The sequence below is a fragment of the Canis lupus genome, chromosome 27 (assembly GCF_011100685.1).
Source record: "Canis lupus familiaris isolate Mischka breed German Shepherd chromosome 27, alternate assembly UU_Cfam_GSD_1.0, whole genome shotgun sequence".
Taxonomy (NCBI): Eukaryota; Metazoa; Chordata; class Mammalia; order Carnivora; family Canidae; genus Canis; species Canis lupus.
This window is the reverse complement of record NC_049248.1, coordinates 7,583,043-7,802,138: the sequence shown is the minus strand read 5'-3', so window position 1 is coordinate 7,802,138 and position 219,096 is coordinate 7,583,043. Positions and strand designations below refer to the sequence as shown.

The window sequence follows — 219,096 nt, the reverse complement described above, 5'->3', positions numbered from 1 at the left end:
AATTCATATTAAAATTTACTCCAGTAATAACATCATATTTAAAATGATGAATGCCAGCAGCCCAGAACATGTTTTTTTAATCTTGTATTTTTTAAACATATAATAAAATTGCTGTGTATGTGTGTGTGTACAGTTCTGTGTTAACACACGCAGATTGGTGTAAGCACCGCCATCAGGATCAAAACAGTTCCATCACCCTGAACACCCTCCTGCTGCTCCTTTGTAGTCACACCCTTCCTCTAATCCTAACCCTTGACAACCACTGATTTGTTCTCCATTGCTGTAACTCTGCCGTTTCAAGAATGTCATATAATGAAATCATATATGAAAGTAGCTCTTTCACTCAGTATAATGCCTTTGAGATTCACTCATGTTGTTTGTTGCATTTTTTTTAAAAATTTTATTTATTTATTCATAGAGACAGAGAGAGAGAGAGAGACAGAGACACAGGCAGAGGGAGAAGCAGGCATCATACAGAGAGCCCGACGCGGGACTAGATCCCAGGTCTCCAGGATCACGCCCTGGGCTGCAGGCGGCGCTAAACCGCTGCGCCACCGGGGCTGCCCTGTTTGTTGCATGTTATTCATAATTTACTCCTTTTTATTGCAGAGTAGTATTCTGTGTGGGGTTGTTTTTGTTTTTAAAGATTTTATTTATTTATTCATGAGACACACAGAGAGAGGCAGAGACACAGGCAGAGGGAGAAGCAGGATCCCTGCGGGGAGCCTGATGTGGGACTCAATCCTGGACCCCGGGATCACGCCCTGAGCCCAAGGTAGACGCTCAACTGCTGAGCCACCCAGGCGTCCCTCTGTGTGTTTATAGTCTGTTTATCCATTCACCCGTCTGAGGATATTCTAGTTTCCAGTTTGGGGCAATTATGAACAGAGTTGCTATAAACATTTGTGTACAGGCTTTTGTGTGAATGTGTTTTAACTTCTTTAGGAATGAAATGGAGTGGGATTGCTAGGTCATATGGTAAGTGTATATTTAGATTTACAAGAAAATGCCAAACTTTTCCAGGGCAGTTACACCATTTTTCATTCTCACCAGCAATGTAAGAGAGTCCTGGCTGCTTTTTGCATCCTTGCCAGCAGTTAGTATTGTCAGTTTTTATTTTATTTTACCCATTCTATTAAGTGCGTAGGTGTTCTTCTATTTATTCTAATAGATACCTTGTCATGGTTTTAATTTGTATTTCCCTAGTGACTAATGATGTTGAACATCTCTTCATGTGCTTATTTGCCATCATTATAGCTTCTTTGATGAAGTGTCTGTAAGTCTTCCTGCCATTTTTCAAAACTGGGCTGTTTATTTCCTTACAGTTGAGTTTGGAGCATTCTTTTTTTTTTTTAAGATTTTATTTATTTATTCATGAGAGAGACAGAGAGAGAGAGAGAGAGAGAGAGAGGCAGACACACAAGCAGAGGGAGAAGCAAGCTCCATGCAGGGAGCCCGATGTGGGACTCGATCCCGGGACTCCAGGATCACGCCCTGGGACAAAGGCAGGTGCCAAACTGCTGAGCCACCCAGGGATCCCCAAGAGTGTTCTTTACATATTCTGGTTAGAAGTCCTTTGCTAATAGGATTTGCAAACAATTCTCTCCCATTCTGTAGCTTGTCTTTTCCTCCTCTTGACATCTTTTTCTTTTTTTTTTACCTCAAAAATTTTTTTTCAGATTTTATCTACTTATTCATAAGAGATACAGAGAGAGAGGCAGAGACAGGCAGAGGGAGAAGCAGACTCCTTGTGGGGAGCCCAATACAGGACTCGATCCCAGGACCTGAGCCAAAGGCAGACACTCAACCACTGAGCTACCCAGGTGTCCCGACATCTTCTTTTTCAAAGCAAAAGTTGCAATTAAGATGAAGTCCAACTTACCATCATTTTCTTTTGTATCATATTTTGGGTGTCATTGGGATGCCTGGGTGGCTCAGCGGTTGAACATCTGCTTTGGCTCAGGGTGTGATCCCGGGGTCCAAGAATCGAGTCCCGCATCAGGCTCCCTGTGAGGAGCCTGCTTCTCCCTCTGCCTATGTCTCCATCTCTCTCTGTGTGTCTCTCATGAATAAATAAATAAAATCTTTAAAAAATATGTTTTGGGTATCATATCTAAGAACATTTTGCCTAACTCTGGGTAACTAAAAGATTTTCTCCTATGTTATTTCTTAAAAGCTTTATAGTTCTGCACTTGATATTTACTTCTTTCTTTTTCTTGGGTGAGTTTTAGTAGCTTATGGCTTTCAAGGTGTTGGTCCATTTTATCTAAATTGTTGAATTTATATGTGTAGGATTATTTGTCATATTCCCTTACTAACCTTTTAATGTCTGTGGGGGCAGTTTAGTGATATCCTGATATAGGTATTTTTATTTTATTCCTGATATAGGTATTTCTTGTTGTCTTTTTAAAAATTTTTTAAAAATATTTTATTTTTAAGTACTCTCTACATCCAATGGGAGTCTCAAACTCACAATTCTGAGATCAAGAGTTGCATGCTATTAAAAAGAAAAAAAAGTCATATGCTCTACCACCTGAGCCAGCCAGGCGTCTTTTTTTTTTAATTAAAAATTTTTTGGGGTCAGTATGGCTAGAGGTTTATCAGTTTTATTGATCATTTCAAACAATTGACTTTGGGTTTCATTAATTTTTTTCTATTTTCAATTTCATTAATTTCTTTTTTAAAAAATATTCTTTTATTTTTAAGTGATTTCTACACCTAGCATGGGCCTCAATCTCACAACTTCAAGATCAAGAGTTGTATATTCTACCGACTGAGCCAGCTAGGCACCTCTAAATTTCACTAATTCCTGGAAAGCCTGGGTAGCTCAGCAATTGGGTGTCTGCTTTTGGTTCAGGGCATGACCTCAGGATCCGGGATCAAGTCCCATATCCAGCTCCCTGCATGAAGCCTGCTCCTCCCTCTGCCTGTGTCTCTGCCTCTCTGTCTCTCTCATGAATAAATAAAGTCTTTTTAAAAGATGAATTTCACAGGGATCCCTGGGTGGCGCAGAGGTTTGGCGCCTGCCTTTGGCCCAGGGCGCGATCCTGGAGACCTGGGATCGAGTCCCACGTCGGGCTCCTGGTGCATGGAGCCTGCTTCTCCCTCTGCCTGCGTCTCTGCCTATCTCTCTCTTCTCTGTGCATTCTCATGAATAAATAAAAATCTTAAAAAATAAATAAATAAATTTCACTAATTCCTGCTCTTATGTTTTCCTTCTGTTTGCTTTGTGTTTATTTTTGCTGTTCGTGTATCTTCTCAAGGTAGAAGTAGAGATTGTTGACATTGAGACCTTTCTTCTTTCCTAATAAAAACATTTGATGTGATCATTTTCTTTAATCACTACTTTAGCTGCATGCCACGTATTTTGATATTTTGTATTTTCCTTCTTTTTTAAAAAGAGTTTAGGGATCCCTGGGTGGCGCAGCGGTTTGGCGCCTGCCTTTGGCCCAGGGCGCGATCCTGGAGACCTGGGATCGAATCCCACGTCGGGCTCCCGGTGCATGGAGCCTGCTTCTCCTTCTGCCTGTGTCTCTGCCTCTCTCTCTCTCTCTCTCTGTGTGACTATCATAAATAAAAAATAAATAAATAAATAAATAAATAAATAAATAAATAAATAAATAAATAAAAAGAGTTTATGTATTTGTTTGAGAGGAAGGCAGAGAGAGCATGAGCAGAGGAGAGAGGCAGAGGGAGAGGAACAAGCAGACTCCCCACTGAGTGCAGAGCTTGACATGAGGCTCAATCCTAGGATCCTGAGATCATGACCTGAGCCAAAAGCAGATGCTTAACCAACTGAGCCACCCAGGTGCCCCTCTTGGAACTTTCTTTTTGATCATTGGATTATTTACAAGTAGGTTGTTTAGTTTCTGTGTGTTTGGAGATTTCCCTGTTATCTTTCTGTTATTGATTTCTAGTTTTAATTTCATTATGGTCAGAAAGCATACTTTGTATGACTTCAATCCTTTTAGACTTGTTGAGGTTTGTTTTAGGACTCAGGACATGATCTGTCTTGGTAAATGTGCCATATGCATTTGAAAAGAAATTGTCATTCTGCTGTGTTGGGTAAGTGTTCTATAAATTTCAGTTAGATCCTTTCATTTTTTTTAAAGATTTTATTTATTTATTAATGAGACACACACAGAGAGAGAGAGAGAGGCAGAGACACAGGCAGAGGGAGAAGCAGGCTCCATGCAGGGAGACCGATGCGGGACTCGATCTCTGGACTCCAGGATCACACCCTGGGCCAAAGGCAGGCGCTAAACCACTGAGCCACCCACGGATCTCCCAGTTAGATCCTTTCAGTTGATGACATTATTCAGTTCTACATATTTCTATACATTTGCTAATTTTGTTTACTTGTTCTGATGGTTACTGGGAAAAGAGTTTTGGCATTTTCAACTACAATTTTGGATATGTCCATTTTTTTCCTTTAATATGTCAGTTTTTGCATCATGCATTTTGAAGCTCTGCAGTTAGATGCAGAGACATTTAGAATTAAATCTTCTTGGAAAAACCAAACTTTTTATCATAATGTAATGTTCTTCTTTATCCCTGGTAATTTTCTTTGTTCTGAAGTTAACTTGCCTGATACGATTATAGCTACTTCAGCTTTCTTTGTTTTTAAAGATTTTATTTATTTATTAACGAGAGATACAGAGAGGCAGAGACACAGCCAGAGGGAGAAGCAGGCTCCCCACAGGAGCCTGTTGTGGGACTCGATCCCTGAACTCCAGAATCACACCCTGAGCCAAAAGCAGAGCCCAACTGCTGAGCCATCCAGGCGTCACTTAAAATCCATTTTGATAATCTGTCATTTAGTTGGTGTATAAAGGCTACTTACATTAAAAAAAATTTTTTTTTAATTTTATTTATTTGTGATAGTCATACAGAGAGAGAGAGAGAGAGAGAGAGGCAGAGACATAGGCAGAGGGAGAAGCAGGCTCCATGCACCGGGAGCCCGAGTGGGATTCGATCCCGGGTCTCCAGGATTGTGCCCTGGGCCAAAGGCAGGCGCCAAACCGCTGCGCCACCCAGGGATCCCAAGGCTACTTACATTTAATATAAGTATTAATATGTTTGAATTTACTTCTCATCATTTTATTATTGTTTGGTCCTGTTTATAATTCAGCTATTTCCACTTTTCAGCTTTTGTTGTTGATTTGGATATTATTATTTTTTTAAGATTTTATTTATTTATTCATGAGAGAGAGAGAGGCAGAGATATAGGCAGAGAGAGAAGCAGGTTCTATGCAGGGAGCCCAATGTAGGACTCGATCCCGGGACTCCAGGATCACACGCTGGACCAAAGGCAAGCACTCAACTGGTGAGCCACCCAGGCATCCCTATTTTTAAAGATTTTTGAGAGAGAGAAGATGCTTGCACAAGTAAGGGGGAGTGGCAGAGGGAGAGAGAGAAGCAGACAGCCCACTAAGAAGGGAGCCTCACATAGGGCTTGATCTCAGGACCCTGAGATCATGACCTAAGCTGAAGGTAGACACTTAACCAACTGAGCCACCCAGGCACCCCTATTTGGATATTATTTAGTATTCTACTTTATTTTTTTTTCACTAAATTTTTCTTTTCTCTTCTTCTTTTTTTTTTTTTTTTTTTTTTTTTTTTTAAAGTGGTTGCTCTGTGGCAGGAAAGGCAAGCTTTTTCTGTGAAGGACCAGATAATATGTTAGTCTTTGCAGGTCACACAATGTCTGTTGCAACACTCAAGTCTGGTGCTGTAAACTGGTGCAGCCACTGTGGAAAAACAGTATGGAAATTCCTCAAAAAGTTAAAAATAGAACTACCCTATGACCCAGTAATTGTAATACTGGATATTTACCCCAAAAATACAAAAACACTAATTCAACGGGATACACACATCCCTATATTTATAGCAGCATTATTTACAATAGCTAAATTATGGAAGCAGGCCATGTCCATCGATAAATGAATGGAAAAGAAGATGTGGTATATATACACAAAGGAATATTATTCGGTCATAAAGAATGAAATCTTGCCATTTGTAATGACAAGGATGGAGTGAGGGAATATTATCCTAAGCAAAATAAGTCAGTCAGAGAAAGATAATACTCATATGTGGAATTAAGAAACAAAACAAATGAGCAAAGAGAGAGACAGGCCAAGAAACAGACTCTTAACTGCGAATAACAAACTGATGGTTATCAGAGAGGAGGTGAGTGAGGGATGGGTGAAATAGGTGATGGGGATTAAGAAGTGCACTTATAATAAGCCCTGAGTAATGTACAGAATTGTTGAATCACTATATTTTACACTTGAATCTAATATACCACTATAGGTCATCTATAATGAAATTAAAAAACAAAGACCAGAAAAACAACAAAGAATCCATAAGCAAACCTCTGGGCCTGTGGTTCTATCATGGGAAAGCAGCCACAGATAATATGTAAATGAGTAAGTGATAACTATGTTCTCATAGCATTTTATTTACAAAAACAGGTAATGGGCTGGATCTGGCCTGTGGTGTGTGTCTTACTAATTCCTGCTCTAGGGATTTGAAAATACAGGGATCCCTGGGTGGCGCAGTGGTTTAGCACCTGCCTTTGGCCCAGGGCGTGATCCTGGAGACCCGGGATCGAATCCCACGTTGGGCTCCCAGTGCATGGAGCCTGCTTCTCCCTCTGCCTATGTCTCTGCCTCTCTCTCTCTCTCTGTGACTATCATAAATAAATAAAAATTTAAAAAAAAGATTAAAAAAAGAAAATACACACTTATCATAGTTCAGTCAGAATCTGTACATAAAAAAAAACCCATCTGTACATCACCACTTCTAAATGTAGACTTTACTACCACGTTAGATTGCTTTATTCTTTTTTTTTTTTTTTTTAAGATTTTATTTATTTATTCATGAGAGACACACAGAGAGAGAGGCAGAGACACAGGCAGAGGGAGAAGCAGGCTCCATGAGGAGAGCCTGATGTAGGACTCAATCCTGGATCCTGGGATCAGGACCTCAGCCAAAGGCAGCTGCCCAACTGCTGAGCCACCTAGGTATCCCTATTGCCTCTTCTTTATATTATAATTGTCATATGTATTACATCTACAAATGCTGAAAACCTATCATAGTTTTATAATTTTTACTTTCAACTGTTGCAGACATTTTAAAGACTTAAGAGAACAATCTAGGGATGCCTGGGTGGCTCAGTGGTTTAGTGCCTGCATTCGGCCCAGGGTGTGATCCTGGAGACCCTGGATCGAGTCCCACATCGGGTTCCCTGCATGGAGCCTGCTTCTCCCTCTGCCTGCATCTCTGCCTCTTTCTTTCTCTCTGTCTCTCTCTCCTGAATTAATAAATAAGATCCTAAAAAAAAAAAAAAAAAAAAAAAAGAGAGAGAGAGAGAGAGAGAACAATCTATATTTACCATTCATGTTGCTCTTCCTTCCTGATGTCCCAAGTTTCCTCAGTCACTATTTTTCTTTTGTCTGAAGAACTTCCTTTAGCGTTTTAAAAAAATATTTATTTTAGAGAGAGAGTGAGCAAGCAAGCATGGGGAGGGGTAGAGGGAGAAGAGACTCCTGAAGCAGACTCCCTGCTGAGCATGGACCCCCCTCCTCCCCACCCCGACTCAGGGCTCCATCTCTTGACCTTGATATCATGACCTGAACCAAAATCAAGAGTCAGCTGCTTAACCAGCTGAGCTGCCCAGGCACTCCCTTTAGCATTTTTTCTACAGCAGCTCTGCTATGGCAAATCCTTATACTTTCTTTCACCTAAGAATCTCTCTCTCTCTCTCTCTTTTTTTTTTAAGATTTTATTTATTCACGAGAGACACAGAGAGAAAGAAAGAGGCAGAGGCAGAGCGGCTGAGCCACCCAGGCATCCCCAAGACTGTCTTTATTTTACATTAACTTCTGAGTGACGCTTTCATTGGATATAGAATTTTGAATTGACAGTTTTCTTTCAGCACCTTAAGTGATTCCAGTTCCCTCTGGTTTCCATAGTTTTGATGAGAAATCTGCAGTAATCTGAGTTATTGTTCCCTTAAATGAAATTGGTTGTTTTTCTCTAGATGTTCTTTGGATATTTTTGTTTTTAATTTTCAGCAATTTATTGTGTCTGGTCATAGATTTGAGTATATTGTTTGCTCTTCACCAAGCTTCTTGAATCTGTATTTGGCTTTTGCCAAATTTGGGACCATTTTAGCCATAAGAACTGCCAATAATTTTCCTATTTCATACTTTTTCTCTGCACCTTCTGGGACTCTGTTGACACAAATGTCAGATCTTTTGGTCTTGTCCCACAGGTCTCTGAGATTCTGTTTTATCTTTTTTGTTTGTTATAACTTACATATTAACTATCTTCAAAGTCACTCCTTTGTCATCTCCATTCTGCTATCCAGTGAACATTTTGTTTTGGCTACTCCTACTTTGCAGTTCTAAAATTTCCATTAGGCTTTTCCTTAGGTCTTCTATTTCTTTGATAAAACTTTCTATCTTACCATTTGTTTCAAAAGCCTCCTCTCTTTCTTCTTCCAGTATAGTTATACTAACTGCTTTGAAGTCTTTGCTTTAAATTCCAACATCTCTGTCTTGGGGTTGGTTGTCTTTTCCCTGGAGAGTTCTTTGTATGCTGAGTAATTTTAGATTGAATTCTGGATACTTTGAATATTGTTTAAGACTCTGGATCTTACTAAAATCCTAATGGGAATGTTTTTCATTTTAGCACACGATTGACCAGTTTGGTTCAGGCAATAATTTATCTTCTTTGCCTTGTGGTTCCAATGTGAGTTTAACTTTCAGTTTGTGATGCCATTTAAATCAATCCTGAATGTGTGCTGCCCAATGATTAATCAGACCTGGATAGTGGTCCACATTGTAGCTCAATTCATAAAGCTTTGGTAGGATGCTTAAGGTCAGATGCATGCTTGTGCAGCTTTGCAGTGAGCCCAGGAGTTCACACACAACTCTACAGGACTCTCAGTTTCCCTCCTCTCTGTGATCGTCCTGACACTTTGATTCTCTGGGTCTTCCTTTCCCAATCCTCTGGCAAAAGAGGGGGGGGGGGGCTTTAGTTTCTCTACTCTGCTGAGTATTTCCCATTATGTGTCTGAGCTAAACATCAACAGAACAAAGAAAAAAAGCAAAGAGATTGGCCTCACACTTTTGGGACCACAGGTCCTGTAGTAAGGGAATCCTCCTCCTCCAGTTTTCAGTGCCTGCCCAGCCACTACTGCTGTCATTTTGCTGCTGTACCTACACCACCATGGTACCGCCTGGGGCTAGAAGTGGAAGAGAAGGAAAAAAGAAAAACAACAGGTGATTCCTCTATTCTCTGACCCTGAGGAGTCCCTTTCCTGCTCCTCAGACTTGCAATAGATGGCTCCAAGAGGAGTTCATTCAGGTTGAATGATGTACAGGTTTGGGGTCACCTTTGAGTCCACTCTGGGCAATAACGGAGGTGAGGGAAATGGCAAACACCACTGGTTTCACGGAACTTCAAATTCTGGTTTCTTCCTCCCTGTTACCATTTACTTCTCTGAGATCTCATACAATTGCCCCATGCATTCTGTCCAGGAGCATTGGGAGTGATGGGAGTGGGATGCGCCTGTTCCATCTATAATCTGTGTGGTCCTGAACAAGTTACATAACGTCTCTGTGCCTTTTCTGTCATCTTTAGAAGAGGATAATAGTGGTATCAACCTCAAAAGGCTATTGTGTGGATTAAATGAATTTATATATGTAAAGCACTTACAATAACGCTTGACTATAGTAAGCACTTAATGAATATTAAACTATTGTAAAAAAGATGGGACAACAGAGATAGGTAAAAAAGACAAAAATCACCCAAAACCCCTATTGCCAACACATAAAACATATACATTATGGTTTAATATTATTTCAGATTTTTCAGTCAAGATATATTTACAAATTCATTGAATAGACAAATGAATATCTAAGTATAGAATTATATTCCCTGCCCCACTCCCCAAATTATGCATTTATTAGGGTAGAGGCAGTAGGTTACAGGATAAAACCTTTCATCACACTCTTCCTCCCACCCAAAATGCTCATCCTCTGGGCAGCCCCAGTGGCCCAGCGGTTTAGCACCACCTTCAGCTTGGGGTGTGATCCTGGAGACCCGGGATCGAGTCCCGCGTCAGGCTCCCTGCCGGTGCCTGCTTCTCCCTCTGCCTGTGTCTCTGCCTCTCTCTCTCTCTCTGTGTGTCATGAATAAATAAATAAAAAAATCTTAAAAAAAAATGCTCATCCTCCATCAGGCTAACTGCCACTTTAGCTTCTAGTTTCAGTTGAAAGGTCACATCCTTGAAGAAGGCTTTTCTGACCCCAGGTAAGATATAGATCCCAATGTTAAATGCTTTCATGTCACCCTATACATCTTAGTACTTATCACACTTTTAAATACTTAGCCATATACTTAAGAACCTCAAAGCATGAGACAAGTCCTCTCTCTTGTCCTGTACTCAAAGTTTCACCTTTGTACATCCTTCTGTTCCAGATGGTGACCCTAGGCCTCCTTACCTGTCTCCAAGGCCCTGCATTGCCTTTTAGCTGATCCAAGTTGGCACTAATCTGGGCAAGTCTGCTTATATAAATGGGACTTCTCAGCTCACAGCTGAGTCAATGAGGACAGTGAAGGCATATTTCTAGTCCACATCCTGGAGATTCTAATTCAGTAGGAACTGGGGTGGGAGTGGGGTCCAGGAATATGCATTTTCAAAAAATCCCCTAGTGTTTCTGTGGGCTACCAGCATCAGATGCTGGTATGATATGCTGGTGGCCCACAGAAACACTGCCTGTGGTAAGAAATTTCTAATATGACTTCCACAGTGACCCCTGCCTTCTGATAGTCAATAGGCTGGAACGGGGGACTTGTAAAACTAATGGGATACCTCTTCTGTGACTAGATTAACAAGACCAATTCTGCTTTCCTGATGTAGTCTCTCTGGCTTTTGCTCTGATGGAGAACTACCTGGGTTGCCTCTGACCAACAGCCAGCCCAGAAATGAGGTATGGCTCCAGCTAACACTTTGATTGCAACTTTGTGAGAGACTCTGAGACAGAAAAGTGTGCCCCACATTCCCAAGCCACAGAAACAGACAATAAATGTGTTGTTTTAAGCCACTAAATTTTAGGGTAATTTGTTACATTATATCAGATAGGTAATACATTGCCTAGACTGCCCAAAGCTCCCTTCTATCACCCATGTTGGAAGACACATCTACACGGAGAATTTCCAATCTCTCCTCAACAGGATTTCATGAATAGTGACTGTAGACGTTGTCTTTGCTCTTCTTATGCATAAAGATGTACACAGTCTGGTTGCTGTTTTTAGCTTCAGACACTATGGCTTAGTATTTTAAGTGTCACTAGTTTCATGTGCATGAACTCTGAATTCTCATAAAGGCAAATCCTCTTTCTCCTCCTACCATAGTGGTCCAGCCGTAAGACTACCTAAGACTGCTGTACATTAGGGATCAGTGTGTGCCAGTGATGGTAAGATTGATTAGAAATATTCTGGTGCCCCGAGCTTGGTCAAACATGAAGTCTCTAAATCCTGAACCAAGTTTCATGGTCAAAAACTGAGTCCCAAAATAATCTGCTCCCCCTTCTTCATGCCTTGGTAGCCAAGAGCCCCGTCTTTCTAAGTCAAAGACAAATTGCATTTGCATGTCTTCAGGAACATGTGAATGGTCCCCTTCCATCTCTGGGTGTTAAGCCAGGCAGTCCCGACTCAGCCCACAGTTGGACACAGAGCCATCCACTGAAGGCTGGAACTAGAGAGCTCAGAGAATTATGGCGTGCCACTGGCTGGAACTAGCTTACAAGAAAACAAGATACTAAGTTCAAGTGAAAAGTTGGGGTGGCGGGAGAGGGGGGGCAAGGGGACAGGCTCAAAGTGCCAGGAATTAGCAACTTCTACACAATGGAGGGTGTGGAGGGAAGGGCTTTATTGAAGAGGTAGAGACTGAGAACCAAGACAAAAGAGGCTCAACAAACTTGTCAAGAGCAAAGCTAAACTGAGAACTCAGGAGTGTCAATTCCTCAAGTAGGGCTCACTAGACTGGCCCTGGGAAGTCTCCATTGCCCTCTCAAAACCAGAGGCTCACCCAGCCCACTTTTAACCAAAATCCAGGATCTCACCCCACTTTCTAGTTCTGTGACTGAGACCTTTGGCACTGGTAGAGCGGTCTGTACTAAATCTCTACCTAGAGAAAAACACAATCTCTGGAAAGCCGCTCAGTCAACACTGGGACCCTTGGGGGCACCCCTTGGGAGGCAATGGCTTCACGTACAAGTTGGGTAGTGGGGGGGCGGTCTACCATCCCTTACACTAGAGCTTCTCAATTCTAAAAAGTGCGCAGCAGTCCACTAGACTGAGACCAACTCTCCCAGCATGGGAAGCTCTGCCTTGGATAGTGGATAGGAGCCTGCTGCTTCTTACAGCAGCTCTCAAGAGTTGTGTGGTCCTGATGTAAAAACTGAAGGTTATTATAAACTCCTCCCCCTTATAATTCTGTAAGAAGGAAAACAACAAGCTGAACTCCAACTCCTTGAGAGCAGAACCAGCGACAGTCATTTTCCATGTCAGTGCTTTTTGCACATTGGTGCTCAGAAAGCATGTGCTGCTTCTGAATGAGTGCTGGGACACTGAGCAATTTGTCTACAGTCATATGACTCAAGATCTAGGTCTCCTGGCTCCTAGGCCAGGACTCAGCACATAGTATCTGGTTCTCCTCTTTATCCAGCACTTTGCTTTAGAATGGACAATGAGCCTTCTTCCCATCCACACATAACAAAGACAGAAGATACCCATTTCAGGGCATGTTTGTAGATAGACTTCTCATAGATTTATTTCTGTTTCATGTTATATATAGATATATGTATATATAATTTTTTTTTTTTTTTTTTTTTTTATACAATCTATATCCCCTTCCCTTCCCCAAACTCACAAAAGGAAGTATAAATCCTTCCAGGATTGCCATCAGGCTTTCCAAGATAGCCAGGGCTAAGAAAGAACCATCTCTCAACATCTCAAGAGACAGCTGCTGTTCTTAGGCTCTGGGGTCATTGAAGCAGCAGCATTCCCAGGACCCAAGGGGAGAAGAGAGGAGAGGAAACAACTGTAGTGTGATGGGATTCTAGGATGAAAGTGTCCAGTGACTCCTAGAATGGGAGACTGGCTCCCAGAATTCTCTGGGTGGGAATAAAGGTGGAAGCCCTATGGCTCTTCAGATGCTGCCCAAAAAAGGCTGGGGGTAAGGAGTACAAATTGGGGATAAGGCATGCAGGGATGGGGGTTAGAAAGAGAAGAAACACACGTGGGTTATGCTCCAGAAGCAGCAGCCCCACCTACTCCATGACGTATAACGAACAGGGACAGATGCTGGCCACCCTCCCCCCGCTTAAAGAAACAGGGAGAGAGCATAGCAGGGAGGGGGAGGGAGACAATGGGAAACACAAGAAAGTCACATAAAGCAAAAGTACCAACAAAAACATGACTTGTACTTGCCTCCTCCCTAGAGGAGGGTCAGGAGAGAAGGGGGAGGTTAAGGGTCATGAACCTAAGATTATCAGCTGGCCAGGGGCACAGGAAGGCTCTCTGAGGTCTCCTAAAGGACAGGCAGGCAGCTGGGACCCCACATCCCCAAGGAAGAAACGACAGTCCCTTCAGTTCGACTTGGACCAAATCTTGGCGCTCCCTCGGAGCCTGGCAAAGGGAAGAGAGAGAGAGAGGCTGCAGGGAATCCCTTGACCCCTGTGGGCTCCCACCATGTCTACCCCCATGCAAATAATTAAAGAGGGTGAGGACAGCCAGGTCACTGAAATAAAAGCAGGGTACCCCGGAAGCAAGCAGTTCCTGCCATAGTGGCTCACCCCTTGCCCTTTGAGGCTTTCTTGCTGGGCTGGCGCTGGTTGGTGCCAGGGGCAGGTTCCCTCAGCTCAGTCAGGTGCTGCTCAGGGTCCTGAGATGTAGCCGCGGCAGCTGCGGCTGTTGTAACTTTAATGGTTTTTTTCAGATTGGCGACCTACCGGAATGAAAGAAATGGGGGAGGATGACGGAAGACCCAGAATCAGCCAGTCCCTGCCTACCTTGTCTTTTTGCTATAGCCACAGTCCCACATCCCCCACCACACACCCCCATCCCGCACAGAACAGCTGGCCTGGACTGCACGAACTTGGGCCCATCCGGATCCCTGGTCTGCTCACCTCACTCTCGATCTGCTGCTTCAGGCCAAGCTGCTGTTCTTTGTGCTGGTTGGCACGGCTCACCTGCTCCTCAATGCCTGACAGCACCACCTCACAGCCCACACACCTGCAAGAATCAAGAAAGGAGAAGCATCAGCAAAGGGAGGCTGTGATCACATACTCACAAAAAACAGACTTGGAATATCCTGCATCCAAACCCTTGTCCTGATTCAGGAACCCTAGCCAGGGCACCTGGAGATCACGGGCAACAAGGGTCCCAGAAGCCACAAAGACACTTGGTGGACAAGAGAGGTAGGGGAAGTGCCTGGAATAATGTGCAATGTTGTGAGGAGGAACTAAATATAACAACAGGGGGATCCCTGGGTGGTGCAGCGGTTTAGCGCCTGCCTTTGGCCCAGGGCGCGATCCTGGAGACCCAGGACTGCATCCCACATCGGGCTCCCGGTGCATGGAGCCTGCTTCTCCCTCTCCCTCTGCCTATGTCTCTGCCTCTCTCTCTCTCTCTCTCTCTGTGACTATCATAAATTTAAAAAATAAAAAAATAAATTAATTAAATATAACAACAGGTGGATGCTGAAGGGAAAAACAAAAAAGCATGTTAGACAAGAATATAAAGAGAGAAACAGAAGTGGAAGAGACCCATGGCCTACAGTGTTGCTTACAGACCAGTGGGATGAATCCAACTGAAGACAGTGAGGCTCCAACATCCCAGTGAGGATCTTCTCCAGAGTACTGCTCCCTCTCCCATCCCCCAGTTACTAGGCCAAGGACACTGCATCCAGCCTCTTGCTCTCCAGGCCCTCCTCTGCTCCCTTCTGCCCTCGGAAGCTTTTGGAGGAATGAGCTCACTTCCCTGCTTCCTCTGGGATTCCACCTATGCAGCCCAGCCCAGTCCTCCCCCCAACCCCCCAAGAGTGAGAAGAGAAGAGCCAGGGCCAGGACCCAGTTCTCACCATTCCTGCAAGGTCCGAGTGATGGCACTGAGGTCCTGGCGCTGGATGTCCCGCCCGATGCTGTAGTCAACCTCCAGCCGCTGGTTGCGCTGGTCCAGAGAGCCGCGGAGCACATCGGCGTACACCGCCTCAATGACGAGGTCTTCCAGCTGCCGCACATTACGCAGGGCAAGGGCCTCCAGCAACACTGCGTATGGGATACACTGGGGCCCAAGGAGGTCAGGCTGGGATTTGTGAGGTTCTGCAGCATAGAAGGGCTCCCAAGATTCTTCCCTCCTTATCCCCCCTGCCTATCCTCCACTCCTACTCCTAAATGATTTCCTCTAAGAGGCTGGTTCTTTTGTTTGTTTTAAAGATTTTATTGATTTATTCACGAGAGACAGAGAGAGGTAGAGACATAGGCAGAGGATAAAGCAGGCTCCCTGCAGGGAGCCTGGTGTGGGACTTGATCCCAGGAGCCCAGGATCACGACCTGAGCCAAAGGCAGACACTCAATCACTGGGCCACCCAGGTGCCCCTAAGAGGCTGGTTCTAAGGCAAAATAAGGGAAAGTATTGCCACCTGAAAACATTCCAAGAAGGAAAACTGCAAATAAAATAGAAGATTTGGGGATCCCTGGGTGGCGCAGCGCTTTGGCGCCTGCCTTTGGCCCAGGGCGCAATCCTGGAGACCCGGGATCGAGTCCCACGTCGGGCTCCCGGTGCATGGAGCCTGCTTATCCCTCTGCCTGCGTCTCTGCCTCTCTCTCTCTCTCTCCTCTCTGTGCATTCTCATGAATAAATAAATAAAATCTTAAAAATAAATAAATAAATAAAATACAAGATTTACGTTCCCCTACCACCCTTTACCTCCCACACCATCAAGGAAAAAAGTGACATCTGCCTGGATGTCAATCCTCCAGCCACAGCTCAAGACAGCACACAGACCTTGGAGCATACAAGCCTAGCATTAACGGGAAGAGGTGGGGGAGGGCTCTGGTGTTACTGTTTATCATTTATCTCCCACTTCCTTCCAAAGCGGCATTTCACGATAGGGAGCCTGATTTAGGTAAAGTCATGAGAATGACAAGAGAATCAAGTAACAGTTGAGAGAACGTAGGTGGGCGGGGGGGAGAGGAATATTTAATAAAAAACTGAACCTAACTGAAACTACTAACTGAAATACTTCTGACTCTAGCATATAGAAGCCTAGTACTTCGCCAGAAAAGAGAGCCTTGTTGCCAAATCTGAAAGCCGAGGGCATTCGTATGGGACTTTATTTAGGATTTTTTTTTTTTTTTTTTTTTTTATGATAGTCACACACAGAGAGAGAGAGAGAGAGAGAGAGAGGCAGAGACACAGGCAGAGGGAGAAGCAGGCTCCATGCACCGGGAGCCCGATGTGGGATTCGATCCCGGGTCTCCAGGATCGCGCCCTGGGCCAAAGGCAGGCGCCAAACCGCTGCGCCACCCAGGGATCCCTAGGATTTTTATTCAATTGTTTGACAAGGAGAGAGAAAGAGAGAGAGAGAGAGACAAAGCGCACACGCAGGAGAGCATGAGTGGGCATGAGCTGGGGAGGGGCGGAGAGGGAGAAGCAAGCTCCCTGCTGAGCAGCGATGAGGGGATCCCAGGATCCTGGGACCATGACCTGAACCAAAGGCAGACACTTAACCGACTGAGCCACCCAGGCACCCCTGTGTGGGACTTCCTATTGTGAGGAGGCAGGTGATTGCTAAACAAGTAAATGGTATCCTGGTTGCTATTTTGACCCAAAATGCAAAAAAATGCTGAATGAAACCAAACAAAACCGAAAACTAAGAATATTCAGGGATGCCTGGGTGGCTCAGTTGGTTAAGTGTGGGCCAAGGCTGTCTAAGTGCAAACTCCCTTTGGACCATCCCTTGTGAAGGGACATTCCTCTTTACCTCATGACTGGGGCGGGTGTGTGTGTGTGTGTGTGTGTGTGGGGGGGGGGGGTGATGGACTGTCACTCACCTTGACTTTAGCAGCCAAGGTGACAACTGATAGGTGGCGAAGCTTATTCTTCTGAGCCTCTGTGAGTGGGGGAAGATTCCGGGCTTCAGCTGGGATAAAAGGACAAAGCAGAGGAAATCTTGATTACACTTTCGTGGGAAGCCCTAGCTTCCTACCCTCTACTTAAAAAAATTTTTTTAGTCTTCCATGTCAATTCAGGTCTTGACCCTGACCCTGTGTACCCCAGGAGGGTTTCCCAGGAATTTCTTTGAAGTCCTTCCAGAAACTGCCCTTCTCCCACCACTACTCCAGAGCTCTAACCCTCTGGTTACCTAAGTAATCAGCATATGTCCCATAGGCGAACACAGTGAGTAGCCGGAATGTGGAAGCGAAATCACTCTCAGCTAGCTGCAAAAATACAAAGGAAGAGGTGACAGGACAGGCGTCTCTCCAGTTCCCTAGCCTCATTCTGTTTTCAATTCCACTTTCTGGCCCCATCTCTCCCTTCTCCCATCAGCTCTCCCAGCCCCCAACCCCCCCCGGACTTCTCTGCCTCTCTGATGGCTCTCCCTATACGAAGGCCTCATTGCCACCTCCAGGCCCTTGTCTACACTACTCCCCCCAATCCACCATGCCCTCTTTCTCCGTACGTCTTCATTCTTACCCCAAATTCAGAACTGAGCACATTCAGAGTGTTTGGTAGTGAGCGCACATGCATGTACACACACACACACGCACTCAGACATTGTAAACTGCATTTTGGTCCTTAGAGCATGTTTAATATTTCTGAATCTGAGTAGGCAGTCTGCCGTACCTCCCAATTCACCAAACACTCCTGCGTTACCCTCATGCATCTCTGAGAGCTGCATGGCCTCTACGTCAGACCTGCAGCACCCAGGAGGCTTTCATCATCCAGGCCAGCCCACTCAGATCTCCTCTCCAATCACTGATCACTCATTCTGGCACTTAATCGATCAAACCCTTAGGCTGTTACCGAAGAATATCTTTCTTTCCAATATGATAACAGCTCCAGGCCCTGGTATCCCACCCAGTTAGGTCTGCAGAGCTATTCAGGTCTGCAGAGCTATTTGGCTCTCAGAAAATACTTGCTAAATGAGTAATTTACATGGCCATATCCATTCATCTTATCTCTGCAACTGGAATATAAGTTTTAGGAGGATAATAAGCACTGTGTCTTACACTTTTCTGGTATTCCCAGATGACCCGCAGAGATAAACAAGCACTCAACAAATGCTTGTTTTTTTCACCTTAACGGACCCTCTTTAGTTCCACTGTAGAAGAAAGCGTAGGGAAAGAAGGCAGCCAGAGTTTTCTCCATATACCAGTGACTCCTGAAGGCTAAATCCATTGACTCCATCAATTACTGGCTCTCAAAAAGCTAACACAGTTTGCCTGCATATCAATGCCATAGCACCTCAGGACTTGAGCTGATGTCACACATCTTGGTGATCCAGCACCCCCTAGACTTTAAACTCTTAACTCTATGTGAACAGTTCTCTCTGCTGTGTCCCTAGCATCTTGCCACATGTCTCGGGGAGAAAGCCACCTTCTAACACTTCTAGGCACTTATCTAACTTAAGTGAATGAACAAAGGGTACAAAGTGAGGAGAGGAGGGGCTGCCAATTTCATGTTCATTCCTCCCAATTGTACCAGATTCTACACTTCCCATAATCTGACCTGATTCCTATAATTGACACTGAGGGGCAGTATCAGTTTCAATTTTAAACGGAGGTCTTAAAGTAAAAGTGACCTGATCAAGGCAACATGATCTTACTAAGAGGTACTACATTGGAGGAGACAGGATGGAATTAGGTCTCCTTTTCTGAATCACTCTTTGGCTTAAAAATGAAAAACAGTGGGTTTTACAGATGATTCATCAGCAAAGGAAAGTGAGAGGTTTACTTGCCTACTTATTTTGCCAGCTGCTAATTAATCATCACCATATTCCTGTTCAACCGAATGGTTATGCGGTTGCAAATGAGCCCTGCCCACCCATTCTCAAATTCAGACTTAGTCCCAAGCTTCCATGTGTGCCTTCTAGGCCAGGAACCCACCTCTCTAACATTAGGCATATCCAGCAGTTCCCCAAACACGTAGACACCAGGAGCCTCCAGCACCTGGTGGATGAGTGTGGCCAGCGCTGCCCCCTTGGCCGACTTGGCCAAGAGCAGAAATTGCTCCTGGTTCTGCCCTGTCACCTTCACCTCGGCACTCATGGCTGCACTGAGCTGGGAGGGCCTGGGCTCAGGATATCTGGAGCTGCAAGGAGAGAGAATGTGAAGCTGGAAGTCCCTGAACCCTGGGAGGGCGGGAAGCACAGGGGCCAGGGGCTGGACTGCAGAGGCACTGAGTCACATCTACAAATGAAGAACGAGAGATGGGGCTGTCTAAAACTCGGTTCTAGAAATCCGAAAACCGGCCACTTTGACGGACGCCTGGCTGAGACAGAGTTGCCAGGCCCCCTCCCCCATCCCTGGGCCTGATCCCAAGGCCCACCACGTGCACCCCACTGAACCCCAAGGCATAGGATGCGGTGGGGGAAGGGGTGTCACATGGCGTCCACCCTAACAACAACGCTCCCTCAAATTTCCACGGTGCCGCACAAGTACCCCCAACCACGTGACCTCACCCTCACGATCCTTCCACGTGGCTCCGCCCCCTCCCTTAAAGAGGCCGCCCAGGGACCGCGGGCTCACGCCGACTGCCCCGTCGTACCCTGGGTCAGACTCTGCGGGCCGCTACCTGGAAGCTTCGTCTTCCAGCACACCGGGCGGGGCAGCCACTCCGTCACCTCCGGCAGCTGTTCCAAGCCTTTCCTGCCACCTCCCCGCAGAGTCGCTCTGGCCACTACACTCTATGGCGGGCTTCCGGCTCGTACTTCCGCTCTGGCGAGGCCAGGCCCCTCCCCCGCCTTCCGACGGCTGAAGCTCCGGCGAGCGCCAGTCATTCTACTCTCTGATTGGCTGTTGAGGAAGAAGGACGGCGTCTTTTTTTTTTCCTGCTTTGTTTCAATAAAACTTTATTGTCCGACGAGCGCTAGATGGTAAATGCGAAGGGAGCCCCTTGTCTGCAGCAGGTACCGGGTGGTTAAGTGTCTGTTCAAAGCTGCTTGAAACCTGGAGATCGGGCTGCACAGGGCGCTGGAGGCGGCAGGAAAGCTGTAATGAGAAAGAGCGGCCTGGAGAAGGAAAAAAGGGAGGGAGGGAAATGAGAGACAGGAAGAAGACAAGAATAGTAGAAGTTTCGCAGCAGGGATCCCCTGGCTATTTTATTTTTTTTTTTATTTTTATTTTTTTTAAAAATTTTTTATTTATTTATGATAGTCACACAGAGAGAAAGAGGGAGGCAGAGACACAGGCAGAGGGAGAAGCAAGCTCCATGCACCGGGAGCCCGACGTGGGATTCGATCCTGGGTCTCCAGGATCGCGCCCTGGGCCAAAGGCAGGCGCTAAACCGCTGCGCCACCCAGGGATCCCCCTCCCTGGCTATTTTAACCACTCCTTTTTTTTTGAGGAGCAAGAGGAAAGTAGTGGGAAAAGTACAGGAAGTAATAATAGGTAACACTGACATTGTAGTAACATTGCTTACTATTGGTGAGGCATCTTTTAAAATTGCATCCCGTTGAATCCTCGTAACTATACTGCATCCCCAGTGTGACTCCGGGAGTACTTGTAGAGTGAGGCTTTCGTGCGCATCGAGTCTTTTCATTCCTGCGAGACGAAAAACCCCTAGGTGTAAGGAAGGTATCTGTTATTACTTTAACTTTATAGATAAGGAAATTGATGCTCATAAAAATTTAGAGATTTCGGGATGCCTGGGTGGCTCAGTGGTTGAGCGTCTGCCTTTGGCTCAGGGCGTGATCCTAGAGTCCCGGAATTGAGTCCCACATCCGGCTCCCTGCATGGAGCCTGCTTCTCCCTCTGCCTGTGTCTCTGCCTCTATCTCTGTGTCTCTATGAATAAATAAAATCTTAAAAAAAAAGTTAGAGATTTCAAATTGAACACCTATAAAAAAAAATAAAGTTAGAGATTTGCCTGGAACTCATGTCTCTTCAAGCTGGAAACTATCTTTCCACGTTACCATGATACTTTAGGAAAAATAATAAATAACTAACAGTTCTGTAGTATTTTACATCATACGGGCTTGCAGAAGGTCAAATAAGAATAAAGTTAATGACGTTTTGGAGGACTTTGTGTTAGATGCTGAATGAAGAGGTTTAGTTAATTCATTTGATGCTTATAACAATCTATTATTTTTATTTTCTAGATGGAAAAACTGAGGCCCAGGGAAGTTAAGTAATTTATAAACAATGGAAAGGAAAGAAAGTGAGAAAAAAAGAGAACATAAATGAAGAGAGTATCACAGGACTGGTAGACTGCTGAAGAGGAAGGGACCTTAAACTCAAAGTTTATGGTCCACATGGCTGAGTTTATGGTAGCAAATGAGAAGCAGAAACAGACAAAGGAGATGGAGAGAGGAGAAGGAGGAAAAAAGGAGAGGAAGAGGTAGAGGAAAAAGTAAAGAAGAAAAGAATGGGAGGGGCACCTGGGTGGCTCAATTGGTTAGGCATCTGCCTTCCACTCAGGTCATGATCTCAGCGTCCTGGCATCAAGCTCTGCATCAGGCTCTTTCCTCAGCATTGGGTCAGCTTCTCCCTCTGCCTCTCCCTCTATGATCTCTGGCTCTCACTCTCTTTCAAATAAATAAAATCTTTTTTAAAAAAGAAAAGAATGGGAGAGATGATACATAAAAGTGAGGAGAAGGAATCAAAAGCATTATAAAACATCCAAAATTTGAAAGAACCAAAGAATTAATGAGTCCAAACTTCTCAATTTAATTTTTTTTAATTTTAAAGTTTTATGTATTTATTTGACAGAGAGAGCACAAGTAGGCAGAGTGGCAGAGTGGCAGGCAGAGGGAGAAGCAGGCTCCCCCCTGAGCAGAGAGCTCAGTGTTGGGCTCCATCCTAAGAGCCTGGGATCATGACCAGAGCCGAAGACAGGTGCTTAACTGCCTGAGCCACCAGGTGCCCCAATCTTCTCAATTTAAAGAGGGAAGGGAAAAAAATGCAAGGAAAGAACAAGAGCCCACCTATGTTCTATTATGTACCATGTTTCTATCTGTTCGACTTTTCTTTAAGAATTTTTTTTAGAGTAATTTTTTTTAGGTTTATAATAACATTGACAGTGAGGTACAAAGATTTCTCATACTAACTCCTGCTCCCACACGTATATAACCTCCCCATTAACAACATCACTCACCAGGATGGTACATTTTTGTACCAAAGATGAACCAATATTGACTACATCATAATCACTGGAAATCCATAATTTATCTAGGATTTCAGTCTTGGTAGTGTACATTCAATGGGTTTGGATAATGTATAGTGACATATATCCATCATTACAATATCATACAGAGTATTTTCACTGCCCCCAAAATTCTCTGTGCCCTACCTGTTCATCTCACCCCACCCACAACCCCTGGCAACTACTGATCTTTCTTCATTGTCTCCACAGTTTTACCTTTTCAAGAATGTCATAGAGTGGAAATCACACCATATGTGGCCTTCTCATGTTGGCTTTTTGCACTTCAAGATTCTTCCATGTTTTTTATTTTCTTTTTTTTTCTTCCATGTTTTTTTTTTATTTTTTTATTTTTAATTTTTATTTATTTACGATAGTCACAGAGAGAGAGAGAGAGAGAGAGAGAGAGAGAGAGGCAGAGACACAGGCAGAGGGAGAAGCAGGCTCCATGCACCAGGAGCCCGACGTGGGATTCGATCCTGGGTCTTCAGGATCACGCCCTGGGCCAAAGGCAGGCGCCAAACCGCTGCGCCACCCAGGGATCCCTTCTTCCATGTTTTTTTAAAATTTTATTTATTTATTCATAGAGAGAGAGAGAGGCAGAGACACAGGCAGAGGGAGAAGCAGGCTCCATGCAGGGAGCCCGATGTGGGACTTGATCCTGGGTCTCCAGGATCACACCTCAGGCTGCAGGCCGCGCTAAACCGCTGCGCCACGGGGGCTGCCCTCTTCCATGTTTTTTCATGGCTTAATAGCTCATTTCATTTTAGCAGCACTAGTCTTCCATTGCCTGGATGTACCACAGTTTATTTATCTATTCACTGACTAAAGGACATCTTGGTTACTCCCAAGTTTTGGCAATTATGAATAAAGCTGCTGTAAACATTCATGTGCAGGTTTTTTTTAAATTTTTTTATTTATTTATGATAGTCACAGAGAGAGAGAGGCAGAGACACAGGAAGAGGGAGAAGCAGGCTCCATGCACCGGGAGCCCGACGTGGGATTCGATCCCGGGTCTCCAGGATCGCACCCGGGGCCAAAGGCAGGCGCTAAACCACTGCGCCACCCAGGGATCCCTGCAGGGTTTTGTGTAGACAAAATTTTCTGCTCCTTTGGGTAAACATCAAGGAGCATGATCACTGGACCATATGGCAAGGGTATGTTTCGTTTGGTAAGAAACCACCAAACTGTTTTCAAAAGTGTCTGTACTCATCAGCAATGTATGAAAGTTTCTTTGTTTTTGCTTTTTTCATTGTTAGAGAGAGAAAGAGGGAGAGAGCATGAGCAGGGAGGGGAGAGGAAGGGGGAAAAGGAGAGAGAGAATCCCAAGCAAGCTTCGTGCTCAGTGTGGAGACTGGACTCCACTCGATTCCATGACTCTGAGATCATGACCTGAGCGGAAATCAAGAGTTGGATGCTTAACCAACTGAGCTACCCAGGCACCCCTTATAGTTTCCATTGCTTCACATCCTGGCTAGCTTTTGGTATTGTCAGTGTTCCAGATTTTGACCATTCTACTAGGTGTGTAGTGGTATCTCACTGTTGTTTTAATTTGCATTTCCCTGATGACATGATGTGGAACATCTTTTCATGTGCTTACTTGCCATCTGTGGGTCTTTGGTAGAGTATATGTTAAGATTAATTGGGTTGTTTGTTTTCTTATTTGTTGAGTTTTAAGACTTCTTTGTTTATTTTGGATAATAATCCTTTATCAGATGTGTATTTTGCAAATATTATCTACCAGTCTATGACTTGTGTTCTAATTCTCTTCTTCTAATTGGTCTATTGCAGAGCAGAAGTTTTTTGTATTAAATCCAGCTTATCAATTATTTCTTCAATAGATTGTGTCTTTGATGTTGTATCTAAAAAGGCATCACCATACTCAAGGTCATCTAGGTTGTTTCCTATGCTATCTTCCAGGAGTTTTTTACAGTTTTGCATTTTAGGTTTAGGTCTCTGATGCATTTTGACTTAATTTTTGTGAAGAATATAAACTCTGTGCCTGAATTCTTTCTTTCTTTCTTCATGTGAATATACAGTTGTTCCAGCATCATTTTTTGAAGAGATTGTCTTTGGGGGGGATCAAACCATTTTATTGAAGGGCTTCAGAGAGGGATCCCTGGGTGGCGCTGCCGTTTAGCGCCTGCCTTTGGCCCAGGGCATGATCCTGGAGACCTGGGATTGAATCCCACATCGGGCTCCCAGGGCATGGAGCCTGCTTCTCCCTCTGCCTGTGTCTCTGCCTCTCTCTCTCTGTGACTATCATAAATAAATAAAAATTAAAAAAAAAATAATGAAGGGCTTCAGAGAAAGGTCAAAGAAGTTGGAGCACAGTGAGATTCGACATCCTCAGCTTCCCAGTTATTGAAAATGAAGAACTCATCTTTGATCCATTGTTTTGCTTTTACTCTTTTGTCATAAGTTACTTGACTATATATATAGGGGTCTATTTCTGGGCTCTCTATTCTGGTCCACTGATCTTTTCGTCTGTTCTTTCACCAATACTCCACTACCCTGATTACTATAACTTTATAGTAAGTCTTGAAATCAGATAGTGTCAGTCTTCCAACTTTGTTTTCCCCTTTCAGTACTGTATGAGCTATTCTAGGCCTTTTGCCTCTCCGTATAAAATTTAGAATCACGGGATCCCTGGGTGGCGCAGTGGTTTAGCGCCTGCCTTTGGCCCAGGGCGTGATCCTGGAGACCCGGGATCGAATCCCACGTCAGGCTCCCGGTGCATGGAGCCTGCTTCTCCCTCTGCCTATGTCTCTGCCTCTCTCTCTCTCTCTCTGTGTGACTATCATAAATAAATAAAAATTTAAAAAAAAATATTCTATAAAAAAAAAAAGAATCACTTTGTTAATATCCATAAAATAACTTGCTAAGTGTGAGATTGGGATTGCATTGAATCTATAGATCAAATTGGGAAGAACTGATATCTTGATAATATTGGGTCTTCATAGCTATAAACATGAATTATCTCAACATTTATTTAATTCTTTAATTTTATTCATCAGAGCTTTTTAAAAAAAGATTTTATTTACTCATGAGAGAACAGAGAGAGAGGCAGAGACACAGGCAGGGGGAGAAGCAGGCTCCCTGTGGGGAGCCTGATGTGGGACTTGATCTCAGGATCCTGGGATCATACATGAGCCATCCAGGTGTCCAGTTCATCAGAGTTTTATATTTTTTTCATATAGCTCTTATGTATATTTTGTAAGATTTATACCAAAATATTTCACTCTGGGGGGTGCTAATCCAGTAATTCACTCTTGGTGTATAGAAAAGCAATTGATTTTTTTGAGTTTTTGAGTTTTTTTGTTTTAAGATTTTATTTTTAAGCAATCTCTACACCCATCTCGGGGCTCGAACTTACAACCCCAAGATCAAGAACTGCTTACCACACCAGCCAGGTCCCCCAAACCTTACTATACTTGCTTATTAGTTCCAGGAGGGTTTTTTTTTTTAATCAATTCTTTCAGATTCCCCACATAAATGATTATGTCATCTACAAAGACAGTTTGATGTCTTTGTTCCCAATCTGTAAATGTTTTATTTTCTTCTTAAGTTTTTATTTTATTTTAGGGCAGCCCGGATGGCTCAGCGGTTCAGCGCCGCCTTTGGCCCAGGGCCTCATCCTGGAGGCCCGGGATCGAGTCCCACGTCAGGCTCCCTACATGGAGCCTGCTTCTCCCTCTGCCTGTGTCTCTGCCTCTCTCTCTCTCTCTCTCTTTCTCTCTCTGTGTGTGTGTGTCTCTCGTGAATAAACAAATAAAATCTTAAAAAAATAAAATTTTATTTTAAATTCAATTAACATATAGTGTATTATTAGTTTCAGAAATAGAGTTCAGTGATTCACAAGTTGTGTATAATACCCAGGGTATATCATGTACCCTCCTTAATACCTATTACCCAATTATCCCATCCTCTTACCTCCCTCTCCTCCAGCAACCTTCAGCTTGTTTACTATGACTGAGTATCTTATGGTTTGTCTCCCTCACTGATTTCATCTTGTTTTATTTTTCCCTCCCTTCCTCTATGCTCCTCTGTTTTGTTTCTTAAATTCCACATATGAGTGAAGTCATAGGATGATTGTCTTTCTCTAGTTGACTTATTTTGCTTAGCCTAATACTCTCTAGTTCCATCCACATCATTGCAATGGCAAGATTTAATTTTTTATGCTGAGTAATATTCCATTGTATACATATGCCACATCTTTATCTATTCACCTGTTGATGGACATCTCAACTCTTTCCACAGTTTAGCTAGTGTGGACATTGCTGCTATAAACAATGGGGTTCAGGTGCCCCTTTGGATCACTATGTTTGTATCTTCGGGGTAAATACCTAGTAGTGCAATTGCTGGGTCCTAGGGTAGTCCTTTATTTTTTTAACCTTAATACATTATCAAGGATTTCCAATACAGTGTTGAAGAAGAATGGTGAGAAGGGACATCCTTGCCTTGTACCTGATCTTAGTGAGAATGCTAGTTTCTTACCATTAAGTATGATGTTAGCTGTAGGGTGTTGTTGTTGTTGATATTCAATCCTTACAACAACCCTTTGAGGTGTTTATTAATATCTTAGTTAACCTGTGAGGACACGGAGAATCACAGAAGTTAAATAGTTTATTGATGGCCAATATAAGTGATGGAGCTGAGATCCAGATGCAAGTTTGTCTGATTTTAACACTGTGTTAAGAAAGAAAAGAAGGGCAGCCCGGGTGGCTCAGTGGTTTAGCACCTGCCTTTGGTTCAGGGCCTGATCCTGGAGACCCGGAAACAAAGCATGGAGCCTGCTTCTCCCTCTTCCTGTGTCTCTGCCTCTCTCTCTCTCACTCTCTCTCTCTGTGTCTCTCATGAATAAATAAATAAAATATTAAAAAAGAAAGAAAGAAAAGAAAAGGGGAACCTGGGCAGCTCAGTCAGTTAAGCATCTGCCTTTAGCTAAGGTCATGATCCCATGATCCCTGTTGGGCTTCCTGCTCAGCGGGGAATCTATTTCTCCCTCTCCCTCTGCTCCTCTCCCTGCTTGTGCTCTCTCTCATGCTCTCTCTCAAATAAATAAAACCTAAAAGAAAGAAAGAAAGAAAGAAAGAAAGAAAGAAAGAAAGAAAGAAAGAAAGAAAGAGGGGATCCCTGGGTGGCGCAGCGGTTTAGCGCCTGCCTTTGGCCCAGGGCGTGATCCTGGAGACCCGGGATCGAATCCCACGTCGGGCTCCCGGTGCATGGAGCCTGCTTCTCCCTCTGCCTATGTCTCTGCCTCTCTCTCTTTCTCTCTCAATCTGTGACTATGATAAATTAAAAAAAAAATTAAAAAAAATAAAAAAAAGAAAGAAAGAAAGAAGAAAGAAAGAAAGAAAGAAAGAAAGAAAGAAAGAAAGAAAGAAAGAAAGAAAGAAAAGAAAAAAGGGTGCTTGGCTGGCATGAGACTCTTGATCTCAGGGTTTGAGTCCAACATTGGATATAGAGGTTATTTTAAAAAATAAAATCTTAGAGAGAGAGAGAGAGAGAGAGAGAGAAGGAAGAGCAGAAAGGAAAGAGAGAAGAGAAGAGGGAGAAATGATAATTTGAGATCTAGTCCTGATTCATCCTTAAACCAGCTTAAAGCAGATTGTGCCATCCTCTACTGTATCTTCAAAGTGAGAGAACAGACAACAGAATTTTTTTTAAAAGATTTTATTATTTTTAAAGTGATCTCTACATCCACGTGGGACTTGAACCCACAATCCCAAAATCAAAAGTCACACACTCCACAGACTAAGCCAGCCAAGTGCCCTTAGACAGCAGTATTTTTTTTTTTTTTTTTTGAGAGAGAGAGAGAGAGAAGAAGAGTGTGTGAGTGATTGGGAGGGGGGAGGGACAGAGAGAGAGAGAATCTCAAGCAGGCTCCATGCTCAGTGTAGAGCCCGCAGGGGGCTCCATCCCACAATCCCAAGATCATGACCTGAGCTAAAATCAAGAGTTGGTTGCCCAACCAACTGAGACACTCAGGCACCCCTAGACAACAGACTTTCTTTCTTTCTTTTTTTTTTTTTTAATTTGTATTTATTTATTCATCAGAGACACAGAGAGAGAGACAGACAGACATAGGCAGAGGGAGGAGCAGGCTCCATGCAGGAAGCCCGATGCAGGACCTGATCCCAGGACTTCGAGACCATGCCCTGAGCCAAAGGCAGACACTCAACCCCTAAGCCACTCAGGCATCCCAACAACAGACTTTCTAAAGCCAATTTTGATTTTTATGTTTATGAAACAGAGAAGGAGGAATAAGGAGAGAAAATGAGAGAACAATAAATAAGTAGAAAAGGAAAATTTGGAGAAATAAAGGAAAAGGGATGGACGATGGACTAAAAAAAGTGAGATTAGAAAGAGCAAAGCATAGGACGCCTGGGTGACTCAGCAGTTGGGTGTCTTCCTTTGGCTCAGGGCATGATCCTGGGGTCCTGGGATGGAGTCCTGCATCAGACTCCCCGCGAGAGGCCTCCTTCTCCTTCTGCCTGTGTCTCTGCCTCTCTCTCTCTGTATCTCTCATGAATAAATAAATAAATAATCTTAAAAAAAAAAAAAAGAAAGAAAGAAACAGCAAAGCACTCAAATGGTTCTGTCTGTTGAGCAGACTTTTGGTTTCTGCTCAGATCATGATCTAAGGGTCATGAGATGGAGCTCCCAGTTAGTTTCCGTGCTTAGTGGAGAGTCTGCTTGAAGATTCTCTCCCTCTGCCCCTCCCCTCACTCTGTCTAAAAATAAATGAATAAATCTTTTAAAAAAAGGAAATGTGAAAAAGAAAAGAAAGGAATAGAGATGAGGAAAGAAGAGGGAAAGTGCAGAAAAATAAGCTCTCCAACAGGAGGATGGGAGCTCATTCAAAACTTAAGTAAAGCCTAGGATATGACATTCATTCATTCACTTGCTACAAAGTGACAATTATATACAAAGCCATGTGCCAGATGGTCTGTTTTTGTTTTTGTTTTAAGATTTTATTTATTTATTCATGAGAGAGAGAGAGAGGCAGAGACACAGGCAGAGGGAGAAGCAGGTTCCATGTATGGAGCCTGATACGGGACTCGATCCTGGGACTCCAGGATCATGTCCTGAGCCAAAAGCAGACGCTCAACCACTGAGCCACCCAAGTGTCCCTAGGTGCTCTGTTCTAAATGCTAAGGATAGAAAACAAAATGCATGGAAATAAAGCTAGAGAGACTGACATCAAGGAGTCAGACACATAATAAAACATTTACCGTTGATTCAAAAGGTATAATATATTGAGCACCTCTTATTGCCAGGCATCATTCTAACTACTAGGCACATAGATAAAATACCTGCCTTCTTGGTATTTGCATTCTTGTGGTGAGACTCAGGAAATACATACATACACACACACATTAATGGTCAGGAGGTAATAAATATTATGGAGAAAAACAAAGCAAGGAGAAGAGGAGTGAGACTGCAGGAGACATTTGCTATTTTATATATTGTAGTAAGTAAAGACCTCTCTGATAAGAGAACAATGGAGCAGAAATGTTAAAAAAAGAAAAAGGAGTAGGGGCCCCTGGATGGCTCAGTTGGTTAAGCATCTGCCTTCAGCTCAGGTCCTGGGATTGAGCCCCAGGTCCTGGCTACCTGCTCAGCCTCTCTGCTCAGCAAGGAGTCTGCCTCTCCCTCTCCTTTAGCCCTTCCCCACCGCTTGTGTGCGCGCGCTCTCTCTCTCTCTCTCTCTCTCTCTCTCTCAAATAAATAAGTAAAATCTTTAAAAAGAAAAAAGAAAAAGGAGCAAGTCATATGGATTTCTGTGGGGGCAGTGTTCCAGGCAGAGAAAACTACAAATGCAAAGGCTCTGAGACGAGAGCATACTTGATGTGTTTGAGGAACATCAAGGGGGATGGTGTGGCTAGAGCAGATTGAGCAAGGGGACAGATGTAGGGATGAGGTCAGAGAGAGAGAACAAGGTGGCCAAATCCTATCAGGCCTCATGAACCATTGTAAGACTTTGGTACTTACTGTGAGTGAGATGGGCAGCCAATGGAAGATTTGAGTAGACAAGTAATAGGATCTGACCCATATTTTTAAAATAGTAGGACTGCGGGGCACCTAGCTGACTCAGTCAGTAAAGCATGTGACTCTTGATCCCAGGGTTGTGAGCTCAAGTCCTATATTGGGTGTAGAGATTAGTTAAAAAAAATTTTTTTTTTTTTTTTTGTTAAAAAATTTTTAATATGATGGCTGCATGGACTAAAGCAATGAGTCCAATTAGGAGGTCAAGGTAATTACCCAAGTGAGAGATGGTGGTGGCTTAGATGAGGGTGGTAGCAGTGGAGGTGAGAAGTAATTGGATTTGGAATTTAATTTAAAACTAGAATAAACAGGGGATTCCTGGGTGGCTCAGTGGGTTAGCGCCTGCCTTTGGCCCAGGGTGTGATCCTGGAGACCCGGGATCGAGTCCCACATCAGGTTCCCTGCATGGAGCCTGCTTCTCCCTCTGCCTGTGTCTCTGCCTCTCTCTCTCTCTCTCTCTGTGTGTCTCATGAATAAATAAATAAAGTCTTTAAAAAAAAAAGTCTTTTAAAAATATTCTTTTAAGTCTTTTAAAAATAAAAATTTCTTTTAAAAATAAAAAAAGTCTTTTAAAAAATAAAATAAAATAAAACTAGAATAAACAGAATTTGCAAATGAATTAGATGTGAGATATGAAAGAAAAAGGAGCTGAGAACATTATACAAGTAAATTGCATCAAATTGCCAAAGTGCAGATCATTTTAATTTTTTTTTTAAGATTTATTTATTTATTCATTCAGAGAGAGCAAAGAGAGAGGCAGAGACACAGGCAGAGGGAGGCTCCCTGCAGGAAGCCCGATGTGGGACTCGATCCCGAGTCTCCAGGATCACACCCCGGGCTGCAGGCGGCGCTAAACCGCTGCGCCACCGGGGCTGCCCTCATTTTAATTTTATATAAACTTTTGCAGAAAATAGGAAAAGAAAGGACTATCCTCAACTCATCATATAGGGCCAGCATTGCTTTCATAACCAAACCAGAAAAGGGCAATAATAGGAAGGAAAATTATAGGACAATCTCACTTTTTAACAGAGATGCAAAAATCTTCGGTAAAACACTAGGAAATTGAATCCAGCAATGTGCAAAAAAATAATACACCAAGACTAACTTGAATTTATGAAAGAAATTTAAGGTAGCTTAATGTTAGAAAATACATTCATTTTATCCATCATATTGGTAGATTAAAGGTATAAATCACATGATCTTCTCAATAAATTCAGAAAAAGTATGTGATGAAATCAGTATCCATTTGTGGTTTAAAAATATTTTAGAGGGCAGCCCGGGTGGCACAGCGGTTTAGCGCCGCCTGCAGCCCAGGGTGTGATCCTGGAGACCCGGGATCGAGTCCCACATCGGGCTTCCTGTATGGAGCCTGCTTCTCCCTCTACCTGTGTCTCTGCCCCCGTCTCTCTCTCTCTGTGTCTCTCATGAATAAATAAATAAAATCTTAAAAAAATAAAAATATTTTAGAAAACTAGAAGGGAACTTGTTAATCTGATAAAGGAATGCTTGGTATCACTAATCCTATTCAGTCTTGTAATGGGGATCCACAGCAGTAAGACAAGAAAAAAAGGGTAAAAGAGTTAGATAAAAAAATAAACAAAGCTGTTATCATTCACAGAAAATATAAAAATGTGATAGCATATGTAGAAAATTCAAGAGAATCCACAAATAAATTATTAGCATAAAAGCTTAACAAGTTTGCTTGACCAAAAATATACAAAATCAAGTATATGTATATATATATATATATATATATATATATATATATCCATCCATATATGAACAACGGTTAAATGATAAATATTTTTTTAAATTACCACTTGTAATAGTATGAAAAATACCAAACACCAAAGTATAAGTATAACAAAATATGTGTAAGATTTGTATGCAGGAAATTATAATTTATTGTGGGACACTGAAGAAGACTAATATAAATGAAGAGATATTACCATGTTCGTGGATTAGAAATTTCAGTATCATGAGGGTGTCCATTCTCCATAAAGTGATTTACAAATTCAGTGCAACACTAATCAAAATCCCAATAGGCTTTTTGTGAATATATGGAACTGACAAACTGATTGTAAAATTTACATGAACAAACAAATGTCCAAGAACAGCCTCTTGAAGATGAACAGAGTGGAAAGATTTGCCTTACCAAATACCAGGACATAATTACAAAACCATAATAATTAAGACAGTGTAGTATTGACACAAGATGCATAAATTGACCACTGGGACACGATAGAAGCGAAAACAGATTCACACATGTATAGACATTTGATTCATGATAGAGTTTGCACTTTTGAGCAGGAGAAAAAGGACACTTTTCAATGTTGCTGTGACAATTGGGTATCTATATAAAAAAATAAAACCAGGGACGCATGGGTGGCTCACTAGTTGAACATCTGCCTTCAACTCCGGGGCGTGATCGTGGAGTCCTGGGATTGAATCCCACATCTGGCTCCCTGCGGGAAGCCTGCTTCCCCCTCTGCCTATGTCTCTGCCTCTCTCGCTGTGTCTCTCATGAATAAATAAATAAAATCAAAATCTTAAAAAACAAACAAACAAACTTTACTTTAAGCCATACACAAAAATAATTCTCCACTGTACTATAAGCTAAATGTAAAAGGCATATTAAAAACCTTGTGGAAGGGACACCTGGGTGGTGGCTCAGCAGTTAAATGCCTGCCTTCAGCTCAGGGTGTGATCCTGGAGTCCCAGGATCGAGTCCCACATACGGCTTCCTCCATGGAGACTGCTTCTCCCTCTGCCTAAGTCTCTGCCTCTCTCTCTCTCTCTCTGTCTTTCATGAATAAATAAATAAAATCTTAAAAAAAAAAACTTGTGGAAGATAATATAGAATATATTTGTGATTTTAGGGTAAGGAAATATTTCTTAAGACTCAAATATATGAACTAAAAAGAAAAAGATGAAGAAAAAATCAAAAATAAAAAGATTGATCAATTTGACTGCATTAAAATCAAGAACATCTGTTCCTCAAGACAGGCCACAGAATAGAAGGAGGTGTTTATAACATATATAACCAACAAAGGTTGTGTCCACCTGCAAATTAGTAGGAAAAAAAAGAACCTCGTAACAATAAACATTATAAGCATTAAAAGATTTAAACTAGCACAAGAGGAAATTCGTAAGATCAACAAACATATGAAAAGGTGCTCAACTTCATTAGTAATCAAACCAATGCAAATTAATACCATAATGAGATATCACTGTATGCACCGGAATAGCTAAAATTAAAGTCTGAAAATAGGAGTGCCTGAGTGGCTCAGTTGATTAAGTGTCTGCCTTCCGTTTAGGTTATGATCCTGGGATTCTGGGATTGAGCCTTGCATTGGCTCCCTGCTTTTCCGGGAGCCTGCTTCTCCCTTTCCCTTTGCCTGCCCCTCTCCCTGCTCATTCTCTCTCTCTCTCTCTGACAAATAAATAAATAAAATCTTTAAAAAAATAAAAAATAAAGTCTGAAAATAGCAAGTGTTGACAAGAATACGGAGTAAAAGTAACTCTCATATACAGTTAGAGTACAAGTGGTTATACCACTTTGGAAAAGGGGTTAGTATTATCTAATAATGCGGAAGATGCCCTATGATGCATTAATCCCACTTCTACACACATAGCAAATACATACAGCATTGTTATGCATATATCTTCAAGAGCAGACCAAAGAAATTATATTGTTAAGGAATGCACAAACACATGTGAAAACTATTTTTTTACATGTGAAAACTATTAAGAAAAGCAAAGAAGTGATTATCATAAAAATCAGAACAGGGATCCTTGGGTGGCGCAGCGGTTTAGCGCCTGCCTTTGTCCCAGGGCGCGATCCTGGAGACCCGGGATCGAATCCCACGTCGGGCTCCTGGTGCATGGAGCCTGCTTCTCCCTCTGCCTCTGTCTCTGCCTCTGTCTCTCTCTGTGTGACTATCATAAATAAATAAAAATTAAAAAAAAATCAGAACATTGCTTATGTACAGTGAGGAGGGAATGATGTATGAGCGAGCAGGGATACACGAGTCCTTTTCAAATACTGTTAAGGGGAGGGCAGCCCGGGTGGCTCAGCGGTTTAGCGCCTCCTTGGGTCCAGGGCCTGATCCTGGAGACCCCGGATCGAGTCCCATGTCGGGCTCCCTGCACGGAGCCTGCTTCTCTCTCTGCCTGTGTCTGTGCCTTTTCTCTCTCTCTCTCTCTCCCCCCCACCCCCGTCTCTCATGAATAAATAAATAAAATCTTTAAAAAAAAATAAAAGCATAATACATTAAAAAAAAAATACTGTTAAGGGTCTTTTAGTTAGCCTGGTTGGTAGTCACATGAGTATTCTCTCTGTAAGTATTCCCTTTATAAGTATTCAATACATTTTACATTTATGTTTTGTTGCATTTGTCTTTATGTGTATTGTATTTCACTATAAAAATGAGCTTTTTTATTTTATTTTATTTTTTTAAGATTTTATTCATGAGAGACACAGAAAGAGAGATTGAGAGAGAGAGAGAGAGGCAGAGACACAGGTAGAGAGAGAAGGAGGCTCCATGCAGGGAGCCTGACGTGGGACTGGATTCCGGAACTACAGGATCAGGCCCTGAGCTGAAGGCAGCGCTAAACCGCTGAGCCACCTGGGCTGCCCAAAAATGAGCTTAAAAAAAAAAAAAAGAAAAAAAAAGATTTTATCGATTATCTGATAGGAAGAGAAAGAGAGAGAGAGCGCGCAAGCAGGGAGCAGCAAGCAGAGCGAGAGGGAGAAGAAGCAGGCTCCTCGCTGCACAAGGAACCTGATGCAGGGCTCAATCCCAGGACCCTGGGACCACAACCTGAGGACCTGAGCTGAAGGCAGATGTTCAACTGACTGAGCCACTGAGGTACCACAAAAATAAGCTTAAAAGATTATTTAATTCAACATCCATACTTGACAATCTCTTAGCAAACTAGGAATAAAAGGGACTTTTCTTAACTTGATAAAAGTCATTAGAAAAAAAAAAAACAAACAACCAACACAGAAAATACTATTTTATTTTATTTTTTTTAATTTTTATTTATTTATGATAGTCAGAGAGAGAGAGAGGCAGAGGGAGAAGCAGGCTCCATGCACCAGGAGCCTGACGTGGGATTCGATCCCGGGTCTCCAGGATCGCCCCCTGGGCCAAAGGCAGGCGCCAAACCGCTGCGCCACCCAGGGATCCCTATTTTATATATTTTTAAAAGATTTTATTTATTTACTCATGAGCGACAGAGAGAGAGAGAGAGAGAGAGAGAGAGAGAGAGAAGCAGGCCCCATGCAGGGAGCCCGGCATGGGACTTGATCCCAGGTCTCCAGGATCATGCCCTGGGCTGCAGGAGGCGCCAAACCGCTGCGCCACCGAGGCTGTCCCAGCAAATAATATTCTTTTTTTTTTTTTTTTTTTAAAGGTTTTATTTATTTATGCAAGAGAGAGAGAGAGAGAGAGAGGCAGAGACAGAGGGAGAAGCAGGCTCCATGCAGGGAGCCTGACATGGGACTCGATCCTAGGTCTCCAGGATCAGGCCCTGGGCTGAAGGCGGTGCTAAACCGCTGAGCCACCAGGGCTGCCCAGCAAATACTATTCTTACCAGGAAAACATTGGGAGTATTTCTTTTAAAACTGGGAACAAAAGAAAGATGCCAGCTATCACTGCTTGTATTCAACATTGTACTAAAGGTCCTGGCCACCACAAGAAAAGGAAATTATAGGCATAGTATTTATTGGAAAGGAAAAAAATGGGGCAGCCCAGGTGGCTCAGCGGTTTAGCACCACCTTCAGCCCAGGGCCTGATCCTGCAGTCCTGGGTTTGAGTCCCACATCAGGCTCCCTGCACAGAGCCTGCTTCTCCCTCTGCTTGTGTCTCTGCACCCCTCCCCTCTCACTATGTGGCTCATGAATAAATAAATAAAATCTTTAAGAAAAGGAAAGGAAAAAAACGAACTGCCATCATTTGCAGATGATATGATTGTCTTTTTTAGAAAATTCAAGAGGTCTATAGAAAAACTATGCAGAAGAGAGGGCTTATCAAAGTGGTTGGCTCTAAAACCGATATTGAAAATCGATTGTATTTCTATGTACCAGCAAAAACCAATTTGAAATGTCACCTTAAGTATACCATTTGGGGGGGGCAAAAAGGATACCATTTACCATAAACAGAAAAGCAATAAAGTGCCTAGGAATAGATAACAGAAGATATACGTAATCTGCAGGAAGAAAATAGTACTACATCATCAAAATGCATTAAAGACCTAAATAAATGAAGAGATATCCAAGTCCATGGTAGGAGATGTCAATATTATTTCTTTTGTTTTTCTTTACATTTTTTAAATCTATTTTTTTTTTTTTTTTTTTTTTTATGATAGTCACACACAGAGAGAGAGAGAGAGGCAGAGACATAGGCAGAGGGAGAAGCAGGCTCCATGCACCGGGAGCCCGACATGGGATTCCATCCTGGGTCTCCAGGATCGCGCCCTGAGCCAAAGGCAGGTACTAAACCGCTGCGCCACCCAGAGATCCCTACATTTTTTAATCTAAATTCAATTTGCCAACATACAGTATAACACCCAGTGTGGAAATTTCAATATCAAAAGGATGTCAATTTGACTCCAATTGGACTTTGGATTCAATGCAATTCCAAAATTCAAAATCCTATGAAACTTGACAAGTTGATTCTCAAATACAGCAATGGCCAAGAAGTGGCAAAATATTCCCGAAAAAGTATATTGACAAAGTGGTGTTTGCTCTGGAGATATCTAGTTTTATTTTAAAGGTATAGGACAGGGGTGTCTGGGTGTCAGTTAAGCATCTGCCTTTGGCTCAGGTCACAATCCCAAGGTCCTGGGATGGAGCCCCATGTTGGGCTTCCTGCTCAGGGGGAGCCTGCTTCTTCTTCTCCTTCCTCTCCTTCCGCCTGCTTCCTCTCCTGCCTGCTTCTCTCCTTCTGCCTGCTCCTACACCTGCTTTTGCGCGCTCTCTCTCTCTCTGTCAAATAAATAAAAATTTTTAAAAAGCTATAGGACAATGTGTTATTGGTGCAGTTTTTAAAAAGTCGTCTAGTGGAAAAGAAAGTGTCTAGAATCAGATCCATGTATAGAACTTCAACACATAATTGAGTCAGCCAAGCAGATCAAGCAGAGAGGAGGGAATATTTAATAAATGAGGTTGCGATAATTAATTTTCCATATTAAACAATGTAAAATAGACTATCAAAAAACATTACACACAAAAAGTCAATTCTAGGTAGCCTTCGGACTTAAATATAATGAGCAAAAGTTTGAAATCTTTTGAAAAATATGTAAGAAAATGTTTTTCTGACCAGGAGGGTAGAGAGTGATGTTTTTATACAAGATACAAAAACCATGATCATAAATGAAGTGTTCATAACTATGCCTATGTTAAAATAAAGAACTTCTGATAATCAATCATGAAAAAAGTAAAGGACAGGTCACAAATATGTCACAAAAGAGAAAATATTTGCAACATATAAAGCTGACAAAGATTAGTATCCAGAATATATAAAGAACTCCTACTGCGCAGCCTGGGTGGCTCAGCGGTTTAGCACTGCCTTCAGCCCAGGGTGTGATCCTGGAGACCCGGGATCAAGTCCCACGTCGGGCTCCCTGCATGGAGCCTGCTTCTCCCTCTGCTTGTGTCTCTGCCTATCTCTGTGTCTCTCATGAATAAATAAACAAAATCTTTAAAAAAAGAAAAAAGAACTCCCACAAATCAATAAGAAAAATACAAACAACCCAAATGATTGGGCGTTTCCCAGAAGAGGAAATTCAAAAGGCTAATAAGCATATGAAAAGATGCTCAATTGCCTTAGTAATTATACAAATGCCAAATAAAACCACAATGAGGGACGTCTGGGTGGCTCTGCAGTTGAGCGTCTGCCTTTGGCTAGGGGCATGACCCAGGAGTTCTAGGATGGAGTCCTACATCGTGTTCCATGTGGGGAGCCTGCTTCTCCCTCTGCCGGTGTCTCTGCCTTCTCTCTGTGTCTCTCATGAATGAATAAATAAAATCTTTACTAAATAAATAAATAAAACCACAAAGAGATACTATTATACACCTACTACATTGGCAAAAATTAAGAAATCTAAAAATACAAGTGTTAGAATGTAAATCAATGGGAACTCAAAAATTAATGGTAGGAGTGTAAATTGAAAAACAATTTGGCATTCTCTCTCAAAGATTATTATTCTTATGCCTTACATCTTAGCAGTCTCACTGCTAGATATACATTCCAGAGAAACTCTTGCACATATGCAAGAAACAAATACAGTAATGCTCATAGCAACAATGTTTATATAAAAGGAAAAAAGTGGGGCACCTGGGTAGCTCAGTCAGCTGAGTGTCTGCCTTCAGCTCCAGTCATGATCTCTGGGTCCTGCGATGGAGTCCTACATTGGGCTCCCTGTTCATTGAGGAGCCTGATTCTCCCTCTCCCTCTGCTGTTCCCCCTTCTTGTGCTCTCTGGCTCTCTCTTTCTCTCCCTCTGTTAAATAAATAAATAAAATCTTTATTAAAAAAGAGAAAAAAGAAAAGAAGAGAAAGAAAGAAAGAAAGAAAAAAAGAAAGAAAGAAAGAAAGAAAAAGAAAGAAAGAAAGAATTCATAAATCTATCAACAGGAGAATAGACAATGATTTATTTGACATATTCACACAATGGCTCATTATATTCCAGCGAAAGTGTATGAACTCCAGCTACCTGCAACAATATGGATAAATCTTGGAAACACCATATTGAATGAAAAACAAACATGTACCAGAAGACAACATATAATACCATTTTTTTTTTAAATTTATTTATGATAGTCACACAGAGAGAGAGAGAGAGGCAGAGACACAGGCAGAGGGAGAAGCAGGCTCCATGCACCGGGAGCCCGACGTGGGTCTCGATCCCGGGTCTCCAGGATCACGCCCTGGGCCAAAGGCAGGCGCCAAACCGCTGCGCCACCCAGGGATCCCCTATAATACCATTTTTAATCAAACCTAAAAATAAGCAAGACTAAAAGCATATTTAAGCTTATATGCATTTGTAAGAAAAGAATATTTAAAAAACAATGGAATAACAAAAAATCCGGAGAGGTAGTGATTACAAGGGGATGGGAGGATAGGGGAATCCCATAGATACAAGTTAGTGGCAACTTTCTAGTCCTTGGGGTGGGCGGTGGGTTTACAGATATTCATTTTATTTTCCTACTTTATAATTATCATACATATAATATCTTGTGTGTCAAATTTTATATATATGTAAAGTTATATTTATATGTAATACAGGGGCACCTGAGTGGCTCAGTCAGTTAAGCATCTGCCTTCAGCTCAGGTCATAATCACAGGTCATAATCAAGCCCCTCATGGGGCTCCCTGCTCAGCAAGGAGTCTGTTTCTTCCTCTCCCTCTGCCTGCTGCTTGCTCTGCCTACTTGTGCTCTCTCTTACTCTCTCTCTTTCTGGGTCAAATAAATAAATAAAATCTTAAAAAAAAAATATATATATATAATATAAATATTTTAAAATTTTTATTTGAGGGATCTCTGGGTGGCGCAGCGGTTTAGCGCCTGCCTTTGGCCCAGGGCGCGATCCTGGAGACCCGGAATCGAGTCCCACATCGGGCTCCCGGCATGGAGCCTGCTTCTCCCTCTGCCTGTGTCTCTGCCTCTCTCTCTCTCACTGTGTGCCTATCATAAATAAATAAAAAATAAAAAATAAAATAAAATAAAATTTTTATTTGAGAGAAAGAGAGAGAGAGAGAGAGAGAGCATGATCCAGGGGAGGAGCAGAGGGAGAGGAAGAAATAGATTCCCAGCTAAGCAGGGAGCCCCATGATGGACTTGATCCCGGGACCCTGGAATCATGACCTGAGATGAACACAGATACTTATCCAACTGAGCTACCCAGGCACCACATAAGTATGTATTATATTTGTATATCTATATACTTAAAGATTAAAAAGTTACATAAAATACTAGCCAGCTGGGGATCCCTGGGTGGCCCAGCAGTTTAGAGCTTGCCTTTGGCTCAGGGATATGATCCTAGAGACCGGGGATTGAGTCCCACATTGGGCTCCTGCATGGAGCCTGCTTCTCCCTCTGCCTATGTCTTTACCTCTCTCTCTCCCTCTGTCTCTCATGAATAAATAAATAAAATCTTAAAAAAAATACTAGTCAGCTATATAGACATTTAAAAAGAGAAAGGATGACCCCAAGGTTTTTGTCCTGATCAACTGGAAGAATAAAGGTGCCATTTAAAAGAGAGGAAGTGCTAAAGGAGTGGCAGATTTGCAGTTGAAAAGTCTGGAAAGAGGGAAGAGTCTGGATTGGAGATAAAAATTTAGGAGTCATCAGAAAAAAATGATATCCATCTACCTATTTAAAAATGATATTTAAAAGCTCAGATATAGAATATCCCCTGGAGTATGATCATAGATAGAAAAGAGAGCCAAGGTGTAGCTGTCCAAGAGATGAGCTAGGAAAGGAGGCCGAGAAGGAGGAATCAGTGTGGTCCAACAAAAACCAGGACAGTGTAGTATCTTAAAAATCAGGTAAGGGATTTGAAAAAAAAAAAAAAAAATCAGGTAAGGGGACTACTAGGTGACTCAGTTGGTTAAGCGTCCTGAGTCTCCATTTTGGCTCAGGTCATGATCTCAGGGTGTTGGGATAGAGCTCTGCATTGGACTCGGGGCTCAGCGAGGAGTCTGCTTATCACTCTCCCTCTGCTCCTCCCCTGGTTCATGTTCTCTCTCTCTCAAACAAGTAGGTAAATCTTAAAAAAAAAAAAAAAAAAAAAAAAAGCCAGGTAAGAAAGTTTCTGGAAGGGGACATAATCAACGGTAACAAAGGCTGCTGATCACCAAGTAAAATGAAGCTGACAACTGAACTTTGGATTTGGAAACATAAAAGTCACAGGTAGCCTTGACAAGAGGAATTTCAGCAGAGTGGCTGGGGCAAAAGCCTGAATGAAGTTGGCTGGGAGGTTAGGAGGACATTTATATGTCAGAATATGATGAGGCTGCATGAAAAAGGATGAAGACCCCTATTCACTGATACTGTAAAATAGCAAAGGTACATTGTTAAGTCAAAAAGGAAAGATGTAGAACAGTATACACAGTATGCCAACTTTTATTGAAAATACACGGGGGAAAAGAATTTATATTACTATTTGCTTGTGCATGCATAAACTGGAAGAAGGCATAGAAATTAGTCACACTAAGGGTAGAGATGGGAATGGGAAAGATGATGGACAGGGGAAAGAATGGGAACTTTCACTATATACTTTTTTATATTAGAAACTTTTCTTGCACATGTGAATGTACTATCAATTCAAAGCAATGAATTGCAGGGGCACCAGGGTGACTCAGTCAGTTAAGCATCTGACTCTTGATTTTGGCTCAGGGCATGATCTCAGGGTCTTGAGATCAAGCTCCACATCAGGCTCTGCACTGGGCATGGAACTTGCTTAAGATTCTCTCTCTCCCTCTCCCTCTGCCCCTCCCACCCCTAAAAAAAAAAACCCATTAATGAATTGCAAAAATAAAATAGTTTAATTTAATTTAATAAAAGGGAAAGAGAAGGAATAGGATGAGAAGTGGAAGAGATGGTGAGTAGAAATCATTTTCTGAGATGCTTTGCTGTAAAGGGAAGGAGAGAAGGGCAGATAACTGGAGTGGAAGGTGGAGCTAAGGAAGGCTTGTTTTTAGGCTGTAAGGAATTACAGTGTGCTCACATGCTGCTGGGATAATCAAGTAGAGAGGAGAGTGATGCTGCAGAAGAGGGAGGACAGCCACCAGAGTGATGACTTTGGCGTGGCTGAGAAGACCAGGGATCCTCCACAGAAGGAGAGGTGGAGGGCAGCCCTGGTGGCCCAGCAGTTTAGTGCCGCCTTCAGCCCCGGGGTGTGATCCTGGAGTCCCAGGATCCAGTCCCACCTCAGGCTCCCTGCATGGAGCCTGCTTCTCCCTCTGCCTGTGGCCTCTCTCTCTCTCTCTCTCTGTGTCTGTCAAGAATAAATAAATAAAATCTTAAGAAAAAAAAAAAAGAAGGAGAGGTGGACTGGGATGTGGTGGTAGTGGGGAATTGAGAGAGCTCTCTTCTGTCTGCTGCTGTTCCCTCAGAGAAGCAGCAAGTGAAATCATCAACTGAGAGTGAGAAGGGTTTGGAAGGATGTTGGAATTTGAGGACAGGAAACAGACAGAAATTTACTCTGACAAATGCTGGGAAACCCCAATGAGCACAAAGATAATGATAAAGATACCAGTGGAGCCAGACACAGGGAGAGAATTTCTAGATGGTGGAGTGTGGGAAGGTTCTCAAATCATCTGAAGATACATTTATCACTCTGCATTTCACTGTCTCGTTTACTAAATTCTAAGTTCCACGAGGACAGTAAAGACTTTGGTCTTGCTCTCTGCTGTATCCCCAGCCAGCAGTACAGTGCCTGGGATGTAGGAGGCATTCCAAAAAGAGTTGTCAAAGGAATTAATGAATCAGGAATACTAGAAATAATTGATAATGATCCAAAGTCCTCCGCGTAAAAGGCACTCACATAGGTAGTGAATATTTACTTGGAAAATTTGACCCACATCCATCACATAATGAGTCCTCTTACAGCATATCCTTAGGATATGGGGCCTACTAGGGCCCAGGATATGGCATGATTTGCACACTCTGCCTCACATAGCCTCCTTTGGATTCAACATATACTGTCTTTCCCCGGCCACTGGGAAACACCAGGAGGGTGGCTCACTCACTACTATTCTGACATGTGAATGAAGGGCTGTCAGGGACAGACAAGCAGAAGGGCAACCACTGCAGATGCTGGTCAGAACAGCAGGCTTCCTTCCGGGAGGCAGGAGTGCCAGGCTAATCACAGTAATAATGCAAAGGATGAAGGGCAAGTGTTTGGAGGGATGTGGGTGTGAGCAGAGACTCAACCTAAAGCATTCAGCACAGGGCAGAGATTAGGGAACGCAGGCAGATAGAGAGGAAAGGCAGGTGGAGAGCAGAGAAGAGAATGTGCAGGGGATCCAGATGAAGTTTACCAAGCAATAAATATTGAACATATACTATGTGCCAGGCTCTGAGGATACAAGGTGAACAAGACAAATATACTCTTTGTTCTCTAGGTTATGATGGCAGGGATGGGGGAGCAGGGGATGGAGCAAGGGAGGCAATAAACAGTAAACAAATATAAGATCATTTCAGAGAGTGATGAGTTGGAAAGACAATGAAACATTGAAGAAACAGAGTGGGTGACCGAATGACAAGAGAGAGCCCACCAGGTGAAGAGGAGAGTGAGGGGTAGGCAAAGAATTTCAGGAAGAGGTAGTCAAAAGTACCAGGGTGCTAAGGGAATCATTTCAGATATTCTAGAACATCAAGAGATCTGACCTGGCAGGAGCATTGTTTGAACATGGGGGAGGAGTACAAGTTGAAGGGCCTTTCCTAACAATGAGTTCAGATTTATTCCAAGCACAATGAAAAGCCACTCAAATATTTTACACAGGGAAGAGCATGATATGATTTAGATTATAAAAATATTACTAGAAAAAAAATATTACTAGATATTGTGAAGACTAGTTTGCAAAGAGCAAGAGCAGAAGCAAGCGACCACCTGAGAATCTATTGCGCTATTTCAGATGACAGATGATGGCTTGAACCAGGATGGAAGTAACAAAAGTGGAGAGAAGTGGATGGATTCAAGATACATTTTGCATGCAGAGCTCACAGACCTTGCTGGCAAAGTTGATACAGGGCAAGAACCAGTGAGAATAGGGAAAGGAGGAAAGAGATGTTTCCTAGGTTTTCAGCCTGAACAAGTAGTTGTCATATCCCAGGATGGGACACAAGGAGAGAAATAGATTGGCGGGGGAAGAATTCAAGCCATTTATTTTAGCCACATTAACTTCACATGGCTATTAGACATCCAAGTGGAGATGTCAAGCAGGCTGTTGGATAAATGAGTCTGGAGCTTTGGATATAAATTTAGGACTCGCTGACATTTACATAGTATTTAAGCCCTGGGACTGGATGACATCACTGGAGAGAGAATGTGGAAAGAGAGGAGAGCCAAGGACTGAGCCCTAGCAAGCACTAACATTTAGAGGTCGAGCAGAAGACTGAGAGGGAAAGCCAGTGAGATTGGAGGGAAACTAGGAGAGTGTGGTGTCCTGGAAGTGCAATCAAAATAAAACATGGTAGAGAGGGTTGGGGTAGGATAGAGAGTGGGGTTTGGGGAACTACTTTTGATAGAGGTTAGGGAAGGCCTCTCAGAGGAGCTGACATTGGATCTCAGGGAAATTTTAATGAAAAAAAAAAGTGAGTCATTGTGCAAAGGAGGGAGGCATTCCAGGCAGAGGAAACAGTGAGTGCCAAGGCCCAGTGGCAGATTAAGGTCCTCTAGTTCTAGGAACATAGATCAGGTCCAACGAAGCAGGGGCATGAAGAGTGTTAGGAGTGAATATCAGAAAGTAATCTCGTGGACAGGTCACAAAGGGCCTTGTAAGACAATAAGGAATTTGGATATTCCGAGGGCTAGAAAAGCTGAGTAATGCAACTTAATCTCCTTATTTTAAAGATCATTTGAGTTGCTTCTGGGAGAATGCACTGTATCAGGGCCATGGAATGAATGGAACGGGGATATCAAGCCTTTGGGATAATACAAGGATGGTTCGAGGTATTCACCCCCAGCCGCAGCCCCAGCCCCACCTAGATCCCCGGCGCTCCGCAATGTCCACCAGGGGCGAAACGGAGTTGGGGATGCAGAGCCTTAGGTGACTCAGAATCTCGGTAACTGACTGGAGTGACCTTGGGTATCCATGGAGTTGGGGCAAAGGGGTGGAGAAGCTGCTATTAGAACGCGGGGAATGAGACTGTCGGTCACCCTCTGCTCCCCTCTCCACCCGTCCACCTGCGACCCAGCCGAGTGCAACTCCTGCGGCGCGGCAGTAGGAGGGTTAAACCGTGCGTGGCCCACCGCGGGAGCGGGAGAGGCGGAGACCTTGCGCTCTGAGCTGCCGCGCCGAGCCCAGCCGAGCCGAGCGCAGCCCGAGCCGAGCCGAGCCGAGCCGAGCCGAGCATCTCCCGCCGCCGCCGCCGCCGCCGCCGCCGCCGCCGCCGCCGCCGCCGCCCCGCGCCCCGGGCGCCCCCCCCAACCTCTCCAGCGCCCCGGCTGCCGGCCAAGCCCCCCGACCATGCCCCGTGCCCCACAAGCCCCCGCGACCCCCCAGCCCCGTGCAGCCCCGAGCGCCCGCAGCTGTGGTGCCGCCGCGCCAGGCATGCAGGTGAGCGAGAGCCGGACCCCCCCGCCCCCGCCCGCGGGAGCCCGGCCCTGCCCTTCCCGACTCCGCGCCCTCGGCCCCCCGCCCGGGCTCGAGCCGCCTGCCCCTCGGCGCGCCTTCCCCGCGGTGCTCTCCAGCCCTCCGCGGGTCCCGACTCCATCCTGCCCTCCTGGCGCAGCGGTCCGCGTCCCCGCGGCTGCCTCCATCCCGCCTTCGGCTCAGCCCTCGGCTCCGGCATCCTTCTGTGTCGGGTTCCCTTTCTGCTCTCGACGCTGCCTCCCTCGCAGTCCCTTCGCTGACCTCCTGGTCCTCGTTTCTCCCCCCGCCCCCTCCCCACCGCCGCTCTCCAGCCTGTCGGGGGAGCCGGGCCTGTGGGAGGGGTGGGCCCGGGGCCGCGCTGGGGATGGGGCCTGGTTCCCCCACCCCGAGGCCCCCGCCCCACCCCCAGCTCGTCTCCTGCGCACAACAGGTCGGTGAGAAGCGAGGAGAGGGTGGGGGTGGCGCGCCAGGCTGGGGACTGCGGGCTTCCTGGAGGGGGTGGCTAAAGGGGGTGCGGGGCCCCGGGACTGGAGTTGACGTTGGGTGGTGGTTGGGGGGGGGGTGATGCACAACGCTGAGAGGCAAGTGAGTCCTGGAGTCAGCTGGCCACCGATGTCCCCGTGAGCCCTTCTCCGCTTCACTGGTTCGCTCTAACCTCCTCCTTCCCTCCCTCCCTCCTTCCCTCCCTCCAGCTTCCTAAGCTTCCCGGCCCTCGCCCCCTTAGCCCACCAGGCTCCCACCCCTATCTCGTTCCAGAGCTCCATATCCCTTTACATCTGAAGAAGCACTTTCCAACTCCTCCATCTTTGCTGCTCAGCTGTCATCCCCAGTCCCTTCCTCTTCTCATTTTATCCTCAGCATGATGTTCTCTCCTCTTCCATTCCCTTGTTCCCGGTCTCTGGTCTTCACTCCTTTTCTGTCTTCCCCCTCCACTCTCTCCACTTGCCATTCTGTCTAGACCTTTCCTTTCTTGTCCTCCTGCCCTTCCCCCATCTTCCCCTGATCCTGTGACCCCTTGGCCCTCGACCCCTTGGCCTTCGAGGCTTCCCTCTCTCACCTGTACTCTTATTCTCCCTGCAGCATCCTCCAGGCTTCCAGGCTTCTGTACCCACCCCCTTCCCAGTCCACTCTTTCAGGCAGACTCCTCTCCCTCACCCCATGCTCTGTACTCACTTCTTCACCTTCCTTCTCTCTTCACTCCTAACCAGCCCTTCCTCTCTCAGCCTCTAACCCCTCGCCCCTCTCCCCACTGCCCTCTTAGCCTTGCCCTTCCCCAGATTTTCCCATCATATTCTCCTGATCTTCTCTGGGAGCACTTAATGTGCAGATTTAGACCAGAATCTTGAGGATCCAGGGTGTCCTATCCTCCTCCACTCTGAGGAGTCTGGCCCCCCTGGGTCTAACCCCCTCAGCTCTGAGAACATTTCCTTTCTCTTTCAAAAACCGACCACCCAGATTTTCCCAGGACTCTACCCAGGAGAGCTACATTTGAGGGGGTGACCTCTCCCCAGCTCCACTTCCCTTCAGAGAGCACCTATGCATTGGATGATTTAACATTGAGCAAAAATTATACTCTGTAGTTTCTCTCCCACCCACCTCTGTCTCTCTCTGTCTCTTGCTTTCCATCCCTCCATCCCCTACACCCCTACTGCTGAAGAGGTAGATTCCCTAGGGCTCATCATAAGAGAAATGCTGGGGACTCCAAGCAGGCTGGACAGACTGGGGTCCTCCCCTTGTGTGCATGCCACGCACACATTCACAGACACTCTGATTGACTTCCTCTTCCCTCCCCCACCCTCAGGCTCCCTCCCTAGCGGTAGGTGCTCAAGGAATCACAAGGTTCTTGGCTCTAAATTAAGCTCCAACAAGAGCTTGGAGCTGTGGGCAGAGGAAGTGAGAAGGAAGGAAGCCAGAGAAATAAGAGTACACTCCGAGGTGGGGAAGTTGCAGGGATCTCTGGGCAGTTGTAGATAGGGGCTGGGGGCTAGATAAGAAACACTTTGGGAGCCCCCCACCCACCCAAGGATGAAAAGTGGCAGCTGGCAGCCTGGGAGACAGATCCGGGTAGGACTGGTGGCTGAATGAAATGGGAAAGCACTCAGGGCAGAGTTGGGATGTGACGACCCCCTCTCTCCCCCAGTAAAGGCTGAAAATCTGGGTCACAGCTGAGGAAGAGCTTGGACATGCAGTCCAAAATGTGGTAAGTCTGGCTCAGCAGATGGAACCTGGAGGCCACTGCTCCTGGGGTCTGGGGCCCCTTCCCTCCTATGTCTGCCCTGGGCCTTCCCTCCTGAGGACCAGACCCAAGGGAAGGAAATGAGGAAATGAGGCCAGTCTTTCCAAGGCCCACCTGCTTTTCCAGAGAACGCTGGAGGGAGGCAGCGGGATCTCTGGTATGAGCCTGTGCTCCCCACATATTAGCCTGAGACAGGCTTGTGTCTCACCACCTTTCTCTCCCTTCTTGCAGGCCTGCACTGCTGCTGTCCTACCTCCTCCCTCTTTGGCCACTGCTCTTGCTGCCCCTCCCACCACCTGCTCAAGGTTCCTCCTCCTCCCCTCGAACCCCACCAGCCCCAGCCCGGCCCCCCTGTGCCCGGGGAGGCCCCTCTGCCCCACGCCATGTGTGCGTGTGGGAGCGGGCACCCCCACCGAGCCGATCCCCTCGGGTCCCAAGATCGCGTCGGCAAGTCCTGCCGGGCACTGCACCCCCTGCCACCCCATCTGGCTTTGAGGAGGGGCCACCCTCCTCTCAGTATCCCTGGGCTATTGTATGGGGCCCTACAGTGTCTCGAGAGGATGGGGGGGACCCCAACTCTGCCAATCCTGGATTTCTGCCCCTGGACTATGGTTTTGCAGCCCCCCATGGGCTGGCAACCCCACACCCCAACTCAGATTCCATGCGGGGTGATGGAGATGGGCTCATCCTTGGAGAAGCACCTGCCACCCTGAGGCCTTTCCTTTTCGGGAGCCATGGGGAAGGTGAGTGGGAGCAGGAGAGGCTGATGGAGGGTACGAGGTGTAGGGAGGCTGGCTGAAGGGCCACGACAGAGATCTTGTCTGCTAGTTCCTCCCACAAATGTGTCAGGCACTGTGCTGGCACAGGGGGGCGGAGATGAAATGCCCTCTGAGCCCTGGAGGAACTCAGGTCCACTGGAGAAGACAGATGTGTAAACGCTCAGGGAAGAGTCAATATAATAAATGCTCTAATAGAGGCACACACAGCATGTTTTTAGCAAAAGAGGCAAGGGAGAGATTACTGGTGCCTGGGGATCAGGACACCTTCCAAGAACTGACATTGGAGCTGGACCTTGAAAATGGAGTGGGAGTATTCCATGCAGAAGAACACTGTGAATGAAAGGGATCTTCAGGGTGACATCTCAGCTCAAGGAATGCCAAGATAGGACCACTAGTTTGGGGGTGGGGCTAGTACAGGGATGGACATTCCTACCCCTAGTTTCTATGCAGATAGAGGGGTTCTCTCTGACCTTGGAGCCTCCTCCTCACCGCATGTATACAGAAGATTTGGGAACATAGAGGAGAACTAAAAACTTCAGTGAAAGCTGATGCTAAGAATAAAGGGGGGAGGGTGGGGTTCAAGAAAGCAGAAAGAGTTGGGCAATGTAGATTTGAATAGCAACTCTGCAAGTTTATTGAACTTGAAGCTTAATTCCCCCCCCACCCCCCAGCTCCAAGTTTATTGAACTTGAAGCTTAATCCCCCCCACCCCCCAGCTCCTACCACCTCAGGCCTCCTAAAATTTTCTCCCCACCCCAATCAGGTGTGGATCCCCAGCTCTATGTCACAATTACCATCTCCATCATTATTGTTCTTGTGGCCACTGGCATCATCTTCAAGTTCTGGTAAGCTGCGGGGAGGAGGGTGCTGGCGGATGGGGATCTAATGTTTGGTAGTGTTTGGTTGGAAGAAGGGCAGGAGCAAGGGCCACATATTTGCTGGAGGTGGGAGAGAAAGTGGTGGATTTAGGCAAGGAAGACCTTGGGAAAAGGTGGTAAGGATTTGATGTGGGAGACAGAAATTGGGGCAAATTCCTTTTCCCAAGGAAACACATGGATAATGGGAGAGGCAGGGGAATTATGTGCACTGGGGGGCTTGCAAAGGGATGCCTACGCGGGCATCCCTTGTCCCCATTTCCTCCAAGACAGAGAAAACGGACCCATTCTGCAGAGCCCCTTTTTGGAGCTGCCTGGAGAGGAGGGAGAAAGTCTGGAGCTTTCTTTGCATGCATTTAATAAGGGGTCACTCAGTCCTTCACACTTTACTGAGAATCATTAGACTCAGGTGTCCAGGTCATTAGCTGATTTTGAACTAGAACTAAACCAAACCTTCCAGGCACCTGCTAAGGAGAGAAATGGCTCTCCTGGGAATGCATGGGGGACGGGGCAATTCTGGGAGACTGTGTTGGTGGGGAGGAGGTACTGATTCTGTGGATCTGGACCAGGTCTGGAGGATTGTTTACACCCCTGGCCGCCTGGAGGTAGAGAAAGTAGCTTTATGAACACTCAGTCTCCAGATATTTCTTATAAGGAACTGTTAAGAGGCCAGTTTCTCTGCTGTAGGATATTGGGGGAGGATGGGGGAGGATATTGTCTGAGGGAGGATGGGGGTGGCCAGCACTGCAGGCCCAGGATGGGGGTTTCTTAAATGTGTGAGAGAACCTCTTTCCTTCCCGTGTACCAGCTGGGACCGAAGTCAGAAGCGGCGCAGGCCCTCTGGGCAGCAAGGTGCCCTGAGGCAGGAAGAGAGCCAGCAGCCGCTGACAGACCTGTCCCCAGCTGGGGTCACTGTGCTGGGGGCCTTCGGGGACTCGCCTACCCCCACCCCTGACCATGAGGAGCCCCGAGGGGGACCCCGGCCTGGGATGCCCCAGCCCAAGGGGGCTCCAGCCTTCCAATTGAACCGGTGAGGGCAGGGGCCAAGGGCTGGGAGGGCTGGGAGGTAAGGCAACTTTGGTCCATGGCCTTGGTTGGGAGAGCTCCCTCCTGGGTGGGCGGGGAGAAGGTAGACCTACATCCCCTCACAACTCCTGGCCCTCCCTAGGACTGGACTAGATCCTCTCTAGGGGACCCTTCCTTCTCCCACTCTCTGTGGATCTCTGTCCTGTTCTCACGTTGTCGTTTAACTCAACTCTGCCCTCTTCTCCTTGAGTCCCTTTCTTTGCCTTGGACTTCCCTTCGATTCTGGCCTACCCAGTGGTTCCTGACTGTGCCCTTTCCCTCTTCCTCTCAGGATCCCCCTGGTGAATCTGTGATGCCCCCTCAATGTTGGGGTGCCGCCAAGCAGGAGGCCGAGGGGCCAGCATAGCCCCCATCCCACTGAGGGTGGGACAGCTGTGGGAGCTGGGGCCACGGGTACTCCTGGCTCCTGCCCTTGCACACCACCCTGGAACCCTCACTGGCCCCATAGGTGATCCTAGCTGCTCACCCTCCTCTAGGTGGGGGCCTCACATATTTGTGGCTTCTGGTCCCCCATCCCTACCCTTGCACACTCACATGAAAGCCTTGCACACTCACCTCCACCCTCCCAGGCCATCGCACACACTTGTGCTCTTGTACAGCCAGTCTTCTGCACCCTCTCTCCACCCACACCACCCTTCCAATCCCTCACATTTCTCCCTTCGTTTCACACTTTTCACTCTCTCTTCCTCTCACACTCCATGCTCAGCTCAGTTGCTCAGTGGTCAGTGGGTGACTTTCCTGTTACCTCTCACAAGCATTTCCTGGCCCATGTTGTGGTGTTGTGTGTTGTGCTCACACTCTCCCTCATGAACACCCACTGATCTCGTTTCTGTGGCCTCTGCATGCTGCCCCAGAGGTGGGTGGGAGGTGAGCTGGGCGCTTCTCTGCCCGCATCTGTCACGGTCCCATCCCATTCCATATCATGTGTTTTGTTGTCTCCCCCATCCCACTCCAAGGGCGTGCTCATTACCCTGAGGGCTCCCCCATGGGAATGGGGGTAGTGAGGCCCCAAGCTTCTCCCCCCCAACTGCTAAATTCTGTTGTCTGGAAGATGGGTTTTGGGGAGTCACCTGCTGCACTACACAAGAAAGGGGCTCCCATTTGCCCTTCCTTTCCTCCTAAGTCCCTTTTGTCTTATCTGTCTGGCTGTCTGTGTGTGGGTCACTGGAATTCAGAGTCCCTGAGCCAGTCCTCTACTTCCCAGCCTCCCTGGGGGCCTCCCTAACTCCACCTAGGCTGCCAGGGACTGGGGCCTACTGGTTCAAGGCCATCGGGAGCTCTGCCTCCCAATCTATCCCTCCTTTTCCTGGGCTCCCTCACACTCCTCCTCTCCTCCCTCCTTGGTTCTTCCACTCTCCTTCTTTTTGCCTGTCTCCCTTCTCCTCATATTTGTCCCTACTTCTCACCATTTTTCCGCCTTCCTCCCTTCTTCCTCTCTTACCTGGCTCCTATGCTGTGATATATATTTTTGTATTATCTTTCTTCTTGTGGTGATAATCTTGAATTCTTGTGGGATGTAAGTTTCAAAATTTTCAAATAAAGCCTTTGCAAGATACTGGAGTTAGTTCTGCTTATGAACTCTGAAGAGAGGAGAGGGAGCAGGCAACAGGCAGCCAAGAAGGGAGGAAAAGAAGGATGGGGGTTTGAAAGGAACCCCTTAAGACTCTGTGTGACATGGGCTGCTCCAACCTGGAATTAGGGTTCCTGGGTTTTTGTTTTGTTTTGTTTTTAAGGGGGGAGAGGGGCAAAGGGAAATGGAGAAAGAGAATTTTAAGCAGGCTTCCAGCCCAGTAGGGAGCCTGATATGGGGCTTGATCTCATGACTCTGAGATTCTGACCTGAGCTGAAGTCAAGAGTCATATGCCTAAACTACTGAGCCATCCAGGCGCCCCGTGGGCTTTGACTTGGAACAGAATGGAAGAAGAAACTGAAGGGAGCAGCCAGAGCAAGAGAAACTAGAAGAGTGGCTTGCTTGTTACTTGCCAGTAAAGGTCAAGAGAGACCATAAGAAAGGAGACAGAGAACCTGGGTGGCTCAGCGGTTGAGCGTCTGCCTTTGGCTCAAGGCGTGATCCCGGAGTCCCACATCAGGCTCCCTGCATGGAGCCTGCTTCTCCCTCTGCCTGTGTCTCTGCCTCTCTCTCTCTGTGTCTCTCATGAATAAATGAATAAAATCTTAAAAAAAAAAAAAAGGAGACAGAGAAAAGGAACAGGCAATGAAGCCAGCAAGAAAAGGAGTGAGCTGATAAGACAGACGGAGGGTAAAGGGTGAAAGGAAGAGAAAAAATGGAGTAAAGGGGAAGAGGTGAGAGGGGCCACAAGGAGGCTGCTCTTCTTGGTGTATTTTCAGCCTCGCTCCTGAACTTGTCCGCATCTACAGCTGCCCTCCAAAAGCTGTGCAGCTTTAGAACCCCTGTGGTTAACTCTCACTAGCTTTCTCCCCCTCCGCTCTGCCCTAAGAGAAAGGAACTGCTAGGGTACAAGGGCAGGATCAAGGGGTATGTTTGGGGGAGGGAACAGGCTGCCCAGCTGGGATCAGTCACCTCTGAGCCCCCCATTCTAGGTTTGGCTCTAGTGAAAGCCCTGCTTAAGCCCACATATCAGCCTCTCAGCTGTTGCTAAGTTCCATTGCCATGGTAACCACCCAGGTCCCATTTCTCCCCCCACCCCCATCTGTGCCCCACTTGCTCCCTGGAAATGGGGAGCTCCTGGGAGGAGAGGATACTGTTATGAGCCAAGGGCAGCCTGGGTTATCCCAGACTCTGAATGCCTCCAAGCATTTTGCAGCTGGAATTAGGAGTGTATAGGTGTTGGTAGGTGTATGTTTTAGGTGTTGGGGAACTTTCCTGTCTACTCAAGGAAGTGTGTGTGAATCCATATAGCATACAATGGCGAGGGGAGGAGGGAGCATATTTCTCAAGACCAGAGCAGCACATTTGGGGTATCAGACTCCCTGAGAAAAACAGTGCTACAGAAGAAAAAGCCAGAGCAGGAGCAAGGAGTGATGAGCCAACCAAAAGCAGAGGTGTAAAGCCAACAAACTGCTGAGGAGGGCTCAGAGTCAACTCAGAGAGGCCTAAAGAGAGCCCAGTGGCAGCTGGCAGAGGGAGAGGGCTGGATGGAATGGGAGGGTGCAGGAAAAGGTGCTGAGGACATGGGTCGGGGGCAGTGAGGGATGAATCTGAGGTGGATGGGAGAAGAAGCCTCACTAACCTTTCCCTTCTTTCCCCCCAGGAATCTAGTCCTTGTCAGGTGGGGGGTGGGGAGGAGCTCAAGTGCCTGGAGAGCACACCACCGCTCTATCACCCTCTGCAACTGTAGTTCTTCAGAGGGACAGTGTGACCCCGAGGCTCATCCATATGCAAAAGGCATGCATGAAGGCCCCTAATGAAGAGGGAATTAATTATTGCCTGATTAGCCTGCTGTTTCTCTAAATTTAAATAAATTAAAATACACCAGCAAGACACTGGGAAATCCTCACCTGTTCCTTCTCCCGAAATGCCCTCCTTCCCCGTGGAAAGTCAGATGGCAGGGAAAGACAGAGGAGAAAGGAGACGTCCTAGTCTCCTGAGCTGTCCTAAAGGAACTATCCCAAACTAGATCACATTGTCAGAATAATCAGGATGAGTTGGGAGGCCCTGGGGAACAGATCCTAACTTTTATCTTTCATGAAGTTGAAACAGACTATGGGGCCTTTGGAGGTCCTTGAAGGTAGCAAGTGGTAGAGCAGAGAGTCACTGCTTAGTGACAGACCAAGAACACAAACAATGGCCATATGACCTTTTTGGTTCTTGGAAGCCACACATCACAAGCACCACTGGGACCAGTATCTCTCATCACTATGCTTTCTTTGCCTCCTGAGCTGTGCATCAAATGACTCAGCCCATTTTTCTGGAATGCTTACCATTATGGCTCAGACCAAACCAGGAAATGGGGAAGCCCCCAGGAGGAGGGATCTCCCAGGCAGAGCTCAGGGTGTGGAAGTGATTCAAGATGGAAACAGTGTGCCAGCTGGAAAACCCCAGGCTAAAATTAACAGCCCTCCTCCCCCTACGCCCCACATTTATCTCTAAAGCTCTTCTCTAAGGAGTTCAAAGCACTTTAAAATCTGGCTTCTTATATAGCAAGGGCAGAAGCAGGGCTGACAGTTGGAGACTTGGAGGCTCAGCGAGTACCTGTTAATGAAAATAGGAAAAGAACAAGAGGAGAACCAGGACTTAAGAGTGATTACTATGATTTTGCTCTCACTTCTCTATCTCAGCCTCCAAAATTGACGTTTCTGGAATTAGCAATTCTAACCCATGCAGCAACTAGGTCTGGTCACATCTGAGCCCTTAAGATCTTATCCTGCCAACTGTTGCTCCTCAGTTAACACAGACTGAGTACAGAGCCCCAAAGTGTGATCGAGACAGTAGACACTTTCTAAAAAAAAAAAGATACAAACTATAATGACAAACCAAAGATACCTATCTTCTATTTAAACATTTAACTTAACTATTTTTAGGCATCCTTGGTACTTCCTTGCTGTGATTTTGGAAAAAAAAAAAAAAAAGGACCATTTAAATCTTCAGAGTCTAATTTTCATTATCCATAAAGTAGATAATTAAAAATAAATTTATTTTTATTTGACTTATTTTCTTTTCCTTTTTTTTTTTTTTTTTGACTTATTTTCTTTTCTAAGCAAAGGGCTATTACTGTTAGTAGGGGGGACTTCAATTCTGCTTCAGCCAAAATAGAGCTCAGCTCAGGGGATCCTGGCCAGATCACGGTGAAGACAGCATTCATTTACTCAAAAGCATGTATTTATGCACCATCTACTATGCACTCAGCAAAGCAGTGGGAAGGATGCCATGTACGAGACTGTTTCTTCCCTGAGGAACTGACAAGTTTGCTGAAGAGTCAAATATATGAAATAGTTAAAAGAGCAACAAAAGGTACAGACTAAATGCTGTGGAAATTCAGAGAAAGAAATCGTTATGCGTTCGAGCAATCCCGTAAGGCTTCCTGAAAAGAGTTCATATCGTGTTCATTTATGGAACAAACGTTTCCTGACCACTTACTAAATGCCAGGCTCTGAGGATACAGGGGTGAACAACTCAAAGCGCTTGCCCTCATGGAGCCGATATTCCAGCAGGAAGAGGTGAACAGCAAACGATCTATCGGGGGTGATGAGTGCTGTATTTAAAGGTAGAGCAAGGTGAGGAGATAGAGATTGGGGGGTGGAGGGCAACAAGAACACAGAGACCGAAGGCCAAGAGCACTGGTGTGCTCAGGGAGGTCATCAGTTACTCTGGGGGGCCTAAGCCCCTACTGAGGGACCACGGAAAACAACTGACACATCCTCATCCCTTCCTGCAATTCAAAGCACTGAGACATTCTTGAGAACAAAACGAAAAACAGTGGCAACTTCCTACCTCAGTCTATTTTACACTGAGAGAAGGGAAACGGACCCACCGTCATTTAAGAACCCCTACCTCCCTACCTCCCTACCTCCCTATCGCCTCCCGTACCTGATGCATAATTCATAAACCTGTCGGCTTCCACCCTCCCACTTCCCCAGAAGTCCCTTCCGGAAGCCCGGGACAGCACTTCTGAAGGTTCAGCTTCTGCCCTTAGCGGAACCCGCCTCCGCTTCCGTTGTGACGTCACATCCACACAGGGCTCTCTCGCGTCCCCGCAGAAGCCACTTCCGCCCCTACTTTTCGTAACTTCCGCCCTGAGACTCCCAGAGCGCTGGCAGCGCCGGATGTGCTCTGCCGCTCCCGGAAGTGACTCGACCTTTGCATTCCCTCCCTCCCTTTCCCCATTACCGCCCCCCCTGCATTGCCATTTCCCTCCCTCCCCCCCTTTTCGTTTCCGGCGCTCCCGCCTTCTCTCCGCCGCAGCTCTACTCCGAGTCTGTTGGGGGGAGGGAGGGAGGGAGGGGGCGTGGAGGGATCGGGGTTCTCGGGAGCACGAGCTGCAGCACCACTTCCGGGTGAGTGTTAGAGGAGGGAGGGAGGGGGGCCACCCACTGCCTCGCGCCCCCGCCCTGCGGGTGTCTCGCGCGCATTCCGTGCGTGTGAGTGTGTGGGTCTGTCTCGCGCCGAAAGTGCGTGCCCGCGCGCTCCGCCTCGCGCTCTCCCCCCTCCCCTCGCCCCCTGCTGGTCCTCCCGCCCCACTCGGCTCCCTCCTTTCCCAGCAAACGCCGCCCCTCCCGCGCTCTGGCTCAGGCTCTGGCGCCGCCGCAGCCGTCGCCGCCGGGTGAGTCTCGCGCCGCTGCAGCCGGCGCGCGCCAAGCTCTCTGCTCCTCCCCCCTCCCCTTTTCCTTGGGGGGGGGCGTGGAAGGGGGGGGTCCACGGTGTGACTGTATGTGTGTCCGTCCCGGAACCGGAAGTGGTTGTGAGGAGCGGGCGATGGGGAGGAATGGGGGGGCTTAGGGGGCGGGTGTCTGTCTGGTGGGTGGCAGAGTTTAGCTCCCTGGAGGGGAAGGAGGGACGTCCCAAAGAAGGGTCTTTCAGGAAGGGGTGGGGGGCGACATCAGGGGAAGGCTCCCGGGGGCTGTCTCGGGGGAGCGAAGGTTTTGGGGGGACAGCTGGGGTCTCCAATAGATAGACCCCTGTGCAGGCTGAGGGAGGTACTTCTTGGCGCAAGGCCTTGGGTAGGCAGGGGCGAAGTCCTCGCACAAGTGGGGGGAAGCCAGAGGAAGTGGCCGGGCCTGAACTGGCACTGTGCCTGACACAAGGGCTTGTGCATCCCCCCTGGCCTTCAGCTTTGCCTTCTGAGCCAGTCCTCAGAGGGCAGGGGCCCATCTCTTCCTCCACCTCTTCTCTTCTCTGACCCCTGGTGACCTGTGGCCCTGGGGAAGAAAGAAGAGCCAGTATCTCAGCCCAGGAGTGGAACCCAAACACGGGTGATAGAGTTCACCTTAGTTCCTGGGAATTGGATTTATTTCTCTTGTATCCACATAGTGGGTGGCACTGCACTCCTTACCATACCATTGCACCTTTGGATTGTTGGTTCGGGGTCTGCCTGCCTTCCAGACTGACTGCTGACAGTGGAAAGAATTCCTGAGGTTCTCCGCAGTTCTCTGGTGGCTGCACCCTTACTGGCCCCTGTAACCCAGACGATTTGTTTACAGAAAGTTCAGGAGCCCTGGAAAGGAGAAGGAATAAGACGACAGGAGGAAGAGAGAGAGAGGGTAAGACAATTTTGGGTTAATGGCTTTTCTGGTTTGGGAGGAGAAGGGGTCATAATTAAATGGGCTTCTTGGGGGACAATGTGACAGAGTCCTTCTAGTAATAACAATTGTGATACTGGTGTTTGCTGTGAGAGGAAGATTAATTCTTGAAGATACCCAGGAAGTTTTTGTGTATAAAGTTAGCACTGTATCCCCATCACTTTCCCTTCCCACTAGTATTCAGAAATGATTTATGAAATGCCCAAGTGAAGTCACTAAATAGAGTTGCACTGTGTCCAAAGGAGGAATTTATTCTGCTCTGGGGACAAATGGGCCCCAGTGGCCAGTATAGTCTTTGTGGTCTAGCTTATGGAATTGCTTTCCTGTGTTTGGAACAAGCAGAGTTGAGTTTAGAGTGGGGTTTATATTCTTAGTATCAAGTGGACCTGTTGAGTTAGTTAAATCTGTGACAAAGGGTTATTTCAGTTTGATGTGTCAGGGTGAAGTTTTCAGGAAAGGAATACAAAACAAATTTCATCTGTGGGTGCTTTGAAGGCAAGTGGATAAAATTGTATGGAGTGAACTTCAGAAGTAGGTCTGGAAGAATTCAAAATAATGAAGTTTGATGGTGGTAGAATTTTAGGTAGTCTAGAAATGACAATGTGAGATCCACCAGAGTTTGAGTTCAGAGTCTCTAATCCTAGAGGTGTCTTGTAAGAACTGATTCCAGTCTGGTTTATAAAACTTATTCCCCATCGATTTCTGAGCCAAGTTGATAATTAAATATTAAGTGCACATTTCCTCTTCTGTAACTGCCCCACCCCCTTTCCCCTGCCCACTTTTTTGGGGGGTCTTGTATTTTCCAGATCCATCATTTGTAGTGGAATGGGCAGGACAGGGGAACCACTATGCTCTTCTTCCCACAAGGTACTGGGTACCATGGTCCAGTGGTACCCAGGGTAGAAGTTGCTGGCTCTGATTGCAAACTGTGTGGTGACAGTGATCCTGTGGGTGTGTTTGGGCATGGTGTGACGATCTTTCCCAGTAGGATTGGGATAAACCTGTTCTGAGTTCACAGATGGTAGGAAGGCCACAGATTGTATTGGGATGGTCCTTCGTGAATACCCTTAGAAGTTGAGGAAGATTTTGTTATCTTACTGAGAAAAAAAAAAAAAAGGTTCACTCTGTTTCTTCATTTCAAATCCTTAGCTAATATCGCAGCCTTTCTGCAATTGTGCATTTTGGAGCAGTTTTTCACTGTAGAGTGTCTGAAGTCTGTGGGTCAAGTTCTTTTCTGTAGTTGAGTTTGACTTGATTGTTCTTTGAATCTCTTATTTATTGTTAGTGCTTCCAGTTGATGATTACTAAGCTGGAGGCTATAGATCTGGTACTTTTGGTAGTACCTTTGTAATTATGTGGTCTTTACGTAATTGTCAGTAATTGTCACTAGTAGTCCTCGGCACATGGAAGTATTTCCCTAACTCTCTTCATTTCGGGAGCACTTGAAGCATTTTATTCTTTTTCTTTTTTGAGCTGCCTCCCATCACCATATGCCTTATGAATTTGTTTTAAGGGGTTTATTCTCCTCCATTCTCTCTCTACTCAAATAGAAACTTAGTAGAATAGTAAATTACTCAGAGTCAACCACTGATGTGGGACCCAGAATTAGATTCCAGAAGTCTTGATTTCTAGGTTCATTCTCCAGCTACTACACTTGGTTGGCACAAGTCTTTCATGATTTTCTAAAGACTTGTTGCGTTAAGAGAATATTGCTTTCCTGAGGAAAAGTCAGGCTTTATCTGAAAAAATAACAATTTTTAAAAATGCAGTTAAGTACCAGAAAAGAGATTGTGGTCTTTTGCCATGTCTGTGAAAACCACATGGTGCAGGCACTGAGAACTTTGTTCCTGGATGGCTGGTAGCAGTATGGAAGGATGGACAGATGGACAAAGCTTTGGTGCAGGAGTTCAAGTCCTACTAAATGTTCTGTGGGTGTTACTTAATATTGTCTTTTTTGTTCACCTCCTCAGTGCTTCCAAGATTTCTTTTGAGACTGGGAAATAAATATGTAGTGCTTTGACCCTCTTGAGAGAAAAATACTGTTCAACCTAATTATAGCAAACTTTCCTTTTTATTAACAGAATGGCTGTGGGATGGTAAAGTTGAAATTAGAACCCAGGTTTTCAATCTGCCAGCGATCTTCTTTCTACTTACTATGTTTTTCCATCTTTCCTGCTCTTTGAATCTGTAATAAAAGCCACCTACTTCCTTCCCAATCCAGGGTAAACCAATTCTTTTTATTATCGTTGATCTGTTGGCATAATCATCAAAACCGGTACTCTGTAGAAATGAGGTTTCCCCATAATGTCATTGGGCTCAGGTTTTAAGAATATTGGTTATGTGCCTACTTGGACATTGGGATGGTTTGAGGAGAATCCCTCCATGAAACATAGAAAGTTACAAGGTTAATGGATAGTAAAGAGGTATTAAGAGATCTGGCACCAGAAGCACCCTGTTGCACAACTCCAGGGGGCACTGTTTACCTTGTATGCTGGCAGGAGCCTTCCTTCTTGACTCTCCATTTGATCTCATTTCAGGGATATAGAGATTGAAGTCAGCCTTTGCAGAACAGTAGTTTGGCATATAGGTGTCGTTTTGCAGGCAAATAATTGCTTCTAGTTGAGTGAGCAGAACTCTCCATGTACCCCCTTCTCTTGGGTGGGCATATTTATTGGACGCCCACAAGGTGCATTTATTACTGTGTCTTGAGACCAGCTGTGGTTCTGATCTTCAGCGCAGAGTGGGAGCCTGGGTGGCTCAGTGGTTAAGCATCTGCCCAGGGCACGATCCTGGAGTCCCGGGACTGAGTCCCACATCCGGCTCCCTGCATGGAACCTGCTTCTCTCTCTGCCTAAGTCTCTGCCTCTCTCTGTGTGTGTGTCTCATGAATAAATAAATAAAATCTTAAAAAGAAAAGAACCAAAGCAGAGTGATAAACTGGATATACAGGGAAATGGAGGGGCCTTTTATTCTAAGTGTACCCCCTTGGATGATCTGGCCTTTTTACTTCGATTCTGTTGTTCTAAAATCAATTACCTTGGTGGCCAAGTGAGGTCTCCCAGGTTGTGGGCAGAGAGTATCATCTTTAACTGCACTTTTGCCGTTAACAAAATTTCATTTTTTGGAAACATTTATTGAGAACTATCTCAGAAACATATGGTCCATTCCTGGAAATGTTGTAATTTTAATTGATGCATTAAGCCACAGTATCAGAGAGTGTATACTTAAGTTGTAGGGTTTTGGTCTCTTGTAGAACCCCCGGTCTTAACTTGCTCTTTGGTATCTGCATTCAGATCCATGCTCAGATATTTACTGTTTGACTCTGGGATTTCAGTTTCCTCCTTTGAAACATGAGGATCCCAGTCCCTACTTCATGGAGTTGCTGTGGGGATTAAATGATGGAATAGTGGTGAAATACTTAGAAGGGCTTAGAACAGTGCCCTGAACACAATGAGGACTTAATAGATGTTAATGGTGTTGGTGGTGGGGACATTGTCCTGTCCTCCACATCACTTTGTGTGCCTCCTTTGTAAGAACCCATAGGGGCTATTTCAGAAAGTGTTTCACCTGAGCCACTTGTAGGACGATATGAATGGATCTAATCTTTATTGGCGGGGAGGGGCATCATGCTTAGGAACCCTATCTGAAGACATTCTTGTTTTCAGGCTTTCAGTTCCTCCCTCCTAAATTTTCACATCCCTAACGTGTTTACTTCCTTGACTCTAGGGAGAAATTATAATTAGACCCTCCTTTCTTTATTCTCCAGCCTAATTCTCTACTTCATTCCCACCATAGGCCACCACTGTGTCATTTCTCTTGACTAGAAGGTTAGACAGATAGGGGTTGTAGATTATGGGTTGAGCCCCTAGCATTGTACTTAAAATCTGCATGTAGACAGCCCACTGTCATTCTGTTCATTAAATATGGAATTGCATTCTGGGTGAGGAGCTCTGTGTTAGAGATGATAGGGAGGTCCAGGATGTGATCCCTGCTTCCCAGAAGGCTTGGCAAGTTTGGATCCCCTTTAAAAACTGTGATCTGATCATCTCTTGATTTCTGTTGCCTAAGAAGGACCTGAGGCCCCTTTATAAAGTTAGTGCTGGAAAGAAAAGGTTAGTACCTGTCTTGGAGACTGTTCTGATGTTTTTTATAAGTTGGGGAGCAGGATTTGCCCGTGGCTGATTCTCGAGTCAGTTAATATTGAGTCTTACTTGTGTGACGTTGTAGTCACAGATTTGGTGCATTCCTCTCCTTTCCCTTTGTTACTTTTTAGGAAAGAGTAGGCTGCAATTCAGTTCTCCTTGCCTTTATAGGCTTTATGAAAATTAAGAATGCTGTTTAATAGAGCAAAAAATGAGATGAGATTTCTTGAGAAGAAGGAATAGGGTTACATTTAGAGTGATGGCCCTACTGTTAGTCCTTTGCTACAGATCTTTCCTAATTTCCTTAATCTATTTTGAAACTGGTTTCTCTTCCCAGGGTACCCTCTGGTACTTAATGGCTCTGGTATCTGCCTCCAGCACAACCTCACTGCTCCCTCTCATGCTCCCTCTTTACCTGCCTTCTGCTGTGCTGGATTTCTCTGGATCCAGGATTTGGGGACGTTACTCTTGAATACCTGCAATTAACATACGACCTTGCTAGGAGAAATGAGTGGGAAAATGATGGGATGCCTAGATTCTGTACCCATCTGTGGCTTACAACATGATTCTGAGGGATTACTTTTCTTGCTTATTCCTCCCTCCCAAAGTTGTAAGCTTAGTTATCATCTACAAACAGAGGAGAACTTGGACTCTTCAGATGCATTGTGTTTGAGAATCACAAAGCAAGAGTCTAGTACTGTGTATGTGTTCTGGCCGGCTCTCGTCCCTATTCGGAATCCCTGTAAGTAGAAATCTGGGATGCTGCTGCTACTCCTGGAGCTAGAACACTTTTTTAAATTGGTAATTCCAGATTCTCACTGCTCAGCTCAGCATGTATAGTATCCAGTGTAGCAGCATGGATGTTCTTAAACCTTTTTTTTTTTTTTTTTTTTTTTTTAAGATTTTATTTATTCATAGAGACAGGGAGGCGGAGAAGCAGGCTCCATGCAGGGAGCCCGATGCGGGACTCGATCCCGGGTCTCCAGGATCACACCCCGGGCTGCAGGTGGCGCTAAACTGCTGCACCACCAGGGCTGCCTGGATGTTCTTAAACCTTAATGGGATTGGTGGGGCATGGTCCCCAGGTATCATCTCGTACTCAGAAAAATACCTTGATTGTGATTCCTGCCAATTTCACTCTTCAGTTCTCTTGGGCATTTTGTGTTCTTGGCCTAGGACCTTTTTGCTGCCGAGAACTGTACATTTGTCCATTGGAAATCTTAAAATGTTTTATTTCAAGGAAGATGGATTTGAAGGATAAAGGAAAAGAGCAAGAATAGGTCCCCTGGCTGTTTTTAAGTCAGCTGGTGATTTACTTTGTATGACCTTGGGTATATCCCTTCCCTGTTCTTGACCCTAGTTTCTCTTTTTGTCACCAAAGGAAAGTAACAGTACCAAGTCTGTTTCTTTGGGTTACAGGGGACATTCTGTGGGTAAATGAGATGTGTAGAAGTTCTTTCACTAGCATCTTACATAGTAGGCTCTGTTGGATTTCAGGCTGAGTGGCTCTCCAGGACTAATATGGTAGATCCCGAGATCATCGCTCCTTCAGATTTATTCCTGAATATGATGTGGTCTGTCTTTTTTTCTTCAGGTAGAATGGAAGAATCTCACTTCAATTCTAACCCGTACTTCTGGCCTTCTATCCCCACAGTCTCAGGACAGGTAGGTGGTGTTTGTGTTTGCTCCTCCCTATCATGTGCTTTTTTTCAATTCTGAGTAGTAAGTTCTATTATTGCGGACACTAAAGCAAGATAAATCACTGGCCGTTTCACCAGGGTCCCCCATCACTGAGAATTATAGCATTTCTCTCTTGGCTTCTCTCTGGAAGACAGAGATACTAACCATTCCCTCCTTGACTGCCAAGAAGGACCAACAATGCACAGTGCTTAGGGAGCAGACGGAATCAGACTTTCTTAGGAGGTTGCTTGCCTCCCCTTTCCATTTCTTTTAGATTGAGAACACGATGTTCATCAACAAGATGAAGGATCAGCTGCTGCCAGAGAAGGGCTGTGGGCTGGCTCCACCCCACTACCCCACCCTGCTGACAGTGCCTGCCTCAGTGTCCCTGCCCTCAGGCATCAGTATGGACACAGAGTCCAAGTCAGACCAGCTGACCCCACATAGCCAGGCGTCCGTTACCCAGAATATCACCGTGGTCCCTGTGCCGTCTACAGGACTGATGACTGCTGGTGAGCCACTCTGCTCTTCTCCAATCTGAGGTGTTGATCTTCCATGATCAGTACCCCAGGCTGGAGGGCTCCAAGGACATGGGGAGTGGGATATGTGTTTGATTACTCAATCACATTTTTATTAAGTGCCTACTGTGTGCCTAGCAATGCGCTAGGCATTGTGGGGGATACAAAGAAGTAGAAGATGCGGTCCCTGCCTTTGAGGAGGTGACATTCTTTCCTTCTCTGAATCAAGGAGTCTCCTGTTCTCAGAGGTGGAGAAGAGAAGGGAGTCAATCAAGGGGTAAATCTCACTGTTACTGGGGGTGGGGTGGGGACAGGGGTTAGGAGACCATTATTTTTCTACAGGGTTTGGGGTTTCCTCTATACTTTGGGCTGGGGGAGTGGTGGTGAGGGGTTAATTAGACAATGATCTGGGGGAAATTAAATAGGATCAGGACCGGACAACATGACGCCATCTCCTTTTTCTCCCAATCCTAGGTCCTGGTTTGGTAATCACGTCCCCCTCAGGCTCCCTTGTGACCACAGCTTCATCAGCTCAGACCTTCCCCATTTCGGCTCCCATGATTGTCTCAGCTCTTCCCCCTGGCTCACAAGCCCTGCAGGTGGTCCCTGACCTCTCCAAGAAGGTAGCATCAACCCTAACAGAGGAAGGAGGCGGAGGTGGTGGTGGAGGTGGCAATGTGGCTCCTAAGCCCCCTCGGGGCCGGAAGAAGAAGCGGATGCTGGAATCAGGGCTGCCTGAGATGAATGATCCTTATGTCCTCTCCCCTGAGGATGATGATGACCATCAGAAAGACGGCAAAACCTATAGGTAAGGATCAGAGCCAGGGCAGCAAGGGGTGAGGATCACTGTCTCAGCTTACCTACCCCCTTTGTGTCTTACCCCTAATCAGGCTCTATACTGACAGCTTCCCACCTCAGATCCACTTGCATGTCAAGTGTTCTGTTGTGGGGTAGGAAGGTAGAGCTTATTCCTAGTAGGAATAACACTTCTCTAGTGACTCTTCCCCAGGATACAGACCCATTTTACACCTTCCTTTTTGGGGTTGTCAGCATTGACTAATTTTTGAATGACCTAATGGAGTTTCTTCCTTATGATAAGGCTTTAGACTGGGTTTTAGCTCCAGCTCCTTTGTGCTTTCTACATTTTCGATTGCTGTTTTTTCTAAGACACTGTTCTGATAAGCCCCTAACCTTAACCTGTGTGCCATCTACTGGTCTTGGGCCATATTTGAGCAGTGAGACTGCCTGACCCTGCATGGTTGGTATGATGGGAGGGGTCTATATAAAAAGATGGGAGGAACAGGATATCACCCCTCCACCTTGGACTGTATGCTTATAAATTCCTGTTTGCTCACTTTCTAATTCATGAAAGTCATTTTGTTTCTCCACTTCCTTTAAGTTGTCCATTGCCAAAAAGTGTTATATTTGCATGTGGTGCGATACAGAAAGAATTGCAGAAGCAAACTCCCTGCCCTTTGAAAGTTGGAAGTCTTTTAATCCCCTTGAAAAACTATCAAGGGCCCTAGTGGGATTGGGAAGTCTGGTCCCAGGTTAGAGAGTGGGATAACCACGGTCACAGCTGTGATGCAGACAGGGGCAGAGGTGCATGGCTGGGAGACTGGGTCTGTCCTTAGTGTACCGAGATGGGCAATGTTGTTCCCATTTTAGGAGCGAAGGGAACTGCGGCACAGGAAATGGACAGAGCCTTGGGCTCATGGATTCAGTCCCCGGCTCCACCACCAACTTGCTGTGTGACCCTGGGCAAGTCCTTTCCCCCCTCTCTGGGCCTCAGTTTCCTCATCTGTAAAATGGGGAGAATTCTGTTCATGCCTCCCATTTGGTAGGAGTACCTATCAGCTGAGATTTGAAATGTTGGGAACTGTAAAAGAAATCATCGTCGTTTAGCGTTTACTTCTGTGTCATACACTTCTACTGTGGAGAGTAGCCAAGACCACAGAGTATTTAAATTCCTACTTGTAAGTGAAAACGAGGGGAGTGTTGCTATGCAGAAAGTATCAAGCACCACAGAGTTCCAGCTCCTAATCTGAAAGTTCATTGCAGCTTTATTATTATAGGTATATCCCATTTTATACAATAAAAGTGTTCCTAGGAAAATGTTTACATCATACCATTTTATAAAGGTACCTGACAAGTTTGATTTCATTTAAAAGCACCTTTTATATATCACTTCATAAAACGAAAATCCCCTTGCTTTGTAGAAATTTGGATTTTTTATGTATTTGCTTATAGTGAGGTCATTGTGACATGGAGATACACCTCTAGAAAATTTCTTGTAAGAGTAATGGGCTAGGTCTCTGACCCCTATGGAGCTTTGCACATGGATCAGGGTCCTCTGATTCTGCCAAGGGTTTGTTTTTATTTTGGTTGTATATTTTTTGGACCCACATTAAAGCTATCTCTGGACTTCCCAAACCGTGTCTGTGGGCAGAAACGTGAATATACGATTGGAAGGAAGCCCTGATAGCATTTTCTATACCTTCAGTGTTTTGGGGATTGTTGACTGGCCCCATGACCCCAGGTGACTAAGGAGAACTCTGAAATTAAGGGCACCTCATTATATTCTTGGTGAATGGAATTTCTTCAGAAACTCAAAACCCTGAAGTTCTTAAGGATACTTTTTAATCACATACAAAACAAACAAACAAAAAAAAACACCCTATTTCTCTGCACGTTTGGGTCAACCACGTCCATTCCTGTGGTCCGTGGCATTTGACTGGGTATCGTTGGACTTGGGTTCTATTAGTCTAGACAAGTAACTTATTTCTAGCTCTTTGATCCCATCTTTCAAATGGGAAGATCAGTCATGGCCCCAATTTATCATTTGGAAATGTTTTTTGGAGGGAAAATCAGAGTATCTGAAATTATTTTTTAATATCTTCGGGAAAACAGTTGTTATTGTAAACAGGGCCATTGCATTGCGTGCCCCCAAAGGGGCCGTATTCTTGTGTTGGATGTGAATGGCTCTCTGGCATTTTGCACCTAGTGATATGGGGTGGTAGCTTTTCTGCGTCCTAACTGCTCACTGCCACAGTGCTCCTAAATCAGATTTCTTTCCATCCACCCAACACTTCAAATTAAAGGACCTCTGCTCTTTTATCTGGCTTCATAGGATTTCAGAGTTGGAAATACTTTAATAGTCACCTAAGCTATCCCCTTCTCGCTAGTTGTAGTCTTCTGGACATTCTGACAGATGAGTCTGCTCTCCTTGACTACCTCTAGTGTGAGGAATCTCAAATTAGGTTAGAGTCATAGCTTTGTAGTGAATAAGTGTTTGCCCTTTGGCAAATTACTTAACCTTTCTGAGCCTTGGGGTTCCTTTCTGTAAGCCAGGGATAATACTTGCCAGGTTGTTGTGAGGAGTGGAAACAATGTGTCTAAAGCACCTAACTGGCGTGTGGGTGCTGGCAGTATCCACACAACAAATGGCAACTATTACTATCATTATTATGATCATCACTGTTAAATCTTCTACCTTGTGAGACAGCTCCTGTCCATTGTGAATTTGTTTTTTGCGGATTCTTCTCTAGTTGAAAACTTGGGTAAAGAGAGTTATTTTTTCTTGTGTTGTTAATTTCACGTTAAAGGTACAGTTGTGTGTTCCACACTTACACACAAACTATGAGCTTTTGTTCCAGTTAAAATGAATGTTCCACTTGTGGGAGAAATTTTAGCAACTGAGGGAAATTATTTTGTAACTTTAGTAATGTTCCCCTCCTAGTGACAATGTGTCCAGTTTCTAACCTCAGTGGAACGTATAGTAGCCTGAGCTCATCCATTGGCACTGGTACTGTTAATATTAGTGCAGTTTTCTTATTAGAGAACGTTTGGCTTCCCTTTGACTGTGCTGGGTGTTTGTGTTGTCCCTTCTAGGGGCAGATATTTATTTATCTCTCCATTTTACAGACCAGAAAATTGAGGTCTAGATTGAGGAGCAAGCTTGCCACTGAGCCCTGAGTAGAGCCCAGGTGTCGGAACTTCCATTGGCTGTGTCCTTTGGACTTTACTGACTATAAACAGAACCTCTGACCTCCCATATAATGGTTGGGCATGCCAGACAACAGCCAGGAATTGGTAACTGGGAATCAGATTTCTTTCAGAGTTTTCAAGGTACCCAGAGAAATAGAAATTGACCTCCATGACTAGAATTTTCATGACATTAATATAGAGATCATACCCCTGAATAATGTAGTCTTTTTTTTCTTTGAGAAGCACAGAGTTCTTTTTAGTCCAGAGGATAATCTCCGTTATCCTCTAAAAATTCTCCTGGGACCAAGAAAAAGCCGAAATCATCACCCCCACTGTCCCCAGCCCCGATTCTAGAAAGAAGTTGGGGAGGAACCAGAGCAGAGGGACTTTTTCCCCAGTTGCCTGGCTTCCAGGTGTTGCCCTTCCTACTAGCTCACACGGTGCACTGCAGAGTTGTTCAGGAACGAGAGCATTCCAGCTTCAACACAGATAACTCCTACTTGATAAAGTCTGAATAGTTGTGGCTTATCTCGCTTAGAGGCCTCCTTATTTGATATTCTTGGGCAATGTCAGAACAGGAAGGATTGCCCACTCAGGTGATGGGTGAAAGTGTATCAGCTGCTGTGGATGTCAACCCAGAGCGCTGCCTTTGGCTCCATGTGCTAGGAAAGAGGAAAGGTTCAGCATGGAAGCTCAGTGTTTCACAAGTCTTTTCCTTCTAAATGTTTGAGGGCTATGGCCCACTCCCAACACTTACCTCGGCTCTTTGCGGTAGTGGTTGATAACCAAGGGACTCGAGGGTGGAGGTGGTCAGTGGAACACCGGATCTAGGGTGGAGGCCACACACACATGATTTGGAAAAGGCCCTCCAAATAATTCCTATCCTGTACCCCCATACCTCTAGAAATCGCTGGCAGAAAGGAAGTAAGAGAGAATCTAAGAGGATAATTACGTGAAAGAGAAGTTCTTCTGGGGAATATAGTCAGTTTGTCCTCATTATCATCTCAGGAACTTGAGAACTACCCAAGGGATGTACTTTATACACAGGAAGTCGGGGAAAGGAGCCTTTTCAAAGTCTGAAATCAAGTTCTAGGCAGAAGGAAAGCAGAAGTTAGTTGATATTCCTGGCCTGACAAAATCCGCCTGAGCCTAGAGCCGATAATAAGATTTAGCTGTCTTTTCTGGTTGGAGTTTTGTTTCTGTACACACTGAGGGAGTCAGATCATTCAAATGTGTATTGAATATTTGTATTGTGTAGGTCTATATTAGACACTTAGACTATAAAGAGAAGTAGAACAGATGCTCCTGTTAGGGGCCTTACGGCATTGTTGCAGTAAGAGAGAGATCAGATAGGCTGGCTTCTGTGGAAGTGGAGGGGCGGGTGCAGCAGCTGACTGCCAGTGGGAAGGTTCTAACCGCTGCCCTCACTTGGCCCAGGTGCCGGATGTGCTCCCTGACATTCTACTCAAAGTCGGAGATGCAGATCCACTCCAAGTCACACACCGAGACCAAGCCCCACAAGTGCCCGCACTGCTCCAAGACCTTCGCCAACAGCTCCTATCTGGCCCAGCACATCCGAATCCACTCAGGGGCCAAGCCCTACAGCTGTAACTTCTGTGAGAAATCCTTCCGCCAGCTCTCCCACCTCCAGCAGCACACCCGGTAAGGCTGCTCTTGGTTTTGCCCTGCCACCCAGCTGCGAGCCCCTGCCCCCGAGGCCACGTCACCTGAGCCTACTCTTCTCTCCTCCTGGTTTCTTTTTTCCCTTTTGACTTTGCCCTCGGGGAGCCTCAGTCCACTCTTGTTACTGTCTGTGAGAAATAAACTGTGTGTATTTTAGCAGCTTGCGGGGGCCTGGGAAAGTGTGGTCTCCAATCCCAAGGTCTGGAACGGTTTTTGTGGTTTCTCTCTGTGTCTGTGTTTGGAAATCTTCTGCAGAGCAGGCCCTGCTTATACTCTCTGCTTCAGGTCAGAGCCAAGGTGTGCATTCAACCTCAGGTCCATGGGGAGCAGGCGGTATTGGCCTTTGTTCAAATTACTATTTGGAAGCAGGGTATCTGTGGTGAGTTTGTGTGACCTTAGGACAAAGCCGAGGGTTGACAAGACTGGAATCGTTAAGGTTACCAGGAGCCAGGGGTCGCAGTTCTTCACCATCTCACTGCCATCCTAGCCACCGACAAGAGCAGCAGCAACCTAGATCTGGGTGTCCTCGTCATTAGCCTCTCCAGGCCGGAGTGTGTTTGGGAGGAGGGAGGAGGGGGTGCTCTCATCCGTCAAGCAACATCATTTCACCCAGCAGAGAGCTGAGCCCATGGTGTCGAACCGCTTCCTCCTCCCCCCTTCCCTCCTCTCCTCTCCTCTCCGGCAGGATCCACTCCAAGATGCACACGGAGACCATCAAGCCCCACAAGTGCCCGCACTGCTCCAAGACCTTCGCCAACACCTCCTACCTGGCCCAGCACCTCCGAATCCACTCGGGGGCCAAGCCCTACAACTGTTCCTACTGCCAGAAGGCCTTCCGCCAGCTCTCCCACCTCCAGCAGCACACACGGTAAGGGAGAGTGGCGGGCTACTGCCCCCGCCCCCGCTGGCATGCCCTCCCCACCCCCCGCCCCGGACATACACAACAACCCGCATGCGGGGGGCGGGGGAGAGACCTGGCTGGAGGAGAATACGACTGGCATCTGGGAGAAGAAGAAGCAACAACCACCCTGGAGACACAAGCGGACGCTCAGAGAGAACCTTTCTGGGGCATAAGCAGCACAGGGGAGATACAATGACTGTATGACATTCCCTGATCCATGGGAGGAAGAGACTCAGCTCACCTGGAGCAGAGGCAACTTCTGCCTTCATTACTCTCCCTGAAAATACCAACACACACATCTTGGCAAGAGTTTCTCCTTTACGCCAAACAAAGCAAGGGCATTTGATTGGAGAAGACCATACCTCTGGCCCTTAGGGCGCCAGTTATAAATAGGAGATACAATCAGACTTTAGCTGGGTACCGGCCTGGTGACACCAACAGGATCAAGCAAGGCTCCAAGGATGACAGGAGTAGAGAATAAAACAAAACACATCTGAAACGGTCACAGGGAACTGGCAAACAAAATGAAAAGGCTCACGCTCCATAAGGATGCGCACTGCTTGTCCCACGAATCTGGAGTGACTAGGAGGAAGTGCACTAGACAACTGGAAGAGTTGATGATGTCCTTCAACGGTAGCTCAAGTTGAGCTGGAGTCTAGACTTACTACTGGTCAGAAGCCTTCTCACGTGGTTGCTTCTGGATGTGGTGATTCCCCTCAAAGTGGCCAGACATCTTGCTTTGCGAAGAGGAGAAGTCGGGCTTTCCTCACAAAGAGATGCATCCCGTGAGGTTTCCAAGATTTTGTACTGGAGGTCCAGAAAAGCACCTGGTTGCAAAAATGGTTCTGAAGTGTCCCTGATGAGGAACAGGTGTCTGCAGACCCTCAAGTCCTTGGCTCATCTCAGTGGAGGGCCCTGTCGTGTTTGGGAAAGAGGTCAAACTAGTACTAAACTAGGCATTAGGAGGCTGGACTGGGAAAATCCCCCAAGGAGTTTCCATGAGTATTAATATCACTGCTACTCTCCATAATTAGCATAACTCTGTTCTTTGATACCAGAACTTTCTCTGGGAGCGGTGTTCAAGGCTGAGGGAAGAGGTTTCCGTTGTATGGTGGGGGCCAAGGAAGAAGTGTTCTGTGTTTCTTTTTCCTTACCCATGTGTTTACCTAATGTTTTTGAACATCATTAAGGACAGCTACTATAGGAGTTGACTTGTCTGCCATAGTTTGGACTGCCTGTCTCTTGGCTGCCAAGCCACCAGTCCCTCCTCCCCGAGCAGAGGAGCCCAGCTCGAGCTGAGTGATGGAGGCAGTGAGCAGGGATCAGGCCCCATGGCATGATCCTCTTGAGAAAGATGCTGAGGCTGGGACCTCCTGGAAAGCCAGCTTGTACTCCTGTAGGAGGGCAGGCATGACCTGGAGGAGGTCTGTTAAGGAACTAATCCCTGAGTGGCCTTGCTGACATCCTTTCCCTTTCTTCTGTTCTCATCCCCTGCAGAATCCACACCGGTGACAGACCATACAAATGTGCACATCCAGGCTGTGAGAAAGCCTTCACACAGCTGTCCAATCTGCAGGTAAATGTTTCACCTTCCACACTGGGGCCTCGTATCAAAGATTTGGGTCAAAGTACCATTTGACCAGCACAGTGGTTCCCAAACTTTTTCAGGACCCTTTTACACTCTTAATAATTACTGGGAAACGCAGAGAGTTTTTGTTGATGTGTATAATGTCTGTCTACACAGAGAACGTGAAACTGAAAAACTTGAAAAAAATATTTAGTAATTCAATTAAAAATAACCCATTGCACACTAACGTGTATAACATATTTCCTAATATACTCCTCCCCTAAAAAATTGAAAGAATGGCTGTTTTGTTTCGTTTTGTTTTGTTCTGTTTTGTTTTGTTTTGTTTTTAAGGGACTGTGTGCACAAGCAGGGTTGAGGAGGGGCAGAGAGAAACTCTTAAGCTGGCTCCATGCTCAGTGAGGAGCCCAAAGCAGGGCTCAATTTCACAGGGCTCTGTCTCACAACCCTGAGATCATGACCTGAACTGAAATCAGGGCAGATTGGTCAACTGACTGTGCCACCCAGGCGCCCTGGCATCATTTTACATGTTGCACATTTAACATTTTTAATGTTTAGCCTGCGAGAAGACAGCTAGATGCTCCTACCTGCTGCGCTCAGTCTTTGCGACATTACATGTCATGTAATCTCTGTAGAGATGTGAGAGAGTGAGAACAAAAAGGCAAACATGGTCTTATTACTCTCATTTGGGGAACCATTTTGACTTTGGGGGCCCTGTGGAAAAGTCTTGGTATTCTCTAGTGTGTCCCCAGGCTTTACTTTGGGAACCACTGGGCTAGTGGGGCCAGCATGTCCATCCTTCTCACTTTTCTTTTTTTTTTTTTTTAATATACAGGCTGTGCAGGATGTGTGAGGTTTATTTTATTTTATTTTATTTTATTATTATTATTATTATTATTATTATTATTATTTTTTTTTTTTTTATGATAGAAAGAAAGAGGCAGAGACACAGGCAGAGGGAGAAGCAGGCTCCATGCACCGGGAGCCCGATGTGGGATTCGATCCCTGGTCTCCAGGATCGCGCCTTGGGCCAAAGGCAGGCGCTAAACCGCTGCGCCACCCAGGGATCCCCTCCTTCTCACTTTTCATGATCCTGGAGTGTGCTGCAGGAGATAGCCTGTACCTCCTCCAGTTTTATGGAAAGCCTCCGGATGGAAAGAGAACCTGGGAGGCTGACACCCAGTTCAGGGCTCTGGCATTAAGGTCACAGAGGCAGGAAGGATGAATCCAATGCACTCATCCTGATTTCTCCTCATTTTTCCAGTCCCACAGACGGCAGCACAACAAAGATAAACCCTTCAAGTGCCACAACTGTCACCGGGCGTACACGGACGCAGCCTCCCTAGAGGTGCACCTGTCTACGCATACGGTGAAGCATGCCAAGGTGTACACCTGTACTATCTGTAGTCGGGCATATACATCGGTGAGTGCTCAGTGCTTCCCTTTACTTCCCCATGGGCCTGTAAGACTACAGTCTTTGCCCCGTCATCTCAGATAAAGAGCTGTCGCCTTGAACATGCGAGTGCCCTTGCGCCAACTTCCCAGCATCAATGAAGAAGTTAACTAGATCTGTAGCTGAGGAATTTAGGGGGTGCCTGATCCCTCAAGCCCACAGAGAAAGATTGCTAGGCAAGGATTTTTAATTTTACTTAAACATGAGGTAAAATAGAGTGACTTGCAATTTGGGGAGAAGGATTTCAGTTAGAAGTTTTCCAATAGACTCCAGGAAAAGGCGGTAAAACCACTTATTCAAAGATCTTTGAGGCACTGACCGCTTTCCCCATGCCGGTGAATGCCCACCGTGTCCCTAACAGTCTCCTTCACCTTCCTGCCCGATAGTGAGCACTGATAGAGGCTCCCGGGGAGAACTTGCCCACGGCTCCGCAATGTCCTTGTAGAAAGGAGTATGGTTGTATTTAAAGGTGTATTATAAGTAACCTCTGCTTCTCTTTCATCCTTCACCTCTTTTTCAACATCTCCCTCAGGAAACGTACCTTATGAAACATATGCGCAAACACAACCCTCCCGATCTCCAGCAACAAGTGCAGGCAGCGGCAGCAGCGGCAGCAGTGGCCCAGGCCCAGGCCCAGGCCCAGGCTCAGGCCCAGGCCCAGGCCCAGGCCCAGGCCCAGGCTCAGGCTCAAGCTCAGGCCCAGGCCCAGGCCTCCCAAGCATCACAGCAGCAGCAGCAGCAACAGCCACAGCCACCACACTTCCAGTCCCCTGGGGCAGCCCCCCAGGGTGGGGGTGGCGGGGACAGCAACCCCAACCCTCCACCCCAGTGTTCCTTTGACCTGACACCCTATAAGACGGCGGAGCATCATAAGGACATCTGCCTCACTGTCACCACCAGCACCATCCAGGTGGAGCACCTGGCCAGCTCGTAGAGACCTGTGCTGCCACCCACTGGGAAGAGGGGAAAGAAGTTCTGGTCCCTTCTTTCTCCAACTTCTCTCGGTGGGAAAAGTCTTCTTCCTTGACAGGCCTCGGCTCCATCTCCTTGGGCCTCAAGCACGGCCTTCCTACACAGGATACCATGCTTATTCTCACCTCTTCTTCAAAAGGAACATCAGCCCTCCTGATTGGCAAAGGAATAATGAGCTGCTAGTGTAGTCCAGCAGCCTCCCCTTCCAAGCATAGCTTTTCAAAATTGGGGGTTGGTGCTCAAGGGAGGGATTTGCTATGACCTCATAGAAACTTTTCCAGTGTGGGCACTTACCCTCTCGTTACCCTCATAATCCTCAAAGTTGGGGCTGGTGGAAGAGTAGAGGCTCGACCTCCCTGATCTCTGAGAGAAGGGAGCCCTAGATGCAACCGGCCTCCCATTCTTTTCTTGCCTGCAAAAGAACAGAGGTTTTTCAAATGCCCCGACCCCCGGGAGCTGTCTTCCCCTTGTGGTCTCACTTCACTTCCTACCTACTGCTGGAAGAGGGAGATCGGGGTGGGGGTCAGACCCCCTTTATTTGTAAAGGGGCAAGGGCTGAGATGTGGTCCCCAAGGGGCCGGAGATCCCCAAAATGGTCAAGGGTGGCTTAGAAATGTGGGTTATCGTTTTCCTTGGAGCCTCTCCCCTTCTCTGCCAGCCAAAACCCTATACTCAGTCTCCCAATCCCAAAGCCAGAGGAGCTATGGGAGCTTTGTGTTCTTTATGAAAGCCCAAAACAAGGGGTGTTGCAGAGAAGGGAGAGTTCAGGGCAAACACAAGGACTGGACTTAGCTCCCTAGGTGCCACGGTCAGTTGCCGGACACGGATTTATATATAAATATATATATAAATATATATATATATACCCACTCATCACGGCCATCTTTGTTGTAACCATTTCTGTGTTTATAAATGCATTATCTCAGAATTTTCATATTTGATGTTTTATTTTTTTTTGTCCTTTTTGTTTTTCTCCACCCTGTCTTCTGGCCAACAGCATTTTTATTTCCTTTTGTCCTTATTTTTAAATCATGGCAGATTTCAGAGAAAAGAGAAAATGAAAAAAAAAATCAGGAAACCAGTTGTTATAAAGCAATTTAAAATGAAGAAAAAAAAACTTATGTACAAACCAAGGGGTGTTTTTAGAACCTTGTATAGAAATAAATTCGTGTAAAAGGATCAGAGGCAGTGGAGCTGCTGATGTGAGCGAGCATGGGAAGAAGATACCTGGGGAGATGTTCAAGGATTTACACTAGAATGTGTGTATGTGAAGAATGAATGCTGTTTGATGAGGCTCTATGTGTGTATCCCCAAATGTGGAAGGGAAAGCTTTGGTACTTCCAAGTGAGATCTTGGTTTATGAGGATTTCTTTCTTTCTTTTTAAAGATTTTATATATTCATGAGAGGCAGAGACACAGGCAGAGGGGGAAGCAGGCTCCATGCAGGGAGCCTGATGTGGGACTCCATGATCATGCCCTGGGCTGAATGCAGGCGCTAAACCGCTGAGCCACCCAGGAATTCCCAGTTTATGAGGGTTTCTAAAATCTTGTTTGTGGCCTGCAATGCCTACATATTATGAGAGCAAGATTTCAATCGTGTTAATAAACCACTAAGCTCCCCATTAAAGAAATGGAAGCGTGCTCTCTTGAAAGGGCCTATACTCCTGCCTGAGCATCACCAGGCTCAGTGCTAATTCCAGCTGGCACAGTGTGCATACATTTGTTATCCATATCCATAGGTTTGCAATGATGGAAGCCATAACCAGAACTGAGTAACAATGCAGGACAGTCGTGCTGAGAAGTAGAAGTAGTCAGGAAACCTCAACTTTTCAGCCCTGGCTCTACTGCCAACCAGTGGTCACTGAGAGGCGTCCAAGACTAGATAGCCTCCAAGGTTCATTTTGGGATATTAAAAGCCATTAAGCACTGAAAAGGTTGACAAAGCTCTAACATTGACTCACATGGCTGTCTTCTGTATACTGCTGGGCAACCATGCCCATTACCAAGAAGAATGTGGATAGTCCATGAAATCATGCCTACTTAAGTTTTGGGCTCAGCTGGTCTCTTGGGTATTGAGGCATCCAATACCTCTCAATCTGCAGTGTGAGTCTAATGAATGTATTACCTGAGACGAAATCTGTCAATGTCTTGCTAGCTTCTGAATACTTTTTTCCCCCTGCTCTTCATCAATCACTGAAAATGCCCTGACAGCCCTGTCTTCACCACAGGTAATAGAACCAGAATCTACTAAAGGATTCACTCACAATCATTGCAAGAACTCTATGAGGTAGGTACTACTAGTCTCCATTTTACAGAGCAGGACATAAGCACAGAAGTTTACCATATCCGGGGTCAAGACACTTGGAGTGAAGTCTTCTAGATCCAACTACTGCATCCTACCACTAAACCTGAGATTTCATCTTATCCTTCTTCACACTTTTGGCCCAAATCAGGTGGCTGAAAAATCTTTCATTAAAACGTTGCCTTGTGGCATTGACAACAGTCACGAATATGTGAGTTAGGAAGGACAACAGCCTCCAAAAGCTTTCTTACTAATACCACTATTAGGCTATGGGCTTTGAGCTGCTTCTCCAGTGTGGTGGCAGCCTGTCAGGCTCTGGACTGGTTTCCGTCCCCATATAGAGACCTCACTGTACCCTAGTGGAGCCCATCCTGGTACCCATCCTAGTACCAGGATGGGAGCTGGCCCGGTTGTGACAGCCATGGTGCTAGTTAACATCAGATATAAACTGGAAAACAAAAACAGCGGAAGGGTGGCGGGGGGGGTGGGGGGTGGGGGGTGGTGGTGGTGGTGGAAGTATAAGAAAAGAAGAGGGCAAGGCTGGAAGTACTATGTCACTTTATACGAGAATGTAATCAAAGATAAAAGGCCAGGAACCCTGGCAAGAGTCTTGGAGAATTACAGCTTTATTGTGTAAGGCTTAGTATGTAGATTTTATAAACAATTATTTTTTTTCCATGTTAAAAAAATTATCCCGGTGAGCTGACGCTCAGGCGAGTGAACAGAAATGCGAATGGTTTCAATCTCGCAGCACCAGCTAGGCCTCTCCAACTTCGTTAAGATACTAGCTACCTTGAAGGAAGTCTTGGCTCAGCCAGGACCTGCTGTGGTCATTAGATTAATATCCTGTAAAAAGGAGAAGAGTCCCCATTCGCTAAAAAGCGGTATTTCTGGACCACAATCCTAAAGAGACGGGGGTGGGGGCGGTGGGGGTGGGTGGGATGAGGGTTGGTTTCCCATCATAACCCCACATCTCCGTTTTGGAGGGAAAAAAAAAAAAGTTTGATAGGGAATGCAAAATGGCGACCCGCAGTGACGTCATGCCTGCCTCGGTCGCGTACCGGGGCCTCAGTAAGGGCGGAAGCGGGCTAGAGCCACCTCAGGGCGCCTCGGCACCCGCAGCCCCGGCTACCTACGCAAAAGGGAAAGTTTTAACGTCGGGCGGATGTGTCCCCGCGGATAATTGACTGAGGGCGGAAGCTCTCCTTTTAAGGGCGGAAAGGCTCCAACCCACGGATAATAGCTTCAGCGCCTGTTGCGTTTCAGTCACTTCCGGGGCGGATCGGAAGTTGCTTTGTTTTGCTTCAAGATGGCTGCGGGGATGTATTTGGAACATTATCTGGACAGTAAGAGCAGGCTGGAGGAGGGGGTCAGGGGTCATAGAGTGGTGGGGGGGGGGTCGGGGCTGAGCTGCTGTACGGCCCCGAAGTCCCGGTGGTCAGAAAGTCCCAATTGTGAAGGGGTTCCGTGAAAGAAAATATTGAAGGGTGTGAAGAAAGAGGGGGCGGGGCAGCAGGGTCGAGGCCTGGCTTTTGGGTGTAGACGAGGGAGGGGCTGCGCGGTAGGGCTGAGGGGGGTGTCTCTTGAGGGGCTAATGGGCAGAGCCGGGAAGGTATTTGCCGACCCCATCTCCAGGGTCTCCAGCCTCAGGATATCCATCCCCCCAACCCCCCCCCCCCAATCCTTCAGGATCGGTCGTTTTAGTGTATCACCCACTGCCATTTGGAGCAGTGCCAAAGACTTGCTCGCAGCTTCTCTGCTCTGTTCTTTCTCAGAAACGGTTTTTCAGTGGGGATCGGGGGTGGTTAGTGACTACTGTCAGATGATAAACTGGAACGCTTCTCTTCTTCCAATTCCTACCAAATGGAAATCTGGTGCTACGCTTATGCCATTTGTGTAACCCACCCCTTCACAAAGCCTGTCACCCTTATGCGCTTACATTTGTCTTAGTATTGAGAGTCATTCATTCATTCATTTATTGAGGCCTTGCTCTGGGTCAGACATAATGGCAAGTACTGCGGAGATACCAAAATGATGACACAGACCCTGCCCTCCAGTGCTTATAGTTTAGGAGGAAACAGATTCTGCTAATCAATAATTATAAAACTGACAAGTGAAATAATAGAAGTACATTACAAGGACAGTTGGTAGCACTGGAGAAAGAGGGGCAAATTACTTGGGGACGTAGGTAAAACTTTACCAGAGGATGTGATGTTTGAATAGAGTTTTGAAGATCGAGTGTTTGCCAGTGTGAAGAAAGAAAGGAAACTGCTGGTTGGGGAAAGCATCAGCAAAGGTATTGTGGTGGGTTTGTGGCAGGTCAAGGAATAGTGAAGTCAGTGCTTGCTGTATAGGACTCTTAAGGTGGACGATTGGCAAGTGAGCCTGGAGAAGGAGGTGGGAGCTAGGTTGTGCAAGGTCTTTTAAGCCAAGCTAAGAGGCTTGCACACTGTAGATAGTCAGGAACCAACAGATTTTAAAAACAGGTTTCAATAAAGGAAAATAACTGATGTATGGTAAGTTCAGGTCTCAGAGAGTGACCGAAGTCTTTAGGAGCTAAAGGGACAGATGAAATGGCTGGGTAGTTGAGAGAGAAGGAAGAATACAAAGTGCCTCCTTGATTTCCTGCTTGGGAGGTGAGGTAGATAGGATACCTTCAGCAAGATAGGGAATTCAGGAGTAACAGCAATACACCTAACTCAATTTAAACTTAAGCACAGGCATGGCGATTGTATGAGAGTGAATGAGATCGAGATCATTCAGGGAATACAAGCAAAGTGGGAAATGAGAGGGTTAAAGTATAGGCCCAAGAAAACATTAGCATTTAAGGGACAGGCTAGCAAAACGTCACTGTTGGAATTATCAGAAAGTATAGGGTGAGATTTGGAATCCTAAGAGGAAGAAAGTTACTGAAGGACAGAAGATGGTGCCAACTGCTGCAGATGTATTTTTTAAGATAGGACATATAAAAGATCATTTGTTTTGGAGCTATTTTATTTTTTTTTTATCTTTTTTTTTAAAAATTTTTTTTTTATTTATTTATGATAGAGAGAGAGAGAGAGAGAGAGAGGGAGAGGCAGAGACATAAGCAGAGGGAGAAGCAGGCTCCATGCACCGGGAGCCTGACGTGGGATTCGATCCCGGGTCTCCAGGATCGCGCCCTGGGCCAAAGGCAGGCGCCAAACCGCTGCGCCACCCAGGGATCCCTGGAGCTATTTTAGAAGTTTGAAATGCTGTCATGGGAAGAGATTTTTTCTTTTATGGAGAGACTTAAGTATATATGTCTTTATTCAGGTATTTATTGAAGACCCTCTGTACTCGAGTCATAGTAAAATGAGAGAGAAGCTAGATGTGTCCAGTCCTTTTGGAGGGTCAGGGAGATAGATACCAAATAACCAGCAGTCCTTCTGGAGGGTTAGGGAGATAGATACCAAATAACCGGTTACACAACTAATTCCTTAACCACAGCTGGATAAGTGCCCAAAAGGGTAGAGCTAGAATAACTTGACAGCATAATCCAGGGCACTTGGAGTCTGGAGAAGTCAGAGTTGAGCTGAACTTTGAAGAATGAACAGGAATTCAGTAGGAAAAGAGGTATGGTGGAGGTGGGATGAAGAACACCAAGCAGTGCATTCTGGACAGAGAAGGCAGTGCTTGGAAAGCTGGGGAGCAGGATGAGCCCTGGCAGGTTGAGGGCACTCAGAGAAGGCCAGCATGATTAGAGCAGACGGCACACAGGGGGATTGACCTGAATCAAGGCTGGAGTAAGGTGAGCATGGGGCAGAAAGTACAAAATAGGAACAGGAATTGTGTGATAGAAGTTATTAGTTATAAAAGCAAAGAGGGGGACTTGGTGAGATTTGCATTTTTTTAAGAGAACATTCTGACTACTATATAGAAAAGAGATTAGAAGTATGCGTGTGTGATGAGTGGAAGGTTCCACTCATCAGATACCAGGTAGGTATCTGGATTGCGGGGAAGGAGCTTGGAGGAATACAAGATTGAGGGCAAGGAGCTTGGAGGAGTACAAGAAAAGGAGGGACTGATTGGTAAAGTAAGGTCACTGAAGGGGCAAGTGATGGGAAAGCTGTAAAGAGGTGGCAGAGTTAATTGTGCAGAGATGCAAACACAGCCTCCACTGACAAAGCAATGATGGGTGCTGTTCCAGATAAATCCAACTGTTCCAAGGAAGGGAAACTGAGTCCCACTGGACCTGTACTTTAAAAGCAGCTATCCCAGGATCCCTGGGTGGCTCAGCAGTTTGGCGCCTGCCTTCGGCCCAGGGTGTGATCTTGGAGTCCCCAGATCAAGCCCCACGTCAGGCTCCCTGCATGGAGCCTGCTTCTCCCTCTGCCTGTGTCTCTGCCTCTCTCTCTGTGTGTCTCTCATGAATAAATAAATAAAATCTTTTAAAAATAGGGGATCCCTGGGTGGCGCAGCGGTTTGGCGCCTGCCTTTGGTCCAGGGCGCGATCCTGGAGACCCGGGATCGAATCCCGCGTCGGGCTCCCGGTGCATGGAGGCTGCTTCTCCCTCTGCCTGTGTCTCTGCCTCTCTCTCTCTCTCTCTCTCTCTCTCTCTGTGACTATCATAAATAAATAAAAATTAAAAAAAATATGTTTAAAAAAAAAAAAAGAAAAATAAAATAAAATCAGCTATCAGGCCTATGAAGTGCCATGATTCTCAGTTTTTCTTCTCCCTAGGTATCGAAAACCTTCCCTTCGAACTGCAGAGAAACTTTCAGCTCATGAGGGACCTGGACCAAAGAACAGAGGGTATGTATAGAGTAGGGATTTTGAGTGTATAATGAGATTGTACGATCACTTCTTTTTCTCTTTGATGTTACTGTATCATCTGGTCTGAACTGGGGAACTGTGGCTCCTCTTTTTTTACTCTCTTATATTCTTAAAAGGAGAACGGTGAAGATTTGCACTTCTAGATCAGCTTTTCCATAATAAGTAGAGTATTGTGATGATGCCTCAAGAATTCAAGGATGCTATGTTCTTTGTATCTGCGAGAGGAATTAAAAAAGAAGTCAACTCTAGAATCATTTCTATTCTCTATATTCAATATATCTATAGGAAGACTGGGATGTTTCTACCCCACTGGATTGTTAATGTTACTATAAAAAAAATTCAGTGTGGAAAAAAAAAAATTCAGTGTGGCTGTAGACCACAAGTCATGTTGGTAGAGAAGCTCTTAAGAAAGAAAGAGAGAAAAAAAAAAAAAAAAAAGAAAGAAAGAAAGAGAGAAAGAAAAAACGAAGAAAAAGTAGCAATTAACAACAGGATCTCTACACTGTATTCTTCAACCTTATAGAAGCACTAGATACCATCTGTGGCCTTCCTTGGATGTTGAGCAAATCTGGCTGCGTTGAGGCATTCACTTAGAGCCTAAGACTACACTACAGTGGTCAGATTGGTCTCTTCAGGGGCAAAGATATCATCTTTTGGAGCCGTCCCCCATACCTGCTAAAGGATATCTATATATAAGACCTATGTCTTATCTTCCGTCCTTATGTAGCCATGCTTAAGGATATGACAGGCTGGTGTTATAATACCTAAAGCTGTGATTTCAGCTACTCTGGGTAAGTTTACTCATGAAAAGGTGAACATCATGGAAAATCCTGGGTCTAGACCCCCGAGAACTGCCTGCTGAATGCTGAGAACCAGCTTGCTTCCTTTGTATAACACAGTCCCTACTCTTGAGTTCATGCATAGGAAGACCGGTTGGGAGATTATTGAACTACATGCATTTTCAGCTTCCTCCCAAGGCATCACATGAAACGGGACACAAATATAGTGTGTACACAGAGCCTTCTGGTTGTCTGTCATGGCACCTTGTTATAGTCCTTCTTTGGCCTCTTTTCATCAACATTTTTTATGAGTCCTACCAAATAGGAGGCAGTAGACATCTACAGCCTCAGTGTCTGGGGACGTCGCCAGCCTTCCGCTATTAAAATGTTTGGAGCAACATCTAAGATGAACAAACAGGAAAAGAAAGTGATGGGAAATACAAGCAGGTTGCAGACGATGAGCAAAATAGGGTAGAAGAACTGTTACATAAATGAACTAGGGCCTAGTTTTAAACGATGAGTCACAGATGTACAGACCTGGAAGGCAGCAGCAGCAACAGATGACCCAGCCAGCTTTGCCGCACTCAGAGCTGCCACAGAATGTTTTTGAGACAAGAAATCAGGAAGCCTGTTAGACAAGACTCATGGTTCAAGAAGCAGCAAGCCCTGCGAAGAAGCATCCTCAGACATAACAAAAATAGCCTTCGGATTAGTGCAACGGGCAGAGACCCCCTCCGTGGTTTTCAGGAATTTTAGTTCCAACTCTGATAGCAATGTTTTCAGCACCTGGAGGCACCTCTAAAACAAATACTGTCAATGTGTTGCGTTTCTTGAGTAAGTGGCACAGTACCTGTGAACTCTCGGGGCGTTTTGGTTCGAAGGTTATGATGATGGTCAATGGCAAAGGTCCAAGAAACAAGAGGAAGAAGTGTGTTTCACCTAGCCACTCCGGGGCCTTTGTGACCAGGCCTCTGTCTCTGTTGTAGACCTGAAGGCTGAAATTGACAAGTTGGCCACTGAGTATATGAGTAGCGCCCGCAGCCTGAGCTCCGAGGAAAAATTGGCTCTTCTCAAACAGATCCAGGAAGCCTATGGCAAATGCAAGGAATTTGGTGACGACAAGGTGCAGCTTGCCATGCAGACCTATGAGATGGTATGGCCCTGTTCATGGCTCCCCACCTACCTCCTGTCTAATCCTCGGGGTCCTAGAACCCTCCTTCAGCTGTGTTGGGATCTGTTCTGGGTCTGGGAGAGACACAGAGTATGCCTTAGCCTTATTTTCTTTTTCTGGAACCAGCTGTGTACCTCTTTCTTTTCCTTCCTTTGCCCCTAGGTGGATAAACACATTCGGCGACTGGACACAGACCTGGCCCGTTTTGAGGCTGATTTAAAGGAGAAGCAGATTGAATCAAGTGACTATGACAGCTCGTCCAGCAAAGGCAAAAAGAGTGAGGAGGGGGGCGGGGCTTGAGAGGTGGGCCAGGACTCCAAGGGAGAAGCAGCTACTGCTCTTCAGCCCAGAGGGAGGGGCAGCAGCTTGGAAGGAGGGGGAAGCAGGAAGACTTAACCATATCTTTCTGTCTCCCTGCCTCCTGGCTTTCCCCCTCTTTCCTAGAAGGCCGGACTCAAAAGGAGAAGAAAGCTGCCCGTGCTCGTTCCAAAGGGAAAAACTCAGATGAAGAAGCTCCCAAAGCCACCCAAAAGAAGTTAAAGCTTGTGCGCACGTGAGTGTACAAGGGAGCATTTTGCCAAATTAGTTTTTCCCCTTGCCCTGCACCCTACCACACACACACACACAGACACACACACAGACACTGCACACATTGCCCCTTGCCACCCTCTCCGTCTTCTGTGCCAGCAACTTCTCCTTATCGTTGCAGTCTTTGCTGGATAGAGAAGAGAAGGCACAAATCACTTGCCCCACCAGGATGTCTTTCTACCACCTCTGTAGCTTCCCTTTTTGCAGATGACACGTTCTCTTCCTCTCGGCATGCAGAAGTCCTGAGTATGGGATGCCCTCAGTGACCTTTGGCAGTGTCCACCCCTCTGATGTGTTGGATATGCCTGTGGATCCCAACGAACCCACCTATTGCCTTTGTCACCAGGTCTCCTATGGAGAGATGATTGGCTGTGACAACCCTGATGTGAGAACCAACCGTTTTGCCTCCAGATGGGGTTCTGGGGGCCATGAGGGTGTGGGTACGAGAGGGGAAGAAATGCTTGAATAGCGGGACTCCAGAATAAGAGGAAGGTGGAGTTGGTTGACCTTGGGACCTCTTAAGATTTCTCCAAAGGGACGGAATATAGGAACTCTTCTAAGAATCTGTGGAGGACACTTCTTTTCTTTCCTCTGCTCCATCCGGGCCCCTGACTTCCGCTTCTTCCATCTTCCTCCTTTTCAGTGTTCCATTGAGTGGTTCCACTTTGCCTGTGTGGGGCTGACGACCAAGCCTCGGGGGAAGTGGTGAGTGAGAGAGTTGCGGCAGGCGCCGGGCTGCCCCTGAGCTGCATGGAGGAGGGCACTCCCTCTCACTCATGTTCTCCCTCCCGCCTCTCTATCGCGTCCCCCTCTAGGTTCTGCCCACGCTGCTCCCAGGAACGCAAGAAGAAATAGATAGGGACCTTGGATTCCCACGGTTTCTTCCACATCCCTGGACCCGGGCTAGTGGGGAGAGGAGAGCCTGTGCTGGGGCCTGGGGGCTCGGGGAGGGTGGATGGCACAACTGCTGTCATCTCTTCTCCTCCCCTCCTCTTGCTCCTGGTGCTGAGGCTGCACCCCAACCCTAGGAGGGAGGGGTGCCACAGCCGCTAACTGGCTGTGCTCTCATTCAGCCTGCCCCCCTCAGAGGGAAGCGGTCTTGCCCACTGTCCTTTTGCCTCCATGCTGAGGTTGGTGCTGTATTTCCAAGGGATGGTCCTCTTCACCCCCCCTCGCTCTGTATTAAGGACTAGGGCAGTAGCATGGGGGTGCTCCCCAGCCCTCCTGACTCCCTCCCCCTGTGGGGGGGTGGGCTACGGTGTGATAAACTCTCTTTGTTCTCTTCCCACTTTGTCCCTGGTAGGGGCTCTCCCACAGCATCTGGGCTGTGGCCTTAGTAGAAGGGCACCCCTTCCTCTGTGCCAAGAGGATTCATCCTGGCCTTGTGAATGGGAGAGGGGGCAAGGTGGAATGCACAGAACTCACGTGTAAAGGAATTTGAGTAGGTGAATAAAAGCTATACATGTTGGCCTGCTGTGTTTATTGTACAGACCATATTTTAGTACATGTGCTAAACTTTTTTTTTTTTTTTTTTCATCCTCTGGGTTGGATTAGAGGTGGGAGGGTAACATGCCAGAAGTAGAATGAGACCTGGAACCAGACGTGGTACCTCTGCACCAGAATTCACAACTTCTCAACCTGGGAAGGATGGAGCCGGCTAGGGGATGGGCCTCAGACCAGGGGTTTCCAAAACGTTTAAGATCATGCATCTTTTCCCCATAAAACATCTTTCACTTAATTTCCAATAAACATGTATTTGTGTTTTCTGCATGTACTATCATACTATTAGCTTGATTTCTTATTTTTTTTTAATTTTTTATTTATTTATGATAGTCACACACACAGAGAGAGAGAGGCAGAGACACAGGCAGAGGGAGAAGCAGGCTCCATGCACCGGGAGCCCGACGTGGGATTCGATCCCAGGTCTCCAGGATCGTGCCCTGGGCCAAAGGCAGGCGCCAAACCGCTGCGCCACCCAGGGATCCCTGATTTCTTATTTTAAACACAAAACAAAAATATTTCTCTCCGAATTGGATGGATTGTCTTGCTCACCTCCTGCTTGGGAACCACTTCCTCACCTGAACCCTGCTTGTTTCCCCTTTGGGCTCATTTCTTACTGGAGGCTCCCTCTAGTACCCACCCAGGTAGGCCCTGACTTTGTTCCTCAGCTCCATCCCTGCCTGCCCCAGGACCCGGCCTACATTCCCAAGGCCCCACCACCCCGTGGGTTAGATTGTTTCTCCAGGCCCCGGTTTTGTCATCTGCAATGCAGGGATAAGAGTAACCCCTTTCTGGGAATACCTCTGGGAGTACCTTTCTGATACACAGAACACCGCAGGGCCTAGTCCATGGAAGGTACGGAGTCCGTGCCCTCTGATCCGCGAGAGGCGGGACCCCTACGCCCCGGGTTGGGGGGGGGGGGTGAACCCTGAGCGCGCGTCAGTGCCCGAGGCCCCGCCCCGCCCTTTGTGACGTGGGGGCCGCACCTTCTCCCCCGAGGGCGACCCGCGCCCGCCGCCGGCTCCCTGGCTTGGCCCGTTAGAGGCCGCTTCGGTCCGGGAAACGCGGGCAGATCCACTGGGGCCATGAGGAAGCTAGCTGCTGGCTTCCTTCTCTCACTCCTCGAGGGTGAGCTGCCCCCGCCGACCGGAGCCGGCTCTGTCCCGGGGTTCAGCCTCCGCCTCCCAAAGCCCTTGCTGTGTGGTCCTGAACCACCTTCCTGGGTGGTCGCGTTGGGTTTGCTCCCTAGCTTCTGGGGTCAGACCTCAGCCTGTGTCCCCGGAGTGTGTCACTCCATCAGCCAAGGTCCCGGCATACGCCCCCAGCTGCTGCCTTCCACGGGGCCCGCTTGCCAGTCGGTCAGTCCAGCGCCCAGAGCGGGTTTCGGGGTTTGGTCCATCCATCCATCCGTGTGTCTCCTGGCCCCGCAGTGCTGCTCCTACTTCCGACACCTGCCCCAGCCCAGGATTCAATTTCGGCCTCCACGCCAGGCAGCCCTCTGTCTTCCACCGAGTATGAACGCTTCTTCGCGCTGCTAACCCCAACCTGGAAAGCAGAGACTACCTGCCGTCTCCGTGCAACGCACGGCTGCCGGAACCCCACCCTCGTGCAGCTGGACCAGTATGAAAATCACGGCTTGGTGCCCGATGGTGAGGGCCAGACTAGGGGGGCGGGCCTGTGCTCGCCTGAGACCGGAGGGGATGACCTGCTCCTCACCCCGAAGCCAGAGTCTCCACTCTGCAGACCCGAGGAGCCCACCGGCCCCTCCCGGTCAGGGAGGGCGACGCCCCCTTGTCTGTGTTCACCTTCTCCACCCCTGCCCATTCTCAGGCGCTGTCTGCTCAGACCTCCCTTATGCCTCCTGGTTTGAATCCTTCTGCCAGTTTACTCAGTATCGTTGCTCCAACCACGTCTACTACGCCAAGGTGAGGCTCCAGACAAAGGTTGGATTCAGTGTCCCAGGACCAGGGGAGAGGTGGAAGGGGTGAGGAAATGAGGATGGGCTCCAGGAGGGCTGTCCTGAGATCCTCCCTCCCTGCCTGCCACTTGGCCAGTTGTTTACTGAGATTACATATGAGGTAGGCCCCAACTTTGCTCCTCCACTCCATCCCTGCCTGCCCCAGAACCCGGCCAATGTTCCCACCAAGGTGCCACCACCCCCTGGGTTAGATTGTCTCTCCAAGCCCTGGTTTTGTCATCTGCAATGCGGGGATAAGAGTAACCTGAGTCAGTCTCACCTTGGGCATTCAGACCTTCGGGAACAACCTTGTTACCACAAGAAAATCAGGGAAGAGGGAAGTGAAGGGGCAAAGGGACAAGCCCTCCTATTTCTTCTCTAACTCTCAAGTGATTTCAAGTCAAACACAAGAGTGAGGGCAGAAGTGTGGCCCAGAGTCTTATCTCACAAGGGAACCCTTTCTCAGGTCTAGAGGGTTCCACCAGGGACCATATCTCCTCATCCCTGCCCAGGAACTGTTAGAGAGGAGACATGCCAGAAAAGGACTGAGCCATGCACTGGAGTAAAAGTCTGCCCCATGGGAAAGGCATGCCCACTGTCCTTCTCTTCTTGCAGAGGGTCCGGTGCTCCCAGCCAGTCTCAATCCTCTCACCTAACACTCTCAAGGAGATTGATGCTTCCTCCGATGTCCCTCCCACCACGATGACCTCCCCCCTCTCATCTCACGTCACAGGTGAGACCCTCCCAGTACCTGGGAGGCTACCTGCAAGCTGTTGCACAAATCCCAGAGCCCAGGAGTTAAGGCACCAGTGTAGGGAGTGGGGAAGAATGTTGAGCAGGGTGGGGGAGTGGCTGGCAGCAGGCAGCTATTTACATAAGGCAGGAGACTGCTTTTTATGAATACAAGTTGGGGCTTCAGGGTATTTTTCTGACATTACTTCCAAGGCTAGGAAAAATTCACTTTTCCCAGCTCCCCAAAACATTCCTGCATCTGGAAGTCCTCTGGCTTAACATCTTCACTCCAGGAACGATCAGTTGCTAGCTATTCAGAATCTTGGGGGTTTCATAAGTGAGAGGGCCAACAGGTAGTATTTGAGGTGGGAATTAGGGCAGAGGAGCACATGTAAGGGAGGTAGAAGGAAGAACCACAATTGCTTTGGCAATTTTTCTTTTATTTTGATGGTCGTATTAATCTCCCATGCTTTTTTGTGCTTGACTGTGTGAATCAGTGTCTGGGCGGCTTTCCTGTGCCTTTGTGTTTCTGTGCATGTCCCTCTTGCTGCAGAGATGCTCAGGGAGCAGAAGCCTGACTGTTCCTTTCTATTTTCTTTCTCGATCCTTTCCCAAACCCTTGTGCAGCCACAGAACGACAGGCCTTCCAGCCGTGGCCTGAGAGGCTTAACAACAATGTGGAGGAACTGCTGCAATCGTCCTTGTCCCTGGGGGGCCAGGAGCAAGGTTCAGAGCGCAAGCAGGAACAAGGACAAGAGCACAAGCAAGAACAAGGGCAAGAACATAAGCAGGAGGAAGGGCAAGAGCAAGAAGAGCAAGAGGAGGAGCTGGAGGAGGAAAAGCAAGAGGAAGGACAGGGGGCAGAGGAGGGACTGGAGTCAATGGCAGGGCTGCAGACAGACCCAGAGCTCAAGTTCCAGTCAGAATTTGTGTCTTCCAACCCTTTCTCCTTCACTCCCCGGGTGCGGGAAGTGGAGTCCACGCCTATGATGATAGAGAACATCCAGGAGCTCATTCGATCAGCCCAGGAGATGGATGAAATGAATGATCTGTATGATGAAGAACCCGTCTGGAAAAAGCCAACCCGTGACAGGTACAGGCAGTCCTGACTCCCTTCCCGCCACCACCAGCCCTATCCCTGATGCTGCCTTTTATGGGAAGGAGAAGCTCCATTTCCCAGCTTTGGCTTCCCAGACCCACTCAGACCTGCTTGGGCTTCATGTGTGTCTAGCAACTGTCTGCCTCAGCTGTTCTGTCACCATCACTGGCTTAAGCACTGTCCTAGATGCTCATTCTCTGTGTGATGTAGTGGCAAAGAGCCCTATACCTGCAGCCACCAGTCTTGGTTTCTGCTCTTGTCTCTGTCTCAGATTAGCATTGCAACTTTGGGGAAGATTACTTCCCCTTTCTGGACCTCAGTTCCTCATTTGTAAAAGGAGGCAGTTGGTTTGGAGGCCTCTAAAGCCCCATCAGCATGCTGAATGTGTGTGACCAAATCCAGACACCAAGGGGAGAGGCAAAGAGTGGATGTGGCTTTCTGTCCCAGCCCTCTGGCCCATCCTCACCAGCCAGTGCTGTCTTCTTGCAGCCTCCTGCAGATGCCCCACGTAGAGGCTTTGCTGGTGCTGTGCTATTCGATTGTGGAGAACACCTGCACCATAACCCCCACAGCCAAGGCCTGGCAGTACGTGGAGGAGGAGATCCTTGGTTTTGGGAAGCCGGTACGACTGCAATGCTGTTTAATGGATACATGCTCAGTGATAGCTATCCTTTGGGCCTGGCGCTATACTGGGACTTGAGAGTGTGGGGAAAGGCTGGTCTCTCCAATGAGTGAGAATCCCTTCTTTGGAAGGACATCTCCAGTTCACCTTAAAGGAAGAAGGCTCAAGACCTAGTCTGGAACCCATTCCAGTCCAGAGTTCATTCTTCACTTTTCTAAGCTGTTAGGCTTGAGCTATCTCCTGATCTAGTTCACCATCTTCAATACTTAGCATTGCCTTAGATGCAGTGATCCTTTCCAAAGGGGTCACAGAACCCATTCCAACAATCTGTAGAGAGATCCTAGTCTCAATATGCCCTCAGCACCCAGTGAGTCCTATTCCCAGGAAGGTATTCTATAGGTTTCCAGATAAGACAAGTTAGCAAATATGTGTTAAGAGTGAACATGCCATCCATTCATCCATTTGCTCAACAAATAATTGATTTTTTTAGTACAGCATACCAACTCTGTGCTAGGTACTTGAGATGTTGGTGATGAGTAAAATCTTCTTAGAGTCTGGTAGGAGAGACAGATGAGGAGACAGAAGAGTATGATGGGTAATTGCAGCCATGGATAAGTACAAAGTCTAGAGGCAGCAGATGCGGGACCCTATGGTCCACATTTGGGAAGGAACAGAGACCTGAAAATAAAAGAAGTTAAGCAGGCAAAAGAAGGGGCTTCGTGGAGATACCTGCTAGAGGGAATAGTAGGGGACCCAGAATGAACATACTGCTCCTGGCCTTAAGGGGTCCAAGAGCCATGAAGGATTCAATAGCATTGTAAAAGAAGTGTGTGGTAGGCATTGGAGAGAGATTCTTTTTTAAGATTTTATTTGTTGAAAAAAATTTTATTTGTTAATTGATGAGAGACACACAGAGAGAGGCAGAGACATAGGCAGAGGGAGAAGCAGGCTTCCTGCAGGAAGCCCAATATGGGACTTGATCCTGGGACTCTGGGATCACGCCCTGAGCCAAAGGCAAACACTCAACCGCTGAGCCACCGAGGCATCCCAAGGGTTTGTTTTGTTTGTTTTGTTTTGAGATTTTATTTATTTGGGAGAGAGAAAGCATGAATGTGGGAGGGTGTGAGTGGGGAACAGAGGGGGGACCAGAGGGAGAGGGAGAAGCAGACTCCCTGCTGAGCAGGAAGCCCAACATGGGGCTTGATCCAGGACCCTGGGATCATGACCTGAGCCAAAGGCAGATGCCTAACTGACTGAGCCACCCAGATGCCCCTGAGACTTTTTTTTTTCCCCTAGTGTAGTAAGTTCAGGAGTCATGGAGAGCTCCCTGGATATCTGGTTTTGGTTAAGGGAACAGTCAGAAGCCCATTTTACTGGGAGCAGGGTGGCAGGAGATGGAGAGATAGGAAGGATCACAAGGTGAAAAATCTCAATCAGCTGTCTGAAGTATTTGTATTTAACTTGGTAGGAAAAGCTAATCCAATAACGATTTTGAGTCAGGGACATGATGATGATCTCTTACATGTGAGGAATAAACAGGTGACATAGAGATTTCATGTGCTGTGACCAAGGGGGAGGATGGTGTGGACTGGACTTGCTGGTTAGCAAGACGCACCCGAGAATGCTGAGGAGGCCCAGTCAGGGCACGGACCCCAGCTAGGAGATGGGTAACTCCACTCTGAAGAACATCTTCCGAGGACTTGGAGGTTTTAGACTTGGGTTCTTGAGTAGAGTGTAGGTTTGGGGGTTAGCTGGGAGAGAGCTCCACCGTCATCAGGCTCCTGTTCTGAGTGGATTACTCAGCCTCAACTGAGCCCCGTTTCCTCATCAGTCAAATGGAGATGTTTCTAGTGCCTAGGCTAGTACAGGGCTCTGGTGAAGGCTAGCTGGACTGCGAGCATTTGTGGCCGTGGTGCCTAGCACTGTGTCGACTCTGTAAATACTAGTATTATCATTGACAGAGTGAGAGAAAGGGACTGGCATGAGTCCTTGTCAGAGTCTAAGGACGTACGTCTGTCAGATACTTGGCGATGAGGATTTGGAGCTCAGGAAAGAGATTGGAACTGATGATAAAGATTTGGGTGTGGCCCACAGGAAAGTGAAGGTTAGCCAGGAGTAGGCACATCATTGAAGAAGAGGGTGAAGAGTTAGAGCACTGAGCAAAGGTCCTGGAGGAGCCTTTGGGGAGGGGGCGGGGAGGAAAGCCGGAGAAGCCTTGGGAGGAGCCTTAACACAAAGACTTTCTGCAGGGGCTCAAAGTGTTTCAGCCTCATTCTATCAACCACACTCCTGCCCCAGGTCTGTGATAGCCTTGGGCGGCGACACTCAGCCACCTGTGACCTCTGTGACTTCTGCTCCCTGAAGCTGGAACAGTGCCACTCAGAGGCCATCCTGCAGCGGCAGCTGTGTGACAGCTCCCACAAAACACCCTTCATCAGCCCCTTGCTCATAGCCCAGAGCATGTCCATCGGTACCCAGGTACCTAGCCGGGCAGCCTGCAGTGGGGAGGCCTGAGGCTCCAGGCAGGACTGGACAGTGGGAAGGGAGGTCTGTAGGGGGGAAAGGGGCGTGCACCTCTCCCCCGTCCCTTGTGCCACAGGTAGGGACCCCAACATCAGGCCGCTTCTACGGGCTGGATATGTATGGCGGACTCCGCATGGACTTCTGGTGTGCCCGACTAGCCACCAAGGGCTGTGAAGATGTTCGAGTGTCCGGCTGGCTCCAGACAGAATTCCTTAGCTTCCAGGATGGGGATTTCCCCACCAAGGTTGGAGCCTTTCCCCAAAGCTCAACCCCGCCCCAGTTATTCCAGTTCCTTCCAATTCCTTGCTCCAGTAGCCCTAGGATGTACGAGGGGGCTAGGGAACTGGCCCTCATTGAGCCCTCCTGCTTCTTTCCTTTTTTTTTTTTTTAATTTTTATTTTATTTATTTATGATAAGCACACAGTGAGAGAGAGAGAGGCAGAGACATAGGCAGAGGGAGAAGCAGGCTCCATGCACCGGGAGCCCGATGTGGGATTCGATCCCGGGTCTCCAGGCTCGCGCCCTGGGCCAAAGACAGGCGCCAAACCGCTGCGCCACCCAGGGATCCCCCTCCTGCTTCTTTCCAACAGACACCCTGCCACCCCCTCTCAAAGAAAAGAGCAGGATTGTGTTGGTCAAAGTAGGAGGAATCAGAGGGGCAGAGGGGTGGGAGAGCCAGGGACTGGGAGGCAGGAGACCGAGGTTCTGATCCCCGCTCTGCCTGTTACCTGCTGTGGGGCTTCTGTCAAGTCACTTCCCACACTGGCCCAAAGTGAGACTCACCTCTCAACTGATGACTAGGTAATGCCTGAGGTGTCACTGACCTGTGACCCAGTGCTGGCCTGCTTCAGTCTGGCAGGGCTCCTTGCCCTATGGTTCCAGGCCTTCCCCTGCTCAGCGGGATCGACTTTGCTCCCTCTCTGCCCAAAGTTACCTCCCTTCTGGAGCTACCAGTTGTTCACTAATAGCCAGATCCCTCTTTTCTGTGGTTTAACAGGAAAAATTCAAGGCCAGGAAAAGCCAGGACAGCTTAAAGGGCTGGTAGGGCTCCTGCCTAGCTCTTATCCCCGGCCCCTAGACCTGAAAAGGGTCTCAGAGGTCATCCCTCCCTCTCCCCTGGATTTATAGATGGGGAGGCAAGATCCACAGAGGGAAGTGGTGCACCCAAGGTCACACATTAGAGATTCTTCTACCGTCTCCCTCACTTAACCATCACTAGAAGACTCCCTGAGATTGGGCCATTAATTGGGCCCCCTTCCCCATTCCCTCTTCCTTGGCTACTTTCCCAGCAAGCTGACCAGCAAGGCAGCCACTTCATTCTCTGGCTCCTGGCGTCTTTTCAGCACCAAGCTGTGACTGAGGGTGGGGCAAGAAAAGCAGAGGCGACAGAGGCCTATTCCTCAGAGAGGGGGCACCCCAGGTGTGGAAGGGCTGGGTCTCAAGGGCTCTGCCCCTGGCCCTGGTTCTGCCATCATGGGCTCTCTGGAGGATGGGTGTCTTAGAAGGCTTCTGATATCTCCCCACCTCCCCATTCCTGGATCCTGGCTTAGATTTGTGACACAGACTATGTACAGTATCCAAACTACTGTGCCTTCAAAAGCCAACAGTGCCTGATGAGAAGCCGGGACCGGAAGGTGAGCCCCTCACCCTGCCCCCTCCTCCTCCTCCCTTTGGTCACCACAGGGGGTCTATTGGGGTGAGAACGAGTTCCCAAATTGTATCTCTGGGCAGAAGCTTCCACCAAAGCCTCCTCTCTCACTCCTCCTGTCTTGGAGTAAGTGAGGCCCTCCCAGGCAGGGACAAAGGGGAGTCTAGGAGGCATGCTACAAATAAGAGGCACCACAGCAAGACTCCCTAGCTGGGTTAGGCATTGGATATTGAAGTGTCCTTCTTGCCTCTTACTCTTACTCACCCAATAGTCTAGAATAAGTTACTTCCTCTTCCATCCTCAGCCTCCTCACTTCTTGAAGGAGAGATTGGGCTACTTGGCGTCTCTTGCAGCCTTAAAAACCTACATCTGTTTCCTCCTTCCTTCTACTGCCCTGTGCCCATCCCTGCTCATCTCTGGTTCTTGCGGGACTTCTGACACTTCCCTCCTGCCACACCTTTGCCTCTTGGGCTCTGTGATGCAGACTCCGTGTCCCCAACCCCTGTGTAGGTGTCCCGTATGAGATGTCTGCAGAATGAGACTTACAGTGTCTTAAGCCAGGCCAAAAGCGAGGACCTTGTACTTCGATGGAGCCAGGAATTCAGCACCTTGACTCTAGGCCAAGCTGGATGAACTCAGGTCCATGCTACCTCCACCCCAGCCCTACCTTCCCACATTCTCCATTGCCTTTAGACCCCATCTGTCAGTTTGCTTTCCTGGCTGCCACTTGTGGGTCTCTCACCTTGCCCTGACTCACATTTGCCTTGGGTTGGAGCAGCAGTCCCAGAGAGGTCCATGATGGGCACTCCACTCGCCTTAAAGGATGTCTTTACATAAAGTGTTTATTTTCAATCTGTGTGGCCTACTTTGGTAATGATTCCATCCTCAGCACTGCCATCCTACCCCATGGGAATCAACACTTCAACCCCTGGGATTCATGGATCCATCTGAAGATGAAAGAACCTCATGAATTGTACTCAAGGAAGTAGACACCTGCCAGGAAAATACCTAAGGAATCAGGAAGTTGGATTGAAGGATGCCATGGCTGGGGTCTTAGGGATTGTGTGGGTCATGAGGGTGTGTGTCTTCATTTCTAAAGCCTATGCCCTCAGACAGGTATAAGATTGTCCCTCAGGAGGATCAAGGCTGGAATGTGACTGAGATTATGTCCTAGGGGGAACAACCCCAGGAAAGTAGGGCAAAACTTACACTTTATCAGGAGGGAGGGGAAAGCTGGGACCCAGAGCTCAGGAAACCCTTGATTTAACATCCAGTGATGGGCCAGATGATCTGAAGGTTGAGGTGGTCCTATCTTGACAACATACATTCAGGTCTGCCTCCAGCATTGGCCTTTAATAACTTGGGAGCTCCTGAAATGTGTTCTAGGGACACATATATTTGGGAAACTGTAGTCTCTCCTTCTACAGGTTCATGGTGATTAACAGCATTAAAAAAAAACCTGTTTATTATGGAAAAATTCAAACATGCACAAAAATAGAATAGTATGATGCACCCCATGCACCGTTCACCCAGCTTCAATTATGAACACACGGTCAATCTTCTAATGGCAGGATAAACGCTCTGAGAAACCCTGTCATAGAGAAACCTGTTCAGCCTAGTGTTTCTCAGACTTACTTGACCACAATATCCTTTTTCCTCTATGCTCAAAAACTTTAAGTTGCTTTTGTGTATTGGGCATGATACACCTAGCCTTGTTGAGGCAGGAGGTGACGGGCTCAGCCAGAGGGGCTACCATCTGAGTCCCCCGTTCCCTAGAGCCCACAGCCTAGGGAAGCCAGACAGAAGCAAGGAGGAATGGCTCTGGACAGGGTGTGGCATGGGGCTATGAGTGGCAGGAATGAAACCACCTGCTGGAACCCAAAGAGAGACACCCAGGGGGAACTGGTATAGTACAGCTAGAGGTGAGTGGGTTAGTCATCTAGCATCGGTGAGTGGGTGTGTCAGTTGAACTTCCCGGAAGCTGGGGAGTGTGTGAGCCATGGGTGGGAGCAGGCATTAGTAGGCAAGAGTTGGGGCTGGATTAAGTGCCATTCTCTGCTGGGGTTTCTTCCCTAGCCGGCGGTGAAGGCCACTGAGGGCACTGCTTCCTCTCTCTCCCTGCCCTATGTGGGGTTGGGTGAGTGCAGGGAGCTGGGACACGCTGAGATCTGCCAGGAGAGTGTGTCCCCACCCACCTCAGGAGCAGGTCCTACCAGCCTAGCCCAGCCCAGAGCAGGCAGCGGAAGCCACAGTGAACACAGGTATGGGGCTGTCACAGGTGGGGTTGAACCTTGCAGGGGGCATAAGAGGCAGTGGACTTCTTTTAGAATGGGGTCTGTGGGTGGGGATGGAGATGAGGAGGGCCATGGGCCCTGGAAAATCTTTTTGAATAGAGTAAAAAGCTAAAGGGGGATGGGAGGTGCCTGGGTGGCTCCATCGGTTAAGCGTCTGCCTTTGGCTTGGGTCATGATCTCAAGTCCTGGGATGAGTCCCACATTGGGCTCCCTGCTCAGCTGGGGGTCTGCTTGTTTCTCTCCCTCTGCCCCTCCCCCTACTCATGTGTGCTCTCTCTCTCTTTCATAAATCTTAGGGGAAAAAAACTGTAAGGGGCTGCCTCCAGCAGACAGACCTTTTCAGACCCAGCCAGGGGAGGCACCACACTTGGCACACCCAGGAGTGCCCCTCTGAAGCCCAAAGCCCCCACAGTGGACCACCTTGGGGAGATGTCTTCCCCTTCACCCCTTGGGCCCCCACTGTTATGCTGAACCCTAGGCTTCCTACAGCCACTTAGGAGGGCTCTGTGGGGATGGTATCTCTTTTCCCACTCTCAGATAAAACTTAATCCTGGACCCACTCACCCTCTTCCCCCAGGCCAAACCCTCTGCTAGATGACAATGAACTAACCCGATTAAACTCTACGAATGAGTTTAGTGGCACAGATGTGTTCTTCCGGTTATCCTTCCCAGGTAACCAAGATGTATTTTAATGGGGTCTTTGAGAAATACTGCTTAAACCCAGTGCATTCATCTTCTATAGGAGATTAGACGAGATGGTCTCTAATGTCCCTATAACTCTGATAGAATGTGGCTCATGAGTGGCATGAAGGGGATGAAATTTCCGATATTGAGTGCAGGTGGGGGAAATATTTGAGGGTCAGCAAGGCCTTATGATAACTTTAGATCACAATACTAAGGGCAGCTGCCTACCCATCCCTTATGTTTAGGGTCGCCCCTGTGACAAGAAGGGGAACTCCCACCAGGTTGTATCTCCAGCTTCTTTTAGGGTAAGAAAATTGTAGCCCCAGAGGGAGACAGAGGCAAGGAGTGAGGGAAAAATAGGAACTTGCCTGTACCCGTAAGCCTTACCTCCTGGCCATTCAGAGACCCTAAGGCCCAGCTCCTTGTCTGGCTGATGTTCTAGGCCTTCCACAGCCTGCTGCCCCCAGAGTATACCCCAGCAGCACAGACCCCTTGTGTGCCCAGGCCCACAAGAAAAGGGGCAGCAGAAAGGGTGAGGGTGAAGCCAGGGTGTGCAAGAAGTGCTGCCCGAGTTCAGAGCAAGGTCAAAGAGGCCAAAAGCCTCCGGGCTTCTCTGCGGGGGCAGGACCCATCCAGGCCCCAAAGCAAGGGTAAGAGGCACACAGACTACGCAGAGTACAGGGCTGCAGCAGAGGGCTAGTCCAGCCCAAGCGACTTCTCTGGATTGTGACTTTATTTCCTGTTTTTCAAGCTCTTGAAAGCAGGGTGGAGGGACATGGGCAGGTGGTGCAAGGTGACATCCACACATAGGGGAAACAAATCACTGAGCTGTAGGCCACCTTTACTTTCTGCTTTTGCCTGGGGGGAAAAATGGGAGAGATGAGATCAGAATACCCAGGGAGGGAGAAGACATGGCTGAGGATGATACTGGAAATGAAAGAAGAGACAGGCTGAGGTGGGGAAGGGTGGAGAAAGGCTGGAGCAGGAATTCTGGCTGGAGAAGCAGAGCAAGCCTGGGACAGGAAGAGGGACAGGGAGTTAGGACACAACACCCCCCAGGGGCCTGTGTCAGATGCTCCTCTCCTTGGGAGGACTGTGGCCCCTTTAGGAAGAGGCCATCCACTCACCATGGTGACATTGTACTATCCCCACGCCAAGACCCCTCCAATGAGTGGGTTCATCCGTGTCCTCAGAGCAGCTCTAAGAGCTTTTCACAAAGCCTTCAGACTTCGTTAAGCTTCCGCTGGATGCTCCAGCCTAGTTTGGATCTGTTTGGGGAGTCGGAACATACACGTATTAAGAGGTATAATTGAGAATTAAGCCTGTCTGGGGGTCAAGGGTGTATCCTCCCACAGCCACCCACGCACAGCAGCAGAAGTGGGCTCAGCTAACGTGGTGGTTAGAATCCATACCGTGTAAGTGTGGGACAGGCTAACTGGCCATGACTCTCAGCTGTGGCCTCCAGAATCTAAAATGAAGTTTGAAGCTGTTCTAGAACAGATCTTCTGGGGCAAGGAGGATGAAATCTGAGATCCCTCCTTTTCAAACTCCTGGAGAATATGAATTACTAAAGAGAGGAGACAGAGCAAGGCATTTGGTAGACGCACGAGAGCGGCCGGTGGAGGGGGGACAGTGGTGTCCATGGAGAGTGTGACAGACAGGAGGAGGGTGGACAAAAGTTATTTCTATCCCCTCACTGCCCCCACCATTCTCCTGAATCACCTATTCCTTTCTCTCCAGCCCTCTGCACTGCTGGTCAGCCGCCAGAAGGGTAGATATCACGGGCAGGTTGTGTGGAGGAGAGGGAGGGATGGCCATGACCTAGCCTCCTGCTCATTTTTACTCAATTTTCACTTCCTGCCTGGCGGAAAATAGCTCTGCCCCTCTGGCTTATCTCAGCAAAGAGCAGTGCCCAGCCCAGCTCAGAGGGCAATGGGACAGGTCCGATAGGCCCTGAGTCTGTCAGGAACCCGGGCCTCAGATGTGAGCATGGAAAGCTGGAAGAGACTGGAGGGAGGAGAGGAAAATGATGTCCCTCCTGCTCTGTGTGTGAGTGGTGGTGGTGGGGCGGGCGGTGTGAACTGGGCAGTCCCCAGGGCCATCCCCATAAGCAGGGTGCTTCCTTTCCCCCGAGTGTGTGTGCGACCCCTCCGTATGGCTATGTGCTCCTGAGGCTGCATGACTCTGTCTGTGCAAGAATATTGTCCCTAAGGCAAGGGCTGTGCCTTCTCTTCCTCCTCTGGCCTTAGCTGTCCGCACCTCCGTGCGTGCACATACTTGTGCGTTGGTGGGTGTGTATGTATAGTGATTGTACGTTACCAGGGATCTTGTGTGCATGTCTCTCAGTGTACCTACACCTCTGTGTGTCTTTGCACGTGCATGTGTGTGTAGTGGCGTGCTCATTACCACAAACATGGGGCTGGAGGCTGCTTAGATTATGGGGACCTAAAAAAAAAAAGATTATGGGACCTCCATGTCCCTCCTCTCTGGTGAAACGAAGCCCTGGTGTTGGTTCTTTTCTGGGACAGCTGCTGTTTCTTTCTTCCAACATCTTTTCTACAACCTGACCTCTTTCTCAAGGCAGGACTGGGGAGAGATCCTGGGCTGTCCCTCCCCCTCACCGCCACCCCCCCCCCCCAAGCTAGTGCCCTCCTTCCATTTCCTGTTTGCCTCCTTTTTGGCAGTTTTCCCCATCTTTGCCATCTGGCCTGGCACTGTGCCCATTCAGCTCCACTGACAGGAGCCCCAGGGAAGCAGGCAGATGGGGTGGGGACCAGGGCAGGGGCCTGGCAGCTCTCAACACCCAGCTTGGGCCATTGTGTGTGTATCTGTCAGAAAGAGATTACTGTTTGACAAAAAGGGCTTCTTCATTTTGGGATCCAGTAACAAATGCATCGCCATCATGCTTTACTAAAGGTTTCCTAACTTTACCTATAAGTAGCAGCTCACCTAATATGTTTTTGGTTTCTTTAGTGTTGTAACTTTGTTGACAGAGATACTTGAGATTCTTGGAAAATAAATATTCACTCATTCATTGTCTTTACGTGCCGCCTGGTTGTAAGAAGCAGTTGATTCTTTAGGTAGTGGTTAAGAACGATAAAGTGTTATTGTAATTATAGTGTAAACTGTTTTTTTGAAATTTTAATGCAAGCTGTTTCCAAGCAGGCCTTTTAGGGGTCATAGTCTTTTACTAAGTGAATGATACATGTGGACAAGATAGTCAGGAGTGAGATAAGAAGCGGGTGGTGGACCGATACAAGAGATATTATAGCAAGATTACAGGATGGATGAACATGGGGGAAAGGGACAGATTTTCTTCCAGGCGGTCAATGAATGTCACGAGGGCTACTGAAGTGTGAGTGTGCTTGGAAATAAGGCAATGGAAGATGGGGCCCCACCTCTTACCATCTAGCTGGGGTTGATGGAAGCAAATAAACATACATAAAACAACCTGAGTTCAAAGCAGCGAAGTAAGCACTTAAGTAGGTAAGAGGACATCATAAGGAGGAACACTCCTGTTTTGTGTGTGTGTGAAAGTGAGTTGAGTCTGTGTTACCAGTGTTTGAAGTTTGAGAAAAAGTGGGCTGTTAAAAAAGTATATTTCATCTGGGCAAATAAGGAAGTAACCTAGTTTTTCTGTGGGCACAGACTCCTTATGGGCAGGTGCTCTGTGCAGCATGCATCCTCATATCTGACCAGCTCCCCAAGGGCAGCTTGGAGGTGGGTTTGAATCTCAAGTCTGAATACTGACTGAGCTCTAGAATTTGTTTCCTTTCCTGTAAAAATGAGGGAAGACACCTCCCTCAAAGGGCTGTTGGAAGGATTAAAGACTATGCGTATAAAATACCCTGGGACCGACGCCTGGGTGGCTCAGTGGTTGCCTTTGGCTCAGGGCGTGATCCCAGGGATCGAATTCTGAATCTGGGCTCCCCACAGGGAGCAGGCTTCTCCCTCTGTCTATGTCTCTGTCTCTCTCTGTGTCTCTCATGAGTAAGTAAATAAAACCTTAAAAAAAAAAAAAAAACCACAAACCCCTTGGACATGCACTGAATGGTCATAAATGATCACTAGTATTTTTCACTCCACATTTATTGAGGCAGTGGCTGGGGAGACAAAGATGACTAAGTCACAGTCCAACAGCCCTTCCCTCTAAGAGCTCACAGTCTAACAGGAGGGGCAGACTAAGAAAAGACAATTACAGTAGAGGTGGAACACCTATGGTAAACCTGTGCACAAAGTGGAATCCCCAGGGAAGGAAACGACATCTGTCCTGCGGGAAGGGAGGGAGGCAGGCAAGGCTTCACAGAGTCCTAAGAAATGATTGACTTTGCCAGTTGGAGAATGAGAGGAGGCAGGGCATTCCAGGTTGAAGAGCTGGCCCCGCACGTGCAAAAAAGCAGAGTCCTGAAAATATAAGGTTGGTGCAAAATTATTATTAGTTTGGTGTGACTGGAGCAAAGCAGCATGGGAGATGGGGGCATGCATCAGGGAAAGAGTCTGGGTTTTTTTGCTTTTTGGCGTGTTTCAGCCCCACTTAGTCTGATTTTCGTTGTTGAAATTGGTGTTTTGCAGAGGAAATGTTTATTTCCTTTAACTGACCTACTAAACCTCGTACAAGTTTTAAACTGCTGGTAGTCATGGTTGGAGGGAGAATAAATGAACAGAAAACCCACAAGAAAACTTCTTAAGAGTCAGATTTACAGCCTGGTTGCATGTAAGAATTTAAGCAGTTCTGGGGTGCCTGGTTGGGTGTCAGTGGAGAGTGTGACTCTTGATCTCAGGATTATGAGTTCAAGCTCCTCATTGGGTGTAGAGGTTACTTAAAAATAAAATCTTGGGGTGCCTGGGTGGCTCAGCCAGTTAAGTGTCTGCCTTTAGTTCATGTCATGATCTCAGGGTCCTGGGATCCAGTGTTGGGATCCCTGCTCAGTGGGGGGCTCTGCTTCTCCCTCTGCCCCTCCCTCACCCGCTCATGCTCTCTCTCTCTCAAATAAATAAAACCTTAAAAAAATTTTTTTTTAAATCTTGGGGCACCTGGGTGGCTCAGTTGGTTAAGCAGTTAAGCATCTGGCTTCGGCTCAGGTCATGATCCCAGGGTCCTGGGATAGAGCCCGGTATCAGGCTCCCTACTCAGTGGGAGTCTGCTTATCCCTCTGCCCTTCCCCTGTTCATTCTCTCTCTCTCTCTCTCTCTTTCGTGCTCTCTCTCTGAAATAAAATCTTAAAAAAAATCTTAAGGGACATCTGGGTGGCTCAGTCAGTTTAGTGTCTGGCTCATGATTTTGGTTCAGGTCATGATTTCATGGGTCCTCGGATCAAGCCTTGCAAACAAGCTGGAGTTGGACTCCCTACTCAGCGGGGAGTCTGCTTGTGAATTCTGCCCCCCCCCATTCGTGCTTGTGTGTGCACTCTCTCTCTAAAATAAATAAATCTTTTTTAAAAAATAAAGTCTTTAAAAAAAGATTTATTCCTTTTAAAAGGAATAAATCCAGTATCTTGGGATAATTGCTCAAGGCCTCTGGATGACTTTGCTCCCTCAGATGGCATGTGGACCCCATGTTCACAGCATTATTCACAATAGCCAAAAGGTGGAAGAACCCAAGTAACCATCGACAGATAAATAGATAAACAAAAAATATAAAAATATATATTATTCAGCTATAAAAAAGATTGCAGTTCTGATACATACTAAAACATGGATGAATATTGACAACTTTATGTTAAGTGAAATAAACCAGACACAACAGGACAGATATTATATAATTTCACTCATACGAGATTTCTGGGATAGGTAAATTCAACTTACACAACTCAACACCGAGAAAAACACAAATAATCTTATTTTAAAAATGGGCAGAGGACCTGAATAGATGTTTCTCCAAAGAAGACATCCGAATGGCCAACAGACACATTAAAGGATGCTCAACGTCACTCATCATCAGGGAAATGCAACTGAAAATCACGATGAGAGAGGCACCTGGGTGGTTCAGTCTGTTGAGCATCTGACTCGATTTCAGCTCAGGTCATGATCTCAGGGTTGCGGGATAGAGCTCCATGTTGGATCCCTGCTGGGCGTGGAGCCTACTTAAGATTCTCTCTCTCCCTCTGCCCTTCCCCCAACAGAGACAAGAAATAACAAGTACTGGCAAGAATGTGGAGAAATAGAACCCTCGTGGACTTTTGGTGGGAATGTAAATTGGTGCTACGACTGTGGAAAGCAGTATGAAGGTTCCTCAAGTAATTAAAAATAGAATCAGCATATGATCCAGTAATTGCACTACTGGGTATCTACCTAAAGAAAATGAAAATACTAATTCAAATAGAATAGGCAAATTCCTGGAGACAGAAAGTAGAATCGACATTACCAGGAGCTGGAGGGAGTGTGGGGAGGGAATGGGCAGTTAGTGTTTAATGGGTATAGAGTTGTTTGGGATGATAAAAAAAAAAGTCTGGAAACAGTAGTGATGGTCATACAACATTGTGAGTGTACTTAATTTCACTGGATTGTATATTTAAAGATGGTTAAAATGGTAAATATGAAGTTGTGTATATTTTACACACAAGATGGACTTTGGAGGTTAAGATGGCAGAGTAGCTTCTGTGGCATTAGGGCATTAAGGAGGGTGGGATCCTGAGACCATGTCCTGTCCTCGGGCCCTTTCACCTCCTAGCCATATCCTGCCTGAGAGAAGCTGCTGCCTGAGCACTGGGGCTGCCGTGGGCTGCTCTCCCTGTGGCCTTGGCGGTGCCCTCGGTACTTTCTTGCCTCACTGCCACACTCTCTGGACTTCGGGTCCCCTCTGAGCCCTCACTAAAAAACTACTGTCTCTCTCCATCACAGAACCCCAGCTGGGAAGCTCCCTAGGTAGATCCTCCAGGAGAGCACATGGAAATGCTCAACCCACAGCACCTTCTCCCTGCCTGGCAGGACTGTGCTGGTATGTGCTCGAGAGCCCATTATGTTATTCTCCCCATTTTACAGATGAAGAAATGGGGAGAGTGGTCAAGCAATCGAGCTGAACCTGGGTTGTTCTGACCATAAACCCAGCCCACACAGGAGCAATGGTGGATGTGATGAATGAGGCTTGGATTTTGTACTGTACTAGTGAGTTTGAACTTTATTCTCTAGATAATGGAGATCCAGCAGAACTGGGGAGTTCCAGGGGAGGTACTCCATCATATTTCTCACCATCTGACACAACACCTATTTACTTGCATTTTACTATAGGTTTCCCTTCAATGGGAGTAAAGTAGATGGGGGCAAGCTCTTTGTTTTTTGTTCAGGGCTGTGAACATGCCTGGAACCTTCTAAAAGCTTCTAAAAAGTTCAGTAAACATCTGTAGAAGAAAGAAACAGAGATATTATGTATTAGCAGCAACTTGTGCATTTTACACATACCTCGTTTAACAGCCTCATGAAGTAGGAGACACCCCCCACACACACATACATTGACACGACCACCTTTTTCCCCAGGTAAGGAAAATGGGGTTCAGAGAGATTAAGTCACTTTTCTGGGGACAAAGGTAAGCAAGTTGGCAGAACCAGGATTTAAACCCAGGCAGTTGGGGATCCCTGGGTGGCTCAGCGGTTGAGCATCTGCCTTCCACTCAGGTCCTGATCCTGGAGACCTGGGATGGAGTCCCACATCGGGCTCCCTGCACGGAACCTGCTTCTCCCTCTGCCTGTTTTTCTGCCCGCCCCCCCCCCCCAATGAATAAATAAATAAAATCTTTAAAAATAAAAAAATAAACCCAGGCAGTTGGACTCCAAAGCCTGGACTTCTAACACTACCCTATCTAGCCTCACCAGAAAGCTATTCTGGATGCATGGAAGGGGGAGGGGGGTGTTTCTGAGGCTGAGAAAAGACTCAAGACGCTAGCTAGCCGGGGGGGACACCTGGGTGGCTCTGTGGTTGAGTGTCTGCCTTCGGCTTCGGGCATGATCCTGGAATCCAAGGGTGGATCCTGGGATCCTGGGATCGAGTCCTGCATCGGGGTCCCCACGGGAAGCCTGCTTCCCTCTGCCTATGTCTCTGCCTCTCAAGAATGAATGAATGAATGACTAAACAAATATATGAAAGGAGAGGGCAGCCAGGTTAGCTAGATAAACATTTGAGGCTTCTATCCCTGTCCTTGCATCACCTTGACTTTGGCTTGCCTTCCTCTTCCAGGTCCCCGGGCTGAGGAAGCGGTGACCCAGAGCATCCCGGCGGCGCTAACGCTAACGGCCATGCCCCCTGCAGCCCTACAGCCAGCCCTACAGCCGTAGCCCACACTCCCAGGCGCTGCTTGCTCCGCGATGGGCTCTGCGCAGCCTCCGGGCCTCGCCCCGGGGACTACCACCAGGCGGGGGGCCCGGCGTGCCCGCTGATGCCCCGGGCCTAGCTCCTCGTCACGCCCCGGTACCATGCTGACCGCCTCGGCCAACAGCTCCGTCCCCCCATGCCCCGACTACCGGGTCACCCACCGCCTGCACATGGTGGCCTACAGCCTGGTGCTGGCCGCGGGGCTCCCCCTCAACGCGCTGGCCCTCTGGGTCTTCCTGCGCGCGCTGCGCGTGCACTCCGTGGTCAGCGTGTACATGTGCAACCTGGCGGCCAGCGACCTGCTCTTCACGCTCTCGCTGCCCGTGCGCATCTCCTACTACGCCCTGCACCACTGGCCCTTCTCCGACCTCCTGTGTCAGACGGCCGGCGCCGTCTTCCAGACCAACATGTACGGCAGCTGCATCTTCCTGACCCTCATTAACGTGGACCGCTACGCGGCCATCGTGCACCCACTGCGGCTGCGCCACCTGCGGCGGCCCCGCGTGGCGCGGCTGCTGTGCCTGGGCGTGTGGGCGCTCATCCTGGTGTTCGCCGTGCCCACCGTCCTGGTGCACCGGCCCTCGCCCTGCAGCTACGACGGCGGCCGGGCGCGGCTGTGCTTCGAGAGCTTCGGCGACAAGCTGTGGAAGGGCGGGCTGCTGCCGCTCGTGCTGCTGGCCGAGGCGCTGGGCTTCCTGCTGCCGCTCGCGGCCATGCTCTACTCGTCGGGCCGGGTCTTCTGGACCCTGGCGCGGCCCGACGCCACGCGGAGCCGGCGGCGGCGGAAGACCGTGCGCCTCCTGCTGGCCAACCTCGTCATCTTCCTGCTGTGCTTCGTGCCCTACAACGCCACGCTGGCCGTCTACGGGCTGCTGCGGGGCAACCTGGTGGCGGCCGGCAGCGAGGCCTGCGACCGCGTGCGCCAGGTGCTCATGGTGATGGTGCTGCTGGCCAGCGCCAACTGCGTGCTGGACCCGCTGGTGTACTACTTCAGCGCCGAGGGCTTCCGCAACACCCTGCGCGGCCTGGGCACTTGGCACCGTGCCAGGACCTTGGCCACCAACGGGGCGCAGGGGGCGCTGGCCGAGCGGCTCACCGAGACCACCTGCATCGCCGGGCCGGCTCCCGCCAGCCGAGTGCCTCCCGCGTCCTCCCCCGGGGGGACGCCCTTGACCCAGCGCCGGGAGGACTCGGCCCTCTGAAGTGCCCAATGTGCTGCCGCCCGGTCACCCCCACCTCCCACGCACACGCACACTCGCAGGGTGTGTACATGAGGGAAGCGGATTGGGCACTTGGACTTCCGGGTGGCCACTGCTGCCCATAAATACACAAGAGAACCAAGTGTGGGGATCCAGGGGCACAGGGAAGAGTGACGGTAGAAATGCCTTTACTTTGGTGGTGACGGTGCGGTGAGCCGGGGCAGACCCCTTCCCCAGCCCCGAGGAAGTGTTGCTGTGAGCTTTCCCGGTGCAGCGGCCGACTGGGACCGGATGACATGCCCTGGGTGTGGGCATGAAACACTGTGGAGAGCTAGTAGTTGGAGCAGAAAATGAGTGTCCTGAATTTAGACCAACCACGGCAGTCTTAGTGCCTCGGATGCCACCCACTCTCACTTCCACCTGGCCTTCCCCTGCCCAGCACCGAGGCATGAGCTTACTGGATGCAGACAGAATTGGTTTCATTCTTGGTTAGTGACTTGTAACAATTTAGACCTGATACCTAGCATGGGGTGTTTGGGGACAGGACAAAACTGTGAGTGAGAAGGTGTTCCCCCTCCCAAGATTCTGGTCCCTTTAGCCCTTTCTAGGTATCCTTTCTCCTTCCACCCCACCCCGCTTTTGGGACCCCCTCCATTCTAGGTCCTAAATTCTCTCTCTCTGCCTCTGCAGCTTCATCTAGAATTAAGGAGAAAATTCTTTGTACTAAAGTAGCAATTCTCAGACTCTGTTCCTGACCCTTTTACAACTCTTAAAAATCGAGGATTCCAAAGAGTTTTTGCTTATGCTTTTGATACCATAATAGAAATTAAAACTCGTAAGTTTTAGCAACAGAAACACACAAGCAACACACTCCATTAGCTGTGAGAGCAATAATGTCATCACACTTCATGAAGCTTCTAGAAAACACCGTAAGCAAGGAGATTGCACAGGACAAACAACATGGTGGGAGTAGTACTATTCTGAAAATAACCTTGACCTTGTGGACATCCTCAAAGAGTCAGTACTGGAGTTCATGTGTAACTTCTTCCCAGGGCATACATATACATTGTTGCTTATTACTGCCCGAAAGGGCAATACTCCATAAATTAAGTGCTAACTGGAGTACCAAAGTTTTAAGGGTTTGCAGGGGGAGAAGTAGGAGCTGCACATTCAGTGCAGTGCTACCTTGGGTTTCCTGGTGCTGGGGGCAGCTCTGAGGTGGGGTGAACTAGTCACACACACACACACACACACACACACACACTCAGAGGAGGGGTGGGCTTCTCTTCCTGCAGAGAGAAAAGGGAACTGTTGCCACAGCCAGGAAAGAAGTTTCCAGGGAAATAAGTGCAATGGGAGGACAGGAATAGGCTGTCTGTTCTGAGCAAGCTGGAGGCAAGGAAATGGAAGACTGGTTAATGGGCCACCTACGGTTTCCTTCTTCCCTCTTTACCAAGTAGGGCTGGGAGGGGTTGCAGAGTTGGCATCTTTAGGCTCTGCATAAGTGAGGAAGTTGCTGCCATGCGTATGTCCTGTATGCATTTCTGTTTCTGTCTCTAGGTCTCTCAATGATGTGTGTGTGCGTTGTGTGTGTGTGTGTGTGTGTGAGAGAGAGAGAGAGAGAGAGAGAGAGAGAGAGAGAGAGAGAGAGAAAGAGAGAGGGACTGTCAGGGTCTTCCCCTGTGTGACTATGTATTTTAGTTTGGAGTAAGCCTTTTGTGTGTCTTCAAGAGATTGCTCCAGATGGTGATTTACAGGGGTAAAATGACCCCTGGTGGCCAAAGCGGGGAACTGACCCAGATTCCTCCGTGATAGCTTTCAAGTAGAGCCTTACACCATCTGGTGGGAAGATAGAGCCCTGGGCCAGGCCCCCCTGTGGCTCTCCTAGAGGCCTGATGGTTAGCACCTGCTCCATCTTGCTTCATCCTTAGGGTTCAAGACGCATGCCCCGAGAGCATAAAAGGTAGTGGTAGTCCAAAGTCTCAGAACTTTGCCCTATCCAAACTGAACTGAACTGAGTACAGTTTTTAAAAATTACTTGAGTATTTTTATATTCTGGTATGTGAACAAATTCCAAAGTAATAAAAACTCACATAGAAAGTAGCATGCTATATAACTATTTATTTGTATAGTTTTTACAGTTTCTTGTCTGTTTCTCCGCCCCTTCCCCTCAGGTAGAATGTAAGGTCTCTGGGGGGGGGGGGGGAATTTCTGTTTGCTTGGTTCTCTGTTGTATCTCCAGCATCTAGAACAGCGCCTCGCACAAAAGAAGCACTTAATAAATATTTGTTGAATGATGAACTGTTGAATTTTGGTGTGGAGTAGTCTACTGTCTCGTGGGGGACCACAGAACAAGTCAACAATTACCACTCAAGACAGGATGCAAGAAGGCAGAGTAAGGTGGTGGAAGTTAATTTAGTGGGCATTGGGAAGCTCCTAAAGGTTTCTGAGTGAGGCTCTGCTCACTCTGACATACCATGTGGCATCAGCTGTAGGGAAGTGAGGAAAGGAAGGGGGAAAGGAAGACTGTTTGGGGTGCTGTTAAAATTGCCAAGGAGAGGTGTGACCATGGCCTGTGGCGGTGGATGGAAATGGGTCATCTCCAGTGTGAAATCTCTGGTGTTTAAGCTCTGGTGGGCTGTTGGCCTGCACTCAGTATATCCAAAGAGTTCTGATCACGAGAATAGAGAGGCAGGAATAGATTCAGGAGATGTGGCAGGCAGAGGAGGCATGAACAGAAGAACTTTACAAGTAACAAGCTGTAGAAGTCTAAGGACACCTGTAGCCAGCCACTGCCATTTTCACAGGATTCTCCAATTACCAGATGCACAGTAAGACAGATGCAAGATGGCGGGGGGGGGGGGGGGGGGGGAGTCCAGAGCCCTAACCCAGCATCCTGGAGAGGCCACATTTGCACATTTGCAGTTTTAGGAAAATCCAAATGGGGGAAATGAGAGCATCCTAGATGGAGGAAGAAGAGCGTTTAACAAGTTTTGAAAATACTCCCTATACCAGGATCTCAATGTGGTGCTTATTACTATTGATTATATTATTTAGTGATTGGTTATTATAACAAGCCAATGAATTAGGGATGATCATTATCCCCATTTTCCAAATGAAGCACCCAAGAGAAGCTGGGGTCTGAAAGTCACACAAACAGGAAGAGGCATGGTATCTATTTGGTTCCCAAACTCCCATTCTTTGCAGGACATGCTACCATATCTTTTCCTTCCTGAGGCTTCCCACCTTCTCATCCTGGCTCCGTTCCATCCACCTTTCTCCTGGCTTCCTTTATCCTCCTCACACAGGCCACCTCTCTCAACTATGTCTCTCACCCTGAATCTGCTGCACCTCTCCGCTCCCTCTTCCTACTACTTCCTCCATGCTACTAACCCATTTACCCTTCGGCACACCTGCCCCAGGCTCCCGCACAGAGCACCGGTGCCCCTGGAGAGAACTGGGCTTGTTCACAGTTCCAGTTGTGTTGAGCCCCGAAACACACCCCATTGAGGCCTTAGAAGGGAATAGCTAGTTGGTGGCATATCAGGCCTTGGTGGAGTTGGCCATGACTCCCCACCCTTAGCCAGGAGGTACCCAGCATCTGGAAGGCAGCCCTCTTGCTTGTTCACCAACTAAGCCAAAGAGGAGACCTCCCCCTAGGTCTCCTCAGAGTCTGCTTCCTCTGCAGAATGGTCCCTCCACATGGTGAGAGTAGCTGGGAGAAGATAAACAATAATTGGTCTTGAAATTAAACAAATTTAGGAGAACCAGGGTCAAGATAAGGGGTCCCAGAGGGGCAGGGATGCTTCTTTCTTAGCCCTGAACCGAGGGGTTGCCACCAGGGGTCCCATGGAGGAAGTGGGGAGGGGGGAGGCTAATTTTCTCACACCACTGGCCTGTCTTCTTCATTCCTTCAGGAGGCCCTGGAGATGGAGGGAGCCTGGGTAGCTCTCACCATGCTATATCCCTTCCAGAGGAGGTAGCACCAAAAAGTGAAGTTTCTCCCTTGGGCTTTGGGGAATCCCAAAGGCTCTCAGAACCAACCTGGGCCAGTAGTAATTGCAGCCCTGTCACTTCTTGAAAATGTGACTTTAGCAAAGTTACTTCAACTCTCTGAACCTCTGTTTTCTGCTCTGTGAAATGGGGATCATAGTATTTACTTGTTGGGTTGCTGTGAGGTCAGTGAGATCACCTGTGAAAGACACCTGAGAGAAATCCCATAAGGGGGAGCTCTCTTTTCAACACAAGTATGGGGAGGCGTAAAGGAGACTGTAGGATTGGTAAAGTCTGTTTGTGATGCCCAAGGGGAGTGTTTCTGGAAGACAGCAAGGGCTCCAAGGTAATCCTCAGGCAGACAGAGCTCTGCCAGCAATCAGAACCAGGGCCAGGGGATGGGTGAGCAAGGCAGGCTGGGCAAGTTTCCATGGTGCTAGGTCAAGTAGACAGCTTTCAGGGGCAGTGACCGGCCTGTTGCCCTCTGGGGGCACTCTCTCCCCACTAGGCCTAACATCCATCCCACAGACAGAGGAGTGGGTAGAAAAGTGCCTGAAAGGGAGAGGAGAGGGGGCATGGGTTGAAGCACCAAGCAAAGGAGAAAGGGCAAGAGAGGAGGCTGGAGGGGAAGTAAGGGCCCAGGCAGGCACAGGGTGGGGCCGGCCGAGGGGCCTAGGGCAGGAGGGCGGGAGAGGGCCTGGGAGGGAAAGCGCCGAGGAGGGAGGAGGGAGGGAAGGGAGGGAGACCAGCGGCGCTGACACAGCCTCGATGTGTGGAACGGGCTGGGGTTTGGCCCACAGGTCAGGCGTCTGGCAGTATTATGGGATGGAGAGGCCTTAGGAGACAGGGAGAGTATTATGGGCTGGAACAGCCTTAGGAGACTGGGGAATATTATGGGCTGGTGAGGCCCGGATCCAACTGGAGGCGGGAGGAAGGGGTGCGGGGCGGGAAGGGGGGGGTGGTGGTGGAAGGGAATATTATGGGCTGGAGGCCTCCTGCGACCAGAGGCAAGAGTATTATGGGCTGGCAAGGCCTTCGGTGGCCAGAGGGGGGAGCAGCGGGGGATGGCACCGGCTGCATGTGACTGAGGGGGGGGCCAAGTTGGGGGGGTGGCGAGTGGGGGTGGGGGAGCATATTATGGGATAGCTCTTTGTACCTACTGCGGGGACTGCTTCTCCAGAAGATATTATGGGATGTCGTGTGTGGGAGGGGGAGTGGGGCTGGGGGGATTATTATGGGATGGTGGTGCAGAATGGGGAGGGCCTGAGGAGCTCTTCTCCAACACCCCCTCCACCCCTTACTCTCTTGCCATCCTCCCTAAGGTCTGTCTTCTCTTTCAAACGGCCCAAGGGGAACACCTGAAATCCACCCCCCCACCGCCACCCCGACACGCACACACTTTGAGCACCTCAACCCATCCTGGGCATCTACCCTAACTAGCAGACACCTCCAGGGTGCTCAGGGGGGAAAACGGCCCCTGGGGAATGGGGAGAAAGCCCCAAAGCAGGGTTGGAGTGGCCAGTGGACCACACCTCCCACCTGCACGGTGTCCCCTTGGCTCTCAATCCCCTTGGGCCACTCTCCTCCCCCTTCTCCCTCCACAAAGTGGGGGCCCTTGATCCTGTTCCCCTCCCCCCTCCCCTCCATTTCCTCTCCAGCTCCCTCCACAGCCGTAACCAGTAAAACAGGCGGCCAGCTATTATGGGATGGCTGCTCCCGGCAGCTCTGCAGGGAGGGGGCGGTCACCGCGGAATGTCTCTTGTGGGTGGCTATTATGGGATGGCCGCCTCTCTTTTTTTGGGGGGGTGGGGGCTAGCAAAGAGAAGGATTATTATGGGATGTGCCCTGCACAGCTGGGTGGGGCTGTCCTGGGTAGGTGAAGCTCTGGGGAGGTTGGGGGGGGGGTGGGTGGTGAGGAAGGAAAGGAAGGAAGAGGGAGGGAAAGGAGCTGGGGAGGGTGGGGTGAGCCCTGGAGTCAGACCTGAGGCCTGGCAAGAGTAACTGACTGGAGAGGTTCTTCTGTGACAGCTGTTTGAAGAGGCCCCTGGGGCAGGCAAGAGTTGGTCAAATCTGAACCCTGGACACCTGGGTCCCTTTGCAGCTTGTCAGCTGCAGGGTGGCTGAGTCCAGGGCCTGCAGCACTGGGCTGGCAGTGAGAATGCCTGGGTTCTGGCTGTGTGGCACACCAAAGGGAGTAGTGCTCCTGGGTGACCACAGTACCTAAGCACTCTCCTCCCCACTTTGTCTTCCTGGATTTGAGACTTGGGACTACAGCTCAGGTAGGTAGGTTGGGCCAGGGGGGCTTTGCAACCTTGCAGTCACACCCAGGGGACAGAGGCTCTGTTGGCTCCTGAAGGACAAATGCCTGGCCTGTCACCCCCCCTCCCCCAAACCCTGCACACCTGCATCCTGTCTAGCCATTAGAATGCATTGTCACTTTGGCTTTTCTTCCCTATGTTGTCTTTATAAACCCCTTTTTCTGACAAAGCAGGAGAACACTGGTCCCTTAGACCTCTTATGTGCAGAGTTTCTGGGGCTCACGCAGAACAGAGATGTAGAGAGAGCATGTGCTGAGAACTCCATGGACAACCCACTCTGAGTGTTATTCTAGGTTCTTCTGTACCATGGGATGGAAACAGAACTCTAAGGTAACCGGCTAGAGAGGCTGTCCCCCTGGGTGCATTAATCAGGAGATTATCCCACCCTCAGTCTCTGTGGGCCAATCATGCTAGTGGTTTATTTGTAATTTATCTGGAAGAGTAGCATGGGGCCAGGATAGGGAGTGGGGGAGTATAGAAGCACCAAGACCATAAAAGCAATAGTTAAACGCACACATCCTAGCCCTCTCTGGAACTCAAGAAGAGAGGAGGGGATTCTAACATTCTCCTTGTGGTGGTAGCACGGAGAGGTGGGGAGTAAGATGAGGAAGGTGGTAAGTGGGTAGAACTTGCAGGGATGGGGGCAGAGGGCTGTGGAGGACAAAATCTATCCATATTTATAACCATGGGCACAAAGCTGTGGCTACCCAGTTATAAAACTCTCTTCCTGGTTTATATTATGAATCACTGTAGTAATGTGGTATACATAGGAGAAGAAAAGGCTAAGGGCCAGATGGAGATATTACAGAAGGGAATTTGAGGCCCAGAGGCAAGCTGGATCCCCGAGAGAAAAGGGGGGAGAGAGGAAGGCATAATAGATCTCCAGCAGCTCTACTTGCAAAAGAGAATCTTGTTGGAAGAAGGTATACCTACATTATGGTATCTTAAAAGAGCTGCCTCCTCTCCCCTAAGCAAAGAGTACAAGGTTCATCTTTAGTACTCAGAGAATCATGGGAGAGGGTTTGCACAAATGGATGGGGCCCAATTTTGGTGTCATGAGAATTGAATGAGGGAGGCTATGACAGCCTTACAGAATGGGGGAAACAGCCTGTACACCCATGGACGTGGCAAAAGGGTGGTCTAGGCAGTTAAGTCAGGCAGGAGTTGGTGAAAAGAAGTATCCACATCACCGGTGCTCTGCTTGGAAGCAAAGGGATAGTAACTTTCTTTCTTTTTAAGATTTATTTATTTATTCATGAGAGACACAGACTGAGAAAGAGGCAGAGACCTAGGCAGAGGGAGATGTAGGCTCCCTGCAGGGAGCCCAATGCAGGGACACCATCTCGGGATCTCAACCTGAGCCAAAGGCAGGTGCCCAAACACTGAGCCACCCAGGCGTCCCGGGATAGTAACTTTCTTGGAGCAAGTTCTTACCTCCTGAGTTTATTTCTCCTTGCTACATCTCCAGCCCTGGGTTCCTAGGCAAGGGCAGAGTCCTCTGGCCAGGTCCCTTCTCTAGGAAAGTGAGATTAGAAGAGCAATGCAGTGATGGCGTGAGGTCTATCCTATTCACTTCTGATTAGGAAGGCTCCTCCTAGAAGAACATCCCAGTTTCTCTACCACCTGTCCCACTGCCATAGGTCTTGGATTTGTATGAAAAAGGCACATGACAACAAAGAAAGGCATTATCTCTGCCTCAGGGGTCAGGGGCAGCAAGGCAGTGGTGCCGGGACATTGGTTCTCATCTGGGTCCTGGCTCTCTGGGGATCAGGAAAGAGGGAAAAGTGACAGATTTATGGGTGCAGGCTCTCTGAGGGCTAACAGGTCTTAAGATTGAGCTCTTGGACTTTCTAGGGCTGGGTCCCCAAGGTACTGCAAAATAGGCCCAGTCTGGGAAGTGGAGGGTACATGTTGGAAGACTTCCTTGCAGCATAATTGAATGAAAGAAGCATCCTGGAATGTTGACTTGTACACAGGAGGGAAGATGGTGAATATTATACATCAAAAGGTTTTTTTGGATGGAGCATGGGGCCTCAACAAGATAAGAATGGGGGCAGTTGGAAGTATGAGACTTCAGGATACAAACAATCCAGGTTAAAAATGTCCAGGACAGGGATGCCTGGGTGGCTCAGCGGTTGAGCATCTGCCTTCAGCGCAGGGCATGATCCTGGAGACCCGGGATCAAGTCCCACATCGGGCTCCCTGCATGGAGCCTGCTTCTCCCTCTGCCTGTGTCTCTGCCTCTCTCTCTCTCACTGTGTGCCTATCATAAATAAATTAAAATAAATAAATAAATAAATAAAATCTTAAAAAAAAATGTCCAGGACATTTAGGGTCAGCATAATTTGGTGTTCAAGAATGAGGGTAACAATTCTGGTGTGTTAAGAGTCTCTCAAGAAGGAGGCACATGATAGGATATTATAGGATTTCAGAAACGCTGGATAGATGGACATTGCTTTCCAATCAAAATCCCTTAGTGTGGTAGGGAACAGAGAGGAGATATCTTGGCCACCCATCTATATCATCCTTTTGGAATACCTTCTAGCCTATAGAAGGACTATCAAGAACCTCTGTTGGGATCTGATCTCTCCTGAGACCAGTTGGGATTTATTTTATTCTCTGTAACAGGAAATTGGGAAATAGCACTGAGCAGTGTTCCCTTGACACCAGACATTCTATCTTGTCTCATTGTTTGATGAAGGGAGGCACCTGTGGTTCTTGCATTCCCTGTGGTGCCCACCTTGGTGCCTTACTAGGTATGCTGGCAACATCTGTTAAATGAACATGATATATTATATATATATATCCTCATGTCACATCATGGTGGGATGTCCATCCATGGGAGTGGCCCAGGTGTGTTGCACCATCTGACCTGGAGAGGTAGGATGAGGTGGGAGAAGGACTGCTGAAATGTTGAGAAGTAGGCTAAAGACTCCTTTCTAAAGATTGGAGTTTATTATGACTAGGGGAAGCTGTGGGGTGAATTAAACTTTATGTAAATGGTTCATCTGGTCAGCCTGGTATTTGGCTGGTCTTACTCAATATTTAAGAGCTGGAGCTGGAGGTAAGCATCTGGAGAATAACTGGATTTGGGTGGGATTGGGTGGGGCCCTAGGTTGACTGGCAGTTCCTGAGAGTCTAGAAATGGTCTGAGGGAAGGTAGGGCTTGCCCTAGACATCAAGAGGTTTTATGCCAGGATACTGCTTTGGCCCAGAAAGGGATAAAGGTATGTACAAGTTGGGGTGGGCACAGGGCAGTGCGGGTAGCAGCCTGCTTCACAACCTTGTGGCTCTGGGTGTTAGAATAGACCTGATGGCCTGAGGAGGTGGGGGAGGTATGAATGTGAATATTATGGGATGCCTGGCTGGAAAGGTATAGGGGTGGTGGCTGGCGATGAAGCATTATGGGATGTGCTGGGAGTATTAGAGTATGTCTGGTGGACCTCGGGCTCCTTGACATTATTATGGGATATCAAGGTGTGGGTGGGAGAGTAAAATTATGGGATATCTTTCCAGCGTTAGAGGAAAGGAGATTGGATGTCCATCTGTAGGGTGACAGTGGGGCTGCCGATCATTAGAGGATATCTCTTTGACAGAGAAGAGGTTACTATGGGCTGTGGAGTTAGAACGCATGTATGAAGGCTGAGGGTGGTGGTGTGAGGATCTAGACCCTAGTCTGCAGGGGCTGAGGGCAGCTCAGGCTAGGGGGTTGGTTATTATGGGATGTCAGTGTAAAAGTGGGAAACTGATTATTACGGGATGTGTGTGGGAGGAGGCCGAAGTGTCCGTTGTAGTACTGGGGGGGGGGGGGCGTTGTTTCTGACTATTATGGGATATCAAACTGGGGGTGGATGAAGAGTGGTTATTATGGGATGTCTGTGGGGGATGGGGAATGAGTATTATGGGCTGTGAGGCTTAAGTGCTGGGAGGGGTGCTTATTATGGGATGGCCATGGGGAAGGAGAGGTGACGAATTATTATGGGATGTTAGCATTAGGGCCAAGAGTGAAGAAGTTGGCAAAGGATGGCTATTATGGGATGTCTGAGGTGGGGAAAGGGTTAGTTGCAAAGGTCTGCAATATTATGATATGTCAACAACCTTAGCATATAGGTGTATGGAGTGTATGTGTGTGTGGGGTGGTGGTGGTGGGGTGTCCGTGTGTATTATGGGATGGCCGGAGGTGGGTGGTTGCCCGGGTGACACGCGCGCGCGCGCTCGAAGGGGGCGTGGCCAATGGTTGCCGGAGCGACGAGGGGGCGGGGGTTGCCCGGGAGACCTAAGGAGGAGGGTGGCGGTAGTGGAGGGGGGGTTGGAGTTGGTTGAGGTTATTATGGGCTGTCCGTGGGGGGGCGGGGCCTGTGCGGTGGGATTTCCCGGCCGGTGTTTCGGGCCCTTTAAGAGGCGACGCCGGAGCCGGAGCCATTTTCCCCCCTTCGGCCGCGGCGAGGAGGAGCCGGAGCGGGAGTGACACCGGGCCGGACCCAGCGCGACCTGCGGCGGCTCCGGGGTGAGGAGAGCGCGGGGTTCCTAAAGAGACGCCCCTCTGAGCCTGACCAGCCCCCAAGCTCATCCCTCCATCCACCCCTTCCTCAGATGTCCCGGACTCGCGGACCGCCCCCTGCCCAGAGGAGCCGACCCTTCCTTTTCCTTGCCTGCAGGGCGCCCTGCCCCCCCCGCCCCCGCCCTGAGCCGGCCCGAGTCCTGCCCCCCGCGGCTCCCACCTCGGGCTGGGTCTCCCACAATGCCCGGCGCCCGCCCCCTCGCCCTTTGCTCACTTGCCCCCCGGGACACGTGGCCCGGCCCCCTGCCCGGTGGGCGCTCCCTCGCCCCCCGCGTCCCAGCCTCCAGCCCCCTGGAGCGCCCGAGCCTCCACGCCCCCTCGGCCCCGTGGCTCCTCCGGAGAACCTGAGTTGTCCCAGAGGACAGCCTTTGGAGAGCTGCCCTGTCTGGGGACTGGCCCCTCCCCAGGCGCAGGGAGGCGCCCCCCCACCCCCAAGTGACCTTGTGTCCCCGAGCGCCTCGCTGCCTGCCGCCTCCCCCGACCCCCCCGCGCCGCGGCCACTCGGACCCCCCTCCCCCGACATACCCTGCTCGGTCCAGCCTGGTTTCTCCCCCTCCCCACGCCTGCACCAGCCTGCCCTCGGGGGCGTCGCTCCCGCTCATCTGGGGGGCTCCAGTTGGGGAGCCGGCTTCCGGGCTGCCCTCGAGGAGTGTGGAACTAAGTTCAGCCTGAGTGGTTCGGGTGCCCTGCTAGGGTGGCTGGGGTTGGGGGGGCCGCTTTGGTGGTGGGCGGAAAGAGCGGGTGGGTGTGGGGGAGGGGGACAGTGCGCGTCACTGACTGTTCTCTCTTTCTTCCCCCCCTCCCCCGCACAGTGACTCGGGCCAGTGTAGAGGGCCCCAGGCCGCAGGCAGGAGCAGCTGGGCCAATTCCCTGGCCGGGAGCGGAAGGGGATGGCGTCGGGCCTGGGCTCCCCGTCCCCCTGCTCCGCGGGCAGCGAGGAGGAAGATATGGATGCACTTTTGAACAACAGCCTGCCCCCACCCCACCCAGGTAAATCTTCCCCAAGGGCCCTGGGCAGGAAGGAGGCATTTGGGCCCTCCCTAGCGACTCTGGTGAGGCAAGGTTGAGTTTCTCTCTCTCCGTGCAGAGTCTGAGGTGGAGGGCATCCGAAGGGAGTGGTTCCCTTCTGCGGAGCTCTTGTGGGAGGGGGTGGAAGCCATGTGCCTCCTGGGCTCTGGGACCGAGATGCAAGCTTGCTGCACTGTCTGTTTTAAGGAATGCTATGCAGTTCCCAGTTGAGGGAGCCCTCTGGTCTGGAGACCTTACCTTGTGTGGGTCCACGGAGGAATGCAGGTGGCTGGGACCCGTTGGAGGCGGGGTGGGGGTTCGGGTGGGTGTCGAGGATTGCATGTTGAAGACCAGCCCGGCATCTGTGTTAGCAGGATCCTGTGGTTGCTGCTGTGGAAAGGAGAGAGGGAGTGCTGGTTACTCTCTATCTGATTATTTTTAGCTTCTGATCAGTTACCGGTTTTCTGTGATGTCTCAACTGTGAAGTTTGAATTGCGCTCCTCAGCTGGGATGTAGAGAGCTTTTAGCAGGCAGATTGCTGGAATGTTTCAAATGGGGAAATGATGGGGGCTTGGGGTAGGATGTCACACCCTGAAGGATATACTAGGGAGGGGCAAAAGAAGGGAGGTGACACCCTGGGCAACCCCCCCCCCCCTTCCCATAGCAAATGGACATGATACAGACTTTTTTCCTAGAGGCTTCTGCTTTGGTGCAGGGAGCCTAGGGTTTGGGCTGGTGTCATGAAGTGTTTGTGTAGGTGTGTTGGGGGTTGTTCTGTGTTTGTGGGTGGCTCCTGGGACTGGCCAAACCCGTATGGTTGTAATCATCCTGCCTGATTGGAGAAGCTCTTGTCTCTTCTCAAATGGTGATTGATGTCATGCATCTGAGTGGATGTCTCTCTCTTGTCTGTCTTTCCTTTTTCACAGCCCGTAGCTAAGTCACCTACTTGTTTCCTTGACCTTTTTTTCAAGCTTCTTTTTTTTTTTTTAAATGTCATTTCTTTATCCTTCTGCTTATCTTTATTTTCGCTTTAATTCTGGAGCCTGCTGGTCGTGTTTTTGTTTCCCATCAAACATCTTTCACTTCTGCCTTCTCTCTCCTTAGCTGTAGCAGTAAGTTGAGGTCTGGGAAAGATGTTCCTACATTTTGGTGTTTTCTAAGTTGGAAGTCTTCAAGTCTTAGTTTGAAACTGAGGCCACTTAGTAAAGGGGTCAGTCTTGTTGCTGAGTCTTCAGCTGTTGGGATGAGAAACTTAGGCTCGAGTCTCATCACTGTGTAGACCAAGGTGGCAAATTTCTGTACTGTTGCCCAAGGTGGGGGTGGGGTAGCAGCATTGGTAACATGATCTGACTCTCTCTGTGAGGGGCGAGAGAAGTAGTAGTGCTGTCCAGCCAATGTTGGTTCCACATTTTGGCTTCCCATTGGCCCCTTGGGCTGGGGCTGCCCCTGTGTTGATTGGGAGCAGTGCAGGCTCCCAGGGTGAACTCTGCCCCAAGCTGTAGCATGACCCAGTTTTTCCACTTGCCACACCCCATTCCTGCCCCTTTCCCAAATCTTCTTTTATGTCTCAGCCACTTTGAATGTTGTCTCTGTGCATTATCTGCTTGAGAAGTTTGGGGGTCTTATGTGGATGGGTGTTCCCTTCACCTGCACGGGTTTGTCCTGGTGTCCAGCTTTCACGGAGGTGAGGAAGATGAGGAACTGAGAGATGTGACTTATTAGTGAGGGGGATGACATGGGGGATTGCTTTGAAAAAGCCTTAAGAAAATGGTTCTTTCTGGTGAGATCCAAGCTGGTGTTCCATTCCCAAGGGAATGGGAGGGGCTTTCATATGCCTGGCCTGATCCTGGGCTGAGTGGGGGGAGGCTGATGGTGCTTTGTCAAGCTTAATGTCTCATATTCCCTAGTATCTGCCTTGCTCAGGAAGGGCGGAGCCAGAAGCATTTTAGGGCTAGTTCTGGGAGTCAGGGGCGAATAGAAGGAAGCATATTGTCCCGCACTGTCCAGGTGCTGCTCTTCTTTTCTTCGTGTGAACATCACATATGCTGGATAGGTGGCTACTTCTAATCTGTGAGAGGTAGTTTAGGGTCTATGGCTTGGACTCTTGGGGAGGTAGGTGGTGAGAAGGGAACTGAGTTGTGGAGACTTCTGGCCTCCCATTCCTCAAGCTAAATTTTTTGGGTATCAAAAATTCAAGAAAGTTGTATGCTGTGACCACAGCTCCACTGAGTTTTTGTTAAATCTTAGTTCTGATGATTGGAAAAATAATTATGATTGAGGCAGTAACCCAGTCTTTCTTGTGGTATTACCCTTCATGTTTGTCTTGGGTTTCCTTGCCTAGGACATTAAAGTGGCTTGTTGAGAACTGTGTCATCCCAAAATAGGTGTTAGGAGAAGTGGTATGTGGACCTGGGGCCAGGTAGCAATTTGGGAAGTCTTGTGAGGGTAGTCTTTCCTCGGCTACCTCTCTCAACCCAACCCCCTCTCCCCTGCTACTTCCTGTCCTATGTTGGCAGCTGGGTGCCCTGGGCTGGCTTTTGCGGTCAGGAGCCATTTTCCCTCTCCTCAGTGGGTGAGGCACTCCCTCCTTCTCTCCACTCCCTTCTCCACTCCCGCCTCCCTGGGCGGGGGTGGCTTAGGAAGAAGGAGAGAGAGGAGGGAGGAGGGAGTTGGTGTGAATGTGTGTTAGTTACAAAGGAAGCTGCCTCCTGGCCTTCTCCTCCCCCTGTGCCCCTTCCCACCTAGCCCTGCCCAGGAGCTCTCAGTATTACCCTAGGCTTTGTGTGTGCTCCCAGCCAGGGAAGGAGGTGGAGCCAGATGGGAGGAGGATGGGGGTGTGTGTGGAGGAGATGGTGACAGCTGGGCTGATTTGGGCCCCTGGGGAGAAGAGGCTACTGACCCAGGAGAAGCTGGGGAGGAACAGTAGAGCTGGAGATGGGGAAAGGAAATCATGTTTGGGAGTGGGTGTGATATTGGGCGGACAACTGAACCTGGGGCTTGAGGATTCTGGTGGTTTTAAGCAGTGATGACCCAGAGTGGGTAGTCAAGGGTGTGGTTTCTGGGCCCCCTGCACTGATAGGCTCTTTCATTTTCATTCCTTGCTTTGTAGAATATTTGGTGGGCAGTTAGAGGAGGGCTAGATATATTTCTCTTATTTGGTTAATTCTAAGCAGCTTGCTGGAGCTGCACTGGTGAACATATAGAGGACTCCTGTTAAAGATGAGGGAAAGGAGGCAGGGGTCTGGACAGCTGCCCGAGGTGGGCCTGGTCTGGCCTGGCAGGCCTATTTCGGGTATATACAGCTCTCTCTTTGTCTGTTTTTGTCCTGAGTATCAGCTTCCTTCTGTGGAGAGTATAGCAGTTCTCTTCAGTGGAATCTGGGACAAGAGGTGGGGGAATAAAGTCTAAAGCCTCTGGATTAGGCTCTAACCTTTTGCTATTGATCTTTTCTCTACCTGTCTTTCTCTGCCAAATATATGTAGAAAATGAAGAGGACCCAGAAGAGGATTTGTCAGAAGCAGAGACTCCAAAGCTCAAGAAGAAGAAAAAGCCTAAGAAACCTCGGGACCCTAAAATCCCTAAGAGCAAACGCCAAAAAAAGGAGGTGAGTGGGTGACTGGATGTTTTGGGGAATAATAAGAAGAAGGGAGCAGCTCTGAGAATGGTCGACGGGTAGGAGGGGCATTTGTTTCTTCTTCTAGAATGGTGGGCCAGGTCCTCAGGTCCTCAGCCCTGGGGATGAGCCTCAGGGCTGTCCTGAGGTCAGCATGTGTGTAGCATGTGTGTGTCTGTCTCCCTCTCCCTCTCCCTCTCCCCCTTCCCTGCTCCAGCGTATGCTCTTATGCCGGCAGCTGGGGGACAGCTCTGGGGAGGGGCCGGAGTTTGTGGAGGAGGAGGAAGAGGTGGCTCTTCGCTCAGACAGTGAGGGCAGCGACTATACCCCTGGCAAGAAGAAGAAGAAGAAGCTTGGACCTAAGAAAGAAAAGAAGAGCAAATCCAAGCGGAAGGAAGAGGAAGAAGAGGATGACGACGACGATGATTCAAAGGTGCCTGGACCTCTGTCCTTTCCTCTGTGCTTGCTGTCCACCTCTGTCCTTTATCTCCCAGATAATGCCCTGCCCCTTAGTGCCCTTCTCTCCCCGTTTGAAATGATTTTCTCTTTGCTCTTCTTCCCTGGTCTTGGAAGCCTTCATCTCAGCTCAGATTCCCTTTAGCAAGTGTGGGTACTAGGTGTCAGGTCTTTGACCTTGCTCTCTCTGCAGGAGCCTAAATCATCTGCTCAGCTCCTAGAAGACTGGGGCATGGAAGACATTGACCATGTGTTCTCAGAGGAGGATTATCGTACCCTCACCAACTACAAGGCCTTCAGCCAGTTTGTCCGGTAAACAAGAGGGTCTTGGGCCTGGGAGAGGAGAGTGCTTGTATGATTCTCAATACACTTCTCTTTCTCTTCTCACTTCTCTTTCTCTCTCTTTTATTCTTAAACTTCTTTTCACTTTGTTGTTCTTGTCCATTTGTCCCCCAGACCCCTCATTGCTGCCAAAAATCCCAAGATTGCTGTCTCCAAAATGATGATGGTTTTGGGTGCAAAGTGGCGTGAGTTCAGTACCAACAATCCCTTCAAAGGCAGTTCTGGGGCTTCAGTGGCGGCAGCAGCAGCAGCAGCGGTGGCTGTGGTGGAGAGCATGGTGACGGCCACTGAAGTTGCACCACCTCCTCCCCCGGTGGAGGTCCCTATCCGCAAGGCCAAGACCAAGGAGGGCAAAGGTGAAATGGGACCCAATGCAAGGCGGGACTGACATGGGCTTGGGATGTTGAAGTTAGAGGAAGCATGGGGGTGCTGCTCTGTTAGCCTAAAGATAGAGGAGTGTGAGGGAGAAATGAGTCCTGGATTTAGGAGGTTTGGGAAGCTGAACATGGGGAAACCAGCTTAGGTGGAGAATATTTTATCATCTTCCCCATCTTCTACCTTGTCATGCATTTGGATTATACGATCTTACTTGTGCTTTTCTGATTTTTAGGTCCCAATGCTCGGAGGAAGCCAAAGGGCAGCCCTCGTGTACCTGATGCCAAGAAGCCTAAACCTAAGAAAGTAGCTCCCCTGAAAATCAAGCTGGGAGGTTTTGGTTCTAAGCGTAAGAGATCCTCGGTGAGAGCCCAACCCATCCCTTTGGTGAGGGTGTCTTATCTAATAATGATGTTACTTTATGTCAGAGTCTAGCCTTTATAGTAGGCATGTAAGAATGGGGACAGTTGGCTCCACAACAAGGTGACTAGGCTTCTTACTTGACTGTCCTGGCTGGGGTTCTAGCACCCTTAGTAAGAGAGTGATCCCTTCTCTAGCGTTCTCCTTTCCCTTGGCTTCAACCTCTAACTTTCTTTCTTTTCATTCTGCCAGAGTGAGGATGATGACTTAGATGTGGAATCTGACTTCGATGATGCCAGTATCAATAGCTATTCTGTTTCTGACGGTTCCACCAGCCGCAGTAGCCGCAGCCGCAAGAAACTCCGAACCACTAAAAAGAAAAAGAAAGGTGTGTTTATTTTTTGTGTCTGTGTGTGAATGGGATAGGGTGGGAATGATTGGGGAAGAATCTCCCTAAGGAGATCAGGGTTGAATTTATTTTAGAGGGGGCGGGGGGAGGTAGTTTTTTTCTAATAACTGGGCTTTCCCTCTTCCTTGCCCAGGCGAGGAGGAGGTGACTGCTGTGGATGGTTATGAGACAGACCACCAGGACTATTGCGAGGTGTGCCAGCAAGGCGGTGAGATCATCCTGTGTGATACCTGTCCCCGAGCTTACCACATGGTCTGCCTGGATCCGGATATGGAGAAGGCTCCTGAGGGCAAGTGGAGCTGTCCACACTGCGTGAGTACCTGGCCATTGTGTGGCCCTTTGGAACCCTTGAGAGGAAGGGTGGGATGATGGGGTTTTTTTGGGCCTGGGTGGTGTTCCTGGTGTGGACTTTGGGAAGCATTCAAAAGAATGATGGGTGTGGTTCTGATTTGGGTGGGTGGGGGGGGGGTGGTGATCTGACTCTGGTCCTTTACTGCAGGAGAAGGAAGGCATCCAGTGGGAGGCTAAAGAGGACAATTCAGAGGGTGAGGAGATCCTGGAAGAGGTTGGAGGAGACCCTGAAGAGGAGGATGACCACCATATGGAATTCTGTCGTGTCTGTAAGGATGGTGGGGAGTTGCTCTGCTGCGACACTTGTCCTTCATCTTACCACATCCACTGCCTGAACCCCCCACTGCCAGAGATCCCTAATGGTGAATGGCTCTGTCCCCGTTGTACGGTGAGTGACTGACCCCAGCAAAGGTGGGAGGTGTGGGTAGTGCAGTCTAGCAGAAGGGTATACCTCTTTCATGTGTCGGCTTGGGGAGGGGGGGGGTGCTGAGGTGCAGGAGAGGTCATTGGAGAACTCTTTGTTTTTTAGCCCTGAGACAAGTTATTTTCCTTTCTCATATAGTCTGGGAAAACGTAGGACTAACTTTGAATAGAGGAGTTGATGTTTTGCCAGCTCTCTTAAGGGTTGTGCTTCTAGCTTAGAGCATCCACCCTGTCTTGGCACCCAGCCTTGAGGTCTTGGTAGCTTATTTTATTTTACTTTATTTTTTAAAAGATTTTACTTATTTATTTGAGAGAGAGAGAGAATGAGCAAGGGGAAGAGCAGGGGAAGAGGGAGAAGCAGACTCCTGCTGAGCAGGGAGCCCTACATGGGGCTGGAACCCAGGACCCTGGGATCATGACCCAAGCCAAAGGCAGATGCTTAAGCAACTGAGCCACCCAGGTGCCCCGAGGTCTTAGTAGTTTAGAATGGTTAGTAGAGTCACTTAATTGCTTGTCAGTTGGTTATGAGAGGAATTTTGGGATCCAAGTCTTGGGGCTTTCTGTGCTTTCCTTGTTCTGGGTTGTTGTTGAAGTCTAGTTACTGTCCCTGTTAAACATATAGTAGCGATAGGGTCACTCAGGTACTGGATGAAGTCCAGAAGTAGAGCAGGAGTTCTATTATTATTTACTTAGAGTGGTCCTTCTTGAAATGAGATTTAAAATTTTTTTTTGAGATTTTAAAGTTTTTATCATTTATTTATTTCTATTTTTTTTATTTTTTAATTTTTTTTAAATTTTTATTTATTTTTTTATCATTTATTTATTTAAGAGAGAGAGTGAGAGCATGTACGTGCACGAGTGGGGGTGCAAGGGTGGAGGTGGGGAGAGCAACTCAAGCAGAGTCCTCGATCCCATGACCCCGAGACCATGACCCAAGCCAAAACCAAGAGTCAGGTTCCCAACTGTGTCATTTCCTCCTCTTGGTAATGATTTGGTGTTGAATCCTCTTTTTTTCTCAGTGTCCAGCTCTTAAGGGCAAAGTTCAGAAGATTCTAATCTGGAAATGGGGTCAGCCACCATCTCCCACACCAGTGCCTCGGCCTCCAGATGCTGATCCCAATACTCCCTCTCCCAAGCCCCTGGAGGGGCGGCCAGAGCGGCAATTCTTTGTGAAGTGGCAAGGCATGTCTTATTGGCACTGCTCCTGGGTATCTGAACTGCAGGTAAACCTGGGATAGGCTAGAGATCTGGGGGCTGCAGGGAAGAGGGTCGTGAGAAATAGCCTTGTGGATGGAAGGAACGGATGCCACTCCTTGGTGACTGCTATCCTCTCTGCCTGCAGTTGGAGCTGCACTGTCAGGTGATGTTCCGAAACTATCAGCGGAAGAATGATATGGATGAACCACCTTCTGGGGACTTTGGTGGTGATGAAGAGAAGAGCCGGAAGCGTAAGAACAAAGACCCTAAATTTGCAGAAATGGAGGAACGCTTCTATCGCTATGGCATAAAACCTGAGTGGATGATGATCCACCGAATTCTCAACCACAGGTACCAGTGGAGCTGGGCCAGACTGGTGGTGGTCTTGGGCATATTGGAGGTAGGCAGCATATCCATTGAGAGACTGCTGCCCAAGGGATTAAGAAAATGGATGTCACCGGTGATTTAAACTTGGAAGAGATGTGTACTTGATATATTATTAACTGACTGAATCCTGGTATTTGAGCCACAGGAGAAGACTATAGATTAGATGTAATTTTAGGTCCAAAGACTGTGTAGTAGACTCTGATTACATGTGGCATCTGGCATTCCTAGAAGTCTAGTTTGGAATACCCATTATTGGCACTTTTTGAGAGTGAGGCATGGCCTTCTGGCTCTGAAGATTTTTTTCTCCTTGACCTTGTAGTGTGGACAAGAAGGGCCACGTCCACTACTTGATCAAATGGCGGGACTTGCCCTACGATCAGGCATCCTGGGAGAGTGAGGATGTGGAGATACAGGACTACGACCTCTTCAAGCAGAGCTATTGGAACCACAGGTGGGCAGCTTTGCTGAGGTGTGGAGTTTGTTCTTATTGAGAAAAGGACTCTAGACAGCTGTGTGATGTTTGTCTTCTTTAGGGAGTTAATGAGGGGTGAGGAAGGACGACCAGGCAAGAAGCTCAAGAAGGTGAAGCTGAGGAAGTTGGAGAGGCCTCCTGAAACTCCTACAGTTGATGTGAGTTGGGGCAGAAGAAAGGGTAGAATTTGTTGGGTAGGAGGATAAATCTCATGTGCTCTAGTCCTCTGATGTTGCTCTTACTGATGCTCTGCCAATAGTAACTTCAGAGTAGAATGCTTCCCTACTTCTCCACAGCTCTAAACCAGGGATATGCTAGAATCATTTTCTTCTTGCATCATCAAAAATAAAAACATAGGAGATGGTGTTTCCTGTGATTGAGCAAGTATTATCTAGGGATGGGTCACACAACTACACTTTTATGAAACTGGTATTGGAACCTGGGTCTTCTGACTCATAATTCAATGGCTCAGTTCCTCTGGGTTTTATTTGTGTAATATAATGTAAGGGCTGTTAAGGTTAAAAAGACGACCCTAGGGGGAACATACGATTATTTACCAGGTGAACCTTGCTTAGCAGAATTACTGTATTGCTAGGGAGGCTACGATGTATCTTTCAGGGATCTGTAGGATCAAGATCTCCCATCTGTCTGACAGGTTAGTTGCCTTCCTGGAGGACCCTAAATCAAACACAAAGTTACAATAGCTGTTGGGGATCTTTCCCCCCCCCACAATCTTTGTGGCTCTTAAGAATCTAGTGAGGATGTGTGAGGAGCAAGCATCTGTTATCTTACGGAAGGGAGTTCTTGCCGGCACTTGACTTCCTTCATTTCATCCTTCAGCCAACAGTGAAGTATGAGCGACAGCCAGAGTACCTGGATGCTACAGGGGGAACCCTGCACCCCTATCAAATGGAGGGCTTGAACTGGTTGCGCTTCTCCTGGGCTCAAGGCACCGACACCATCTTGGCTGATGAGATGGGCCTTGGGAAGACTGTCCAGACAGCAGTCTTCCTCTATTCTCTCTACAAGGAGGTAGGAAAGCTGGGGCTGTTAGTTTTTTTGTGTGGGTATTTTGTGTTGTGGTCGTTTCACATTTTGAGGAGAGAGGAAAAGGAAGGAAAAATTGGTCACAAAACTTTTTTTTTTTTTTTTAATTTTTTTTTCTTTTTTTAATTTTTACTTATTCATGATAGTCACACAGAGAGAGAGAGAGAGAGGCAGAGACACAGGCAGAGGGAGAAGCGGGCTCCATGCACCGGGAGCCCGACGTGGGACTCAATCCCGGGTCTCCAGGATCGTGCCCTGGGCCAAAGGCAGGCGCTAAACCGCTGCGCCACCCAGGGATCCCGGTCACAAAACTTGAAGAACACTGTTGAATGACAGTCAGGTAGACACATGTCCACAGAGATAGACTGGGGAGATGGCAACCTGGGTAGAGTCAGTGGTAGATGCATAGAGCCTCAGTCTTGGAGGAATAAATACCTGTTGAGATAAAGAGAGCTGTGAGTGGAATTAGCATGGAAAGACATACAGGAAAGGCTCAGATTTTAAACTCTCTGTAAAGGTGGCTGTGCTGTGGGAAGTAGGCAAGGCGTTTACGTACGTAGAGAAAGGCAAGGGTAGGAGCAGCACACATGCCGGTCCTTGGCTGGCTTTGTGGGCAGTGGTAGAGATGGGTGCTAGGCCAGTAGTATGCTGGGGCCCTCAGTCCTTACTCTGCCACTTTTCTTCTTTCTCCAAGGGTCATTCCAAAGGCCCTTTCCTAGTCAGTGCCCCTCTTTCTACCATCATCAACTGGGAGCGGGAGTTTGAAATGTGGGCTCCAGATATGTATGTGGTGACCTATGTGGGTGACAAAGACAGCCGTGCCATCATCCGAGAGAATGAGTTCTCCTTTGAAGACAACGCCATTCGTGGTGGCAAGAAAGCCTCTCGTATGAAGGTATCTCAGTGGTAGGGAGAGCACCCTAGAGGGAGTTGTTGCTGTGGGCTTACTGCTTCTTCTGACCTCAGTCCCTGAGGTGAGGCAGAAGGATAACAATTGGGAGGAGGAAAGACCCATAAGTCTCTTGGGTTAACCTGCATTGGAGGAGTTGAACATTAGTGACCAGGTCTACTCCTTGTGTAGAAAGAGGCATCTGTGAAATTCCACGTGCTGCTGACATCTTATGAATTGATCACCATTGACATGGCTATCTTGGGTTCCATTGATTGGGCCTGCCTTATCGTGGATGAAGCGCATCGTCTCAAGAACAATCAGTCAAAGGTGAAGGAAGGGAGGGAGGTTATGGCCCCTGGTTTGAGTTTTCTGGTACCACCTACTCATTAAGAGGGGACCTAGGAGGAGAGGAAAGGGTCAAGTGGTCTCTCTGCCTTCCCTCCTCACTTGGGATTCCCCTTGGTGGCCAGGCCTTAAAAGGGAGATAGAGATGCGGGGTGGGGAGGGCTTAACTATTGGGCAGCAAAACAGCTCAGTTTGCAGAGATTTACCAGAGCCCTCTTTTCATTGAATTTTACCTTCTCCGTCTGCTTCTTCAGTTCTTCCGGGTCTTAAATGGTTACTCACTCCAACACAAGCTGTTGCTGACTGGGACTCCGTTACAAAACAATCTAGAAGAGTTGTTTCATTTGCTCAACTTTCTCACCCCTGAGAGATTCCAGTAAGTGTACATTTCTCCATAATCAGCTGATAATTCTGCTTCAAATCTTCCTGTTGCCCATTTCCTATATCACTTTCCTTTCTTTCTGAAGCAATTTAGAAGGCTTCTTGGAGGAGTTTGCTGACATTGCCAAGGAGGACCAGATTAAAAAACTGCATGATATGCTGGGCCCTCATATGTTGCGGCGTCTCAAAGCTGATGTGTTCAAGAATATGCCATCCAAGACAGAACTGATAGTGCGTGTGGAGCTGAGCCCCATGCAGAAGTGAGTCAGAAGGTTCAGAAGCATCGACTCCATTTTGTAAAAGTAGTTAGATACCTACTAGTCTGAAGAGTGCTTCCGATTCCTCCCTATACTTTGCTTCAGGGCATCTGGTGACCAGCGCAAGCAAGATCTCCAGAAACTTGATGCCATAGTTCTTATTTAGTTGAATACCTTATTTAACATGGTGGTGCTGGTGCTTATTAGGGTTCCATCTGTTAGGTCCCAAAGTGAGGTATGTTGGGAGGGAGATCTCAGACTTTGGGATGGTATTATGAGTCATGTGAAGTTAGGAGTCCTATAAAAGCTCTTGAGTCTGATCTTTCTGTCTTATCCACGTAGGAAATACTACAAGTACATTCTCACTCGAAACTTTGAAGCACTCAATGCTCGAGGTGGTGGCAACCAAGTTTCTCTGCTAAATGTGGTGATGGATCTGAAGAAGTGCTGCAACCACCCGTACCTCTTTCCCGTGGCTGCAATGGTATGCTGTGCCTCCTCTTGCTCCTCACTGGGCTGGAGTTGCTCCATTTGGTTCAATGTTTTTCTCTTTTGTGCTGCTTTCCTCAGGAAGCCCCTAAAATGCCTAATGGCATGTATGATGGCAGTGCCCTAATTCGAGCATCTGGGAAATTATTGCTGCTACAGAAGATGCTCAAGAACCTTAAGGAGGGTGGGCACCGTGTACTCATCTTCTCTCAGGTATTTTGTGGGCTGGGCTGGGAGCTTAAGAAAACGGTAGACAGCCCTTAGTGAGATGAGGCAGGCAATTGTCATCTGACTTCCCCTTAATTAAACTGTGCTTCTTTTCTAGATGACCAAGATGCTAGACCTATTAGAAGATTTCTTGGAACATGAAGGTTATAAGTATGAACGTATTGACGGTGGGATTACTGGGAATATGCGGCAAGAGGCCATTGACCGCTTCAATGGTAAGTGAGGAGGAGTGGCTTCAGTCTGTATGTTCTCATTCACTCACGACTTTGCATGGATCATTTGTTCTTGTATGCCTGCTTTTCTGTGTGGTTCTTTAGGATTTTTGTCAATTGATGTGAAAGAGTAAAGCTTTTGAATGCCTTGATTGAATGTATTGGGCTTTTCCTAGCAGATAATTTTTTCCTTTGGAGTCTTCATCCTTTTTTTTTTTTTTTTCATTTATTTATTCATGAGAGACACACAGAGAAAGAGGCAGAGACACAGACAGAGGGAGAAGCAGGTTCCATGCAGGGAGCCCGACATGGGACTCGATCCAGGGTCTCCAGGATCACCCCCTGGGCCAAAGGCAGGCACTAAACCGTTGAGCCACCAGGGCTGCCTCGTCTTCATCCTTTTTGATATACGAGGAGCTTTCATTTAACCCTCTTTGTTGTATCTTGAGGCCCAGAGAGGGACCAGGACTTACTCAACTGAGCCATTCATAGCAGACTTGTCTCTCAGTAGCTGCCGCTCTTCCTCCTCCTCCTCTTTATTTTTAATTTAATTAATTTTTTTAGAAAGTTTTTTTTTTAATATTTTATTTATTCATGAGAGACACACACACACACACAGGCAGAGACATAGGCAGAGGGAGAAGCAGACTCCATGCAGGCAGGGAGCCTGATGTGGGACTCGATTTCAGGACCCCAGGATCACTCCCTGGACCAAAGGCAGGCGCTAAACTGCTGAGCCACCCAGGGATCCCCTAGAAAGTTTATTAACTTTTTTTATTAATATCTGTACTCACCATGGGGCTTGAACTCGTGACCCCAAGATTGAGTATTACATGCTCTTCCAACTGAGTCAGCCAAGTACCCCCTCACTTTTTATTTTAAAATAATTTTGGACTTCTTTTTGTTTTTGTTTTTTGTTTTTTTTACGATTTTATTTATTTATTTGGCAGAGAATGAGAGAGCACAATCAGGTGGAGGGTTAGAGGGAGAAGGAGAAGCAGGCTCCTGGGATACCAGGGAGCCCAACACAGGGCTTGATCCCAGGACCCTGGGATCATGACCTGAGCTGAAGGCAGACGCTTAACCTACTGAGCCACTCAGGTGCCCCTAATTTTGGACTTTAAAGTAGCAAAAAATAATACAGAGTTCACATATATTCTTCACTCAACTTCTCTTAATAATAACTGCTTATATAACCACAGTACAACTGTCAAAAGCAGGATGTGATGACTGATGTCATACTTGTAACTAAAACTGTAGACCTTAATTGAATGTCACCAGTTTTCCTCCTAATGTCCTTTTTCTATTTCAGGATCCAATACCAGATCTCCCATTGGATTTGGTTATTGTGTCTCTTCTTCTCTGTGACAGTTCTTCATTCTTTCCTTTGCTATCATGCTGTTGATACTTTTGAGGATCACTAGTTAGTTGTTCTGGACTGTCTCTAAGTTTGGGTTTGTCTGATGCTTTCTCTTGAGTAGGTTGAGCTTATTAGACAGTTTGGGCAAGAATGCCATAAAAGCAATGCTATGTTCTTTTCATTGCATCATACCAAAGGGAGGACATGATATTGATAATGTTCCATTACTGGTGATGTTAACCTTGATCACTCAGTTCAGGTGGTATCTACTTAGTATCTCTACTGTACTCTTTTTCATATTATAATTGATATCTTTTTTTTTTTTAATTGACGTATCGTTGACACAGTAAAGTATCAGGTGTGCCGGGTGGTAATTAGACAACTGTGAGTTATGCTCACTACAAGTGTAGCTGCCATCTGTCTTCATACAACACTATTATAGTATCCCTGTATTTCCTGTGCTGTGCCTTTCACCTCCATGACTGGATGAGGGAGGTATTTGAGACTGTGGTCTTACACTGTTTCTCCTTAAACTTGCACATTGATCTCAGCATCCATCCGTGGACCTTGCTTATAGTGATTTACTACTGTGGTGTTTGCCTGATGATGTTTTATATTTCTGACATTTCTTCTACATTTATTAATTGGAATTCAGGAGACACTAATAATGGTGTTTTGGTTCCTTTTGTAGCACCGGGTGCTCAACAGTTCTGCTTTTTGCTTTCCACGCGGGCTGGGGGCCTTGGAATCAATCTGGCCACTGCTGACACAGTTATTATCTATGACTCTGACTGGAACCCCCATAATGACATCCAGGTGAGCAGAGGTAGCAGCCTTCATATACAGTAACTTACTAGTATAATGCAAGTATTCTCTGTGAAGGCTTTACCATCTGGAATTAGTTGTTTCAGGGGGGAAACAGTAGATTCTTTCTATGTCTTTTATATCACATGAGCCAGAGAGTTTGGATTAGCTATGGTCTTATTTGGGGTAACATGATAAAGGGTGGGGCCCAGGGGGGTAGTTCATTTGAAAGCAAGTTGCAGCTCTTGCCTTGTGCTGGATTTAGCTTATTATGTGGACATCAAGGCAACAGCAGAAGCAGGAAAATATGGTTACTTCAATTTCTGGCTTTGTTGTGTACCCAACTTCAGGCTTTTAGCAGAGCTCACCGTATTGGGCAAAATAAGAAGGTGATGATTTATCGATTTGTGACCCGTGCGTCAGTGGAGGAGCGCATCACGCAGGTGGCAAAGAAGAAGATGATGCTGACGCATCTAGTGGTTCGGCCTGGGCTGGGCTCCAAGACTGGATCCATGTCCAAACAAGAGCTTGATGACATCCTCAAGTTTGGCACTGAGGAACTATTTAAGGATGAAGCCACAGATGGAGGTGAGCTGGTCAGGAACTTGTTTTGGTGCGGGGCTTGGCCTCTCTAAAGGGTATATTTGATACTTAGGGTCCTGAGACTTGGACCTAGGGTCTTCTAAGATGTGCTTTTACCACTGCAGCTGCTGAAGCTGACTTTGAGGGTGTGGACCCCTGATTCTTTACAGGAGGAGACAACAAAGAGGGGGAAGATAGCAGTGTTATCCACTATGATGATAAGGCCATTGAGCGACTTCTGGACCGTAACCAAGATGAGACAGAAGACACAGAACTGCAGGGCATGAATGAATACTTGAGCTCATTCAAAGTGGCCCAGTATGTGGTGCGGGAAGAAGAGATGGGGGTGAGTATGAGTCCAAGACAATGCTATGCTTGGTGATTGGTCTGGAAATTGTTACTGAGACCAGGATGGTATTTGATCCAAGAGGAAAACATCTGTACGTAAGTCAGTACATTGATGAACTGATAAACCTCTTTCTTTGAAAATAAATACTATCACATACGGGCAATCGCATTTTCATTTTTGCCATGGCTGTCAGAAAACTCACAGCTAAATTTCCTACTCAAAACTTATCTGTATTAGTTCTTCCTCTTCAGAATCTCATTTTCACTAACTCATTTTATTAACCCTACGAATTAACTTTTGATTGTTATCAAGTCTCTGGAGAAAAGGCAAGAGATGAGATACTTATCTAACCAACTCATTTCCCTGTATTTTTTAAAAACATTAGAATTGTTTTCCCTTCTTCTCTTCCTTTCCTTTACTTGGTCTCTTATACAAAACAACAACAAGAAAACCTAAAACTGATAAATGCGTGGTTTCTTTAATAATTCCCCCCCCCCCAAAAAAAAATAGAGTATAAAATGGAAAAAAAAATCACTTTCTCTTCTGGTCCCCTTTATTTATTTTATTTTATTTTATTTTTTTTTCTGGTCCCCTTTAGACCACTTAACTCAGGGTTCTTTGAATTGGCGTAGATTTCTGGCAGTATTTGCTATCTTTTCTTTTCTCATCTTTCCCATTCAGAACCATCTCCCTTGCTGTGCTTGTCTGATATATACCTGTTACCTTTGTTCCCTTCTGGAGGTGATGCCGCCAGCCTCTGTTGTGGGTAGTGGCGGCTAAAAAGTCTGACCTGGCTCTACGGACCAGCAGTGTTTAATCATGACAGCCCTTCTGTGAGGTGCTCCCTGTTTCGGTCATGGCAGGGGCTGTGTGATTGACTAGGGCAGCACATGCTGGGTGTTTGGGAAGGGAGGGTGGTTCGCCCACTGTTGACCTCTGCTCTCAACTACTCAGGTACACAAATGGCCCTCTCTCATAAGTGGCTGCTTTGGCTGTTTACAATATTTTTAAAACATATTTTTTGAATAAATAGTAATTCACATTCAAAAGATACAAGGAATCACTTTCTCATCTAGTTCCCTCCCTGGGGATAACTGATTTTTTTCAGTTTCTTGTATGTTTTTCTTTTCTATTCTTTTTTTTTTTTTTTTTTAAGATTTTATTTATTTATTTATTTGAGAGAGTGAGCAAGAGAAAGAACACAAGCAGGGGGAGCAGCAGAGGCAAAAGGAGAAGGCTCCCACTGAGCAGGGAGCCCAGTGCAGGGCTCAATCCCAGGCCCTTAGGATCAAGACCTGAGGGCAGATGCCTAATGGACTGAGCCACTCGAGTGCCCCAGTTTCTTGTATATTTTTCTAAAGGTATTTTATGTGCATACAAATTATGTGCATATTTGTCCATCTATATGCACACATGCATGTGCTTACAAACACCTTTTTCCTTTTTTTTTTTTTTTTTTTTTTAAGAGTGAGAAAGCACATAAGTACAGTGGGGCAGGGGAGAAGTAGAGAGAGAATTCTAAGCAGGCTCCATGCCCAGCGCAGAGCCTAACATGGGGCTGAATCTCAAAAATCCTGAGATCTTGACCTGGGCCGAAATTAAGAATTGGATGCTTAACCTACTAAGCCACTCAGGCACTCTTCCCTTTTTTTAAAAAAACACAAAGTAGAGTTTGTTATACATAATGTATTTTGGTTTTGTCCACTTAATAAATCTTAGAGATTTAGGGGTGCCTGGGTGGTTGAGCATCCGACTCTTGATGTCACTATTTATTTATTTATTTATTTATTTATTTACTTATTTATTTAGAGTTTAATTATTTATTCATGAGAGACAGAGAGAGAGAGAGAGGCAGAGACACAGGCAGAGGGAGAAGCAGGCTCCGTGGAGCGAGCCTGATTTGGGACTTGATCCCGGGACTCCAGGATCACGCCCTGGGCAGAAGGCAGGCCTTCTGGGATCCCCACTGATGTTACCTTTAGTCATGATCTCTGGGTCTTGGGATCAAGCCCAGTGTGGGGCTCTGTGCTCAGTGGGGAACCTATTGGGTTTCTCTTGCTCGCTGTCTTCCTCTACCTCTTCCGCTTGCACTCTCAGTAAATAAAATATTTTAAAAATGAATAAATGAATCTTTGAGATTTAGTCCAAATTATTACATAAAGACCTTCCTTCCTCTTTAAAAAAAAAACAAAGTTTTATTTTTTTAAGTAGTCTGTACCCACCATGGGGCTCAAACTTCCAACCCCGAGATCAAGAATTGCATGTTCAGGGGATCCCTGAGTGGCTCAGCGGTTTAGCGCCTGCCTTTGGCCCAGGGCGCGATCCTGGAGACCCGGGATCGAGTCCCGCATCGGGCTCCCAGCATGGAGGCTGCTTCTCCCTCTGCCTGTGTCTCTGCCTCTCTCTCTCTCTATGTCTATCATGAATGAATAAATAAATAAATCTTTAAAGAAAAAAAAATTAAAAAAAAAAGAATTGGATGTTCAGAGCGCTTGGGTGGCTCAGTGGTTGAGTGTCTGCCTTTGTTTGGCCTAGGTCATGATCCTGGGGTCCTGGAATGAGTCCTGTATCAGTCTCACTGCATGAAGCCTGCTTCTCCCTCTGCTTCTGTCTCTCTGCTTCTCTGTCTTCTAATGGATAAATAAATAAAAATCTAAAAGAAAAAAAGTTGCATATTCTATTGACTGAGCCAGCCAGCTTTCTCCCCTCACCCCCCCTTCCACCCCTTTTTTTGGGCTGTATAATATATATCCTTATTTGGAAGTACCATGATTTATTTTTAAAAATTGAGGTACATAATTAATGTGAGTTTCAGGTGTGCAACAAATTGATTTTATATTTATATATTTTGTAAAATGATCACCATGATAAGTCTAATTAACATCTGTTAACATGCATGGTTATATGTTTTGTTTTTTTTTCTTGTGATGAGAACTTTTAACATCTACTGTCAGCAGCTTTCCAGTATGTAATACAGTGTTACTAACTGTAGTTACTGTGCTGTGTGTTGCATTCCCAGGACTTGTTTGTACCTGGAAGTTTATACCTCTTGACCCTCTTTACCCATTTTGCCCACTTCTTATCACCAGGAGTTTATTTGGTTAGTTCCATAATGATGGACATTTAGGTGCTTTCTGCTAGTATGCTGTTTGTAGTGGTTTTGTACTAATGTAAGAGATTTGGAATCAGTTGCTGGTCCTGAAGTGTCTGAAGAAAATAAGACTTTCAGAGGAACATAAACATTATTGGGACCTAAGAGGATATGTTTGTATAATTTGCTGGATTGTTTTTTGCACACAGTTGGCAAACTTTAATGAAGTTACGAAGAACAAAAGAGCTTATGACTCTTCTACTTTATGTCTTATGAAATCTTTTACAGTATTTCAGAAGACCTTCCATTCTGCCTTGCTAACCTTTCTTCTCTACATTTTGCTGCCTTCCAACCATATAGGTATCTGCAAAGGGGGTTAGAAGAAAGCATACTCTCTTCATCCTTCTCTTGTGATAACAGCATCATCTCACGTTTTTCTTTAGTTATGTTGACTGCTAATCTCTACGTAATGAGGAGCGATGTCCTGTCGATTAAATTTCCTTTTAAGTTCTTAGGTCCAAAGAGGCACACTAAAGTATTTCAGAGCCCAGTCCTGAAAAGGAGCTAGCAGAATGGGAACTGTGAGGACCAGGGGTAGCTGGTGGTGCTGACTTCAGCACCCCTGAGTCCTGGCCCTCCCTCTGTCCCAGGAGGAAGAGGAGGTAGAACGAGAAATCATAAAACAGGAAGAAAGTGTGGATCCTGACTACTGGGAGAAATTGCTGCGGCACCATTATGAGCAGCAGCAAGAAGATCTAGCCCGAAATTTGGGCAAAGGAAAAAGAATCCGTAAACAGGTCAACTACAATGATGGCTCCCAGGAGGACCGAGGTGTGTGTGGCCGGCCCCGCCCCCCACCCATGGGCCGTTCCACTAGAGCAGTGGGCCCCGCTCATCTGCCCTCTCTCCCTCCAGATTGGCAGGACGACCAGTCCGACAACCAGTCCGATTATTCAGTGGCCTCAGAGGAAGGTGATGAAGACTTTGATGAACGTTCAGAAGGTGAGAGCTATGCCTTTCTGCTGACTTTTTAAATATTGCTTTGTTTCACACCCCTACCAGCATCACTCACACATCCTTTTCTTCTTGCAGCTCCCCGCAGGCCCAGCCGTAAGGGCCTGCGGAATGATAAAGATAAGCCATTGCCTCCTCTGTTGGCTCGTGTTGGTGGAAATATCGAAGTAAGTGCCATTTGGTTCTAAGGTGGGGTGGGTGAGTGCTAGATACTTGGTCATCGATGGAGTAAGGCCTACTCCCTCTCACTTAGGCTCCTCCTTCCTCTAGGTACTTGGCTTTAATGCTCGCCAGCGAAAAGCCTTTCTTAATGCAATTATGCGGTATGGGATGCCACCTCAGGATGCTTTTACCACCCAGTGGCTTGTGAGAGATCTGCGAGGCAAATCAGAGAAAGAGTTCAAGTAAGTGGAGAGCTGGAATGACTGATGGTAGAGCAAAAACTTCTGATCTCTGGTGGTTCCATGGTACTAGTCAAGGCTGCACACGGAAACAGGCAGGTTCCTCTGTTGAAGTTGGTGGGTGTAACCACTAATAATAGGGTTCCTTGTGTTCCTAGTTTCCCTAGAGGAGAACCTGGGGCATGGTGTGGGTTCTGGAGAACTGGCCTTCAGTGTGATGGCAGCTTTATCTTAAGATGGAGCCAGAGTTGTTTGGTGGAAAGATCTCCTCTAGGAGTTGGCCTGATTGCTGTTGAACTCATTTTCTCACTTCTTTGCTACAGGGCTTACGTATCTCTTTTCATGCGACATTTATGTGAGCCAGGAGCAGATGGGGCTGAGACCTTTGCTGATGGTGTCCCCCGAGAAGGCTTGTCTCGCCAGCATGTCCTTACCAGGATTGGTGTCATGTCCTTGATTCGAAAGAAGGTGAGCCCTAAGCCTCTCTGCATTGTTCAGAGTTTCTACGGGAAACTAGAGGACAAACGGGAGAGGAGCCTAGAGCTGGAATTGGTCTTCACCTTCCTGTCCCATTGCTACAGGTTCAGGAGTTTGAACATGTCAATGGGCGTTGGAGCATGCCTGAGCTTGCTGAAGTAGAAGAAAATAAGAAAATGTCCCAGCCAGGGTCACCTTCTCCAAAGACTCCTACACCCTCCACTCCGGGGGACACACAACCCAATACCCCTGCACCTGCTCCACCTGCTGGTAAGTCTGTCTGTACTGTCTATCCTTTTCTGTTCTTCTTCTTTTTTTTTTTTTTGGTCCTTGCCAGTGTTTCTTCTGCTCCCTTGTATTGAGCTCTGACAGAGGAGTCTGGCAGGACACACAGCAATCTCCCTCTCAGTTTAGGAGAGCCGTCCTAAGAATAGGGCTGGCTCTTAAAGGCACGAGAGGACAATTTTAAGATAAGACCAACTGAGAAGGCATGACCTTCTCTCTGATCTAGAACTTTCTTCCTAATTAATTGCCTTCTATTGGTCTGCAGAGGATGGGATAAAAATAGAGGAGAATAGCCTCAAAGAAGAAGAGAGTGTAGAAGGAGAAAAGGAGGTTAAATCTACAGCTCCGGAGGCCACTGTTGAGGTAAGAGATGGGGGTGACCGGATGCCATACGGAAGATAAATGAAGAAGCCCATTCATCTTTTCAGTTGCTGGCCTGTCTGCCTCAACTTATGTACTTTTTCCTTTGAAGTGTACACAACCCCCTGCCCCTGCCTCAGAGGATGAAAAAGTCCTTGTTGAACCTCCTGAGGTTGAGGAGAAAGTAGAAAAGGCGGAGGTGAAGGAGAGAACAGAGGAACCAATGGAGACAGAGCCCAAAGGTATCCACATTTCCAAGTATTACATCCAGATCCCTGTGAAACTTAGGTACTTCTAGCTGGGCTAAGGAAAGGTCAGGAGGAAGTGACACCCTGGAGAATCCCCTACCCTTGATTTTATATTGAGGGTTTTTAATCCCTTAAGACATTTTTTATGATGTTAGTCATTGAGATTTGGGGTTAAGACTGTCCCCCAGTCTTAACTGGTGTGGGACAGAGGAGAATCTTCTTTATTTTTATTTTCTTATAAAGATTTTATTTTTAAGTAACCTGTACCCACCATGGGGCTCGAACTCACAACCCCGAGATCAAGAGTTGCATGCTCTAACGACAGCCAGCCAGGCACCCCAGAACGTTCTTTATATACTCTCAAATCCCATCTGTTCCCCCCAGGTGTTGCTGACGTGGAGAAGGTAGAAGAGAAGTCAGCAGTAGATCTGACCCCCATTGTGGTAGAGGACAAAGGTGAGTGTTTGGAGAAGCTGATCGTGACTAAAAAGGACTCTAAAACTAGATGCAAGGACTTTATCTCTGGTACACCCCCTGGCTTCTCACACCCATATAACTATTTAATCCCAAGCTAAAAGACTCCCAACTGTCCCTACATATGATTGTCACGGGCCAGTGACATTTTTCTGGGTTTGAGAAATACCTGTGTGGAGAAAGGGTGAAGGTGGCTGCATGCTTAGAGCATATAGTGCTGTGGGTAAGGACCAAGGTGCTATGCTTTTGTCTGGAGCTGACATTTTTTTTCTGCATATCCTGTAGAAGAGAAAAAAGAAGAAGAAGAGAAAAAAGAGGTGATGCTTCAGAATGGAGAGACCCCCAAGGACCTGAATGATGAGAAGCAGAAAAAAAATATCAAACAACGTTTCATGTTCAATATTGCAGATGGTGGTTTTACTGGTATGACATTGAGGGACCAACTGGGGTTAGAAGGATCTGAAGTGAAAGTAGGGTTCTTGTCAGAGGCCAGGATACAAAGATTTTACCTCTACCAGATAAGGGACTGCCAAGTTGATTGCACATTCCTCTGACTCTATGTTAGAAAGCCAGAGGCCTACTCCTAAGATGGCATCTGTGGGCCAGGAATAAATAGCTTTTTGAATTCTTACAGATATTTGCCTCTCTTGTTCTTCTCCACCTTCCCCAAATTCCTATTCAGAGTTGCACTCCCTTTGGCAGAATGAGGAGCGGGCAGCCACAGTCACTAAGAAGACTTACGAGATTTGGCATCGGCGGCACGACTACTGGCTGCTGGCTGGCATCATAAAGTATCCTTTGCTGGAGTCTGGGCTGAGGTTCTTGGTAAAGGGTTCTGAAGGTCCTACTGTTTGAAGTTTCTGCTTTCCTTGTTTTGTTTTTCCTGAGCAATTTTCCAATAGCCATGGCTATGCCCGGTGGCAGGACATCCAGAATGACCCACGCTATGCCATCCTCAATGAACCTTTCAAGGGTGAAATGAATCGTGGCAATTTCTTAGAGATCAAGAATAAGTTTCTAGCCCGAAGGTTCAAGGTGAGCAGGATAGGGAGGAATATAGTATTGAAGTGACAGCCTTTGAAATGCAGAAGGGACTGTAGAGGAGGGTGTCTCTTCACCCTCCTGTTACTTAACTCTTTGTATTGCTCCCAAGTATCTTAAATATTAGAACTAAAGACATAGGAGCACCTGGCTGGCTCAGTCTGGAGAACACGTGATCTTGATCTTAGGGTTGTGAGTTTCAGCCCCATGTTGGGTGTAGTGATTCCTTAAAATAAGTAAATTAAAAATTAAAAAAACACAACAGGACAGACTTGAAGATTAGCTCTTTAAGGGCCTAAGATGACTGTGCCTAATAAATGACACAGAAGAAGGGGCACCTGCCTGGCTCAGTCAATAGAGCATAGGACTCTTGATCTCAGTGTTGTGAGTTTCAGCCCCATGTTGGGCATGGAGCCTACTTAAAAAAAACAAATAAATAAAAGAAATGTAAACTAATAAATGACATGGATATATCAGGGGAACAGAATAGGTTAGAGTGTTAGGAAAGATGGAGAGGTAGGACTGAATTGGATCTCTGAAGAGGGAAGGCTGTCAGTGGGCTAGTGGTACTTTTTTTTCCTAGGTTTGAGAGACCCTGTTTGGATAAGGGGTGTGTGGGGTGGATGCAAAGAGTCGATGTGAAGGTAGAGCTTCATTCTCAGAATCACTAGGGTTAGTAAGCCCAGGACTGAGAGGAGTCTCAGTCTGGAATTCAGCAAATATATGTTGAGGGCAACTAGTGTGTAGACTTGTCAAAATGGGGTACCAGTGGATAAGTCGTGGGTTTTAAGCTGAGTATCACTGGGGGAGTTAGAAATGTACACTAACCGTTAGATATCATGTGCCAAGCAGTGAGTAGCACAAGGATACAAAGACAAATGAGGCACGGTGCCTGTTTTCAAGGAGCTTTTAGTTTAAGGTAGAGGCAAATGTGTGAGCAAATGAATGCCACTCTATGTATTGGGAGAGATCCGTATGAAAGTTCTCCAGGGGGAATTTTGGGGAATCCAGAGAGAGCTCCTTGAATGGCTTCATGGAGAAGGCGGCATTGGAATTAAATTTTGATTAATGTCATAGAAATAGCTGGATAGAAGCAGAAGGCTGTTTGAATCAACAGGATGAAGTAGGGCAAAGGCCTAGAGGCAGCAGAGCCTACAGAGTTTGGAAACAACCCAGTTGGGCTGTAGAAAACACTTGTGTTGGGTGATGGTGGGAGGTAGATTAGAGAGCAAGGTAAGAAGTAGAGGTTAGTAGGTGGGTTTTTGGCACCTGATAAGAGTTGGGCAGCCATTGAAGGTTTGTGAAGAGTTGTAATACAACTAAGGGAAATGGAAATAGAACATTCATAAGATGATAGAACTGTCATATAGTCAGGAGGTGTAAGGCTGGGCTGTGATGCTTTTTGTAGAAAATGAAAAGGGCGGGATGCCTGGGTGGCTGAGCAGTTGAACATCTGTCTGGCTCAGGGTGTGATCCGGAGTCCCGGGATTGAGTCCCACATCAGGCTTCCTGCATGGAGCCTGCTTCTTCTCTGCTTATGTCTCTGCCTCTCTGTGTGTCTCTCATGAATAAATAAATAAAATGTTTAAAAAAAGAAAAGAAAAGGATGAAATAAAGGAAATCAGATACCAAATAATTGATAGGATTTACTGATTTATTGCAGTCAGTAAGCCTTTTCTCTTAAAGGGCCTGATGATAACTATTTTAGGCTCTGAGGGATACACATGTTGCAAATACTGTGTCATAGTGTGCAAGCAGCCACAGGTTATAAACAAGTGGGAATGTGTTCCAATAAAACTTTATTTACTGACATGAAAATTTGAACTTCATGTTTTTTTCATAAAGTGCCACAAACTATTTTTCCAGTCATTTAAAAATGTAAAAAACCACTCTTGGGCCATACAAAAACAGACAGTAGGCCAGATTTGGCCCGTAGGCCATAGTTTGCTGACTCTTGACTTAATGGATTTGAGATTAAAAACTAAAATTTGAGCCTGAGTCGCTGAGAAAAATTATCATTGGCAGATCAGGGAAGTGAGGAGACGGAGCAGTGTGTAGAAAAGAGTAAGTTCAGTTTTAGAAAAGTGCTAATATCCTCCCACTACCCATCCCCCCGCCCCAAACGTGGGATCAAAGAATGATCATACATGAGTGAGATCAGAACACTCAGTGCTTGAAATGCAGGTTCGAAAAGCATCAGATCCTTTGTACGGAGGGGCTGGCTGAACTGGGAGCGGAGAAATCACTTAAGGGAGTGCTTTAAAAGAACAGCAAGCCAAGGGCTGATGATCCTGGGGAAGGGTCATAGTTTGGGACAGGAGGCAGTTGGTGAAGGAAACAGGGCATGTAGATTGAAAGTAGGTGCTTGGTCAGTCTGGGGATAAATTACTCTGCTCATTGGAACACATCTTGTAGAAGAAACAATAGCCCATTATTCTCATACTGTCCTATTTCCTGACCCCTAATGGCTTTATTGTCTTTAAGAACCAGTGGATGGATACTTGAGCAAATTAAGTCTTATAACTTCTGAATCAACATTCTGTCTCTTGGAATATATTGCAAAGAACCTTTTACATAGCTCCATCAGGTGACACGTGTAAGTGTTCATTGCAGTATGATTTTTGGTGGTGGGGCCTGGAGATAACCTAGATGCTTGCCTGGGACATCGACTGGGAGTGTAGATAGGTAAAACGTGGATTCACATGGAGCATTTTAAGCAACAGTTAGAAGGAATGAAATATATATGATAGAACAACATAAATTGAACATTTTAAAAAGAACTAAAGTGGGGAAAGGAATAAAAGGTTTTTATGTGTATAGAACAACAACATTCTGTAAATTAGAAATGCACACATGAAACAATACTCAGTTTTCAGGAATACCTGCACAAAGCCATGTGGTAAGTATATTAGAAGCACTGCTTGTTGGGAAAGAAAGGAATGGGAGTAAGATACGGAGACAAAAAAAAAAACACAAATACTCTTAAAACATAAAACCACTTAAACAACATGATGTGGTAGGTATATCCATAGGACAGACTATCATGCAATCATTAAAAAATCATGTTTTATCAAGGGCAGTTATAATAAAGGAAGGTTTTTACTATGGAACTTTGAGTGAAACAGGTGTACAGAGTGATCTCAGTTACATAAAAAATACAGATGCAAGGAACCTCAACATGTTTAACAAGTATCTGTAGGAGGTGCAATTACTATGATCTTAGTTTTTTATCTGCTCTATTTTCTAGATATTTTAACATTTTTGTATAACTGAATTCATGAAGGGCAAAGAATTTTAAAAACATGGATTTCCAAATGGGGATAAAAAAACACAGTGTTGAAGGGCTTGGGTGTGGGGGAGCCATCTGTAAGTTTCTTTATAGATTGGGAAAGGCCCATCAGAAATAAGCAAAGTGAGCGTCAGTGCAACTCCCCTCTGCTCTTTATCCTCCAGCTCTTAGAACAAGCCCTGGTGATTGAGGAACAGCTGCGTCGGGCAGCTTACCTGAACATGTCAGAAGACCCCTCCCACCCTTCCATGGCCCTAAACACGCGCTTTGCTGAGGTGGAGTGTTTGGCGGAGAGTCACCAGCACTTGTCCAAGGAGTCAATGGCAGGAAACAAGCCAGCCAATGCGGTCCTGCACAAAGGTAGCCAGTGGCTCCCCTGCCTCCTGCTGACTCAGCTTCCTTCTGCTACCTCTCCCTCACACATAGTTACTCCTGGTTTCCAAACCGTTTTTAGAGCCCCTCTGTCTGGGTGCTTAGGATGTGCTGGGGATCTTTGCCTTCTTCCTTGGAAAGCTAGTATCTTAGGGGCAATCCAGGACACTAGTTCTTTGGCTCTTAATATATTCAAGTTCTTCGAGGTAGAAAGCAAAGCAGAATAATAGGGTGTTACTGGCTTACTGTAGAGGTAACTTCTGGTGATTTAAGATCCTGTCAAATTCAGGGCACCTGGGTGGTTCAGTGGTTGAGCGTCTGCCTTGGGCTCAGGTCGTGATCCTGGGATCAAGTCCTGCATCAGGCTCCCCAGAGGGAGCCTGCTTCTCTTTCTGCCTATGTCTGTTTCTCTCATGAATAAATAAAATCTTTGGGGAAAAAAAATTAAAACATGAAGAGGGGTGGAGGGCGAAATGAGGGAAAGAAGGCTGATATAAACAGGAAGGAAGAGAGCTCCAAAAGGTGGAGAGGAAAGATGGTGAGAAAAGGAAACCATAGAAATCTCTCAAGGAGTGGAGAAAATAGAGCAGTAAGGGAGCAAGGTTAGTGAGGGTTGAAGAATGTAAAGATACATAGCATCATGGACAGTTGGAACTGGAATCTGAGAAATAAGAATTTGAGTGTGGTGGAGGCTGGTCAGGTGACTCAAGAGAAACAGTACTCCAGTATTGGAGCATAGTACTCCAGCATTCCAGCACATCACTCGCTTGGTCACTGAGAAGTAATGAGGGGCCGGGTAAGAAGGTTCTCAGTCTTGACGACCACAGCTCACCTTCTGTATTTCCTTGTGCAGTTCTGAAACAGCTAGAAGAACTGCTGAGTGACATGAAAGCTGATGTGACTCGACTCCCAGCCACTATTGCCCGGATTCCCCCAGTTGCTGTGAGGCTACAGATGTCAGAGCGTAACATTCTCAGCCGCCTGGCAAACCGAGCACCTGAACCTACTCCACAGCAGGTAGACCCCTGTCTTCTGGCCACCTGTTTCAGCAGAGCCATACTGGAACTTGTAACTTTGCTCTCGGTCCCGAGTTTCATATACTGGGCAGGTGGGGCTCTTACCAGGGAGTTCCCTTGGGATTGGGTAGATCCTGTGGTTTGGAATTCTGACCCCTTTGGCTTTTTTCCTATAGGTAGCCCAGCAGCAGTGAAGATCCGGATCTATGATACCACCTCCACCGCTGAGCAGTGACCTTCCTCACTTTCCCTTGCCCAGCTTCTCCCCGGGGGGCCTGAGAGACCCTCTCCTTCCTTCTGCCCCATCTTCCGTGTTGTAAAGGAACAGCCCCCAGTGCACTGGGGAAGGGGGGAGTGAGGGGCAGTGGTGCCCTTCCTGCTGGAGAGACATGCAGCAGTAGCGCCGGCGCCATCTGCAGGGAGCTGGCGGGCTGGCCTTCTTCTGGGCCCTGGCTTCTCCCCACTGTAACGCCTGTTACACACAAACTGTTGTGGGTTCCCGCCAGGCTTGAAGAAAATGATCTGAATTTCTTCCTCCTTTTGGTTTTATTTTGTTGGTTTATTTTGTGTTTTTTCTCCTTTTTTGGGGTATTCAGAGTGGGCCGGGCCCCTGGGCGAGACACAGCTACCTCTGTTGGCATCTTTTTAATACCAGGAACCCAGCGGCTCCAGCCACTGAGCAGCTAGAATGAAATAAAGTGGAAAAAAAAAAAAAAAAAAAAAAGGAAAAGAACCAAAAGCATAAAAACCACAGCAAATTTCTTGATGAAAATTGAAAATAAAAATTTCCTTGTATTTTAGTGCTCTGGTTCAGTGTGGGTGTAGGTGAAGGTGGGTGAGTGTGTCGGGTATCCTACAGAAGAGCCATGTTCCGTGTGCTTGTTGTGCCTTAGGTGCTCGGGACCCAGGATGACCGACCACCACCTGGAAAATGAGCTACAAAACTAGAACTGGGTTCATACATACCCTGTGCTGCTGTTCCATAGCTTTGTGAGCTGAGAAAGTTAACTTACTGGGCTGTAGATGTCTCCTAAAATAAAGATCTCTTCCCATAGAGGTGGGGAGATAAAACTAGTAAAGTGCTTGGAAAACTTTGTAACAGCTGCTAAGCGCACCGCCTTAGCGCTTATATTGGAAAGAAGGCCGAGGGTATTGTTAACTTGTGAGAAACGAGGACCCAAGAGGCCGCCTTCAGCCTCTGGCGGTGTGAAGCCAGGCAGAGACCTTCCTCGACGGGCTGAGCAGGGGTCTGGGGGGCCGAAGAGGTGGCTTTCCTGGTCAAAGGGGCTGGAAGGAGGGGAGTGGCATGGGATTCCGTGCTCCCGAGACCAGATGGAGGGTGGAGCGAGCCACGAGGGCCGCCGCCGCGTCCTGGTTCGAGAGGTGGGGCGGCTCGGAGGTACCAGTTCTTCCCGCTGAAATCTGCGGTGAATCCAGAAGCCAACACTGCGGGAAGGGCGGGAAGTCGAAGACGGTTCGGTCCTCGCTTTCTCGGCCTCGGAGAGGGACTGGAGCGGTCCGCCCCCGAATCTCCTCCCGCGGCGCCGCCGCCAGCCCAGCGCGCGTTCCCAGGGCGGCAGTCCGTTCCGGGTCTGCGGCGGACTGGAAGCGGCCGGAAGAGGCGGGCCGCGGGGTCAGCGCGCCTCCGTGCGCCTGCGTGAAGCGCTTCCTCCGCGCGCGGTGCCGGAACCGTGACCTCGGGGCGCACGTGGAGTGTCGCGCCGCTTCCCCGGACCTCTGGGGCCTGGAGCGTGTTTCAGGTGAGCCCGGCCTTCGCGCGGGTGTGCAAGAAGTCGGGGAAGGGTGACTGCACTGATCCAGACTGGGGCGTTGCGAGCGGGACGCCGTACAAACGGCGTGGGACCCAAGGGCCGGGCCGGGCCGGGCGGGGGGTGGAGGTCTGGCCTTGCCGTGAGGGTCGGTTGAGGGAGAGGTGCGGAGTCGAGGCTCCAGGGTGCCCTGTCCCGCTCTGATACGCCGAGTCTGCCGTCTCCGTTTCCCTTTCCAACACACGCGACTCTATCCTCTCCCATTTTTCTTTTCTCCAGAACTATGGGGCGCAAGTTGGACCCCACGAAGAAGGAGAAGCGCGGACCGGGCCGGAAGGCTCGGAAACAGAAGGGCGCTGAGACCGAACTCGCTAGATTCTTGCCTGCAGGTAAGGCTCAGGGCCCGCCCCCTCTCCTCCCAGGCCTCTAGGTTTTGCACCGTTCTTTCATCTGAATCACATTCTCCTCCGTTTCTCGTCTCTGTACTTATTTTCTGTTCAAGGGGAATTTTCTTTGAATGAGTTACTAGCTTTTTTTTTTTTTTTTAATTTTTATTTATTTATGATAGTCACACACACACACACACAGAGAGAGAGAGAGAGAGAGAGAGGCAGAGACATAGGCAGAGGGAGAAGCAGGCTCCATGCACCGGGAGCCCGACATGGGATTCGATCCCGGGTCTCCAGGATCGCGCCCTGGGCCAAAGGCAGGCGCTAAACCACTGCGCCACCCAGGGATCCCAAGTTACTAGCTTTATACATTTGAAGAGAAACCAGAGTTTGTTGTATGAGTTTTTAGAAAGCCAGTATGAATGGAGGCACCTGGTGGCTTGGTCGGTTAAGCGTTCCACTCTTGATTTTGGCTCAGGTCATGATCTCAGGGTGGTGAGATGGAGCCTCACAGCAGGCTCCCCGCCCAGTGGGGAGTCTGCTTAAAGTTCACTCTCCCCTTACCCACCCCACCCCACCCCACCCTCGCTCGCTCTCTCTCAAAAAAATAAAAACAAGTGTGAATGAAACACTTATTGTCATCAGCACTTAGAAATTAGGGAAGATGCAGCAGGGACCCAAGTACCCATGCAACAAGAGGTACAGGTTAATACTAGGTTAATACTGAGTAAGGTTATTAGAGGACCTACGCATTTCGAGTTTAAAAAGATTTTAATCTGGGTTTTGGAAAATGGTTGACGTTTTAGTAAGTGGAACTTGGGAAGGGAACAGACCAGTCACATCAACTGCTTTGTGGAGGAGGTGAGCATGGGAAGGCACAGATCTGATTCCCATATGGTGAATAATCTATGGCATGGAAGGCTGGGGATGACAGAAGAGTGGACAGGTAGTTTGTGTTGGGCATTAGATAAAAGATGCAGGTTTTTGAGATACTAGAAAGTGCTAGCACTGACACCCGGGTGGCTCAGTCGGTTAAACATCAGACTCTCTTTTTTTTTTTTTTTTTTTTTTTAAGATTTTTTATTTATTTATTCATGAGAGACACACAGAGAGAGAGGCAGAGACACAGGCAGAGGGAGAAGCAGGCTCCATGCCGGGAGCTCCATGTGGGACGCGATCCAGGGACTCCAGGATCAGGCCCTGGACGGGGCGGCGCTAAACCACTGAGCCACCCGGGCTGCCCTAAACATCAGACTCTTTTTTTTTTTTTTTTTTTTTTAATTTTTATTTATTTATGATAGTCACAGAGAGAGAGAGAAAGAGAGGCAGAGACATAGGCAGAGGGAGAAGCAGGCTCCATGCACCAGGAGCCTGATGTGGGATTCGATCCCGGGTCTCCAGGATCGCGCCCTGGGCCAAAGGCAGGCGCCAAACCGCTGCGCCACCCAGGGATCCCAACATCAGACTCTTGATGTCCACTCAGGTCATGATCTCCGGGTTGTGGGATCAAGCCCTGCATCAGGCTCCTTGCTCAGCGGGGAGTCTGCTTGAGGATTCTCTTTCTCTCTTCCCCTCCCCCTGCTCATGCACACTCTCTCCCTCTAAAATCTTTCAAAAGTGTTAGGCACTATACTGAATCTGTTGGACATGTTATGTCACCTCATTCTCTTAGTGCTTTGTGAAAGAGACATCCTGAAGGAAATGAATGTTAAGTAGCTTGGGCATTTGCAAATGACAGGGCTGGCATTTAAGCCTTTTATTTTTTTGGAGAATGTATGGAAAACTAGTTACTAAGGTAAAATCTGTGGCTGGTCACTGATTAAATTGAGAATAAAAGAAAGCAGAAGAGGGGATCCCTGGGTGGCTCAGCAGTTTAGCGTCTGCCTTCGGTCCCGGGTATGGTCCCGGAGTCCCGGGATCGAGTCCCGCATCGGGCTCCCTGCGTGGAGCCAGCTTCTCCCTCTGCCTGTGTCTCTGCCTCTCTCTCTCTCTCTGTCTCTGAGTAAATAAATAAAATCCTAAAAAAGAAAAAAAAAAAAAAACAGAAGAGAAGACAGTTTTGTTTGTCACATAAATCCATTTGTTATAGACCAGCAGTGTTTCAGATGGTGGAGCTTCTGCTGGTCCCTCAGTTCCTTCAGTCTTCTGATGGCAGAATTGACTGCCACAGCAGAAGTGGTGGTATAGGTCCAAGCACCACAGGCTACTCCATATTTATCATCCCATCCCCAATTCAGACCTTCTTGGGGGGTTTAGCCATGTTGCAGCAAACCAGGTCCAAGGCCAGAGAGAAAAGATTAATTTTGAATCTCTCTTGTTACCAGAATGATGGTAATACTATTTACTGAAATCAGAAGTCTGGAGGGAGGGATCCCCGGGTGGCGCAGCGGTTTGGCGCCCGCCTTTGGCCCAGGGCGTGATCCTGGAGACCCTGGATCGACTCCCACGTCGGGCTCCCTGCATGGAGCCTGCTTCTCCCTCTGCCTGTGTCTCTGCCTCTCTCTCTCTCTCTCTCTCTGTGTGACTATCATAAATAAATAAAAATTTATTTAAAAAAAAAAAAAAAGTCTGGAGGGAGGCCCAGTTTGGATTTGATTGATGAACAACCACATACAGATCATCTCTTTTACATCTCTCATCCAGCTCCTTGTAAAGCTCTGTGGAACGAATTAGAATCTACTCCCTTTCATTAGTGTATTTTTTTTTTTTGTAAGATTTTATTTATTTATTTGACAGAGTGAGAGAGCACAAGCAGGGGTAATAGCAGAGGAAGAGGGAGAAGCAGACTCCTTGCTGAGCCGGGAGCCCAACTCAGGGCTCAATTCCAGGACCCTGAGATCTGAGATCATGATCTGAGCCACAGGCAGAAGCTCAGCAGACTGAGCCATCCAGATGCCCCTAATTAGTGTATTCTTTCTCTACATTTATTTTCACTTCTAATTTTTTTTTAAAGATATGTTTATTTATTCACGAGAGACACAGAGAGAGGCAGAAACACAGGCAGAGGAGAAGCAGGCTATGTGCGGGGAGCCTGATGTGGGACTCCATCCTGGCATTCCGGAATCATGCTGAGTCGAAGGCAGACGCTTAACCACTGAGCCACCCAGGCACCCCTCTCTTCTAATGTTCTTTTTCATTTTCCCTGTAACCTATTGTTCTGCTTCTCTCTTTTTTTTTTTTAAATACAGCTGGTGATGAAAATTCTAAGAGGCTATCTAGTCGTGCTCGGAAGAGGTGAGTGTGGTTGTGCAGGTTTATCTGGATTAAATTGGTACTGCTTATCTTTAGTCCCATGATCACATGTGGAAAGGGCTGTTTGGGGACTGTCCCATTTCAGTGGCAGAGCCCAGAGGTATGTTCCATTTCCTCACTTCTTTTCAGGGCAGCCAAGAGGAGATTGGGTTCTGCTGAATCCCTTGCGATGCATAAGTTCCCTGGGGCCAAACCATTGCCTGGAAAACTACCCAAAGGTCAGTGAGTATAGGAGCTGTGTGCTCTATGACGAGTCCGCTGGGTTCTGGGTAGGGAAGGCCTTGCTGGGCATTTCTGGAGAGAAAGAAACAGGACATCTTTAGGAATAGAAAGTGTAGGTTCCATCAGCGTGTGGCTGCCGTCAGTCCAGAATTCCTCAAACCCTTAGGAATCTCTGGAGGAGCTGTCCAGACACCTGGCAAGAAGGGAGCCCAGCCCTTGCATCACGGTACTCAAGGCAAGAAGCGTCCAGCACTGACCCATAGCAGTGAGGAGGAAGAGGTGGAGGAGGAAGACTCTGAAGAGGATGGTGTGCTGAACCAGGAGGACCTCTGGGGCTCTGAGGACAGTGATGCTGATATGATAGATGACTACGGCGCCGACTCCGACTCAGAGGGCGAGGATGAAGATGAAGAGGTGAGCTTTAGTTCTGTGGGTTTTGAGGAAGGGATCCTTGCCTTTTAGTCTTTCCGGGTCCTTGAGACTCAGTGACAAGGATGAGCTGAGTAGAGAAAAGGGGTTTTAGCATTCCATCATTGTTTTCCTGTCATCTGTGTTTGCTCAATGCACACAAAAGTGTAGAAAAGCTGTAGGATTGATCATTTTGAAATATGAGACTCCTCAGTGCTGGTGAGGACCTGGTCAAGTGGATACTTGAGTGCCCCACTGAGGGGAATAGAGAGCGTACATAGTTTTTTAGTGAAGCATTTGGTGTCTGAGAACCTTGGAGAGTTTCTTCCTTTTGACCTAGTAATTCTGTTTCAGAGGAGGATCCAGAGTATGGACAGATTTATTGACTGGGGTGTAAGAAGTTATTTATGTAGGATTGCCTGGCTGGCCAGTCAGTAGAGCATGGGACTCTTGGTCTTGGGAGTGTAAGTTTAAGCCCCATGTTGGGTATAGGGATTACTTTTAAAAAGGGAGGGGTTCTTTATGTATTATTATACAGTTAGTATATGAATATGTTAGGAAAACTCAGGTGATACAAGGTGGTTGGTGGTGGTGGTGGTTTTTTTTTTTTTTTTTTTTTTTTTTTGATGAAAACAAAGTTCACATTTGCACCTTTTTCCTAGACTGCCTTTTCTCTACAGAGTTACTATCAGGAGATTTGCAGGCACCCTGTGGACTATAATGCTCCAAACTCTGGAAGCTGCCAAAATACCCAATATGCTTAAGTAAATTTTAATTTCTTTATACACTAAGTTATAAAGTGTATAAAGAAGCTTATAACTAACTAATAAGTTAACATTTGGCTATTATGTCTATGAAAGTGCTGGTGATCTGTGACTGAGAAAGGGCAGGAAACAAATTTGAAGATGCACTGGGTGGCTCAGTCAGCTAAGTTTTGCCTTTGGCTCAGGTCACGATCCTGGGATCTTGGAATCGAGTCCCTCGTCAGGCTCCCTGCTCAATGGGGAGTCTGCTTCTTCCTCCCCCCTGCTTATGTGCATGTGTTTTTTCTTTCTCTCAAATGAATAAATAAAAGCTTTTAAAAAAATTTATTCATTTGAGAGACAGAGCACATGCATGTGTGGGAGCAGGGAGAGAGGCTGAGGGAGAGAATCAGACTCCTGAGTGGGGCTCTCAGTCTTAACTACCCTGAGATCATTGACCTGAGCTGAAATCAGGAGTCAGCTGCTCAACCAACTGAGCCACACAGGCATGCCCCAGGTTCTGAACTTTTTAAGGAGAAGGGAACTACACACAAAAGTTGAACGGTTTTGGTGAAACCCCTTGATCCATTACTTAGTTGCAACAATGGTCAATATTGTACCAATCTGGGGATCCCTGGGTGGTTCAGCGGTTTGGTGCCTGCCTTTGGCCCAGGGCGCGATTCTGGAGTCCTGGGATTGAGTCCTGCGCCAGGATCGAGTCCCGCGTCGGGCTCCTGGCATGGGGTCTGCTTCTTCCTCCTCCTGTGTCTCTGCCTCTCTCTCTCTCTTTTTCTCTCTCTGTGTCTATCATAAATAAATAAATAAATCTTTAAAAAAAATACTGTACCAATCTCACATTTCACTTCTTTAGGTTCCATGCTTCTGAGAGTGTACTTTTGCGTTTAGGAAATGATAAAATACAGAGATAAAATACTACCTGGGAGGGTAGGAGGGTAGGCTTTGCATTACTAGCCCCTTGTCTCTTTTTTCAGCTGCTGCCCATTGAGAGGGCTGCTCAGAAGCAAAAGGTTCAGGAGGCTGTGGCTGGGTAAGTTTTAGAAACTCTTAAGATGGAGACCAGGCAACAGCTGGGGTGAAAGAATTGAGGGAGGAGCTGGTGTCTGTTTTATTCTGTGAATCCTTGTTTCTGAACCTGTTTCTAGGGGCCAGTGGAGTGAGGAGGAGACTGAGGAGGAAGAGGAGAAAGGGTCCCTTCAGTCATGCCCCCAAAAGGATGATGAGACAGAGGGGGGCCTACAGATCAATGTGGATGAGGAGGAGTCCTTTGTGCTGCCCCTTCCTGGGGAGATGGAGCAGGATATCCTTCCAGTGCTGGGTGAGGGGTAGGGGAAAGGTGCTTGTGAGAGGAAATTTCCAGGCTCTGGACATCATGAAACAGTTACAGTTCCTTAACACATCCACATGCCCAGGCTCCAGACTTGCAACGGATTCACAAGCGCATCCAGGATATAGTGGGAGTGCTGCGTGATTTTGGGACTCAGCGGGAGGAAGGTCGGTCTCGTTCTGAGTATCTGCACCGGCTTCAGAAGGATCTGGCTACTTATTACTCCTATGGAGACTTCCTACTTGGCAAGCTTATGGACCTTTTTCCTCTGTCTGAGGTACTGAAGTGCTAATCTAATGCCCCTTCTTTTCTTTTCTCAACCTCTCAATCTTACCTTGTGTGAGGAGGGCAGCCTCCTTCCTCTTTCCTCTTCCAGCTAAGCTCCTTGGCCAGCCTGACTTGCTCCCTGCCATTTTGCTTTCCCAGCTGGTGGAGTTCTTAGAAGCTAATGAGGTGCCTCGGCCCATCACCCTCAGGACCAATACCTTGAAAACCCGACGTCGAGACCTCGCTCAGGTAAGGGATGGATTTTGAGATTTTTGTTTTCTGTATCTCAGGGGGTTGTTGACTTTTAACTGCAGAGACTCCCCTATCTGACTTAGATGGGGGTTGAGGAGTGGGCTGTTAGTACCTAAGCATTTCTTGGTCAGGCATGATCCAAAGGCAAACTCAGGTAGGCCTAGTGTCATACTGGATTTATCTGACTGGCTTGGGGCCCGGGAACTCTGAAGTGAGAACTTGTCCCTTCAGCTTGTGCTCCCTGTGACAGGGTTGAGATGCTGCATCAGGATTAAAGTTCTGCTGCCTCAGAACAAAATGGGAGTTACCTGCTTTTTAGATCATTGAGGGGCTGGTGAAACAGATTCTTGCCCCCACACATGCACAAACAGTATTTTAAACTCACCGTTTTAGAGGGTTCAGGGGCTGTATGTTAATACTGGTGTCCTGTGGTCACTGGCAGGACCCTGTGTGTAGTCTTCCTGGTGTGAATGTAACCTACCTGATCCTTATCTTTAATGTGCTATAGCCGGTGATGTTATATTTTATAGTGGTAAGGGGGACTGAGCCTACTGGAACATCAGAGTTCAGTTCCAGGAAACCAAAGGACAGGAGCTGGCAGTCTGCTCCATTCAGATAGAGTTCAGGCCTTGAGTTAGAGCCTAAGGCTAAGGGAAAGGACGTCATGGGTGATATAGGAGAGGCTGCAAAGAGTCTATGATTGTGTTGTAACTCAGTAGAACCATATTTTTATATTTCCACCTGTTTTCTGGATATGGTAGCCTACGAGGTTATAAAATCTTTATCTTTCTTATTTTCAGGCACTAATTAACCGTGGAGTTAACCTGGATCCTCTGGGCAAGTGGTCAAAGACTGGACTAGTGGTATATGATTCTTCTGTGCCCATTGGTAAGTATCCCCTGCCCGATAGCCCCTTTGCCCCTGCCCTTGTCCCAGCATGTCACTGACTGGTCCTCCTCCACAGGTGCTACCCCCGAGTACCTGGCTGGGTACTATATGCTTCAGGGAGCCTCCAGTATGTTGCCGGTCATGGCCTTGGCACCCCAAGAACACGAACGGATCTTGGACATGTGTTGTGCCCCTGGAGGAAAGACTAGCTACATAGGTATGAGAAAGGCAGGCCAGGGTAGGAGCCATCTGGCTCTCTGCTTTTCTAAGTAAATGAGGTCGTTGACTCTCTGGTGCTCAAGAAAACAGTGCACAAGCAACTAGCAGAAAAGTGAAGAGTACAGACTCTGGATTTGGCCTGGGTTCCAGCCCCTTGTGCCACTAAGTACCCATATGACCACGGACAAGCCTCTGGTCTTGTCTTACTATGTGAAATGGGGCAACTGTGCTTGGCTTGGCAGTTATATTATACTTGAATTGTCGGGGTTAAGTTATGTTTTAGAAGTCCTTAGCAAAGTGTTCAGCATATAGCTAGTTATAGTCATTTTATTAAGCTATTATCATTTAAGTAAGTTAGTCTGGAGGACCAAAAAGATGCTTGGTAACTGAAAAAAACCACACTGGCAGTCTTACTCATCAGAGGGTGCAGGTCTAGATCTGTCCTGTAGACCATGGGGAGGAGGCCTATTCACAGTAAAGTTGCCTTGAAGTGGTGGGAATTCACCACTTCACATTTTGGGGCTGGAGGGTGGCTGGCTGGTGAGCACCATGCCTCTCTCCCTTCAGCCCAGCTGATGAAGAACACAGGTGTGATTCTTGCCAACGATGCCAATGCTGAGCGGCTCAAGAGTGTCGTGGGTAATCTGCACCGGTTGGGAGTCACCAACACCATCATCAGCCACTACGATGGGCGCCAGTTCCCCAAGGTGTGGCTCCCCTCTGTGTGTCTTCTAGTTTGCCTGTCCCCTTCTTGACTTCAGTATTGAAACTTGCCCCTGGAAAATAATGGTGTGATAAGGACCACCAAAAACACCTAATTAACCTAGCCTTTTTCCCCAGGTGGTGGGGGGCTTTGACCGAGTACTTTTGGATGCTCCTTGTAGTGGTACTGGGGTCATCTCCAAAGACCCAGCCGTGAAGACTAACAAGGTGAGGTGTTGGGGGTGGGGTGGGGCTAAGAGTGAGTGTGGGGGCTGGCTGAGAAGTCTTGGCCTAGTCCTTGCAAGCTGGGATGGGAGGTGGAGGCTCACCTCTTTTCCTGAGGCTGGCTTGTGACATTTTGACACCCTTCTATCGGTCTCTCTTTGGAATAGGATGAGAAGGACATCTTGCGCTGTGCTCACCTTCAGAAGGAGTTGCTCCTGAGTGCTATTGACTCCGTCAATGCTACCTCCAAGACAGGAGGCTACCTTGTATACTGTACCTGTTCCATCATGGTGAGGCCTCTGTTGTGGTGGAGCTCAGGGAACAGGGCCAGGAGGCTGTTGGCCCCTTAGAGCTCCCTTCAGCTCCAGCTCTACTTTTCCTTCTCTCTTCCTTGTCTCCTTGATGTATCCAGGTGGAAGAGAATGAGTGGGTGGTAGACTATGCCCTGAAAAAGAGGAACGTGCGGTTGGTGCCCACAGGTTTAGACTTTGGCCAGGAGGGTTTCACTCGCTTTCGAGAAAGGCGCTTCCACCCTACCCTGCGTTCTACCCGCCGCTTCTACCCTCATACCCACAATATGGATGGTTTCTTTATTGCCAAGTTCAAGAAATTCTCTAATTCTATCCCCCAGTCCCAGACAGGTAAGCATACTCTGCCCTTTCTGCCCTTCTTCACCACCTTTGCTCTTTCTACCTTTTAGGAGGTATATGACTGCAGGGAAGGGAGGGATTTCTGCCTCTTTCATTCCAGTCAGAATCGTTCCAGAGCCTGGACCCCATTTGAGTATATGTTAAAGAATTCGTGCAACTGGGAACCTTTTCCTTGATCCTGCCAAGTGGCTGCAGTCTTTGGGCACTAAATGCATTCCCAGTGCAGTTGTGGTTTCTTTTCCTTCTTGGCCAAGGGTTGCCTTCCTGGTAATAGACCTCAGCAGAGGTCCAGCATTGTCAGCACCAGGTTGGCACAAGACTCCTCTGGACTATTAGAGGTTCTTTGAGCCCATCACACTAATTGCAGATCTTTTTCTCAACCATCTTGAGTCTGGCCTAGATCTCGGAGAAGGGTGGGGTTTTCTGGAACAGGCTTCAGAGTTCTGCCAGCTGGGATATAAGCCTAGGTTTAGTCTTTTTTTTTTTTTTTTTTTTTAAGATTTTATTTATTCATGAGAGACACAGAAAGAGAGGCAGAGACATAGGCAGAGGGAGAAGCAGGCTCCATGCAGGGAGCCCAATGTGGGACTCAATCCCGGAACTCCGGGATCATGCCCTGAGCCAAACGCAGACAAAAACTCAACCGATGAGCCACCCAGGCGTCCCTAAACTTAGGTTTAGTTGGAAGAGGGAGAGGTGAGTTCTCTGAATACAAACTGTGACTGAGTTGATTTCTTTTTCAAGTTTACTTATTTATGTAATCTCTATGCCCAACATGAATTGAATTCTTGATCCTGAGATTGAGTCGCATGACTGCAATTTTTTTTTTCTTTATAAATAATGGTCCTCACAAAAGTCACATCTGAACGTTAAGGGAAACCGTAAGAACTAGCAAAATTTGCTGTAACTTTATTTTTATTTTTGTTTTAATTTTATTTATTTAATCATGAAAGACACACAGAGAGAGAGGCACAGGCACAGGCAGAGGGAGAAGCAGGCTCTGTGCAGGGAGCCTGACGTGGGACTCGATCCCGGGTCTCCAGGATCACGCCCTGGGCCGAAGGTGGCAATAAACCGCTGAGCCACTGGGGCTGCCCTTGCTGTAACTTTAAAAGTACGTGTTTAGGGACTCCTGGGTGGCTCAGCAGTTGAGCATCTGCCTTTGGCTCAGGGTGTGATCCTAGAATCCCAGGATCGAGTCCTGCATCGGGCTCCCTGCATGGAGCCTGCTTCTCCCTCTGCCTGTGTCTGCCTTTCTCTGTCTCTCATGAATGAATAAATAAAATCTTAAAAAAAAAAAAAAAGTGTTTAATGTCATTTCTCATTTGTGCCTTACTAGCCTGTTTCTAGTTGCAGTGTATGACTTATTTTCTTGCATCTCATCAAAATCTACATAAACAAAAAACACCCTCAGACTGGTCTTTGATTGAAAAAGAAAAAGCCGGGATCCCTGGGTGGCGCAGCGGTTTGGCGCCTGCCTTTGGCCCAGGGCGCGATCCTGGAGATCCGGGATCGAATCCCACATCAGGCTCCCGGTGCATGGAGCCTGCTTCTCCCTCTGCCTGTGTCTCTGCCTCTCTCTCTCTCACTGTGTGCCTATCATGAATAAAAAAATAAATAAATAAATAAAAAATTAAAAAAAAAAAAAAAAAGAAAGAAAAAGCCCAGTGCCTCAGTTTATTCATTCACCTCCTCCTCAAGAGTGTCATGTGACCTGTCCTGAAGCTTCCTGACAGCTTCCTCTGAAAACCTTTTTGCCCAAGGATGGATAATCTCTTCCTTTTTATTTATTTTTTTTGATCCCTTTCTCTAATACAAGATTCAGATGTGACTTGAATAAAGGCCAGGTAATATTAAGTAATATGGATCTAGATAGTGTACTTTTTTTTTTTTTAAGATGTTATTTATTCATTCATGAGAGACACAGAGAGGCAGAGACACAGGCAGAGGGAGAAGCAGGCTCCATGCAGAGAGCCTGACATGGGACTCGATCCCAGGTCTCCAGGATCAGGCCCTGGGCCGAAGGCAGTCTCTAAACCGCTGAGCCACCCAGGGATCCCAAGATAGTGTACTCTTACGCCACTATGTGGCATACTTGGCCATTAGTAGGCAGTTTCTTTATCTTGATACTGGTACTAACTTCCTCTAGTAATGATCAGGAACCAGTGGTGAGGCCCATTTTCTTAAACCACATGTTTCATTTTAACCTAGGAAATTCTGCAGCTTCCACCCCTACAAGCCTAGACTTGCCTGAGGTGAAGGGCCAGGTGACCCCCAAACCTGAGGGCAGCAGCCAGCCTGCCAAGAAGGCCAGAGTGGCTATGAAAACAAAGCAGCAGTTGCAGAAACGGCAACATCCCAAAAAGGCCTCTTTCCAGAAGCAGAATGGCATCTCCAAAGGGACAGACTCAGGATTGTCCACTGTATCTTGTGACACAAAGTCCCAAGCTTCTTCCAAGCTCCAGGACAGCAGTCAGCCAACTCAAGAGATCAGGGGACCAAAGGTGACTAAGAAACTAAAGCAACAATCAGCTACGCTGCTATCCTCCAAGAAGGTTGCCTTCCGGAAGCCGAATGGCCCTCCTAAGGGCACGGACACAGAAGTGCCTGTGCTATCCCTTTCCAAGACCCAGGACACACTCAAGCCTGAGGACTGGGTTCAGCCCCTTAGAAGCACCAGAGGGACCAAGAAAGTAAAGCAGCAGTTGCCAGCACAGCCTTCCAAGAGAGCTGCCTTCCGGAAACAGAATGGCACCCCCAAGGGACCTGAGACTCCCGCCATGTCCCCCCTTGATTCCAGCCAGCCCCCACCAGCAAAGAGGAGAAAATCTCAGTCCAGAGGCAGCAGCCATCCAGTGTTGTCTTAGATGAATGGCTGGTACTAGACTGGGGTGGCTTACTGCTGTTGGCACAGGGTTGGAACTCTTAACCTCTGTGAGGCTGGTGTCCCCACTGCGTATGAAATCTAATACACATTTTATAATCTCTGGCCACTGTGTGTTTTTTGAGGGGACTGGGTACTGGCTTTGTTGCTTGAAGAGTAGTGGCGGGAGGGTGGGGCAGGGCCCCTCTGAAGAGAGAAAATAATGTAGTCTACTGAGAAATGAGTTTCAGGCTCTTGGGCTCCCTGTCTCCTCAGGGGCTCAGGGTCTGGAGTCAGTTTGGATTCTGGGGAGAGGAGGGCAATGGGGGTGTAGAGGGGATGGGCATCCTGCCAGAACCCATGGAGTAGCAAGGGACCTGGATTTTCTTCCTCTGTGCCACCCTGGCTTGAAGGCATGGACTGGGGTCCGCCAGCCTCAGACCCGGAAAGATCCCGGTGCCAGCCTCCAGCCCGGCCGTTCATTGGCTTCCTCTCTCCCCTGCCCCGCCCCCGTGACCTCTGCCCCTACCGCCGGGCCGTCTGATTGGTTGCCCCGCGTCCGCCTGGCGCCTCATTGGCTCTTCCCCCTCGCCCTCCATCCCTGCTCCTGTAGCGGTGTCCGTCTCCCAGCAGAAGACGCCACCATGAATCCGTTATTCGGCCCCAATCTCTTCCTCCTGCAGCAGGAGCAGCAGGGCCTGGCCGGGCCGCTGGGGGACCCTCTGGGAGGCGACCATTTCGCCGGGGGAGGGGACGTGTCCCCGTCGTCGCTCGCCCCGGCCGGCCCGGCTGCCTACTCGCCGCCCGGGCCGGGCCCGGCCCCCCCCGCCGCCATGGCTCTCCGCAACGACCTGGGCTCCAACATCAACGTGCTCAAGACCCTGAACCTCCGCTTCCGCTGCTTCCTGGCCAAGGTGCACGAGCTGGAGCGCCGCAACCGGCTGCTAGAGAAGCAGCTGCAGCAGGCGCTGGAGGAGGGTAAGCAGGGCCGGCGGGGCCTGGCTCGCCGCGACCAGGCCGTGCAGACCGGCTTCGTCAGCCCCATCCGGCCCCTTGGGCTGCCCCTGAGCGCCCGGCCGGCCGCCGTCTGCACCCCGTCGGCGCGGGTGCTTGGCTCGCCCGCGCGGTCGCCAGCCGGCCCCCTCGTGCCCTCCGCGGCCTGCCACTCGTCGCCCTCCACCTCCACCTCCACCTCCTACTCCTCGTCAGCCCGCTTCATGCCCGGCACCATCTGGTCCTTCTCTCACGCCCGCCGGCTCGGGCCGGGACTGGAGCCCACGCTGGTGCAGGGGCCTGGCCTGTCGTGGGTGCATCCCGACGGGGTGGGCGTCCAGATCGACACCATCACCCCCGAGATCCGCGCGCTCTACAACGTCCTGGCTAAAGTGAAGCGCGAGCGGGACGAGTACAAGCGGAGGTAGGGGACCGGGAAGGTGGGGACCGGGCTCAGCGTCATGCCACACATGGGGCCAGGACGAGGTGTGGGTGCTGGAGAGGACAGCAGTGCGGCCCAAGAATCAGGGAGGAATAGGAGAGTAAAGTTCCTGCTGTGTAAGGAGGAGCTTGGAGGTAGACAGACGGCACTGGGTACAGGAAGAGGGGAATCCACAGGGAATGCAGAAGTCGCACTCGTGACAGGAAGAAGGATTCTCTAAGCGGAGGATTGTGGGGAATACATATTTTTCTTGTGGCTTTTCTTTCTGTCTCATCTAGGCTGCAGTGTTTGGATGACTGCGTTAACTGTGGGGTCGTGTGCTGTGTGAAAGGGACACGCGTTTGAGTGGTCACATCTGGGGTACTAAGCCTCTCCAGGCGCAGCCCTCAGAGCAGTTTTGTGATAGAGGCTCCACATACTGATCAAAAGTAAGAGACAAAGCATAGAGCTTTCATTTGGGAGTCTAAATGAAAATAGAAGGGAGTGGTAAGGGAGGGGCTGCATCTCGGAGTGGGCGACCCTGCCACTGCTCTGGGTTTCCCAAAGCAATGTCGATGGAAACTGGGAACTTACCCCAGTTCCATATAAAAGGCTCTGGGACCCCAGAACGTTGCTCAGAGTAAGTAAAAAATAAAATAATAAAAAAGAAAAGAAAAGAAAATAATAAAAGAAAACAGAAAACAAGGGGGAAAAGGAATTTGCTAGGGAAGGGGGAAAGGACTGGTAGTTGTCACAGGACTTGTGGAAGCTGGGGGAATCTGTGAAAGTGCAGAGAGCCAAAGGATGACGAAATGTGAATGAAGCCAGCAGAGGAACCGAGTGGGGAAAAGTTGAGAATATGGACACACCCTGTGAGTATAAGGCAGCTGGGGGCCAGGCCCTGTGCTGTCTGAGGAAGACGATTTGGGTTTTCTGCAGGGGACTGGCAGGGTAGCACAACGGGCCAGGGGAAGGGATGTGATGCTAGTGCTGGCTGTATATCAAGTGGATCCCTTAGAGGGTTGATAACCAGGCCATGAGGAAGGAGCATGAACACAGCCAGCCCTCTGTAGACTTCGTGAGGGATGCCATGGTTGAGAAGGAAGATGACATGTCAGCAGGAGGCTTTATTTTGGGAGCCATCATGGTTAACCTCTTAATTGACTACTCTGACCCCTTGTGGGCAAGCCTGGGAACTACCCTTGCAGCCCAGTGTAGCTGAGATTGGTGTCCTCTGGGGCTTGGCTAAATGCTCCCAGAGATTACCCCAGGGTCTGGGGGCAGCCTTCAGGGATCTGTAACCTGCCAGAGTCTAGCAGATTGCAGACCAGCAGGCTTTCTGAGGTTGAGTCCTGTCCTCATGCTGGCTTCCTTCATCGTAGCCCGTGTTATAAGTGCCTTTGGGAGTCTCAGTTCTCCTAAACCATTCTCTCCATTATTCAGATGCCACCCAGAACCAGCCTGCCCCAGCCCCTGGCCCAGCCCCAGCACCTGCCCCTGCCCCTGCCCTTGCAGGAATTAATTAACATTGCCAGCAGCAGAACACGGACAGTTCTGGAATGCACCCATAACCACAGAAACAACTGCTGTTCTCGGGTATTTGTTTTTTCTTAACTGAAAGAGTGTTTGTCCTTGGTCCAGCTGTCCAGGGCAGCAGAGAGTTATTCCTTGGGGATTGATGAGCTCATCGCTCTGCAGCACGCTGCTGTGCAGAGGGCCCTGCAGCTAGAGTTGTCTGGTACGTGACACTGGCAGTTACTCGTTCCTCCACCCCAGATCCTGTGCCCTCGTTCTGTTCTCTTTAAAACAACACTGAAGCTCCTATCTGTGGCCTGGAAGGCATGGGTAGAGCTTTAGCAGTAAACTGTGAAGAATCTGAGGCCTCCCAGGTTCTATTTTCAGCTACCCCCTGCTGTGTGCAACCTTGGGTGGATCTCTCCTGGCCTCAGTTTTCCAGCATAGGAATGGCCCCTGCTTCCTCACTTTGCTCAAGGATACCGTTTATTTGGGAGGGAAGTCTTTAGTAAACATAGAATTCATGGAAATGGCTCAAATTCTACCCATGTCGAGGGAACTTTGTGAGACCAGATTTGAATGGAGGTTGGAAGGAACCTACTCGTGGGAAAGTCTGGCTGGAGAACAGAGAATTCTAGTAAGCGTCCAGGGGCGCCTTGGCTGGCTCAGTCAGAAGAACACGTGACTCTTGACCTCAGGGTCGTGAGTTTGAGCCCCACTTTGGATGTAGAGTTACTGAAAATAAATAAATAAATAAATAAACAAACAAACAAACAAACAAACAAACTTTCAAGAATTCTAGTAAGCTTCCATATGAATTATTTTCAGATTAAAACAACAACAACAACAACAACAACAACTCTAAGGTTTTGTTCACCTCAATCTTTCCCTATCTTCCTTATTTAAATTTCTACCTGAATTTGTTGCTTCCTGCCCTTCCCAGTGCATCTTGCCCAGGGCTATTGTCCCCTTGCCAGTCTTGCTTCCTCCAGGGACTCACGGACTCAGGGGTATGAGGGCACTGAATCCCACACCTGCAGGCTGTCAATGAAAAAACCCACAGGCCCAGAAAAGATAAAGTCTTATCTATGTAAAGATATAACTTGATGCTGCTAGGGCTCCTCCCCGGCCCTGACTGACTAACTGATGGAGAATGCTAGAGCAAAAGAAAGAAGGACATGGGGACAGCGGGGAAGGGTGGGCAGAGGGCAAAGAGGCTGGGGAGCTGGGTTGCGTGATGGGCTGGCAGGGTGGTGGCCAGGCTGGCTCCACGAGGAGGGGCACTTGCTGATGTAGAGGAGTTATTTTTAGGAGCACTGCAATGCAGAGCCCAGTGAGGAGCAGGAGGGCATGGAAGGAAGAGGCTGCGGGCAGAGCCCAGGAAGGGAGAGGGGGGTGAGGTGGGAGAGGGAGGAGTAAATCCCATGTCTGCAGAATCTGTCTGTTGGTCAGCCTTTCGTATTCTTGCTATCCTTTTTGCAGCCTCTGGCTCCCTTTCTGATCCTAATCCTGTGGCTTCTCTTGTACCATGGCTTCCTTCCTCAGCCTGGAAGAAGTGGCAGGAGGTGATAGGCTGTCTGAGTGGAGGCTGTGTGAGTGGGGTCTGGGCACCCTAGCAGGCCCCTGAAACCCTCCGCAGCGTGCCGCCCCCAGCACTGTCCTACTGCCTCTGCGCTGCCACGGCCTGTGCACTGGCTTGCCAGGGACTCACGTCCAGGGAGAACCCTAGCCCTACGCAGCAGAGCCTGCCTGTGGCCAAGGGGGCCTCTTTTCTGCTTGTGGTCCTAGTCCTGGAATTCCAGGAGATGCCGCTTCTGGTTCCTACCCATCGGGTTGGCAGAGGTGCTTTTCTGTACTTTGATTTCCCTACCCTTGGGTTTTGGGTGTCTGGGAACCCCAGCTTTCCACTGCTTTCACACCTCAGGGCCAGCCCCATCACCTCTCCACTGCTCGCTTTCAGGGGCTCTGTGTGGGCCTTTTCTGGAGCTTGCAGGGTACAGACTTTCAGTGTCTGCTCCCAGGCTCTTGACCTACCCTGTGGATGTGGTGTATGTCCTGCAGCTGCTTCTCTGGCGTTAAGTGGCACCACGAGAGGCAGGGCAGTGGGCTAGAGGAGCCCTGGTCTGGTGCGGGCAGGAGGCAGGAGACTGGATCTGTGCCACCGAAGGTGGGGGGCCGGGCTGGTGGACCGCAGTGGGGAGAAGGCCAGCCAAGCAGCTGGCTGGGCCAGGGCCTGAGAGGGACAGGCGCTGCAAGGGTGCAGAGTGGTAGCAGTTGCTCTTAAATCCAGTTCCTGGCCCAGAGGTTCTGGGAAGGCAGCTGGTGAGCTTGCACTTGCCAGGAGGCACGGAGCCACCCGACAGCTGCAGCTGGCCACCCACAGACTGGCCAGCCATTCCTGTCCACAGCCCCTGTGCATCTAGGGCACGAGACCTAGAGTAAGAGAGGCCTGAGCCAGAGGGGTGGGAGGCAGGGAGCTGTGGGGTGGGGTGGGACCCCACACCTACATTCCCTCCTGTCCCCCATGTCTGCCAGGTGGGAAGAGGAGTACACTGTGCGGATACAGCTGCAGGAGCGAGTGAATGAGCTCCAGGAGGTGAGGGCTGCCCACCACTGTGCTCCCTCCACCCTTCCTCCTCCCCACCCGGCCCCTAGCAACCTCCCAGACCCTGTCCTCCCCTGGCCCTTCCTTGTCTTCACCTACATTCTGCATCGACAGCACCACTAACAGGCAGGGCTTTCTCCCCAACTTCAGGAAGCCCAAGAGGCTGATGCCTGCCAAGAGGAGCTGGCCATGAAGGTGGAGCAGTTGAAAGCTGAGCTAGTGGTCTTCAAGGGGCTCATGAGCAATGTGAGTGCAGCTACCTCACGCCTGAGACCAGACAGATAAGGCCTTTCTGGTTTGGGCCTGTTGGTTTCCTGGACCCCATCCTCACCCACTTCATTAAAAAAAAATTTTTTTTTAGATTTTATTTATTTATTAATGAGAGAGAGAGAGAGAGAGAGAATGGCAGAGACACAGGCAGAGGGAGAAGCAGGCTTCATGCAGGGAGCCCGATGTGGGACTCGATTCCCGGTCCCCAGGATCACGCCCTGGGCTGAAGGTGGTGTTAAGCTGCTGAGCCACCTGGGCTGCCCTCCTCACCCACTTTACTATGCTTCCATCTACCTCTGCCTGCCCCTACGCCACCCTCGTTCAAAAGGAAAAGAAGGGAGCACCTGGCCAGCTTGGTCGGTTAAGTGACTGCCTTCAGCTCAGGTCATGATTCCAGGGTCCTGGCATCGAGCCTGCTTTGCCCTCTCCCTCTGCTCCCTACTTGCGTTCTCTGTCCTTGCCACAAATAAATAAGTAAAATATTTTTAAAAAGAGAAAGGAAAAGAAGGAACAAAAGGCTCCGTGTCGTATCCAAGAGGCACTATGGCCTCCATCATAACTAGAGGTTGTCAAGCGGTTAGTTAAGAACCCAGAGCCCAGCTCTGTGGTATGGCCTTGGTGAATTCCTTCACCACTCTGCCTCTGTGTCCTCCTCTGTGGAATGGGATAGTAAAGGCATGTACTTTGCAGAGTGACTGTGGAGATTGTAATGCTCTTAGGACCGTGCTGGCACAGACTTAATGCTGAATGAGTGTTAGCCATTCTTCTTCTTCTGGCAATATTTCCTCCACTTTTGTAACACCCAGTGGTCTCACTGGGAGCATCAGTTCTAGGAGGGAGCCCCTGTGGGTCCTGGGCTGTGCGCTCCAGGGCTCCCTGTCCAACCAGGGGGTCTGTGGCATGAGCAGCCCATGAGTGCTGCAGGGAAGGCATTCAGGAAGAGGGGGCCATGGTGGTGTGTGACTGGAAAGATGAGGATCTTGCCAGGGCCATCCTGGGGCTCGTCTAGGGTACTGGCTGCCCTCTCACTGCACCCTACCTTCCCTGGACAGAACCTGTCTGAGCTGGATACAAAGATCCAGGAAAAGGCCATGAAGGTAGATATGGACATCTGTCGCCGCATTGACATCACCGCCAAACTGTGTGACGTGGCCCAGCAGCGCAACTGCGAGGACATGATCAAGATATTCCAGGTGAGGGGGTGGGGCTGCCCACAGGCCCTGGGCCCCTGCCCACGCCTGCCCAGTGCCTCAGCTCCTCACGGGAGGGGGGCGCAGGCAGGGTCCTTCCTTCATCCTCCTGGGGGCCCTACCCCGGCAGTGGGGGCCCTCCGTGGGACTAGGCTGGGGGGCAAGAAGAGCCTCTGAAGAGAAGGTTCGGAAGCCATCTCTAACGCCGTCTCCCCCTCCCTCTCTCCCCCTCTGTCCGCCTCCTCTCCTCTCTTCCTTTCATCTTTTCTTGCTTCCTCCACAGAAGAAGCTGGTTAGTTTGGCTCTCATGCAAGCTTTTGAATGTCCCGTCCCAGTTTCTCAGCCACCCTGGCCTTTGGCCATCAGTTTTGACCTGCTGGGCTATTGGGCCTAGACTTCTCCCATCTCCGTTCTCCTTGCTCTTCCTCCGCCTTTTCTCTATCTCGTTCCCTCTTTGCTCCATTTCTTTCTGCCCCTTCTGCGGCTTCCCAGATCTGGACATGAGACTCAGGTTCTCCTTTGTATATACCGGGTCCTCCTCTTCCTTGCAGCCTGAAACTTGCCTTTTGGTTCCGTCATCTCATTAGAAAGGCTTTTTTTTAATTTTTATTTTTTTAGCAAACAAATCCTCCGTAGTCATTCTGCACATCTACCGTGGGTGCCCCAGGGCCATTTCTCCCCTGGTCTTACTGCCCTATTTTCTCTGTTTCTTCTTTTTCTTCCTTCTCAGTCTGCAGCCCTGTCCCCATCTGTGTCTATCCGCCTGTCTCTCGGTAATTCCAGTGTCTGTTGCTGTCGTCGTAACTGTGTCTTCTCTCTCTGTCCCTGTCTACCCCCCCCTCCTGCTGGTTCACGCTTCTCTGCTCCCTCCCCACCCCCAATCCCCCAACCCAACCCCTGCCGGCACCCATCCGCCCTTCTCCTCATGCACCCGGCCTCGTCTCTGTAGTCTCTGCACTTGTCTCCCATTAAGGTCCCATCCATGGGGGGGCGGAAGCGGGAGCGCAAGGCTGCCATCGAGGAGGACACCTCCCTGTCGGAAAGTGATGGGCCCCGCCAGCCCGATGGGGATGAGGAGGAGAGCACAGCCCTCAGCATCAACGAGGAGATGCAGCGCATGCTCAACCAGCTGTGAGTCCTGAGTCCTGCAGGCCCACCTCTAGCAGCCCCCATCCCGAGGCCGGAGCCCCCACTACCCACCTCCCACCCCCAACAGTGGCCCTCCTCTGGCAGAAAGGCCCCCGCCCTCCTTGACAGCGGGTTCCCTGTCTCTAGGAGGGAGTATGATTTTGAGGACGACTGTGACAGCCTGACTTGGGAGGAAACTGAGGAGACCCTGCTGCTTTGGGAGGATTTCTCAGGCTATGCCATGGCAGCCGCAGAGGCACAGGGAGAGGTAATGGCCCCTCTCTGCCTCGGGGCCCCGCCAGGCCTGCCCCCCACCTCAAGCTGGACGTCCCGTCCCCTCCCCCTCCTCCCTGCAGTCGCTGCTTTCCCTCTGTGGCCTCCATCCTCTACCTGCTTTTCCCCTTCTCCTTTATCCTCTCTGCCATCTCCAGCTTCCTTTAACCTTACTCTCTCTCTCTCTCTTTCCTGCCTCGGCCCTGTGCAACACCCCATCCCACCCTCCTCTCTGGCCTCGCCCTTGCTTCCCTGTCTGCTCCAGCAGCAGGAAGACAGTTTGGAGAAGGTGATTAAAGATACAGAGTCCCTGTTCAAGACCCGGGAGAAAGAATATCAGGAAACCATTGACCAAATAGAGGTAAGGCTGGGGGTTGAAGCTGTGACCCCAAGGGTGCCAGACACCAGGCGTTTCCCTCTCTCTCTTTTGTGGGGCTGGAGCCTTAAGACTTCAGGCTCTGGAGGGGGGTGGACAGATGTGGGTTCTTTTTTTTTTTATTTTAAAGATTTTATTTATTTATTCATGAGAGACACACGGAAAGAGAGGCAGAGACACAAGCAGAGGGAGAAGCAGGCTCCATGCAGGGAGCCCGATGCGGGTCTTGATCCCGGGTCTCCAAGATCAGGCCCTGGGCTGAAGGCAGTGCTAAACTGCTGAGCCACCCGGGCTGCCCCAGATGTGGGTTCTAGTCTCAGCCCTGTCACTTACTTTCTGCCGCTCCTGCTTCTAATGGGCTACTTCCGCTCTCTGAGCCTATTTCTTTATTTGTCAAGTGGGGTCTGAATCACAACCCCCTCACAAGCTGGTCTGAAGATCAAATTAAATGAGGCAATGAGCTGAGGGCAGTGCCTGCCTCCTAGTAAGCATGCTGCATGGCGGTTTTACAATTATCAGTAGTACTGTCTGGGTGATAGCAGCGGCTACTAAGTAGACTGTGACTTTTCTGTTTCCTAGCTCAGCCCTTTGGCTGATGGAGGAACCTCTGTTGTCATTCCCTAGCCGGGAGGGTCCTTTGGAAGCAGGCAAGGGAAGCAGTGCTCTAAGTTAGAGCTAGGCCTGCAGCCACTGAGGGAGGTTTGTGGTACTCTGGGTGGAGGGGGGCCTCCTGCTCACGGGGAGGGCCCTTCACTTAGGGAAGAGGCTGTGGGCCTGTAACTCTCAGCCTCTCTTCAAGCCCATGTGGCATATATATATCCTTGCTGCTCTCACACTGCCTGCATTTTGAGAAGGAAGTTGACAGATGATTTTTCTACATGTGTGTTCTCCCAACACATATCACATGGTCTTGCTTCTTTATTTTTATTTTTACTTTAAATTTTTTAATTTATTTATGATAGTCACAGAGAGAGAGAGAGAGAAAGAGAGGCAGAGACATAGGCAGAGGGAGAAGCAGGCTCCATGCACTGGGAGCCCGACGTGGGATTTGATCCCGGGTCTCCAGGATCGTGCCCTGGGCCAAAGGCAGGCGCCAAACCGCTGCGCCACCCAGGGATCCCGGTCTTTCTTCTTTAAACCACCTGTTTTGTCTCTTGCCCAGGCAGACAGAGGCTGAGTTTTTTTTTTTTTTTTTTTTTAAGACTTTATTTATTCATGAGAGCTACACATAGAGGGAGGCAGAGGGAGAAGCAGGCTCCACACAGGGAGCCCAATGTGGGACTCAATCCCTGGTCTCCAGGATCATGCCCTGGGCTGAAGGCATCGCTAAACCGCTGAGCCACCCGGGCTGCCCCTGCCCGAGGCTGAGTATTAAAGGCCTGCAGCCACGTGTCTGCTCCCCGATGAGGAGGGGGTGGGGAGCCACTTGCTTTCCATCCACTTGCTGACACCCACGTGGCAGTCTTCTTCTCTTGCAGTGAGATGGTGTTAGGAGAGGTGTTGGGAGAGCTGACGGGGGGCATTAGGTGCAATGTTGGCCCTGGTGACCCCTGGGGTGACTGGGATGAAGGCAAGGTGCATTTCCCATTATCAGTGGTAAAGCCAGGGCCAGGTGGAGGGTGGAAGGAGCTCCTGCTGTCCTTTCTGCTTCCTCTCCATTGAGTCCCAGCCCTATGCCGCCCTCTGGTCACAGAGCAAGGCTGCGATTTTCAGTGGAGGCTGTTGGACACCTCCTAGCGTGTGGTGGCTGCCTTCTCTCACCCCTGCTTTAGACGTGTGAGATAAATAAGGGGACACACACAGATACATAGCGGCAACTGGTGGAGATCTAGCCTTGTCTTTGTATAGAATACATTTGCTTCATTTCCTTCTTTCCTGTCCTAGTGAGTGATGGCCTCTGGAAGTTAGCCCCTTCCCCTCCTGCTCCCCTGAGCTAGAGAAACTGGGGTGAGGCAGCAGCCCATCTGAACAAAAGCTGGTAACCCCCGGTTGTCTTCCTGGATTGAGTGGTGGGTGGGCATGTCCTGCTGCTCTGGCTTGCTACCGTGTCCCAGCTCTGGAGTCAAGGCTGCCAGCCAAGCTGTATCTACTGGGGCTCCCGATGCACCAGGCCACCATCTCTTCTGTCTGGCCCTGTGACCCATTTGTTTCTTCCTCTGAGTTCCCATCCTCTCCCTGTCCAGTTTGGATTAGTTCTGGGTGGTTTCCTCTATCCAAGTTGGATTATTCATGGGTAGTTTCCTACCCTTTCTCTGCTCTCAGGCAGCCAGGCCAATCTCCTTCAAGCAGTTTTATTCAGCCTCTCCTTTTGGCCCCTGTCCTTTGTACCCCAAACAAAGAGAGGTCCAGATTGTCTCTGGCCCAGATCTTTTCCGCCTTTGCCCCGCCTCTCAGCTCTACCTCTGTGAAGGAGGCCGTATTTCCTTGATTCTGAGCCCCCATTTTCTCACGAACGTTTCCTGGAACGTTTCCTGAATGGGGATACATCTTAGAACCAATAGGACACTGGCTGTGGCCACATTCTTTCTGTTAGATGCTGAGTTGGCTCACAGGTGAGACAAGAGGGTACTAAGGAGAGGATTGAGCCTCTTCCAGCAGAGCAAGCGGGAGGGCCCCCTTTGTGCTGTGCTATGTCCCGGGGGTCACTAAGTGATTTCCCCATCAGGGTGCTGGGCATGCACAGGCAGAGATGAATACGACCCATGGCTGGCCTCCTGGGAGCACCTGAATGAGAGAGGGAGACAGATGGGGTGCAGCCTTGTACAGGGCCATGTGGGAAGCCCGGTGAGGGGGCAAGGCTGTGCGCAGACGGCCGCCGGGCTCTCTGTTCTGCTCACATGCACGTTCCTCTCATCAGAGAGGGTCCGTAGCAGAGGCCTCTGCCTTCCTCCATAGGCAGAGATTCCCAGGACAACTAGGAGGAATGAGAGTACACTGGGTGCCTTCTGACTTGGCCTGGCTTATTTTTAATCTGAGCCCTCACCCACGGCCGCCTGCCACCCCCCACCCCCTGGTGGTGTTCTTGGTGTGTTAGCTTCCTGGGAGTTTGGGGCAAGGACAACGCTGACCTGGATGGCCCTGCCCTGCCCCTGCCACAGCTGGAGCTGGCCACAGCTAAGAATGACATGAACCGACACTTGCATGAATACATGGAGATGTGCAGCATGAAGCGAGGCTTGGACGTGCAGATGGAGACCTGCCGCCGGCTCATCACACAGTCTGGAGACCGGTGAGGACCTCCCCTGGAGTGGGGGCTTGGCCTGCCTTCTTCCGCGTCTTCTTCCTAGGGTGCGCACGGGCGGGGCAGGGGAGTGGTGGACCAGAGGCCCTGTGACCCTGAGACCCCATGCATCGTGATGGGAGGCCCTTAGAGGCCACCTGGTATGTCAGGCCAGCCCGACAACCTTCTCTCCCTTAGCAGGCGGATAAGGGGTGTGTGCCCATTTGTGGCTGGACAGCCCAAACCTCCCAATGCCACTAACCCTGGTGGTTCCCCTGGTTAGGAGCAGCTAAAAATTGGTAGGGAACAGAAGAGGTGTGGGGGCAGATTTTTATCTGAAGCCAGGGCTACAATTGGTGCATTTAACCCTGTGTAAGCTCTACCTCTACAAAAAAGTAAATTTTAAAAAGTCACAAAAATACTAGACATAGTAGATTTAGATAGACATAAATCAAGTCTGTGCACTTGGGCTCAGGCAACCTCTCTCATAGTATGATTTAAGATACTTCTTTTTAAATTAAATTTATTTGAGAGCAAGCAAGTGAGCACAGCAGGGGGAGAGGGAGACTCCCCGCTGAGCAGGGAGCCAGACGTGGGGCTCGATCCCAGGACCCTGGGATCATGACCTGGGCCGAGGGCAGATGCTTAACTGACTGAGCCACCCCGCAATTTGAGATATTTCTGAACTCTGAGCCTCCCAGAGTCCACAGGATAAAGACAGGGACCATATCCCATCAGAGTGGGGTAGAAGAAGTGGGTAGACCCTTCCCTGCTTCCCTTACCCTGTGGCCACCCTTGCCTCTGTGGCCCTCCTGTCCTTGCCTGAGATGGTGCTCACAGGCCCGTCTGAGAATAAAGTCACGGGAAAGAGGAATGCCAGCCTCAGCAGGATGCCTGCCTGCCCCAAGGTGACAACTGGTGTTTTTTTCTAGAAAGTCTCCTGCTTTCACTGCGGTCCCGCTTAGCGACCCGCCGCCACCGCCGCCAAGTGAGGCTGAGGACTCCGATCGCGATGTCTCATCTGATAGCTCCATGAGATAGGGACCTACCTCCAGCTTGGTGCCCTGGGGCCCCCACCCTGCTGGGAACTCACCGAGGCAGAGGGGGGTTCACAGAAGGGGAACGTCATTCGCCTGGCCGCACCAAGCCTTGCCCCTGGGGACTGGGGCGCTCCTCCCTCAGCCTTCCTGCCTGGTCCTTAGCCTCCAGGGCCCTAAGGTGTCTGGAGCGAGGCTCAGCCTGCCCGTCCCAGGCGACTCCCACCACAGCTGGGGCTCTGCTGCCTTCATGCGTGGGTGTCTGCTACTTTCTCATCTTTAAAATCCTGCCAGAGCAATTGTGGCTCCTTACTTTCTCCACTGAGTAAGGAATGTGGTTGTCAGAGCTTCCTTCCATCTCTGGCCTCGAGCCAGCTGGCTGATTCTGTACTGGTGCTAACCGGCCCAGGTACTGGTATGAAGTGGATTAGGCTGGATATTCTATGGCTTATAAACACATGCAGTGGGAGGAGGACAGACTGGGTAGGCTGTTCTGTCCTCCCTCTGTCGTTCAAGTGCTCACTGCCGTCTGCCCGTGGATGGCAGAGACGCAGCTGCGACCCTTCCCTCATGAAGCCTGGGTCCAGGCAGCTTCTCAACCTGACTGGGTGCAGTGTTGTGGAGGGAAGTGGAAGCCCTTGCTTGTTTCCCAGTCAATGCTGAGTGGCAGAGAAAAAGGTGAAGCTACTTGTGTGTGTGTGTGTGTGTGCGTGCGTGTGTGCGTGCATGTGTATGCGCTCAGGGTCTTAGTCTCTTCAAGCATCCATTGGAGATCTGTCTCCTCCGTGTCTGTCATACACTGAGGGCCAATAGGCTAAGAAGATGTCCCAGACTGGGAAGAGGTTGGGAGAAACTGGAGACATGGCAATGAGGGAGGACGCGTCAGCCTAACTGCCTGAGGAAGGCTGAGCTGACATTGGAATGGAATCTTTAATAATAACCTGGAGAGTATTTACTGAACACTTGTGTGTCACTGTTTGAAGCACTTTCTGGTGCTGGCTACACAGTCCCTTCTGGGAGGTACGCACTGTTCATCACCTTACATGTGAGCAGGTACAAAGTAAGGCGGGGAGGTTGTAAGGAACTTGCCCCAGTGGAGGCTCCAGTTGCAGAACTGGGGCCTCCATCTGTGGCTGAGGCCAGCCTGTGCTTCCACCCCTGAAGCCCTCACCCAGGGAGATGGCACGGATTCCCTCAATGTGTCCCGAGAAAGTACTAGAGGTGGACATTACCCTCACTTTCCTGACCACTTACCCCAGTGCTTAATACAGCCACAGAATGTAATCCTTCCAGACCTTCAGGGGCTGGGCACTGGCTTATCTTGCAGATGGGAGTAACCAGGGCGCACATGCCAGTAACTTACTCCAGATCTCACAGCTGTGAGGCAGAGTGGAATTTGCACCCTGGCAGTCACTATACTCCACACTGCTAGGGCTCCGCTTCACAGTGGCCAGGTAACCCAGCCTGGCCAAGGCTGTTAGATTTGCTAGCCCAATTCCAAAGCCCTGATTTCTCTGCAAGGTTACCCTCCAGGGGGCTGCAGACAGTACAGCTCTCAGAGCTGGCCAGGTATCTGGTGACAAAATGGACTGGTCCTCTCAAGTGGCCATGCAGGATCCTGTAGCACCAGGGGCCCCAGAGGGATACTAAGCCATAGTGAAGAGCAACAGCCCTTGGTAGGGAGTGCTGTGTGCACGCAGTCATGAAGGATGCCTTCTGTTAGGGGAGGCCCATGGCTGAGTTTTGCTGGTTAAGGTAGGCTGGACTGACCTCTCTGGCACACAGCCTAGCTCCCCTCCCCTTTACCCCAGACCCTGTAATAAGCTAAAAAAACAAAACACAAAACCTCCAAAGACTTCGCTGGGTACAGTATACTTTATTGATGGTACATGACAAGGTAGGGCTCCCCAAGCCCTTCCCCTTCCTTGGGGTCTAGGATGTAAATTGGAGGTCAGGAGATTCTCTCAGTGTGTTGGGGGATTAAGTTGGGGCAGGGACTCCCCAGCAGCTGAGGGCCTCTCTCTTCCTCTTGTTCTTGCTGGGGCTGGTGGTCCAGGAGGCTCTTACTCCTTGGAGGCCATGTGGACCATGAGGTCCACCACCCGGTTGCTGTAGCCAAATTCATTGTCATACCTGGAAAGAGATCAAGAATTAAAGCCCATTTTCCTGAACCGGTCACCAGAGGGCGCCAGACTCCCAACTGCTTTCCTAGGTGCTGCTCCACACCGGGCCGGCCACTTACCAGGAAATGAGCTTGACAAAGTGGTCATTGAGGGCAATGCCAGCCCCGGCGTCGAAGGTGGAAGAGTGGGTGTCACTGTTGAAGTCACAGGAGACCACCTGGTCCTCAGTGTAGCCCAGGATGCCTTTGAGGGGTCCCTCCGATGCCTGCTTCACTACCTTCTTGATGTCGTCATATTTGGCCTAATGAGGTAGAAATGAGATGCTTATTCAAGGTCCAATTTTGCGGACTAATCCCTAGGCCACCACCTTTTCCAGGTCATACTTACAGCTTTCTCCAGGCGGCAGGTCAGATCCACAACTGATACATTGGGGGTGGGGACACGGAAGGCCATGCCAGTGAGCTTCCTATAGACGGGAGGGGGTGGAAGCAGGGTCAGCACCATTCCCCTTGGCCCCCCAGATGCCCAGGGCAGAACAGCAGCAAGGAACCTCACCCGTTCAGCTCAGGGATGACCTTGCCCACAGCCTTGGCAGCGCCAGTGGAAGCAGGGATGATGTTCTGGGCAGCCCCTCGGCCGTCACGCCACATCTTCCCAGAGGGGCCGTCCACGGTCTTCTGGGTGGCAGTGATGGCATGGACGGTGGTCTGGAGACAAGGGAGAAGGAGTGAGGGCCTGCCAGTAGTCATCGCCTCACCGACCCTTTGGCCTCTCTCTTCCCCTTAAGAAGAGTTTAGGGATAGAGTGACCGGACCTCGGAACCCCCAATGCCCCATAGCCCCCACAGCCCAGGATCATGTTCTAAGTGGGGAAAACAATGTAGTCCCAAGTGAGAAATGAAGGGCCTAGGCACTTTCCCCATAACTCATACCATGAGGCCCTCCACGATGCCGAAGTGGTCATGGATGACTTTGGCTAGAGGAGCCAAGCAGTTGGTGGTGCAGGAGGCATTGCTGTGAAGAGGTAGGCAAGTCAAGGTCAAGCAAGTCCATCCTGGAACGTGCACAAGTACTATGGGACCGTTTCTCCACTCCCCTCCTGCCATACCTACCTGACAATCTTGAGGGAGTTGTCATACTTCTCATGGTTCACGCCCATCACAAACATGGGGGCATCAGCAGAAGGAGCAGAGATGATGACCCTCTTGGCCCCGCCTTTCAAGTGAGCCTGCAGTAGGAGTCATTATGATCCAGGGGCTCCCTTTCCTGGTCTACATCCATACTCCCTACCAAATCCCAGGGTCACCCTTCTCCACCTTTATGGTCTCCCTGGCACTCACCCCAGCCTTCTCCATGGTGGTGAAGACCCCAGTGGACTCCACAACATACTCAGCACCAGCATCACCCCATTTGATGTTGGCGGGATCTCGCCTATGAGGGAAGACAAAGATGCCAAGTTCAAAGACAAAGGTACCATGAACCTTGAGGTGGTCACCCCATCCTAGTATCTTCCCTCAAAACAAACTTCTCCCTGTTGGGTCTTGCACACTTACTCCTGGAAGATGGAGATGGACTTCCCGTTGATGACAAGTTTCCCGTTCTCAGCCTTGACTGTGCCGTGGAATTTGCCGTGGGTAGAATCATACTGGAACATGTACACCTGGAGGGACCAAGGGAGGGCATTGACGGGCTGCGCTTCAGCCAGGCTCGGCTCCCTAGCTCAGCTGCAGGGGCAGCACTCACCATGTAGTTGAGATCAATGAAGGGGTCATTGATGGCGACAATATCCACTTTGCCAGAGTTAAAAGCAGCCCTGGTGACCAGGCGCCCAATACGGCCAAATCTGAGAAGAACAAAAGGTGAGATGGGCATGGAAGCAGCCCCAGGCCAACTTACTCTCTTCCAGAGGTTAGAAGATGGCACTTCCCAGCCACCAGGAAGTCCCAAGAAGTCTAATTTTATCTTTCTGGGCAACCTTGCCAGGACACCCTGGCCAAAAAGTGAAACCTGCCCCAAGAGGTGATCAGATTCAAAGACTTGCCCAACTCGCCAGTCCCCACAAAGAGGAGCAGCAGTGCAGGGCCCTGCTCCGGCCACCCCCACAGTCCGGGTGCATGGTGTTTATCACCCCCCACTAGCTGTGCCCTGAGAAATGCTTGTTCTGGTCTGGCGGAGCTTCAGGATACACCCTCTGGGCAGCAAAGACTTGCACACCTGGCATCACCAAGCTCAAAGGGCAAGAGTAAAGGTCAGAAACTAACTGGCCATGGAAAGCCCATTCCTTCCTCCAAAAGAGAAAGGGGAAAAAGGAGTAGTTCTCAACCTCCTAATCTCACGGTTCCAGTTTGCTAAGCCCTCTTCTAAACATCAGGCTTGAAGCAGCAGATGTGTGGGCGTGCGCGTGGGGGGCAGCTGGGGGAGGTGGAAGACTAGAAGCCCAGGCCCCCGCTGCAGAAAGGTCAGGCGGCTATATTTAACCCCAGATTAGGACGAATGGGGATCTGATTTCTGGAAGATGGAATGGGGAGAAGGGCAGGATTCCCAAGGCTCACGGACACCTAATCCTCCCAGTGACCTTTCTAGCCTGGCCCTTAGGGTTGGGTCAGCTCTGGGCGTGGGTGAAGAGAGCTTCCAGGACAGCCAAGGTGCAGGAAGGGGCTGCCGCCTCAGGAGCCATCTTGTGGCGCAAAGTCTCCGACTGCCCATGACTCAGCTCCCCCAACATGGCACTGAGCTGCGCTACCACACCTTTTTCTCTCTAGAGAAAAAAGGGGGTAAAAGAAAACGACGAAAAAAAGACAGGAGGGCACCCTCGGATCCTTGTTCCTAATCCCCCAGAGAATGTTCTAGGAGGAGCATCCCCAAGGGAAGTCGCCGGCAGCCTAGGGATGGTCCGCGGCCAGGTCTGCAGCCCCGCCCCACCTGGTTTCCGGGGCGCCGGCGACCGCACCCCGCGGGCCCAGAGCAGGGCTGAGTCACGGGCGAGCGGCAGCGAAGCTACGGGAGCTTCCCTAACGGCGGTTCCTGCGCTTCCTTCCCGGTTGCAACATGGCGGCCGGTGACCGCAAGCGGGCCGCGCCCCCCGCCGGCCCGGGCATCCCGGGGCCCCGGCTCGGGGGGCGGGGGCGGGGCGGGGGCGGGGCGGGGGAGGGGCGCACCGCGGCACGTGACCCCGCAGGGCGCGAAAGCGAAGAAAGCGGCGGGGGATTACGGGGACGGCGGGGGATTACGGGCGGCGGGTGGGAGGAGGCCGCGCCGGGGCCACGAGGCCGTCCGCGGCGGCGCCTCTCGGGTCCGGGCCGACCTTGAGTTCTCCTTGGGGGGGGGGGTAGGACCACCGCGCCACGCTCCCACGCACCCGGCCCGCGGCCCCGAACTCACCCGTTCACTCCGACCTTCACCATCGTGCCTCGGGGACGCGCCTGCGGACAGACGGGGGCGAGCATGAAGGCGCGGGGCGGTGCCCCCCGGTGCCCCCCCCCCGGCCTCCATTCCCACCCCGCGCTCGGGCACGTCCGTCCGCCCCCGCGCGCCCCCTGCCCCGCAGGGCCGAGGTGCGGCCGGGTACGCGGGGCCCGCGGGGCGCCCTGTTCTGGGGCTCCCGTCGGCGGGGCCCGGCCGGCCTTACCTGGGGCTGCAGCAGAAGACGCGGCTGTCTGTCGGGCGGGGAGGAGCAGAGAGCGCCGGCGGCCGCTGCGGGCTCGATTTATAGCGCCGGGCCCGGCGGGGGGGCGGGGGGGGCGCGGGCCCCGCCTCCCGCCCGCTCGCCCAGTCGCGGCCCGAGGGCGCGGAGGCCTGAGCTACGTGCGCCCGTAAAGCCGCGAGTAGCCGGGCCCCCTTTTTTTTCTTTTGGACGGGTCTGCGGCCCCAGCGCGCACGCACCCAGCGGGTGGGCCGGGGACGGCGTGGGGGAGGGGACGGAGACCGGCCCGGTGGGGGCGGCGAGCTCCGAGGGAGCTCTGCGGGCCGCGAGGCCGGCTCCTGGGGACGACGGAGGGCCTCCGGGAGCCGCGGCCGTTGGCGTTGCCGCACGGATGACACGGGGGGGCCCTGGGAGCCGGCGGGATGGGGAGCCGGAGCCGGGACCCCTCGCCGCTGCACGCCGCCACCCCCGTCCCCTTTTTTTGGGAGACTGAGAGGCGGGAGGCCTGAGACACTTCTCCAGGCTCTGCGGTAGTGACGGGGGATCCGCGGAGGAGACGGCCCGGGGGGGGGGGGGGGGGGGGGGTCGGCCGCCGTCCGCCGGGCCCGGCCCAGCCCCCACTGCCCCCTCCCCGGGGCCCTGGCTCCCGGCCTCTGTGGGCCGGGGACCTGGTGAGGCGCAGGGCAGGGGGGCCTGGAGGCTCGGGGGCGGCTCGGAGGCGGCCGACGGTGGGGGCGGCTTCTGCACTGAAGGTCACGCCGCCCTGCGAGCTGGAGCAGCGCGCAGAGCCGATAACTGGGGGGACAAACCGGGCCCCGTGTGCACCAGTGCTGGGCCCCGGGCGGGGCTGGGCCCGGGGGGGCGGGCAGGCCGGAGGCCCCCCACTAAGTCGCTCCGGGAGAGCTGACGGCTGCGCCGCCCGGGCCTGGAGACAGTGCCCCTTTCAGCCGCTGCAGCCGGGCGGGAGCGCGGGACGTGCGGGCGGAAGTCCCTCCCCATCCTGGGACGTGCGGGCCAGCCCCGGAGCCAGGGACGCCCCTGCCCTGCGGCGCCCGGGAATGCGGGGGGCAGGGCGAGCGGTCGGAGGAGGGAAAAAAACCCGGCAGGTCTCCGGCACGCGGTGGGAAGCGCCCCCGGCCGCACGCGAGGTAGAGGAAGGGGCCCGTTGCCCTCCGCAGCCGCAGCCCCAGCTGAGGAAGGATGGAACTACGGCTTAGGAAGGGGTGGGGTGGGATGGACTTGGCCCATCAGCAGGTGCTGGGGGCTGGGGACCCAGGGGCCTCTTTGCTGGCCCAGCGTAACCTGAGACCAGCCCCCTTCTCTAGCTGAAGAGCCTGCAGCTAAGTTTAGCCCGCCTGGTGATAACCTTTGCTTAAAAGGCAGAGAGCACACTCCCCGCACCCGGCTCCCAGTCCCTGCCCTTTCTGGGATTGCCCTCCCTCGTTGGGGCCCCAGAGCCAAGTCAGTGTCTGGCAGCCATGTGCTTGCTTGGTTCCCAGGGGCTTTTCACGAACCCCAAGTGCAGGGCCAGAGGGCACCTAACGGGGACAGGAGGTGACAGATGGGATGCGCCACAGGCTTTCTATTGGGGCCTGGGATGGGGACTCAGAGGCTCAACCAGGACCATTAATCTTTCTCTGGAAAGGGTCCTAGCCCCTTCATGTTCCCACACTACCCACAGTGCGTTATCTGAGGTCCCATCTTCCCTTTTGCCTGTTGCGCATCCTTTTTCAGTAGTGTCCTCAGCCAGAAAGAGGGAGCTCAGTGCCCACAGAGCATTACTGATGCAGCCTGCCGTTGTCATGACAGCAAAGACACCACTGTCGTCATGAGAGCATGCTCACTGCCTCCTGGTCCAGGTGACTCAGCAGACAAGACTTGGGGAGTTGAGGGGGTGGGCAGGCGAAAGCAGTGCCTGCCTGAGGGGCTGACTTCCCACAGACTCTAACAGTAAAGGGATTCTTGGTAGGTGGAGTTTCCACAGATGGTGGAGAGGACCTGGCCTTCCATCAGCCCGGTGGCCAGGTCAGTCACCTGTCCCAGAGATGGGCTTACAGAACATAAAGCGGGGAGGGGAGCACACAGACCAGCCCTTGGTCTGGAGAAGGGTTTCTCCACCTTGGCACCATTGATGTTTTGGGCTGAGTAATTATGTTGTGGGGTCTGTCTTCTGCATTGTAGGAAATTTAGCAACATCCCTCGTCTCTACCCACTAGATGCCAATAGCATCCCTCCAACCTAGGTTGATGACAAAAATAATCTCTAGACATTGCCAAATGTCCCCTGGAGGGCAAAACTGCCCCCAAGTGGAGCAGCACTGATCTGGAGACTAGACACTGTGCTCTGCTGCCGTGAAGCAATCCTGCTATTTGGGCAGCATGGGGAGGTTGAGAAGGGGAAACTAAGGCACCAGGGGGAGAGCATGGAGCTTGAAACAGCCTCTAGAACCTCCCCTTTCTGGACTGATAATCCTCTGCCTGCCTCCTGTGTCTTGGCTAATGTGAAAGATGAAACAGACAAGGCTAGGAAGAATAAAAACATATAAAAACATTTATTCACTAGGAATAATTGTGGCAGACACAATCCAGTGAAAGCAGCTCAATCCTGCTCAGTTAGGCTAGTTGAAGAACCATACTTTAAAAAAAGAAAGGAAGACAGGCAAACAAGTGTTTTACAGGAGCAACAGACTTCAAGGTCACCCCCACAAGACACCCTGCACAGCAGGGACGGGGACAGGGAGGATGACCTCTTAGGGCCTGTGCCTTCGCAGAGGTGCTCGGCGGATGGGTGTGGTCTTCTTGGGTGTCTCCTCTTCTGTCATCTCTGCCGAAAGCTCTACTCAGAGGATTGGAGAAATAAGAAAAAGCTGAGTCACAAAGATGGTGAAAAACAGATCTCAGAGAACAGTGGGATGGCCCCAGACCACACCGCAGAAATCAAACCCAAACTGCGTGAGGGGAGGACACCTGGGGGCAGGGGTGAAGACCATCTACACAGCAGGGCCCCATCGGAACCAGCCTCACCGCCCAAGTTGTGCTCCCTCTGGGCCAAGGCCGGGAGCAGCATACCTTCCTCGCTGGACTCATCACTTGAGAAGACAATTCTGGGTTTCTTTTTGAAAACTCGCTGTTGGGTATTTGGATGCCGATGGGCAGTACGGCAGGACTTGGGGGTGACAAAGTCACTGTCTGATGAGGCTGCAGAAGCCAGATGCTGGTGCCGCTTTGAAACTAGAAAAGGCAGAGACACCAGTCCCAGAAAAAGGAACCTCTGAGAGGAGGCCTGGTCTCTCCACCCGTGGGGCTGCCTCACATACCAGTGGAGGGTTTCTTGGTGGATGGGGCTCTCTGGCTACCCCGTTGGCCAACCTCCAGGTCTTCTACTGCATCCAACCCTCTGGTGTGGCAGACCCGAAGCTTCTGCTCAAATTCATCGATTATAGCCTGAAAGGGAAGAAGAGATGAAGAATAGGCCTGGAAACAGTTTTTTGTTTTTAAGATTTTAAAATCTTTTTTTTTTTTTTAAGATTTCTTAAGATTTTAAGATTTTTTAAAAGATTTTATTTATTCATGAGAGACACAGAGAGGCAGAGACACAGGCAGAGGGAGAAGCAGGCTCCATGCGGGGCACCCAATGCGGGACTCGATCCCGGGACCCCAGGATCACGACCTGAGCCAAGACAGATGCTTAACCACTGAGCCACCCAGGTGCCCCTGGAAACAGTTATTTCTATGATGAAAAAGAAGTCCATGAAAAGACACAGTAAAAACTAAGATGCAGAACACAGAGAGAGGCCAAGCTGAGAGGTGTACATTCTGCCTGACTCAGGTATAGGATGTTCTGGAAAAGGCAAAACTGTGGCAACAGTAAAAAAAATCAGTGGTAGCTGGGGGCTTGGGGTCCAGAGAGTGGGGGAGCACAGACACTTCTCTGGCAGTGAAACCATACTATATGATACTATAATGATGGACGTAGGCCACGACACACTTGTCCAAACTCACGGAATGCACACCAAGAGTGACCCCTAAGGTAAACTATGGACTTTGGGTGATAATGATGTGTCAACACAGATTCATCGATTGCAGCAAATGTGCCACTTTGGTGGGGGATATTGATTGTGGGGGAGGCTGTGTGTGTGTGGGGGCAGGGGACATATGAGGAACTCTATGCCTTCCACTCAATTTTGCTTTTGAACCTAAAAGTGCTCTAAAAAATAAAGTTCAATTTTAAAAAGAGAAAAAGAAACAGGAATTGAAGACAGAAAGACCTGGTCTCAGGTCATGCTGGTGACTTGGCTACAGTGCAGCCTGGGGCAGGTGAGGCAGGCCCGGGCAGCACAGACGCGGGTGTCTTTGCTAGGGCCGGACCATACTCACCTTGCCCTCAGGCTTGGCTCCACGCCGCAGCTTGCCCACGACCGACAAAAAATCACCAAAGATGGACTCATCTGACAGTTTATCCCCAAAGCAGTCAAAGTTGTCCAGCATCTTGCGGAGGCCTCGCTCGGTAAGCGGCAGCTGTGACACACAGTAGGCCAGGTCCCGGTACTGCCGCTCAGTCCTGCAGATGGCAAAGGCTTGTAGGAAGCAGCGGGATGCAGGAGTAAAGGCCCATCCTGCCTGGGCCTTGGAGGCTCCAACGGCTGCGGGGCGCCACGGGGGAAGGCAGTACCTGGCTGTGCGGAAGCGCTGACACAGCTTCTCCACCAGGCTCTCAGTCTGCTTGTCCTTGGTGATGTAGGAGAGCAGCTGCCTGAGGAAGGGGAGACGTGTGACCTCCCAGGGCCAGCTCAGACCTGTCCCTGACACAACCCCGTCCCTCCCTGGGCACCAACCTGCTGCCATCCTCCTGGCCGAGGGAGAAAATCCCCTTGGCCATGGCCTAGGCCTGCCTCAACATTCCTCCTGCCCTCTTCGTATGCTATCAGCAATAGGTCCACCCCACGCCCCTGAGAAATTTTCACTGAGAATGGGAATTTATAACAAAAGCACTGCCATGTAGTGAGGACTACTGTGCCTACCACCATGTTAGCAACTTTCTTGTACTGAACTTGCTCAGGAACTAAGGGACAAGTCTCACAGGCCTCATCCTTTAGAGGAGGAACACGCACAGAGAGGTTAAGTTATTGCTGGAGGCCATACGGCTAAGGAGCAGAGCCAGAATTCAAGTATAGATCCGTCTCTTTCCTAAGCATCTACTCCATGAAAAGTGTGCTTCTGGGCCCGGGGAACCATACTTCATGATGATGTGGAAAGGCTCTTCCTCCACCCCTCCCTCGGGGTCTGACAGGCGGCTGATGATATCTGGAAGGAGGTTATAGATCGCGTTGCCCTGAGACAGAGAGTGTCACGTTATAGAGATGGTGGTGTGCCTATTTCCTGAGCAGCGAGCCCTCAGCTTCCTCACTGCCTCTCACCTTGTGGGAAAGCTCATTGAAGAAGTTCTTGGCCAGAGCAGTGATCTGAGGCACGGGGTCAATGAGCAGCACAGCCATCTCGCTCACCTGCCCCTTTACCTTCACCATGTCCTTTAGAATCAGGTGCGTCATCACCAGTCCCGCTGTTCTCCGCACTTGCTGTGCTGGGTCCCGGAGCCTGGGGATGAAATCTTAAATCACTGGCAGGAAAGGCCCTTGCGGGGAATCTATTACCCTTTCTTCTTCTTCTTCTTCTTTTTTTTTTAAAGTAAATTCTATCCCCAATGTGGGGCTTGAACTCATGACCCCAAGGTCAAGAGCCTTCTGCTCTACTGACTGAGCCAGTCAGTGTCCCTCTATTACCCCTTCTTAATGTGACAGTCTAGAAGCAGTTAGAAAGCTGGGACCAGGGAAAGAGGCCAAGCTTGCAGTCAAGGCTTGGGATTGAGGCTCCAATCCTTTTGGGGCCATACAAAGCCATGGCCTGTACAGGCCAAGTATCAAGCAGATGTTCCAAGTAATGCTAAAGACCAGACAAATACAGTTTTAGTGATTCTCATACTTGCCGGATTACAGCATCCCAGAGCTGGTGAGGCCTGCTAAAGTGTCATGAGGGATCTCCTACCGAGCATACAGATGAGGTGTCCAGGGGTCCACCAGGTTGGGGAAGCGGATGGCCAGATCCCCAGTAGCAATCATGAGGTTAGACCGGACAATGGGGAGTGAGGACTTTTCCAGCATTGTGAACAGCAGACGAAGCTGGGAGTCACAGAAAGTGGCACTAGGGGCCAGAAGAGGGTCATCAGGGAGACCGTCCAATCCCCATCCTCTCAGAGAAGGGACTACCGCCCCAGGGCTTACCTGATCATGCAGAACTTGCCCAGGGCAAGTGAAGCTGCTGCAGAGAGCTCAGGGTTACTGTAGAGGCCAGGGTTGTTGCAGACTTTGAGTAAAAGCGGAACAAAGGCAGCCAGGACCTGTTTGCCTGTCAGAAGAACGGCTCTAGGTTTGGGACATGTTACATGGGCCAGGGAGCAGACCCCTCAGCAAGTCTTACCATCTAATAGCTCCTTCTCGCAGATGCCGCGGATGAGCTCTGCCTCTGTGTCATCAGCAGTGGCGCCCGCCAGCCCCATCTCCTCCTCCATGGTGGTCTCGGAGCTGGTGTTCTGGTGGGATAAGAAACCAGATGTCACAGCTTATCTGGGACAGTGTTGTTGACTAGAATGCATTTTGCAGGAATGCATCTGGGGAAAGGCAAGTGCTGCAAAAGTACTCCTACGACTGTCAAATGTGTCTGTGAAGAGGGAGGACTCCTGAATTAAACAGGAAAAGAACTAGGTCTTTGTCATTTTGTTTTCATGTTGCCAAATCTGAATTGGCAAGTTCGAAACTGAACAAATGGCATTTATTTTCAAGTTGCCAAAGCATATTCCTCCATCTCTGAACTCATCCTCAGAGAAGCATGTCATGTCCTGTATACAGTCAATAGATGGATCACGTGGACAATGGTTCAAGGTCACAGAGGTCAGACCTTATTCCACTGCTGTGAGGCTTATTGGTCTGCAAGGCATCACTGCCTCTAGTGGAGAACACAAGGTCCCCATCAGGCGGCAGGCCCAGTGCCCAGGGCTGATGGGAAAGGGGGGGCAAGTGAGTGCTCATCCTCATAAACAGCACCTCCGGGGGGGCAGCCTGTACTGCAGGCCAAGGCCCCTAACACAGTACTCTGTGTTTCCCTAAAACCTTCCTTCCTGGGTGATAGTGTACGGCCTGCTCCATCTTTGTTCTCACTAATCTTTCCCAGAGTAATAGCAGCAGGGAGCAGAGTGTCTTCCTTGTTTCATTTATTGGTAGAAAAGCACAGATCCCCAAGAGGAAATGTGAATGACCCATGGTCATGAAACAAATCTGGGCAATGGTTGACAGAGAAACCCAAATGCCCAGGCACTTCATTCACCTTCTCCTTTGGGTCCTTAGTCTTCTGCTCCTGTTCCTCCTGAAGAACCCGGCGCCGACAAAGCTCTCCACTCACTGCCTGTTCCAAATGTACCAGCTGCTGCAGAGCCACATCTCCAGCCAAAGACAGTAGGTTCATCAGTAGGAAAGTGGGGAGCACAGGGGTGTCCTCTGGAGGAGGGGAGGGGGATAGCCGGGAGAAAAAGACAGAATCAAGTCTCACAGGGCCCTGCACCCTATTTTGATAGATCTTCTTCTTGTTTGTGTGCTGTACACAGACTAGCAAAGAAGTAAGAGATAGGGACAAGGGAATGGTAGAAGCAACTGGCCCAACCTAAGTGACAACAGTGAGAGTATGGTCTGGGGTGGGGCAGGGGCTGGTATAAAAAGTAGTATTGGCAGCTGCTGCTGGCCTGACAAGGAAAGCAGTAGAGTCTGGCTGCTGCCCACTGAGGACCCTCTTTGTCTACTTACTCGGGCCCTCCTGGGTGGTGCTCTTCTCTCCCAAATTCTCCAGGGCCTGTTTTGCACAGCCCTGCAGTATCTGGGCACAGATCACGTCGGGGCCCTCTGCCAGTTGGTAAATGAGGGTCACTGCCACCTCTTTAAATGGGATCCAGAGTGGGTCTGGGTGGACAAAGCCTGCAGAGAAGAAGGGAGAAGTCACTCATTGCAGCCAAAGGACTCGATTCTACCCAAGGCCTTCATGATAACTCACCTCTTGTGATCACCTCCCGCAGTCGCTCAAATAGCCTATGTTCCTGAGGCAGCCGGAAGGGAGGGTGCCGTTTGCTCAGAGAAGGCTGTTGAGAACAGCAAAGACAAAATGTGCCTATGTGTTGAGAGTGGTTAAGAGGAGCCCCACTCTCCTTGGTTTGGAGATCCCCCATACCTTTCTCTTGTCAGAGAGGTTGGCGATGGCATGGCACACCTGCTGGGCCAGCCGGTAGTCTTGTGGAAACTTCTCATCCAGCCCTATGTTCACCAGTGTGTCTAAGTTGCTTCCCACAATTTCTGGTTTTCCTCTAGGAGAAGGAAGCCACAGAGTTAAAGCTAGTCGGGGACAGCACTCTGTAGGGAATAATGCCCAGTGGGGTAGGTAACAGCAAGCACTCTGTGCGAGGCTTTGAGAGCCCTGGAGCACTACAGAAGAGGCTCTACAGGGCTGGCCCTCAGAATCCCTCTCCCTGTACCGAATCCCATTATTTCTGTTGGGCAGGGTGGGGGGTAGGGGTAGGGGGTGCTGGTACTTGCACTGTTTTACTTTTCATTTAGGTAGCCAACTACTACCTGGTACAGCTGTGGGCCTGACTGCCGGTACCGAAGGGAAGGGAGCCTTCTCAGAGCCCTCCCTCCGCCTCTTATTCCTACTGCCTGTCTGGACCCGAGCCTTACCGTGCCATCATCCCAAGAAGGATGACAGAGGAACAGCGCTCCAGAGGAGAGCAGGGGACCTTCTGGGTTGCCCGCTCCCACAGCACCTGGGTCACTGCTGGCTTCAGTTCATCCTTCTGCACAAACTCACAGAGCTGAAGAGAGAAAAAAAAAAAAAGGCTCAAGCCAGGAAATAACAATTCGCCTGATCCTTGTTCCACTTCTCTGAAGAGAGCACTGAGAACCCGAGGTGGGTAAAAGCAATGCTTAGGCACGGAAAAGGAAGGAGGAGGAGTCTGGGGAGGGGCTTCCATCTCTGTCACTTTTCCATCCTCATGCCCTCAAAACTGCATTTAAGATGACATTTTCAGAGTGACCTTGTTATGTGTGGATCCGTGGCTCTGACCACATTTTGGAGATTTCTAGTAGGTTTTGTTGCTGTTACAACAATGCAACATGTCTAAAATGGAAGGCTGCATCCTCCCTTGCCTTTTCATTTTGCCCAGAATACCAACACTCTTAGTCTCATATGCTTGAAACTTCATAGTCAACGTTTCCTCACTTTGTCCCACCTACTCTTTAAAATCCATCTTCCATTAAGTGCAATTCCATAGCTTTTCCTCCAAGGCCAGCCCCTCACCACTGCACACTTGACAGCAGCCTCCTCTCCACCAACCTGTATGTTCCTATTGGACCAGTCTTCCCAACACCTACTTCATCATGCCATACCTCAGCTCATCTTTTAGAAACAGCTCTTCTTTGCCTACAGTAGGAGCTCGGGGACCGTGAGCTAGCCTCCTAGCCTCGAAGACTTCAGGCCAGTGGCTGCCACGGGGCTCTTCTTTGCCCCAGAGAAGAGAAAAGGTGGCTGGCAGGAATGCTCCACCTAGTGGATGCTGGTGGTCAGCACCACTTCCGCCTTCAGGCTCCACAATCCAAATGCTTCAAAGCACATGGGCCTCACTAAAATGCTGGCAAACTGAAAGTCCTGGACTTGTGAAAGGCATTCAGGGACCTTTCAATTCCGTTCCAATCTACACTCCCACTTTATCTTTTGCAGGTAACAATTTCCAGCCAGAACACAATCTTCACTCTGCAACTTTTTGTGCTCTTTCTTGGCTCCCTCCTTTCTCTAATTCTCTGTATCCTGCTCATCAAGACCCTGCTTAAGTCCTCCCACTGTTCTCCTCAGAGAAACATACAAGGTAAGAGTATGTTTTCCGGAGCTCATATTGCCTGTGTCTCTCCCACAAACCAGCTGTCATTAGCCAAGTACCTTAACCTCTCAGAGCCTCAGGACCTGTCACCGTAAAATGTACATTAGCAGCATCACTTCAGAGGGTTGTATAAGCATGATGCAAGCTCCTACGAGCAAACTGCTGAGGACAGGCCTGGCATATATATAATAAGTGTTATTACATTACCATTCCTGCTATAACCATTACTTAGGCCACTTTTTCTGGCACTGATGTGCCACCTCGTTCTATAAACGTATAAATGTTTTTTGGCTACCCACTATATTGTTGGTTCCTTTAAAATGTTGGAACTTGAAAATAATCTTATACTTTGTAGGGCTGAGTAAATTGCTGAACACACAGTAATACTTATTGAATGAATAAAGAAAGTAGAAGTAAGGGGATGCCTGGCGGGCACAGTCAGAGGAATGTATGATACTTGATCTTGAGGTGTTAGGGGTTTGAGCCCCACGCTAGGTGTAGAGATTATTTAAATAACTAAATAAGCCAAAAACAAAACAAAACAAACAAAATAGAAAGAAAGTAGGAGACTTACAATTTCCTCAAGACACTGGATGGTCCCAACTGAGGCATCCACTAGCAGCGAAGAGAGATTTTGAATCAAAGCCTGGGCCTTGGCTCTGTGGGAATAGCAGAGAGCAGAGGTCATTAAAAACTGCTAAGTGTGAACCCACAAACAGGTTATTAGGGCTATCCCACTACAACGTCGGATAACTATGTAGGATGGGTTTGACTGGAAGTCTGAGCTCCACTGAATCCCATTACAGATCTATGTCTGATGATTTCAGAACTCCTCTAGAAGGATGCCCCCACATCCCCACCCTTCTTTTAGGAGACTGCAGACTCCTAAAAGAGTGCAGTCCTATGAGAAGCTGACCTCAGAGAAGTTGGCAAAGGCCAAAAAGTACCACATATACCTGGCGGAGTCCCCTTTGGGGTTGAGGTAAAGTTGGCGGTAAGCATTAAGCACAGCTTCCCGGACACCAGGCTCCTTAGACCAGATGAGAGGCAGCATGCGGCGCACCCCAAACAGGGCCTGAGGTACCCCAAATTGGAACACCATCACAAAGAATTCAATCACCTCCTGTACCACTGAGAGGATAGATACAAATATCACCCATTGCTTGGCCAAATTCTCCTAATACTTAAAGACAGAACCTTTCTTAGTGTAGCAACACGCAAGTGGAAGCTTTCCTCACTCTCCCTGAGAAAGTCAACTCCTGATGGCCTTATCATGAACTGTGTGTTAAAATGTGTATGCTCCATGGGGATATACACAGCCAAAAGAAATAAAGAATCCCAACAAAATAAAAAATAAAAAAGAATCCTTGCCTTTTTAAAGAGCAGATAATTACCATTAAAATATGGACAAGACTGGTTTTCCCAACCCCAAGACCCAGTCCTTACAGAGAGGGATGCTGGCATACCTGTTGTTGTATTTTCATACATCATCTTGCTGATGATGCCAATGGCCTCTGTGATCTTCAGAGAGAAGCTATAGGCGTCCTGCAGATACTGCACCAGCATCTCCTGCTTTACCAGTTCATCATTGTCCCTGGATTTCATAGGCTCTGACACACAGGGCTTATCTTTACAGTCTGGCTGTTTTAGGCCCGTGTTCCCTGCAGGCCCCTGGGTATTCTCCTGTGTGGAAGCTACTGGGCCTAGGAGTTAGACAGTTATAGGATGGTTATTCCTTGAGGGCTACCCAACACCTGTAACATCCCTGGACATTTCTTTCCACAGTGGGAAGTTCTACATTTAGAACCTACTCTAAAGTATCCTGGTTAGGGGCACCTGGGTAGCTTAGTGGTTGAGCGTCTGCCTTTGGCTCAGGGTGTGATCCCAGGATCTGGGATCGAGTCCTGCATCGAGTTCCCTGTGGGGAGCCTGCTTCACCCTCTGCCTATGTCTCTGCCCCTCTCTCTGTGTCTCTTGAATAAATAAATAAAATCTTAAAAAAAAAAAAAAAAAGATATCTTGGTTCATTTCTCAAAAAAGACTCCTAAAGTCCTCTATGGTTTAGAAACACCCTTTCCCTCCACCAAATGACTATCAATCTTAGGCTTTTGGGCTGCTTCTGTTCCAGAGTAGAGCTCTGACAGCTCTCTGGATTTCTTCAGCACTGGGTTCTGTTAGCCAGATCAGCATCTAGCATGAAGTTAATGGCACATAAATACTAGTAGAAATGTTTTGTTTGCTAGCTGATAAAGGAAAAGGAATTACCTTTGAAAATAGTCTCCAGAAGATTCAGGAACCTGGTCTCCTCTGACACTTCTGGGTCCATGTGACTAAATGGTTCAGACTCCTGGAAGTGGCCTATGGCTTCCTGAGTGAGAACGATGACCTGCCTGTCAGAACATCCACCTGTCACCAACTCAGGACTGACAAGAGTGTCACTGCAGTCTTCTATAAGGGAGCCTACCTCATGGTTCCATAGAGAAGCTAGACCTACTGCCCCAAAGAAAAGGAACACTTCTCATGCTTACAAAGTTGAGAAACACCTATTAAAGGCAGAGCTCAAAAAAACACTTTTCCCACTTCTAAATTGACAATGTTTTACTACACAGTCTTCAAAACACTCAAATAAGGCTTTTCAAATCTTGTGGCAAACATCTGCTTGAAAACTTTGCTAAGTCAAAGTTTGTGAAAAATAAGAGTTCAATAACTGGTTAATTTATGGTATATCCATACAATGGGATTCGATGTAGCCATAAAAAATAATGAGGCAGCTATTTATTAGGCATATATATTAAAAACACACAATACATGGTTCAGTGAAAAAAAGCAAGGTGGTAGACCAGAGGGTAGAATATTCTATCATTTGTGTAATAAGGGGAGGAAAAGAACATGTTTAACTTGTCTGTTATCTCTGGAAGAATGTGCAATAAACTCAGAATGTTGCTTCCTTGTGGAAAGAGGCACTAAGTGGCTAGGAAATAGGTCTGGAAAGGACTTTACAATACATGTCCTTTTTATAATTTTAAATTTTGTATCATGCAATGTACTAATTTTTTAAAAAAAGATTTTATTTTTAACTAATCTCTATACCCAGCGTGAAGCTTGAACTCATGACCCCGAGATCAAGAGGGTCCACCCACTGAACACCCAGGTACCCCTCAACCATTTCTATTTTACAATGAAACTGAGGCTCAGGAAGTTTAAACAACTTACTTGAGATTATACAACTTGAATTATACTCAGACTTTCTTTTTCAAATGGAGAACATTTGCATATATAACATTATTTACAACTAGTTGTTTGTGAAGTTTCTTAGAACCTTTCACATACTTGTAACTAGCCTTGGCAAGCAACTGACGGATGCGTGTTTTCACACCTTCAGCAGTCTCTGTATTAGCAATTGCCTCAGGAATCTCCTCTTCTTCCTGGGGAAGCTTTAGCAGCTGCTGCAGAGTAGACTTCAACTCTGGCAGCATGGCTTCCCACTCCTCCTCTGGGTCCAGCACTGTGGCTGAATGAGAAAGTTTCACTTAGACCCTTTCTTTGGACTTTCTGACAGCAGGAAGCAGAAATGGCTAGGGTGAGCAGGAACTACTTACAAACAGCTGCAGCTTGTCTCTGGGCCCTCATCTCTTGTAATTTCTGTGTCTCCTTCTTCAGTGGTCCAGCGAGGTCAGTATCACTAAGCTACCAGGGTCAAATGAGTATCAGAGTCACTAGGTCACAGAATTTGATCCCCGTTTCCATTTAATTCCTTCTCTTTGGGGTAGATCAAGCTTACTTACCTTGCAGGAAAAGGGATTGTTGGCAAGAAAACTGGCCAGGAGCTGAATGGCATTTTTACATACTAGTACTGACTTGTCTGCCAGACGACCCACTGCTAGGGCCACCACTGCTTGGAAACGTGTCAATGGGAGAGCCTGCATGGGGTACAAAGAGAAGGATGAGCTCACACCCCACACCATCCATTCTGCTAAAGGTGATCTACACTCTATCTACACCCTATCTACACTTTACACTGTACATAGAGCAGTACACTCTATGTGAGCAACCCACTATCTATTTATTAAGATTTTTTTAAAAAAATTATTTATTCATAGAGCGAGAGAGAGAGAGAGGCGGAGACACAGGCAGAGGGAGAAGCAGGCTTCATGCAGGGAGCCTGACGTGGGACTCGATCCAGGGTCTCTGGGATCATGCCCTGGACTGAAGGTGGCGCTAAACCGCTGAGCCACCAGGGCTGCCCAACCCACTCATTCTAAAGGAACTTTTCTATGGGATATAAAATAGTCTCTTCTAAGTGGTTAAGACATAGTATGGAGCCAGGTTTAAATGGAGCCAGGCTTCCTTGTCCTTGATAGAGGAAGACCTTTATTACTGGTAGTAACAATGTGAATTCCAGAGTCTTCTATGGGATACTGGATTCCTTTTTCCAGAGTACTGTATGTGTTTATCATGTGTAAAGTTATTCACCTTCTGCTGCACAATTCGGGTGAAGAGTTGCAGAACACGGCTCCGCACAAAGGAGTTGACGTCATGGCCATGGGCTTGCAAGGTGTCCAAGAACTGGTCTCTGGTGTCTCGGGCCGCTTCTTCCAGTTGATCACCATTCAGAACCTGCAGGACCATCTCTGCCATAGCTGCCAGCACAGCATTGCGCATCATGTAATTCTAAGGGAGAGCAATAAAAAGAGTCTGAGGCTCCACACTCCAATCCTAATTCTCCTTCCCCCAATCTCTTGGGCGTGTCCAGGCACAAAGAAGTGGCAAGGCCCTCAGTGAAGGGTAAGCTTGCTTAACTGTGACTTTTTCAGGTCAGCTACTTAGGTTTACCCCTGAGATCACTGGAAGGGGCCTCGTCTGCTCAGAGAATATAGAGACAAAATAAACAAGAGGCCCAAACAATTTTCCCCCATAAGGCTCATCACATATATGCACATTTGAAAAGTGTTCATTTCTACCTTTCGTTGGGAGGCCTCAAAGCCTTTGATCTTTACTAATAAAACACCCCCTCACCCCCTTCCCTTCCACTCCCCTTCTCACATTTTACTGACAAAGAGTGAGACATGAAGCACAAGTCAGCCCCCAGGGTGCCAAGCAAGTCCACTGCAGAATTTGGTGAATAGGGATTGGGGCTTCTGCCAAGCCAGGAGCCAGAGAATGGGGTCTTGCACAAGAAGTTCAAGTGAATTAGATGACTGAGTGGTCTGTTTTTGTCTTTGACATTCACCTACGAGTGCCCTGCATCAGTTTGGGAGGCAGCCAGGCAGAAAGAATTGAGAGGCGGCATTGTTTGGAGAGTGCAGGCGAGCCAGGTGGTAGGAAGAACGGAAGGGGCTTCATCCTGAGGAACGGAAGGGACTCAGAATCACAGCTGAGTGACTCTCACTAGACCTAAGGTGTGGAACTGCCAACCCCCAACCAGACCGGGATAAAACCAATTGATACTGAAATGGGGATTAATAAGTGGCTCTTTAGTCAATGAACTTTATCTGCTTCTCTGTAGGAAGAAACTGTCAAGAGTTATGCTTAGATACCTTGACTTCATGGGAAAGCCATCTTCTTGTTCTAAAGAACAGCCTTATAGCAATGTACTTAAAATCCCCAGACGAACTGGAGATTCCCAGGGGGCCACGTACCTCTCCATCCAGATAATCCAGCAAAATGCACATGCTGGACATCAGGATGGCCGGGATGCGTTCTGCTAGTTCTGTCAAGAAGGCTGCAAAGCCCTTTGTCCCCACAGGGTCCCGACTCAGCTCCTGGGGACACTTTTGTCCAATCTCTCTACACAGGGAAGAAAACACAGCCACAGCAAGTTAATTCACTTCCTAGTAAGGGAAGGTAAGACTGCTATCTAACATCTGAAGAAATCTAGAGTGCACAGAGAAAATACTTCCCACCTTTCTGTGTCTTCCCCGAGGGAGGGGAGAATCAGAAACTCAGAGAAGAGTCACCTTACGATCTCTCCCACTATGCTCTTCATTCCATAATCAGTTGCCCACAGACTCACAGCCGCCACCAGTACGGATGCCAGGTGTTCAAAGTGCTGCAGCATCTGGATGATTTTCACACTGGCACCTGTGGACATACTAAATGTGAGAAAAATTATAGGCAAAATGGAAAATATGGGGCAAAGCAGAGGGCTAACTTACTGAGCATATGGTTATAACGTGTCAAGGCGACACCGAGCAGGCGTGTTATGGCTTCCCGGGTGGGGCGGTTCTTCTGGTGACTAATGGTGGGGTTCTCCAGGAGGCGGTAGCAGCAGCCTGTAACCAAACTAAGAAAGGAAGGGAAGGAGATGTGAAGTCAGCTATATGGATTCCATTCTGTTCAGGCCCTGCATCATTCATTCTCCCTCACCTGCCCCCAAAGTCAGGGGCTTCTAGCTTTCTTCATTCTATTGCTCATCTTCTACACCAAGTTGCTTTGCTCTGCTGACCCTAGATAGATGTTCTGATCTTCAAGATGACCAACTTTCAACAGTTATGATGCCTACGCAGAACCCAAATAGATGATAAAAGGTAGAAGAAAGTAACCAAAGACCTCTCCCTCTCTCTCTCTCTCTTTTTAGAGATTTTATTTATTCAGGAGAGACACAGAGAGAGAGAGAGAGAGGCAGAGACACTCGCAGAGGGAGAAGCAGGCTCCATGCAGGGAGCCCAATGTGGGACTCGATCTTGGGACTCCAGGATCACACCCTGGGCTGAAGGCAGGTGCTAAACCGCTGAACCACCCAGGGATCCCCCAAACCAAAGATTTCTCACAGTCCTTATCTGATCAACCATTCAGCTGCATGGGATGTAGCTGATCATGCCTTTCTCCTGGAAACACCTCTTCTGGCCACATGCCAGACTCCCTTCCCCAGGGAGGGATAGGGATTTCTGCTCTCCTCTAGCTACACTTACTGATTTAGTAATCTCATTCAGTCTTGGGGCCATAGATAGCATTTATATAAATACACTGTATTCCCAAATGAGTACCTTAGCTGACCTCCCTCCTGCGCTCCAGATTTGTACACTCAACATCAGAGTCAGATAACATTGCTAGGTTGTCTGGTAAGCACCTCAAACTTTGTATCCAAAACAGAACTTCTGGGATGCCTGGGTGGCTTAGTGGTTGAGCATCTGCCTTCAGCTCAGGGCATGATCCGGGAGTCCCAGGATCAAGTCCCACATTGGGCTCCCTACATGGAACCTGCTTCTCCCTCTACCTATGTTTCTGCCCCTCCCCCCCCATGAATGAATAAATAAAATCTTTAACAAAACAAAACAAAAATCCCAGAACTTCTAATTGTCCATCCCCCGTCCCATTCCCCCCACCCGACCCCAAAACATGCCTCACAGCCTTGCCTGTATTTCAATTATTGGCAACTCTGTTCTTCCGCATCCTCATGCACATACCCTGGGGGAGTCATCCTTGACTGCACTCTCCCTCAAATCTCACACACATCTGTGAGCTCATCCTGTAAGCTCTACCTCTGGGAAACAGGTACAGGATCCATGCACATCCCTTCATCTCCACTGCCATTCTTGGGTTGAAGCTCCCACCATCTCTTGCCCAAGTCACTGCAACAGCCCCCTAACTGGTCTCCCGCTTTCTTCCTTTCCCTTCATAGTAACCTAACAGTAACCAGAGCTTGATGATCCCATTAAAATTCAAGTCAGAAAAAAAAAATAAATAAATAAATAAATAAATAAAATTCAAGTCAGATCACCTCACTGCTCTGCTCAGAATCCTTGAGCGGCCCCAGCTCACGCTGAGAAAATGCCAAAATCACCACAACAGCCAAGGGTCTACACACTTGGCTCTGCACCACCTCTGGGACTTCATAGCGTGTCCCTCTCACTGTGTGGCTGCCCCGGCCTCACTGCTATTCCCTGTCCTGTACATGCCAGATACATGCCCTCCTCGGGCTCTTTGTACCTATGGTTTTATTCCTTGACTTTCCTATTCCTCCAGACCCTCTCATGGCTCACCGGACTTCTTCTTGATCTTTGCTCAAATGTCACCACTTAAAGAGGTCTTGCTAGGATAGCTGATTTAAGACCACAACTCTTCCATCAAACTCTCCAATCCCCCCCCACTGTTCTCCACAATAATAAACTATAAAACACACCATATATTTTACTTATTTAAAAAATCATTTTCTGCTCTATAAACTCTAAGAGAGTAGAAACTTTTGTTTCCAGTGCCTGCCATACATACCAGCCATGTGCTCAGGAGACAATCAGTAAAGTCTGTGTCATGAATGACTAATGGGATTAAAGATGAAAAATTCACGGTAGTTTCTTACATTTATTATTTACTTCCTAACAACTCAGTGTTATGAGTATACTTCTATGTGTTACATATAGAAGTGCGGCATGAAATGAAGTATTCAGAAAGATGTCTGGCAACAAAGCCCTTGTTCGTCACAGCTCACTAACCCATAGGCATCTTAACCACCCACCTGACAAATTCCTCTTCAATTATTGAGTGGTTCCACAGGTGACGAATATCCAACTGGAGCAGCTGTGTTAGAAGCTGAAGAATTGGTTGTCTCTCTTCTTCCCAGTCAAAGCCATGGGCTGTTTTGGCCCGGGCTTTCTTCCCCTAGAAAAGGATCATATATTTAGGGAAATATAAGGAAACAAAAGCAGATTAAGATCTGCTAGTCCGAGTGCCTAAACTATCCAGTGTTGAGACAATGTAGAAACTAACACAGAAGACGTATTACAAGCTCTAAAATATAGAGGAGGTTCTTGTCAGGGAAGGATATGCTGTGATACTTTTGAATACTTCCCCATAAACCCTAAGTAAGGACAGAAAAGATTGCCAGAACTGTTGGATTCCCTTCTTTCCATTTCCCTACCTTTCTAGGCCCCATATTAAGTAAGCCAGAAACCACCAATTACCTTCCCAAGGTCCAGGTCCCTGAGGCTTGTCTGGCTGCTCATGGTCTCAAAGGATTCCAAGAGGCGTATCAGAGCATAGCAGTTCATTTTGAGAGCATTTAGGTGGGCACTCCTGTCTGACACACTCAAAGCTGCATCATCCAGGATAGCGGGAAGTTCCTGGGAATGACGGGATACCACTACAAGGGGCAGAATCTGGAGTCAGCTTCATTCACTTTCCTCACACACCCCAACTTCAAAAGACCTTTTGCATTTGCAGCCATCAGATTACCAAAGATCTGTGTTTCATCTCTCAGTGGCCACAACACAAGCTAAATCCTTTGGGACCCCTGATCTCTTTACCCTGAACATGCCCTGTCCCCACTCTCTCACTCCAGCTACCCTAGTTTCTCTCTGGCAACTGGAAGAACCCTCTTATTAAAGAGAGGTAGTTCAAAAGTAGGAAATATTTCTTGTTGGTCTGCCCTTACAGCGAACACACATAACTCTGTATTGCCCACCAAGATTACAGACCTTAATAGGTCAAAGGTCCCCAGGCTTAGCCAAACCAACTGAATCACCACAGCCTTGATATCATCACATGGCTGACAAAATACAGGAGTAAACAAACAATGACAAACACCTTCCATCACCTAACCCCTGACCCACAGATACCTTTTATCAGGAATTCCAGAGTATCTTCCTGGAGGCCAGGATCTATACTTCGAAAGTGACTACGAGGGAAAGAAAGTGTGGGGGTTAAGACAGGAAACTGCAGATCCCATTCTAAATCAGATCAAACCTGAAGAATCTAATACTTAAATATATCTGTGAAATTGCTCGAATGAATGTGGTGTTAAGTTGGGGTCAATGCTCATTAGTAGGGATCTCAGCACCCAGAACATTTGTCAGTGCATCTATAATTTGGAATTTCAGGACTAACATGCAAAGTTAGGGTAACTAGCCACTGGTTCTTAAAGTACCAGCTAGGTGCTTTATACTTACTGTAGAATGCTGTAGACTGTATCAAAGTGTTCCAGCATAGCCAGGGACCCCTGAGCTCGGAAGGCAGCCTGAAATGCTATAAAGATGAAAGAAACTAATTAATATGGAGGGGAGAGGCCTTTTTGGTAAATTCTATTGATGGCAGAAAACCGAGTTAATTACTTTTATTGGTTGAACCACCAAAAGAACTCATTTCGATGTAACCTATTATAATATCTTACATTTGTCATGTTTTATAATGAAAGCCTCACTTGAGTTTCATGACATCTGTGAGTTAGATAAAGCAGATGGTATTATGCCTATTTTACGGAAAAAGCAATGAAGTCTCAGACTGGTTGTGTGACTTGTCCAGTGTAGTTAATAGTGAGGACCTATTTTTTTTTTTAATTTTGAAATTACAAAAGTGGCAAAAACCATACAAAGTTCTTACACTTTTCACTCTGATAATGTTAACATCTTATATAACCACCACTCAAGAATCTATTCTAAATGAAGAAATTAACATTAACTGAATGCCATTAATGAATCTACAGACTTTATTTGAATTTTGTTGGTTGTTCTATTTGTCCTTTTCCTGGTCCAGGATCCCATCCAGGGTCCCACAATGCATGTAGCTGTCATGTCACTTTATTCTTCTGTCTTTGTCTTTCACAATTTTGACACTTTTGAAATGTGCTAGTCAGTTATTCTGTAGAATGTTCTTTGGTCTGCGTTTGTTTGCTATTTTCTCATGAGGTTATGCATTTTTGGCAACATAACTGTAGAAGGGATGCTGGATTCTTTCAATGCATCATACCAAGGAGTACATGGTATCATTGCCTTATTACTATGTTAACTTTGACCACTTGGTAGTGTTTGCCAGGTATCTCTAGTGTAAGTTACTATTTTCTGCTTTGCAGTAATTAAGTATCTTGTGGGGGGATACTTTGAAGCTATGCAAATATCCTGTTTCTCATCACATTGTGCCCCTGAACTCCACAATTTTACAACCAACAGACTGACTAAACCTGCTCCTCTCATATTCTACTCCATTTCAGTTAATGGCAGCTCCATTCTTCCACAAGCCTTGTCATCATGCTAGTCTTCTTTCTTTAACCCTAAAATTCAATCCATCAACAATCCTGTTTGCTCTCCTTTCAACATCTATCTGTTCAGTACCTAACTTTTCAGATTACCTCCACTGCTATTACTCCAAGCACGCTAACTGGTACTGCTGTATTAGCCTCTCCATTGGTCTCCCTGTTCTTCCCTTGGCCTTCATACTCTGTTCCACAGACTAGTGATACTTTTAAAATGTCAGACCGTGTTACTCCTGGGCTCAAAGCCCAATGGCTTTCAAACTTACACTGACGCTGTATCTTTACTATGACCTACGAGGCTCTAGATTAGTGCTCCTCCAACTTAAATGTGCATCCGAATTACCTGGGGATCGTCTTAAAAAATGGATTTTCTGATTCAGTAGTTCTGGGTTGGGTCTTGGATTTCCAGTAGTTCCTAAATCATGATTCTAATGTTGCTAGTCTGAAGACCACACTTTGAGGAGCACAACTCTAGGAGAATCTGTACCACTTCTCACCTGATCTCCCTTTCCCTAGCTTATTCCACTCCAACCATATTCACATTTTCCCACCTCAGAGACATGGCACTGGCTTTTCTTTCTGTTTAGAATGCCTATGAGAATTGGCATAGTTCACTTCCTTGCTTCTAAGGCCTCTGCTCAAATGTCACCTATCAGCAAGCCTTCTCTGATCGTCCAACATAAAATGTAGTTCCTACCCACCACACTGTATCTTATCTTGCTTATTTTTCTCCCTGGCACTTGCAACCATCTGATATATCTCGTATTTATTTATTCCTTGTTGAGAACCTTGAGAAAAAACTGTCAACCTGTCTGTCTTGTTTACAGTTGTATATCCAGTACCCAGAATAGTGCTTGGCACACAGTATATTGTTAGTAAATACTTTTTCAATAAATTAAACAATTTGATCTTGTAGAACTTATAATTAGGATTCTAAACACCAAAAGCAATGAAATTATTATAAAAAGAACTCTTTAAAGAGAGTGATTATCTATTTAAAAAATAATGCATTATGGGATGCCTGGGTGGCTCAGAAGTTGAGTGTCTCCCTTTGGCTCAGGGTGTGATCCCGGGATCCAGGATCGAGTCCCACATCAGGCTCCTTGCAGGGAATCTGCTTCTCCCTCTGCCTGTGTCTCTCATGAATAAATAAAATCTTAAAGAAAAAAAGAAAATTTAAAAAAATGATGCATTATAATACCCAAAGAACAATTTGCTACAGTGGGCAGCCTAGGCAATTGGTGATGCACATATCAATACAGTATGGAGAGAACAGTCTATCTCTCCTCCATAGTGGATACTGTTGGCTAGCCACCTACCCGTTGACTTCCATACTCTGCCTTCTTTGCTTACCAAATGGTGATACGTCTAGGTTTGGGGAGGCTCCTAGATAACTATCTTTTTTTTTTTTTTTTTTTAAGGTTTCATTTATTTATTTGAGAGAGTGTGAGTGAGCAGGGATGGGGAGAAGGTGAGGGCAAAAGGAAACTCCCTGCTGAGCAGGGAGCGTGATGTGGGGCTCAATCCTGGGAGTCCAGTATCATGACCTGAGCCAAAAGCAGACAGACATCCAACTGAGCCACCCAGGTTAGACAATCTAGGTGATTCCATTTCCCTTACCAGTAAATAGTTAGGGAAACAGGCAAAATCAATTTTGGCTAACTCTGATTGGGAGGCTTCTGATAAAGCTTTAAAAAAAGAAAGAAGAAAAGATAAAATGAAAGAAGAAAAGAAAAAATCTTTTAAAAGATTAAAAAAAATCACCCTTTCTACCTTTGGAAATCAGAGCTAGGAGCTGCCATTTAGCAACCATGATGGGAAGGCAGAGAAGAGATAAGACGGAGTTAAATTCTAGCTGATGTATTAACCAACACTTCTTGTAGGAGTTAACAAATTAAGTAGGCAATTATCCCTATCTTACAGATGAGGAAACTGAGGCACCAAGAGAATAAGTAACTTGTCCAAGGTCAAAGTGGTAGAGCCAAGATTCAAACTGAGATAGCTTGGCTCCTAAGTCTTAATCTCTACTTTATGTACCTCTCCAAAACAACCTAACCGACACAAGACCACTTCCAATAAGTATAGTGACATTATGGGATCTTGTTGATAATGTATAAATTGCTTATTCATCTGTAGGTTTCAAGGGATAACTGCATTGTACATATGCTGTTCAGTGTTGCAGCTGTACATGTTCCCCCCCCCATTATTGCATACTCTTGGAAACAAGAGATCTAGACTTTTAAAAAATATTACCTGATACAGGTCAAGCAAGTCCCATACATTCTGAGAAAGCTACCCTCTCCTATAACTTTTAAATCTACCAGAACATAATTTTGGCATATGGTAAGAGGTAAAGATCAAAACTAAGTTTTTGTCTAAAGAGTAGCCACATACATCAAGACTGTTTATTGAATAATGGAGAAAATGAGGTCAATGTGTATGTATACTTCCCATGTAATACATCCCAAGCAATGCTAGGAAAAAATTGACTAGGAAAGACAAGTTCTTTGCCCTCATGGAGCTTAGTGGTGTGGTGGAACAGAGAGATGATATAATTACATGTAAGACGGTTGTTTTGAGGTGTAGGCACAGTAGCAGCTATGGAGTCTTACCTCTGAGCTGTGATGGAAGATGTTTGATCGACAATATCTCTTGCACAACATATTGGTTCACTCTTCCACTTTTCAACAACTCCTCTGGGGATATGGGTAGATGGAACTCATACAGTTGGGGCGACATCTTTCTTCCACTGACTCACAGGGCTGGAAACCAAACAGCAAACAGGTCAGGGTCTGTAAGTAAGGCCTGTCTTTTTATCCTCCCCTCTCCAATATACGATGCTTATATTAAACTTATTTCAGGCTAGTAACGTTATCTTAGAGGATGTGAGATCAACCCTGAACTAGAAGCTAATTCTAGTTGTGACTCTGTCATTTGGTCATGTCACTTAACCCTATGAACCTCATCTGCAAAACGAGTTACTAATCTCTGATTATTTTACAAAGTTGCTCTGAGGATCAAATGAGTCAAAGGGTATGAAAATGTTTAAAGAGTTGTAAGGTGGCATATCAATGCATCACGTTAGCATTATTATTTCTGTTTTTATGGACAAAGCTTAAATACTGAGAAAATGTCTCACCCGAGGCCAGGACAGTGGGCCAACATAGGCTACTGGGTGTTCCGGCCCCAGAATGGGGAGAGTATCAACATGTAACATTTGTTTACTGTGTCACGTTCTTGTTAGGCTATCTAAATACAGATCTGATCTAGTTCTCCGAATGCCAATCTCAAGGAATGCATCAAAATATAACCCAATTTACAGATGAGGAAATTGAAACTAAGAAAGGTTAAGCGATTTGCCCATATTCCGTTGCGGATCTGTTTCTACGGCATCTTACCCCAAGAATACACACGCCTGCAACCTCTTCGCCTCTCATACCCGAATTAATACCGCGACATCCTGCCCCGCACCCAACATTCCTGGCCTTTCATTCCCCCAGCCCATTAACACCACACCTCAAGAGTTCGCCCGCCGCTCCTCCGACTCGGGTTGCGAGGACGAAAAGAAGGAAAAAACACGGAGTGCACAAGATGCACCAATCAGCACGGCAGCACTCCAGCGGGCAAAGAAACGAGCCAATCCCCGGCAGGCGGAAGCAAAAGCCCGCCTCCGAACCAGGCGCCGCGCGGGCAAAGCCACAAACGTGGAGTTCAAATCTCAACGGCCGCTAGGAGGCCAATCGCGACACTCCCTGCACAGACCGGCCAATCACATGCCGGAAGCCGCCGGAAGGGCGGGGCCTAGACCCAGTACCCGCCTCCTCGTCTCCCCGCCGCCTACTGCTGCGGCGCCCCTAGCTGGGAAGTGGTAGTGCCCTGGGCTAGGGACCCACTCGAGTCGCTCCCCCCACGTTCCCCAGTACTGGAGGCAAGTCCAAGCTGGGAGTTGGGAGGCTGAGGCTCTCATCCACGTTCCGCCATCTCCTCTGCTATGTGACGTCCAGCAGGCCACTTCACTCTCTGAGCCTCAGATTTCCTCCCCTGTATAAAAGGGGGAATAAGAGCAGCCTCAGCGCAAAACTGCTGTGAGGCACAGAAAAAAGGAGCTCGGGGTTCCAAGGTCCGCACCTTCATCTTCCTCACAGTTGAGGGACGCCCCAGGAAAGGGTAAATTTTCTTGAAATTCAGTTTTGAGGCGTCCCAGGCAACGACGAGACGAGTCCTCAGCCCCTCCGGCGTTCCATGATTTCTGCAGGCGAACCGGAAACGCCTGGGCGGGGTGGGCCGGGAGGATGTCAAGGCCTCCGTACAACGGAACCCGGGGGGCGGGGCTATGGATGGGGAAGGCGGGGCCAAGGCGGTGTGAGGCCCAAGATGGCTGCCTCCACTTAGCGTCGTGTGTCGCCCGTGTGGAAGGTCCCCGTCAGCTCCTTGAAGGCCACGAGCAAAGCTACTCTTAGGCTTGTGCGGTGTGCAAAGGGGAGAGGGAGAGACGAGAGCAATGACAGGGAGCCTCTCTTTGGGGATAGGAAGGGTCCTATGGGGCCAGGTGCCCCTGGCCTGCAGAAGCTTCTCTCTGGGTAAGTGGCTGATGTATTAAAGACGCCCCGAGAACTGCTTGTCAGAAGCGGCTCATAGCCATTCCTTTTCTTCTCCATCCCTAGGTATTCCTAGAATGTTCCATGTAAGGGTCACCCTCCCTCCTCCCAAAGTGGTTGATCGTTGGAACGAGAAGAGGGCCATGTTTGGGGTGTATGACAACATCGGGATCCTGGGTAAGACCCGACCCCCTGCTACAGAATTTCAGAATGGCAGCTGTGGTGTAACGACTTTTCAGCTGTGTAGGAATGGTATCCTGCTCAATAGTAAGAGCAGACACCTACATGTCAATTTAGGTTGTGTGCAGTGTTCTGAGTGCTCTACACTCATTAACTCACTTAATCCTTATAATAATTTTTTCACCTTAACAGGCAAGGAAACTGAGGCACAGAGAAGTAATGTGATTTTCCCAAAGCTCGTAAATGGCAGTGCCAGAATTTGAGCCCCAAACAGCCTAGCTCCAGAGTCTATGCTCTTGATCTGATGGTGTAACATGTCTTGTTTATAGGTGTAGCTCAGGAAAAGCAACTCTGCTAAAGGCTTAGGGGATTGAAGCTGGGTTCTCTCTGGTCTTAGAACTAATTCATTCTCTTATATTACACAGGAGACTTTAAAATGCACCCCAAAGAACTGATCAAGGGCCCCAGATGGCTTCGAGGCTGGAAGGGGAATGAATTACAACGTTGTATCCGAAAGAAGAAAATGGTTGGAAATAGAATGTTCCTTGATGATCTGCACAAACTTAACAAACGCATCAGCTACCTCTATAAACACTTTAATCGACATGGAAAGTACCGGTAAAAGAGAAAGCTGGAAACTAGAAGAGGCACATCTGTCACGCCGGAGAAGGGGAACAGTACTTTTCCTTATAAGGGAAGGAATTTGTATGCTCCCTGTAATAAAATGGGGCTTCTTTGGAATCTGTTAGCCACAAACTTTATTTTACTCTAGATGCTGCTTTTGTTCATTCCTGTAGGCTATGAAAGTCTGACTCATCCATAAGTCCTATAGTCTTAGGTTTGGACTTAACCACTTGCCCTTTAAGAAAAAAAAAATTATTTTTGGCACTTTTTGTTATTTAGGCCTTCATGTATTGAAAGTGGTCATTTTTAATTACCTCGTAATTCTGTTATGTTAAATATATTTTTCAAAACACCTTCACACTGGTTAACAAGTAATAGATAATTGGAATTATGCTTCTGCATGATCCTCATCAAAAATATTTGGTACCTTTTCTGAGTTAAGAACTGTAGGAAAAACAAAACGTAATAGCTAATATGCTCTTCTAGTTAGGGAATAAAGATCTATTCTCATATGTACACTTTAATATGAGGCATTAAGTACCATTTGAGGGACGCCTGGGTGGCTCAGTGGTTGAGCATCTGCCTTTGCTTCAGGGCGTGATCCCGGGATCCTGGGATCGAGTCCCATATGGGGCTCCCTGCAGGGAACCTGCTTCTCCCTCTGCCTGTGTCTCTGCCTCTCTCTCTCTCTCTCTCTCTGTGTCTCATGAATAAATAAGTAAAATCTTTAAAAAAAAAAAAAAGTACCATTTGAATGGCTTATATTCTAAGCCTGACTGATTATCAGAATCATCTTGGTAGTTTCATAATTTCAAAAACTTGGTCTCTGCCGCCAAAGATTTGTGATTTGTAGAGCTGAGCTGAGTCTTGAACATCTATGTGTGTTTTCTTAAAACACATTTTAAAAGTGTATCCCTATATATCATGCAAAATTTAAAAATTGCTAAAGGTGGGATACCTGGGTGGCTCAGCGGTTGGGCAGATGTGGTTTGGCTCAGGGCATGATCCCAGTCTGGGATCAAGTCCCACGTCGGGCTCCCTACAAGGAGCCTGTTTCTCCCTCTGCCTGTGTCTCTGCCTCTGTCTCTCATGAATAAATAAATATTTTTTAAAAAATTGCTAAAGGGTAATCAGGTGAAAAGTTTTCTCACAGTGAAAAACTTTCTCAGAAAGGTTTTTGTGCTCCTTCACAGAGGTGACCACTTTTAAAAAATTCTTTTTAATCCTTTGGACATAGACTGTGCATGTACAAGCATATATTAACTGTATATCTCTTTTTGAGAAGAGTAGGATTCCATACTTACAGTTCTGTACTGTCTTATTTATTTACTATAACTTGGATATTCTTTTATATCCTCACGTTCTATACCATAATGTTTTACTAGTTCCATTTTGATAGATATTTAGATTGTTTCCAGGCTTGTAGTTATTCAAAGTATGTGTCCTCTAATTTTAGATGATTCTGATTGTAAAATCTTTTAGATGATTTTATTTTTTTTTATTTTTTAATTTTTATTTATTTATGATAGTCACACAGAGAGAGAGGCAGAGACATAGGCAGAGGGAGAAGCAGGCTCCATGCACCAGGAGCCCGATGTGGGATTCGATCCCGGGTCTCCAGGATCACGCCCTGGGCCAAAGGCAGGCGCTAAACCGCTGCGCCACCCAGGGATCCCTTTTAGATGATTTTAATTAGCCATGTTTGGAAACTTCTGAAATGGAGATGAATGATCTAGATAAAAAAATTTGGCCTAATTAGGAGAGGCTTCCTAGAAGAGGTTGGATTTCAATAAGGAAAGAAAAGTGGTAGAACATTTCATGTGTGGAAAACAAGAGTGATCAGTGGTACATATGACCCAGCAATTCCATTCCTGTTGGGCATATACACAACAGAAATGAAAACATGTTCATAAAAAAACTGGTACACAAATGTTCATAGCATTATTCATAATAACCAAAAAGAAGAAATAACCCAAATGTTTATCAACTGATAAATGCTGGGAGGACACCTAGTTGGCTTAGTCCATTAAGCAACTGTCTTAAGCTCAGGTCATGATCTCAAGGTCCTGGGATGAGGCCTGTGTTGGGCTCCACACTCAGTGGGGAGTCTTCTTCTCCCTCTCCCTCTGCTCCTCCCCCTACTTGTGCTCATGTGCCTTCTCTCTCTTTCAAATAAATAAATCCAGTTCCCTGGTGGTCTAGTGGTTAGGATTCGGCGCTCTCAAATAAATAAAATCCTTTAAAAATGTATATCCACACACATTATCCACACAATATTCCATTATGAATGGAATATTATTCAGCCATAAAAAAGAATGAGATACCAATACATATAACAATACAGATGAACCTTGAAAAGTTGAAAACACTATGGTAAATCAAGGCAGTCATAAAAGGCTTGTATTTATATTAAATGTCCAGAATAGGGGCGCCTGGGTGGCTCAGAGGTTGAACGGCTGCCTTTGGCTCAGGTCATGATCCTGAGGTCCGAGGATCAAATCCCACATCAGGCTCACCCTCACTGTGGGGGGCCTGCTTCGCCCTCTGCCTATGTCTCTGCCTCTCTCTGTGTCTCATGAATAAATAAATAAAATCTTAAAAAAAAATGTCCAGAATAGGTAAATCCATAGAGACAGTAGATAGTTGTTGCCAGGAGATGGGGTAAGGGCTGATGAATGAGAGAGAACTGCTAACCGGTACAAATCTTTTTTGGGGATGATAAAAATGTTCAGGAATTAGCAGTTGCACAACCTTGTGAATACACTTAAAAACATATACTAAATGAGTGGATTATATGGTACATGAGTTATATCAATTTGTAAAATGATTTATTTCTAAATTAAGCTTTATTTTTTAAATAAAAGTAAATACATGCATATGGTTAATCAAAAAGAAGGGAAAATGGGACACGTAGATGGCTTAGCTGGTTAAGTGTCTGACTCTTGATCTCAATTCAGGTCTTGATCTCTGGGTCGAGTTCAAGCCCTCCGTAAAGCCTACTTTAAAAAAAAAAAAAAGGGATCCCTGGGTGGCGCAGTGGTTTGGCGCCTGCCTTTGGCCCAGGGCGTGATCCTGGAGACCCGGGATCGAATCCCACATCGGGCTCCTGGTGCATGGAGCCTGCTTCTCCCTCTGCCTGTGTCTCTGCCTCTCTCTCTCTCTCTGTATCTGTCATAAATAAATAAAATATTAAAAAAATAAAAAAATAAATAAAAAAAAAGGAGTAGGGGTGGGGAGTTGACAAAAACAGCAGTCCCCTGTTTCACCTGTCTACTCTTCACATTAGCTTCCCAGAATGAAAGCCTTTCATATTTAAAAATTTTTAATTCAATTAGTTAACATATAGTGTATTATTAATTTCAGAGTACAGTTCAGTATTTATCAGTCTTATATAATACCCAGTGCTCATCATATCACGTGCCCTCCTTAATGTCCATCACCCAGTTATCCCAAGCAGTTTCATTTCTGTGAACTATCATATTTATTATCATAATTTGAAATAATACATCCTACTGCTCTTTAGGATTTATCAGCTTTAGACTTTATTAGCTTCCTGTTATGAAAGATGAAGGTTTAACCCTCCATGATTATCTTAGTTGATATTGAAAAGGAAATTTAGGGATCCCTGGGTGGCGCAGCGGTTTGGCGCCTGCCTTTGGCCCAGGGCGCGATCCTGGAGACCCGGGATCGAATCCCACGTCGGGCTCCCAGTGCATGGAGCCTGCTTCTCCCTCTGCCTGTGTCTCTGTGCCTCTCTCTCTCTGTGACTATCATAAATAAATAAAAATTAAAAAAAAAAAAAAAAAAAAAGAAAAGGAAATTTAAAAATTCAACTCCTATTTATGATTTAAAAATAAAACAGGGTTAGTCTGGTGACACACTAGCAGAGGCAGTGGACGGGATTGTTCTCTTGAAGGGGAAGCAAGATAAAAGGGTTAGCCATGGCGTCTCTGATCAGAAAGGTGATCAGCACTGCGAAAGCTCCAGGGGCCATTGGTCCTTACAGTCAAGCTGTGTTATTCGACAAGACCATTTACATTTCGGGACAGCTAGGCATGGACCCTTCAAGTGGACAGCTTGTGCCAGGAGGGGTGGCAGAAGAAGCCAAACAAGCTCTTACAAACATGGGTGAAATTCTGAAAGTTGCAGGCTGTGACTTCACTAATGTGGTAAAAACAACTGTTTTGCTGGCTGACATAAATGACTTCAACACTGTCAATGAAGTCTACAAACAGTATTTCAAGAGTAGTTTTCCTGCAAGACCTACTTAGCAGGTTGCTGCTTTGCCCAAAGGAGGCCGTGTGGAGATTGAAGCAGTGGCTGTCCTAGGACCTCTCACCACAGCATTGCTATAAGTGGGCCCAGTGTTATTTAGTCTGGAATCGTAACAATGTTTTTAAGTTTACATCTTAATTTTTACCATTGATGTTGGAAAGTGTATGATTGGCTAAAACATTTGAGGTCATTATGGAAATAACTATAAAATAAGGGGAATTAAGCATGAATTGGAGATTAGATGACAACTCCAATTACTGGTGCCATAAATCACACACACACATACTCATGGTACTAGACGTCGGGAAAGAGATGCTCATTACATACGCAAATAAATGAAAGTAGAGGGATCCCTGGGTGGCGCAGCGGTTTGGCGCCTGCCTTTGGCCCAGGGCGCGATCCTGGAGACCCAGGATCGAATCCCACATCGGGCTCCTGGTGCATGGAGCCTGCTTCTCCCTCTGCCTGTGTCTCTGCCTCTCTTTCTCTCTGTGTGACTATCATAAATAAATAAAAATTAGAAAAAAAATTTTAAATGAAAGTAGAGGGTAATAAATCATGCAAGAGAGGAATTACCATTCCTAATAAATAATTAAGAGCACACATAATTCAGTTAAATCCTATTAATTTAATGATGTGAAATAATTAGTCCTCACATCAGCTATATAATTCTGCTTTTACTTGAATAAAATTACAGTACCTGAAATTTGAATGGTAGAGATAAAGGAGAATAAAGTGGATCACAATTTTAATAGATAGTATTTTTCTAATGGAAATAAAATAGACATGCAGATTTAAAAAAATAAATAAAATAAAATAAAACGAAGGGGATCCCTGGGTGGACCAGCAGTTTGGCGCCTGCCTTTGGCCCAGGGCACGATCCTGGAGTCCCGGGATCGAGTCTCGCGTCGCGCTCCCGGCGTGGAGCCTGCTTCCCCCTCTGCCTGTGTCTCTGCCTCTCTCTCTCTCTGTATATCATAAATAAATAAATAAATAAATAAATAAATAAATAAATAAATAAATAAAGCTTTAAAAAACAAAAATAAAAATAAAACAAACCTTGTTGATTTCAGCTCAGGTCATGATATCAGGGTTGTGCGATAGAACCTTGCCTTGGGCTCTGTGTTGGTGGTCGTGGAGCCTGCTTAAGGTTCTCTCCCTCTCCCTCTCTCCTTCACCCTACCACTCTTGCTCTCTCTCAAAAAAAAAAAAAAGAAGAAGAAAAATCAGCAACAAGACAAGGATGCCCAGTATTACCGCTGCACTTTAACTTAGCATTGAAGGTCCTAGTCAATGTCATGAAAGGAAGAAAGGAAAGGAGAGAATGTTTATAAGCACTGAAAAAAAAAAAAAGATCAAATTGTGATCATTTACAAATTATGTGATTTTCATTGTCTAAAACAGGAATCTTTAAAACTTAAAGCTGAGTGGGAAAAAGAAGCAGATTGAGATTTAAAACCTCATGTATGTGGGGATCCCTGGGTGGCGCAGCGGTTTAGAGCCTGCCTTTGGCCCAGGGCGCGATCCCGGAGACCTAGGATAGAGTCCCACGTCGGGCTCCCACGTCGGGCTCCCACGTCGGGCTCCCGGTGCATGGAGCCTGCTTCTCCCTCTGCCTGTGTCTCTGCCTCTGTCTCTCTCTCTCTGTGTGTGACTATCATAAATAAATAAATAAATAAAATAAAAAAAATAAAACCTCATGTATGTAAATTAAAAGTACATGCACAGAAAATAACACACATTTTGCAAAAACCCAGAATTACATCAAGCAATTTATGATGTTTATGGCTGGGGAGAATAGGGGAAAAAGAAATTTAAAAAATGAAACAAAAAAAAATCTTTCAATGGATAAGTAAAGATCATGTGGTTTCCTGGAAAAACAATGTTCTATTTTTGTCGTTAGGGTGATTCATATTCTAAGAAACATATTTATTTATTCTTGTTGATTTCTTTTGTTTTTCTTTTTTTTTCTTGTTGATTTCTTAAACTTATCAGTGTTTATTATAACAAATTGAACTTTACACACCCTCAAGTTCCTTTTGGTATTCTCACACCTATTCAATAATCATTGTGTAATGTACATGCACAATATAGCTGTACACATTAATTTTCTGGGGCTGCCATAACAAAATACCACAACTTTGATAAGTTAAACAACAGAAATTTATTGTTTCTCATTTCTAGTGGCTTAGAAGTCTGAGATGCCAGTAGGTCTCAGTAGGGTTGGATCCCCTGAGGGCTGTGAGGGAGTCTATTTCATGCCTCTCACCCGGTTTCTGATAGTTTGGTGGCAATCTTTGGTGTTCCTTGTCTTGTAGACATATCAGCCTGATCTCTGCCTTCATGTTAACATGGCATCCTCCCTGTATATGTAGATCTTCAAATTTCCCCACTTTATAAAGATACTAGTCATACCAGAGTGGGGCCTGCCCTACTCCACCATGACCTCATCTTAACTAATCACATCTACAAAAACCCTATTTCCAAATAAAATCACATTCCTGGGGACTGGGTGTTAGGACTTCAACATAAAAAAATATTTTTTTTTAAAAGACTTTATTTATTTATGATAGTCACAGAGAGAGAGAGAGAGAGGCAGAGACACAGGCAGAGGGAGAAGCAGGCTCCATGCACCGGGAGCCTGACGTGGGCTTCGATCCTGCGTCTCCAGGATCGCGCCCTGGGCCAAAGGCAGGCGCCAAACCGCTGCGCCACCCAGGGATCCCAACATAAAAAAATATTTAAAAGATTTTATTTTTAAGTAATCTCTACACTGAATGTGGGGCTTGAACTCACAACCCCAAGATCAAAAGTCACATGCTTCACAAACTAAGTCAGCCAGGTGCCCTGGGACTTTAATACAAAAATTTTTGAAGGACATGATTGAACCCATAACAATGGTCTTCAGTCTTCCCAATACATATTTTTACTACTTTGGTAGAGATTGATATATATATATGATTTATATATATAAATATATAATATAAATATATAAATATATATAACATATAATATAAATAAATATCTATATATATGATTTAATGCTCTCTCTATATATATATCACATTCTTATGCTTTTGTTGTTGGTTCTTGAAATTCAGGATTCCTTCTAACTTCAGTAGATTCTCCAGATTTGGTTTTGGAAGCGGAAGCCATGACCTCTCTTAGTTATCTTGTCAGGAAACTGGATTTACATGTCTCAATCCCCTTCTTTCTTTTTTTTTTTTTTTTTAAATTTTTATTTATTTATGATAGTCACAGAAAGAGAGAGAGAGCGAGAGAGAGAGGCAGAGACATAGGCAGAGGGAGAAGCAGGCTCCATGCACCGGGAGCCCGACGTGGGATTCGATCCCGGGTCTCCAGGATCGCGCCCTGGGCCAAAGGCAGGCGCCAAACCGCTGCGCCACCCAGGGATCCCCAATCCCCTTCTTTCTTATAGTTCCCATCCCCCACTCCTCTTCATTGTAGTTATGCATTTTGGCTTGAATCAGTAGGTAGTGTCTACATTATTAGGACCATGTAAGTATTGTTTCCTACTTAGTGTAATGTGGAATAACTTGGGTTTCTTATTCAAAAACTCTGTATCTTTGAGATATGATTTGCCCAATTCAATGGCTTTTAATATATTCACTGAGTTGTATCTCCATAATCATGATCAATTCTAGAATTTTCATCATTATTCCAAAATGAGACCCTATACTCCTTAGTTGCCACCCTCAATTCTCCTTTCCAATTCTAGACAACCACTCACCAACTTTGTGTCCCTATAGATTTTTGCCTATTCTGGATATTTTGCCTAAATGGAATCATTCCATGTGACTGGCTTTTTAAACTCAGCATACTGTTTTCAAGGTTCATCCAAATTGTAGCATGTATCAGTACTCCATTCCTTTTTATTGCTGAATAATATTCCACTGTGTGGATATACCACACCATATTTATCCATTTATCAGTTGGTGGACGTTTGGGTTGTTTTACTTTTGGGTATTCTGAATAATGCAGCTATGAACATAAATGTAAGAAGGTTTTGTGTGGATATTTTCATTTCTCTTACATATACACCTTAGAAGTGGAATTGCTAGGGGACACCTGGGTGACTCAGTGGTTGAGCCTCTGCCTTTGGCTCAGGGCATGATCCCGGGTCTGGGGATCGAGTCCCACATCAGGCTCCCTGCAGGGAGCCTGCTTATCCCTCTGCCTATGTCTCTCTGCCTCCCTCTCTGTATCTCTCATGAATACATAAATCAAATCTTAAAAAAAAAAAGAAGTGGAATTGCTGGGTCACATGATAACTGTTTGAGAAACTGTCAACTCTTTTCCAAATTGGCTGCATTATTTTGCATTTCTACCTGCAGTGTATGAGTTTAATTTCTCCATATGCTTGCCAACACTTGGTATTATCTTTTTTTCCCCACTATAACTATCCTAGTGGGCAAAAAGTAGTATCTCATTGTGGCTTTGATTTGTATTTCTCTGATGGCTAATGATGTAAAGCATCTTTCCTTGTCCTTTTTTTTTTAAAAGATTTTATTTATTTATTCATGAGAGACACAGAGAGAGGCAGAGACTTAGACAGAAGGAGAAGCAGGCTCCTCACAGGGAGCCCAATATGGGACTCAATCCCTGCACTCGAGATCACACCCTGAGACAAAGGCAGCCGCTCAGAGGCTGAGCCAGCCAGGAGTCCCTCTTTCCTTGTCATTATTGGCCATTTGCATATCTTCTTTTGAGAAATGTCTATTTAGATCCTTTGTCTATTTTCAATTTTTTTATTATAATTGAGTTGGATGAGTTCTTTTTTTTTAATTTATTTTTTATTGGTGTTCAATTTACTAACATACAGAATAACCCCCAGTGCCCATCACCCATTCACTCCCACCCCCCGCCCGGATGAGTTCTTTATATATTCTAGATATAATTACCATGCCAGATATCTGATTTGTAAATATTTTCTTCCATTCTATGAATCATTTGAAACACAAAAGTTTTATTTTTAAAAAACATTAATTAGGGCAGCCCGGGTGGCTCAGTGGTTTAGTGCCGCCTTCAGCCCAGTGTGTGATCCTGGAGACCCGGGATTGAGTCCCATGTCGGGCTCTTTGCATGGAGCCTGCTTCTCCCTATGCCTGTGTCTCTGCCTCTCTCTCTCTGTGTCTCTCATGCATAAATAAATAAAAATCTTTTTAAAAAATTAAGAACTTTATTTATTTAGTTTAGAGAGAGGAGCAGAGGGAGACGGAGAGGGAGAATCTCAAGCAGATTCTGTACTGAGTGCAGAACCTGACTCAGGGCTAGATCTCACAACCCTGAGATCATGACCTGAGCCAAAAATGAGATTCGGAGGCTTAACGGGTGAGCCACTCAGGCACCCTGAAGCACAAAAGTCTTAAATTTTTCTGATGCTCTGTTTACTTTTTTCTTTTGTTGTTTGTGTCTTTGTTATCATATCTAAGAAATCATTGCCTAATCCAAGGTTGTGAAGACATAGTTATGCTTTCTTTTAAAACTTTTATAGTTTTAGCTTTTACATTTAAGTTTTTGATACATATTTATTTAATGCTTGTGTATGGTGAGAGGTAAACATCCAACTTCATTCTTTTGCATGTTGACATCCAGTTGTCCCAGGAGCATTTGTTGAAAAGATTATTCTTTCCCCCATTAAATGGTTTTGACACCTTTGTTGAAAATCAATTGACATAAGTGTGAGGTAACTTCCCTTTCTTATTTAACTTTTTGTTTTTCCTTAAGTTAATGATTGCCTCTTTTTTATTTTGTATAATTTTCTATGTATCTAGCTAGAATTTTTTCCGTATTTCATCAGAACTGTAAAAATACGTGTTCCTATTACTTTTCAAATATTTAAACATGTTAGATACTTTATCTGCTTTTTTCTCTGGAGTCTTTCCTGAAGCTTTTTCTAACCTCTTATTTCAGTCAGGACACATTGTTTCTGGGTCTATGGCACAGCTATCATTCCAAGGATTTTCTTTCCCCAGTTATGTGTGTGGATCCACCACTCCATTCCTTATTATCTATTGCTTTTCTCTTTCCTCTTTGCCAGAGTGTATCTTGTAGAGGCCTACTTGAAAAGAGAGGTAAGAATTTTGATGCTGAAAGAAGTCTATATTCTAACTTTTGATACATATTGATCTTCTTAAAAAAGATTTTATTTATTTATTTGATAGAGAGAGACAGAGACAGAGACAGAGACAGAGACAGAGGCAGAGGGCACAGTGGAGGGAATGGCAGAGGGACAGAGAGAAGCAGGTTCTCCACTGAACAGGGAGCCCAATTCCAGGCTTGATCCCGGGACCCTGGGACCATGACCTGAGCTGAAGGCAGACGCTTAACCAACTGAGCCACCCAGGTGCCCTGATCTTTTTAAAAATATTGATCTTATATTGATAGTTTGGTTAATATGGAATTCTAGATTAATGATCATTTTTCTTCAGAATTTTAAAGGCACTACCACATTGTCTTCTATCTTCTAATACTGTATTGAGATGCCATTCTGATTCCTGTCCTTTTTTCCCCTCTCTTTGAATTCTTTTAGGATCTTCTCTTTTTCCATAATATTCTGACTTCACAAAAATGTGTCTTGATGTGCTTCTTTTTTCTTTCATTGTGTGGGGGCACATAGCACATTATTTAATCCAGAAGGATTTGTTCAATTCAGGAAATTTTTCTTGTATTTCTTTAATAATCTCTCTCTACCTCATATCCTGTTTTCTCTTTCTAGAACTCCTATCAGTAGAGATTGGACCATTTGGCTTGATTTTCTAACTTTCTTTCTTATTTTGTATCTCTGTCTCTGTTGGCTCTTGCTCTTGCAACCTTGTTCCTTATTTGTTTGTGATTTTTTTTTTTACCACAATTTATATTTCTTGGAACTATATCTGTGGAGATCCCCCAGGGCCTAGCTTGAAGATGAGCTCATCCAGAGAGGATTGCATTGGTTCTGCCTAGTGCTTGGTGGCACTATTAACCTAAAACCACTTTAAATTCTTGCCATTTTGTTTTTAGGATCAACAAAAAATTGAGGTAGAAAACCCATAGCTTGTGGTTGTAAATTCTCTGCTAGTATTTAAAAGAAAAAAATGAAAGATCTCCACTAGGAACCTAGGTTCCAGACAAGCAATTTTCAGTGACGTCCCCTAGGGCAGTGGGGGTGTTAGTATATTTTAAATCCACTCTTACATGACAATATAGGGGTTCTGACTTTATGGTGGGGAACTTCAGTTAGATTTCCAACACTAGAAAAGCCTTGAACTCTGTTTTGTATACCATGCTGGCATCAGTGAGGCCGTCATCATGCCTAAATTCAACTTTTTAGCAAACGCCCTCGATGCAAAACAGGCTTCAGTGCTCAGCTTACCTCTCTGAGATCAGCTTTGACTTAGTTTTTGGCTTTCACAGTCTTTATTTTCTTGTTTGCTCATAAATTCATTTTAAAAATAATCTTAAAAAAAAAAACTTTTTAAAAAGATTATTTATTTATTTATTCATGAGAGACACACACAGAGAGAGGCAGAGACACAGCCAGAGGGAGAAGCAGGCTCCATGCAGGAGCCCGACATGGGACTCGATCCTGGTCTCCAGGATCACGCCCCGGGCTGAAGGCGGCGCTAAACCGCGGAGCCACCGACCCGGGCTGCCCAAAAATAATCTTTGGGGCAAAGTCTAGAATAGCTAAAACAATTTTGAAAAAGAGCAATGAAATGGGAGAAATAATTCTATATGACGTTAAGGCTTACTATGTAGCTACAGTAATTAAGACAGTGTGTTATCAGCTTAAGGAAAGACACAGATCAGTGGAACTGAATAGAGAACCTGGAAATAGACCTGAACAAATAGGCCAAACTGACTTTTTAAAGGGAAATAATAATATCTTTTCATTTTTTTATTTTTTCAAGTTTTTGTTTATTTAAAAAAATTTAAAAGATTTTATTAATTTATTTGAGAGAGAGAGAGAGAGAGAGAGAGAGAGAGAATGAGTGGGGGGAGGGGCAGAGGGAGATGAAGAGAGAGATAGAGAAGCGGACTCCCTGCTGAGCAGGGAGTCCAATGCAGGGCTCAATTCCAGGATCCCGAGATCATGACTTGAGCTGAAGGCAGACACTTAACCAATTGAAACACCCAGGCGCCCTTCAAGTTTTTATTTAAAAATGTTTAATTTATTTATTCATGAGAGACACAGAGAGAGAGCGAGAGAGGCAGAGACATACACTGAGGGAGAAGTAGGCTTTCCTGCAAAGAGCCTGATGTGGCGCTCAATCCCAGATCCTGGGATCACGCCCTGGGCCAAAGGCAGCCACTCAACTGCTGAGCCACCCAGGCGTCCCTCAAGTTTTTATTTAAATTCGAGTTAGTTAGCATAGCGTAGTATTGGTTTCACGAGTAGAATTTCATGATTCATCACTTACATATAACATTCAATGCTCATCACAAGTGCCCTCTTTTTTTTTTTTTTTTAAGATTTTATTTATTTATTAGAGAAAGAGAGGGAGAGAGAGCATGAGCCAGGATTAGGGGATAGAGGGAGAAGGAGAAGCAGACTCCCCGCTGAGCAGGAAACCTGATGTGGGGCTTAATCCTAGGACCCTGAGATCATGACCTGAGCTGAAAGCAGCTGCTTAACCAACTGAGCCAGGTAGGTACCCCAACAAGTGTCCTCCTTAATGTCCATCACCCATTTAGCCTATTCCCCTACCCACCACCACCCCTCCAGCAACCCTGTTTGTTCTCTATAGTGAAGATTCTCTTATGTTTTACCTTGCTCTCTGTTTTTATCTTATTTTATTTTTTCCTTCCCTTTTATGTTCAACTGTTTTTTTTCTTAAATTCCACATATGAGTCAAATCAAATGGTATTTGTCTCTCTCTGATTTATTCACTTAGATAATACCCTCTAGTTCCATCCACATTGTTGCAAATGGCAAGATTTCATTCTTTTTGATGTCTGGACATTTTGGCTCTTTTCATCATTTGGCTATTGTGGACATTGCTGCTATACACAATGGAGTGCATGTGCATCTTTGAATCAATATTTTTATATATTTTGGATAAATACCTAGTAGTGCAATTGCTGGGTCA

At 47.8% G+C, this 219,096-nt stretch overlaps 12 protein-coding genes, 3 long non-coding RNA genes, 2 other non-coding genes and 1 pseudogene across 73 annotated transcripts; 11 read left to right on the top strand and 7 right to left on the bottom strand.

The window, feature by feature from the left end:
- Window positions 1-5,594: 5,594 nt before the first annotated feature.
- On the bottom strand, window positions 5,595-20,034 carry COPS7A (COP9 signalosome subunit 7A). 9 transcript variants are annotated; one of them, XR_005379800.1, is made up of 9 exons: window positions 19,849-20,015; window positions 19,188-19,392; window positions 17,444-17,519; window positions 17,133-17,221; window positions 15,158-15,381; window positions 14,205-14,310; window positions 13,872-14,023; window positions 9,134-9,253; window positions 5,595-5,750 (listed from the first exon to the last, which is right to left on the bottom strand). XR_005379800.1 is itself a non-coding variant. In XM_038576618.1 (8 exons), the coding sequence occupies exons 2-8, from the start codon at window positions 19,347-19,349 to the stop codon at window positions 9,211-9,213; spliced, it is 852 nt and encodes a 283-aa protein (XP_038432546.1). In that variant the 5' UTR covers window positions 19,350-19,392; window positions 19,876-20,034; the 3' UTR covers window positions 7,840-9,210. The 9 variants fall into 9 exon arrangements, 7 of the variants coding, with proteins under 7 accessions (XP_038432546.1, XP_038432550.1, XP_038432547.1 ...); XR_005379798.1 differs by lacking the exon at window positions 5,595-5,750 and adding an exon at window positions 7,840-9,017; XM_038576618.1 differs by lacking the exon at window positions 5,595-5,750 and having other exon boundaries at window positions 7,840-9,253; window positions 19,876-20,034.
- Window positions 20,035-45,713: 25,679 nt separating this feature from the next.
- Window positions 45,714-52,350, top strand: PIANP (PILR alpha associated neural protein). Of its 3 annotated transcripts, none has more exons than XM_038576609.1 (6): window positions 45,714-45,783; window positions 47,960-48,019; window positions 48,287-48,798; window positions 49,598-49,679; window positions 50,518-50,739; window positions 51,067-52,350. In XM_038576609.1, exons 2-6 carry the CDS (start codon window positions 48,003-48,005, stop codon window positions 51,086-51,088), a joined length of 855 nt encoding a protein of 284 aa, XP_038432537.1. In that variant the 5' UTR covers window positions 45,714-45,783; window positions 47,960-48,002; the 3' UTR covers window positions 51,089-52,350. The 3 variants fall into 3 exon arrangements, with proteins under 3 accessions (XP_038432537.1, XP_038432538.1, XP_038432539.1); XM_038576610.1 differs by lacking the exon at window positions 45,714-45,783 and adding an exon at window positions 47,664-47,754; XM_038576611.1 differs by lacking the exon at window positions 45,714-45,783 and adding an exon at window positions 47,828-47,883.
- Window positions 52,351-56,619: 4,269 nt separating this feature from the next.
- ZNF384 (zinc finger protein 384) lies at window positions 56,620-76,113 on the top strand. Of its 12 annotated transcripts, none has more exons than XM_038576583.1 (13): window positions 56,620-56,771; window positions 56,976-57,037; window positions 57,915-57,974; window positions 63,750-63,820; window positions 64,110-64,347; window positions 64,583-64,630; window positions 64,828-65,161; window positions 66,022-66,114; window positions 69,778-70,002; window positions 70,709-70,891; window positions 72,422-72,500; window positions 73,774-73,932; window positions 74,495-76,113. In XM_038576583.1, the coding sequence occupies exons 4-13, from the start codon at window positions 63,755-63,757 to the stop codon at window positions 74,894-74,896; spliced, it is 1,827 nt and encodes a 608-aa protein (XP_038432511.1). In that variant the 5' UTR covers window positions 56,620-56,771; window positions 56,976-57,037; window positions 57,915-57,974; window positions 63,750-63,754; the 3' UTR covers window positions 74,897-76,113. The 12 variants fall into 12 exon arrangements, with proteins under 12 accessions (XP_038432511.1, XP_038432514.1, XP_038432512.1 ...); XM_038576584.1 differs by having other exon boundaries at window positions 56,719-56,771; window positions 57,817-57,974; XM_038576586.1 differs by lacking the exon at window positions 56,976-57,037.
- Window positions 65,846-87,002, bottom strand: LOC111092914. 3 transcript variants are annotated; one of them, XR_005379786.1, is made up of 5 exons: window positions 86,883-87,002; window positions 75,229-75,346; window positions 69,293-69,429; window positions 69,098-69,167; window positions 65,846-69,002 (listed from the first exon to the last, which is right to left on the bottom strand). It is a non-coding gene; the product is annotated as an uncharacterized LOC111092914 (long non-coding RNA). The 3 variants fall into 3 exon arrangements; XR_005379787.1 differs by having other exon boundaries at window positions 86,871-86,968; XR_005379788.1 differs by lacking the exon at window positions 86,883-87,002 and adding an exon at window positions 83,661-83,928.
- ING4 (inhibitor of growth family member 4) lies at window positions 78,493-86,037 on the top strand. 5 transcript variants are annotated; one of them, XM_038576615.1, is made up of 8 exons: window positions 78,493-78,582; window positions 81,939-82,010; window positions 83,797-83,963; window positions 84,144-84,249; window positions 84,429-84,534; window positions 84,807-84,954; window positions 85,213-85,274; window positions 85,385-86,037. In XM_038576615.1, exons 1-8 carry the CDS (start codon window positions 78,546-78,548, stop codon window positions 85,422-85,424), a joined length of 738 nt encoding a protein of 245 aa, XP_038432543.1. In that variant the 5' UTR covers window positions 78,493-78,545; the 3' UTR covers window positions 85,425-86,037. The 5 variants fall into 5 exon arrangements, with proteins under 5 accessions (XP_038432543.1, XP_038432542.1, XP_038432541.1 ...); XM_038576614.1 differs by having other exon boundaries at window positions 84,426-84,534; XM_038576613.1 differs by having other exon boundaries at window positions 84,144-84,258.
- Window positions 87,003-87,035: 33 nt separating the features above from the next.
- On the top strand, window positions 87,036-95,506 carry ACRBP (acrosin binding protein). 2 transcript variants are annotated; one of them, XM_038576603.1, is made up of 10 exons: window positions 87,036-87,197; window positions 87,500-87,718; window positions 87,900-87,994; window positions 88,642-88,759; window positions 89,386-89,851; window positions 90,347-90,479; window positions 92,778-92,957; window positions 93,079-93,246; window positions 94,553-94,636; window positions 95,161-95,506. In XM_038576603.1, the coding sequence occupies exons 1-10, from the start codon at window positions 87,155-87,157 to the stop codon at window positions 95,281-95,283; spliced, it is 1,629 nt and encodes a 542-aa protein (XP_038432531.1). In that variant the 5' UTR covers window positions 87,036-87,154; the 3' UTR covers window positions 95,284-95,506. The 2 variants fall into 2 exon arrangements, with proteins under 2 accessions (XP_038432531.1, XP_038432530.1); XM_038576602.1 differs by lacking the exons at window positions 94,553-94,636; window positions 95,161-95,506 and adding an exon at window positions 93,571-94,496 and having other exon boundaries at window positions 93,079-93,360.
- A 2,804-nt stretch (window positions 95,507-98,310) lies between these two features.
- Window positions 98,311-119,780, bottom strand: LOC111092766. Of its 6 annotated transcripts, XR_005379797.1 has the most exons (6): window positions 119,697-119,780; window positions 119,271-119,402; window positions 101,855-102,032; window positions 99,041-99,195; window positions 98,756-98,896; window positions 98,311-98,486 (listed from the first exon to the last, which is right to left on the bottom strand). It is a non-coding gene; the product is annotated as an uncharacterized LOC111092766 (long non-coding RNA). The 6 variants fall into 6 exon arrangements; XR_005379792.1 differs by lacking the exon at window positions 99,041-99,195; XR_005379796.1 differs by lacking the exon at window positions 99,041-99,195 and having other exon boundaries at window positions 119,271-119,399; window positions 119,697-119,758.
- On the top strand, window positions 99,412-109,441 carry LPAR5 (lysophosphatidic acid receptor 5). Of its 5 annotated transcripts, none has more exons than XM_038576605.1 (3): window positions 99,412-99,677; window positions 104,469-104,565; window positions 105,799-109,441. In XM_038576605.1, the coding sequence occupies exon 3, from the start codon at window positions 106,035-106,037 to the stop codon at window positions 107,133-107,135; it is 1,101 nt and encodes a 366-aa protein (XP_038432533.1). In that variant the 5' UTR covers window positions 99,412-99,677; window positions 104,469-104,565; window positions 105,799-106,034; the 3' UTR covers window positions 107,136-109,441. The 5 variants fall into 5 exon arrangements, with proteins under 5 accessions (XP_038432533.1, XP_038432532.1, XP_038432536.1 ...); XM_038576606.1 differs by lacking the exon at window positions 99,412-99,677 and adding an exon at window positions 103,820-103,864; XM_038576604.1 differs by lacking the exon at window positions 104,469-104,565 and having other exon boundaries at window positions 99,422-99,677.
- On the top strand, window positions 117,793-147,485 carry CHD4 (chromodomain helicase DNA binding protein 4). Of its 8 annotated transcripts, none has more exons than XM_038576579.1 (40): window positions 117,793-117,950; window positions 118,817-118,994; window positions 122,495-122,616; window positions 122,864-123,058; window positions 123,275-123,393; window positions 123,538-123,779; window positions 124,034-124,161; window positions 124,411-124,546; window positions 124,701-124,879; window positions 125,067-125,306; window positions 126,361-126,564; window positions 126,684-126,889; window positions 127,245-127,376; window positions 127,459-127,555; window positions 128,238-128,429; window positions 129,139-129,339; window positions 129,526-129,663; window positions 129,936-130,057; window positions 130,149-130,322; window positions 130,662-130,803; window positions 130,890-131,021; window positions 131,134-131,251; window positions 133,300-133,424; window positions 133,763-134,000; window positions 134,165-134,340; window positions 138,085-138,265; window positions 138,350-138,436; window positions 138,527-138,615; window positions 138,719-138,852; window positions 139,173-139,317; window positions 139,431-139,596; window positions 139,877-139,974; window positions 140,084-140,213; window positions 140,604-140,675; window positions 140,979-141,116; window positions 141,376-141,484; window positions 141,596-141,728; window positions 145,188-145,386; window positions 146,249-146,412; window positions 146,588-147,485. In XM_038576579.1, exons 2-40 carry the CDS (start codon window positions 118,895-118,897, stop codon window positions 146,603-146,605), a joined length of 5,721 nt encoding a protein of 1,906 aa, XP_038432507.1. In that variant the 5' UTR covers window positions 117,793-117,950; window positions 118,817-118,894; the 3' UTR covers window positions 146,606-147,485. The 8 variants fall into 8 exon arrangements, 7 of the variants coding, with proteins under 7 accessions (XP_038432507.1, XP_038432509.1, XP_038432506.1 ...); XM_038576581.1 differs by having other exon boundaries at window positions 122,843-123,058; window positions 124,740-124,879; XM_038576578.1 differs by having other exon boundaries at window positions 122,843-123,058; window positions 138,088-138,265.
- Window positions 139,651-139,790, top strand: LOC119866500. Its single transcript, XR_005380245.1, has one exon.
- A 526-nt stretch (window positions 147,486-148,011) lies between the features above and the next one.
- Window positions 148,012-160,731, top strand: NOP2 (NOP2 nucleolar protein). The gene is made up of 16 exons (XM_038576582.1): window positions 148,012-148,171; window positions 148,460-148,569; window positions 151,758-151,803; window positions 151,951-152,039; window positions 152,210-152,457; window positions 154,187-154,242; window positions 154,358-154,512; window positions 154,617-154,816; window positions 154,966-155,055; window positions 155,859-155,946; window positions 156,023-156,163; window positions 156,733-156,872; window positions 157,006-157,095; window positions 157,260-157,382; window positions 157,505-157,733; window positions 159,954-160,731. The coding sequence occupies exons 2-16, from the start codon at window positions 148,464-148,466 to the stop codon at window positions 160,607-160,609; spliced, it is 2,457 nt and encodes an 818-aa protein (XP_038432510.1). The 5' UTR covers window positions 148,012-148,171; window positions 148,460-148,463; the 3' UTR covers window positions 160,610-160,731.
- Window positions 156,479-161,656, bottom strand: LOC111092765. 3 transcript variants are annotated; one of them, XR_005379790.1, is made up of 3 exons: window positions 161,457-161,656; window positions 157,370-157,537; window positions 156,479-156,941 (listed from the first exon to the last, which is right to left on the bottom strand). It is a non-coding gene; the product is annotated as an uncharacterized LOC111092765 (long non-coding RNA). The 3 variants fall into 3 exon arrangements; XR_005379791.1 differs by lacking the exon at window positions 161,457-161,656 and adding an exon at window positions 161,135-161,412; XR_005379789.1 differs by lacking the exon at window positions 161,457-161,656 and adding an exon at window positions 160,983-161,110.
- On the top strand, window positions 161,196-174,593 carry IFFO1 (intermediate filament family orphan 1). 7 transcript variants are annotated; one of them, XM_038576600.1, is made up of 10 exons: window positions 161,196-162,022; window positions 166,070-166,130; window positions 166,290-166,385; window positions 167,462-167,602; window positions 167,883-167,891; window positions 168,573-168,730; window positions 168,875-168,995; window positions 169,266-169,361; window positions 172,475-172,605; window positions 173,533-174,593. In XM_038576600.1, exons 1-10 carry the CDS (start codon window positions 161,250-161,252, stop codon window positions 173,630-173,632), a joined length of 1,686 nt encoding a protein of 561 aa, XP_038432528.1. In that variant the 5' UTR covers window positions 161,196-161,249; the 3' UTR covers window positions 173,633-174,593. The 7 variants fall into 7 exon arrangements, with proteins under 7 accessions (XP_038432528.1, XP_038432525.1, XP_038432523.1 ...); XM_038576597.1 differs by having other exon boundaries at window positions 161,199-162,022; window positions 167,886-167,891; window positions 173,529-174,593; XM_038576595.1 differs by having other exon boundaries at window positions 161,200-162,022; window positions 173,529-174,593.
- Window positions 174,594-175,666: 1,073 nt separating this feature from the next.
- GAPDH (glyceraldehyde-3-phosphate dehydrogenase) lies at window positions 175,667-179,427 on the bottom strand. The gene is made up of 11 exons (NM_001003142.2): window positions 179,384-179,427; window positions 179,137-179,177; window positions 177,499-177,598; window positions 177,309-177,415; window positions 177,096-177,186; window positions 176,868-176,983; window positions 176,688-176,769; window positions 176,312-176,463; window positions 176,144-176,222; window positions 175,876-176,057; window positions 175,667-175,766 (listed from the first exon to the last, which is right to left on the bottom strand). The coding sequence occupies exons 2-11, from the start codon at window positions 179,157-179,159 to the stop codon at window positions 175,697-175,699; spliced, it is 1,002 nt and encodes a 333-aa protein (NP_001003142.2). The 5' UTR covers window positions 179,160-179,177; window positions 179,384-179,427; the 3' UTR covers window positions 175,667-175,696.
- Window positions 179,428-181,924: 2,497 nt separating this feature from the next.
- On the bottom strand, window positions 181,925-204,614 carry NCAPD2 (non-SMC condensin I complex subunit D2). Of its 4 annotated transcripts, XM_038576570.1 has the most exons (33): window positions 204,456-204,614; window positions 203,844-204,368; window positions 202,940-203,089; window positions 199,249-199,324; window positions 198,919-198,977; window positions 198,265-198,443; window positions 197,820-197,962; window positions 195,520-195,647; window positions 195,322-195,445; window positions 195,004-195,151; window positions 193,838-194,035; window positions 193,150-193,284; window positions 192,964-193,051; window positions 192,695-192,875; window positions 191,630-191,754; window positions 190,831-191,067; window positions 190,321-190,495; window positions 189,939-190,023; window positions 188,169-188,302; window positions 187,666-187,798; window positions 187,492-187,576; window positions 187,248-187,415; window positions 186,775-186,944; window positions 185,872-185,983; window positions 185,676-185,799; window positions 185,440-185,595; window positions 184,815-184,992; window positions 184,635-184,729; window positions 184,070-184,150; window positions 183,775-183,958; window positions 182,715-182,841; window positions 182,467-182,628; window positions 181,925-182,233 (listed from the first exon to the last, which is right to left on the bottom strand). In XM_038576570.1, the coding sequence occupies exons 3-33, from the start codon at window positions 203,064-203,066 to the stop codon at window positions 182,148-182,150; spliced, it is 4,203 nt and encodes a 1,400-aa protein (XP_038432498.1). In that variant the 5' UTR covers window positions 203,067-203,089; window positions 203,844-204,368; window positions 204,456-204,614; the 3' UTR covers window positions 181,925-182,147. The 4 variants fall into 4 exon arrangements, with proteins under 4 accessions (XP_038432498.1, XP_038432500.1, XP_038432499.1 ...); XM_038576572.1 differs by lacking the exon at window positions 203,844-204,368 and having other exon boundaries at window positions 204,456-204,610; XM_038576571.1 differs by having other exon boundaries at window positions 203,844-204,585.
- Window positions 198,522-198,849, bottom strand: LOC119866456. Its single transcript, XR_005380213.1, has one exon. It is a non-coding gene; the product is annotated as a small nucleolar RNA U85 (small nucleolar RNA).
- Window positions 204,093-206,087, top strand: MRPL51 (mitochondrial ribosomal protein L51). 2 transcript variants are annotated; one of them, XR_005379781.1, is made up of 3 exons: window positions 204,093-204,494; window positions 204,992-205,102; window positions 205,531-206,087. XR_005379781.1 is itself a non-coding variant. In XM_038576574.1 (3 exons), the coding sequence occupies exons 1-3, from the start codon at window positions 204,829-204,831 to the stop codon at window positions 205,725-205,727; spliced, it is 387 nt and encodes a 128-aa protein (XP_038432502.1). In that variant the 5' UTR covers window positions 204,663-204,828; the 3' UTR covers window positions 205,728-205,866. The 2 variants fall into 2 exon arrangements, 1 of the variants encoding a protein (XP_038432502.1); XM_038576574.1 differs by lacking the exon at window positions 204,093-204,494 and adding an exon at window positions 204,663-204,907 and having other exon boundaries at window positions 205,531-205,866.
- Window positions 206,088-209,584: 3,497 nt separating this feature from the next.
- Window positions 209,585-210,201, top strand: LOC100687105 (annotated as a pseudogene).
- Window positions 210,202-219,096: the final 8,895 nt, after the last annotated feature.

Bases quoted from the DNA above. Each gene is read 5' to 3' on its own strand.
- CHD4 (XM_038576575.1), top strand. From the start codon at position 118,895: ATGGCGTCGGGCCTGGGCTCCCCGTCCCCCTGCTCCGCGGGCAGCGAG. The intron at 123,780-124,033 runs GTGAAATGGGAC...TCTGATTTTTAG, and splicing joins CAAGACCAAGGAGGGCAAAG to GTCCCAATGCTCGGAGGAAG. The intron at 129,664-129,935 runs GTGAAGGAAGGG...CTGCTTCTTCAG, and splicing joins TCAAGAACAATCAGTCAAAG to TTCTTCCGGGTCTTAAATGG.
- NCAPD2 (XM_038576570.1), bottom strand. From the start codon at position 203,066: ATGTCGCCCCAACTGTATGAGTTCCATCTACCCATATCCCCAGAGGAG. The intron at 195,152-195,321 runs GTGACTCTTCTC...TTCCCTGTGTAG, and splicing joins ATAGTGGGAGAGATCGTAAG to AGAGATTGGACAAAAGTGTC. The intron at 192,876-192,963 runs GTAAGTAGTTCC...TTTCTCATTCAG, and splicing joins GAGACAAGCTGCAGCTGTTT to CCACAGTGCTGGACCCAGAG.
- ZNF384 (XM_038576586.1), top strand. From the start codon at position 63,755: ATGGAAGAATCTCACTTCAATTCTAACCCGTACTTCTGGCCTTCTATC. The intron at 70,003-70,708 runs GTAAGGCTGCTC...CCTCTCCGGCAG, and splicing joins CACCTCCAGCAGCACACCCG to GATCCACTCCAAGATGCACA. The intron at 73,933-74,494 runs GTGAGTGCTCAG...CATCTCCCTCAG, and splicing joins GTAGTCGGGCATATACATCG to GAAACGTACCTTATGAAACA.
- LPAR5 (XM_038576605.1), top strand. From the start codon at position 106,035: ATGCTGACCGCCTCGGCCAACAGCTCCGTCCCCCCATGCCCCGACTAC.
- GAPDH (NM_001003142.2), bottom strand. From the start codon at position 179,159: ATGGTGAAGGTCGGAGTGAACGG. The intron at 177,187-177,308 runs GTAAGTGTGCAA...CTTCCCTCATAG, and splicing joins TCCATCTCCATCTTCCAGGA to GCGAGATCCCGCCAACATCA. The intron at 176,223-176,311 runs GTGAGGTTCCTT...TCCCGTCTATAG, and splicing joins GTCATCCCTGAGCTGAACGG to GAAGCTCACTGGCATGGCCT.
- COPS7A (XM_038576618.1), bottom strand. From the start codon at position 19,349: ATGAGTGCCGAGGTGAAGGTGACAGGGCAGAACCAGGAGCAATTTCTG. The intron at 17,520-19,187 runs GTGGGTTCCTGG...GTATTTTTGCAG, and splicing joins ATATGCCTAATGTTAGAGAG to CTAGCTGAGAGTGATTTCGC. The intron at 14,024-14,204 runs GTGAGCAGACCA...TCATTCCGGTAG, and splicing joins AGCAGCAGATCGAGAGTGAG to GTCGCCAATCTGAAAAAAAC.
- IFFO1 (XM_038576595.1), top strand. From the start codon at position 161,250: ATGAATCCGTTATTCGGCCCCAATCTCTTCCTCCTGCAGCAGGAGCAG. The intron at 162,023-166,069 runs GTAGGGGACCGG...CATGTCTGCCAG, and splicing joins CGGGACGAGTACAAGCGGAG to GTGGGAAGAGGAGTACACTG. The intron at 172,606-173,528 runs GTGAGGACCTCC...GTTTTTTTCTAG, and splicing joins ATCACACAGTCTGGAGACCG to AAAGTCTCCTGCTTTCACTG.
- ING4 (XM_038576612.1), top strand. From the start codon at position 78,546: ATGGCTGCGGGGATGTATTTGGAACATTATCTGGACA. The intron at 78,583-81,938 runs GTAAGAGCAGGC...TCTTCTCCCTAG, and splicing joins TTTGGAACATTATCTGGACA to GTATCGAAAACCTTCCCTTC. The intron at 85,275-85,384 runs GTGAGTGAGAGA...GTCCCCCTCTAG, and splicing joins ACCAAGCCTCGGGGGAAGTG to GTTCTGCCCACGCTGCTCCC.
- PIANP (XM_038576609.1), top strand. The intron at 49,680-50,517 runs GTAAGCTGCGGG...CCCGTGTACCAG, and splicing joins GGCATCATCTTCAAGTTCTG to CTGGGACCGAAGTCAGAAGC. The intron at 50,740-51,066 runs GTGAGGGCAGGG...TCTTCCTCTCAG, and splicing joins CCAGCCTTCCAATTGAACCG to GATCCCCCTGGTGAATCTGT.
- MRPL51 (XM_038576574.1), top strand. From the start codon at position 204,829: ATGACAGGGAGCCTCTCTTTGGGGATAGGAAGGGTCCTATGGGGCCAG. The intron at 204,908-204,991 runs GTAAGTGGCTGA...CTCCATCCCTAG, and splicing joins CTGCAGAAGCTTCTCTCTGG to GTATTCCTAGAATGTTCCAT. The intron at 205,103-205,530 runs GTAAGACCCGAC...TATATTACACAG, and splicing joins TGACAACATCGGGATCCTGG to GAGACTTTAAAATGCACCCC.
- ACRBP (XM_038576602.1), top strand. From the start codon at position 87,155: ATGAGGAAGCTAGCTGCTGGCTTCCTTCTCTCACTCCTCGAGG. The intron at 87,198-87,499 runs GTGAGCTGCCCC...CTGGCCCCGCAG, and splicing joins CCTTCTCTCACTCCTCGAGG to TGCTGCTCCTACTTCCGACA. The intron at 87,719-87,899 runs GTGAGGGCCAGA...GCCCATTCTCAG, and splicing joins TCACGGCTTGGTGCCCGATG to GCGCTGTCTGCTCAGACCTC.
- NOP2 (XM_038576582.1), top strand. From the start codon at position 148,464: ATGGGGCGCAAGTTGGACCCCACGAAGAAGGAGAAGCGCGGACCGGGC. The intron at 154,243-154,357 runs GTAAGTTTTAGA...ACCTGTTTCTAG, and splicing joins GTTCAGGAGGCTGTGGCTGG to GGGCCAGTGGAGTGAGGAGG. The intron at 154,817-154,965 runs GTACTGAAGTGC...TTGCTTTCCCAG, and splicing joins ACCTTTTTCCTCTGTCTGAG to CTGGTGGAGTTCTTAGAAGC.